Source organism: Macaca mulatta, chromosome 10 (genome assembly GCF_049350105.2).
Source record: "Macaca mulatta isolate MMU2019108-1 chromosome 10, T2T-MMU8v2.0, whole genome shotgun sequence".
Taxonomy (NCBI): Eukaryota; Metazoa; Chordata; class Mammalia; order Primates; family Cercopithecidae; genus Macaca; species Macaca mulatta.
This window is the reverse complement of record NC_133415.1, coordinates 31,115,263-31,352,740: the sequence shown is the minus strand read 5'-3', so window position 1 is coordinate 31,352,740 and position 237,478 is coordinate 31,115,263. Positions and strand designations below refer to the sequence as shown.

Below are 237,478 nucleotides of genomic sequence, written 5' to 3'. Positions count from 1 at the left end.
CTTGCTGTAAACTTAAACTCCTGGGCTCAAGTGATCTTTCCACTTCAGCCTCCTGAGTAGCTGGGACTACAGGCACACACCACCATGCCCAGCTAATTATTATTTCTGATGAGACAGAGTCTTGCTCTGTCATCCAGGCTGGAGTACAGTGGCAGTGATCATAGCTCACTGCATCCTGGGCTCAAGTGATTTTCCTACCTCAGCCTCCCAAGTAGCTGGGACTACAGGCATGTGCCACCATGCCTGGCTAATTTTTTTATTTCATTTTTTTGAGACAACGTCTTGCTCTGTCGCCAGGCTGGAATGCAGTGGCAGATCTCTGCTACTGCAAACTCTGCCTCCCAGGTTCAAGTGATTCTCCTGCCTTAGCCTCCTGAGTAGCTGGGATTACAGGCATGCGCCACGACGCCCAGCTAACGTTTGCATTTTTAGTAGAGACGGGGTTTCACCGTGTTGGCCAGGCTGGTCTTGAACTCCCAACCTCAAGTGATCCGCCCACCTTGGCCTCCCAAAGTGCTGGGATTATAGGCCTGAACCACTGTGTCCACTCCCCCTGGCTAATTTTTAAAATTGTTTTAGTAGAGACAAGGTCTCATTGTATTGCTCTGGCTGGTCTCAAATTCCTGAGCTCAAATGATCCTTCCACCTTTGCTCCCATAAAGTGCTGGGATTACAGTTGTATTACTTTTATTTTGAGACAGGGTCTTACTATTTTGCCCTGGCCAGACTCGAACTGCATAGTTCAAGCCTCCTCCTGACTCAGTCTCTCAAGTGGCTGGGATTACAGGCGAGTGTCACTGTGCAATCTAAACCTTTTCAGTGGTCTTCCATGTACTCCAGTGCTGCCCTGGGCATCCCCCTGTCCACCCTCAGGCGATCTGATGGCAAGTGACCCCAGTTCCCTGTTCCCCAGCCCCTTAGCTTTATGAACCTTCCTGTTAAGGGCCAAGGCCAGACCTCAGAGCAGGATGGATGGCAGCCCCACTCCCTGTCAGCTGGGATGAGGCACAAGCTCTCCAGCTCCCTCATCCCTAGATGTGAAGAGCTCACTCTCCTGTCAGTTGTGGCAGTCTTGACACCTGTATTTGACCAAGAGACAGATGAGGATTCTGCCCATCCACTGGAAAGTAGCATCACAGTTTCCCTCACTCGGTGCAAATGGCACCTCACCCACCCTAGCCTGCCTAGGCACATGGCATCTCAGGCCCCCACCATGACCTTTGAAAGTATCAGTGAGATAACAGAACTACAGAAGATACTGCAAGGGAAGGCAGCCGCGTACAACTGCTACCTGCAGAGATCTGAGAAGACTTCCTGGAAGAGTAAGCACAATTTGGGCAGGCCAGAGTATGGTACCTTTAAGGCAGGAACAGATTAAATAGGAGAGCCCTAATAAAGGAAGATCACTGTTAGCTTTGCTGGTGTGTGGGTGGCCTCTAGCGGTTACGGCAGAGATTACAGGCTTCCTGGACTTGGTAACTCAGCTGGGCAGCTGTGGGTTGGCTTAGGACACAGGAGCTACCGAGTATAATGGTTGGCTTCCCTGAAGCAGAACAAAAGAGCCCAAGGAGAGAGGCCAGGGGTGGCAACTGACTGGAAGAGGCTCGGAGTAGTGTGGACAGAGCACCCTGCATTGGATAAATCAATTGACCTTTCATGGTTTTTTTTGGTTTGTTTTTGTTTTTGAGGCAATGTCTCTGTTGCCCAGGCTAGAGTGAAGTGGTGCGATCTCGGTTCACTGCAACCTCCACCTCGCAGGTTTAAATGATCTTCCCACCTCAGCCTCCGGAGTAGCTGGGACTATAGGCATGCACCACCACGCCCAGCTAATTGTAGTATTTTTTTCTAGAGACAGGGTTTTGCCATGTTGCCCACGCTGGTCTCGAACTCCTGGACTCAAGTGATCTGCTCACCTCAGCCTGCCAAAGTGCTGGGATTACAGGTGTGCACCACCACGCCTGGCCTCAGTTGACCTTATTAAAGGATGGAGCAGCTGGACATGGTGGCACACTCCTGTAATCTCAGCGCTTTGGGAAGCTGAAGTGGAAGGATTGCTTGAGCCCAAGAGTTGGAGACCAAGAGTTGGTGAGCTATGATGGTGCTACTGCATTCCAGCTGGGCAATAGAGAGACTCTGTCTCTTTAAAAAAAAAGGCCGGGCGCAGTGGCTTACGCCTGTAATCTCAGCACTTTGGGAGGCCGAGGCAGGCGGATCACAAGGTCAGGAGATCAAGACCATCCTGGCTAACATGGTGAAACCCTGTCTCTACTAAAAATACAAAAAAAATTAGCTGGGCATGGTGGTGAGCACCTGTAGTCCCAGCTACTGGGGAGGCTGAGGCAGGAGAATGGAGTGAACCTGGGAGGCGGAGCTTGCAGTAAGCCAAGATCCTGCCACTACACTCCAGTCTGGGCAACAGAGCGAGATTCCATCTCAAAAAAAAAAAAAAAAAAAATGCCGGGCGTGGTGGCTCAAGCCTGTAATCTCAGTACTTTGGGAGGCCGAGATGGGCGGATCACGAGGTCAGGAGATCAAGACCATCGTGGCTAACACAGTGAAACCCCGTCTCTACTAAAAGAATACAAAAAAAGTAGCGGGGTGAGGTGGCGGGTGCCTGTAGTCCCAGCTACTCTGGAGGCTGAGGCAGGAGAATGGCGTGAACCCGGGAGGCGGAGCTTGCAGTGAGCTGAGATCTGGCCACTGCACTCCAGCCTGGGCGACAGAGCGAGACTCCGTCTCAAAAAAAAAAAATGGCTTGGGGTCGGGTGAGGGGGCGGGAGAAAAGCTCTAGCCAGTTATGAATTTGAACTCCTGGGCTTAAGCAATTCTCTCATCTCAGCCTACCAAAGTGTTGGAATTGTAGGCGTAAGCCACAGCACCTGGCTTTTTCTTTTTTATTTTTTTGGGGAGATAGGATCTTGGTCTGTCACCCAGGCTGGAGTATAGTGGCTCAATCACAGCTCACTGCAACCTCTACCTCCTGGGCTTAAGGGGTCGTCCCACCTCAGCCTCGAGTAGCTGGGACCACAGGCATACCATACCACACCTGGCTAATAGTTGAATTTTATGTCGAGATAGTGTTTTGCTATGTTGCCCAGGCTGGTCTCAAACTCCTGGGCTCAAGTGATCCTCCCACCTTGGTTTCCTTTTTTTTTCTTTTTTTTTGAGATGGAGTCTCACTCTGTCACCCAGGCAGTGCAGTGACTTAATGCAACCTCTGCCTCCCGGATTCCAGTAATTCTCCTGCCTAGCCTCCCGAATAGCTGGAATTACAGGCATGTGCCACTACACCTGGCTGATTTTTATATTTTTAGTAGAGACGGGCTTTCGCCATATTGACCAGGCTGGTCTCGAACTCCTGACCTCAGGTGATGTGCCTGCCTCAGCCTCCCAAAGTGCTGGGATTGCAGGCATGAGCCACTGCGCCTGGCCCCCGCCTTGGCTTCTGAAAGTGCTGGAATTATGACCGTGAGCCACTGCACCCGTCTTCATCGTTAAACTTCTTGAGGATCATCTACAAGTCTATCCACCTCTCCCATCACTCATCTGACCTGAGAGGATTTGAATGGAAGTATTGCTGGCATAGAGGAATGGGGCTGTGAGAGGGGACGGGAAAGAAGCCAGTGAAAGGTACATTATTGAGCAAATTACCCCCGTGGGCAACTGGAGCTCAATCCCATTGGGGATCTCTGGGACCCAATGCAGAATGTGCATCAAAGTTATCCTACCCAGCCGGGTGCAGTGGCTCTCACGTGTAATCCCAGCACATTGGGAGACCAAGGTGGGTGGATCACTTGAAGCTAGGAGTTCGAGATCAGTCTGGTCAACAAGGCGAAACCCCAGCTCTACTGAAAAAAAAAAAAAAATATATATATATAAATTAATTGGGCATGGTGGTGCATGCCTGTAATCCCAGCTACTTGGGTGGCTGAGGCACTCCAGCCTGGGTGACAGAGTGAGAGTCTATCTCAATAAATAAATAAATAAATAAATAAAAGCTATTCCACCCAAGGGGCAAGGAAGTGAGGTACTCACCTCCCAAAGTAGTTTCCCTCACAGGCTGGGTCTGCTGAGTGCATGGCGGGAGCCACTGTAGCACTTTGCACTGGCCTTGTACATTGGCTAAGGGACTCCTGAAGCCAGAATACGGCCCCCAGGGTGAGCCTCAGGTAGTGGCCATGAGGATCCTTTCTGTAGAGGTGAGTGCCAAGGGGATGTGGGTGGGGCACCAACAGGATGGACTACATCCTATGTATTCATCCGTTCTCACACTGTTATAAAGATACTACCTGAGGCCGGGCACAGTGGCTCATGCCTTTGGGAGGCTGAGGCAGGCGGATAACCTGAGGGTAGGAGTTCGAGACCAGCCTGGCCAACATGGTGAAACCTTGTCTACTAAAAATACAAAAATTCGCTGGGAGTGGCCGGGTACGGTGGCTCACACCTGTAATCCCACCACTTTGGGAGGCCGAGGCGGGTGGATCATCTGAGGTCAGGCATTTGAGACCAGCCTGCCTAACATGGTGAAACCCCGTCTCTACTAAAAATACAAAAAGTTAGCTGGGCGTGGTGGCGAGCACCTGTAATCCCAGCTGCCCTGGAGGCTGAGGCAGGAGAATCACTTGAACCTGGGAGGCGGAAGTCGCAGTGAGCCAAGATCACACCATTGCATTCCAGCCTGGGTGACAGGAGCAAAGCTCTGTCTCAAAAGAAAAACAAAAATTAGCTGGGAGTAGTGGTGGGCACCTGTAATCCCAGCTGCTTAGGAGGCTGAGGCAGGAGAATTGCTTGAACCTGGGAGGCAGAGGTTGCAGTGAGCCAAGGTTGTGCCATTGCACTCCAGCCTCAGTGACGAGAGCAAAACTGTCTCAGTTTAAAAAAAAAAAAAAAAAAAAAAAGATACTACTTGAGACTGGGTAACTTATAAATAAGAGATTTAATTGACTTACAGTTCTGCATGGCTGGAGAGGCCTCAGGAAACTTACAGTCATGGCGGAAGGCAAAGGGCAAGCAAGTCATGTCTTACACAGTGACAGGAGAGAGAGAGAGTGCTCAGGGGAAACTGCCACTTTTCTTTATTTTTGAGATGGAGTCTTGTTTTGTCGCCCAGGCTGGAGTGCAGTGGTGTGATATCAGCTCACTGCAACCTCTGCCTCCCAGGTTCAAGCGATTCTCCTGCCTCAGTCTCCTGAGTAGCTGGGACTACAGGCGTACACCACCACACCTGGCTAATTTTTGTATTTCTAGTAGAGACAGGGTTTCACCATGTTGGCCAGGCTGGGAAACTGCCACTTTTAAAACCATCAGATCTTGTGAGAACTCCTTCACTATCAGCATGAGAACAGCATGGGGGAAAGTGCCCCCATGATACAATCACCTCCCATCAGCTCCCTCTCTTGACACTTGGGGATTACAATTCTAGATGAGATTAGGCTGGGGACACAGAGCCAAAACATATCACCCTGCAAATTCAAGGGGGCACTCCTGTGGTCCAGCCCCAGCTCCTGTGGGCTGTCAAAGCCCACTCCTCCCTCTCTGTCTATTCCCCCACCCCCACCACCACACATGGGTAAGCAGTGAGGTGAGGAGCATTGACTAAGACGAACCCAACAGTGCACAAGTGGGAATCCCTGGGCAACCAAAGCCCAAGCTGTGGGAGCAGATAAGATTGTTCCAGGCAGAATGCAGGACGAGACCAAAAATAAAAACTGCAGTGGCAGCAGAACTCACTTTTAGTGAAAACTTACTAAATGCCAGGTGCTGGGCCAACAATTTACACAGCATCTCATTTGCTTCTGGCAACAGCCAGCCCTATGGAGCAGGTTTGATTGCCATCTGGGTTTTGCAAGAAGGCAACAGGGGTTCATAAAGATTCAAAACCACCTCTGCCTGCCTCAAAAACATTTGCTCTCAGCCATTGGACTGATAATAAAGCAGGAGGGGTTACAGGGGCACAGTTGTCTAAGCACAGTTTCCCCCTTCCCCCTAGGAGCCGTTCAAGAGCCCGGTGACCAATATACTTCCTAGTCATCAGCGGAGGGTAGGCGCTTAATGAATGCTTATCCGCAAAGTGGATCACAATCACGAAGAAAGCAAAGCTTACACTCCGTTCCCCGTATTTCCCACAGATCCAAAAGACCACGGGCCCAGGACCGGGTCTCCATAGCCCAGTCATACCCGGGGGTTTTCAGGAAAGCCCCACTCGCGTCCTGCCGGGCGATCCCGGGTGGCTGAGTTGGGAGGGGGGCTACCCCAGTTCGGAAGCCCACCACGTCCGAATATCCCAGAGAGCAACCTCAGCACGCACAACAAAGCCCGCGGCCGCGTTCACGGCAGGCTTGGCTGGGGGTTCGGGAATTTCCAGAGGGTCTCGGCCTCCCCCACGGCGGGCTCGCGCCTGGCGTCCCTCACCGGGCTTCCAAGCGCTCTTGTCGGTGTCGCTAGAAAACTTGCAGGGATTGGAGCTGAGAAAAGGCGGGCAAAGTTCCTTTTGATAAGTTATGAATGGGGAAAAAGTGTTTGTAAAACTCATTGTTAAAACCACGGAGCCCGAGACTCGGCCGGCGCCGGGCCAATGGGAGCCCGGAGGGTATTTTGAAATCGCTCCCGTCTCAGCCAATAGGCGTGCAGGAGGCGAATCCCCGCGCCAGCGCCGGCCAATGAACGCGGCGCTATGCTAAGGAGTCGGGGGCCCGGCCCCTCCGACTGTCAGCGGGTTAAAGATGGAGCCGGCAGGCGAGGGGCCGCCACGAGGTACAGGGTCGTCTGGTTGGGGACCCGGGGGCAGACGATGGCCGGGATCCTCCTCCATCTAACCCTCCGCATCCTGACCCGGCCCTGGGCGGAAGGGATGTCTGCGTGAGTAGCTGGGTCTGAGGAGGGGATACTGGGTTGGGCTGGGCGGCCCTACCCGGCGGGTCAGGCGGAGGGGCGCGGCCAGGATCCCGGGCGCCCTCTTTGGAACAGGGAACTCTAGAAGGGTGGGGACGCCCATCCTCTGCTCCGCTCTGGGCCTCCAGGCAGAAGAATATGTTAGAACAGAACCCGGAGCCTATGTAGTGCAGGGTAAGGGGCCAGGGAAGGGATGGGGTCGTCAGCTAGAAAGGGCGCGTCGTCCCGGGGTGGGGCCGCCCTTCTTCTGCTGGAGCCGCGGGCTGAGTCAGGGCGCAGGGTCGTCGGGCTGTACCCACCCCGCTCCAGGCGCTAGCTGGCTTTGGACTGCGGCTGAACGCGGGTCCGTCTTTGTGTGTGCGCCCCCTCCCCTGCGTGGCCCATCAGCTCCTGCTCCGGGACTGGAACTACCCCCTAGTCTGGGGTTTCTTCTCCACCTGAATCCGGAGCGTTCTGGGAAAGGCCTGGGTGTCCTGGGTTCTGAAGACCCCAAGGATGCACCGCGCTGCGGCCTCCTTCCCTGCCCAGATGGACTGGACAGGGGCTCTGGCCCCACCCACCTATCCATGGTTGAGCTTCCCGCCCTGCATGTACTGGGGGTGGTGGGGTCCCCCCTGCTGACCGCAGGTGCTCTGACGAGGTTGCACTACTGTGCTCTGAGAAGCAGTGCAATGATATTGTCAAAGCATCTGGGACCAGCCTTGGGGATCTCCCTCCCTACAACCCTCACCTCCCACTCCCCAGGCAGGGCCTCTTGGGCTTGCAGGCCCTCCCCTCCCCCCTGCCCAGTTCGCTCCCTTCTCCATGGAAACTTGAGATTCTAGCCAGGCCTGGGCCTCTGGGGTCAGAGGGCACCCTTCCCCCAGGCAGAGGCCCCGTCCCAGCCAGCCTGCATTCCAGGTCTCAGATCCCTACAGACCACCCTGTGGGAGGCACTGGCAGGCCTGCCCGACACTCTTTCCCTGTTGCACTACTGTGGGCCACTGGGAAGCAGTGCAATGATGAAAGGGCATCGGTCAGGTCCGGCCTGCTACCCTGGGAAGGGGAAAGGGAGCTTGCTGCCTCACTCCACTTTTCAGTTGAGAAAGTTGAGGTGCCCAGAGGGTAAGTGTTTCCACTGGTTAGGCACAGATATGAAGCTGGACTGGACCCTCCATCAGAGGATCAGGTGGGTGCAGAGCTGGAGGATCATCCCTAAACTCTCCATCCTGGTCATGGCTGGACAGGTGCAGGAGAAGACCCCCCCAGCTTCTGAAAAGCTCTTGTTTGAAGGTCTTTCCACATTGGGTCCCTGGGGTAAGACTGGGACTCCAGGCCTGATCAGGGTCTTAGGGGAAATACAGGCCCACTCCTTTGCATGGAAGATCATTCTGGGCCTGGCTTGGACCCAGTCTCTGGAGAGAATGTTCTTCTGGGTAGCAGTTGGGGAGGTGGGGGTAAGGCAGGCCTTCCAGGAGGCAGCCTTTACCCCAGGGCATCAGTCATATCTGGACTCAGCTGGAGTGGTATTATGTGAGATGGATGGGTGGACTTGGGATACAAAGCCTGCAAATGATGCCTACCAACCATACCAGTTTGTTCTCTTACAGAGAGGTGTGCCCTGAACCTGCAGGAGGGACTGAGAAGTGTCTAGTATGCCAACCATCCCGGCTGGAATGAGGGGTTGGAGCTGAACTTCCAAGGAGCCTGACCCCAGGCATGCTTGGATGACCACCTCTACCATCAGACCTGACACACTGCAAAAGGTTTTTTTTTTTTTTTTTTTTTTTGAGACGGAGTCTCGCTCTGTCGCCCAGGCTGGAGTGCAGTGGCCGGATCTCAGCTCACTGCAAGCTCCGCCTCCCGGGTTCACGCCATTCTCCTGCCTCAGCCTCCCGAGTAGCTGGGACTACAGGCGCCCACCACCTCGCCCGGCTATTTTTTTGTATTTTTTTAGTAGAGACGGGGTTTCACCGTGTTAGCCAGGATGGTCTCGATCTCCTGACCTCGTGATCCACCCGTCTCGGCCTCCCAAAGTGCTGGGATTACAGGCTTGAGCCACCGCGCCCGCCTTTTTTTTTTTTTTTTGAGATGGAGTCTCACTCTGTCACCCAGGCTAGAGTGCAGCGGCACAATCTTGGCTCACTACAACCCCCACCTCCTGAGTTCAAGTGATTCTCCTGCCTCAGCCTCCCAAGTATCTGGGATTACAGGCATGTGCCACCATGCCTGGCTACTTTTTTGTATTTTTAGTAGAGATGGGGTTTCACTGTGTTGACCATGATGGTCTCAATCTCCTGACCTTGTGGTCCTCCCTCCTCTGCCTCCCAAAGTGTTGGGATTACAGGCGTGAGCCACCATGCCTGGCCTCAAATCTTTAGAGGACTAGGTTTCCAGATGGGCCTTTGGGAGTTCTGCTCACCCCTAGCTGGGCACATTGGGAAACTGCTTTACCCCTATCCTGGGGAGAGAAGCCCTGGCACCCGTGGGCGGAACAGGGGCAATGACACATGTTCCTTGCCTTCCTAGTCCTGATCCCTTGGGGTTCCTTGATCCCAGGGTCATTTGACCTAGATCCATCCTCCCTTCCTCTAGGCACCAGGGGACATGGCTGGTGGCCACCCCTCAGTCCTGTACAGATTCTGTACCCACTGGCTGGAGACCCCGATGCAACTGTCTCCTGCTCTTGCTGGCGGGGACTGAACTCAGGGCTCTGCTCATGGGCTCCTTCCCTGTGGAAGCCTTCCCTGGGCTCCACAGCATTGAATGTTCCTGCAGCACAGCCTGTTAAATCCATTTTTTTTTTTTTTTAGATGGAGTCTTGCTCTGTCACCCAGGCTGGAGTGCAGTGGCACAATCTCGGCTCACTGCAACCTCTGCCTCCCAGGTTCAAGCGATTCTTCTGCCTCAGCTTCCCAAGTAGCTGGGACTACAGGTGCCCGCCGCCACGCCCAGCTAATTTTTGTATTTTTAGTAGAAACAGGGTTTCACCATGTTGGCCAGGCTGGTCTTGAATTCCTGACCTCCTGATCTGCCCTTCTGAGCCTCCCAAAGTGCTGGGATTACAGGTGTGAGCCATCGCACCCGGCCTAAATCAAAATTTTCTCCCTGTGGCAGAAGTGTCCATTAGACTGGGAGCCCCTGAGGACAGAGACAACTGTCATTTAAAAAATCTCTGGCCAGGTGCAGTGGCTCATGCCTGTAATCCCAGCACTTTGGGAGGCCAAGGTGGGTGGATCACCTAAGGTCAGGAATTCGAGACCAGCCTGGCAAACATGGCCAAACCCCGTCTCTACTAAAAATACAAAAAATTAGCCAGGCGTGGTGGCGCATGCCTGTAATCCCAGCTACCTGGGAGGCTGAGGCAAGAGAATCACTTGAATCCAGGAGGCAGAGGTTGCGGGGAGCTGAGATTGCACCATTGCACTCCAGCCTGGACAACAAGAGGGAAACTCTGTCTGAAAAAAAAAAAGAAAAAAAATCTCTTGGCAGTGCCTGAACAAAGAGGAGGGGCCCAATACCTTTTTTTTTTTTTTTTTTTTTTTTTTTGAGACGGAGTTTTGCTCCTGTTGTCCAGGCTGGAGTGCAATGGCACGATCTCGGCTCACCACAACCTCCGCCTCCTGGGTTCAAGCAATTCTCCTGCCTCAGCCTCCCGAGTAGCTGGGATTACAGGAATGTGCCACCACACCAGGCTAATTTTTTGTATTTTTAGTAGAGACAGGGTTTGGCCATGTTTGCCAGGCTGGTCTCGAATTCCTGACCTCAGGTGATCCACCTGCCTCAGCCTCTCAAAGTGCTGGGAGCCGTGAGCCACTGTGCTGGCCTACAGTTTTTAAAAATACAAATAAAGGTATAAAGTGTGAAGCATGTTATTAGAATGACATGATGGGAGGGTGATTAGGGATCTGCTCGACCCTCAAGGGGGTGCTTGTCCTGTATGAAAAAAGGCATGGGCCGGGCGCCGTGGCTCATGCCTGTAATCCCAGCACTTTGGGAGGCCAAGGCGGGTGGATCACGAGGTCAGGAGATCGAGACCATCCTGGCTAACACAGTGAAACCCCTGTCTCTACTGAAAATACAAAAAATTAGCCAGGCGTGGTGGCAGGCGCCTGTAGTCCCAGCTACTTGGGAGGCTGAGGCAAGAGAATGGTGTGAACCCAGGAGGCGGAGCTTGTAGTTAGCGGAGATCGTGCCACTGCACTCCAGCCTGGGCGAGAGAGCAAGACTCTGTCTTAAAAAAAAAAAAAAAGAAAGAAAAAAAAGAAAAAAGGCACATACTGGCCAGGCATGGTGGCTCACGCCTGTAATCCCAGCTCTTTGGGAGGCCAAGGCGGGTGGATCACCTGAGGTCTGGAGTTCAAGACCAGCCTGGCCAATATGGAGAAACCTCGCCTCTACTAAAAATACAAAAATTAGCTGGGTGTGGTGGTGCACGCCTGTAGTCCCAGCTACTCTGGAGGCTCACCCAAGAGAATCTCTTTAACCCCGGAGGCAGAGGTTACAGTAAGCCGAGATCGTGCCATTGCACTCCAGCCTGGCGACAGAGTGGGACTCCGACAAGAAAGAAAGAGAGAGAGAAAGAAAGAAAAGAAAAGAAAGGCACATACTATAGATTTTAAAGTTTCATTTTGTTGGCCGGGCGCGGCGGCTCACGCCTGTAATTCCAGTACTTTGGGAGGCTAAGGCAGGCAGATCACGAGGTCAGGAGATCAAAACCATCCTGGCTAACACGGTGAAACCCCTTCTCTACTAAAAATACAAAAATAAATTAGTGGGGTGTGTTGGTGAGCGCCTGTAGTCCCAGCTACTTGGGAGGCTGAGGCAGGAGAATGGCTTGAACCTGGGAGGCAGAGCTTGCAGTGATCCGAGATAGCGCCACTGCACTCCAGCCTGGGTGACAGAGCAAGACTCCATCTCAAAAAAAAAAAAAAAAAAAAAAAATCATTTTTTAAGTCACACTGGGCAGGAAGCAGAATAGAGATTTTTTTTTTTTTTTTGAGACAGAGTCTTGCTCTGTCGCCCAGGCTGGAGCGCAGTGGCCGGATCTCGGCTCACTGCAAGCTCCGCCTCCTGGGTTTACGCCATTCTCCTGCCTCAGCCTCCCGAGTAGCTGGGACTACAGGCGCCCGCCACCTCGCCCGGCTAGTTTTTTGTATTTTTTAGTAGAGACGGGGTTTCACTGTGTTAGCCAGGATGGTCTCGATCTCCTGACCTCGTGATCCGCCCGTCTCGGCTTCCCAAAGTGCTGGGATTACAGGCTTGAGCCACCGCGCCCGGCCCAGAATAGAGATTTGAGTCCAGGTGTACCTGACCGAGTCTCTGCCTGCACTCCTAGACAAGATGCTCAGGACAGACCTCATTCTTTGGTTGTCCCCAAGTAAGAGGAAACAAATGCCACTTCCTATATTGGGAGAGCTGAGGGCTGGTGGTTTAGCAGCAGGAGAAGAAAAATCTGATTAGACGTCTCAGGCACACTCCATGGATCTCAGGGCTGATGGAGGACAAGGGAGGATGCAGTCCAGGGTGCACCTCCTTGTTAGTGGCTGGGGTCAGTGGCTGACCAAGTAGGAGTGGGGAGGGGTAAGAAAAGTAGCTTTCAGGGGGAAGAACCTGTGTGTGAATGTGGATATGTTCAGCATGAGACGTCCAAGAATCGTCCCCAGTGGTCATTTGGATGTGGGTCTGGAGCTAAAGGGTGAGACACAGTAGGTGGGTTTTTCAGTCAGTTATGGGTTCTAATCAGGACCAAGAAGTGTGTAAGATCATCCCAGATGAGACGGTGAAGCCAGGACCTTCAGAAACGCATTCGAGGGGCAAGAGGAAAAGGACAGTGAGGTGGAACAGGAGGAATAGGACACTGAGGAGGGGCCGGAGATGCTGGTAAAGAAGTGACAGCAAGTACTGAGCAAACGAGTGGCTGTAAAGGGGAGGAGAGGACAGAAGCTGGGGAGGCCGCTGGAGAGTGAGGGGGTGAGAGGAGGGTGAGAGAGGAGGGTGAGAAGTCGGAACTAGAGGGGTTGGGGCGGAGCGAAGTTCTCGAGGCGTTTCCTGCATGAGGGGGAAGCGCTGCTTGAGGCCCGGGAGGGTACAGACAGCGAGGAGGGGCCCCCGTCGGAGGGGACTGGAGGCCTGCCGAGAGGTGGGGGCCTTAAAGAAGTTGCTGGCCAACCACGCCCTCGGCGCTGCCAAGAGCCGGACCCAGGTTAAAGGCCCGATGGCCCCTGCAGAACTGGGCCAGGACCCGCCCAGCCGCGTTCGCCCCCTCGAGGTCGTGAGCGCGCGTGCCCAGAGCAACTGGCATTGTCACGTACGGCCGGCGCCCAGGGTTTGGCTCCGCCCCCGGCTTCCGCGGGGATTGGCTGGGGCGGGGCGGGGCGGGGCAGCTGCAGTAGGGTAGAGAGTCCGCCCTTGCGCTGCGGCCGAAGTTAGAGAGGATTAGTCCCAGCGGTCCCACAAGACTGGCCCCGCTGCCCTTGGTGACCCTGCGCTCCGGCCTCGGGGCAGGTGGCGGTCGGCGCGCGGAGACTCTCGGGACCCCCGCCCAGACGCCTGCTCCGCTCCCAGGCCGCCTGGGCTCACCAGCAGCGCTCGCCATGGAGATCCTAGACGAGTTCGACAGCGAGGTCCCGCAGAGCGAAACCTTCTGCCAGCAAATCTCCGAGGAAGACTTGGAGAGGCAGGTGGACACTACACTGAGCGCGCGCTGCGCCGCCTCTTCCACCGCCTCGACCGCAACCCGTCGCTGGCGGAGAGGGTGGTGCAATTGGAACAGCGTGGGCTCCTCTCTTTTCTCCGGGTGCGGCCGCGGGGCCTGGGACCGACTGGGTGGGAACTGTCACTACCCGGGTCCGCCGTCCCCTAGGGCAGAGCTGTGACAATTGGAGCTTTGGAGGTGGGGTGGAGAAGTAGCAGTCGGCGTAGCTGGGGCCGCAGGGTAGGATCTATCAGAAAACCGAGGCTGCGTGGAGCGGGCAGGCATCTCACTCCCCGGACCTCCCCCTGCCCTGCCTCTCCCACTCTTGTTGCAGGCGAAGTGTTGTGCAGGGGGAGCTGAACCATTGCAACAGCACGGGCGCCCTGGAGATGCACGAGAGGGTGAAGCAGCTGAAGCAGAGCATACACCGCATGCACCCCTACTCCCGGGGTGAGGATCAACCTCTGCCAGTGCTGGGCCCTGCGGGGGGTCTGAGCCCAATGCAGCCAGGCCGAGGGCTAGATGACCACCTCCACTCTTTCGGTTGGATTTGCCCTGCTTGGACCAAGTTTTATCCAGAGCAGGAAGGGGCCTGGGCAATCCCGACCTGGGAGGAGAGGCGCTGCCCCTAGCTAGATTCTTTTTTTTTTTTTTTTTTTTTTTTTTTGAGACGGAGTCTTGCCCTGTGACCCAGGCTGGAGTGCAGTGGCACTGATCTCGGCTCACTGCAACCTCCGCCTCCTGGATTCAGTCGATTCTCCTGCCTCAGCCTCCTGTGTAGCCGGGATTACAGGCGCCCGCCACCACGCCCAGCTAATTTTTGTATTTTTAGTAGAGACGGGGTTTCACCATGTTGGCCAGGATGGTCTCGATATCCTGAACTTGTGATCCGCCCGCCTTGGCCTCCCAAAGTGCTGGGTTTATAGACATGAGCCACTGCGCCCGGCCCCTAGCTAGATTATTTAGTTAGGAGACTGACTTCTGCTTTGCTACTTCCTGGCTGTGTGATCCTGAGCAGGCTGGGCTGCCCGAGAGAGAGAGAGAGAGAGAGAGAGAGAGAGAGAGAGAGAGAGAGAGAGAGGCGGGCAGATCACAAGGTTAGGAGTTCGAGACCAGCCTGACCAACATGGTGAAACCGCCATCTCTACTAAAAATTCAAAAATTAGCGGGGCGTGGTGGCCGGCACCTGTAAGCCCAGCTATTCAGGAGGCTGAGGCAGGAGAATTGCTTGAACCCGGGAGGCGGAGGTTGCAGTGAGCTGAGATAGTGCCACTGCACTCCAGCCTGGACAACAGAGTGAGACTCCGTCTCAAAAAAGAAAAAAAAAGAAAGTTGAGAGAGTCCTGGCACTGACCAACCATGTCCTTCTTGTGGCCCTGTGGCTTGTCTCTGGCCCTGTGTTTGGCACTTTAAAAAAGCACTTTTTATTATTAAAGTAAACATATACAAAACTGGAGATGACAGGGAACACCCCCAAGAACCTGTCATCAGCCTCAGCAACTGTCCCCATCTTGCCAAATGTGTTTCACTCTCCATAACCCTAGGCCTTTTTCTGAAGTATTTGAAGGGAGATCTCAGACATCATTGTACCTCTGACTACTTTAGAATGCATCTTAATTAAAAAAAAAAAAAAAAAAGACCGGGCATTGTGGTTCACACCTGTAATCCCAGCACTTTGGGAGGCCGAGGCGGGTGGATCACCTGAGGTCAGGAGTTTAAGACCAGCCTGGCCAAATTGGTGAAACCCCGTCTCAACTAAAAATACAGAAAAATTAGCTGGGCATGCCTGTAATCCCAGCTACTTCGGGAGGCTGAGGCAGAAGAATCGCTTGAACCCAGGAGGCAGAGGTTGCAGTGAGCCGAGATCGCACTACTGCACTCCAGCCTGGGCAACAAGAGAGAAACTCCATCTCAAAAAAAAAAAAAAAAAAAAGGCATCTGGCTGGACACAGTAGCTCATGCCTGTAATCCCAGCACTTTGGGAAGCTGAGGTAAGAGAATCTCTTGAGCCTAGGAGTTGGAGACCAGCTGGGGCAACATAGCAAGACCCCATCTCTCCCAAAACTTTTTAAAAATAGCCAGGTGTGGTGGCACATGTCTGTAGTCGTGGCTACTTGGGAGGCTGAGGCAGGAGGATAGCTGGAGCCCAGGAGTTTGAGGTTATGGTGAGCTATGATCACACCAGTGTGCTCCAGCCTGGGCAATACAGAGTGAGACCCTGTCTCTATAAAGTGACAACTACAAAAACAAACATTTGCTGACATAATCACAATGTCATTGTTACACTTTACATAATTGACAACAGTTCTCTGACATAAGCTGGTCATAGTCACCTCTCCTAGATGGGCCACAAAAGTCTTTCTAGAAAGACCCAGTGAGACTCACACATTCATTATGTTTGGCTGTTAGGCCTCTTAGGTTCCTTTTAACTAGGGTGATTGTATAATTAGTGTCTAAATTGGGACCCTTGTGAGAATGAAATGAAAGGGGGCCACATATGTGGCCACATGGGCAGCAAATGTACATTGGGATGGCCCTGGGTCCTTGGCCACTTCTGTTGAAGTCCCCTTTGAGGAGGGATAGCCCGTCTGGTGTCGTCCTCTGGCAAGTCCCACTTCCCGGGTTTGCGTCTGTTACGGTCTGCTGCTGGCTTGCTTCCTCCTCTGCCTGCATTTCTTGGACAGTTGCTCTAAAGCTCGATTGGATTCAGGCTCAGTTCCTTCGGTATATTTGTGTTCGTGGGTGCCTACACTAGTGTGGGGCTACTCACTTCTGTGTCACATGGGGAGGCCCAGTTTGCCTGGGGGTTCCACTTTCTGAGGGGCTGAGAGTGAGCCCTCCACTGATTGTTCGCTGTCAGCAGTGGCTCTGGGCATTGTTCATGGTGCTCTTTGGGGCCTCCCTCCCTTTCTTGTTGGAGGGGCTGCATGAAGACCCCACACCACTGTGTTTGGCTCCCACTCTACTCTGTCTGCAAGGCAGGCACTCACTGGCACCTTTTGTTGCAGACACCAAGAAGAGGAGAAGGAAGCCAAGACAGAAGAAACCAGAACCCATCATCTTACGGGACCAGTCGACCTCCCCATGCCTGCCACCGACCCCACTGCCACCTCTGCCACTGCCACCACCATGGTCTCCGTGGTGACCCCGTCACCCCCCGTCTACACTATGCCTAGGGTCCTTGGTCCCTTCCCTCCACTGCCCTGCAAGTCAGTCAGTGGGAGCCTCCCCCACTCCAGGCAGTCCTGGGTGCCCCCTGCTCAGAACAATCCCAGGGGCTCTCCTGGGCCTGTAGCTGTGGCTCTCAGCCCTCTGGTTTAAGCAGCAGCAGACCCGTCTTTGCAGACAGGGTCTTGATGGATAAAGCAGATAAACGGGGTTTGCCCTGGTTAAGGCGTTGGGTGAGGTTGAAGGCACCAAGGGGCTCCACCTTCTTGACTTTAGGCAAGCAAGGCAGCCCCAGGCGCACCAGACAGGATCCTGGGGCTCCCAAAGGACAGGTGGAAAACCAGAGGGCCCCTCCCACATTTCCAACACCAGTCCTGCCTCTCCCTGTGGGCATGGCTCCCCACGCTATCCTCTGCCTGCAGTGTACTGGGTTAGAGCCAGGATGGTGTCTGGCCCCAGGGAGGTGCAGAGGCATGCTTACCAGGGGAAGCCAGGGCAATGGAGCTTGGGCATGCTGTTTCCAGCCACATAGGAGAAATGGAAGCCTCCAGGGTTGAGAACCAAGGAAGTCAGATCAACCATGTGGCTGCAAGACAGGGCAGAGAGGGGACGTCAGCCCCAGGCCCCTCCACACCTCATGTGCAGTTCTACAGCATGGGCACAGGTACCGCCCACAAAGTCGACCTCTGAGCCCAGACCCCTCCCCTGTAAAATGAGAATAAGCACTCAGGATGATTGTGAGGATTAACTAACAGATTGAGAAGAAATGGTGACTGAGCCTGGCACATGGGACACTCCCCAAAATGCTCCTTTTTCATTTCCCTCAAGCCCAGAGTAAACCCCTTCGACCTCCTTGCATTTCATGACAGGCCATTCCAGTTTAATTTCACTTCAGATCTTGAAATGTTCAAATTCTTCGCTTGGAGGATAGAAAGGAAATCTCAGGACGAGTTTGTTGGCCTCAGTTAAAGAAAAGTACCTTATAGAAGAGTCATAAGAATGACGTGGCTTTCATTCACTCGGCAGATACATTGGGACCATCTCTTGTGCCTACCTTGAGCTTGGTTAGGGGTACAGGAGATGGGATCGGGGGCGCTGGGAACTAAGGAGGTCTTAACCCAGCCTGGGGGATGGAGGACTGCCTGGAGGTGGAGGCCAGCCCTGAATGAGTCACACAGGCTAAGTGGGGAATCAAGAGGTGCAGGCAGTTAGGCCACCACACCTGGCCGTTCATCTTTTTTAGCATTGAATAATATTCCATTGCCTGGATATGCCACATTTTATCATTCACCCAGTGAAGGATATCCTGGTTGCTTCCAAGTTTTGGCAGTTATGAATACAGCAGCTATAAACATCTGTGTGGAGGTTTTAGACTGGACATAACTGTTCAGCTCATTTGGGTAAATACCAAGGAGCATGCTTGCTGAATCATAGGGTACGATAACCAAACTATCTTCCAAAATGACTGTACCATTTTGCATTCAGCAATGAATAAGAATTCAGAGGACTTGGCTGGGCACAGTGGCTGATGCCTGTAATCCCAGCACTTTGGGAGGCTGAGGCGGGTGGATCACGAGGTCAAGAGATGGAGACCATCCTGGCTAACATGGTGAAACCCCGTCTCTACTAAAAATACAAAAAGATTAGCCGGGTGTCGTGGCAGGCACCTGTAGTCTCAGCTACTCTGAGGCAGGAGAATGGCGTGAACCCGGGAGGCAGAGCTCGCAGTGAGCCGAGATTGCACCACTGCACTCCAGCCTGGGCGACAGAGCGAGACTCCATCTCAATAAAAAAAAGACAATTCAGATTTCTGGCCAGGCATGGTGGCGCACTACTGTAATCCCATAATCCCAGCAATTTGGGAGGAGTGAGATGGGGGATCACTTGAGCTCAGGTGTTCAAATTAACCAGGCATGGTGGTGCATACCTTGTAGTCCCAGCTACTTGGAAGGCGTGAGTGGGAGAATCGCTTGAGCCCAGGGGGTGGAGGCTGCAGTGACCTGTGATCACCCCCCTGCACTCCAGCTTGGAGGACAGAGTGAGACCCTGTCTCAAAAACTTTTAATTAAAAAAAAAAAAATCTAGGGGCCAGGTGCAGTGGCCCATGCCTGTAATCCCAGCACTTTCGCAGGCCGTGGTGGTGGATCACGAGATCAAGAGGCCGAGACCATCCTGGCCAACATAGTGAAACCCTGTCTCTACTAAAAATACAAAAATTAGCTTGGTGTGGTGGTGCACACCTGTAATCCCAGCTACTTGGGAGGCTGAAGTAGGAGAATTGCTTGAACCCAGGTGGCAGAGGTTGCAATGAGCTGAGATCACGCCATTGCACTCCAGCCTGGTAACAGAGTGAGACTCCGTCTCAAAAAAAAAAAAAAATTCTAGGTGAGAGAAAGTTTACCCAAGAGGACATCCAAGGAGTAAGCAAAGCATTAAAAAGTGTTTTTGACTCTCTTAGTAATGAAAGATGTACATGTTAAGATTGCTAGGATGAGTGTTATATACCTATCAAAAAGCCCAAAGTTGGCCAGATGTGGTGGCATATGCCTGTAGTCACAGTTTACGTGGGAGGCTGAGGCAGAAGGATCGCTTGAGCCCCGGGGTTCGAGACCAGCCTGGGAAACTTAGTGAGACCTTATCTCTACAAAAAATTTTCAAAAATTAGCCGGGCATGGTGGCATGTACCTATAGTTCCAACTACTTGGGAGGCTGAGGTTGGGGGATTGTTTGAGCCCAGGAGGTTGAGGCTGCAGTGATCTATGATCACGCCACTGCACTCCAGCCTGGGCAACAGAATGAGACCCTGTCTCAAAAAAAACAAAAAACAAAAAAACCTCAAATTAATGAAAATCCTGTATTTTCTTTTTTTTTTTTGAGAGGGAGTCTTGCTCTGTCGCCCAGGCTGGAGTGCAGTGGCGTGATCTCAGCTCACTACAAGCTCCACCTCCCGGTTCACACCATTCCACTGCCTCAGCCTCCCCAGTAGCTGGGACTGCAGGTGTCTGCCGCCACACCCGGCTAATTTTTGTATTTTTAGTAGAGATGGGGTTTCACCGTGTTAGCCAGGATAGTCTCCATCTCCTGACATCATGATCCACCCGCCTCGGCCTCCCAAAGTGGTGGGATTACAGGCGTGACCCACCGTGCCCAGCAGAAAATCCTGTACTTTCAAGGCTATAGGAAGATACTCATTTTAGCTATGGAAATCTTACCAGATTGGCTTTTTTGGTTGTTTTTGAGACAGTTTCACTCCTGTTGCCCAGGCTAGAGTGCAATGGCGCCATCTTGGCTCACTGCAACCTCCCCCTCCCAAGTTCAAGTGATTCTCTTGCCTCAGCCTCTCGAGTATCTGGGATTACAGGCACCCGCCACCACGCCTGGCTAATTTTTTTTTTCTTAGATGGGGTTTCATCATGTTGGCCAGGATGGTCCTGATCTCCGTCTCAAAAAATAATAATAAATCTTCAATTTCACCAATAACAACAGATGCAAAATACTCCATCAAATGGGTGGAACATCATTTACTCAACTGTTTTTTCTTTTTTTTTTTTCTGAGATGGAGTCTCACTCTGTCGCCCAGGCTGGAGTGTACTGACGCATCTCCGTTCACTGCAAGCTCCGCTTCTCAGGTTCATGCCTTTCTCCTGCCTCAGCCTCCTGAGTAGTTGGAACTACAGGCGCCCGCCACCACGCCCGGATAATTTTTTGTATTTCTAGTAGAGAGAGGGTTTCACCCTGTTAGCCAGGATGGTCTCCATCTCCTGACCTCGTGATCCACCCGCCTCGGCCTCCCAAAACTCTGGGATTACAGGCGTGAGCGACCGTGCCCGGCCTCAACTGTTCTTGCTTGTTGAAATATTTCTCCAATGGGGTCAATTTTTAGGTTATTGGTGCATTGTATTTTCTGACTGAGTCATCATGGTGCATCACCACAAATGGGTTATTTTTAATTGGTTTGTATTTATTTGTTTGCTCACTTATTTAGAGACAGAGTTTTGCTCTGTTGCCAAGGCTGGAGTGCAGTGGCACGATCTCGGTTCACTGCAACCTCCGCCTCCCGGGTTCAAGCGATTACCATGCCTCAGCCTCCTAAGGAGCTGGGATCACAGGCACATGCCACCATGCCCAGCTAATTTTTGTATTTTTAGTAGAGATGGGGTTTCACCATGTTGGCCAGACTGGTCTTGAACTTCTGTCCTCAGGTGATCCACCTGCCTCAGCCTCCCAAAGTGCTGGAATTACAGGCATGAGCCACTGCATCCGGCCTTAATTGGTTTTTAAACTTCTACAAATGCAGACCATGTTCCATGGAAAAAAGTTCACAATACAGAAGTGAATACAGAAAATACGAGTCCACTGCTGCTATGAGTTTCATGTGTACCCTTCCAAATGTTTTGTCTCTGCACACAAACACACACACATACATTAAAATTTTAACCCAAGTACGAGTCACATTGCACGTTCTTCTCAGCAACTTGCTTTTTTCCATAAATAAAACACTGAGATGTCTTTACTTCTTGGGATATCTACTTCATTCCTTTAAGCAGTTCCAAAATAGTCCACTGCATGGCTGTACCAGGGGTCGTTTAGCTGTGTTCTCATAGACATTTGTTTCCAGTTTTTTTTTTTTCTTTGAGACAGAGTCTTGTTCTGTCACCCCAGGCTGGAGTACAATGGCACAATCTTGGCTCACTGCAACCTCTGCCTCCTGGGTTCAAGTGATTCTCACTGCCTCAACCTCCTGAGTAGCTGGAACTACAGGCACCCGCCACCACACCCGGCTAATTTTTGTATTTTTAGTAGAGACAGGGTTTTGCAATGTTGGCCAGGCTAGTCTTGAACTCCTGACCTCAAGTGATCCGCTTGCCTCAGCCTCTCCAAGTGCCGGGATTACAGGTGTGAGCCACCACGTCCGTCCAGACATGTTAAATTTGAGATCAGCGGCTACCCAAGTGGAGATCAGGAACCTGGAGTACTGGTGACTTAGTATTGGGAGTCATGGGATATAAATGGCGTTTAAAATTAGGAGCCTAGGCAAGATTACCCCGGGCCTGAGTGTAGTTGGGGGCCCAAGGTACTGTTCTGACCCAAGGCAAGAGTCTGGCAGAAGAGAAGGAAGGGATCAGGCAGGGTTTTGGACCTCTAGGCTTGATGGCCACCTGCTGCTGGGCCTCCAAGGGGCCTGGAGGCGGTGCGGACGGAATATGCAGAGAGAATGAGAAGTGAGCGAGTAGAACGAGGGTGGTACATGGCTTTGAAGGAGTCGGCCACGGAGGCGGGAAAGGATGGGGTGGAGGCTCATGAGACTTGAAGCTCTAGGAGGACATTGAAAAAGACCTGAGCGCTGGCCGGGCGCGGAGGCTCAGGCCTGTAATCCCAGCACTTTGGGAGGCCAAGGCGGGAGGACTGCTTGAGCTCAAGAGCTCCAGACCAGCCTGGGCAAAATAGTAAGAGCTTGTCTCTACAAAAAATTAACATATTAGCCGGGTGTGGTGGCGCGTGCCCGTAGCTACTCGGGAGGCTGAGGTGGGAGAATCGCTTGAGCCTGGGAGGTCGAGGCTGTAGTGAGCTGTGATTGCGCCACTGCACTCCAACCTGGGCGACAGAGCGAGATCCTGTCTCGAAAATAAAATAAGACCTGAGAACCCAGTATGGGAATGGCCCTGAGCCGTGGCTGAGGGGGGCAGGCGAGGCGGTCGGGAGAGACCCTTCGAGAAGATGGGGCTTCGAGGCTGAGGGAGCTCTGCCCCGAGAAGGCGCCAGCGAGACACAACACACCTAGCTAGGACCCCATACTGGGCAGGCGATCCTTCCGAGCATGCGCACCTGGCGCTAGCGAACCACAATTCCCAGCACGCCAAGCGCCTGTTTCCGGGGCGAGCCGCGGAACCCGGAAGTGGTCACGAAACTCGGCCGTGGCTCCATGGTCTGAGTGGTCAGCGGTTGCTTTTTCGTGCTAGGTAGTTGCCGCCGCCGCCGCGCCGCCATGGGGAAGCGACAGCACCAGAAGGACAAGATGTAAGTTGAGTCGCAGTCGGGAGTGGCGCTCCGCTCTGCCTCAGTAAACCGCCTGTCCCGCCCTGCTCGCCGCTCGCCTTCCCTCTCAGCTGGTCCCCAGAGCCCAGCCCAAAAGTCACTTCCTCCCGGAAGCTGCCACCGTCTCTCCAGTCAGGGTAATGACCCTCGGGCCGCCGCGCTCTCCCAGGGGGCCGCGGCTCCGAAGACGTCAGCTGCGGGCTCGAGCGCAGCCCGGTCTTTCTTTACTCTAGTTCTGCCCGGACCGTGCCCCGTCTGCTCGCGAGCTTTGCCCCTGTAGTCTCTCCCTCTTCCGTACTTCGCGTCTGGCTGTGTTCTGGTTCATGCCTATCAGCCTGCACACGTGCTGCAGAGCCTTCCTATTTAAAGCAAACCAGGCCGGGCGCGGTGGCTCACCTGTAATCCCAGCACTTTGGGAGGCTGAGGCGGGCGGATCACCTGAGGTCAGGAGTTCAAGACCAGCCTGGCCACCATGATGAAACCCCGTCTCTACCCAAAACACAAAAATTAGCGGGGCGTGGTGGCGGGCGCCTGTAATCCTAGCTACTCGGGAGGCTGAGGCAGGAGAATCGCTTGAACCCGGGAGGCGGAGATTGCCGTGAGCCGAGATCGTGTCACTGCACTCCAGCCTGGGCGACAGAGCCAGACTCTGTCTCAAAAATAATAAATAAAATAAAACAAAAAAATCCGCCTATGCCCCGTGCCCCGCGTTCCCCTCCTGCTGCCGCCGTGATTTCAGAACAAGTTAGAGACCCGTGGCTTCATGCTGTTTTCTGAGTCTCTTGAAACCACTCAAGTCAGAATTTCGATCCCAGAACTGCCCCTTGTCAGGTTGCCAGCGACTTCTTGTTGCTAACTCTAGTATTCAATCCTCAGTCCTCGTGTTTTTTTTGAGACGGAGTTTCGCTCTTGTTGCCCATGCTGGGGAGTGCAGTGGTGCGATCTCGGCTTTCCGCAACCCCCGCTTCCCAGGTTCAAGCGATTCTCCTGCTTCAGCCTCCCGAATAGCTGGGATTACAGGCATGTGCCCCCAGGCCCGGCTAATTTTGTATTTTTAGTAGAGAAGGGGGTTTCTCCATGTTGGTCAGGCTGGTCTCGAACTCCGATCTCAGGTGATCCGCCCGCCTTGGCCTCCCAAAGTACTGGGATTATAGGCGAGCCACCGCGCCAGGCAGCCTCAGTCCTCATTTTGTTGGGGTTCTCAACAGTATGTCACACTGTTAACCACTCCCTCCTTCTGAAGCCCTCCTTTGGTATCTGAGATTTCCTGTGCTCTTTGTTTTCCATCGACTTCAGCGGCCTCTCTTTTCCCAGCCTCCTTTCTGGACCCTCCTCCCTTTTCTCAGATCTCATAGGTTTCTTTTCCATAAACATTCTCTGTGAGTGATATAATTTCCCAGTCATCTATAAGCTGCTTTCCCCAGTCTTGTGTAGTTAGTGGCTTACTTGATATCTCCACTGGAGGACTGATAAACATCTCAATTTTTTTTTTTTTTTTTTTTTTTTTTTTTTTTTTGAGACGGGAGTCTCAGGCTGTTGCCCAGGCTGGAGTGCAGTGGCGCGATCTCGGCTCACTGCAAGCTCCGCCTCCTGGGTTCACGCCATTCTCCTGCCTCAGCCTCCTGAGTAGCTGGGACTACAGGCGCCCGCCACCGCGCCCGGCTAATTTTTTGTATTTTTAGTAGAGACGGGGTTTCACTGTGGTCTCGATCTCCTGACCTCGTGATCCGCCCGTCTCGGCCTCCCAAAGTGCTGGGATTACAGGCTTGAGCCACCGCGCCCGGCCTCAATTTTTTTTTTTTTTGAGATGGAGTCTTGCTGTGTTGCCCAGGCTGGAGTGCAATGGTGCGATCTTGGCTCACTGCAACCTCTACTTCCCAGATTCAAGCGATTCTCCCACCTCCGCCTCCCCAGTAGCTGAGATTACAGGCGCCTGCCACCATGCCCGGCTAATTTTTGTATTTTTAGTAGAGACAGGTTTCACCATGTTGGCCAGGCTGGTATCAAACTCCTGACCTCGGGTGATCCACACGCCTCTGCCTCCCAAAGTGCTGGGATTACAGGCATGAGCCACCGTGCCCTCAAATTTAATATGCCTTAAACAGAACTCTTGATTTTCAGCTCCTGAGCCTGCTCCTCCCTGTAAGCTAAAAATAAAATCCTAAATCCCCTTACTGGCTGAGCAGACACCCTTGTGCCTAAGAGAACTCCAGGAAAACCTTAAAACTGAGTTCCTGGCCATGATGCGATGGAGGTCAGCTGTACCTTGTTATATCTTCCTCCCTTTTGTGGCCCAGACACAACAACTGACTGGCATTAACGTTGAAATAGAGATCATAAAGGGGCCCGGCGCGGTGGCTCGCACCTGTAATCCCAGCACTTTGGGAGGCTGAGGTGGTGGATCATGAGGTCAGGAGATCGAGACCATCCTGGTTAACATGGTGAAACCCCGTCTCTACTAAAAATACAAAAAAAAAAAAAATTAGCCGAGCGTGGTGGCTAATTTTTAATAAAAATAAAGAAATAGAAATAAGATTGATGAAACAGACTCTTTGTGGCAATAAGATACCAAATTATAAATAGAACCTATAGTCATGCCAGACAACTTCCCTGGTTAAGTTACCCACCCCTACGCCTAAAGAATAAACTATATCCTTTTTTTTTTTTTTTTTTTTTTTTTTTTTTTTTTTTTTTTGAGACAAGTCTTACTCTGTCGCCCAGGCTGGAGTATAGTGGTGCGATCTCGGTTCACTGCAACGTCTGCCTCCCAGGTTCAAGCAATTCTCTGCCTCAGCCTCCTGAGTAGCTGGGATTACAAGCACCCACCATCACGCCCAGCGAATTTTTTTTTTTTTTTTTTTTTTTTTTTTTTTGAGACGGAGTCTCACTCTGCTGCCCAGGCTAGAGTGCAGTGCAGTGGCCGGATCTCAGCTCACTGCAAGCTCCGCCTCCCGGGTTTACGCCATTCTCCTGCCTCAGCCTCCCGAGTAGCTGGGACTACAGGCGCCCGCCATGTCGCCCGGCTAGTTTTTCGTATTTTTTTAGTAGAAACGGGGTTTCACCGTGTTAGCCAGGATGGTCTCGATCTCCCGACCTCGTGATCTGCCCGTCTTGGCCTCCCAAAGTGCTAGGATTACAGGCTTGAGCCACCGCGCCCGGCCGCCCAGCGAATTTTTGTAATTTTAGTAGAGACGCGGTTTCACCTTGTTGGCCAGGCTTGTCCCAAACTCCTGACCTCTAGTGATTCACCCACCTCGGGCTCCCAAAGTGTTGGGATTACAGGCATTAACCACCATGCCCGTCCCATGCTTATAGGTGTTTAATAAGCATATGCGGAATAAGCAAAGATTACTCACTTCCAAAGACTTTGTTCTCTGTATAAAGGTGGTGGTCATAGCATTATCTTCCTCTCTTCTTCAGGTACATTACTTGTGCTGAATATACTCACTTTTATGGTGGCAAGAAGCCAGGTAAGGCTTGCGGTCTTTCTGTTCCCCGTTGGGGGAGTGGTATTAAGGAACAGTGTCTTCAGGATACAGTGAGCTGTAAAAATAGACAACAAGAACACGGAAACTGTGGTAGACAAATGGGCCGAGGACAGTTCACGAAAGAGAAATATATTCAAGAAAGAAGAACATGCTTCTTCTTAGTGGTGGTTTTTGTAAAATGTAGATTAAAATATTCCCCAATGCTGGGAGCTAAGTAAAAAATAAGTAAATAAAATACAAAATTACATCTACATTTAAATGTTTTTTCTCTATTAAGTTTATAAGGAGTCCGGGCGCGGTGGCTTAAGCCTGTAATCCCAGCACTTTGGGAGGCCGAGATGGGCGGATCACAAGGTCACGAGATCGAGACCATCCTGGCTAACACGGTGAAACCCCGTCTCTACTAAAAAATACAAAAAAACTAGCCGGGCGAGGTGGCGGACACCTGTAGTCCCAGCTACTCGGGAGGCTGAGGCAGGAGAATGGCGTAAACCCGGGAGGCGGAGCTTGCAGTGAGCGGAGGAGACCCGGCCACTGCACTCCAGCCTGGGCGACAGAGCGAGACTCCGTCTCAAAAAAAAAAAAAAAAAAAAAAAGTTTATAAGGAATAAAAAGAATGATAATATTTTCAGCTGTCAAAACTATCAAGACTACAATAACAAGAGCACTGTCATAATTTTAATGGGACTAAAAAAGTACGCACTTTTCCCTGTAAGTTCTTTTTCGATGTACCCCGAGTGTTTTGGTTTATATCTATTAAAAGGTTTTTAAGGCCGGGCGCGGTGGCTCACGCCTGTAATCCCAGCACTTTGGGAGGCCGAGGCGGGCGGATCACAAGGTCAGGAGATCGAGACCATGGTGAAACCCTGTCTCTACTAAAAATACAAAAAATTAGCCGGGCGCGGTGGCGGGCGCCTGTAGTCCCAGCTACTCAGGAGGCTGAGGCAGGAGAATGGCGTAAACCCAGGAGGCGGAGCTTGCAGTGAGCCGAGATCGCGCCACTGCACTCCAGCCTGGGCGACAGAGCGAGACTCCGTCTCAAAAAAAAAAAAAAAAGGTTTTTAATCCACAGCAATTGCTGTACTTAAAAATTTGCACAAACTTTTTCTTTTTTTTTCTTTTCTTTTTTTTTTTTTTTGAGACAAAGTATCGCTGTGTCACCCAGGCTGGAGTACAGTGGCGCAATCTCGGCTCACTGCAAGCTCTGCCTCCCTGGTTCATGCCATTCTCCTGCCTCAGCCTCCCGAGTAGCTGGGACTACAGATGCCTGCCACCATGCCCGGCTATTTTTTTGTATTTTTAGTAGAGACGGGGTTTCACCGTGTTAGCCAGGATGGTCTCGATCTCCTGACCTCGTGATCCGCCCATCTTGGCCTCCCAAAGTGCTGGGATTACAGGCATGAGTCACCGCGCCCAGCCATGAACTTTTTCATATGCTGTAACTGAAACACATAGATGAAATACTGCAGAGTAAGATTTCTGTTTTTTGTTTCATTTTAAACAGATCTCCCACAAACAAATTTTCGTCGTTTACCTTTTGACCACTGCAGGTAAGAGTTTTGTGAGTTTACCTTTCCCTTGGAATTGTTCTCTGATGCTCTGATAGTGAATCTGCCCCTTGTGGATGTGGGGTTATGCGTAAAAGTGTGCTTTGAAGATGTGGCTCCTCAGTTCACGTTGGGAGAAGATGCGAAGTCCTCGCCATGATGGTAGGAGCTTACCTTGGTGTTGGATCCTGCTCTGGTCCTTCACCAGGGGTGGCACAACCACTACTGTAGTTGGAGGAGAAGGTTGGTGAGAGAGGGAAGTGGCCAGGCTGCCCGGAGAGGGCTCCCTGGGACAGCATCTCAGGAGGTCACCATGCCAGGCTCAGCCAGCCCACATCCTGACCAGGGTACCTGGCAACTCACCAGTAATGACTCCGTCCTTTTTCAGTCTCTCTCTGCAGCCCTTCGTCTACCCAGTCTGTACTCCAGATGGCGTCGTCTTTGATTTGCTGTGAGTTTTTCCTTGAATTTCGATCTAACAAATGTGAGATTCTCAACACCCATTAAGGAAGGGGACCCTTGGGTAGGGCTCTTGGGGACACAGAAGTAACAGCTAGGGCCTTGGGAACATGGCAGCAGTGCTGCTGTGACCCCTAGGCAGGCAGCTCTAGTTGTCAGGTGCTGCTGTCACTGCCTGGAATGGGGTAGACCACCCCACACCCCTCCATGTGGGGGTCCTAGTGTTCTAATTGGACACAGTGATCTGTTTTAGAATGGTAATGAACTGCATATTTTTTACTTTATGAAAGCAGAGCCATAATTATGGCATGTACCTTTTGTGTGCAGTATTTGGAAGCATTATGCCCAGTTTTGCGTTCCAGCATATGCTTCTGTAATTTTTTTCATGTTTCAGTCCCTTTTTTTTTTTTTTTTTTTTTTTTTGAGACGGAGTCTCGCTCTGTCACCCAGGCTGGAGTGCAGTGGCCGGACCTCAGCTCACTGCAAGCTCCGCCTCCCGGGTTTACGCCATTCTCCTGCCTCAGCCTCCCGAGTAGCTGGGACTACAAGCGCCCGCCACCTCGCCCGGCTAGTTTTTTGTATTTTTTAGTAGAGACGGGGTTTCACCGTGTTAGCCAGGATGGTCTCGATCTCCTGACCTCGTGATCCGCCCGTCTCGGCCTCCCAAAGTGCTGGGATTACAGGCTTGAGCCACCGCGCCCGGCTTTTTTTTTTTTTTTTTTAAGACGGAGTCTCACTGTGTCACCCAGGCCAGGCTGGAGTGCGATGGCACGGTCTTGGCTCATTGCAACCTCTGCCTCCCGGGTTCAAGCGATTCTCCTGCCTCAGCCTCCTGAGTAGCTGAGACTACAGGTGTGTGCCACCACGCCTGGATAATTTTTGTATTTTTAGTAGAGACAGGATTTCACCATGTTGGCCAGGATGGTCTCGATTTCTTGACCTTGTTATCCGCCCACGTTGGCCTCCCAGAGTGCTGGGATTACAGGTGTGAGCCACCACTCCTGGCCTAATTTTTAAAATTTTTAGTAGAGGCGGTGGCTGATGCCTGTAATCCCAACACTCTTGAATTCCTGTGCTGAAGCAACCCTTCCACCTCAGCCTCCTGAGTAGCTGAGATTTCAGGCACACGCCACTGTGCCTGGCTTGAAAGTATAGTTTTTGATGCTAGCTTAGTATTTAATTGTACAGATGTATCAACATTTATGACAGGGAGTGGTGGCTTATGTCTGTAGTCCCAGCACTTTGGGAGGCTGAGGCAGGAGGATCTCTTGAACCCAGGAGTTTGAGACCAGCCTGGGCAACATGGTGAGTACCTGTGTCTACAAAAAAGTACAAGAATTAGCCAGCCGTGGTGGTGTGCACCTGTAGTCCCAGCTACTTGGAAGGCTGAGGTGGGAGACTTGCTTGAGGCCCAGGGGTTAGAGGCTGCAGTGAGCCATGATTGAAACACTGTGCTCCAGCCTGAGTGATGAGGCGAAACCTTGTCTCAAAGAAAAAAACCCCAAACCATTTACTTACTCATTTTCACCTGTAGTTTTTGTTGTTCATATATAACTGCAATAATAACTCTGAACATATTTTGAAACCTGTGTATCCACAAATACCCCCAACTTCCTGAGACAAGGTGAGGAGCTCTTCCTGTCCTAAAGTGAAGCAAGACTCCTTCGCAGGCATCTAACCTGGAAGCAGCCCTGCAAGACCACCGTGTTGTTAACAGGTGGCGCCTAAGCACCCCAGTGATGTTTTCTGTTCTCTCTTCCCTTCAGGAACATTGTTCCGTGGCTTAAGAGGTACGGGACCAACCCCAGCAATGGAGAGGTAGGTGGCTGTGCAGGAGTTTCAGTGATGCTGGTGAGCGCTGTCCTCTCACCTCTGCTTTTGTTCTGGTGGTTTTCATGAACACGGGAACATGGGAGAGAACCGTTCATGGGACCCAGTGAGGAGGGACAGTCTTCCCCTCCTCTGCCCACACCCATTCCTTTCTGGAAACGCTTCCTGCCTGTGCATGTCTTTTCTCGGGCCATATCTGTGATCCAGTATGACCTCATCTGAACTTGATTCTATCTGCAAAGACCTTATATAAACCCTTGATTATATCCAAGGCAGGCCACATTCACAGGTTCCCAGTGAGCATCAGTTTCGGGGGGACATCATGCAGCCTAGTTCTGAGGGAGATCTAGTGTGTTTTACCAGTGACCGTTCCCTTCCTGTTGGACACTTGCATGTATTCCTCCACTTCTTTCCTGTGGCCTGGGGCAAGAGCTCAAACTGCAAGCGAGAAGGAGGGTCAGGACTCAAGGGGGCTCCCTGGACAATATGACCCTTCCTACCAGGCCAGCAGGAGAAGCTGGCAGCCCATCTGTGTTGTGTCAGCTCTTCCGGCCCTTGTGATGTTCTGCGGGCTGCAGGGTTCTGGGGACTCTTTCTAGATGGAGTTGGTGCTCCTCCAAGGCTTCCCTGCTCTCGAATACAAGGGGAACTTGGCCAGGGGACTGGTTTTGAGTGTTCTTGGACCAGCCGCTAAAGCCTGTGGCTTTTCTGTTTCAGATGCTTGGGTAGGGGGCTTGTGGCCTTGCCTCCTTAGGGAGGGCACTCTTCTTCCTTGGTCTGTGTCACTTAAAGACTGTGTTTCTGTGATGTCTGCTGCTGGGAGCCACGTTGGATCCCAGGGTCTTCCCCCAAGGTCTGTGCCCCAGCCTGGGAAGTCATCTTCTGTTGCTCTTCTCAGCAGGAGTCCCTGCTGCCTGCCTGTGCCCTGTGTGGCTGGGTGTCTGCCTCGGGGAGCAGCCTGGTGGCGAGGTGGGGGTAGGTGGGGTTTTCCTGTCCGTGGCTGCCCTCGTGGCCTCTGCTGTCCCAGTGGATGCTGTCATTTGGTTGCAGCTGGGGTGCATTTTGCTACTTCGGGTGTTTTGCTTCATAGGTACTCTTTGGGGTTCCCAAACTTGTCGATTGTGCTGGCCCCTGCACCCACAAAGTCTGATCTGGCAGTTAGCCACACTGTTAGGGCTTACATCAGGGAGGTGCCGCCATTTCTTTGTTGCAAGCTGTTCTTTGTTCTTTGTTGGGGTGAGTCTGCAGGAGCACCACACACATCTTTATCCTGTACCTGCACCTCTCCCTTGGCCTGTTCTGGAAGGGACCTTGCTGTGGGCTTGCTTGGCCAGACCTATGGGTGTCAGCAGAGCCTTGCTAGCCAAACCTCCGAAGAGAGTTCCTGGGCCAAGGGCTGGCTGGCCCATGTGACTTTTGGAGCCTCAGGAGGAGCCTGTTGTGTCAGAGAATCTCTCTGCTCAGGTCTTGTGTCTGAATAGGGACCCTGCTGGCCCACCGGTGGTCTCCTCCACACCTGTAGTGATGTGGGGAGGTGGGGGTAGTTGAATGACAAAGGAAGGAACAGAGGTGGTTGGAGGAGCAGATGTGGTCAGTTGGGCTGGCCAGCAGCAGACAGGGCCCACGGAGGGCGGGGAGGGCAGCACAAGGACCTGCTGCTAGCTTACAGCCCAGCCCCAGGAGCCTCCCCCTACATCTCCCCTGCGCCTGGGTGGGCATAGCTGGTCCCAGCCCACACCAGGTGGCATCAGCTGCTAGATTGTGACCCTGAGTGAGGTGCTCCCCAGCGGCACATAGCTCTGCCTCCCTTCCAGGGTCTCCCCACAGCCCCGCCCCCAGCAGTTCCTGCCTCTGGTTGTCCAGACTTTGTTTTATGGGAGAGTTTCCTGTGGAAGAGCTGCACTGCAGACACACCACGGAAACCGAGAACATTACCTGCCACCTGGGATGGGGGAAATAAGAAAAAAGAAAAAACATCCAGAAACAGAAAAATAGAGAGTCCCACCTTCCCAGCACAACCATTCTTAGCATTAGGGTGTATTTCTTTTTTTTTTTTTTTTTTGAGATGGAGTCTCGCTCTGCCGCCCAGGCTGGGGTGCAGTGGCCGGATCTCAGCTCACTGCAAGCTCCGCCTCGCGGGTTCACGCCATTCTCCTGCCTCAGCCTCCCGAGTAGTTGGGACTACAGGCGCCCGCCACCGCGCCCGGCTAGTTTTTTGTATTTTTTAGTAGAGACGGGGTTTCACCGTGTTAGCCAGGATGGTCTCGATCTCCTGACCTCGTGATCCGCCCGTCTCGGCCTCCCAAAGTGCTGGGATTACAGGCTTGAGCCACCGCGCCCGGCCAGGGTGTATTTCTTACTTTCTCCCCACTTTCAGTGTTTTGTTTTTCTTTTTTTTTTTTTTTTTTTTGAGACAGAGTCTCGCTCTGTCGCCCAGGCTGGAGTGCAGTGGCGCGATCTCGGCTCACTGCAAGCTCCGCCTCCCGGGTTCACGCCATTCTCCTGCCTCAGCCTCCCGAGTAGCTGGGACTACAGGCGCCCACAACCGCGCCCGGCTAATTTTTTGTATTTTTAGTAGAGACGGGGTTTCACCGTGGTCTCGATCTCCTGACCTTGTGATCCGCCCACCTCGGCCTCCCAAAGTGCTGGGATTACAGGCGTGAGCCACCGCGCCCGGCTGTTTTTCTTATTCATATGACAGAGCACTTTGGGAGGCCAAGGCAGGCAGATCATGAGGCCTGGTGTGGTGGCGTGTGCCTGTAGTCCTAGCTACTCGGGAGGCTGAGACAGGAGAATCACTTGAACCAGGGAGTTGGAGGTTGCAGTGAGCTGAGATTGTGCTCCAGCTTGGTGACAGAGACTCCGTCTCAAAAAAAAAAAAAAAATTCATATAACAGAATAATAAGGTGGAACCGTGTGTCCCCCCCACTCTAGCTGAAGAAATATGTTCACTTTTTTTTTTTTTTTTTTTTTGAGACAGAGTCTCACTCTGTCGCCCAGGCTGGAGTGCAGTGGCTGGATCTCAGCTCACTGCAAGCTCCGCCTCCCGGGTTTACGCCATTCTCCTGCCTCAGCCTCCCGAGTAGCTGGGACTACAGACGCCCGCCACTGCGCCCGGCTAGTTTTTTGTATTTTTAGTAGAGATGGGGTTTCACCTTGTTAGCCAGGATGATCTCAATCTCCTGACCTCGTGATCCACCCGTCTTGGCCTCCCAAAGTGCTGGGATTACAGGCTTGAGCCACCGCGCCCGGCCATATGTTCACTTTTTAATTTTAGAAGTAATCGGTGCTCACCGTAAAGCTGTCCAAACCCTGCAGAAGTATAATACACACCACCCTGTGGCCTGGTCCTCTGCTCGGGGTCACCTGTGACGGCTCTTCTCAGAGCATGGTGGGGATGCCACATAAACACAACTGCCCGACAGCATCCTGCAGCCCCTGTGAGGTCCTTGCAGGGTCTTGCAGTGCTGCGATCTCAGCTCACTGTGAGCTCCGCCTCCTGGGTTTACGCCATTCTCCTGCCTCAGCCTCCCGAGTAGCTGGGACTACAGGCGCCCGTCACCACAACTGGCTAATTTTTTTTTTTTTTTTGTATTTTAGTAGAGATAGGGTTTCACTGTGTTAGCCAGGATGGTCTCGATCTCCTGACCTTGTGATCCACCCGCCTCTGCCTCCCAAAGTGCTGGAATTACAGGCGTGAGCCACCGCGCCCGGCCGAGGCCTTCCCTTTTGTCCAGAGCTGCACAGGATTGGCTAGTCAGAGACTTTTCCAGCCCATCTTTGTCTGACCCCAGGATCTCTGTGCATCAGTTACTTATTCATTATCATTAATTGTTAACTGTGCTTCTTCCAGAAGCTGGATGGGAGGTCCCTGATCAAGCTGAACTTTGCCAAGAACAGTGAGGGTGAGTGAAACTATCACAGCCACCTCTGGGCTTGGCCTCCTGACCCAAGGTCCCAGCTCTCACCAGGTTTCATACAGAATCAGTCATTGCTTTCTGACCAAGCTGGACACCTGCTTTTATTTATTTATTTATCTTTTATTTATTTATTTATTTAGAGACGGAGTCTCGCTCTGTCGCCCAGGCTGGAGTGCAGTGGCGCCATCTCAGCTCACTGCAAGCTCCACCTCCCAGTTCACGCCATTCTCCTGCCTCAGCCTCCCAAGTAGCTGGGATTATAGGCACCCGCCACCACACCCAGCTAATTTTTTGTATTTTTAGTAGAGATGGGGTTTCACTGTGTTAGCTAGGATGGTCTTGATTGCCTGACCTCATGATCTACCCGCCTTGGCCTCCCAAAGTGCTGGGATTACAGGCGTGAGCCACCGCACCGGTCCTGGACACCTGCTTTTAATTCTGCCAAAAGTGTCATAGGGCCAGGCACGGTGGCTCACGCCTGTAATCCCAGCGGTTTGGGAGGCCGAAGTGGGTGGATCACGAGGTCAAGAGATCAAGACCATCCTGGCCAGCCTGGGCAACATAAGGAAACCTTGTCTCTACAAAATGAAACCTAAAAATTAGCCAGTGTGGTTGAGCGCACCTGCAGTCCCCACTACTTGGGAGGCTGAGGTGGGAGGATTATTGGAGCTTGGGAGGTTGAGACTGTAGTGAGCTGTGATTGTGCCACTGCACTCCAGCCTGGGTGATGGAGCTAGATGCTGTCTCAAAAAAAGAAAAAAAAAAAGACAGGGTCTCGGCCTGTCGCCCAGGCTGGTCTCAAACTCCTGACCTCAAGCAGTTCTCCCACCTCGGCCTCCCAAAGCACTGGGACTAGAGGTGTGAGCCACCTCTAACTTGAGACTCTAACTAATTTGAGTCCCTAACTTGGCCTCAAATCAGGATTTCGTTTAAGAAAAAGTCCCCACAAATACATGTGGTTGATGTCTCTGAGCCCCCCACCACACTTTTTTTCCCCAGAAGTGGGCACTTCTTTGACAGGGCCCCTGGCCACTGGGTGGGGACTCACAGGCAGAGAGACAGTAACCAAGGCCAGGTACAGTGGCTCATGCCTGTAATGCCAGCACTTTTTGAGAGGTTGAGGTCAGGAGTTCGAGACCAGTCTGGCCAACATGGTGAAACCCTGTCTCTACTAAAAATAAAAAAATTAGCTGTACATGGTGACGCATGTGCGCCTGTAGTCCCAGCTACTCGGGAGGCTGAGGCAAGAGAATCGCTTGAACCCAGGAGGCAGAGGTTGCAGTGAGCCACGATCGAGCCACTGCATTCCAGCCTGGGTGACAGAGCAAGACTCCATCTCAAAACAGAGCAAAACAAGGCTGGGCACAGTGGCTCACGCCTGTAATCCCAGCACTTTGGGAGACTGAGGCGGGTGGATCATGAGGTCAGGAGATCGAGACCATCCTGGCTAACACGGTGAAACCCCATCTCTACTAAAAATACAGAAAAATTAGCTGGGTGTGGTGGCTAATCACACCACTCCGTCTCAAAAAAAAAAAAAAAAAGAAACAGAGCAAAACAAAAAAAAGACAGTAAGCGGGCAAGGGGATGGTCGGTTGTGAAGGAAGAGCTGACCGGGGGCCGGCGGGGGACGTCGGTGAGAGGTAGAGCTGTCAGGGCTGGAGCATGGGTTGTTTCCTGCTGAGGGCCAACTTCAGTAGGAGGAGGAGGCTAGCATGGTGCTCACCCAGGGGTGGGCTGGAGGATCTGAGGAAGATGCAGGGGTTGGGTCTTGCAGGATGAATAGGAGTTTCCTAATGGTATGGAGGGGTTTGAGGGGGTGAGCAGCTGTCCCCATGATTCCCTGCTCTGGCCGCTGACATGGGGTTCCACCGCCTCCCATTGCTGACTTTGGCTGAGTTCTGCCCTGCCCTGGCCCCCCGCGGTCCTCATTGGGATGTTCACAGCCTGCAGAGGTGACTGACCTTCCTGTGTGTGCCTTCTTTCTAGGGAAGTACCACTGCCCGGTGCTGTTTACCGTGTTCACCAACAACACCCACATCGTGGCTGTGAGGACGACCGGCAACGTCTACGCCTATGAGGTGTGTCCTCGCTCCGGGGCCTGGAGACAGCGGTGGGGAGATCTCTGCTGTGTGTTGCCAGGATACACTGGCTGGGCTGTGTGCTATGGGCACGGCCTGTCCTTGTGGGGTTTAGTCACAGCCACAGGCATGGTCATCTGCCAAAGCTCTGGCAGTGCAGCCTCCCCATTTTCAGGCAGGTCAAAAAAAGGGTTGGGGGAGGTGCATCCTTCGGAATCCAGGCAGTCCTGGCTGCCCAGCAGGGACCCTTAAACCCCAGGGGGTCCTCCTGCGTCTTCAGCAAAGCTCACGTGCTGGGAAGGCACCCGTGTTCTGAGGACAGGCCTTTAGGGTTGAGAGGGGAGTGCTGGCCCCGGCTCTGCATGGAGCCACTTGTCCCCGGGAGGGAGCTGTCTCCTGGAGGAGTTCTGGCTGGGAGTGGGTGTAGGGAGAGAGGAGGCAGCCATGTTCACACATGGGTCCTCCTCTCAGGGGTGAGGTGGGGCAGGCCCCACATGGCAGGAAAGCCGACCTTTGTGCCGTTTTCAATCCTGCACCTGGACGTTTGTGGGGTATAGGTGGCCAGCGCTGCTCCAGGGGCCTTGGGGGCCACTTCTGGCCAGAAGCCTGCACAAACTGGCATGGTCAGTCCTCGTCAGTGGAGCGAGGACTCTGCTAGAACGTACCCCAGGAGTGCAGGCATCTCATGTGCACAGCCCCTGCCCACGGGGGCCTGGCGCTGCGCCTGTGCACAGGAGGAGCTCGGTGAAGGCTGTGGTGAGTGGGTGGGTGGCTCGCTGAGCCTTTTTGCTGATCAGTGTGCAGGCAGGAGCTTCCTGCAGGAAGGTTGCTGCGAGGCTGAACTGGCTCATCGTCTGAGGCCCAGCCAGCTCTGCCTTTGTGGGAGCCTCTGCTTTCAGCCAGTGGGGTGTACACTGCTGTCTCTCTCATTCCTCATGCCTCTCAAATCATGCCACGGTCGGGGCCAGCTCCAGGCCTCCCTGCTTGCAGTCCCCTGTGCCAAGGCTTGGGGCAGGCATTGTAAAACCACTTCCTCCTGGCTATAGGCAGTGGAACAGCTAAATATCAAAGCCAAGAACTTCCGGGACCTGCTGACTGATGAGCCCTTCTCCCGGCAGGACATTATCACCCTCCAGGTGAGTGTCGCCTGCCCCAGCTGCCTTCAGCTCCTGCAGCCAGCCCAGGCCTCTACGGGGCCGCCGCCTCAGTCTAGCTCTTACATCTACTCCCCGATCCCCCACCCCCATGTCAGGGTCCCTCATATCTGTCCTCAGAGCCTCCTAAGGCATCTGAATGGCCACTCTGCAGGCCTGGCTCTGCTTCAGCGCCTCGACGGCAGGAGCTGGTGTGAGCTCTGGGCCTCAGGGTCTGGCACAGGGCTCCCTGCAGGTGTCAGAGAACTCCAAGTGAATTAACGAAAAACACTGACTTAGAAAAGCAGGTGCTGGCTGGAGCGTGGCCTGCTGAGTCAGTCACCTCTGTGGCTTGTCCCATTCTAACCAGAGGTTGGCCCGTGGCTGCCCACGTTCCTGTCCGAGAGCTCCCTAACAGCGATGAATGCTCGTTAACCATGTGCCTGGAGGAAGGTCGCAGCTCGGCCAGCAGCTAGCGAGGCCGTGTCCCCGTCCCTGCCCCTGCTTGCTGCCCTGCCTGGGGCAGACCACCTCCTCTGCCATGCCCTGCTTGACTCCCCCCACCTCAGTGTAGGCCTGGCCTCTTTCCCACCTCTGACAGCTGGCCGACCTTTGCTGCATGTGGCTGCCATTTGGCCGCAGGCTGGGTTCACTCTGCTGGGCATTCTCTTTTTGCCACAGGACCCCACCAATTTGGACAAGTTCAATGTTTCTAACTTCTATCATGTGAAGAATAACGTGAAAATAATAGACCCAGGTATGTACAACTAGGGGCTGGGCTAGGCGAGGGGGCATTTGGGTGAAATTGGGACAGTGCTCCCTGGGTAAAATCCTCCCTTTCCTGGAGGTCAGAGGGTCCCAGCCTAGACAGGCCCTGCGTTTTCTGAACCAGTGTTCAGAGAATCCGAGCCAGCTGCAGCCTCAGAAACAACGGGCGGGATGGACTTGCTGCCCTGCCAGGACACCTGCTCAGGTTCCCCTGCTCCCTGCAGACCGGCCGGTGCTGTCAGTGGGCAGGTGGTGGGGTGACGGGGTCCTCCTGTTTTCCTGGCCGCTGGTGGCTGTCCTGCAGCCTTGGAGGAGCCAGCAGGACTCATGCTCAGAGGCCACTCAGCCTTGTGCTGCAGAGCAGTGGCCTGGGCGCTTCGTGAGCGTTGTATAAACTGGGTTTTAGGGAGGCTGAGCACATGACTAGGGGAGATTTGAGTCAGGAGAGCCTGAGGCCAGGGTTGGAGCTGGGCCGTGTCTGTGCTCTCTGCACGGGGATGCCCGTCCCTCTCCACAGAGTGGACTGCTGTCCAAGGACCAGTAGGCAGCAGGCGCCCTCCTGAGTTGGCAAGAATGGGGGATTTCACATCCGAAAAGACTCCCACACACTTCTATCAAGTAAAAACCTTTAAAATTACGGAAGCAAAGGGGCTGGGCGCAGTGGCTTACACCTGTAATCCCAGCACTTTGGGAGGCTAAGGCAGGTGGATTGCTTGAGCTGAAGAGTTCAAGACCAGCCTGGGCAACATGGGGACACCCTGTCTCCACAAAAAATAGAAAAATTAGCTGGGTGTGATTGGCGCGCGCCTGTAGCCCCAGCTACTCGGGGGGTTTAGGCAGGAGAATCGATTGAGCCCAGGAGGTGGAGGCTACAGTGAGCTGAGATCTTGCACTGCTTTCCAGCTGGGGTGACAGAGCTAGACCCTGTCTCAAAAAAAAAAAAAAAAAAAAAAAAAAAGTGTATACAGTAAAAAGATTAGAATATGCAGGAAACTACAACATGAAGTCCATCCTGAGACCCTTGTGAACTGCCTGGGGAGACCTTCAGGCCTGTAGCTGGGCACTGTGGCATTCTGTGGCTGGCAGTGGCACGGGGCCCATGCCATGGCTGGACAGCCCTGGCCTATTCTAGATCTGTTTCCCCAGCACGTGTATGTCGGGAGGATACTGGGGGCTCGGCTGCTCAGGGCCATGCTAATGTTTTGTAGATGAAGAGAAGGCCAAACAGGACCCGTCTTACTATCTGAAAAATACAAATGCCGAGACCCGAGAGACCCTGCAGGAGCTCTACAAGGAGTTCAAAGGGGATGAGGTTCTGGCAGCCACCATGAAGGCCCCAGAGAAGAAGAAAGTGGACAAGCTGAACGCTGTGAGTGGTGGAGGGCACTCGGCCGAGCCCTGTCTCCCTGCCTATCTCATGGCCTCTTGGAGTGGTCCTGGGAAAGGGGTTCATGGGGGTCTGGGGTTACACGGCAGGGAGGCAGCCAGGATCCTCCAGAGCTGTGGTGCCCCTGATTGCTCTGAGCACACAGCCCTGGGGCTGCCCTGAGGTAGACAGAATCTGAGAAGGCGGAAGGGGAGGGGCTGATGTCCACACTGGTCGTTGAAGAACCAAGGGGTGTGTGGGGGCACGCAGGGGAGGAGACCCCTCTGCAGAAGGTCTGCCTTGTGCTGTGGTCCCAGCCTGAGCTCAGTGGCCAGGGCAGGCACGTGGAGTGGGCACGTGTGGTTCTGTGGTGGCTGGGAGGGCAGGGCCCGATGTGCACTGGGGCCCAAAGCCATGCCAGGGAGAGTTGGGGCGTTTCAGAGTCTGCTGCGGTGCTGAGGTGGATGGCGTGCCTGGGACCGCACAGAGCTGCCTGTCTGGTGCTGCTGTGTTTGCTTCTTCCTCCTGTTCAGGCAGAGTGTGGGGATCTGGAGCTAGGGGGAATGCAGAGACATGGGCAGGTATCGCTGAAGTTCTCCTTAAAGAATTATTCAAATTCTGGAAAAATTTAAAAAGCAAGTTTGTTGTCCATGGTCACCCCTCTGACACGCTGCCCTTAGCACTTTGGTATATATATATATTTTTTTGAGACAGGATCTTGCTGTGTTGTCTAAGCTGGTCTTGAATTCCTGGCTTCAAGTGAGATCCTCCTGCCGTGGCCTCCGAAAGTGCTGGATTAACAGGTGTGAGCCACTGTGCCTGGCTTGTATTTTCTTCTGATGGGAGAAACCCCTTTTCTTCCTCTATGATAAAAAATAACATTTATTGGGGCTTTTCCCCGACCCCTGATTAAATATGTAATGTGTTTAGTGTAGAAAATTTGAAACTTTAAAAAAAAGAAATGAGGCCAGGCGTGGTGGCTCACACCTGTAATCCCAGCATTTTGGGAGGCTGAGGCAGGAGGATTGCTTGAGGCCAGGAGTTCAAGACTAGGTTGGACAACATAGTGAGACCTTATCTCTACAAAATATCAGCCAGGTGTGGTGGCAGGCGCCTGTTGTCCCAGCTGCTCAGGAGGCTGAGGTCGGGGGGTCACTTGAGCCCAGGAGTTGGAGGCTACAGTGCACCAGGATTGCACCACTGCGCTCCAGCCTGGGTATAGATCAAGACCTTGTCTGATAAAAGAAATTAAAATAAAAATAAATGGGAAGTCAGCCATATACTCCTAACCCTGAGGTGGCCAGTCCTGTGTGGTATTTTATCTCCAGGGTTTCAGCTGATATTGTAAGAGTCGAGACCCAGTTGAGGCCAGGGGCCCCTGGCTCGGCCTGGCCTTGGCTTCTTCCTCCTGCTGGTTGGGAGGCCCTCCTGGAAGAGAGGCACCAAGCAGGGCCTGGGGGGCAGGGGTGGTATGTGGTTGGTTTCTAGGCAAGTGACACGTCCCTGCCCACCTGCCTCCCATGGCACTGCTGAGGTGCCATCCTGGTTTCCTTGGCAGGCCCACTATTCCACAGGGAAGGTCAGCGCTTCCTTCACCTCCACTGCGATGGTCCCGGAGACGACACATGAAGCAGGTAGCCACCTTTGCCTCTGTAGCCACCTGCCATGTGACCTGAAAGTGGCCGGGGGGCCGGGGGTGGGTGTGCTCCCCAACTCCCACTTTCTTGGCCTGTCAGGGGCTCCCACTGTCACCTGAGCCCCTAGTCCTCCCCCTCTTAGCTGCTGAACCCCTGCCAGCCCCATGAGGCTGGTGCATGGCCTGAGCAGACCCTCAGCCTCCGGCTCCCCTGCTCTCCCCAGAGCTGGAGCCTAGTCCCTGCCTGTGTGTCTGAGGCCGGTGCTGCCTGGCACAGTGGGGCTGCCCCAGGGTAAGGGCAGGGGCCGAGCTGGGACCTCTGGTTGTAGCTGCCATTGACGAGGATGTGCTCCGCTACCAGTTTGTGAAGAAGAAGGGCTACGTGCGACTGCACACCAACAAGGGCGACCTCAACCTGGAGCTGCACTGCGACCTGGTGGGTGTGAAGGCCGGCCCCTCCCCATGTCCCAAGGTCATTTCTGGGGTCATTTGACAGCCATGTCTTAACTATAGGGCTGTCACTGGTATGTGCTTGTTGTAGGAAATTCAGCCTGTCACTAGGCGGGACCCGCAGCAGTGCCCTGTGTCCTTCCTAGGGGGCCATGTTGGCGGCATGGCCTGCGCACAGGTGCCAGTGTTTCAGAGAAGGGGCCAGGCTGCACCTGCTGCTCTGCCCACACTTCTCCCATGCGCTCTGCTCTGGGCCATGCGGCTGCACGGGGCCTGTTGGTTGCTGTTGTGGGTCTATCCTTGCCCAGTGTGGACGGGCAGCTGACTCGGCTACATATTAAAGACCAGCCTGGCCAACATGGGGAAACCCCGTCTCTACTAAAACTACAAAAATTAGCCAGGTGTGGTGGTGCACGCCTGTAGTCCTGGCTACTTGGGAGGCTGAGGCAGGAGAATGTCTTGAACCTAGGAGGTGGAGGTTGCAGTGAGCCGAGATCGTGCCACGGCACTCCAGCCTGGGCGACAGCAAGACTGCATCTCAAAAAAAATAAAAAAAGGCCTCCTGTGGCTGTGGTGAGCTGCCTTTGGCAACTCTCTGCCTGATACAAGTATCGGGGCTATGTTGCAGACACCAAAAACCTGCGAAAACTTCATCAGGCTTTGCAAGAAGCATTATTACGACGGCACCATCTTCCACAGATCCATCCGGAACTTTGTGGTGAGTGATGCGAGTCACTGGCTACACAGATGAGCTTGGTGGGACATCAGGGGCTGGGTGGGCTTGTCCCTGCCCCGTTCCAGGGCCCTGGCCCATGCCATGGTGGCCAGGATGAGTCCAGTCGGTGATCTTCTGTTGGGGAACCCATAGGCTGACCCTTGAGGCCCCAGCCCATCCAGCACTGGGTTCACACAGGGAGGTGGCTGGGAGGGCCCCTCATCATCACCAAGAGCCCAGCCCCCGTATGGAGCCATCTAGCAGGAGGGGTCTCCTTCAGTCAGGCAGGCAGTGGGCCTCGGCTCTCAGAGTGTGACTTGCTCACTGGCTTTTGTTTTCACAGATCCAAGGGGGTGACCCCACAGGCACAGGCATGGGTAGGTACTGGTACTGGGCCCCTCTCTGGGCACCTTGGCTGCTCCTTGGGGCATGAGGGAGTAGCTGGGCAGGGGCTGTGCAGAGCTCAGATGTGGAATCTGTTAGACCAGGGTGGAACGACTGGCAGCCATCAGTGCTGTGCCCGCTCAGGCCTGGCCCTCAGTTTTCTCATTTCCAGGTGGCTGTGAGGCCTGCATGGTAGAGGAGGCAGGAGTGTGTGGTCTCTTCCCTGGGCCCCTGGGGTCCGCCTCAGACCACGGCCAGCCCTCCCTCCTGCAGCCTCTCCAAGCCCGTCAGCCTGACAGTTGCTTGGGTCCAGGCCCTGCCACTCCGTATTCCCATAGCTTGAGTGATAATGATGGCGGTCTTGACTCTTTAATCCCTGTCCTGGGGCAGGCCCCAGGCAGGGCTGGGGTGAGTGGGCAGTAGCCTGCCTGTGTGGAGGCATGGGGGCTCCAAAGGACCCAGGAGTTGGTGACATGGGGCCGGGGGCCACCCTATCAAGTGCCCCTTCCCCAGGCTGGGCTCAGCAAGGCCCTGATGCCCCTCGGGACTCTGAGGTTTCTGGTTCTGCCTCCGCTGGGGCCCAAGCTTTCCTGCTTCTGTGGGCCTTTCTCTTCCAGGTGGGGAGTCGTACTGGGGGAAGCCCTTCAAAGATGAGTTCCGGCCCAACCTCTCTCACACGGGCCGCGGCATCCTCAGCATGGCCAACTCAGGGCCCAACAGCAACAAATCTCAATTGTGAGTCAGCCGGGCTGGCTGGGGTGGCCTGGGAGGTGAGCCAGCACTCCCTGCAGGTTCTCCCTCTTGGCCCTCCCTGAAGGGCGTGCTGGTTCTGAATCAAACCCAGACAGTGTACGGCACACCTAGGCCAAGCATGTGCACCTGTGTTCAAAAGGGGGCCCCCCAGAGTGAGTCAGCAGGGAGAGCTGCCCGCGCCCGGTTTGTCCTCGAGAGACCAGAAGTCATGAATTACTGGAGGTCCAGAAGGGCCTCTTGATAGGGACCAGGCGTTCGTGTGGGTGCCTGTGGCCAGGCAGTGCTGGGGGAGGTCAGCGTGCTGGAGTAGCGTGTGGGAGGGATTGTGCAGGGCATGGGCTGGACAGGGAGAGGCGCCTGGAGAGACACAGGAGGTCTGGGGAATGCGTGGCCCTGGTGCATGTGGGGAGCAGTGTGCAGGCTGGTGGCAGGCGGCAGGGGATGGGGGGCCAGCAGGGCTGTGGGGGCCAGATGCCTGTATTGTGGAAGAACAGAGGTGCCCTTTCCATCCACCTGCCACCCCAGACAGTGGCCTGACTTTATGTTTTAGTCTTTCAATCATTTTCTTCACGTGGGTCCGGTGACTTTCTGGATAAAGCAACTTCTTTTTTTTTTTTTTTTTTTTTTTTTTGAGACGGAGTCTCGCTCTGTCACCCAGGCTGGAGTGCAGTGGCAGGATCTCGGCTCACTGCAAGCTCCGCCTCCCGGGTTTACGCCATTCTCCTGCCTCAGCCTCCCGAGTAGCTGGGACTACAGGCGCCCGCCATCTCGCCCGGCTAGTTTTTTGTATTTTTTAGTAGAGACGGGGTTTCACCGGGTTAGCCAGGATGGTCTCGATCTCCTGACCTCGTGATCCGCCGGTCTCGGCCTCCCAAAGTGCTGGGATTACAGGCTTGAGCCACCGCGCCCGGCCAGCAACTTCTTAAGGACTTTTTATAATTTGTGATACTTTTGTAAATGGACTTTTTTTCCAACTTTTGGGGATCATTGCTCATGGAGAGAAAAACTCCTGTTCATTTTATATCTAGCCACTTTATCACGTTCTCTTATAATTAAAAAAGGGTTTAAGAGTCTTTTGGGGCCGGGCGCGGTGGCTCAAGCCTGTAATCCCAGCACTTTGGGAGGCCGAGACGGGCGGATCACGAGGTCAGGAGATCGAGACCATCCTGGCTAATATGGTGAAACCCCGTCTCTACTAAAAATACAAAAAACTAGCCGGGCGAGGTGGTGGGCGCCTGTAGTCCCAGCTACTCGGGAGGCTGAGGCAGGAGAATGGCGTAAACCTGGGAGGCGGAGCTTGCAGTGAGCTGAGATCCGGCCACTGCACTCCAGCCTGGGCGACAAAGCGAGATTCCGTCTCAAAAAAAAAAAAAAAAAAAAAAAAAAAGAGTCTTTTGGGTTTTCTAGATAGTCACGCTTATCATCAAAAGCTGGCCGCCTCTCTGCCACCCTGGTGTGCTCATCAGTCCTGTCACCGTCATGTCACCGTGGGCCTGATGGGGAGGAGGAAGTGGGCGTCTTGCTTTGCTCCACAGGAATCGCTGTTTTGCCTTCTCAGAACATTTGTTGTTGGGCTGTTTTTTAGGAGGGTGGCTGAGTTTCTAGAGGTTTCTTTCTTAGCATCTGTTACGATGATTCTGTGCTTTTCTGGTCCTCCTGGGATTTGTGGATGTGGCCACTACAAGGCTAGAGTGCATGGGTGTCTGCGTGGCATTCTGGGGTGAACCCTGGCCTCTCGTGGCTTTGCTGTGGCCTTCCACCGGCTCACTGTCTTGTCACACGTGGTCTCAGTTGTGTGGACTGGCTCCAGCAGGTTTTGCTGTGACAAGTGTGGCCCCTGCATGTTGTGAGCAGAGCTGGCTGTGGCTTTGTAGCCTGGAATGGTTAAAATCACAGGGGTGGCTGGGCGTGGTGGCTCACACCTGTAATCCCAGCACTTGGCGAGGCTGAGGTAGGTGGATTGCCTGAGCCCAGGAATTTGAGATGAGCCTGGGCAACATGGCAAAACCCCATCTCTACAAAAAATTTAAAAAATTAGTGGGGCATGGTGGTGTGTGCCTGTAGTCCCAGCTACTTGGGAGGGTGAGGTGGGGGATCCTCTGAGCCTGGGAAGTCAAAGCTGCAGTGAGCTGGGATCGCACCACTGCACTCTATTCTGGGCAGCAGTGAAACCCTGTCTGGAAAAAAAAAATCACACTGGCATCAGCTGTGGTGAACAGCCGGCCAAAGGCAGCTGGCAGCCGTTCGTGCCACTTTCTTGGGGCTTTCATTTCAGGGTTAATGGGTACTTGTTCCCATGAAGCTGATGTTCTCTTGGCCTCTCTGTGCTCACCTCTTTTTTTTTTCTCCTTCCTAATCACACTTTCTGTTCCTCGATCCCTTAATGGTCTTTGAAGGGTTTGTCTGTTTTCACTTCCTGTGGAATTGTTTTCACTCTCTGTCTTTGCTTCTTCATGGTGCTTTTCCTCCTTCTTCACTTTAATCCATGTCTGCTTCTGGAGCCGCGTCTGTCATTTTGAGGGTGCACGTTCCCTCTTCACTGCTTGCTGGCGGTTGGTAGCTTCCCTTTCAGTTTCCTCTTAGCCAAGGATTGCCTAGGACTGTTGGTTATTTTCAAGTAGGTTGGGTGCATGGTTGGTTCTTGTTTGGCAGGGGCCAGGATGGGGAATCATTTTATTATTTTTTATTTCTCTTTGGCTTAACCAGCCTGTGAAACGGCTGACAGATCAGTTGCCACCTTCTCTTCCTTTTTTTTTTTTTGAGATGGAGTTTCACTCTTGTCGCCCAGGCTGGAGTGCAATGGTGGGATCTTGGCTCGCTGCAACCTCCGCCTCCCGGTTCAAGCAGTTCTCCTGGGATTACAGACGCCCACCACAATGCCCAGCTAATTTTTTGTATTTTTAGTAGAGACAGGGTTTCACCATGTTGGCCAGGCTGGTCTCCAACTCCTGACCTCAGGTGATCCACCCATCTCAGCCTCCCAAAGTGCTGAGATTACAGGCTTGAGCCACCATGCTCAGCCTTCTCTTCTTTTTTTTTTTTTTTTTTTTGAGACGGGGTCTCGCTCTGTCGCCCAGGCTGGAGTGCAGTGGCCGGATCTCAGCTCACTGCAAGCTCCGCCTCCTGGGTTTATGCCATTCTCCTGCCTCAGCCTCCCGAGTAGCTGGGACTACAGGCGCCCGCCACCTCGCCCGGCTAGTTTTTTGTATTTTTAGTAGAGACGGGGTTTCACCATGTTAGCCAGGATGGTCTCGATCTCCTGACCTCGTGATCCGCCCGTCTCGGCTTCCCAAAGTGCTGGGATTACAAGCTTGAGCCACCGCATCTGGCCAGCCTTCTCTTATTTCTTTTTTTTTTTGAGGTGGAGTCTCACTCTGGTCCCCCAGGCTGGAGTGCAGCGGCACAATCTTGGCTCACTGCAACCTCCACCTCCTGGGTTCAAGCGATTCTCCTGCCTCAGCCTCCTGAGCAGCTAGGATTACAGGCGCCCGCCACCACGCCCAGCTAATTTTTGTATTTTTAGTAGAGACGGGGTTTCACCATGTTGGCCAGGCTGGTCTCGAACTCCTGACCCCAGGTAATCCTCCTGCCTCAGCCTCCCAGTAAGTGCTGGGATTACAGGCTTGAGCCACCGCGCCTGGCCTCTTCTTATTTCTAGTAGTATTTTGTGCTTTCTTGGACAACTATTGCCAAAGGTTTGCCTGTTTTACTGTATTCAAAGATAATTAGACTTTAATTTGTTACAGCTTTGTTTTTCCTTTCATGATTCTTGTAATTAAAGATTTTCCAGGAGGAGGCTGGGCGCGGTGGATCGCGCCTGTAATCCCAGCACTTTTGGAGGCTGAGGCAGGTGGATCACGAGGTCAGGAGATCAAGGCCATCCTAGCTAACATGGTGAAACCCCGTCTCTACTAAAAATACAAAAAATTAGCCGGACGTGGTGGGCACCTGTAGTCCCAGCTACTTGGGAGGCTGAGGCAGGAGAATGGTGCGAACCCAGGAGGCAGAGCTTGCAGTGAGCCGAGATTGTGGCACTGCCCTCCGGCCTGGGCGACAGAGCGAGACTCCGTCTCAAAAAAAGAAAAAACTGTCAGGATCCATCCCAGCACTTTGGGAGGCCGAGGCGGGCGGATCACCTGAGGCCAGTAGTTTAAGACCAGCCTGGCCAACATGGTGAAACCATGTCTCTACTAAAAATATAAAAATTAGCCAGGCATGGTGGTGGGCACCTGTAATTCCAGCTACTTGGGTGGCTGAGGCACGAGAATCGCTTGAACCCGGGAGGCAGACGTTGCAGTGAGCCAAGATCGCGCCACTGCACTGCAACCTGGGTGACAGCGAGACTCCGTCTCAAAGGGAAAAAAAAAAAAAGACTTTTGGGATGAATGAGAACGCGACAGACCCCAGCTGTGAGCCTTCAAAAAGCCCTCAGAGGGCAGAGCCAGAGAGGCTGAAAGGAAAACAGTGGAAGATACTGGGTGGGTCCCAGCACTGGTGGCACGGAGCACCCCAGGGTGGTGCAGGCAGGCACAGCCCACACACCCTGCTGGTGAGAGACAGGACCTAACCCCCGCTGCATCGAACATGCACCCCCCCAGCCACGCAGGGACATGATCCTGAGCCCACCGAGTCTGACCACCCCCAAGGCCACCAGACAAGTGTCTGCAGATGTCACGTCTACAATGGGGCAGACCTGAGCTCTGACCTGCAAGTGGTTCTCTCTGGCTGATTTCTAACACAGTGAAGGAAACTAGAAGCAGAATTAAACTCAGATACGAGGAAAGTAAAAGAACCATCCTGAGGCAAGCTCCTCCTGGAAATTTTTTTTTTTTTTTTTTTTGAGGCGGAGTCTCGCTCTGTCGCCCAGGCTGGAGTGCAGTGGCGCAATCTCGGCTCACTGCAAGCTCCGCCTCCCGGGTTCCCGCCATTCTCCTGCCTCAGCCTCCCGAGTAGCTGGGACTACAGGCGCCGCCACCACGCCCGGCTAATTTTTTTTGTATTTTTAGTGGAGACGGGGTTTCATTGTGTTAGCCAGGATGGTCTCGATCTCCTGACCTCGTGATCCGCCCGTCTCGGCCTCCCAAAGTGCTGGGATTACAGGCTTGAGCCACCGCGCCCGGCCGGAAATTTTTTTTTTTAAGACGGCGACTCGCTCTGTCACCCAGGCTGGAGTGCAGTGGTGCCATCTCAGCTCACTGCAAGCTCTGCCTCCAGGGTTCACGCTATTGCCCCAGCTGTTCTTCAACTCCTGGACTCAAGCGGTCTTCCTGCCTCGGCCTGCCAAAGTGCTGGGATTACAGGCGTGAGCCACTGTGCCTGGATGACCTGAGCATTTTCTTTGTCCATGTTTATGTTACCCACGTTTCTTAATCCCTTGATTTCTGCTCTGGCTTTGTTGCCTCCTTTCTCCTCAGTCCTTCGACAGGTCCCTTGATGGCACGGGGCTGGCTCTGGTTTTCCAGGTGTCACCTTGTCCCAGCCACCTCCCACAGACCTGCATGGCCAGGCTGGCTCTGGGCACAGGGACTCCCTGACAGGCACTGGGCAGCAGCCAGGGCAGCAGGAGGACCTGGGGACAGCTGGAGGTCCGGGGTTCCCTGGGCAGCCTTGGGGGGCTGATGACCTGCCCTGGTGGGCAGCAGCAGGGAGCCCCATGCACCCACGTGTCCACGGAAGCCGCAGGTTCCCAGAGCCGACTGTAGAGGGTGGGCAGCTCCTGGTGTGCTCTCAGGCAGGCCAGATGCAGAAGGTGCCATGCTCTCCCTAACCATCCAACCCTCCTCCCCAGCTTCATCACGTTTCGCTCCTGTGCCTACCTGGACAAGAAGCACACCATCTTTGGACGGTAAGGGAAGCGGCTGTGTGAAGCCTGGGGGTCAGTGGGCTAGGTGGGGTCCTTCCCCACCTGAGGCCTCCTCGCTGCCTTCTCTGTGGACCTGAGCCATGTGCCGTGCTGGCTGTCACTGCTGGGGGTTGAGGCTATGCAGAGCTGGGACGGAGGGTGCTCCCTGTGCCAGGGAAGTCTGGCTCTCCAGACCCACCGGGCTCAGGAGAGGAGGAAACACCCCTGCGTGGCCTGGCCGCTGCCCTGTCTCAGACCTGATGGCGCGCCACTCACAAGCCTGGCCACGCCCAGCTCCCTTCACCCTCTAGTCCAGGGGTCTTTCCAGCATTGTGGGCCGCGTGGTCTCTTGACGCCCACCCAACTGTGGAAGCAGCACAAAACAAGGTGGATGCAGGTGATGTGGTTCTGGCCAAGTGGAACTCTGTTACCAAACCAGTGGGGACAGCACAAGCCACATTTGTGACTCCTATTTTTCCTGTGGGTGGGGAACCAAAAGAGAACCAGAAAAAAAACCCAGCTGGATATGCCCAGGGCCATGGTCTGCTGACCCCGCCCTTGCCACGCCCTCTCATCGCCTTCCTGGCTGCTGCCCGAGGACCACCAGGCCAGCCTCGGGGCTCTCAACCCCTCTTCCCACATGCCTTGGGGCCCGGCCCTGAGGGTGCCCTCCTTGAGCACATGCAGACCCGCCTCTGTCTCCCTGCTGCAGTGTTGTTGGGGGCTTTGACGTACTGACAGCCATGGAGAATGTGGAGAGTGACCCCAAAACTGACCGCCCTAAGGTCTGTGCCCAGGGAGGTGGGGCGTGGCGACTGGGGGCCAGGCAGGCGGGGGGAGGACCTGCCGTGCACTGAGCCCCCTCTGCTGCTAGGAGGAGATCCGCATCGATGCCACTACAGTGTTCGTGGACCCCTATGAGGAGGCTGATGCCCAGGTGAGGGGGCACGATGCCACCACCAGGAGGGTCTGGGCCAGCGTACCTTCCCACCCCAAGCCTAGCATCTGTCCTGCCCGAGGTGCTGCTGGTCAGCCTCCACCCTCTTGTGCCACAGATCGCCCAGGAGCGGAAGACACAGCTCGAGGCAGCCCCGGAGACCAAAGTGAAGAGCAGCCAGCCCGAGGCAGGGAGCCAGGGCCCCCAGACCTTCCGCCAGGGCGTGGGCAAGTACATCAACCCAGCAGCCACGTGAGTGCCACGCGGTTGGCCTCTCTGTTTCCCATGGTGTTTCCTAGGGCTGACTGAGGTCTGAGGGTCAGATCCAGAGGGGCAAGAAAGCCACGGGCACTGGACCTGGGCATGGGCTTGTGCTGTGTGGCCTCTGCAGCCGAGGGACTACCTCTGAAGGCCTGGCCGGGGCCTCTGTGGGTGGAAGCCATCGAATTCAGGGGGACGTGGGAGCAGCAGGTGGGAGGGGTTGGTCCTATACCGGGAGGGCTGTATGGAGATACAGACAAGTCAGGAGGGGCCGAGGGAGGGCGTGGACTCCCAGCGTCTTCTTCTCTTCCCAGGAAGCGAGCGGCAGAGGAAGAGCCCTCAACCAGCGCCACTGTCCCCATGTCCAAGAAGAAGCCCAGTCGGGGTTTTGGGGACTTCAGCTCCTGGTAGCAGCAGGTTGGCCACTGTGGACCTTGGTGGGGTTGCAGGGCTGGGGGCCTGTGTCCACATCTCCATTTCCAGTCTTCCTAGCCTGCCCTCTGCTGCCATCCAATAAATGGCTTACCTGCTGCCTGCATCCCTTTTCCTGGCCCCTGGGAGCCCACAGCCTCCCCATCCCTTAACCTGTTGCCAAGGGCCTTGGCCCTGTTTCTAGGACCTGGCCCAGCCAGAGCCCACTGCTGGGACCTCAGAGCATAAGGTCTGCCTTACCCAGGCTGGCACCCCAGGCCTCCAGTAGGCCAGGTTAGTGAGGAAGGACTGTGTCTCCACATTCTGGTTTCCTTTTTAAGACAGGGTCTTGCTCTGTTGCCCAGGCTCCAGTGCAGTGGTGTGATCATGGCTTACTGCAGCCTCAGCCTCCTGGGCTCAAGCAATCCTCCTGCCTTAGCCTCCCAAGTAGCTGGGACTACAGGCGTGCACCACCACACCCAGCTGTATAAGTCTGATTTTCTTACGCCTTCTTCTGTTACCTTCTCAGGGACAGCCTATTTATACAACCAGTGTGGTCCCCTGACCAACGCCATCACCTGGGACAAGTTTTCAGACCCCAGACCTACTGAGCCTGAGCCTCTGCAGGTGGGCTTCAGGGGCTTCTGATGGCCGGTGCTGGACTGCAGCATTGACTTTCCTGCCGTATCCTGCCTGGGCTCTCGGGGCCCCACTTGCCTGCTCTGGCCACGGGCTTCATCTCAAGCCTGTGTGGCTTCTCTCTGCCCCTATCAGAATCTTGAGGGGACCCACACCTGGTTGAGGCCAGTGTCTCTGGCTGTGAGAACAAGCAGTCCCTCTCCCCACCCTTCTGCTGAGAAAGTGGCCTTGCTGCTTTCAGGCCCGGCCATTGGGCTCCGACTCTGCTCCTCCTGTCACTGACTGATGGCCTTTGGCCGGCTCCATCAGCATCTCCTAACGTCAAGACCCTCCCTCAACCCCATTTTTCTGTTAAATGTGCCCCTGGCTCGCTTTTTCTTCTGTTTTCAGCCCAGGCCAGTGGTCAGTGTTCTCATGTCATGGACCCTCCTTCGCGTCTCGGGCTCCCTGTTGCCCTCAGGCCCCCCATTTCTAGTTCACACTAAGCCCTAACTTCTTAGGCCTTATTCTTGGTTGTCTCATTTTTGTTGCCCCAAATCTTGAACCTGTCAGTACGTTCCAGGCTGTACCTCTGCCCTTCCTTTTCTCATCACTGATGCTGAAGCCGCAGGCCTGAGCCCTTTGTCTCCCTGGATGCTGGGTGGCGCCTCATCTGCATCCCTGCCTCACCCTGTCCACTGCCACAGGCTGCCTGATGACCGCTAGAGACACGTCTGTCCCTTATCACCCTGCTGCACACCAGCCTCTGGCCCTTCATCATGCTAAGAACAAGAACTGCACCACGGCTGGCTCCGCCTCTTCTCCAGCCCATCCCTCTGCAGCCTGTCACCCGTCTGTGACTGTTGACCAGGCCCTTGGAGTGACTTTTGACGCCCTCAATGCCTCCCGCCAGGCACTGTCCTCAGCGAGGTCTGGTCTAGCCCTGGCAGTAACTCACTTGTAAGAGGCTCAGACACCAAGCTGGGCCTGCACAGTAGGACGCAGTGACTGCACAGGTGTCTACACACCCGTAGGTCTCTGAGGCAGCATCCAGGGTACAGGTGTGGGTGGTGGGGGGTGGAGGCCTGACCAGGGAGGGAGAAGCAGGTTTGGAGAGGACCCTGTGGCCACCCTGGCTGGCCCTGACTGTATTCTCTGGCTACATTCAAATCCCCCCAATGGTGGGGGCAGAGAAGTGGGACCAGGCCGCCCTTGGCTCCAGAGCTGGAAGAACCTAAGACTGCCCTCTGCTCTCAGGGATGCCACAGAGAGCCTGGGCTCAGCCTTCTGCATCAGGACATGGCCTCGTCCACTGAGCACACAACTTAAACATCTGACATCAGAAGCTTTATTTGTAAACCTCACACAGATAAGGACCAAGGGCTGGCAGCGTGGCCAGAGGACAGGGGAAGTTGAAGGCCCCGTGCTTGAGCTTGGCAGTCCTGCTCCTTGCAGTGAAGCCGCCGTGGGTGACCGTCCAGCCTCACCCAATGGCCTGCACAGTGAGGGAAGGGCTTCAGGGCCATCTGCCCCTGGGGCAGGGGACAGGCCACCAAGGACCTTTGGCAAGTGAAGGTTTACATTTCTGTAGTTTGTTTTAGAGCTTAATTTGCAGGTTTTTTAGCTATTAAAACCACTTGAATTTTTAATAACCTGATGAGGGCATCAGGTAAATAAAAGGATTTTGGGAAGATTCTTATTTCTGATTCTAATATCTGACAGATGCCATCAAGAATAAGCGTTAAGGTATAAAAATACTGTGTATAAAACAATGCCAAACCACATTTCCTACAGCAAATGCACTGTGCCATTTATAACCCTGACATCACCTCCCAAGGCTCTCAAGGAAGATTTGTTTTAAATAAATAGAAGTCCCAGATGATATTGTTCAGGAATTTTAGAGGGTGGTGGACATGGTCTTGTGAATAGCACTTCCCCTGTCGCCAGCTCATGGTCTATTCATTTGGTTTAAAAATGAGCTTGCATTTTGCAGAAGCCCAACAACAACAACAAAAAAGTGATAAAAGTTTTGTTGGTATAAGTTACAAAAAAAAAAAATACAAAATAAGTCATAAGAAAATTCATAAGACTACTAGTAAAAAATGTTCAATCGATGCCGTCAGTAAAGACAAAAACCAAAGTGCCCAAAACGAGGGAGCAGCGAACTCGCCCAACACGCAGAACAGCTCTAAATAGAACTTGAGTGTGTACAAAAACCACTCGGAAGAGTTTTAGAAGATTCTTCAGTGTAAGTGAAGCATCTTGAGTCACTCAGGACCTGGCTGTCCTCACACCCATAGCAGGCTGGGGATGGCACAAACCCCCAACTGTTTCCCCTAGTCCCCAGGGCATCCAAGGCTGGGTTCCCACATGGGAGAGGAATGAAGACTCGAAGGGAAGGGTCAGTTTAAGTTTTCAGTGAACAACTTCTTCCAGTCGGGAAGGTGTCTCAGCCTCTTCAGAGTCTCAGACAATTGACTGAAGCCATAGGTGTTGCTAACTTCATGTGCCAGCTCGTGGGCGGAGCCTCTCCAGGCTTGAGACAGGGCAGCAAGAGCCCTGCAGCGTGCAGTGACCCCTGCGCTCTAGATGGCCGCACGCGAGCTCAGGAGGTCGGGATGTGCTGGGCCAGCCTGAACCCATGAGGGAGACTAGCGCAGGCATAAGGCAGCTTGCAGGGCCATAGCTGGATGTGGAGGCTTACAAGACGGTACAAAAATTTCCTTCCTTTCCTAAGTGGAAGATGTGCTTTTAAGGAACTTCTGCCTCTGTCACTCCTGCTGAGTTGATGCATCTCAGTGCCATGCCCACCAGGGCAGCGGCATGTCCCACATACTGAGGCTTGGGCCAAGAGATGGCACCCAAAGGCATGCTCTACATGGGCAGTGAGCTTGAGTGGGCACAGCCCAGTGCCTGCATGGACCATAGGTCTGGGTTTAGGAAGGGCTTAAGTCAGGGGAGGTGTGAAGCTGGACAGGTGGCCATGTTCTTACTGCCAGCTCGCACTCTTGCCCCTAGACTAGCCTTGTCTGAAGGCAGCTTCAGAGTCACTCGCCAGGCAGAGAACTATCCAGGCTCAGTGCTCTCCTATCTGCTGCCCCTTGGCCTCCCCCAGTCTCCTGCCTGCCCTCTGTGCCCTGAGACAGGTTACTAAATGTTGAAAACCAAACTTATCTGGGAATGGTTTTTGACCTCCATCCTCTGCAAAGTGGCCTAAACCCTTACGGGGTGCCCACTCCTGGTGGAGGGCAGGTGGATGGGTGGATTGTAATTTATAATAAAATATGTGGCAGAAACACAGGCCTTAGGAGATTGCACAGGCCCCTCTATCAGTTCAAGTGACATGGGACAGCACCACGCAGGGACGGGCGATGCGGCTAGCAGGCCAGGCGCCTTCATTCACAAAGGCTAAACCTGTCTTGTTGCTTTAACCTTTTCTGAACAAATTTTCAACATTCTGGCAAACGTCAAGTTTTGAAGTTTTTCCTGTGGGTTCTGGCCTCTTTCATATGCAAAAATAATTCTTTTTCTTCAAGTACATCCAGGGTAGAAAATGAAATCCGACTTTTACTCGGTCCAGTGTGTTACTCTATAACGACATGGACCAGCCCCTCAGCAACTGCCTGACACCTAAGCTGCTGTCACCGCTGAGGGCACAACCCCTGCTACCAGACCCCGTGAGGCTGTCGCCTCAGTAACGGCACCTCTGCAGGCCCCTGGGACAGCCTTCTCTAAGGGCCAGCTCACCTGCTTTCTAGATAAGGAATCTACTGGCTTAAATAAACAACCTGTTCCACTAGACACATTTCTCAATTCAGAGTGTATCTAAAATGTCATCAGTGCTGGCCTCTGTTTCTGAACAGGCTAAAAACCAAAAATACCCTTAGTGTATAAGTCTGTTGACTGCCTCTGTAAGATTCTTAAATGAACGCTGTACTTCAGTGGTTCATTTGAAAGAGGAATAGCCAATTTGAAGTTTTGCGAATTTTAAGAAAAAGAGTGGGGTGGAGGATGGGCTACAATACCTTTTCTCTAAGAAGGGGAATGGCGAGACTTGCTATCTAAAGATACCCTGTCCCTATGGTCTTCAGAGACTTAGTTTGGTTCTTTTTTTTGAGACGGAGTCCTGCTCTGTCACCAGGCTGGAGTGCGGTGGCACGATCTCGGCTCACTGCAACCTCCGCCTCCTGGGTTCAAGTGATTCTCCTGCATCAGCCTCCCGAGTAGCTGGGACTACAGGCATGCGCCACCATACCCAGCTAATTTTTTTTTTTTTTTTTTTTGAGACGAAGTCTCGCTCTTGTGCCCCAGGCTGGAGTGCGATGGTACCATCTTAGCTCACTGCAACCTCCGCCTCCCAGGTTCAAGTGATTCTCCTGCCTCAGCCTCCTGAGTAGCTAAGATTACAGGCAGCCACCACCACGCCCAGCTAATTTTTGTATTTTTAGTAGAGACGGGGTTTCACCATGTTGGCCAGGCTGGTCTAGAACCCCTGACCTCAGGTGATCCACCCGCCTCGGCCTCCCAAAGTGCTGGGATTACAGGCGTGAGCCACCGCGCCCGGCCTCAGTTTGGTTTTCAACTGAACCTTAAAAAAGCAGAGCCCAACTGTATTGAAGACAAAGGTGAAAGGAAGGTATTAACTAGGCGGGTAAGTCATCAGTTGGTTAATTCTCTAGAACTTGAGAAGTTAGAAAAAGCTCACTGAAGATTTTCAGAAACAACCGTGTACATGAAGAAGACAGATCGGAGGGGACACCTTACCCACAGAGATGGCCGAGAGTGTCAAGAGCTATGCGCAGCTAGCCTTTGAGGTCAGAGGGCAAGAAAGGCTGCCACCGGCTGCTCCTACGTTTCCATTACATTCAGTTTCTTTCACAAAACAGCATTCGAAGGAGAAGGGAAAGTTCGCACTTTACTCCCAGCCATTGTCTTTGATCATGTGAGCAAGCTCAATGATGAATTTTCCTTCCTTATATTTCTGACTGCTCTCAAACGCATGCTCCTTGAAAAAGAAAAGGGAGATGAAGGTTTCAGGACAGAAGGTTTCACTTTTAAATTTCATCACTCTTTTGGCAAAAAAACCCCCCCAAGTCTATACTATTAACTATACCCAGATGTTCCCTGAGCTGTGCACTCACCCAGCGCTGAGGGGTCTGTTCCAGGTGAGTCCACTGAGGCAGTGCAGGTTTACTTTACATTTGTTGTTGAAAGTTTTTCATGTGCTTGCTTCGGCAGCACATACACTAAAAGGTTTTTCATTTGCTTGTTTTGAGATAGGGTCTCACTCTGTCGCCCAGGCTGGAATGCAGTGGTGTGGTCATAGCTCCCTGCAGCCTTGGCCTCCAGGGCTCAAGTGATCCTTCCACCTCAGGCTCCCAAAGTGCTGGGATTACTTGTAGGACAGTGTGAATGCAGATCTGTTTACTGAAAATTTACTACGTGTGGGGCGATTTAAGAGGCTTGAAGAGATGCAAAAGACTACACTCCAGGAATTCTGTGCATAACTAGAGTGAAGGCAAATACAGGGAGAGTGACGGAGGCTGGCACAGTGGTGCACATCTGTAATCCCAGCACTTTGGGAGGCCAAGGCAGGAGGATGACTTGAGTCTAGGAGTTCGAGACAAGCCTACGCAACAAAAACTTAGCTGGGTGTGGTGTGCCTGTAGTCCCAGCTACTTGGGAGGGTGAGGTGGAGGACCGCTTCAACCCAGAAGGTCGAAGCTGCAATGAGCTGAGATCGACCAAGACCCTGTCTCAAAACAAAACAACAACAACAAAAGAACAGGATATCTGGAGAAGGCCCTGCATGGGGAGGAGTTAACATCTCTCCCACAGACACGTCCTCATCCTTTTGTTTTGCTGAGTGTGTGGCCTGGTGCTAGGGACACAGAAGACCAAGATGGGTCCTGCCTATCCAAGCGGCAGCCGCAGGTGTGGCAGACACAGGAAGGACTGTGCCAGCAGGAAGCAGCGGGTGCAGCCGTAGAGGGGAATGCAGTGTGGTGGCCATGCAGGGAAGGCAGGGGTTTCTGGAAGTGGGGCCCACAGATGGGTGAGGGGCTGACTGACCAGGGGGAAGGGCTGGGGATGCCTGCCAGTCTTGTGCAGCCCGTTTCCACCGTGTGAACTGTGGCCTTCCAAAGCTCACGAGGAATCTGGGAGACCAGAGATGAACAGGAATTCAGGAAAGAGGGAGAGCAGGTGGCCTGGACCCGGCGAACACCAGAGCCTGAATGGGAAAGCCGCCTTCAAAAAAGGCAGGCAGGCCGGGGGCGGTGGCTCACGCCTGTAATCCCAGCACTCTGGGAGGCTGAGGTGGGTGGATCACTTGAGGTCAGGAGTTTGAGACCATCTCAAAAACAAACAAAAACAAGCCAGGGAAGGCATGGGAGCACCCAACAGATGGCAGATGGCCAGGGGGTCAAAACCATGGAATCTGAGGTGGCCTGGGGGAGGGGAGGACTCGGCCACAAAGGTCGGCCAGAGAGAGTGGAGCCTGGAAGAGAGACCTCAGGGCAGTGTGGAGGAGGGAAGCGGGGCAAGAGGGTGCAGGGCCTGAGGGGGCCAGGTTTGTTGGCTTTGGAGGCCAGATCAGCCATGTGGTAGAGAGGGAAGGGAACTAGAGGTGAAGGCTGGAGAGGAGGTGGGGACTGCGACTTTCAAATCAAGGTCTCCGGGGAAGAGGGATCTGGGCAGCTGCTCATGGGCAGCTCTCTGACTCTCACTCCAGCAGGTCTCGCGCTGAGGGGTCTTCCAGGCTTGTCCCTGACGGTGGGCACAGCCTCCTGCAGTCCCCCGCAGCCCTCTCAGCCTCCTCCCACACCCAGGCTCTGCTCAGGGGCAGAGGGCAGGCTGGGTGCAGACAGCCTGGCTTAGGAAGAAATGGGCCTGAACATGTGTTTTGTTTTTTGTTTTGGGTTGGGGCCTGTCACCCAGGCTGGAGGGCAGCGGTGTGGTCATGCCTCACTGGAGCCTGGACTGCCCGCCTCGGCTGAGGAGCTGGGGTTTCTGAAAGCACTGTGACCGGTACCAGGGGCCACACTGCAGGGGGAGGTGTGGGTCAGTGGCAACTTAGTGGCACATCCCCTTGTGGCACGAGCGTCCCTTAGAAACCGGCGGCACTCACGTATTTCCACCCGAGTGTGGTCTTGCAGTTCTCGCAGTAGATGTCGGCGACCGCATGCAGCCCGGTGAGAAGGACCCTCTCCTCTGCGGGGCCGCAGCCCACGTTCACCCTGAGGGGAAAGAGGGGCCACCGTGCTGCAGGCCCGGCCCCTCAGCGGGCCCCGCCCCATTCCCCTAAGAGTTCCCCCAAAACAGGGAACCTCCCAAAGAGCAGCGCCCTGCCTCTCCCCGGCCCTGCCCGCCCCCACCATCAATGGGGAAGATCAGTGATGGGACAGGCTAGGGGCAAGATCCTTAGTGCATTTCAGAAACTCCCAGGCGGGGGATGGTGGGTTCTTTCAGGACCCCTAACCAGGTGATTCTACACAGGGCGCTGGGTAGGTGCCATCCAGGCCATCCCGGGGCCCACGCCGCCCCCCAGGCTGAACCAGGGTACTCACACGGAATTGAAGAGGTAGGCGCGTCCCTGGCTCCCCTGAAAGGACTGAAAGAAGAAGGTCCCGTGAGATTGGCTGCGAGTACTTTCTGGAACAAAGGGGTGCTGCTCAGAGCCAGGGGAGCCCAGCCCCACGGCCCAAGTTCTGTTAGCTGCACCCGGACGGGTCACCGGGAGCAGACACCGGTGTCCCCCCTCCAGAACTCCACTTCTACTAACAACAGCCACTTAACGGGGCTGCAAGCTGTTTTTCAGTGTAGACGGTCAGGAAGTGGCTGATTCTGCTGCATCAACATTCTGCAAGTGACTATTATTGGAAATCATGGCAAAATCAGTTTTTAAATGGTGAGCTTCGTATGTCTGGACAACTCTACCTGATTAGAAGAGTTCTGAGAGGGGATCACGAATGATTTTCTCTACCCGAAAACCCACAGATCCTCAAAATGCTCTCCTCGCCGCCTCTTCTGCAGCAGTTCAGATGCGCTCACTGTCAGATACTAGGCGCAGGGGGAAGTGTCCATACTTTCCCACTGAAATGTTTTAAAAGTCACAGCATGACTGAGCATGGTGGCTCACGCCTGTAACCCCAGCATTTTGGAAGGCTGAGGTGGGCGGATCACCTGAGGTCAGGAGTTTGAGACCAGCCTGGCCAACATGGTGAAACCCCACCTCTACTAAAAATACAAAAGTTAGCTGAGCGTGGTGGCGGGCACCAGTAACCCCAGCTACTTGGGTGGCTAAGACAGGAGAATCACTTGAACCTGGGAGGTGTAGGCTGCAGTGAGCCAAGATTGTGCCACTGCACTCCAGCCCGGGCAACAAGAGTGAAACTCTGTCTGGAAAAAAAAAAAAAAAAAAAAGGTCACAGCACAAGATAGCCTCTCACTTGGAGAAAGGCTCTTCCAGTGACATCTATCCCACCAGGAAAATACCATGCGCTGAGAAACCGCGCATGGTACATTCACGTATTCTAAGATGGCCAAGCGTGAAAGAGTCAGAATAGGGCATCTGCACCCCCGATGCACTCGGTCACTCTCCACGACCTTTGACCTCACGGGAAAAGTGGGAACACCTGCTCCAGTGCCAGCTTCAAGTCTCGATCGATCTCAAACATAATCAAAGAAATGCAAACCAAATCAAAAACTTTGGGGGGAGTTGGGGTTTTTTTGAGATGGAGTCTCACTTTGTCACTCAGGCTGGAGTGCAGTGACACCACCTGGACTCACTGTAGCCTCTGCCTCCAGGGTTCAAGCAATTCTCCTGCCTGAGCCTCTCCAGTAGCTAGGACTACAGGCACACACCACTAGGCCCAGCTAATTTTTATATTTTTAGAGATAGGATTTTTAGAGATAGGGTTTCGCCATGTTGGCCAGGCTGGTCTTGAACTCCTGGCCTGAAGTGATCCGCCCACTTTGGCCTCCCAAAGTGTTGAGATTGCATGTGGGAGCCAACGTGCCTGGCTTATATTACAGTTTATAATGGAGGCTGTCATTTAAAAATGTCTTGGGTCAGCTGATAAGAGATGCTCACTCAATACCACTCCCACAAAGGAAACTGCATATGTCATACATGATGTACACTGTCAGATTTTCATATCTAAATTTCACTGGAAAGAAAACAAGAAAGCAACATTTCTGTATAAAACAAAGAGGTTTTGGCTGGGCGTGGTGGCTCACGCCTGTAATCCCAGCACTTTGGGAGGCCGAGACGGGCGGATCACGAGGTCAGGAGATCGAGACCATCCTGGCTAGCACAGTGAAACCCCGTCTCTACTAAAAAATACAAAAAAACTAGCCGGGCGAGGTGGCGGGCGCCTGTAGTCCCAGCTACTCGGGAGGCTGAGGCAGGAGAATGGCGTGAACCTGGGAGGCGGAGCTTGCAGTGAGCTGAGATCCGGCCACTGTACTCCAGCCTGGGCGACAGAGCGAGACTCCGTCTCAAAAACAAAAACAAAAACAAAAAAAACAAAAAAAAAACAAAGAGGTTTTGTATTGGCAGGTGTGAACCACCATGCCCGCCCTTTTTGGGGGTTTTTGGTCTAACAAAGGCAAAAGGCTATGAAGAATGTGACTGAAACACAATTTGACAATATTGAACTGGAAAAGGCACATAATATAGGACCCAGCAGTCCCACTTCTAAGAATTTACAGTAAACAACAAACTAGCTTGAGTATATAAGGAAATGCAACAAGAATGGTCACAGGTTATAGTGTTCATAATTAGGAAAACAAACAACAACAACAAAAATGGGCTGAGGCAGGAGGACTGCTTGAGCTCAGGAGTTCGAAGAGCCATGATTACACCACTGCACTCCAGCCTGGGGGACAGAGCAAGAAACTGCCTCTAAAAATATAAAAGAGGCCGGGAGCAGTGGCTCACGCCTGTAATCCCAGCACTTTGGGAGGCCGAGGTGGGTGGATCACCTGAGGTCAGGATTTCAAGACCAGCCTGGCCAACATGGAGAAACCCTGTCTCTAATAAAAATACAAAAATTAGCTGGGCATGGTGGAGGGTGCCTGTATTCCCAGCTACTCAGGAGGCTGAGGCAGGAGAATCACTTGAACCCAGGAGGTGGAGGTTGCAGTGAGCCGAGATCGCACCATTGCACTCCAGCCTGGGTGACAAGAGTGAAACTCTGCCTCAAAAATTTTTTTTAAAAAGGCTGGGCACGGTGGTTCACGCCTGTAATCCCAGCACTTTGCAAGGCTGAGGCAGGCAAATCACAAGTTCAGGAGTTCAAGACCAGCCTGGCCAGCACGGTGAAACCCCATCTCTACTAAAAATACAAAAATTAGCTGGGCATGGTGGTGCATGCCTGTAATCCCAGCTACTCGGGAGGCTGAGGCAGGAGAATTGCTTGAACCAGGACCCGGGAGGTGGATGTTGCAGTGAGCTGAGATCGCACCACTATACTCCAGACTGGGCTACACAGCGAGGCTCCATCTCACAAAAACAAAACAAAAAAAGCCCTAACCAGGAAGTCAGGTACTCATCCATAAGTGAGTAAGCAACTGCATCCACATATGGGCCTCATGCAGGGGATGGGAAGGTAGGAGCAGATATGGAAAAACAGTCATAGGCTAGGCACTATGGCTGTAATTCCAGCACTTTGAGAGGCCAGGGCAGGTAGATCACCTGAGGTCAGGAGTTCAAGACCAGCCCAGGCAACATGGCAAAACCCTGTCCCTACAAAAAGTACAAAAATTAGCAGGGCATGGTGTCTGTGAGCCTGAAGTCCCAGCTATTTGGGAGGCTGAGGCAGGAAAATCACTTGAGCACGGGATGTGGAGGTTGCAGTGAACTGAGATTTTGCCACTGCACTCCAGCTTGGGTGACAGGAGAAGCCCTGTCTAAAAAAAAAGAAAGAAAAAAATAGTCATAAAAGTCATAAAATATTAAGTGAGGAAAAGTTTAGCTGTAAAGTGAGTGTCACTTGAGCCCTTTATTTAAAGTGAAACTGGATCACGAGGTCAGGAGATTGAGACCATCCTGGCTAACACGGTGAAACCTCATCTCTACTAAAAATACAAAAAATTAGCTGGGCGAGGTGGCGGGCGCCTGTAGTCCCAGCTACTCGGGAGGCTGAGTCAGGAGAATGGCGTGAACCCGGGAGGCAGAGCTTGCAGTGATCCAAGATTGTGCCACCATTCCAGCCTGGGCGACAGAGCAAAACTCCATCTCAAAATAATAATAATAATAATAATAATAAAGTGAAACATATGTTTCCATTAAAACAAAATAACGACAACAGATGCCAAACTACTAACAGTGACATCTCCAAGGAATGGAGCAGGACAAGGCAGGAGGACGAAGCAAGTCTCCTTGTTTACACATATACATTATTTTAATGTGATTATGAGCAATATTATATAATTTTTAAAAAATGAAAAGGGTCCAGCACGATGCCTCATGCCTATAATCCCAACACTTTGGGAGGCCGAGGTGGGAGGATCACTTGAGGCCAGGAGCTCGAGACCAGCCTGGACAACATGGTGAAACCCCATCTCTACTAAAAATACAAAAAATTAGCTGGGTGTGGTGGCGGACACCTGTAATCTGAGCTACTTGGGAGGCTGAGGCAGGAGACTCGCTTGAACCTGGGAGACAGAGGTTGCAGTGAGTGAGATGGCGCCACTGCACTCCAGCCTGGGCGACAAAGCAAGGCTCCGTCTCAAACAACAACAACAACAACAAAGCAGAGCCCCCAGCTGTCCCTGGTAGACATCCCACCTGAGCATGAAATAAACCTGTGTTTTAAGCTGCTGAGATCTGGGGAGGCTCTTTTTCCTCAGCATTCAGGCTTAAAAATGAGTATTCCCTTAAGTGGCGTTCTAGGATTAGGAACATTGTTCTATGTTCAGTTTCTTTTTTTTTTTTTTTTTGAGACGGAGTCTCGCTCTGCCACCCAGGCTGGAGTGCAGTGGCCGGATCTCAGCTCACTGCAAGCTCCGCCTCCCGGGTTCACGCCATTCTCCTGCCTCAGCCTCCCCAGTAGCTGGGACTACAGGCGCCCGCCACCTCGCCCGGCTAGTTTTTTGTATTTCTTAGTAGAGACGGGGTTTCACCGTGTCAGCCAGGATGGTCTCGATCTCCTGACCTCGTGATCCGCCCGCCTCGGCCTCCCAAAGTGCTGGGATTACAGGCTTGAGCCACCGCGCCCGGCCCAGTTTCTTTTTTTTTTTTGAGACGGAGTCTTGCTCTGTCGCCCAGGCTGGAGTGCAGTGGTGCAATCTCAGCTCACTGCAAGCTCCGCCTCCCTGGTTTACACCATTCTCCTGCCTCAGCCTCCCGAGTAGCTGGGACTACAGGCGCCCAACACCACGCCTGGCTAATTTTTTGTATTTTTAGTAGAGACGGGGTTTCACTTTGTTAGCCAGGATGGTCTCGATCTCCTGACCTCGCGATCCGCCCACCTCGGCCTCCCAAAGTGCTGGGATTACAGGCGTAAGCCACCGCGCCTGGCCTATGTTCAGTTTAATAATCATCTTATAGACTCTTCCCACATCCTCATCAGTCTTCAATTTTCTGGACTGAATTTCCTAATTCTCACCTACTCTGAAAGTCCTTACTTTTTTTTTTTTTGAGACGGAGTCTCGCTCTGCAGCCCAGGCTGGAGTGCAGTGGCCGTATCTCAGCTCACTGCAAGCTCCGCCTCCTGGGTTCCCGCCATTCTCCTGCCTCAGCCTCCCGAGTAGCTGGGACTACAGGCACCCGCCACCTCGCCCGGCTAGTTTTTTGTATTTTTTAGTAGAGACGGGGTTTCACCGTGTCAGCCAGGATGGTCTCGATCTCCTGACCTCGTGATCCGCCCGTCTCGGCCTCCCAAAGTGCTGGGATTACAGGCTTGAGCCACCGCGCCCGGCCAAGTCCTTACTTTTAAATAGGGTTTGGCTCAGAGACAAGAGCAGCTCTGTGATTCAGACTCAGAGCTGTCTTATCAGAGTTGGGGCCAGCAAACTCCTTCTGTAAATTAGAGCCAGGAGAGAAGTAGTTTAGGCTTTGGGGGACATATGGTCCTTGTTCTAATTACTCTGTAAACAGATGAGCACAGCTGTGATCTATGAAAACCTTGCATAAACAGGTGGTGTGGCAGATTTGGACCACAGATCAGAGTTTGCTAACTAGATGGAGCTTTCGAGTAACCAGAGCTGCCTACAGCAGCAACAGGCTCCCTGGAGCCAGGGGATCCCTTGTTATGACAAATACTAACTTAGAGGCTGTGGAGACAGTGCCTCTCGCCTCGCAGGTGCTGGAGCCTGTTCTGTGGGGCAGGTGTTCTCTGTGGTCTCAGTGAATCCTCATCAGAATCACCACGGAAGGGAGAAGAACTCACTCTCATCGTCATCCTGCCACCTCGCCTGGCCCATCTGCCACCTCGCCCGGCCCATCACCCACGGAGGCACGAGGTCCAATCCTTTCTGGTGGTTTGTGTGCTCAGAGAGCTTAGTTCTTGGCACTTTTTTCGTCCTGAAATGCTCATTTGGCACCGAATGACTTCTGACAGGCTTCTGCTTTTCTTTTCTTTTTTTTTTTTTTGAGACAGAGTCTCACTCTCAGTCACCCAGGCTGGAGTGTACTGGTGTGATCTCAGCTCACTGCAACCTCTGCCTCCTGCGTTCAAGCAATTCTCATGTCTCAGTCTCCTGTATAGCTGGGATTACAGGTGTGTGCCACCATGCCCAGCTAATTTTTTTGTATTTTTTTTTTTTTTTGAGACGGAGTCTCAGTCTGTCACCAAGGCTGGAGCGTAGTGGCCGGATCTCAGCTCACTGCAAGCTCCGCCTCCCGGGTTCACGCCATTCTCCTGCCTCAGCCTCCCGAGTAGCTGGGACTACAGGCGCCCGCCATCTCGCCCAGCTAGTTTTTTTGTATTTTTTAGTAGAGACGGGGTTTCACCGTGTTAGCCAGGATGGTCTTGATCTCCTGACCTCGTGATCCGCCTGTCTTGGCCTCCCAAAGTGCTGGGATTACAGGCTTGAGCCACTGCGCCCGGCCATTTTTTTTTTTTTTTTTTTTTTGAGACGGAGTCTCGCTCTGTCGCCCGGGCTGGAGTGCAGTGGCCGGACCTCAGCTCACTGCAAGCTCCGCCTCCCGGGTTCCCGCCATTCTCCTGCCTCAGCCTCCCGAGTAGCTGGGACCACAGGCGCCCACCACCTCGCCCGGCTAGTTTTTTTCTATTTTTAGTAGAGACGGGGTTTCACCGTGTTAGCCAGGATGGTCTCGATCTCCTGACCTCGTGATCCGCCCGTCTCGGCCTCCCAAAGTGCTGGGATTACAGGCTTGAGCCACCGCGCCCGGCCTATTTTTTTGTATTTTTAATAGAGACTCTGTTTCACCATGTTAGCCATGCTGGTCTTAAACTCCTGACCTCAAGTGATCCACCCACCTTGGCCTTCCAGAGTGCTGGGATTACAGATGTAAGCCACCGTGCCCAGACAGGCTTCTGCTCTTGATACAATTTTTTTTTTTCTTTTTTAGACAGAGTTTCACTCTTGTTGCCCAGGCTGGAGTGCAGTGGTGCAATCTTGGCTCACCGCAAAGGCCGCCTCCCGGGTTCAAATGATTCTCCTGCCTCAGCCTCCCAAGTAGCTGGGATTACAGGTATGTGCCACTACACCCAGCTAATTTTGTATTTTTTTTTATTTTTGAGACGGAGTATCACTTTGTCACCCAGGCTGGAGTGCAGTGGCACTATCTCGGCTCGCTGCAACCTCTGCCTCCCGGGTTCACGCCATTCTCCTGCCTCAGCCTCCCAAGTAGCTGGGACTACAGGCACCCGCCACCAAGCCCAGCTAATTTTTTGTATTTTTAGTGGAGATGGGGTTTCACTGTGTTAGCCAGGATGGTCTCGATCTCCTGACCTCGTGATCTGCCTGCCTTGGCCTCCAAAAGTGCTGGGATTACAGGCGTGAGCCACTGTGCCTGGCCGTATTTTTTTTTTTTTCCAGTAGAGGCGGGGTTTCTTTTTTTTCTTTTTTTTTTTTTTTTTTGGAGACGGAGTCTCGCCCTGTTGCCCAGGCTGGAATGAATGCAGTGGTGCCATATTGGCTCACTGCAACCTCCGCCTCCCAGGTTCAAGCGATTCTCCTGCCCCAGCCTCCCAAGTAGCTAGGATTACAGGAGCACGCCACTACGCCCAGCTAACTTTTGTATTTTCAGTAGAGACGGGGTTTCACTATGTTGGTCAGGCTGGTCTCGAACTCTTGACCTCGTGATCCGCCAGTCTCGGCCTCCCAAAGTGCTGGGATTACAGGCGTGAGCCACCGCGCCCAACCGAGACGGGGTTTCTTCATGTTGGTCAGGCTGGTCTGGTCTCCAACTCCTGACCTCAGGTGATCCCCCCACCTAGATCTCCCAAAGTGCTGGGATTACAGGCGTGAGCCACCTTACCCAGCTGATACAATTTTTTTTTTTTTTTTTTTTTTTGAGACGGAGTCTCGCTCTGTCGCTGGGCTGGAGTGCAGTGGCCGGACCTCAGCTCACTGCAAGCTCCGCCTCCCGGGTTCCCGCCATTCTCCTGCCTCAGCCTCCCGAGTAGCTGGGACTACAGGCGCCCGCCACCTCACCCGGCTAGTTTTTTGTATTTTTTAGTAGAGACGGGGTTTCACCGTGTTAGCCAGGATGGTCTCGATCTCCCGACCTCGTGATCCGCCCGTCTCGGCCTCCCAAAGTGCTGGGATTACAGGCTTGAGCCACCGCGCCCGGCCTTAAAATTTCTTAATACCGGCCGGGTGCGGTGGCTCAAGCCTGTAATCCCAGCACTTTGGGAGGCCGAGACGGGCGGATCACGAGGTCGGGAGATCGAGACCATCCTGGCTAACACGGTGAAACCCCGTCTCTACTAAGAAATACAAAAAACTAGCCGGGCGAGGTGGCGGGCACCTGTAGTCCCAGCTACTCGGGAGGCTGAGGCAGGAGAATGGCGGGAACCCGGGAGGCGGAGCTTGCAGTGAGCTGAGATCCGGCCACTGCACTCCAGCCTGGGCGACAGAGCAAGACTCCATTTCAAAAAAAAAAAAAAAAAAATTTTTTTCTTAATACCCTTATTATGAAACTATTTCCACAGATTTTTCTAGACTTCTTTTGCTCATTCAGTCCTCTCTGGTTTTCTGCTCTGAGAAACAAGTGATTCACCTTGCCGCTCGTGATCCTGGCAGTCCCAGCTGCCTGGCCCTGGAAACCCACCCACCGTGCCAGGATCACATCTGAGATCGTGGCATAGCCACAGTTAACCATGCACAAAATGCTCACCAACACTGCCTAGAAGGCTCTAGACGTTCAGGACACAGCACACTCAGGAAGTCATGTGATACTTAAATATTCTTCCACTAAGTAGGTACTACAACAACAAATAATCATTGTGCTATCAGTTTTTTGGCATAAGCCACTTGCCTTGGAGATGAGCTCATCATGATTGGCCAGGTGTGCTCTGCAGTGGATGCAGCTGTACGTTCGGTGACAATTCGGCAGATACGCTTGGAAAGTTTTGGACTTTGTCATTTTCACCATCTCTCCTGGGCACTCCTCACTTAGCTCAGGGCTGGTTCTAGAAGAACCGCGGCTCTGCTGGCCTCTCTGACAAAAGAAACACTGGAAAATGCACGCAAGAGCCGTCGTTGTCCAGGAGGGCGTGTGGCCCTGTCCACACAGCTGGGACGAGAGAAAAACGTAACCTGTCAACCAATCAGACAAAGTGGTGGGTTACAGAGAGAACATGCGTGTGAAGGAGGCACGTATGGGATTCATGTATTGCGAAGTAAACACGCGGGGGGTGGGGGCGGCAGGACTGGAAGTTAAAGATCTTTTTTTTGTTGAGATGAAGGCTCACTCCACTGCGCAGGCTGGAATGCAGTGGCGCAATCTCAGGTCACTGCAACCTCCTCCTCCTGGGTTCAGGCGATTCTCCTGCCTCAGCCTCCGAGTAGCTGGGACTACAGGAACACGCCACCACACCCGGCCTCCCAAAGTGCTGGGATTACAAGCGCCACTGCGTCTATCAAGATCCAACTCTTTAGTATCAATTGTAGACAAAATGAACACTGAGCCCATGCCACTGCTTAACCAGTTTACATTAAGTTGGAAGTGAAAAAGTGAACTCCTTTTACATGCAAATAATTTGAGAAAAACATTGATTCAAGTTCTTCTTATACCAGGTTTGCCTTTGGGAAACATGAAAGAAGAGGCGGAACCAAGACTTCTAGTGAGCGGGCCCAGTGGCAGGGCCAGATGCACCCCACCCCGAATCTGGGAACTCACCATGCAGGCCACTAGGACACTGAGGAATGTGAGGGATGGGTCCAGTATTATTTAATCTTTAAGAAATTCCAGTCCTGAAATAAACCCTCATGTATGGTCAAATGATCTTCAACAAGGGTGTCAAGACCATTCGATGGGGAAAGGACAGTCTTTCAACAAATGGTGTCACAACAACTGGATGTCCGCCTGCAAAAATATAAAGCTGGACTCCTACCTAACACCGTATACAAATTAACTCAAAATAAAAGACCTAACTGTGAGAGCCAAGACTATAAAACTCTTAGAAGGAAACACAGGGGAAAAGCTTCATGACACTGGATTTGGCAATGATCTCTTGGATGCGATACCAAAAGCAGGGGCAGCAAAAGAAAAATAGACACATTAGACTTCGTGAAAATGTACAACTTTTGACTCGATGCAGCGCTCACACCTGTGGTCCCAGCACTTTGGGAGGCTGAGGTGGGTGGACCACTGGAGCCCAGGAGCTCAAAACCAGCCTGGGTAACAAAGAAATACCTAATCTCAACTAAAAATACACAAAATTAGCAGGGTGTGGTCCCTGTGCCTGTGGTCCCAGCTACTTGGGACAGCTGAGTGGGGAGGATGGCTCGAGCCTGGGAAATTGAGGCTGAAATGGGTTGAGATCGTCCAACTGCACTCCAGCCTAAGCAACAGAGCGAAACCCTGTCTCTAAACAAATAAATAAAAACTTTTGTGCTTCAAAGGATACTATCAACAGAGGCAACCCAGAGAATGAGGGAAAGTATTTTAAAATCATATACCTGATAAGGTATTAATATCTAGAACACATATATTCTATTTAATTCTCTCTATACATATTCTCTATATATCTATATTCTCTATCCTAGTTATTGGAATATGTCAAAAAACAAAAAACAAAAACTCCTACAACTCAGCAAAACAAACAAACTGGTTAAAAAAATGGATAAAGGGCCAGGCGTGGGCCGGGCACAGTGGCTCATGCCTGTAATCGCAGCACTTTGGGAGGCCAAGGTGGGTGGATCACAAGGTCAGGAGATCGAGACCATCCTGGCTAACACGGTGAAACCCTGTCTCTACTAAAAATACAAAAAATTAGCCAGGCGTGGTGGCGGGCGCCTGTAGTCCCAGCTACTCGGGAGGCTGAGGCAGGAGAATGGCGTGAACCTGAGGGAGGTGGAGCTTGCAGTGAGCCAAGATCGCACTATTGCACTCCAGCCTGGGCGACAGAGCGAGACTCTGTCTCAAAAAAAAAAAAAAGAAAGAAAGAAAGAAACAGGGCCAGGCGTGGTGGCTCATACCTGTAATCCCAGCACTTTGGGAGGCTGAGGCAGGTGGATCACCTGAAGTCAGGAGTTGGAGACCACCCTGGTCAACATGGCAAAACCCCATCTCTACTAAAAATACAAAAGTTAACTAGGAGTGGTGGCAGGAGCCTGTAATCCCAGCTACTTGGGAGGCTGAGGCAGGAGAATCGCTGGAACCCAGGAGGCCGAGGTTGCAGTGAGCCGAGATCACATCACTGCACTCCACCCTGGGTGACAGAGTGAGACTCCGTCTCAAAAAAAAAAAAAAAAAAGGAAATGGATAAAGGATGTATATATCTATATTCTCTATATACTCTAGTTATTAGAATATATTAAAAAAAACTCAGCAAAAAGAAACATAATCTGAGTGAAAAATGGACAAAGGACCTATTATCTATATTCTATACAGTTATTAGAATGTATTTAAGAAACTCCTGGCCGGGCGCGGTGGCTCAAGCCTGTAATTCCAGCACTTTGGGAGGCCGAGACAGGTGGATCATGAGGTCAGATCGAGACCATCCTGGCTAAAACAGTGAAACCCCATCTCTACTAAAAAATACAAAAAACTAGCCGGGCGCGGTGGCGGGCGCCTGTAGTCCCAGCTACTCGGGAGGCTGAGGCAGGAGAATGGCGGGAACCCGGGAGGCGGAGCTTGCAGTGAGCTGAGATCCGGCCACTGCACTCCAGCCTGGGCGACAGAGCAAGACTCCGTCTCAAAAAAAAAAAAAAAAAAAAAAAAAAAACTCCTACAACTCAGCAAAACAACCCCAATCTGATTAAAAACGGACAAAGGACTTATGTAAATATTTCTCCGAAGAAGATACACAAATGCCCTACAAGCATATGAAAAGATGCTCCATGTCACTGATCCTGAGGGAGGCAGATGAGGACACGCTGAGACACCACCGCACACCCTCTAGGACAGCTACTATCAACACACACATGGAAGATAAGCGTTGGTGAGGATGTGGAGGAATCGGAATCTCCTGCATTGCGGGTAAAAACGTAAAATGCTGGAGGCACTATGGGAAACAGTATGGTAATTCCTCAAAAAATGAAACAGAATTACCATGGGCTCCAGCAATTCCACTGCTGGGTATAAATCCACAACAACGGAAAACAGGGTCTCAAAGCCACGTCTGCACACCCACGCTCACAGCAGCATTATCCACAACCGCCACGGGGGGGAAGCAGCAGAGTGTCCCTCCACAAACGGGCAGCCTCAAAATCAAAATGCGGCATCTGCATACAATGGAATTGTTATCCAGCCTTTAAAAGGAAGGGACTCCTGTCACAGCTACAACATGGAGGAACCCTGAGGACACTATGCTCAGTGAAGTAAGCCAGTCACAAAGGACAAATATTGTATGAGGTCCCTAGAGTAGTGGGACTCAGAGACAGAAAGAGCTGCCCGGGGCAGGGGAGTCCCCGCTTCATGGGTGCCGTGGTTCAGTTCTGCAACATGAAGAGTTCTGGAGGTTGGAGGGTGGTGATGGCTGTACAAAAATGTGAATATATTTAATGTCACTGAACTGTATAATTAGAAATGGTTAAGACGGTAAGAGTTATGGGTACTGACCACAATTATTTTAAAGAAGAGTGTATCGTTTTTACATTTCTAAGGTCTCATTAACAAAAGAAGATAAGTCCATGACTGATGCTGTCATCATTGGCACCAGGGATGTGAGTTTTCCCGGTGGCACCACCCCAGCTCAGCCCGTGACGGGGGCCTGCAGAGCGTCAGGCACACCGGATTTTCTTTCAGGCCCAACAGAAGAGCAAGGGTTTCCCCAAATTCAAGAGCACAGGTCTGGGAAGAAGAGTCAAGCGCTAGCAGCGTCCTCGCACCTGCTCTTCCTGAAACGCACCCCTCACACCCCCACCCCATGTGACCTCTGCTCTGGTGGCAACCTGTCCTGTGCCCCTCCGTGGGACGACAACCAGGACGGCGTCCACCCCCCAACCTGCACAGGCACGCCTGCATTAGAAGGTTTGAAGATGTGCATGGGCACAACGCAGTGTGTGTAATTGTGTGAACGGAAGACACAAATGGCCTGTGGCTGCCACCCAGGATGGAACTGGGACCCGGTCACCACGGTGCTGCTGTGCCCTTCCTCGGTGCCCCGGCCTGAGACGCTGCCTAACTTGGACTTGGTGCTTCTTGGTCTTTGCTTGTCCTGATGGCTGTGCCCCGTGTGTGGCCCTGAGCCACACTGCTGCCTGTTCCGTGTTTTGAACTTGACACCGACAATTCTGAGACTTCTCTGCTGGTGTGCAGCAAAGTCTGCCTCTGTCCCCTTGTGCAGCTGGGCCCCCTTTACCTGGTGTCCCGCCAGATACACCGCATGCAGCTACTGATGGGGTGTGGATGTGTATCGGCTCGCAGGCTGGCTACTAAATGGTGCTGCTGTCGCTGTCACCTCTCCTGAGCCGCTCAGGCAGGTGTTTCATTGGAACAATCCCAGGAGCAGATGCCCGTGCACCTAGCGGCGACCTCCCAAGTGCTGGTGACAAGGTCATCCTGCCAGCAACGAACAAGAGTCCCTGCTGATCTTTATCCTGCCAACTCGACATGGTCAAATGCTAACATTTCTGCTGCCTGGCAGGTATAAGGCGGCAGCATCTCACTGTGTGGCTTTAATCTGCTTCAACCTGACCGTACAGGTGGGCACCTTTTCTGGTTCCTCCTTTTCAAATCTTGGTCACATTTTCTATTAGCTGCTGGTCCTTTCCTTATTGATTTGTAGAAGTAAGTGATAGATTCTGAAAACCAAAGTATGCATTAAGCCATATGGGTCGTGGAATTATAAGCATTACTGGAATGTGGCCATGACTGTGCCTGTGATGGAAACTTCAGGAAACTATAGTATAATGGATATACATATAGTATACGGATAAAATGGATATGCCATATACACACACACACATACACACACACATACATATATGTGTGGATTATGTATGTACATGTGCATTAACGGGTTTCAAGTTCTCTAAAATAAAAAGTGTAAATAGACAAAAATACTATTAAGGTTGGGCGCGGCAGCTCATGCCTGTAATCCCAGCACTTTGGGAGGCCTAGGCAGGCGGATCACGAGGTCAGGGGTTCGAGACCATCCTGGCCAATATGGTAAAAACCCTGTCTCTATTAAAAATACAAAAATGAGCTGGGCGTGGTGCCGTGTGCCTGTAGTCCCAGCTACTCGGGAGGCTGAGGCAGGAGAATTACTTGAACCTGGGAGGCAGAGGCTGCAGTGAGCCGAGATTGCACCACTGCACTCCAGCCTGGTCACAGAGCAAGACTCCATCTCAAGAAAACAAACAAATATAAACAAACAAACATGCTGCTTACTATGTATAGTTCAAATAAAAAACATCAAAGGTACATTTTTAATTAAAAATTTTTTTTAAAAATTTATTTTATTTTACTTTTTTTGAGATGGAGTCTCTGTTGCCCAGGCTGGAGTGCAGAGGTGCTACCTCTGCTCACCGCAACCTCTGCCTCCCGGGTTCAAGTGATTCTCCTGCCTCAGCCCCAGCCTCCCAAGCAGCTGGGATTACAGGCATGCACCACCACGCCCAGCTAATTTTGTATTTTTAGTAGCGACGGGGTTTCTCCATGTTGGTCAGGCTGATCTTGAACTCCCAACCTGAGGTGATCCACCTACCTTGGGCCCCCAAAATGCTGGGATTACAGGCGTGAGCCACTGCGTCCAGCCCTACGCCCGACTAATTTTTGTATTTTTAGTAGAGACGGGGTTTCACCATGTTGGCCAGGCTGGTCTCAAACTCCTGGCCTCAAGTGATCTGCCTGACTCGGCCCCCCAGAGTGCTGGGATTACAAGCGTGAGCCCCCGCACCCGGCCTAAAAGGTACATTTTTAAAAAAGAGGTGACTTAAGATTTCATAGACACGAACGTTTTGTAAAACTATGATAACCCAAATACTTGGACCAGGCCTCTCCTGAGAAGAACCAACAATGCTGACAAAATAAAAGGAGGTTTTCTTAAAGGCATCCAGGGGCTGACGACAGTGAGGAATCGCCAGGCACCATCTGGGGATAGCAGAAACCAGAGGGTCGAGCCAAGCCGCTCTTGCCCTGAAAACATCTGCCCCCATCCAGCCACCCCCGGCCTCTGATAAGAAGTCCAAGGCTGGTCCCCTCTACAGAGCAGTGATCACAGGACAGCCCTCACAGGACGTATGGCCCAAATTCACACCGGTGAGAAGATTCCCAAAGCTCACAGTTGATGGATTTAGTTTAACATGGCGTTAGGCCGACAGCACCCCGAGGTACCTGGCAGAAGGAAGCGTAAACCTAGTTTGGAGGAAGTATCTTATCCTAGATCTGAAAAATCCCCACAAGTCATTTCTCCAGGACAATGAGTAATGCAGTCAACAGTAACCACACATTCATGGAAACAATGCCCCAGGAGCAAAGACAGAAAAGGCCAGCACCAGGACCAGATCCAGAGACTCAACATCTCAACGACCTGAGGCAGACCATGAGGCTCCTCTACTTACTATATTCACTGAGGAAACCGGTAAGCTTGAAACTATATGTAAGGAATAGCAAATGAGAAAAAAAAATGACCTTGCAGAAAAACAGGAGTAGAAATTCTAGAAATAAACAGCATTAAGGCCAATGGGTTTAACAGGAATAAAAGAATAAAAAGAGAATACATACACTGAAGATACGTCAGAATAAATTATGCTTAAGAAAGAAAAGTGAGAGGCCAGGCACGGTGGCTCATGCCCTGGTAATCCCAGCACTTTGGGAGGCCAAGGTGGGGAGGTGGGTCACGAGGTCAGGAGTTCAAGACCAGCCTGGCCAACATGGTGAAACCCCATCTCTACTAAAAATATAAAACATTAGCTGGGCATGGTGGCGGGTGCCTGTAGTCCCAGCTACTAGGGAGGCTGAGGCAGGAGAGCTGCTTGAACCCGGGAGGCAGAGGTTGCATTGAGCTGAGATTGTGCCACTGCACTCGAGCCTGGGTGACAGAGTGAGACTCTGTCTCAAAAAAAAAAAAAAAAAAAAAAAAAAAAGGCCGGGCGCGGTGGCTCAAGCCTGTAATCTCAGCACTTTGGGAGGCCGAGACGGGTGGATCACGAGGTCAGGAGATCGAGACCATCCTGGTTAACACGGTGAAACCCCGTCTCTACTAAAAAATACAAAAAACTAGCCGGGTGAGGTGGCGGGCGTCTGTAGTCCCAGCTACTCGGGAGGCTGAGGCAGGAGAATGGCGTGAACCCGGGAGGCGGAGCTTGCAGTGAGCTGAGATCCGGCCACTGCACTCCAGCCTGGGTGACAGAGCGAGACTCCGTCTCAAAAAAAAAAAAAAAAAAAAAAAAAAAAAGTGAGAAAGGTGGGAAATATGAGTTTTAAACTAAGAGACTTGAAGCAGGGAGAGATGACATTTATTTGGATTTCAGAAGGTTGAGGCAAGAGGAAAATGGGGTAGAGGCACTTTGTGAATAATTGATGATTGCGGATTCTCCAGAATTAAGGAAAGCTACAAATCCACAGACTTAAAAAGCCCAACAGTCCTAAAGCAGGATAAATAAAAATAAAGCCACAGCTAGAGAAATAATGAAACTGCAGAACACCAAAGATAAAGGGGAAAAAAGTCTTAAAAATGTCCAGAGGAAGGAAAAATGACCTGTTCAACAGAACAAGCTCCCAGGTAAAACAACAGAACCCAAAAGGCAGCAGAGAAAGGAACTAGTATGATTCTGAAAGATAATAACTGATATCTCCGATTTTACATTCAGTGAAAATATCTTTCAAGAAGTGGGGCAAAGGCGGGACATAGTGGCTCACACCTGTCATCCCAGCACTTTGGGAGGCCAAGGCAGAAGGATTGCTTGAGCCCAGGAGTTTGAGACCAGCCTGGGGAACAGTGAGACCCTGTCTCTATTAAAAAAAAAAAAGTTTTTTTCAATTAGCCAAGTGTGGTGTCGCATGTCTGTGGTCCCAGCTACTAGGGAGGTGAGAGGATTGCTTGAGTCCAGGGGGTCGAGGCTGCAATGAGCAGAGATTGTGCCACCGCACTTAGCCTGGGTAATGAGTGAGACCCTGTCTCAAAGAAGAAAATAAAAGAAAAGAGAAAAGAAAAGAAGAGGCCAGGCACGGTAGCTCATGCCTGTAATCCCAGCACTTTGGGAGGCTGGGGCGGGCGGATCACGAGGTCAGGAGATGGAGACCATCCTAACACGATTAAACCCTGTCTCTACTAAAAATACAAACAATTAGCTGGGCATGTCAATGGGCGCCTGTGGTCCCAGCTACTCGGGAGGCTGAGGCAGGAGAATGGTGTGAACCCGGGAGGTGGAGCTTACAGTAAGCTGAGATTGTGCCACTGCACTCCAGCCTGGGCGACAGAGCGAGACTCGGTCAATCAATCAATCAATCAAAGAAAGAAGAGGGTTGGACTGGCACAAGATACAAAAACAGGCCAATGCGATGTGAAAGTGAGCCCGGAAACAGACCACAGGTGGCCACAGACAGCACAGAGGGGCACTGCAGCGTCCGGAGAACAGTTTTCCAGGGGAATACTGCTGGGCCACTGTGCATCTGCAGGATAAGAGAAACCAAGCTGGGGGCCGGGCGCGGTGGCTCAAGCCTGTAATCCCAGCACTTTGGGAGGCCGAGACGGGCGGATCACGAGGTCAGGAGATCGAGACCATCCTGGCTAACACGGTGAAACCCCGTCTCTACTAAAAAATACAAAAAAAAAAGTAGCCGGGTGAGGTGGCGGGCGCCTGTAGTCCCAGCTACTCGGGAGGCTGAGGCAGGAGAATGGCGTAAACCTGGGAGGCGGAGCTTACAGTGAGCTGAAATCCGGCCACTGCACCCCAGCCTGGGCGGCAGAGCAAGACTCCGTCTCAAAAAAAAAAAAAAAGAGAAACCAAGCTGGATCCCATTCCATAAACAAAATCACCAGTTCATCACATTTCTCAACAGAGATGACCATCGAGCAGGAATTCTGTGGAATAAATGTCTGTACAAAGGTATACACATGTAAACACATACACACAATCTTTTTTTTTTTTTTTTTTTTTGAGATGGAGTCTCGCTCTGTTGCCCAGACTGGAGTGCAGTGACCGGATCTCAGCTCACTGCAAGCTCCGCCTCCCGGGTTTACGCCATTCTCCTGCCTCAGCCTCCCGAGTAGCTGGGACTACAGGCGCCCGCCACCTCGCCCGGCTAGTTTTTTGTATTTTTTACTAGAGACAGGGTTTCACCGTGTTAACCAGGATGGTCTCTATCTCCTGACCTTGTGATCCGCCCGTCTCGGCCTCCCAAAGTGCTGGGATTACAGGCTTGAGCCACCGCGCCCGGCCACACACGCCATCTTCTAAATGAATTCCATTTCTTTCTCCAATATTATGTTAAAGAACTTCTGAAAAAGTCTGCCTACATTGGACATTCCTGATGGGTGATTCCCCAAACCTTAAACTCTTTTTCTTACTAGCTGTTATTAAGTCATCTTGTGCTAATCCTGAAATTTTCCCTTGGGTTTCTTAGAATCAAGAAGACCTCACATTTAGCGTTAACACAGTACATTTTATTAGATCTTATCTGTTGCCCTGAACTACTGGGCCCTTCATGAATCTGAACCCTGCCATCTCTTCCATCTGGCATCTCTTCGATGAAACTTGCTGACATGCCCTGGGGAGGTCACGGGGACAGGTATCAGTTCGGTCACCACCCTCCAGGAGCCCAGCACCATCTCCACCTCTGCTTTCCTGTCCACATGTCTCACATGGTGCATGAGGACATCATGTGACAACTTGTCAGTACCTTATTCATATCCACGCATGTTCCACCAATTAATGGAAGAAGTGTTCTGACTTCACTTCTTACTGAACTCATGTTGAATCTTTGTGACATTTTCACCTAAGTTTCTCTTTTTACTAAAATGAGACTTAAATTAATAAACTTTTGTTTGTCTCTTCTCCTTTCCCTGGACTTCCCTTTAACAAAGATACTAAGAATATGAAGTGAAGCAGCTGAGAGAGACAGGAAACTTATTCCCAAACTGCGTATTCAGGTCTCTAGCGTTCAGAATCCCTGCTCCAAGTGACTTGAGTAGAGAGCTACAGAAACCGCCCTTCATTTTGTTCATCATTTAAAAATAAGTAATATCGGCCGGGTGTGGTGATTCACGCCTGTAATCCCAACAATTTGGGAGGCTGAGGTGGGAGGATCACTTGAGGTCAGGAGCTTGAGACCAGCCTGGACAACATGGCGAAACCCCGTCTCTATTGCAAATACAAGAATCAGCCAGACCTGGTGGTGGGTGCCTGTAATCCCAGCTACTTGAGGGGGCAGAGCCAGGAGAATCGCTCGAACCTGGGAGACGGAGGTTGCAGTGAACCAACATCATGCCACTGCACTCCAGCCTGGGCAACAGAGTGAGACTCCGTCCCAAAAAAAGGGGGGTGGGGGTCATTTGCCAAGGGTTTTGTTTTGAATTTCTAAATGCCATGAATGCCTAACTGCAGATCATCTTTTGAAAAGCCACAGCCCTCACCCCACAGTCAGTAACCCCGGGGGCCAGCACTGGTGCACATCGCTTGTCCTTCCACAAGGGACACCTGTGTTGGGAGTAACAGGGCAGAGGAAGTGAGGACCCTGGGCAGGAGGGGGTGCCAACGACTTCTAGGGGGGTTAAAATTAATTTTGTTTTAGATATGCTGCCCAGGCTGGAGTGCAGTGGCTATTTACAGGCATTTTCAGCCTAGGCCTGTTCACCTCTCTTTAGGCAACCTGGTGGTCCCCTGCTCCTGGGAGGTCACCATATTGATGCCTAACTTAGTGTGGACAACAGATTGGCATAGTGCACTACAACCCAGAACTCCTGGGTTCAAGTGATCCCCCCACCTCAGCCTCCCGAGTTGCTGGGACTACAGCATTGCGTGCTGTGCTTGGCAGGGGATTTAATTTAATTTTTTTTTTTTTTTTGAGACAGAGTCTCACTCTGTCGTCCAGGCTGGAGCAGCCGCACGATCTCGGTTCACTGCAGCCTCAGCCTCTGCCTCCTGGGTTCAAGCCATTCTTCCACCTCAGCTTCCTGAATAGCTGGGATTACAGGTGCAGGCCACCACACTCAGCTAATTTTTGCATTTTTAGGAGAGACAGGGTTTTGCCATGTTAGCCAGGCTGGTCTCAAACTCCTGACCTCAGGTGATCTGCCCGCCTCAACCTCCCAAAGTGCTAGGATTACAGGTGTGAGCCACTGTGCCTGGCTGGAATTTAACTTAATTAATTTTAATTTTTTTTGAGGCAGAGTCTCATTCTGTCCCCCCAAGACTGGAGTGCAGTGGCAGGATCTCGGCTCACTGCAATCTCCGCCTCCCGGGTTCAAGTGATTCTCCTGCCTAAGCTCCTGAGTAGCTGGGTCTACAGGCGCCCGGCACCACATCCAGCTAATTTTTTGTATTTTTAGTAGAGACGGGGTTTCACCACGTTAGCCAGGCTGGTCTCGAACTCCTGACCTCAGGTGATCCACCCGCCTTGGCCTCCCAAAGTGCTGGGATCACAGGTGTGAGCCACCGTGCCTGGTCTGGGATTTTAATTTTTAAGCTGGTGATGGGTATATACATGTCCATTTTATTAATCTTCATTTCTTATCTGTAAGTACCATGTATGTCCTGAGATGGCAAAAGGATCTTCCATTGAGTGAAAAGTGAGTCTCCCACCCCAGAACCCCAGTCCTGCTCCAGAGACAGCACAGCGGCAGTTCCTCTTGACCTCAGGAACATTCCAAAGGCACATACTCCATGTACCTTCTTCAAACTTCATCACACTCTGCTTAAGTAATCTAGTATTTTGTAATTATGAAATAAGTCATTAAGGCTGGGCACGGTGGCTCACACCTATAATCCCAGCACTTTGGGAGGCCAAGACAGGCAGATCATGAGGTCAGAAGTTTGAGACCAGCCTGGCCAACATGGTAAAACCCCATCTCTACTAAAAATACTAAAATTAGCCGGGCATGGTGGCGGGTACCTGTTACTCAGTAGGCTGAGGCAGGAGAATTGCTTGAACTCAGGAGACGGAGGTTGCAGTGAGCCACGATCGCACCACTGCACTCCAGCGTGGGTGACAAAGCAAGACTTTGTCCCAGGAAAAAAAAAAAAAGAAGAAACAGTTCATTTAAAAAACATTCTTTTTTTCATTTTGTTTTGAGACAGTGTCTCACTCTGTTGCTCAGGCTGGAGTGCAGTGGCGCGATAGCTCACTGCAACCTCCACCTTCTGGGTTCAAGTGATTCTTGTGCCTCAGCCTTCCAAGTAGCTGGGATGACAGGTGTGTGCCACCACACTTAGTTAATTTCTGTATTTTTTGTAGGGACAAGGTTTCTCTATGTTGCCCAGACTGGTCTCAAACTCCTGGCTCGAATGATCCACCCACCTTGGCCTCCCAAGGTGCTGGGATTAGAGGTGTGAACCACTGCACCGGCCTAAAAAAAAATAAAATTTTCTTTTTTCTTTTTTTTTTTGAAACGGAGTTTCGCTCGTTGCCCAGGCTCCAGTGCAATGGCGCAATCTCAGCTCACTACAACCTCTGCCTCCCGGGTTCAAGTGATTCTCCTGCCTCAGCCTCCCAAGTAGCTGGGATTACAGGCATGTACCATCACGCCTGGCTAATTTTGTAGTTTTTTAGTAGAGATGGGGTTTCACCACGTTGTCCAGGCTGGTCTCGAACTCCTGACCTCAAGTGATCCACCCACCTTGGCCTCCCAAAGTGTTGGGATTACAGATGTGAGCCACCGTGCCTGGCCCTAAAATGATAATTTTTTTTTTTTTTTTTTTTGAGATGGAGTCTTGCTCTGTTGCCCAGGCTGGAGTGCAGTGGCGCGATCTCGGCTCACCGTAAGCTCCACCTCCCAGGTTCACGCCATTCTCCTGCCTCAGCCTCCCAAGTAGCTGGGACTACAAGCGCCTGCCACTACGCCCGGCTAATTTTTTTGTATTTTTAGTAGAGACAGGGTTTCACCATGGGTTAGCCAGGATGGTCTCGATCTCCTGACCTCATGATCTGCCCGCCTCGGCCTCCCAAAGTGCTGGGATTACAGGCGTGAGCCACCTCGCCCAGCCGAAAATGATAAAATTTTAAAGTCACTTGGGTGGTTTTATTAAACCTACATAGTAGAAAAAAAATCACTGACTAGTGTCCTGGCCCACGAAAGGCACTTAAATATCTGGGGAATGAATACTTATCAGGTGTATCCTCACATGGAGACAGCAGAAGTAAATGGGGGTTGAAACATCACTACTGCGGCTGGGGGCAGCAGCTCACGCCTGTCATCCTAGCACTTTTGGAGGCCAGGGCAGGAGGATCACTTGAGCCCAGGAGTTCGAGACCAGCCCAGGCAAGATAGCGAGACCCTGTTTCTACCAAAAAAACTTTAAAAAAAAAAAAAAAAAAAAAAAAGCCAGGCATAGTGGCACATGCCTGTGGTCCCAGCTACTCCAGAGGCTGAAACCAGAGGATTGCTTAAGCTGGGGAGGTCAAGGCTTCAGTGAGTTGTGATGGTGCCCCTGCACTCCAGCCTGGGCAACAGAGTGAGACCGTATCCAAAAAATAAACATCAGTACTTTATATGAGAAGTGGCCACTAAACATTGGTAAGCTTGTTAAAAACTTACCAATGGACCCGGCCGGGTGCGGTGGCTCATGCCTGTAATCCCAACACTTTGGGAGGCCGAGGGGGGCGGATCACGAGGTCAGGAGATCGAGACTATCCTAGCTAACACAGTGAAACCCCGTCTCTACTAAAAACACAAAAAAGTTGCCCGGCGTGGTGGCGGGCGCCTGTAGTCCCAGCTACTCGGGAGGCTGAGGCAGGAGAATGGCGTGAACCCGGGAGGCAGAGCTTGCAGTGAGCCCAGATCGCGTCACTGCACTCCAGCCTGGGCGACAGAGTGAGACTTTGTCTCAAAAAAACCAAAGCAAAACAAAACAAAAAACATGGACCCATGGGCACCAAGGAGCCTCTGCGGGCAGGGGCCATGTGGGGGGTCAGCTGCAGATTCACCCCACCCAGGCCCACATGTCCCCACATGTTCTAGGACCAGGGTCCCCAAAGAGCAGTGCACAAGCCAGGGCCCTACCGGTGCTGTCCAGGAAGGACGAGCCACAGCCTGCTGTGGCCCCAAGCTGGTCCCAGAAGGTTCCAAGAAGGAGTCTCATCTATTCAGGCACAAGGTCCTTGAGTCTGAGGCCCCCAGAGTAACAAGAATCTTGCCAAAGATAGGCGCTTGCCCTTTACATCATGCACTTGCACCTTAGGGTCTACAAATTCTCAGGCCATTGAATTCTCACAACATCCTGAGAAACAGGCATCCCTGCCCACTAGTGGCCACCATGGTCCCACAGGTGGGTGCTCACTCCAGAGCACAGGTGCTCTCCGCTACTTGGTCCCGCCTGGCTTGAGAGGGAGGAGCATCAGGGGAGGACAGGCCAGTCCTCAGGAGGGAGGGGACCCTCTGACCACCAGTGTTCCAGGCAGGAGGAAGCGGTGTGTCCCCATCAGGGTCCTGTGTTGCCCCAGGGTCCTCCATGCTGTCAGTGTTCTCTATTTGCTCAAAGCCTGTAGCTCTCAGCGGAGACACCAGCCCTGGTGGCCGTAGCCCAGCCTGCTACCCTCCCTTGCTAGCCTCTTCCTGCACCTGAGCTGTCCCCACAGCAAGTGCCACTGGCTCAGCCTCTCAGCTATGAGGCAGATAGATGTAGTGACAAGCTCAGATCTCAGCTCTCGCCTCTGCCTGGTGGTTTCTCCGAGTGTCACACATCCCCAGTAGGATGCAGAGAACACTACTAACTCTTCCTGGACCAGACTGCCTAGGGCTCTGCAGAGTAAACACTGAGGCCCCCACTAATTACAAAAAGCCTTGTTTCCAACCAAAACAGGCTTGCTGTTTCCCAAGCACACTTCGCATGGGCCTTATTTGGAGACCTTCATTATACAGCCCCGCCCCCAAGGCATTCTCACCTGAAGAGCCTACTGCCCTGGGCCCCCGCCCTCTCCCAGGTCCCGTCCTGTCTCCTGCCTTGAGTCTGGTCACTGCACAGATGCCTCCCATGCGCTTCATGTGGTCTCAGTCCTGATGGCGACCCTTGTCACTAGCCCTCAAAGGGGTCCTGGCAGTAGTGGCCAGGGCTGGATTTGTGGTCACTGAGAGGCATGTCATGTTAAGTTTTAACTTGGCTTTAAATGACAGATCCACTGTTGCACTGGGGAAACCACGGCCAAGTTTGGAAACAACCAACGTAAATGGGCTTTTACAAGATCTATCGGCAAATTAGGAACTGCCCTGAAGTAAGTAACTGAAAGGAAAATGCTGGGCAATTCACCAGGCAAATCATCTCCACTCTCGGACACTGTGTGTTCCCAAGTTTGGAGGGCAGCTGCCCTCCATCCCCCCAAATAGACATTAATGTGGGGTATGCGTTTAGAGCAAAAACAATTTTCTGGAATCCAGAAATTTCTCTCCTAAAATAAGCCTGTAAAGTTATTTTAAGAGAACGTGAATCAGGCCCATGTCCATATGGTGCCGACAGCACACTTCTCAAGACAAACACAATGAGGAAGCAAACAAAACCAAGCAGCTTCTGACACTCAATGGGATGGAGTGCGGACTGGGGTGCCCCTTTCTCTTTTCCAACCACCCCACCAGGTCCTCGCCCCACCTCCGGGGCACCTGTGCAGAGGACAGCCTGTTCCCCTCAATCCCCAGGCTGATCCACCTACCCCCTGGCACTGCCACCACCTGGCAGGTGAGCGCGGGTCCCATCCCCACTACCTCCCCGTGGAGATCTCCAAGGTGTTATGAGATGGAAAGGGGGCCCCAGGGAGATACGGAAGCCAGTGCGTCCGGGTCAGAGGCTGCAAAGCTGGAGAAGACCTGGGGTGTCTGCTGGGCATAGCGATGAAGGGGTTGGCGTGCCAGGTGGACAGAGTGCCAGGGAGAGTGGGGAAGGAACAGTGCTCAGCTCATGTGGCCCTGCCGTGTTCAGCCATGGTCCACCTCCCTAGGGAGGAGAGGGATGAGGGGTGACAGGCAGTGGTGTCACCTACCTGGGCAGCCGTCCCCACAGCTTCTCCACCTCCGTTCCCACTCGGCCGCCCCTTCCTTCCCCTCCTCTTCACGGAGGAGGCCTCCCTGCTTTTGGCTGTGCCTCTCCCACCCATCACTGGCAAGACACTATCCTTGGGATAAGAAAGATGAAAAGGCCACCGCCATCACAGAGGGAATGGACGACGGATAAAACCACCAGCTCCCAGAAAAGGACATGCAGCGGCTCCCAGAGGCTGGCAAGCCAACACCAGCCCTGTCCTAAGCTGCTCACTGTATAAGAATCGTGCAATCAACAGCAGTCCTAAGAGATGCATGTCCTTATGAGCCCCACCATGCACATGGAGAAACCGAAGCCCAAAAAGGTTACCCGAGTGGCCCAACGTTGCCCAGCCAATGACCTGTGAAGCTCAATTCAAAGCCAGAGTCTCCCCACCGTGGACCACGGTGTCCAAGGTGGAACATGCAAGTAGATGTTCAACTCTGAAGGCACACTCACACTGTCTAACACTTAGCAGGTTGGCAATGATTTTTTTTTAAAGTTAGGCCAGGCGTGGTGGCTCATGCCTGCAATCCCAGCACTTTGGGAACCCGAGGTGGGTGCATCGCTTGAGTCCAGGAGTTTGAGACCAGCTTGGGCAACATGGTGAAACCCCATCTCTACAAAAAATACAAAAGCCCAAGCACAGTGGCTCACACCTGTAATCCCAGCACTTTGGGAGGGCGAGGTGGGTGGATCACCTGAGGTCAGGAGTTCTAGACCAGCCTGGCCAGCACGGTGAAACCCCATCTCTACTAAAAATACAAAAATTAGCCGGGCATGGTGGTGCGTGCCTATAATCCCACCTACTTGGGAGGCTGAGGCAGGAGAATCACTTGAACCTGGGAGGCAGAGATTGCAGTAAGCTGAGATTGCATCATTGCACTCCAGCCTGGGCAACAAGAGCAAAACTCTGTCCTGAAGAAAAAAAAAAAAAATTAGCCAGGCACGGTCGTGCATGACTGTGGTGCCAGCTACTTGGAAGGCTAAGGCAGGAGAATCACTTAGGCCCAGGAGGCAGAGGTTGCAGTGAGCCGAGATCACACCACCACACTCCAGCACTGGTGATAGAGTACGACCTTATCTCAAAAAAAAAAAGTTGATAAGGTCAGGGGTGGCCCATGCCTGTAATCCCAGTGTTTTGGGAGGCCAAGATGGGAAGATTATTTGAGGCCAGGAGTTCAAGATCAGCCTGGCCAACACAGCAAGATCCCCATCTCTTAAAAAAAAAAATGAGCTAGGTGTGCACCTGTAGTCCCAGCTACTTGGGAGGCTGAGATGGGAGGATCACTTGAGGCCAGGAGGTCAAGGTTGTTGTGAGCCATGATCACGCCACTGCACTCTAGGGTGGGCGACAGAGCGAGACAGTCTCTACAAATAATAAATTAAATCTAAAAATTTTATAAGTTGATAACACCACTGGTGAAGGTGCTCTGTGATCCAGCCATTTGGCAACACCCACAACATTCCTAGGAGCACAGCCCTGGACTGGGGGTTCATCTGGGGAAGCTCACCTTTGACTGGTGCACATGTGCAAAATAACTGGATAAAAGCAGCTATTACCTGAAATAGCAAAATGTCATCCTATAATAATACTGCCTGTAATAACAAAAGCTTACAAGCCACCTCAAGTTTAACCAGTAGGGGCCAGGCACGGTGGCTCACACCTGTAATCCCAGCACTTTGGGAGGCTGAGATGGGCAGATCACCTGAGATCTGGAGTTTGACACCAGTCTGGCCAACCAACATGGTGAAACCTTGTCTCTACTAAAAATACAAAAATTAGCTGGGTGTGGTGGTGGGCGCCGGTAATCCCAGCTACTAGGGAGGCTGAGGCGGGAGAATTGCTTGAACCCGGGAGGCAGAGGTTGCAGTGAGCCGAGATTGCTGCCACTGAACTCCAGCCTGGGCAACACAGCGAGACTCCTTCTCAACAAAAACAACAACAAAGTTTAACCAAAAGAGACTGGCCAAATGCACTGATAAACATGCATCAGAGACATTTCCATCATGGGGCTTCTGGAGTCTCGCTCTGTCTCCCAGGCTGGAATGCAGTTGCACAATCTTGGCTCACTGCAGCCTCTGCCTCCTGGATTCAAGCAATTCTTGTGCCTTAGCCTCCCAAATAGCTGGGACTACAGGCACCTGCCACCATGCCTGGCTAAGTTTGTATTTTTAGTAGAGATGGGGTTTCACCATGTTGGCCAGGCTGGCCTTGAACTCCTGACTGCAAGTGATCCACCCTCCTTGGCCTCCCAAAGTGTTGGGATTACAGGCCTGAGCCACAGAGTCCGGCCCACTCTGACTATTCAAACTCACACATAGTACATGAAGTCACAGGTGTGGAAGGGTCTGGAAAAATTTACAACAAAGGGCAACAGTGTGGGTACAATTTGCCTGTGGCAATTCTAGCTTCCCTCTACACACGTCCACTTCCTCCCTACTTGAATTACAGGAGGAAAAGCTCCCCTCCACATTTCAGGAACTGCAGCCTAGGTGCACAATGGGGCCCACCGACAGCATCAAACCACCTGTATGGCTGCCCTGAGACAAAGCTCCACAGCCCTCTAGACTCACCACCAGTCCCTGCTCTCTGGGAACTCAAGGGGCCTAGCTCCTCCATTGCCCAGTGGCCCCGGGTGCCTCAGCTCTCCAGGCTCTCTCCTCCATCTCTCCTCCCACCTGTGCTCAAGCACTACCTCTACCACCTCTCCTGAGACTACTGATAATGTGCTTGTACTGAGCACTTCTTTTCAAAGAACCTGTACTTTTTTTTTTTTTTTTCCTACCATTAGTAACAAAGTTTCCCATAACCAAGGTCCTCGGACACATCCTAGTAGAGGTGCTTTCTTGCTAACGACAAGAAGACCGGGCTGTGAGTGGCGACTCACGCCTGTAATCCCAGCACTTTAAGAGGCCAAGGTGGGAGGATCACCTGAGGTCAGGAGTTCGAGACCAGCCTGGGCAACATGGCGAAAACCCGTCTCTACTAAAAAATACAAAAAACTAGCTGGGCGCGGTGCGCGGTGGCTCAAGCCTGTAATCCCAGCACTTTGGGAGGCCGAGACGGGCGGATCACGAGGTCAGGAGATCGAGACCATCCTGGCTAACACGATGAAACCCCGTCTCTACTAAAAAATACAAAAAACTAGCCGGGCGCAGTGGCGGACGCCTGTAGTCCCAGCTACTCGGGAGGCTGAGGCAGGAGAATGGCGTAAACCCGGGAGGCGGAGCTTGCAGTGAGCTGAGATCCGGCCACTGCACTCCAGCCTGGGCGACAGAGCGAGACTCCGTCTCAAAAAAAAAAAAAAAAAAAAAAAAAAATTTAAAAATTAACCAGGTGTGGTGGCACATGTCTGTAGTCCCAGCAACTTGGGAGGCTGAGGTGATCGCCACTGCACTCCAGCCTGGATGACAGAGACAGACCCTGTGTCAAAAGAAAGAGAGAGAGAGAGAGAGAAAGGGAAAGAAAGAAAAAGAAAAGATAAGAAAAGGGGGCCGGGCGCGGTAGCTCACGCCTGTAATCCCAGCACTTTGGGAGGCCAAGATTGCGCCACTGCACTCCAGCCTGGGCGACAGAGTGAGACTCCGTCTCAGAAAAAAAAAAAAAAAAAAAGAAGAGGAAGAAGAAAAGGGAGGTGTAGGAACTATGTGCAACACTAGCGTTGTTAGCTTGAAAGAGTGGACACCAGACCCAGAAGACTGGATTGAGACAGACGAAAAGAGGTTGAGAATCTTAAAAACTATTTTCTTTACCCTCATGCTATATAAAGTCTCATCAAACATTCAAGCCTCCCGTCTTCGGGCAAGAGAAGAAAACAAAAACAAAAACAGATGCACAAAGAGGAGCCAGGTGAGGGGGAAGCGTTTGGGTGGCGGGGGTGTATGCCAATGCTGCTGAGAAGGCAGGTGGCACCAGGAGGGAGGGAGTAGGTGAGGTTTGGCAACAGGGATGTCATCACCCCCAGGACAAAGATGAAAGAGGGTTTGACTTGCTTTGAGAGGCTTCCCAGGGTTTGATGCAAAATGTGCCACGTGTTTGTTGGCTCTGGGACCTGAAGCCAAGTTCTGCTATCTTCTTTGTAAAGTGAGGTCACATGCAATTTACAAGGCAGTCAGAGTACATGAGGTGTTAAGGGGGATGATCCTTGGGCACAGTTTAGGTGTCTGACCAGGGTCTCAGGGCAGGAGCATGTGTCACTGTTACAGTATGGCAGGGGCTCAGCAAGCCCCTCACAATCCCCACCAGGAATCCTGGCCCTGGCCCAAGACCCTGCAGGTGCCAGAGGGCCTGCTGAGCAATGGGGTGAATAACGGTTCCTAACCCCTTCCTGGGGTGTGGGCAACAGTGGCTGGCTCCAGGATTTCCATTTTACTCTCACCGCCAACAGGTTTTTAGTACTCAGCATCTGTGTAACAGGTGTAATGTCCTGGCATTTGCTGGCGGAATCAATTTCATCCTCTTGACTTCTTTCCTGAATCTATCTCGCACTACTTGCTCCAAAAACCCTTAACCCTCCATGTCTTGGCTATTGAGAACTTTCTTCAACCTCCGCTCAAATCCCTTGTCAAAATTCCCACTCCCTAGAGGTTTCACTGATTATTAGATCTAACTACTTAAAACCTTTTACGCAACTTCATTTAACTCTAATGAAGAGCATCAGAGAACAGTTTGAAAGCAGGGGGGCTTCTATTGCTTCTTCATATTCAAAACAATTTTGTTTATTAGTCTTCCATGGAGACAAATACATTAAAACTACAGGGTTGGTCAGGCGCAGTGGCTCACACCTGTAATCCCAGCACTCTGGGAGGCCGAGGCGGGCCAATCACTTGAGGTTGAGAGATTGAGATCATCTGGCCAACCCGGTGAAACCCTGTCTCTTTTAAAAATACAAAGATTAGCTGGGCGTGGTGGCTCGTGCCTGTAGTACCATCTACTCAGGAGGCTGAGACAGGAGAATCGCTTGAACCCGGGACACAGAGGCTGCATTGAGCCAAGATCACGCCACTGCACTCTAGCCTGGCGACAGAGTAAGACTCTGTCTGAAAAACAAAACAAAACAAAAACAAACAACCACATGAACAACAACAACAAAACTACAGGGTAGGCTGGGCTCACACCTATAAATCCCAGCACATTGGGAGGCTGAGACGGGAGGATCACTTGAGGCCAGGAGTTTGAGACCAGCCTGGGCAACAGAGTGAGATCTTGTCCCTACAAAAAAATTAAAAAATTAGCTGGGTATGGTGGTGTATGCCTGTGGTTACAGCTACTCAGAAGGCAGGTGGATGGCTTGAACCTAGGAGGTTGAGGCTGCAGTGAGTGGAGACTGTGCCATTATACTCCAGCCTGGGGGACAGAATGAGACCTTGTCTCAAAAAAACCCAATTTGTTTGTTGAAATAAACCAAAACAAACCAACAAAAAAGAAAAGAAAAAAGAAAAAACCTATAGGGTAGCCTCTTTCCGTTTTCCTGTATCCCTGCCCCTTGACACAGGTGCTGGTAGTACTTAGTGAAGACAGGCAAGAATCAATAACAGATGTTAGAGGAATACTACGCTCAATCTAAAGAAAATAGCTTTATGGTGAGGTATAGCAGCTCAAGCCTGTAATCCCAACACTTTAGGAGGCTGAGGCAGGTGGATCACTTGAGCCCAGGAGCTCAAGACCAGCCTGGGAAACATTAAGTGAGATCCCGGTCTCTACAAAAAATTTTAAAGTTAACTAGTCATGATGGTGTGCACCTGTAGTCCTAGCTACATGGGAGGCTGAGGCAAGAGGATCACTTGGGCTCAGGATGTGGAGGTTGCAGTGAGCCGTGTCTGTGCCACTGTACTCCATCCTGAGCAAGAGTGAGACCCTGTCTTAAACAAACACACACAAAGAGAAATGGCTTTATAAATTAGTGATTCAAATGTGAAAAGGCTTAATACCCAGAGTTTAGTGAGAAGAATACACCCAGGTCAGTTTTTCACCACAGCAGTGCAGGATGGTAATGATGGGGAGCACTAGGTGTAGGATATATTGGGATTGTCTGTAGTAGCTCTGCAACCTTTATGTAAATTTACAATTTTTCCAAAATAAGTTATTTTGAAAGAAGACTATTGCTCGGATTGGTAATTAAGAGGGCTCAGTTATTATATAAGTGTTCAATACAGGCCCAGCCCTTAGGGGTTCCCACAAGTAGATGACATTCTACCCTGTAGGGCCCAAGAGGAGGGACCATGAAGGTCCTGGAGATCCTTATTCCTCAAACATGCCACTACCACTGCCTCCCAAGAGCCCACAACTGAGGGGGATCAGTGCATGATTATAAGACTCAATGACACCAGGATGAAGCACAGCTCCTGGCACCTGGGAGATGCTCAGCAAACATTTGTCACATCTATACCTTGCTCAGGTGAGGTGCCTGGAAAGGCTCCCCAGGGGTGGCAAACCTAGCCTTGGGAGTTGGGTAAGGATTCAGGAGTGTCAGGGGCTGGTGGGTGGGAAGAATAACGTTCTTAGCAAAGGAAACATCAGGTTAAGGTGGGTATGTTTTAGAGGAAGAAATGCAACGGAACAAAAAAAGCGTGGGGCGGGGAAATTGATGTCTTCCATGTTCATCATCTGCCAAAAATAGAATCTCAGTCTTTTTCCCATCCTTATAACTCAGTACATAATTTGGACATCAAAGATGTCAATCAGAGGCAAGCATGGGGGAGGCAGACCCTGTTTAGCTCTCTGAAGCTCAGGCTTTTGCAATCTCTGTTAATGAAACCTATGCCACAAGTGGTAAACACCGAGGACGCTCCATTTTAGTCATGATCTTTATGTGGCAACTTGAAAACCTTTTTCCGCCTTTCTGATAAACATTCCTAGGAGACCTCTTTTGCCCTCATTTCCTTGCCCAGTTGAGGCTGTATTTTTTAAGGAAGGAAAAACCAATAATCTGGGATCTTGTCCATTTTCCCTATATCTTTTCACGGTGGGGCGGGAGAAGAGGGGCAGCGGGGAAGGTGGAGAAAAGAAACGGCGGGGGAATCAAAGATTAGGCGTTGTTGTCTGTGCCAAAACGGAGTGAGCCCAATATCAACAAATCAAAATCCAAAACGGAACAAAAAAGTCACAGGCCCGCCCTGCTCGCACCCCCGCCCGCCCGGACGCCCAACAGGTGCTTCCCGGGCCCGCCCGCAGCCACAGTATCCTTGGGTGGCCACAAAGTAACCGCCCGCGCAGCTGCAGCCAGGCCCGCCCGTACTCACGGCCGCTCCGCGGTCCGCGCCCCGGCCCGCAGCGCCCATCCGGCCCGGGCCCCGGTCAGCGCGGGCTCGGCTCTCAGGCGTTCCCGGCGCGGCCCGGGACGCGCTGAGGCCGTTAGCGCCTAGGCAGGGCGCGAGGCATCCTCCCGCCACCGCCCCGCGGGCCGCCTGCCCTTTGTTTTGGAGCCGTGGCCCGGCCCAGACGCCGTTAACGGCCTCGGAGCGCAGTACCGGCCAATCAGCGCGCCTTGTCGCCAGCGCCCCGCCCCCATCCTGCCTCCGTTCCGCCCCGCGTCCCGCCTGCCCCGCGCGCCCCCGCCCCGCGCGCTCCAGGCCAAGGAGCTCCGCCAGCTCGCACCCGGCCGGGAGCGGCTGGAGCGCACGTGCCGCGGGGCGCGCCGCACTCCCATTGGCTGGCCCGCCGGGCGCGGCCTCGGAGCCACCCTGTAAGGGCCGAGGGCCGCGGGGGCGGGGCCGCGGGGGGCGGGGCGAAAGCGGGGGCGGATTCCGCGAGGAGCGCCGCGCGCGGGCGCAGGTTGGCCGGGCAGGGAGATTCGGCCTGCGGGGCCGGCGGTGGTGCACGCGCGCACTGGGAAGAACACCGGTCACCCGCTCCTCCGGCTCGCAGGGATGGGCCAAGGGCGTGCGGGGCCCGCAGCTCCGGGAGCTGAGGCGAGCTTGCGCACAGCTTCCTCGGCCAGCGCCGTGCACGTCCCGCCCGTCCGCGCGGTCGGCCGCGTTCGGGGGTCGGTGGCGGAAGGCGGCGAGCGGGGCGGACGTGGAGGCCGAGGCGAGCTCGTGTGCGCCGGTCCAGGATCCGCCTTGGCCGTACCCCTCCGCGGCCGGGTCCCCAGAGTGCAGTCGTCCGTGCTGTCCCGTCCCCACCACCCTCTCTGAACCCAAGGACCGAACCCCCCAGAACCCCCACGCCACGGAGGACGCCACGGGTCTGCGTCCGGCCCCTCGCTCTGTTCTGGGAGTGCCGCGTCAGATCCGACAGAAAGCCCCTTCCTCTGGGTAGTGCTCTCGTCGCCCCGGCAGCCCGCGCCACCCCTATGCCTCTAATGTGACTGTTTTCTTGGTTCCATATCCCCTCTTTAAAAACAAACTATATATATATATATATCTCTGTATATTATTTGAAAAAAATATATCTATATATATACTTGAAGGCTGGATGCAGTGGCTCACGCCTGTAATCCCAGCACTTTGGGAGGCCGAGGCAGGAGGATCATTTGAGCCCAGGAGTTCAAGACCAGCCTGGGCAAAATAGTGAGACCCTGTCTGTACAAAAAAAAAAAAATCAAGAAATTAGGCATGGTGGCGCATGCCTGTAGTCCCAGCTACCTGGGAGGCTGAGGCGGGAGGATCACTTGAGCCCAGGAGGTCGAGGCTTCAGTGAGCCGTGATCGCGCTGCTGCACTCCAGACTGGGCGACAGAGCGAGACTCTTCCTCTTAAACAACAACAACAAAACAAAACAAACAAAACGAACAACAAAAAAGCAAACAAAACCACTATTGAGGTCACAATGTATATAACATTGTTATCAGTGTCCTCTGGACGTGTTCTCTTGTTTTCTGCAACCCACTGTGTTTATAAAGATCTCTTCAAGCCGCTAAATGTGCAACTGACTCATAACTTAGATTGTGGCCAGATGTTGCTTTTTTTTTTTTTTTTTTTTGAGACGGGAGTCTTTCTCAGTCGCCTAGGTTGGAGTGCAGTGGTGCGATCTCGACTCCCGCAACCTCCTCCTCCTCGGTTCAAGCGATTCTCCTGCCTCAGCCTCCCGAGTAGCTGAGACTACAGGCGCCCGCCACCACTCCCAGCTAACTTTTGTATTTTTAGTAGAGACGGGGTTTCACCATATTGGCCAGGCTGGTCTCGAATTCCTGACCTCAAGTGATCCGCCCGCCTGGGCCTCCCAAAGTGCTGGGATTACAGGCGTGAGCCACCGCGCCCGGCCCCATTTAACTATTTTAAAGTGTACAGTTCAGCGGTATTAAATACATTCATAATGTTGTGCAACCATCATCATCATCCGTCTCCAGAACTCATTTTCTTTTTTTTTTTTTTTTTTTTTTTGAGACGGAGTCTCGCTTTGTCGCCCAGGCTGGAGTGCAGTGGCCGGATCTCAGCTCACTGCAAGCTCCGCCTCCCGGGTTTACGCCATTCTCCTGCCTCAGCCTCCCGAGTAGCTGGGACTACAGGCGCCCACCACCTCGCCTGGCTAGTTTTTTGTATTTTTAGTAGAGACGGGGTTTCACCATGTTAGCCAGGATGGTCTCGATCTCCTGACCTCGTGATCCGCCCGTCTCGGCCTCCCAAAGTGCTGGGATTACAGGCTTGAGCCACCGCGCCCGGCCAGAACTCATTTTCATCTTGCCTAAGTAAAGCCCTGGACTCATTAAACAATGACTCCCCATTTCCCTCTACCCCATGCCCCTCACCACCCCCAATCTATTTTCTGTCCCTATGAGCTTGACTACTCTAGGTACCTCATATAGATACCTAGTATTTGTCTTTTTGGGTCTTATTGTGAGTTTTGTGGCGCATTTCACTTAGCATAATGTCCTCAGGGTTCATCTATGGTGTAGCACGTGTCACAGTTTCCTTCCTTTTTTAGGCTAATATTCCATTGTATGTAGATAACATATTTTGTTTCTCTGTTCATCTGTCAGTGGACACCTGGGGTGCTGCTTCCATACTTTAGCTATTGTAAATAATGCCACTATGAACTTGATGGTACAAACATCTATTGGAACCCCTAGTTTCAGTTATTTGGGGTATATACCCAGAAGTGAAATTGCTGGATCATATGGTAGTTCTATGTTGAATGTTTTAAGGCAATTACATACTGTTTCCCAATGCGGCTGCACCATTTCACATTCTCTCCAACAGTGTACGAGGCTTCCAGTTTCACCACATCTTCACCAACTGTTATTTTCTGCTTTTTGACAGTGGCCAGCCTGGTGCGTGTGAGACTGGGATTCATGATGGGTTTGGTTTCCCCTTCCCTCGTGATTAGGGGTGTTGAGCATCTTTCTGCAGACTATGACCACGTGACCACATGACCCATTTCATCTGTACAAGGTTTCTGTTTGCGGTGACAAAAAAATTTGGAATTGGTGCAGTGGGAATGACTGTACAACAATGTGAATGCCACTGAATTGCCCCCTTAAAATTGTTAAAATGGGCCAGGTGTGGGGCTCACGCCTGTCATCCCAGCACTTTGAGAGGCCGAAGTGGGCAGATCACCTGAGGTCAGGAGTTCAAGACAAGCCTGGCCAACATGGTGAAACCCCCGTCTCTACTAAAAAAAAGTACAAAAATATTAGCCGGCCGTGGTGGCGGGCACCTGTAGTCCCAGCTACTTCGGAGGCTGAGGCAAGAAAATCGCTTGAACCAGAGAGGTGGAGGTTGCAGTGAGCCGAGATGGAGCCACTGCACTCCAGCCTGGGCAATACAGTGAGACTCCGTCTCAAAAAAAAAAGTTAAAATGGTGAATTTTATGTTATGTACATTTCACCACAATAAAAGTAGTAAAAGAAAGTCTACATTGTGATCTAGTACACATATTTGTATGAACAAGAAGTTTCATGATTTAATACATACTTTTATTTTGGGCAATGCCCCAACATTTCTATCCTCCTCTGTTTTTATTTACAAAATCCCAGGCATGACCTTCTGGGTGGCCTCCACAGCACCATCAGCCAGGCCTGCACCTGCCACCCCCCCTGCCTGCACCGTGGTCGCGCCATTTATAATCCACTTTCCCGCAGCCCACTCGCGAACACCGCCTTCAAGCTCCAGGGCTCCCTGCCTTTAGCGTCCCAGCTCCACGTCTCAGCATGCCCGCCACCTGGGGGCTGCCCTCCCCCATGCCCATTTCCTCTCTGACCCCTTTCCCACACCCCACCCTTGCCTGTCCTGGAGAAATTAACCGACCCGTCACCCCGCTACTGGGAAGCTCACCACTGCAGCTGGCTGCTTACTTCGGGGACACCAGTTTCTAGGGAAGCCTAGTCCTCCTGAAAATCCTCCGCCTGCTCCACCTCCAGGTCCGTGCAGGTTCCACCATCCTGGAAGATGATCTCATGCCTCCTCCCCTCTGCTAACTCTGTGTCCAACTTTACAGAGAACTTAGAGATGGGAGAGGACTCCTCCCCGCCCCCACCGCTAAACGTCCCATCCTAAACATCTGCCCTGCCTGCTGCCACGAACACATGGTTCGCCCTTTGTCCTGCGCCCCACGGCTTACTCGGCTGCCCCATCAGGGTAGGAGCTGTGTTCTTTCTCAGCTCCACGTGCCCTCTTTGGTTATGCCCACCTGTTCTGCAACTTTCAGGGCAAGTGACGCAGAAGGGCCTGGCCTGGGCTCCTCCCATGTCCACCTCCTATTCTTAGGGTTCCATCCCAACTGCTCCAACATTATGTCGCCAAACGTCATGTCGTCACATCTGGGCTCAGCCCATACCTTACTGGATGGTCCTACTAGCATTTCCTACAGTGGGGCGCTTTTTAAAAACACTTTCTTCACTTAGATTCTGGAGCCTTACTTTCTTCCTCACTGGCCTCCGTTTCCCCACCTGTCCTTACCCTCCTGATGTTGGAGGAGCCCTTAGGTCTCCTCCTTTCCCTCCACTGGCCTGACAGGTGATCTCCACCAAGCTCATTGGCAGTGGAAGACCACGGTGGAGCCTGCTACTGATCAAGTGTGTTCCTTGCCGACCACAGTGGCTCATCCCTATAATCCCAGTACTTTGGGAGGCCGAGGCAGGTGGATTGCTTGAGCCCAGGAGCTCAAGACCAGACTGGGCAACTTGGTGAAACCTCCTCTGTCTCTCTCCCTATATGTGTATATCTATGTAGCTATATATTTATATATCTGTATCTCTATGTTTCTCTATATATCTATATAGATATGTTATGTATATATTATATAATATATACATATATAATATATACATAACATATATATTATATATCTATATATAACCAAGCCTCTGTCTCTGCCAGCTCATATATATCAATCATATATATGTATTATATAATATATATATGCATTATATATTATGCATATATATCTATATATATCTATATAGAGAGATATATATATTTTTCAGAGAGAGAGAGAGATATGTGTATATATGTGAGCCACCACACCCAGCCCATTTTAACAATTTTAAGGGGGCAATTCAGTGGCATTCACATTGTTCTACAGCCATTCCCACTACCAATTCCAAATATATATATATATAGGTATATATACACACACACACACACACACACACATATATGCAAAATTAGCCAGGTGTAGTGGCCACACGCCTGCAGTCCCAGGTACTTCGGAGGCTCAGGAGAGAGGATCACTCAAACCTGGGAAGCTGAGGCTGCAGGGAACACTCCAGCCTGGGCAACAGAACAAGGCCCTGTCTAAAAAAAAAAAAAGTGTGATCCAGGCTCGGTGGCTCACACCTGTAATCCCAGCACTTTGGGAGGCCGAGGCGGGCAGATCATGAGGTCAGGAGATCGAGATCATCCTGGCAAACACGGTGAAACCCCGTCTCTACTAAAAAATACAAAAAATTAGCTGGGCGTGGTGGCGGGCGCCTGTAGTCCCAGCTTCTTGGGAGGCTGAGGCAGGAGAATGGTGTGAACCCGGGAGGCAGCGGAGCTTGCAGTGAGCGGAGATCGCACCTCTGCACTCCAGCCTGGGTGACAGAGGAAGACTCTGTCTCAAAAAAAAAAAAAAAAAAAAAAGTGTGTTCCTCAGCACAAACCCTCCCCTGACCCCCAAGCTCTCACCTGCTGCAGCTGCCCACTCCCAGTCTCACTTGGAGGTCTACACTTTAAACTCGACACAAACCAAACCAAGCCTGTGTCTTCACCAGCTCAGTTAAGGGCATGGCCATTTCTCAAGGCACAGGCCAAATCCTCAGAGTCCTCCTTGACTCCTCTCTTTCCCTCACACCACAGGTCCAACTCCTCAGCAAGTCCCCGGGCTCCCACTCCTGTCACCAGCACCCAGGGCCTGAGCCACTCTCCTCTCTTGTCTAGATTATTGTCATTGCTCAAGTGGCCTCTAAATTTCAAACTTTGCCTCCTTAACTCTATTCTTTACTGATCGATTCTTTTAGAACAAAAGCCAGATGTATACCTCCTCAAAAACCCCAGGTAAAAGCTAGAGTTCATTAATGGGCTGAAGTGATTTGGCTCCTTCCTCTCTTACCTCCTGAGTTTCCTATTACTGTCCCAGCAAGAGTTTAGCCAACTACAAAGTATAAAGTTTTTTGTTTTGTTTATTTTGAGACAGAGTTGCTCTATTGCCCAGGCTAGAATGCAATGGTGTGTTCTGGGCTCACTGCAACCTCCACCTCCTGGGTTCAAATAATTCTCCTGCCTTAGCCTCCCAAGTAGCTGGGGTTACAGGTGCCCACCACCACACCCCCTTAATTTTGTGTGTGTGTGTGTGTGTGTGTGTATATATATATATATTTTTTTTTCTTTTTTTTAGTAGAGACGAGGGGTTTCACCATGTTGCCAAGGTTGGTCTCAAACTCCTGACCTCAAGTGATCCTCCCACCTCGACCTCCCAAAGTGCTGGGATTACAGTTGTTAGCCACCACACTGGGCCCAGAGTTTGTACTGGGGCTCCATCACATAGGCGTGGGTGATGGCCCAGAAGGAGGAGCTTAGACCCCAGCCTCTGGGTGTGACCTGCAGCGCCACTTCCCTCTGGCAAGACACCTCCAGGGCTTGGTGATCAGCTCCCAGAAGCAGGTGCGCAGGTTAGCCCTCTCCCTGGGCAAGGTGAAACCCTCTGCTCTGCCGTCCCCCTGCGGACTGCTCTCTGGATGTTCCCACATCCTTGCTGTTCCCTTCCCTGCAAGGCTTCTCTCCCGTCAGCATCCTGGTCCCAGGGGCCCTCTCTCTGCACACTCAGGACCGCCCCCTCCGTGCTCTCTTTCCCTTGCACTGGTCTGTGTATTTCCCCTTCGCTTGGTTATTGTGGTCTCTCCTCCCCTCCCCAGGATGCGAGCAGGGGTTGGGAGGAGGCCTCGGTGTGTTCTCGGCTGGTCGCTGGTGCTGAGAGCGTCACTCGGCAGGACGGCTGAGGATTAGCTAAGACCCAAGACGCCAGGCACGGTCCACGCTTAGGAAACGCGAGCCTTCCTCCAGGTGCCCAGCTGCTTCCAGGGCAGGATTTCTTGGGAAGAGGCAGGACTGAGGGATAGGAGTAGCGGCTCAGTGAGAGTCCAGAGCTGAGAAAACAGATTTGTACCAGGGAGTTGCCCCACAGTGTTCCCAGGTATTGAAAAACAGCTGTCAGTCAGCTGGCCGTGTAGTTATCCACTCGAAGCCCAACATGGGTGAACAGACCCGGCTGCCTATTCCAGGCATGGGTAGGAGTATGGAGCCTATGAAATTGCTGCAGGGTTGGTGCCCATCACAGGCTCTCCAGCCCTGCACAGAATGACAGCATGTGTTGACTGATGAGATGGAGCCAGACCGCCAGAGGGCTGAGACACAGCAGAGGCTGAGGCCTCCCCAGGGGATCCCATCTGACTGGGTGGTACAGGCTGACTAAGTCCTTCACATGTGACTGCATTTGGAGAGAGAGTATTTAAAGAAAACATTGAGGTCATGAGGGTGGGCCTTAATCAATATGACTAGTGTCCTTATAAAAAGAGATTAGGCGACCAGGTGCGGTGGCTCACACCTGTAATCCCAGCACTTTGGGAGGCCGAGGCGGGCGGATCATCTGAGGTCAGGAGTTCGAGACCATCCTAACATGGTGAAACCCCATCTCTACTAAAAATACAAAAATTAGCCAGGTGTAGTGTTGGGCGCCTATAATCCCAGCTACTTGGGAGGCTGAGGCAGGAGAATCGCTTGAACCTGGGAGGCGGAGATTGCAGTGAGCTGAGATTGTGCCACTGCACTCCAGCCTGGGCAACAGAGCGAGACTTCAGATCAAAAACAAACAAACAAACAAACAAACAAAAAAAACAAAAAACAGATTAGGCAAGACACAGTGGCTTATACCTATAATTCCGGCTCTTTGAGAGGCCCAGTCGGGAGACCCCCATCTCTAAAACAAATTATTATTTTTGGACACAGGGTCTTGCTCTGTTGCTCAGGCTGGAGTGCAGTGGCACGATCACGGCTCATTGCAGCTTCAGCCTCCTAGGCTCAAGCGATCCTCCCACCTCACCCTACCAAGTAGCTGGGACTACAGGCAGGCACCACCACGCCCAGCTAATTTTTAAATGTTTCTGTAGGCTGGGTGCCATGGCTCACGCCTGTAATCCCAGCACTTTGGGAGGCCAGTGTGGGCGGATCACCTGAGGTCAGGAGTTTGAGACCAACCTGGCCAACATGGTGAAACCCTGTCTCTATTAAAAGTACAAAATTAGCCAGGTGTGGTGGTGCACATCTGTAATCTCAGCTACCTAGGAGGCTGAGGCAGGAGAATTGCTTGAACCTGGGAGGGAGAGGTTGCAGTGAGCCGAGATAGTGCCACTGCATTCTGGCCTGGGCGACAGAGGGAGATTCCGTCTCAAAAACAAAAAAAAACTTTCTATGTTGCCCAAGCTGGTCTTGAACCCCTGGGCTCAAGTGATCCCCCGACCTCAGCCTCCCAAAGTACTAAGATTACAGGTGTGAGCCACTGTGCCTGGCTTTTTTTTTTTTTTTTTTTTTTTTTTTTTTTAAATTAGCTGGGTGTGGTAGCACATGCCTGTAGTCCCAGCTACTCGGGATGCTAAGGTGGAAAGATGGCTTCAGCCCGGGAGTCCGAGGCTGTAGTGAGCTATGACTGTGCCGCTGCACTCCAGCCTAGGCAACAGAGCAAGACCTGTCTCTTTAAAAAAAAGAGCAATTGGCCAGGTGTGGTGGCTCATGCCTGTAATCCCAACACTTTGGGAGGCCAAGGTGGGTGGATCACAAGGTCAGGAGATGGAGACCATTCTGGCCAACATGGTGAAACCCTGTTTCAACTAAAAATACAAAAATTAGCTGGGCATGATGGCTCACATCTGTAGTCCCAGCTACTCAGGAGGCTGAGGCAGGAGAATCTCTTGAACCTAGGAGGCGGAGGCTGCAGTGAGCCTGGAGCACACCACTGCACTCCAGCCTGGGCGACAGAGCAAGACTCCATCTTAAAAAAAAAAGAGAGAGAGAGAGATTAGAACACAGACACACACAGAGGGATGACCATGTGAGCCCACAGGGAGAAGATGCCATCAACAAGCCAGGGAGAGAAGCCACAGAAGAAATCCATCCTGCGGATGCCTTGACATTGGACTTCCAGCCTCCAGGACTATGAGAAAATAAATCCCTGCTGTTCAAGCTGCCCAGTCTGTGGTACTTTGTTACAGCAGCCCAAGCTGACTAATATACTGGATTTTGGGGGTAGAAGGATACTTACAGCAACTCTCCTCAAGGGTCGCCCAGCCTGCCTTCCACCCAAATCCTGCCTAAATCCTTCGGGTTGGCCAAAACTAAGCTGCCTGCTTTGGTGTAACTTCAGTGCAGGCTGGTAGAATTGCTGTGGATAAACAGGGAACTTAACCTCCAGGGTGCCAGTGGTCTCCTCGGCCAAGTGAGAGGCCGTGCTGTGTGGAGTGCCCTCCAGAGCCTCTGGAGTCTAAAGTTCTGTGACTTGCTAAGACTTTCCTTTATGATCAGAAAGCCCATTAGGAAGCAGGCAGGTGCTGTTGGCATAGCAACCACAAGTCATCTTATGTTCTTTCCAAATTAAAAATTTTCCAGCTTTAGAACTGAGGAGAGAAAGATGTAAGAGCAGAGATGAAATTAAGTTATTGATGGAAGCAGTTGCCATGGCATCATGCTGTCCTTGGAGTCTGCCAGCTGCCACTTGATTTCTCCATTTTTCGTGTAAATGAAGGAGTCCAAGAGAAGATAAGGACCAGCCTCCCACAGTGAGGGAGAAAAACAAAACGTATGTGTTCATTAGAAAGAGTTAAGTAATGATGGGAACCTAAAAAACATTTTAAGAGTAGTGGCCGGGCGCGGTGGCTCACACCTCTAATCCCAGCACTTTGGGAGGCTGAGGTGAACGGATCACGAGGTCAGGAGTTCAAGATCAGCCTGGCCAACATGGTGAAACCCTATCTCTACTAAAAATACAAAAATTAGCCGGCCTTGGTGGTGCTCACCTGTAATCCCAGCTACTCAGGAGGTTTAAACCCAGGAGGCAGAGGTTGTAGTGAGCTGAGATCGCGCTGTTGCACTCCAGCCTGGGCAACAAAGCCAGACTCCATTTCAAAAAATAAACAAACAAAACAGAGTAGCTATACACCCAATGTACAGGCCTTCTCAAAACTTACATGAATCACCCGGGGATTTTGTTAAAATGTGGTTGCTAAAATGGTAAGTCTGGGGTGTGGCCTAAGATTCTGCATTTTAGGCCGGGCACAGTGGCTCCCACCTGTAATCCCAGCACTTTGGGAGGCCAAGGCGGGCAGATCACTTGAGGTCAGGAGTTCGAGACCAGCCTTGCCAACATGGTGAAGCCCCGTCTCTACTAAAATACAAAAAAAAATAGCCAGGCATGGTGGCACATACCTGTGGTCTCAGCTGCTCTGGAGGCTGAGGCATGAGGATTGCTTGAACCTGGGAGGCAAAGGTTGCAGTGAGCAGAGATTGTGCCACTGCTTGCCAGGCTGGGTGGTGCAATCTTGGCTCTGTCTCAAAAAAAGATTCTGCGTTTTATTTTATTTTATTTTCATTGTTTTATTTATTTATTTATTTATTTATTTTGAGACAGAGTCTTGCTCTGTTGCCCAGGCTGGAGTGCAGTGGCGTGATCTCGGCTCACTGCAAGCTCTGCCTCCTGGGTTCACGTCATTCTCCTGCCTCAGCCTCCCGAGTAGCTTGGCTGGGATTACAGGCATGAGTCACCGCGCCGGCCTATTTATTTATTTTTGACACAGGATTTCACTCTGTTGCCCAGGCTGGAGTGCAGTGGCACAATCACGGCTCACTGCAACCTTCGCTTCCCAGGCTCAAGTGATTCTCCTGCCTCAGCCTCCCGAGTAGCTGGGACCACAGGCGTGCGCCACCACACCTGGCTAATTTTTTGCAGTTTTTGTAGAGATGGGGTTTTGCCACGTTGGCCAGGCTGGTCTCAAACTCCTGGATTCAAGTGATCCACCCGCGTTGGCCTCCCAAAGTGCTGGGATTACAGGTGTGAGCCACTGTACCCAGCCCATTATTTTAAATTGTGGTAAAATACACATAGCATAAAATTTACCATGTTAAACTGTTTTTTGTTTTTTTGTTTTTTTTTTTTGAGACGGAGTCTCGCTCTGTCGCCCCCCTCCAAGTGGTGCGGTCTTGGCTCACTGCAAGCTCCGCTTCCCAGGTTCACGCCATTCTCCCGCCTCAGCCTCCGGAGTAGCTGGGACTACAGGCGCCCACCACCATGCCCGGCTAATTTCTTTTTTTTGTATTTTTAGTAGAGACGGGGTTTCACCGTGTTAGCCAGGATGGTCTCGATCTCCTGACTTCATGATCCGCCCGCCTCGGCCTCCCAAAGTGCTGGGATTACAGGCTTGAGCCACTGTACCCAGCTTTTTTTTTTTTGAGGGATGAAGTTTCATTCCGCCACCCAGGCCAGAGTGCAGAGGTGCAATCACTGCTCACTGCAGCCTCCTGGACTCAAGTAATCCTCCCATCTTAGTCGCCTGCGTAGCTGGGACTACAGGTCTGCGCCACTATGCCAAGCTAATTTTTTATTTTTATTTTTGTAGAAATGAGGTCTTCCTATGTTGCCCAGGCTGGTCTCAAACTCCTGGGCTCAAGCAATCGTCCTGCCTTGGCCTCCCAAAATGTTGGGATTACAGGCGTGAGCCACTGCACCCAGCCCATGTTAAGCCTTTTTTAAGTGTACAGTTCAGCAGCGTTCAATGTGTTCACACTGTTGTGCAATCTCCAAAACACTTTCCATATGGCAAAATGGAAACTGCACCTATTAAATAACAAGTCCTCGCGTCCCCCTCCCCACAGAGAGTCTGCATTTATGACCAGGTGATGACAGTGGTGCTGGTCTGTGGCCCACATTTTAAGCGTCAGCTGTCCTTTGGAGTCTTTCTTGATACCAGGGGCTGAGGTCAGAGTGAGCAGGCCACACACTGTGCTTCCCAGGAACTTCCTGGCAGGTGGGGCAAGACACGGGGGTGATGAAACTTCAGAGGAGTGGACAGGCTACCTCATTCACCAGTGTGACTAGCATTTGCTTGGTGCAGGGAGGATGCAAACATGGGCGGTAATGTGGAGACACTCGGTGACTGGCGCGTTTACTTGCTAAGTTTGCTAGACCAATTCCCTCATGCTGGCATGTTGGGCATTGGAGGCTACTCACCTTAGTTTTGCTATTATAAATAAGGCCGGTATAAACATCTTTGTATATGGGCTGTTTCCTCTTGAATTTTTGTCAAGAGAAGAAAATCTCAGGAATGGAATGACGGAGCCAAACTCATCTTCTTGTTGGCTCCAGTTGCATCTTCCAGATCCCACTGTATTCCTCTACGGTGCTGTTAACAATGCTAAAGGGGATGGATTTCTTTATACCTTTATGGCATTCGGCAGTTCTTTTTATTTTATTATTATTTTTTATTTTTAGAGATGGGGTTTCACTGTGTCACCCAGCCTGAAGTGCAGTGGCTCAATCACGGGTCAAGCGATCCTCCCACCCCAGCTTCCCAAGTAGCTAGGACTATAGGTGTGTGCCACCATGCCGGGCTAATTTAAAACAATTTTTTTTTTCTTTTTTTTGGAGAAACGGGGCTTGCCATGTTGCCCAGGCTGGTCTCGAACTCCAGGTCTTAAACGATCTTCCTGCCTTGGCCTCCCAAAGTGCTGGACATTTGGCTTTCATAAGTTCTCTTTTGCGAAAAACCAAAGTCAGGTATACACAAAATGGCACTTCATCTTTAATTTGTGTTACCCTGTTTACTAATAGTGGATGCTTTCCTCATGTAAGCAGGCAGTTTTCCCTCACTGACCATCAGCTGGGGAGGAGGCAAGGTGTCTGTAGCTTCGTGATTCGTTACCTGTTTTGGAATGGACTTTTGTTATTGGCCACCCACGACAGATATGTCCCCAGCCCCCCCGCCCTCTGCACTGTGGTCATTGTTGGCATATGTGAAATCAGATACAAAGTACTCCTCTAGTCCTCTGGTTTGTCCAAGACACTGGATTCATGGTTTCTCCAACCACACCTGGTGAGCAAATACCCTGACCTTCTGGATTCATCTGTTAGGAAACGCACTGGGTAACAGGTATGAGAATGGGGGTGACTTCCAGTTTCAGTTCCAACACGTCAAGTCATCGCTCCTGCCCTTACAACAAAAACATAACTGAATAAAGTGAAACTCAATTATTTTCTTAGATCCATCAGGGAACTGAGGCCATAGGACAAGCCACCACCCCAAAAGCCAGAGAGGCAGGCAAAGGCCCGAGATCACAGTTTGCTGGGAGCAGAAGCCACCAGGGCCAGGAGCTGGCAGGAAGACTTAAAGGACCCCTTAAATGGCGACTTAGATGAATGGCCGGATTTTGTATGAGTTTCAAGAGTCAAAAACTCATTGCAAGGGCCAGGCGCGGTGGCTCACGCCTGTAATCCCAGCACTTTGGGAGGCTGAGGTGGGCAGATCACTTGAGGTCAGGAGTTCGAGACCAGCCAGGCCAACATGGCGAAACCCTGTTTCTACTGAAAATACAAAAATTAGCCGGGTGTGGTGGTGGGCGCCTGTAATCCCAGCTACTTGGGAGGCTGAGGCAGGAGAATCGCTTGAACCTGGGAGGCGGAGGTTGCGGTGAGCTGAGATTGTGCCGCTGCACTCCAGCCTGGGCGATGGAGAGAGACTCCATCTCAAAAAAACAAAACAAAACAAAACCACAACCTCATGGGGATCCAGTCTAAGCGGGACTCCCACACTTTTGTTGGTTTTACCTCCAAAGGGCCCCGTCAGGTTCTCATAGTGAAGAATGGAGGGAAGTCCCTTGTGTTTGACCAGGGAGAAGGGAAAAGCAACCATTCGGAATTGTTCCTAGAGTGTCCTCAACAACAAAGACCAGCCAGCAGGAGAGAAGACCTCCCAGAGCCTTACCCAACACGGGGGAAGGGACACACTAACCCTTCTGACTTACCCAAGAGGGCAAGGAAAGCTAAGATGCACCTGTGAAGGTCACAGCCCAGGGACACAGGCTCACTACAAGACTGAGAGCTAATCGTGGGATCCCAGAGCGCTTCCCCTCCGTCCACACCTTGCCGCCCATCTGCAAGGCTCCCACACAATACAGAGGGTCACTGCTGAAAGAAGGAAGACTCAGGCTCCACTTAAGAAGAAGTCTCCAGGGAAAAAACAAAGACGAGAGGGGAAACAGAAACAAAGACACTGAAGACCATTTTAGCCTCTGACACGTACAGCAAAACACAGCCTCACTCTTAGCCAGAAAAACAGAAAAACTTCACACTAAAGGCTTATCCACCGCAGTGTTATTACCCAAAAGATCGCATCTTTCAACAAAAAATTGTGAGGCATGCTAAAAGATCAGAAAAAACACAGTTTGAAGAGACAAAGCAAGTGACAGACCCAGACTCAGATGGCAGAGACTTTGGAATGATCAGACTGAGAATTTAAAATACCTAGGATGAGTATGCTAAGGGCTCTAATGGAAAAAGTGGGACAAGCAAGAACAGATGGGTGATGTACACAGAGAAATGGAAGCTTTAAGAGAGGAGCAGGGATTTAAAATGTTTATGTAGATCTGAGCTTCCAACTTATATCATTCTCCTTCCCTCTCAATAACTTTTTTTTGAAACAGGGCCTCACTCTGTTACCTAGGCTGGAGTGCAGTGGTACGATAATGGCTCACTACAACCTCCACCTCCAGGGTTCAAGTGATCCTCCCACCTCAGCCCCCAAAGTAGCTACAGGTGTGAGCGACTGTGCCCAGCCAATTTTTGTATTTTTTGTAGAGATGGGGTTTCCCAGTGTTGCCCAGGCTGATGAAGAACTTATTTTGGCCGGGCGCGGTGGCTCAAGCCTGTAATCCTAGCACTTTGGGAGGCCGAGACGGGTGGATCATGAGGTCAGCAGATCGAGACCATCCTGGCTAACACGGTGAAACCCCCTCTCTACTAAAATATACAAAAAAAACTAGTGGGACGAGGTGGTGGGCGCCTGTAATCCCAGCTACTCGGGAGGCTGAGGCAGGAGAATGGCGTGAACCTGGGAGGCGGAGCTTGCAGTGAGCTGAGATCCGGCCACTGCACTCCAGCCTGGACGGCAGAGCGAGACTCCGTCTCAAAAAAAAAAAAAAAAAAAAAAAAAAAAGAACTTGTTTTAACATTTCTTATAAAGCAGTGCTACTGGCAAAATTCCCTCTGTTTTTGCTTGTCTAATAAAGTATTTATACTTTAGAGGCAGGGGCTTGCTCTGTGGCTTAGGATGGAGAGCAGTGGCACGATCCAAGCTCACTGCGACTTTGAACTTCTAGACTCAAGCAATCCTCCTGCCTTGGCTTCCCAAAGTACTGGGATTATAGGAGTGAGCCACTGTGCCTGGCAGTTTGTTTTGTTTTGTTTTTGAGACAGTCTCGCTTTGTCTTCCAGGCTAGAGTGCAATGGCATGATCTTGGCTCACTGCAACCGACGTCTCTGGGTTCTAGCGATTCTGCTGCCTCAGCCTCTCAAGAAGCTGGGATTACAGGTGCCCACCACCACACCCAGATAATTTTTGTATTTTTAGTAGAGAGGGGGTCTCACCATGTTGGCCAGGATGGTCTTGAACTCCTGACCTCAGGTGATCCACCTGCCTCGGCCTCCCAAAGTGCTGGGATTACAAGTGTGAGCCACCGCAACCGGCCTTGTTTTGTTTTTGAGACAGGCTCTTCTTCTGTCACTCAAGCTGGAGTACAGTGGTGCCATCATAGCTCACTGCAATCTTGAACTCCTAGACTCAAGTGATCCCCCTGCCTCAGCCTCCTGAGTAGCTGCGACTACAGGCTTGCGGAAACAAGCTGATTTTTTATTTTTTCCTTTTTCTTTCTTTTTTTTTTTTTTCTGGTAGAAGCAGTCTCACTTTGTTGCCCAGGCTGGTCTCAACCTGCTGGCCCCAAGAAATCCTCCTGCCTTGGCCTCCCAAAGTGCTGGGATTACAGGCATGAACCACTATGCCCAGCTATATTTTATCTCCATTATGAAAAAGTTTCATTGGACACAATATACTAGGATGGTGGTTTTTCTCTTTCAATACTATGTATAATCGGAGTGGTGGGAGGGGACACCCAATTATAGAGGGTGAACTTCTTGTTTCTCACCATTAAGCATGTTAGCTGTGGGTGTTTTGAAGATGTTCTTTATCAAGTTAAAAAAGTTCCTCTCTATTCTAATTTGCTGGGAGTTTTTACCATGAATGGGTGTCAGATTTTGTTGCTGAAGCTGGTCTCAAGTTCCTGGGCTTAGGTGATCCTCCTGCCTCAGCCTTCTGAGTAGCAGGGAGTATAGTTGCAAGCCACCATACCTGGCTTCTTTTTGAATCTGTCTATCTGATCATGTATGATTTTTCTTTTTTAGCCTGTTGATGTGATGACCACAGTTGATTTTTTTTTTTTTTTTTTTTTCCGAGACAGTCTCGCTCTGTTGCCCAGAGTGCAATGGCACCATCTCGGCTCACTGCAACCTCCACCTCCTGGGTTCAAGTGATTCTCTTGCCTCAGCCTCCCACGTAGCTGGGATTACAGGCGCATGCCACCACGCCCAGCTAATTTTTGTATTTTTAGTAGAGACAGGGTTTTGCCATGTTGGCCCAGCTGGTCTCGAACTCCTGACCTCAGGTGATCCACCTGCCTCGGCTTCCCAAAGTGCTGGGATTACAGGCAGGAGCCACTGTGCCTGGCCCTGATTTATTTATTTTCTTTTTTTTTAGGCAGGATTTCACTCTGTCTCCCAGACAGAAGTGACGTTTTGCCATCACTGCTCACTGCAGCTTTGAATTCCTGGTCCTAGGTGTTGCTCCCACCTCAGCCTCCTGAGTAGCTGGGACCACAGGCACTCGCCACCATGCCCGGCTGTCTGTATATTTTTTGTAGAGATGGGGTTTTGCCACATTGACCAGGCTAGTCTTAAACTCCTGGGCTCGAGTGATCTGCCTACCTCGACCCTAACGTGCTGGGATTACAGGTGTGAACGTGTAAAATTGGCCCGATTTTTGAATGTTGAGCCAGATTTCCATGCCAGGAATCAATCCCACCTGGTCAAGACGTATACTTCTTTGTATACATTGTTGGGTTCTATTTGCTCATATTTTACTGAGCAATTTTGCATCTATGATCATGAAAAGATATTGCTCCATAGTTTTCCTTTATTTTTTATTTATTTATTTTTTGAGACGGAGTCTCCCTCTGTCAGCCAGGCTGGAGTGCAATGGCGTGATCTCGGCTCACTGCAACCTCCACCTCCTGGGTCCAAACGATTCTCCTGCCTCAGCCTCCTGAGTAGCTGGGATTACAGGCACGTGCCATCATGCCCAGCTAATTTTTTTGTACTTTTTAGTAGTTTCACCATGTTGGCCAGGCTGATCTTGAACTCCTGACCTCAAGTGATCCACCTGCCCCGGCCTCCTAAAGTGCTGGGATTACAGGCTTGAGTCATGGGGCCCGGCCTATATAACATCTTTATCTGGTTTTGGGATTAGGGTAATGCTGACATTATAGAATGAGTTATGAGTGATTCCTCTGCTTCTATTTTCTGGAAGAGATTGTAGAGAATTGATATTTCTGCTTCTATTTTCTGGAAGAGATTGTAGAGAATTGATATTTCATTTTTTTTTGAGATGGAGTCTCACTCTGTCACCCAGGCTTGAGTGCAATGGTGCCATCTCAGCTCACTGCAACCTCTGCCTCCTGGGTTCAAGCGATTCTCCTGCCTCAGCCTCCCAAGTAGCTGGGATGACAGGCGCCCACCACCACGCCTGGCTAATTTTTGTATTTTTAGTAGAGATGGGGTTTCACCATCTTGGCCAGGCTGGTGTTGAACTCCTGACCTTGTGATCTGCCCACCTGGGCCTCCCAAAGTGCTGGGATTACAGGCGTGAGCTACCGCACCCAGCTAATATTTCTTCTTTAAAACATCTGGCCCTGGTAGAGTCATGCCGAATGAGCTGAAAACTTAAGTTCACACAAAAACCTGCACTTGGATATGTTTACAGCAGCTTTATTTATAATTGCCAAAAATTGGACGCAAGTGAGATATTCTTTGATAGCCGAATGGAGGAATGGAGACACAATCAGTAGTATATCCAGACAATGGAATATTATTCAGTGACAAGAAGAAATGAGCTATGCAGCCACAAACAAACATGGAGGAATATTGACTGCGTACAGCTGAAAGAAGCCAGTCGGAAAATGACACATTCTGTTCTAACTACATGACAGTTTGGAAAGGCAAAACCACAGCAACAGTAAAAAGCCCCATGGTTGTCAAGGGTTGGCGGGGGATAGGTGTGCTGACGGTGCAGGGGTGGGTGTATGGGACTCCATGTACTATCTGCTTAATTACTCTGTAAAAAGCGGTACTAAAAGAGTAAAATCTACTTCAAAAATAGAGAGATGAGCAAGAGGGGAGGAATGACCAGGTTTGCTGAAGAGAAGAGGCTTCGGGGCTTCACAGGGGTCAGGACTCGTCTAAGGGAAGTTCCATAACCATGGCCAAGGAGAGACATGGGCTCCCAGTGATCTGAGAGGATCTTGACAATGGAATGTTAACTACAACCTTCAAGATTTAACATTAGAGTCCTGGAGAGCCAAACATTTGTAAATGCAGTGCAAGGTCTACTTTTCGTGCAGAGTGAACAGATGAAAGCATCAATGGCAGGAGGTAAAATGAAAGATTTCTGTGAACAGAAATGTCCTGGAGTTCTTGGCACCTGCATGTAGCCTCCTCACCGCTAGCTGACACGGCATTTTTTTCTTTTAAAGAGACAGGGTTTTGCCGTGTTGGCCCAGCTGGTCTCGAACTCCTGACCTCAGGTGATCCACCTGCCTCGGCTTCCTAAAGTGCTGGGATTACAGGGATGAGCCACTGTGCCTGGCCCTGGGTCTTGCTCTGTTGCCTAGGAGGAGTGCAGTGGTGCGATCATAGCTCACTGCAGCCTTGAACTACCGGGTTCATGTGATCCTCCTGCCTCAGCCTCCCCCGTAGCTGGGACCACAGGTGTGTGCCACTATGCCTGGCCAATTTTTTAAAAAATTATTTTTTGTAGAGGTAAATACAATCTGTGTTGTCCAGGCTGGCTTTGAACACCCAGTCTCAAACGATCCTCTTACCTTGGCCTGTCAAAGCGCAGGGATTACAGGTGTGAGCCACTACACACAGCACTGTTTTTGAGTTTTAATGATTCCTCTTCTCTGGTTACCAAGGTAATACAAAGTATTAAACCTCCTGGTGTACCTGTCAAGAGGGTGCTGCACCTTAGAAATTCTCCAGCACACCAGGAGTGTGCTGCTCTCTGCTGTGGCCGGGGTGTGTGTGGTATCGGGCCTTTCCTCCATCCTCTGGAGTCAGATCTGGCAGGCACATGCTGTGCTTTAAGCCTTGGGGCTGGCAGTGGAGGCCTGGCCAGGGCCCTAGGCTGGGGTCGAAGGGCTGATCCTGAAAGGGCACAGGGCCAGCGGGCTGCAGCAGCAGCAGAGAGTGGCCTTCCATGGAAGGGGCTTCCCGGAGAAACTGCGTTACCTGATTCCCACCGCGTGTGCCTGCTGCTTGTGGTGGGCTGCCGTGCAGGGGATCAGGACAGTGGGGGCTCCTTCGGGGGTCTGACATGGGCTCAGAGCCAGAAATGTACACCTGCCACTTCCAAGGAAAAGAAAGCACAAAGCAAAGACAAAGAGGGGAGGGGAGGGGCGTGCAGCAGATCACACTGTCACCCAGGTGGCCTTACTATCTCTGACCGCAACCTTGGGCTGCGCAGCTCATGGGAGCATCTAGTGGAGTCTTTGCCAATTGTGCCAAGGTGGGGCTGGGCCAATGTCTCAGCCACAAGGAGTCCTCACTGCCGGGACACTTCCTCCAGTGCCCAGATGTGGCCACCCTCGGTGGCTGGGGGTGTCTGTCTTGCCTCTGGCGCTCCTTTTGCCAGGGGGAGACTCTGTGTTCTCTGATCTCAGGTGGGGCCTCCTATTTTGATGACGTTCTTTTTGTTTTTTTTTTGAGACGGAGTCTTGCTCTGTTGTCCAGGCTGGAGTGCAGTGGTGCGATCTCGGCTCACTGCAAGCTCCGCCTCCTGGGTTCATGCCATTCTCCTGCCTCAGCCTCCCAAGTAGCTGGGACTACAGGCGCCCACCACCACGCCTGGCTAATTTTTTGTATTTTTAGTAGAGACGGGGTTTCACTGTGTTAGCCAGGATGGTCTGGATCTCCTGACCTCGTGATCCACCAGTCTCGGCCTCCCGAACTGCTGGGATTACAGGCGTGAGCCACCTCGACCGGCCAACAGCACGTTCTTAAAACAGGGGAGCTTGTGTATACACATAGCTGAGTTGGTTTCGCGTTAATGTCGGATATGTGAGTGTGTTAGGCTGTTCTTGTGTTGGTATAAAAGAATACCTGAGACTGGGTAATTTATAGAGAAAAGAGGTTGAATTGGCTCACAGTTCTGCAGACCGCACAGGAAGCATGGCACTAGCATCTGCTTGGCTTCTGGGAGACCTCAGGGAGCTTTTACTCCTGGCAGAAAGGGAAGTGGGAGCAGGTGCGGCACAAGGCCCGAGCAGGGGTGAGAGCGTGAGTGTGGGGAGGTGCCACAGGCTTTTACACAACCACATCTCACAAGGGTAGCACCTCCCACCAGGCCCCACCTCCAACACTGGAGACTACATCTCAGTATGCTTTTTGGCGGGATCATCCAAACTCGTCATCAGCGAGCAACAAAGGGCTGCCAGGGGGGTGTGCATGCTACCCCACCCAGGTCAGCACAGTCACGCTCGCCCTGGGGGAGGACATGCAGCCACTGTGACCCCACTGTCACTCACCAACCAGTGACTCTGGTGTCTGCTTGGTGGGAGTCTAATTCTCCCTCTCTGAAAAAACGCAATGCCTTGGGTCGGCCTTGTCCTTGCAGAACCGTCTTCGCTTCAGTCTATCCAAGGCTCTCTTCCCATCAGAGAAGAGCCGGTCACACTGTGGCTGGCTCCCTCCCCAGGGCCTGGCTGATGGTCCTGGGAGGGGCCGCAGCACAGGAGGCACATGTGCAGGCCACCTGCTCACCCTCTTTTCCACTTTCATCGCTTGTGAGAAAACAGAAACAAGAAAGAGGCTGCGTCCTTATCTGCCTCTCCTGCCTGCTGATTCCATTCGTATTCTGTGTTGCCTGCACATCGCAGGCAGCAATAGCTTTCTCCTCAGAATTCACTTTGGCAGCCAAGCCCCCTTGCAGCTCCTCCTTGCCCTGTGCTCCCCTCTTTGGTAGGCGCCCTTTGAACACTGTGCCCCCAGCCTTGGGGCCCCGTTTCCCAGCAACGCTGAGTCCAGGGTGCTAATCCCCTGGTGCCTTCTGGCCACGGGCAGCCTTCACTGACAGTATGACTTTCTCCCATTTGAAATCTGCATTGGCCCAGCCTTTCTTTCTTAACTGAGACGTTGCAGATTTATGGAATTTTTTTTTTTCAAGTCAAAATTCTTTTATGACAATAAAACAATCACATATTTAATATAAAAAGAAATGCAGAAAATGGCTCAGGGTTGTATTAAAAAAAAAATCCAGGTTGTGCAGGTTGCTGTATTTACATCTGGGAGCAGAGCTGTCCCCACATCAGGCACAGCAGCTGCACTTCTCCGACGCCCCTTTGCAGACACGGCCCTGGGCACACTTGGCACAGCCCACGGGGCAGCAGGAGCAGCAGCTCTTCTTGCAGGAGGTGCATTTGCACTCTTTGCACTTGCAGGAGCCGGCGCACGTGCAGGAACCACCAGTGGCGCAGGAGCAGTTGGGGTCCATTTCGAGCCAAGGAGATGCTGGAGCTCCCACCGGTAAGGCAAAAACGCAGTCAGGCAGTTGGAAAGTGCACTCTTTTTTTTTTTTTTTTTGAGACAGAGTTCTCACTCTGACGCCCAGGCTGGAGTGCAGTGGCGCCATCTCGGCTCACCGCAACCTCCGCCTCCTGGGTTCAAGCGATTCTCACGCCTCAGCCTCCAAGTAACTGGGACTACAGGCATCCGCCACCACGCCCGGCCAGATTTATGGATTTTTGTTTCCAATCTAGCAGTGACAGAGCTTTTTCTAAAACTGTGGGAGTCTGTGCTGCTCTCATTCCTGCACTTATTCTCCTTTAAGCACTTACTGCATTTGTAATTTTAACTTTTTTTTTTTTTTTGAGATGGGGTCTTGCTCTGTCGCCCAGGCTGGAGTGCAGTGGCACAATCTCGGCTCATTGCAAGCTCCCCGCCTCCTGGGTTCATGCCATTCTCCTGCCTCAGCCTCCCGAGTAGCTGGGACTACAGGCACCCACCACCATGCCCGGCTTTTTTTTTTTTTTTTTGTATTTTTAGAAGAGGTGGGGTTTCACTGTGTTAGCCAGGATGGTCTCGATCTCTTGACCTCGTGATCCGCCCACCTTGGCCTCCCAAAGTGCTGGGATTACAGGTGTGAGCCACCGTGCCTGGCCAATTTTAACTTCTTTATATTAAATGGTTAAACTAACTAATGCCTGGCCTCTGGGAGGGCAGTCCCGTTTGTTTTGTTGACTGCAATACTCATCGCCTTACAAATGCATGTACTATCAGCCATTGCCTGCCCCTCCCCCATTTCTATGACTTCTCCAGTAGCCTTAGTCATCCTTTCTATACTTTTAAACTAGTTAGATGACTGTACTCAATTCCCTAGCGAGGCCTTCCTGCTGCCAACCTGACGGTGATGCCCGTGCTGCCAGCTCTCTGTCCTACCTTGGTCCACTGTGGAGGCGTTAACAGTCACCTGTGGTCTTGTTCTGTTTTCTCAATTGCTTAGTCTTTTGTAACATTTGCTGTCCTCTCTCAGTTCCCATCACCTTTTTTTGGCTCCTCTGTGCCAGGCACATTATGCTATCTGTGGGAGGTAGACAGGTTCCCACCCTTGCTTATTCGGAGCAGGGAAAGTTCTACTGATTTCATTTCATAAAAGAATACCAGTGATAAAAGTACTTGAAAACCACTGCTTTGTGGAATGGGTAATGCAGCAGACTTTCAAAAGCAATTTAGAAAACAAATTGTCGTCCAGGCTGGAGTGCAGTGGCACAATCATGGTTCACTGGAGCCTTGACCTCCCAGGTTCAAGCGATCCTCCAGCCTCAGTCTCCTTAGTAGTAGGCTCATGACACCACGCCTGGCTAATTTTTAATTTTTTTGCAGAGCTGGCGGGGTGAGGGGGGGGGTCCCATATGTTGCCCAGGCTGGTCTCGACCACCTGGGTTCAAGCAACCCACCTGCCTCAGCCTCCCAAAGTTCTGCAATTACAGGTGTGAACCACTGCACCCAGCCACAAAGCAATTCTTGAAAAGCAACCAGGGTTGGCTTCCAAATGCTCAGCCCTATCATGGGTCTCATCCTATGGCCTTAGTGCCTTCCTCCTCCTTGTGTAGTTGGTTCCATCTCAGAAAACCTACATTTCCTAGCCTGTAAAGCTTAGCCCACTCCCCATGGAATGGGAACAATTTAGTAGTTTAAAGGAAGTATTAAGAAAGAGCACTCTCTGGGATTAAAGAGGGGGCAGGCTGAAGGAATGATGGCACGGCCACTGGGTCACTGCCTGACTCTCCAAACTGGTCTCAGAACTGGCCCCTCTGCACATGGACTGCTAGCTCGAGGGCCCGCACTGCTGAATGGCAGCACATCTTCCTACAGTGCCCTGTTTCAGGCTTGAAAACTTTGCCCTCGTGTCCCAGGGCACCGCACACCTCCACACCCCTTCTTCACACATTCGGCTTCCCTTGTCCAGGGTCCCACCATAGAGGAGCCTCCCCTGCTTCACCCACCACTTTCACAGCTCACAACTGGCTTCTGTTACTGTCTGGTCTTACTAAACAAAAGGGGCAGTGGCTCCTTCTGGCCATGAAATTCAAGGATTCCTCCCCAACTTCTACCAAATCAGGTACTTCTCTTACCTAGTATTTAAATTTTGACATGTCTTACCCAAGCCTGTGTCCGGAGCATGGTGGTTCTGTACTGAGCTGATACTGCTGGGATTCCTGTGCTTGGGACACATCCCAGTCAACTCAAGGGAGAGCATCTGTAGGCCCGATGTGTGCATGTGGGACATTAAACTCCCTTAGACTCCAAATTTGGGTAAGAAATTAGGAAACAAGATGGAAGGAAGAAGGAAACAAAATAATTTCTCCAGGCATTGGTGATTAAAGATGCCTTTCCTTTCAAAGCAAGCAGGCTGCTGTTTTCTGTGTGTGCCCCGTAGTACTAGGGTGACTCTCAGAGTACAGGGAGTGACAGTGGCCCAGAGGGTCCTTCTGATACCCAGATAAAGACAAAACTTTGCTTTAAATGGAGAACTGTTACTGTTCACATTCTTGCTGTAATCATCAGCTTTTACACACAATTTGTGGATCCCCACAGAAATACCACAGGCCTTGTGCGGTGGCTCACACCTGTAATCCCAGCACTGTGGGAGGCTGAATCATCTGAGGTCAGGAGTTTGAGACCAGCCTGGCCAACATGGTGAAACCCTGTCTCTACTAAAAATACAAAAATTTGCCAGGTGTGGTGGCACGTGCCTGTAATCCCAGCTAGTTGGGAGGCTGAGGCAGGACAATTGCTTGACCCCAGGAGGCGGAGGTTGCAGTGAGCAGAGATCACGCCACTGCACTCCAGCCTGAGTGACAGAGCAAGACTGTCTCAAAAAAAATATTAAAAAAATAAATATCACAAAGCTACTGACATCGGTCTTCTTGGCCTGCATATGGCTGAAAGGTGTTTTCCCTTCCCCCAGGGACTGGCAGCTCCAGGCATTTCCTGAAAATGGGAATTGTCCTGCTGCAGACCCTGCTCCTGGCCTCTGGTGCTATGACATATTTGGCAGGAACTCAGTGACTGCTGAATGGATCTGGAGCAGATAAGAAAGCCAGTGTGAAGTCCCAAGGAAACCCACAGGATTGGCACTGGTGTCTTCCACTGGGTATTTTGTGACTAAAGCTGGACAAGGTCTTTCTTCCCTCCCTCCTTGCTCCTGCCACCACTGTACATAATGTCACCATCTGCGGTGAGGGTGATATAGCTGGCCTCACAGTTCCCCAGGCAGCCCTAGACAACTTTCTGCTCTCCATAGACACAGTCTAGACTGGCGATGCTGAGGCGCTCTACATCATTGTCCGGACATGGTGGGGTCTAGGACCACTGCCCACACATGCTCAGACACAGCAGATGCCCAGTCATGCAGTCTCCGCCCACATGCCACAGCCCCTCCACCAGCCCTGTGGTTGCATCCCACATGGTCTCCCCACTGCACCTCTTCCCCTTGGTCTTCTATTTAGCCCAGCCCAGCTAACATGACATGCAGGCAGGGGGTGTCCTAGCGTCATTGCAGGCCCTTCTGGTGGTGGGCAGTCCTCCTATTACAATTTTCACGGTGGCTCTGCCTCATCGTCAGCAGAGACCTTGTCTCCCACCTTCACCTGCAAAAGACAACGTCATAGGGCACGAGCTCCCTCCATTCTCTCCTCTCCACCTGAAAATGATACTGTCTTCAGCTGTCCTTGGCGCCAGACTCAAGAGAACGAGCCCTGTGTCCATCCTGGCCCCATGGGGCCCAGTGCCAGCATCCCCTCCACTGTTTCTCCGCCTCTCTCTCCTTCTTCCTAGAGTCAGGGATGCTAAGCCTGTCCCTAGGAAAACCCATCCCTGTGCTGCTCCTCTTTGGCCACTCCCAAACTATGTCCCCCTTGGCTTCGGGGCCGGGGCTGGGGGTCTACACTTGCCTCCACAGCCTAGGGGTGTTTCCTGTTCCCCTCAGATGGTCCAGGCGAGCTCTGAACGTGTTGGTTCTGAGTAAATACAGTGAACCAGCCAGCCTAGATACCGGCCCGAACTGCCATCTGGAACTGCTGAGCTACTGCTGAGAGGAGGAGCCCATCACAAAGCGGGGAAAATGGGACCAGGTTTCTCTGCTGAACAAGGAAGATGATTATTCTGATCGCTTTCTACAGAATCTGGACAACAGGGAAGAGTGTTAAGTCTCTCAGGGAAAGGGCCAGTGGAATACTCCCACAGTGCTTCAAATACCCCATTGCAAACTCCCAGTTTACGTGCGATCAGCTCACTTCCCTGAAGGTTTCTGACAGGAGGGTTTCCTCTCAGATTAGCAGATACGTCTGTTTGCAGGCATTTTGGTGAGACCTTACAACAAAATTTAATGAAATACAGCAGCATTTAAAAAGACTTGCTATTTACCGAGTACTTGCTTTGAAGTACTATGCTCAACAGTTGAAATGTATTTTTATAATCTTTACCATATACAAGGCAAGTAATACTGCTTCCACTTTACAGCTGACAGTTTGAAGCAGAGAAAGCAAGCAGAGACGCAGAATGACTGGCCCACAGCCAGCTGCAGTTCTAAGCAGGGGATAGTTCTGAACCCAGCTGGATGAGTCCCAGGCCTGTGCTCTTTCCACAACACCACATCCAAAACATTTTCCAGTATCTTTGTTTTGTAAATAAGTCATTGCATAATGCCCAATATTGGTAAGAACCAAATGTCCAAGAACCCCTATCTTTATGACTTCTTGCTCTGAAATAAGGGGTTGCCCAGGACATCTGCCCAGCAGTGGGGCTGCTGAAGTTCAGGAGAATGAGGAGATGGGTGTAGGCTCCGCCTACCTCCCCCCATAGGCAAAGGTCTGCAGAACCACCTGGAGAACCCTAGGGAGCACTGACATCCCCATTCAACTCAAGGAGCAGCTCACAGCCCTAACACAAGTTACCACACGCAGAGCAAATCTGGAAGACATCTGGGGAACGTAATGAAGGACTAGACAATTTCACGCTTTCACGAATGAAACTGCAATTAAACTATACATGCACGGTGCTGTGTTATTTTGGTAATACAGGGACACAATTTAATGATTCTAAGGATTTTTTTGTAGTTTTTTTTTTTACAAGTCAGGTGCCATAAACATTCAAATAATCCATCTTTTAAAAAGTACGTTTACAACATCAAAAGAATTAAGATGAAATATAAACCTTTCTACTTACAATTTTTATACAGATTAACCAAATCACAAATACCACAAATAAATGTTAATGTTAAATTGTAACAATATAATGAATAAACATTCAGATTCTTAATAAAATCTTCCTTTAACATTTTTTAACTTACCATTATGCTAAATAGTCTATGCAGAATTTTGGGGTGCAATACCAAGAAGGCACCAACAGTACAAAGCAGATACAAAGCAGTTTCAGAACTTTCTTGAGTGCTCTACACGGATAAACAGCACAAAAAAAGGCAACAAGCTTTAGGTAAACCTGGTGCAACCCTGGAGGACTTGCTCTGGATTTCCATTTGTTTCTGACCCATCGTGTCAAGGTGGATGACGTAAGAGAAACCGCATATTCACTGTGATAGCTTCTCATCTGCACTACAGGAGTATCATGTTTCAAACACCAGCATAACAATTTTAAAGCACAAATGCTTTAAAAATGTATAAGCGAAAGGATTGCTCAGATTTTCAAAACCATTACATTTACAAAAATATTTCCCTTAAACTTGGGATTGCTCCAAAACATTGATTTACAAATATAAAAGTATTATGGAAGGACTCAAAGCATGTGTGCATATGTATGTGTGTATTAACATACTGTTACCATACTATATAAAAGTTACCAATTTAAAAACCATATTAACATATAAGCAAATAAAGAGAAAACAGTCTCCTCTGAATGGTTGAAATATTATGTGGCATGCGGTGTGGGTAGTTTACCTTTGCGATTCCTTAGAGACAACCACTGGTGAGCCACATGTAGCTTGTCAAAGCTACCGGTTACATCTACACCCACTGCCTGCGCCCAAGAGCATAAGGAATGAGTGTGCACAGACCACACACTGTGCATGGCACACCGAATACACTATTCTTCTACCCAGATGCCACAATGTCTGCATATCTCTGCTAGCTTTGAGAACCTGTGTCAGGACAGAGTCCTCACGATGAGTTCTTTCAAATCCATCCCACTGGCTTGTTCGGTATTTCTTTTATACTAAATGAAAGGACTGGAATGTTTCAACAGGAATTTTTTGCTTACATTTTAGACACCAAAAAAGCTATTAGTCTGAAAGCTTATTTGAACATACTAATAGTGGAGGTGCTGTTCAGTGTCACTAATATGAACTAAGATGACCTAATCTGTACATTTTTACAAATGTAAGAAGAGCCAAAATGATGCATCTACTACACATGATAGTTAGCGCTTTTCATAGGTACCTTGGTTAGGACCATTCTCTGCCCTGTTACATTATGTTTGGCATGATTAATAAAAAGCACACAACTTATGGCTACAATGATTCTAGAATGAAGTTAGTGGTTTCATGCCAATCTGACTCCACAGTACCAGGAAGGGGAATGGGAAGGAGCTCATAGTCTCCAGATGTTAGTAGCCAAGGCTGTGGTTTTCTAATTAGAAGAGGATTGGAAATTAACCTCATAATACTAACTTTCCATTTAAAAAGTATAAAGAAACAAGAGTAATAAAACTGTCAATGTTTTAAAAATGAAAACTGACTTATCAGTGTTATCAGGTAACAGTCAAATTTCTGTGTCTTGTCAATGCTGTGTGGACCTTCAGATGGCAGCTCTGAGCACGCAAGTGAAAAGGGCGTATTTCAGGGCAAGAATAGAGATGTGGGTCTGTTTTCTGGGGATGAGCCGGCTATCCTTCCTCGGCCACAGGAGTGGTGAGCGTGAGCACCCTGGGCTGGGTGGTGAGGACTGCACGCTGCGGGGTGGCCCTTCCCAACACTCGGCTGTGCCCAGCAGCAGCTCTGGGGCACGCGGGCAGGCCCTCTTTAGAGAGAACCAGGGAATCCAACCTGAGATGGGGCTTCTTCGTTAGGGTTTGACAGAATATTTGAGACCTAAGATTGTGAATAAAGGAACATGACAGAATCGATTCTCTGCTGAGCAGAGGTAAAAAGGACCCTACAGAAACACCTTTCTAACTCATCTTATGTAAACCCAAGTGCTGGGCCAGTGCCTGGGTGGCAAAGTGAGGCCTGTGAGCATTTCTGTGTTCAGCACAACCTGAACCTGACTGTCCATTCAGACACGCTGATCCAGAGGAAAGCAACACTGAATCTTAACATGAATGTGAAGATAGAAGATGTACATTTATTTTCATGAATTACAAATGCGTTTCTGTTCGTATTAGCAGGCAGTCTTTATATAACCCATTCTCCATTGCTGTCAAAAATCAAACAAGAAAAAAGGACAGCTGAGAAATGAAAAGCTAAAAATAGAATTATTTTTCCTAAATGATCTGCTGGATAGCATTTTCTGTGGAACACAACTCAATCGAGGTAACAATAGAGTTTTCATTTCAATTGTAGGCATGTGGCACTTGGACAGTCATCTCTGCACAGAAAGCTGTAACAGTCATGCGAGGGTACAGTAATTATTGAACAAGGCAAATTTCTCACCACAGAGAGCAGTGGGGAAGTCAAGAGGAGGCACCGCACTGGGACAGAACACCGAGTCAACTCCACAGTACACAGTGGCAGGAACAAATACTTAAAGAGATCAGTAAAATATGGATAGAGCTCCAAACACGAGTTAGTGCTAGCTTTTTCTGACGGTCTGACTCAGCAGTATCAGAAATATTTGAGTACTTGACGACAAACAGTGCTTCATGTCATGAGCTCGTGGAGGGTTTATTACAAATTGTTATATTGTAGGTTGAAAAATGAACTTGAGATGCTGACATGCTGTAGAAGGAAAAAGAATTGTATACTTTCTTATTTAAAGACGCAGTGTTCCTCTCTGCTAAATCCTCAGGCATGGAACATGGTTACTGAAACACGCACATTTGAAGTAGCTCAAAGGCGTATGTGCACCAGCATGTGGAGTTCCACCCTGGGACATCCCCAGAAACCATCCACAGCTCAGCACTGCAACCTTTGTACTTCTCTCACCAAATGCCGAGTGAAGCTGCCACTTTAAATGTTTTTTTTGTAAGTCTTACAAACATTAAGTACTGCACATAATGCTTCTTGGCAAGTGTTACACCTCTATATGGTACAAGTGACCACAGTAAGTCTACAGAGTGACATTGCTGGGTGCAGTACTTCCTTTTTATTTAGAAAAATGACTGCATTTCTAAAAGCTGGGTCAATAGCACATACCTTATAGATGTTAGTGACTACCATGATATGAGAAAAGACGTGGACAAGTGCTCCCCAAGGATTCCCGAGACGGAAGCACTTGCTGCAGGCTGCAACATCAGCCAAGGTATTTCCACAAGCTCCTGCTCTGGGGCAACAGTTATGGTCAAAGGGTGAAGTGCAAATAAGGGGCTGTCACTGACTTAAAGTGCCCTAGGCAGTAGCCTTCCCTATCATAAAGTGAGATGCCAGTGACTCGAGACAACTGGGGAAGAATCTCTCTCTGGTGCGGCTGCATGGTCAGCAGGGCATCATGTAGAAAAGGATTCAGGAGAGGGAGGAACCACTGCATCTTTCAAACCAGAAAGCGGTTAGTGACTAAAGCAACAGTAAGCAGTAGGTGCACTGAAGTACATACTGCCGCAGGTCACCAATAGGTGACACACACAGGGCTGCCAGGAGGAATTCTCTGGACTGAAGAAATTCTTTGAAAGCATAAAAGCCACAACTACCAGAAACCGCCCCTCCAAACGGCTCAAAGGAGTCAAAGTGGATAAGCCAAGACGGGCTGGAGACAGGACCAGGGGTCAAGAACTGGGAAGAAGAATACCGATGTCTGAGCACGTCCAGTCCTCTGAGCCCTTGTCCTACAGAAACACAAACAGACCACTGAGTTAAGAGTGAGTCATGTGAAAACAACATTGTCATCAGCATCACAAAACACAAAAGTGACAAGAGTGAACCACATTAAAACAGCAGCAGCAGCAATAGCATCATGAAAATAGAAAAGGGAAAAAAAACTCCTGCAAAATGGCCATCTCATTGGACACACTTGGGCAAGAGTAACACACGGCAGTTCTGAAGGGGCCAGGGTCAGCCCTCACTCCACAGGCACCTTCTCTCAGACAGTTCTGAGGTGGTTTCCACAACACTCATAGATGAGAGACACCACTCCCCCAGCCTACACTGACTGCAGTGTTCCCAAGATGCCCTTTATTTATCATAAGATATCCAACACTAGTGCTCCCTTTGGCAGCACATATACTAAGATATCCAACACTACTCCATGGTCAAAATTAGAGTTTAAGGGCCTTTGTAAAATAATACATCTTTACGCAAAAGGGTCTTCTGCCGCCTCCTATTCTTAGCAAGTCTCTCTCTAAATGACCAGCTAGGACAGAGTTAACTGCACAGTCAGGGGACAGTGCCCTGTTAATAATGCTCACATTTTCTCTGACTGAGGGCGAAACAGTCCTGGTGGGAAGTGTGAGTGGGGGTAATGGGCTGGGGTTTTAGCAAGGAGCTGTGACTGGTTCCCACCGGCAGGAGAGGTGCTGATCACGCAGGTCAGAGGTGACCTGACAGCTATGTTCCCATGAGGCCTCTGAACCAGTGCCCTGAAAGGAAGCATTTCCCTCACTCTCTATGCCCGGCCAGGGCCCACCTGGAGTATCACACCAGGCAAGCACAAGCAGCACGCTTTCCCTGTTTTTCCAATGTCTCTACTTTTACTTGGAGAAATTCTATTCCAAACCAAATCTACTCCAACTGTTTACAGGCCAGTGGTTCTCAGATGCTAGCCTGGAAAGCACCTGGAGGGCTTGCTAGAACAGATTGCTAGGGGTGGGCACAGAGCAGCCACACCTGCAGAGCCACTGCCTCATGGCTTCCACTGTACATAATGAGTGAACTTCACTCCCAGCTATCGATCACTCTGTCCCATCCGGTTTTTTTTTTTGAGACAGTTTCACTCTGTTGCCCAGGCTAGAGTGCAGTAGTGCACTCTCGGCTCCCTGTAACCTCTGCCTCCCAGGTTCAAGTAATTCTCCTGCTGTAGCCTCCCAAATAGCTTGGACTACAGGCACCTCCTACTACACCCAGCTCATTTTTATATTTTTAGTAGAGGCAGGGTTTCATCATGTTGGCCAGACTGGTTTCCCTGACCTCAAATGATCCACTTACCTAGGCCTCCCAAAGTGCTGGGATTACAGGCATGAGCCACTGCACCCAGCCTGTCCCATCCTTAAAAATGTGAAAACAGCCACTCAAATAATGTTTTGCATTCTGTGGTTCGGATGAAGAAGGTGGAGAAGGCCACTGGGGCAACCAAGTGTCTCAAAATGCAAACAAAACAGACTCTTCCCTTTGGAGATTCTCATTGGTGTGAAATGTTTTCCAGCATGAAAATCTAGCAGAGTATCACTTATTATTTCACAGAGCACTTTCAGAGCTATGGTTTTCATCTGCCACTCAAGAGTTGGGGCAAGAAGAACGGGTGTTACAGCCAAACTGTGGACTTGGAGATGGGCTGAGAGGGAGAAGTAGTCTCTTTTATGTAGAGGTGAAATGCAGCCAAACCTATGGGTTGGCAGGATGTTAAGCTGCCCTAAAATGCTTTCATCTTCAATAAACCAAAGGAAAATGCGGTTCATGCCCCTACTGATCAATCCACCTGAGAAAACTCACAATCAGGCAGACGAAGAAGAAAGTTGAGCACTGACCTCTACCTTCACCCGCCTCACAGGGTAGGAGACTGAGGATATGGGCTGGGTAGGAATGAGGCTTGTCACAGGTAGTAGGCATGTTCAGTTTTTTTTTTTTTTTTGAGACGGAGTCTCGCTGTGTCTCCCGGGCTGGAGTGCAGTGGCGCTATCTCGGTTCACTGCAAGCTCCGCCTCCCAGGTTCACGCCGTTCTCCTGCCTCAGCCTCCCGAATAGTTGGACTACAGGCGCCTGCCACCACGCCCGGCTAACTTTTTGTATTTTTAGTAGAGACAGGGTTTCACCGTATTAGCCAGGATGGTCTTGATCTCCTGACCTCGTGATCCGCCTGCCTTGGCCTCCCAAACTGCTGGGATTACAGGCGTGAGCCACCGCGCCTGGCCGGCATGTTTAGTTTTTAAACTTGCCCATGGAAATTGACTCCCTTAAGCAAAACACAATGAATATACTTTGACCCTTTAAGATCTTTCGGCCAACACTACAAGTATCACTTGATTGCTTCCTCTACCAAAGGGGCCCCACAGCTGTGCTCTGTGGTCCTGGGGTGTTATGTTTCTAGGCCCTTCCTGCTGCAGCCAAATGGTCAACAGTGCCCTCCCAGTGTTCCCTTGTTTTATTACACGTTTACCTCCTGAGTTCTCCAATTTAGAGCTCCTGATCTCCGGTGTGTGGGCTGAAAACTCAGAGACAATGCTCCTTAGTATTGTGAATGAGTCCCGAGACCTTTCCCAGGGAGCAAGGCTAGTCACAGGCAGTGTGCAGCCTGCCACTGTTTCATGCTGGCAAACATTTCAAGAAAATGGTATTCTGGGTCCAAAATACCTGGATTCTCTGCTTAGTTTTGCTACTTGATGTACAATCTTGAGCAAAGTGCTCAAAGGCTCATGTCTTCAGTTTCCTCAATCATAAACATGGGATGCATGCTGACTTCCCAACATTCTGTTGTGATCACCAAAATGAAATGTTTATGAAAGAACCTATCCCATAGTTTAATCAGCCAACCCAGCCCCAGCTTCCCCTGGATTCATGTGATATTCTAGATGATTAAATTATAAGTCAGTCTAGATGTTGGCAACTTCCTTTGCAATGAATGGATAAAATGAGATGGGTTGATGGGTAGATAGAGGAACAGATGGACAGATCTATGAGAAAACTAGTAAGATATTAATGTTAACTGTATAATCTAGGTGGTGGGAATACGGCTGTCTACTGTAAATTCCTTCAACTTTTCAGAATAGTTGAAAACTGTCATTAAAAGAATGTTGGGGGAAAAATCATGCTATAAGCACACAGGGAGCATCTGTGTGTCTTTTGTGTCTGGAGCAAATGAACAACACACAGAGGTGACTGTCCTTGCCACGCTGGGACTCTCAGAGTGGTGGTGGACCCGACAGGGATACTGGTCCCCCGCCTTGCAAGGCTGGCTTCAGGAGGCTGTCAGCAACTGTGTCCTGTGGCCCCAGGAACAACCCTGCCGCTGTCTTGTCATCCTTGTGCCTGCGGTGCTGCCTGTCTCCAGTGGCCTGGCCAGCTGTCCCCCAAGTCCTTGCTCTCCGAGGTCCTCCTGCATCTTTACTGCCGCCAGAGTCACCTGAGCCATTGCTTCAGGTCAGGTAGCTACCTGTGAGGGAGAGCTGGGCTCCTGGGGAGGCAAAGGCCACAGCCTGGGCTGGCCTCTTTCTCTGCAGCCCCCTCTTGCTCTGCTGTCTGGCATGACCACCTTCCAGGTTCCACACAGCCGTGCCCCTCCCCAACCAGCAAAGAACCCAACTGTCAGGTTTCAGCTGCAGCCCAACTGCAAGTCGGCCACACTCTGCGAGGCTTTAATGTCTGCCTTACCCTCTGGGGCCCACCATGCCCGTGCCCACCACTGGGACTCTGTATACTCCTTGTTGTTTACATTTCCTGCTATGAGGCTGCTGGAAAGCAAAGCCTGTGTCTTATTCATCTTTGTTACCTTCCTAACTGGCAAAAGGAAGTGCTCAATGCTGATTAAGTGATGAAAAATGAATTATCACGTCAACCCCAGAAGCTCTTTTATACTAAAAATGTGCATAGTTGTGTCTGTGTGCCTTTCTCCCCTACTATGGGCCCCTTTGAGGCCGCATTTAGATCCTGCTTGCTCCGCTTGCTCTTGGTGTCTAAGGTAGACTAAGCAGGCAGCACGCCTGACCTCAAGCGACAGAGAAGATGAGATGATCACAGACCACCACCTGGCTGAGGGAAAATGACTGTGAAAGGAATTGTGAAGGAAGAAAAGCAACAGAGGTTGCTCAGTTCCATCTTCTAGGTTCTGTAAAGGGCAAAAGAGTAAACCTCTCAGGCCTCATAGGCCATCCAGGTCTGTTGTGACTACCCCACTCCACCGCTGTAGAGGAAAGGCAGCAAAGGTAACCTGTGAGCAAATCCAAGGCCCTGTGCGGCTCCATTTACAAAAACAGGCAGCGGCTGACCAGGGTCTAGTTAACCTGACCTTGTACTGGGAGTGTGTCCTGGAGCCTCACGGTGGGGCAGGGACTCTTGAGAAACAGAGACAACTGCTCCACTGTGAGCGCCTCATGGAGGAGCCAGGAAGGAAGCTCTGTGGGGACTGCAGGTGTGAAAATGGTTGGATCCTGGGGCCCAGCTTTCTGTCAGTGAGTGAGTGTGCAAATCACTGTGGCTAACACCTCCTCCACTAGACAGCCACATGAGTATGGGGCAACAGAAGACAGGAACCAGCTCAGTCCCCTGCTGATAACAGGCTTCTTTCTCCGTCACTACGCAGGGCTTATGGCTAGCAGTCCATTGCACATCCTGTTTGCCTGACTCCACAACACTTCCCTTGGGTTTGAGAGATCGTCTTTTGGGGTGTGTCTGGTGTCAACAGCAAGCTAAGCGAGGGCTTAACAGTGCCAGCAGCCCTGCCTCCCCTAAGTTGGTAGGTTTAGAAAATTCGCAGTCTTTCAGACTTTGCCTTTCCTCCTTCTCTTGAATTTGCCGCTTCTCACCACTTCATTTCTAGTCCAACACTACAGCCCCTTTGGTATGGAAGACCAGGCATTTGTTCTTAGCTGATGTCCTACCCAGTCTTCCCTCATTTCAACCCCTCCTGCTTTGATGTCAGACTTTTGAAAACACCATTTTCCATCCCCCAAACTACCAATTCCCCACTCTGTTGCCCTGCCTGGCTTTCAGCGCTATCTGCTTGGAGGCTGTGTGGGTCATGTCAGGCCTCAGCTCATGTCTGCTTGGTTCTTTGTCCTCAGTGACAGGGAATGGACACCTGTAACTGCAACACAGTTCTGTCCAAAGCATCTCCCCAGCAACTGCTTCTACCTTGGCTCACAATTCTTTATTCACTGCTCTTTTCTACAGAGTTCTAAACACAAGTCCAGTTCTCTCCCCTCTTGTCATATACTCTCTAAAATCAAGATTTGCCTTCTTTTCCTGTATACTATTTTTTTTTTTTTTGAGAGAGGGTTCACCCAGGATGGAGTGCAGTGATACAGTCATAGCTCACTGCAGCCTTGGACTCTGAGATTCAAGAGATCCTCTCCCCTCAGCCTCTCAAAGTGCTGGAATTATAGGCATGAGCCATTGTGTTGGGTCTACTCAATTATTAAATTCTACCAATATTGTCACGTTGTTCACCTCCCCTTATGACCTAAGCACATGCAGCTTCTGTGCAGGCCCATGTAAATCCCCGACTGGCCAGCCCAGCCTCCATCTCTTGGATGAAGTTTCCCCAGCTCTCCAGCCTACACTGCTAGTCTGAACTGGTAACACGGTCTGGGCCCCTTGCATGTGACATCAACTGTAGAACCAGGTCCCAGCTAGGAGTTTCTGAAGGGGCAGGCACAGAGGACCCTAACACTAGATTTATTTAACTGGTGGCTCTGCATTCCCTGGGAGGAAGGGAGTCCTGAGGCGAACCCTTTCCAGAGAGATGCTCATGTAACTGTGAAACTGCTCTGGACAGGCAGCAAGGAACAGATGAGAACCCAAACATGAACAATCTAGAATATGAAAAAGTTGTTTCCAAATAATCACATTCACTACCCTTGAGAGTAAAGGAGGTACCTGGAGTTTCTAATAAACAAGAAAGAGATTCCTAAAAGAATATATGTAACTTTCTAAATAATTTTTAATTCTAAATTAAAAAAAAAAAAAACCTTTCAATAAGGAGCTTGGAAAAGAATACAAAATAACGGACCTCGAGGAACACAACATTCTAGAAACAAAAGGCAGTGCCTCCCTTGCTGGAGTTCACTGTATTAAAGCTCCAGGTACCTGACAAATTTAAGATCTGTATCCCGGCTGGAATCTAGCAGTCTCTTCAAAAATTAGTTCTTTGAGCTTTTCCTTAGGCAAGTCATCCAATTCCATGTCGAATTTGAATGGTGCTTCGGCAATGGGCTTTAAGAGAAAACAAAACATTTAACAGTCAAAGTTGTTATGGGTAAGGCAGTAATTTACTGATTCATAAAATGACCACTGCTCAGATTCTGAATTTATACAACAGGACTGATGTCTCATAAAAACTTAAGAGTTGCTGGCCGGGCGTGGCGGCTCACACCTGTAATTCCAGCACTTTGGGAGGCCAAGGTGGGCGGATCACTTGAGGTCAGAAGCTCGAGACCAGCCTGGTCCAACATGGTGAAAACCTGTCTCTACCAAAAATATAAAAAATTAGCCGAGTGTGGTGGTGCACGCCTGTAATCTCAGCTACTCAGAAGGCTGAGGCAGGAGAACTGCTTGAACCCAGGAGGCAGAGGTTGCAGTGAGCTGAGATCGTGCCGTGGCACTCCAGTCTGGGGGACAGAGCGAAAGACTAAGAGTTGTGCCCACACTCCGGAAGGTCTCATAAGCACTTAGACCGGGAGCAACTGAATCCGTTTATAAAGTGTTCTTCTGAACTTATCACAAATCCCAGAAGAATTTTAAAATGTTTTAAGGCAGTGAATGCTGAAATAAGAGAAATGTGCTGCTGTGGAGGTGGTGGGTGTTTATCCAATCAACACCCATAATACTAAAATACATGCATTTCGTTAAATAAATCATGGTATCTTTTTATGAAAAAACATCTTAGAGCTGTTAAAAATTAAGCTGTAAGGCCAGGCGCAGTGGCTCACACCTGTAACCCCAGCACTTTGGGAGGCCAAGGTGGGAGAATCATTTGAGACCAGCCTGACCAACATAGCAAAACCCCATCTCTACTAAAAATACACAAAAATTAGCTAGGCATGGTGGCAGATCCCTGTCATCCCAGCTACTTGGGAGGCTGAGGAAGGAGAATTGCTTGAACCCAGGAGGTGGAGGTTGCAGTGAGCTGAGATTGCGCCACTGCACTCTGGCCTGGGCGACAGAGCAAGATTCCATCTCAAAAAAACAAAACAAAACAAAACAAAAAAACTGGCCAGGCATGGTGGCTCACGCCTGTAATCCCAGCACTTTTGGGAGGCCGAGGCAGGTGGATCCTGAGGTCAAGAGATTGAGGACATCCTGGCCAACATAGTGAAACTCCGTCTCTAGTAAAACTACAAAAATTAGCTGGGTGTGGTGGTGCATGCCTGTAGTTCAAGCCACTCGGGAGGCTGAGGCAGGAGAATCGCCTGAACCCGGGAGGTGGAGGTTACAGTGAGCCGAGATTACACCATTGTACTCCAGCCTGGCCTGGTGACAGAGCAAGACTCCATCTCAAAAAAGAAAAAAAACAAAAAAAAGGAAAGAAAAAAGAGAAAAAAAAATAAACTGCAAGGAAGATTAATAGGAAAATGCCTATATTGTGTCAAGAAAATGAAAACTATTTTATTTTAAAAATTTAGATACAGAAATATAAGACTGAGAAGGAAATACTCCAAAATGTTAATAACTGTAACAAGATTATAGAGCTACGTCTTTGTAGTATGAAAAAAAAAACACTCTTATATTTTCTCACAAGTTTTCTTCTTTTTTTTTTTTTTTTTGACACAAAACCTTGCTCTGTTGCCCAGGCTGGAGTGCAGTGGTGCAATCCTGGCTTATTGCAACCTCCTCCTCCTGGGTTCAAGTGATTCTCCTGCCTCAGCCTCCAGAGTAGCTGGGATTATATGTGCCTGCCTGCCACAACACCCGCCTAATTTTTGTATTTTTAGTAGAGACAGGGTTTTCACCATGTTGGCCAGACTGGTCTACCTCTGACCTCAGGTGATCCACCCACTTTGACATCCCAAAGTGCTGGAATTACAAGTGTGAGCCACCACACCTGGCCCCATTTTTTTTTTTTGAGACTGTCTCATTCTATTGCCGAGGCTGGTGTGCAGTGGCATGGTCTTGACTCGCTGCAACCTCCACCTCCTGGGTTCAAGTGATTCTTATACCTCAGCCTCCAGAGTGGCTGGGATTACAAACACGCACTATCATGCCCAGTTATTTTTGTATTTTTAGTAGAGAAGGGGTTTCCCCATGTTGGCCAGGCTGGTCTCCAACTCCTGACCTCAAGTCATCCGCCTGCCTCGACCTCCCAAAGTGTTGGGATTACAGGCGTGAGCCATCGTGTCCAGCTCCCATTTTAATTTTTAACCATACTCCAGAAAGCTATTTAAGTAAAATATGCGCTTAAATAGCTTAGTCTAGATCAAAGAACCCCATACACACTCAGTGACAAACAATGATATTATTTTTTAGAGAAAGAGTTTTGCCTGTCACCCAAGCTGGAGTGCAGTGGTGTGATCACAGCTCAATGAAACCTTCATCTCCTGGGCTGAAGCAATCTTCCCACCTCAGCCTTCTGAACAGCTGGGACTACAGGTGTGAGCCACTGTGCCTGGCCACATTTTGATTTTTACTGCCCGTGAACTAATGCAATGTTACAGAACTAAGCTGATGATGATACCAGTTGTCAGTCAGTGAATGCCTAGATTCTCACGTCTCACCCATGTAATCCTCACACGAGGCCTTTAGGAGGAGGAAGCACAGACCCCAAACTCCGCACTAAGCTTTGGCCATCCGAAAGCGGACAAGGACTCATGTCCAGAAGAATAAATAGCTCAACCCGAAGGAGGGCTATGCATCTGGGATCACAGCAGGTGTCCTACACGCATCATCCACTATCCCAGCCAGCTGATTTGGACTCAGAAGCTTGGGAAATCTCCAGCCCACTAAGCTTAGAAGAACCCCAAACCTGTATTCCCACCTATTCTGTGTTACTGGCTACGTTGTAGGTATTTCTTTTTTTTTTTTTTTTTTTTTTTTGAGACGGAGTCTCGCTGTCACCCAGGCTGGAGTGCAGTGGCCGGATCTCGGCTCACTGCAAGCTCCGCCTCCCGGGTTCACGCCATTCTCCGGCCTCAGCCTCCCGAGTAGCTGGGACTACAGGCGCCCGCCACCTCGCCCGGCTACTTTTTTGTATTTCTTAATAGAGACGGGGTTTCACTGTGTTAGCCAGGATGGTCTCGATCTCCTGACCTCGTGATCCGCCCGTCTCGGCCTCCCAAAGTGCTGGGATTACAGGCTTGAGCCACCGCGCCCGGCCCGTTGTAGGTATTTCACAAGCTGCCTCATTTGTTGCTGGAGGTAGGGAGACGGATGTGGAAGGGAAAGCTGATTCTTTCAAAAACAGGAGGGTAAAGACTATTCTCTGTGCATGTGAGCCTCAACTAGAACAATCCAAACTTTTGGTTCATACTGCATTTTTCTTTGTTATCCTCCAGAGATTAAAGTTAAAACTGAACCCCAGAGGAACCAGAGAGCCAAGGCACTAGGACTGTCTTGGAGAGAACATGACATGCAGCTTCTTCTACTCGAATGCCCCGCCTGCTCTGAAGAGCTGCCACATCCACTCTGGCCTCATCACTTCTTACAACAGACTCTCATGTCCTTGTCTCTAGGGAATAGCACACCTGACATGGAGTCGCCAAGCCACAGTGGAAACTGTCCAGGTTGACTTCCCTCCCTATTCTGTGTGCTGTCCCTGTCAGCAGGCTGACCACCTCCTCTCCACTCTGGCCATCCTCAGGGCCAGCACATCACTTCAGGTGTCTCTTCCTATCAAACCATGACAATGGCCTCCAGTCTCAGACCCCTGTCCTCTCTGTGCTCCACACTGGTGCAGCTGTCCCCTTTACACATGCATTTTCCCCACCCCTACCTGTTGCAGGTAGCCTGGAGGAAGTCTGCTGAGATAGAGAGTTATGCGGGGAGAAGGTTTCAAGCTGTGCCCCACAGCACTCATCCTCAAGGCAAAGGTGGGCTTGTTGGAAGAACGAGGTATGGCACCAGGTACATCTCAGGAAAATCTAAGCAAGATATGGTTGGTCCACTGCTGGCTGATCTATGTCCCTGAAGCAGCAGCCAGGAACATGAGCTCTTACCTCGTCACTCGGGTCGTAATACTGCTCCAGATATGGGTGGGCCAGAGCCTGTTCTACTTCAATCCTCTTGTGAGGGTTGAATGTCAACATTTTGTCCAGTAAGTCCAGAGCTATAAAGAGAAAGGTTTTGCAGTAGTGAGAGCAGGAGTAGTAGTCACGGAAATACTTCAATTTCCTGTTTAAGTAAACTCACCCACAAAACAACTAACCTAAGCATGACTACGGAGACAGCAGCCAGCACAAAAGATTCTGACTGTATCTCCAAGTCTCCTGAGACTGTGAACGTAGGGGCTGACCACCTGACAATCGCAGACCCCATCACTCGGGAAGGAGCGGGGATCATGATTCGAACCCAGGTCTGCCTACAAAACCTGGACTTTTCCTAAGATAGGACTCTGCGCTGCAGGTATCAAAGGCAAAGGTTTTATGTATGTACTTTTCTCAGATCAACTTGGAAGTCATTTTTGTCCTGGTCTATTTGTCTCCTGACACACAGAACAGGTCTCCAAGGTCACAGAAGAAAACACTCTTCTTCCAGGATCTGGTTGAGAGACATGTGTGGCCAAAGGCCTCCCAGCCAACTCTGCAGCTGAGTCTTTCTGCAAGGCCCAACGCCTTAAGTCCTCTCTTGCCCTGGCCAATAGTCAATAGCTGAGCAGTTCTTTTACCGCTAGGGTGCAGCAGCAGGAACAAACGTGGATCAACTGCACTGTGATGGAGGGGGCGCTGACAAGCAGCTCACCCTGATGGCCCCCATGGCTGGCCCCCAGTCACCACCTCAGCCAAAAGACGGCTGGAGGGTCTGGCTAACAGTGGCTGGGACAAGGGTTAAGAGAAATGTGAGGAAATACTGTGTTTAGTAGCAGGAGTAGGTGTATTGAGAAACAATACATGCTAAAGAACATTATTGTTCTGGTAAAAAGGTAGCAAAGGGGCTCCTTTTAAAAATATTTCATGTATCCTTTTATTTAGTGATGCTCAGACTACTGGTTTCAATTTAAGTAGCAGGTCTTTTCTTCAAATTAAACCCTAAGAGGAGCCTCAAGATATGGCAGAGGTAAAAAAGAAGATACTCTGTCTTCCCTTAGGTCCTAGTTCACAGCCTGAGGCACCCCAAAAAATCCAAGCCTCCAAGGAACAAGTCTGAAAAACTAGCCAATCAATAAAAACCACAAATTTTTAGACAATGTAGTGACACTAAAACAAGACAAAAACAGGCTAGGTGTGGTGGCTCACGCCTGTAATCCCAGCACTTTGGGAGGCTGAGGTGGGCGAGGTCAGGAGTTGAAGACCAGCCTGGTCAATACAGTGAAACTTGTCTCTACTTAAAAAAAAGAAAAAATACAAAAATTAGCTGGGCGTGGCAGCACATGCCTGTAGTCCCAGCTACTCAAGAGGCTGAGGCAGAAGAATTGCTTAAACCTGGGAGGCAGAGGTTGCAGTGAGCTGAGACCGTGCCACTGCACTCCAGCCTGGGTGACAGACCGAGACTCCGTCTCAAAAACCAAACCAAACCAAACCAAACCAAACCAAACCAAAAACACTGGCACTACTTAATGAAGTCTCTTTTCTGACAATGATCATTTCTTTTTTTTTTTTTTTTTTTTTTTTGAGACGGAGTCTCCCTCTGTCGCCCAGACTGGAGTGCAGCAGTGCGATCTTGGCTTACTGCAAGCTCTGCCTCCCGGGTTCACACCATTCTGCTGCCTCAGCCTCCTGAGTGGCTGGGACTACAGGCGCCCGCCACCACGCCTGGCTAATTTTTTGTATTTTTAGTAAAGACGGGGTTTCACCGTGTTAGCCAGGATGGTCTCGATCTCCTGACCTCGTGATCTGCCCGCCTTGGCCTCCCGAAGTGCTGGGATTACAGGCGTGAGCCACCGCGCCCAGCTGGCAATGATCATTTCTTATTAGGTTATTTGTAGGCGGCAAGGTCAACTTCATCCATCTGCAAATTAGCACATACTATTAAGCCCTCAGAGTAGAATGATAAAATATCATTTATTTCTTCTTAAAACATTTTAAAATTTAATTGTATGTCCCTTCTCACCATTCCTAGAATGATGAACAATCACATAAAATTTGGTACAATACTCATGATCAGTTTAAGGAAATCACTTCTAGCTCACTATTTTGAAGTAAGTTAGTTTCCACTGTTTACTCACTAAGAAAATGTTGCCTAACCCTTAAGAACAGTCAGTAGACCTTCCGAAGGGATTGCTTGGGTGCTGGGTGGAGGTGGGAGACATCTAGCCACCTGAGGTCATTGAAGAGCTGTGGGTGTGTATCTGTGCTCAGCACCAGCCCCCAATTTTGACTTCCCTTGTTGCAACCCCTGACCTTAAGACAACAGGAGATGATAAACATGGCAAACCACATGCTGGACATAATGAGAAATTCTGCATAGAATACATTTACAAGTTATGTATGTTTCTATCTATAATCTTTTCAATACATACAAGTGCACTTTAGGAAATTATGGAATAATGATATTTTGTTTTATAGCCTAGAGAACTTTTCAGAGTAGAGAATCCAGACAGGTTTTGCCGTGACTGAAGCAGCATCTGCGCAGTAGAAGAGGTGGTTATGCCTGCAGCTGGGACCCTGGGTCTGTGGGCACACAAACTGGCTAGGTTTAGCAAGTGGCCCTCTCAAGGGTCAGAATAAAGAAGCATGATGATCAAGAACCCAGGCATCTCTGGCTCAAATCCTACTTCCAACGAACACTTGTAGATATGTGTACAAGACACACAACCCTTGCCGAATCTTAAGATTCCTGTGGTCTATGATATAGGTAATAACTCCCACTTTGCTTCCTGCTCCCAACCAGCCCTCCCCACATAGAACTCACAGACATTTTCTCAAGGACTTTCTTGAAACTAGATTAAGTCATTTGGCTTTTCACTCAGTTAGACACTGTCTGTGCTAGCAAAAGTCCAGGAGGCCTGGACCACAATGAGATTCTAATAGCACTACTTCTAAATCACTGGGGGCAGGAGGGTCCTACCCAAACTTGTTAGTGTTAAGCAGAGAGGCACTCCAAGCCAACTGGATGTTTTGCAGCTTAAGCATTTCTGAAACAGATCCGTTAGTTCCTTCAAGTTAAATAAATTCTAGGCCCTTAAACCTCCAGGCATAAATTTCGAAAGAAGACAGCTTTATTAAAAAAGATTTGCTACTTGAAAAATAGCTAGAGCTCTAGCCTTCTTTTACTGCAAGTGTTATTTCTACATTATTCATAGCTACAGAAGGAGAAAAGGAGAGAAATGGGAAGCAGCTGGCAGGTGCGGATCCCACAGTCAAGAGTGTCCGGACTCCCTCCTCCCACGCCACATGGGCATCCACTGGTAACACTCAGAGGGTGTGAATCATGGTTGCCCGTGTAGATGCTTACTTGGATACAGGTTTTATTTCTCCTAAGAGACTGGAAGTCCCTTTGAGGCTAGTATTACATCTGACCACAATTCCTGACTTTCCCAGTGCCTTCCAGAATGCCACATCTTCTCTTTCTGTGTTTTTTTTTTTTTTTTTTTTTGAGACGGAGTCTCGCTCTGTCGCCCAGGCTGGAGTGCAGTGGCCAGATCTCAGCTCACTGCAAGCTCCGCCTCCCGGGTTTACGCCATTCTCCTGCCTCAGCCTCCCGAGTAGCTGGGACTACAGGCGCCCGCCACCTCGCCCGGCTAGTTTTTTTGTATTTTTAGTAGAGACGGGGTTTCACCATGTTAGCCAGGATGGTCTCGATCTCCTGACCTCGTGATCCACCCATCTCGGCCTCCCAAAGTGCTGGGATTACAGGCTTGAGCCACCGCGCCCGGCCTTCTTTCTGTGTTTTTTGAAACAGAGTTTGGATTTTGTTCTATGGCCCAGGCTGGAGTGCAGTGGCATGATCATAGCTTACTGCAGCCTTGAACTCCTGGGCTCAAGCAATCCTCCTGCCTCAGCCTCTCGAGTAGCTGGTAATACAGGCACATGTTACCACACCCAGCTAATTTTTTTAAATTAATTTTTTTTGTAGAGATGGGGTGTCACTATGTTGCCCAGGCTGGTCCTGAACTCCTGGGCTCAAGCGATCCTCCTGCCTCAGCCTCCCAAAGTGCTGAGATTACAGGCATGAGCCACTGTGCCTGGCCCTTCCCTCTTTTTTTTTTTTCTTTTTTGAAACGGAGTCTCGCTCTGTTCCCCAACCTCCACCTTCTGGGTTCAAGCGATTCTCCTGCCTCAGCCTCCTGAGTAGCTGGGATTACAGGCGCCTGCCACCACGCCAGGCTAATTTTTTGTATTTTTAAGTAGAGACGGGGTTTCACCATGTTGGCCAGGGTGGTCTCGAACTCCTGACCTTGTGATCCACCCACCTCGGCCTCCCAAAGTGCTGGGATTACAAGTGTGAGCCACCACGCCTGGCCAGCCTGGCCCTTCTCGTTAACTTCAACTAGTATATAACAACCTGACCCCAACTCTTTCTTCTAATCCATCATCCTTTTTTTCCTTCTTGCCCTGTCCTGGACCTGGGGAAAGCCAGTCGACTGGCTCTCCACAGTGCCTCTTCGTGTCCATCTTGACTGCCTCGTGAAACTCTGACCCTGAATCAGTGCTGCAATCTGTCACTTCCATCCTCAACTCATGTTTCTGTGCAGGGCCAGAGAAAAGACTGAACTGTGGAAAGTGTGCCAGTGCGACAGTGCTTCTCAAACTTTCTGATCTCACAAACTCTTTATACTCATAAAAACTACTGAGGGTTGATTTAAAAAGCAGTTAATTCCGCTCATAGCTCAAATAGTTACATAAGTGCTTCTCCCTGAGAAAACCACCACATTCAGTATGCAGCAAAAATGCTGTATATGTGTCACACAGACATTGTGAAGACATGTATTAAGGATGGATTTAATATGGTGAGTACTTTTCACTGGCACTGGTTTGAGCTGGTTTGAGCTGTGGCAGTGCAGAGCTCAGTAACCTCTCTAGTTCCACCGCCTTGACCTGGCTGTGGTGCTGCGGGCTCTGCTCACCATTGCTCCTGTGCCACAAGTGCTGATGGCAACATAGAGAGCAGTGTGAGTAACTCCTTAAGAGGATTATTAAAACAGCTTTAACCTCATGGATATCCTGAAAGGATCCCGGGGATCTCAACACTATCAGTAACTACTGTGCTACAAAAAATCAAGATTTTCAGTCTCGTCAAGGCCCTCAACAGCTTCTGGAAAGCCTTGGTCAGCCCCCTCCTCTACTCTCAGATTTCACCCAACTTGCATGGCTTGAATCATGACCTTCTTGCTAGCTGACCCTCATTACTCTCAGCACATTTTCTTGAGGATGCTACAGAGAAAACTGAGGTGCCCAAGAGTGATCTTCCTGGAATTCCCTCCTAGCCAGATCCACACATATCCTTACTGACACTGCCAAGAAAGATATCCTCTCTCTACTCAAAGTCAATTCTCCCTAACTTGTGGCCTGGTCCACAACCCCTTCCCCTCATGTGGACCAGTCATTTCTGTCTCCACTTTCCATTTCAAACTCCCCACTTCCACTCACTGTTTCAACTCCTCTTGCGTGGTCACCAACAAGCCCCTCACTGGAAAATCAACCCACATTTTCCAATCTGTATCTTGCTAGACCTCTCTGCCGCACGGACACTGCTGTGCATGCCTACTTTCTCAAAATGCCATCTTCTGCTTCTGTGGTATCACATGGCACTAGTTTCTTTTCTTTGTCCCTATTCCATCACTGGCTGAAGGTTTGTGTTCTTCAACTTCTCACAATCTCACTCTTTTTTTTTTTTTTGAGACAGGGTCTCGCTTTGTTGCACAGGATGGAATCCAGTGGTGCGATCTCGGATCACTGCAACTTCTGCCTCCTGGGTTCAAGCGATCCTCCTACTTCAGCCTCCTGAGTAGCTGGGATTACAGGTGTGTGTCACCACATCAGGCTTATTTTTGTATTTTTGGCAGAGACGGGGTTTCGCCATGATGCTCAGGCTGGTGTTGAACTCCTGGGCTCAAGTGATCCACCCACTTTGGCCTCCCATAGTGCTGGGATTAGAGGCATGAGCCACCGCACTTGACCACAATCGCATTCTTCTATCTTTTCAATCCCTTGCATGATTTGAAAGACCACAGGTTAAATACCTCCCAAAGCTATCTTGAGTTGAGGGTGACCAAGCTGTAGATTAATAAATCCAACTCTGTGTAGGTAATAAAATAATATATAGCCTATGATTCAATTTATAATCAATGTATGCATCTACATGGGTAATAACAAAGTCTGCAAGCTTTCCAAACATTAGGTTATCTGAGAAATGGAGACAGACTTCTTACAGAAATTGCATTTTTTAATTTAAAAAAAAAGCGGGGGCCAGAAGCGGTGGCTCACGCATGTAATCCTAGCAGTTTGGGAGGCTGAGGCGGGCAGATCACCAGGTCAGGAGATCGAGACCATTCTGGCTAACACAGTGAAACCCCATCTCTACTAAAAAATACAAGAAATTAGCCGGGCATAGTGGTGGGCGCCTGTAGTCCCAGCTACTCCAGAGGCTGAGGCAGGAGAATGGCATGAACCTGGGAGGCGGGGCTTGCAGTGAGCCAAGATCTTGCCACTGCACTCCAGCCTGGGCAACAGAGCGAGACTCCGTCTCAAAAAAAAAAAAAAAAAAAAAAAAGTAGGTCTGGGTGTGGTAGTGGTGGGAGGATCCCATGAACCCAGGAGTTCAAGACAGGACTGGGAAACACAGTGAGATCCCATCTCTACAAAATTTCTTTAAATTAGCCAGGCATGGTGCTTGCCCGAGCCCAGGAGTTCAAGGCTGCAGTGAGCTGTGATTGTGCCACTGCACTCCAGCCTTCTAGCCTGGGCAACAGATGGAGATCCTGTCTCTTCAGGAAAAAAAAAAGAGGATGAGGGCAGAAAATAGAATTCCTTATCTTCCTTCACTCTTGGGGTCACCTGCTGGTTGTGCCCACCAGCATCCATCCACTGGCTCTCTATAATCCATCCAACTGTGTTTGCCATAGGGGAGCGCTCAGGCTTGCCCACGCTCCCGGGCTGTGCTGTGGGAATGGTGACACTGACTAGGCCACATTCACCTGAGTCCCCTTGGCCACAGTGACAGATCAGGGATAGGCATGGCATCCAAGCTGAGCACAAAGAGATGATGAGAGTCAGCCCAAGTCCTGGCTGCAACGATCAGGTCAAGTCTCTTATTGCCACCATAAGAAGAGAGGCTGACCTAAAGACAGTCCAGAGCAAGGCAAAGCTGGATGATAAAGAAGTCCAGATTCTAGACACAGTGTCTGTGCCCATCAATCCACATGCAACTGAACTTTTCAGTTATCAGAGCCAATAAAACCCTTTCTCAGGCCAGTAAGTTCTTGTTATGTGGAACTGTGGAACTGAAAAGACCTCAGACAGCTGACACACCAAACCTGGTCTTCTGGTCTGTGTGAATGACTCACCCACATTCCCTTGCTCCCCAAGCACCATCATTCAGTGGTAACCACTGCTTATCTTTTCACATATGTTGTTGAATTCTTTTCTGTGCATTTTCTTTTAGCAGGTTGAAATCACAATATGTATGACAAATGCTGTTTTATTTTCCCTTAGTAAATACTGCTCATTAGTATTTTCTCCCACTATGAAAACTCTGTAAAAAAAAATCACTTTTAGCAGCAGTAAAAATATTCCTTTAAGTAGATGTCTCATAATTTACTCAGCCATTTGATTAACATTTGGCACTTAGGTTGTTTCTAATGCTTTACAGGTGCCTTAAATTAAACATAGACTAAACCAAATTCTCAACTGCTGTCACCCAAACTGCTCCTCCTATAGTTATCCTCAGATCTGTATTTCCTTGTAGACTGTGTGTTCTTGTCCTTTGCTTATTTATTTATACACTGTGGTCTTAGATTTGTCTCTGCTCTTTAGATACTAATAATATTAATCATGAATCTAAAGTTAATAATAATTCCTTAACTCTTTTAATTATCCTATGAGGTGGGAACTACAAATTGTCTCAATTTTGGGTTGAGGAAATCATGAAACAGAGCTTAAATAACTTGTCCAAAGTCAAAAATCCAAGTAGCAGAACCCTAGTGTGAACTCAGGAGGCTGATTCCAGAGCACTGGGTATCACCACTGCATTTTGCTGCCTTCTACAGAAGAGTTAGGAGAAGATCAAGTGTTACTCAATTTAGAACATTTTAGACCTACTGTCCATACCTAATCTAATTTTATTTAGCTTTTAAACTTTTATATGTCTCTCTTTCCTTGATGTTTGTTTTAAAACATAGGAAGTCGGCCAGGCACGGCGGGTTACGCCTGTAATCCCAGCACTTTGGGAGGCCGAGGCGGATGGGTCACGAGGTCAGGAGATCGAGACCATCCTGGCTAACACGGTGAAACCCCGTCTCTACTAAAAATACAAGAAATTAGCCGGGTGTGGTGGCGGGCGCCTGTAGTCCCAGCTACTCGGGAGGTTGAGGCAGGAGAATGGCATGAACCCGGGAGGCAGAGCTTGCAGTGAGCAAAGATGACGCCACTGCACTCCAGCCTGGGCGACAGCAAGACTCCGTCTCAAAAAAAAAAAAAAAAACAAAAAAAACCCCACAAAAACATAGGAAGTCTTTCTCCATGCAGAGATCAGAAAAATACTGTATACTCTAAATATTGTTAGTTTTTCATGATACAATTTTTAAGTATCAATTATTTTAGAATTCATTTTGATGTATAAAGATTTAAATTGATTTTCCTCCAAATAGCTATTCAACTAGCCCAGTACCATCTGCTGAATAATAATTTCTTCCCCCTCACTGAAGTCATTTGAGAGAATCGTAAGCTAAGACTCCTTTACAGAAAAATCTACAATACTGCTGGTTTAAGGGATACAGCAATCAAAAATTTCCAACAAACATGAAAAAATTTCAATCTCACTCTTAATTACAGAAAAACAAATTAAATGCCACTCCCCCATTTAGTTGGTAGACCTAAAAGTTCAATACCCAGAATTGCTGGAACAAAAGACATGTGACAGAATCGCTAGACTGTCCTCTACAGAGACTCGACCAATTTACACTCCACCAGCTCTCTCTGAAAACGCCCTTTCCCCACAGCCTTGACCACACAGTAGGGTATCAAACTTTGATGTTCGCTTCTGTGATGAGGAGGGCGTTAAAAAAAAAAAAAAAAAAGCAATTCCTAACTTTTTGACTTTTCAATGTTTGTATCTTGCATAATGAGTAAAAATGAGTACCTTTTATACATTTAAGAGCTGTTTCAACTTCCTTTTCGGTAAACTCTCACTACCTGAACTTAAAAATTCTAGCTTGTAAGTTTTTTAATCTCTTGAGTTCCCTGAGGTCTTCCATTATTTCTTGACAAACTTAGACTATCAGTTCTGTAAGAACGCGCTCTCTCTCTCTCTCTTTTTTTAATGAGTCCTCAGACCTCCTATCTCCAAACACGTTCTTAATCCCACTTATTGCTGGTACTATGTATGTCCAGGGCCTTAGAAGCCTTGATGGCACAGAACAGATACTCAAATCTATTCACTGAATGAATGAATTTATGTATGTTTTCTTAAAAATATAAAAACAACTGGCCGGGTGTGGTGGCTCACCCCTGTAATCCCAGCACTTTGGGAGGCCAAGGCGGGTGGATCACGAGGTCAGGGGATCAAGACCATCCTGGCCAACATGGCCAACATCCTGGCTAAAAATACAAAAAATTAGCCAGGTGTGGCAGTGTGTGCCTGTAGTCCCAGCTACTAGGGAGGCTGAGGCAGGAGAACTGCTTGAACCTGGGAAGCGGAGGTTGCAGTGAGCCGAGATCGCACCACTGCACACCAGCCTGTGTGACAGAGTAAGACTCCGTCTCGAAATTAAATAAACACATACATACATACATAAAAAGCAAAAATTAGCCAGGTGTGGTGGTATGTGCCTATAATCCCAGCTATTCAGGAGGCTGGGGTGGGAGAATCGCTTGAACCTGGGAGGCAGAGGTTGCAGTGAGCTGAGACTGTGCCACTGCACTCCAGCCTGGGAGACAGAGTAAGACTCTGTCTCAAAAAAAAAAAAAAAAAAAAAAAATTAAGCCAGGCACGCCACGTACTTGTGATCCCAGCTACTCAAGAGGCTGAGACACAGGACTGCTTGAGCCCAGGAGGTGGAGGTTGCAGTGAGTTGAGACTGTGCAACTGCACTCCAGTTTGAGTGGCAGAGTGAGATCTTGTCTCAAAACAACAACAACAAAAAAGCATGGTAGAACTGTTGAAGTGTTGTTCTGAGATTTGGTCCCAAGAGACCTTGCAGCATAGGCTCTTGCTCTTTTGGAATATTTATGCCATCATGAGAAGCCACTGAGTCTAGTCTACTTTAGGATAAAGAGGCAACTGCAGGAAGGACCAACTGTAAGATATTAAACCACTACAACTGAGGGATGGTGGAGGGAGCCAGCAGATGATAGTAGTGCATGGCTGAACCCAGGCGGGCTCAGCAGAACTACTCAGCTGCACCAGCCCAATGGACTCAAGAACAAATGCATGGCTCTTGTTTCAAGCCTGAGTTTTGGAGTGTTTTTTTAATGCAGCAATAGGTAACTGATGTAAACTTTAATGTCCAATGTGAGTATGGCTGAAGGACACTTACGGGTCATCCCTACAAGGGAACATTAGGTAGTCACTATTTAACAACTAGAGGCCGGGCACGGTGGCTCACACCTGTAATTCCAGCATTTTGGGAGGCCAAAGCAGGTGGATCAACTGAGGTCAGGAGTTCGTGACCAGCCTGACCAACATGATGAAACCAGTCTCTACTAAAAATAAAAAAAAAATTAGGCCAGGTACAGTGGCTCACACCTGTAATCCCAGCACTCTGAGAGGCCGAGGCGGATGGATCACGAGGTCAGGAGATCCAGACCATCCTGGCTAACAAGGTGAAACCCCACCTCTACTAAAAATACAAAAAATTAGCCGGGCATAGTGGCGGGTGCCTGTAGTCCCAGCTATTCGGGAGGCTGAGACAGGAGAATGGCGTCAACCCAGGAGGTGGAGCTTGCAGTGAGCCAAGATCTCGCCACTGCACTCCAGCCTGGGCAACAGAGCGAGACTCCATCTCAAAATAAAAATAAAAATTAAATAAATAAATAAATAAATAAAAATTAGCTGGGCCTGGTGGCAAGTGCCTGTAATTCCAGCTACGCAGGAGGCTGAGGCAGGAGAATAGCTTGAACCTGGGAGGTGGACGTTGCAGTGAGGCAAGATCGCACCTCTTGCACTCCACCCTGGGCAACAGAGCGAGGTATGGAAAGATGTTAGACCTACAAATGCCAGTGGTATGAACATTCACACAATCCTGTGATGCAGGTACTATCAATAATCATATAAAAAAGAAAACCGGCTGGGTGCGACGGCGCATGTCTGTAATATCAGCACTTTGGGAGGCCGAGGCAGGAGGACTGCTTGTACCTAGTAGTTCAAGACCAGCCTGGGCACCATAGTGAGAACCCATCTCTACAAAAAATACAAAAATTAGCCAGATGTGGTGGTGCATGCCTATAGTCTCAGATACTTAGGAGGCTGAAGTGGGAGGACTGCTTGAGCCCGGGAGTTTGAGGTTGCAGTGAGCTATGATCATGCCTCTGCACTCCAGCCTGGGTGACAGAGCAGGACTCCATCTCAAAACCAAACCAAACAAAAACACAATCCACCACTCCCCCTAAAAAAGAAACAAAAGAAAACTGAGGCTCGGAAAGGTTAAGGAGTTTGTCTAATAGTCACACAGCTAGTAAGAGGCTGGGTTGTGGACTGTACCCAGGAGGTCAGGCTACAAAACCTGTACTCCTAACACCTGATGCTATACTGCTCCCTGTAGCACCACCAATTCCCATTTCTCCACTTTCTTTATTTTATTTAGAGCTTTGCACTACTTCTTCATTATATTCACCCAATACCAGCATTGCAAATTTAATTTCCTGGATTTTAGTGGTGTCAATTATCTGCATGAATGAATCTCAAACTTCATAATCTTAACCTAAAAAAAATGGCCAGCAGTGGTGGCTCACGCCTGTAATCCCAACACTTTTTTGTTTTTTTTTTGAGACAGAGTCTTGCTCTGTTGCCCAGGCTGGAGTGCAGTGGCACGATCTTGGCTCACTGCAAGCTCCGCCTCCTGGGTTCATGCCATTCTCCTGCCTCAGCCTCCCGAGTACCTGGGACTACAGGTGCCCGCCAGCTAACTTTTTTGTATTTTAGTAGAGATGGGGCTTCAGCGTGGTCTCGATCTCCTGACCTTATGATCTGCCCACTGTGGCCTCCCAAAGTGCTGGGATGACAGGCGTAATCCACCGTGCCCAGGCTGTAATCCCAACACTCTGGGAGGCCAAGGAGGGTAGATTGCTTGAGCCCAGGAATTCAAGACCAGTCTGGCAACGTGGGGCAATGCTGTCTCTATGAAAAATACAAAAAATTAGCTGGGCGTGGTGACATGCGCTTGTGGTCCCAGCTACTCAGGAGGCTGAGGTGGGCAGATCACGCGAGCCCAGGGAGGTCGAGGCTGAAGTGAGCTGTGATCATGCCATTGTACTCCAGCCTGGGCAACACAGTAAGACCCCTCTCAAAAGAAAAAAAGTGAGGCCAGGTGAGGTGGCTCACGCCTGTTAACCCCAGCACTTTGGAAGGCCGAGGCAGCGGATCACCTGAGGTCAGGAGATTGAGACCAGCCTGGCCAATGTGACGAAACCCCGTATCTACTAAAAATACAAAAAAATTAGCCGGGCATGGTGGCGTGCGCCCATAATCCCAGCTACTCAGGAGGTTGAGGCAGGAGAATTGCTTGAACCTGGGAGGTGGAGGTTGCAGTGAGACAAGATCACACCATTGCACTCCAGCCTGGGCAACAAGAGTGAAATTCTGTCTCAAAAAAAATTAAAAAAAATAATAATAAAATGAAATAAAAAACAAAATGCAGGCTGGGTGGGAGCTGTGGCTCACGCCTGTAATCCCAGCACTTTGAGCGGCTAAGGCAGGTGGATCACCTGAGATCAGGAGTTTGAGACCAGCCTGACCAACATGCTAAAACCCCATCTCTATTAAAAATACAAAATTAGCTGGTCCATGCCTGTAATCCCAGCTACTTGGGAGGCTGAGGCAGGAGAATCACTTGAACTCGGGAGGCAGACGTTGCAGTGAGCAAAGATCACGCCATTGCACTCCAGCCCACTGGGCAACAGGAGCAAAACTTGAAAGAAAGAAAGGAAGAAAGAAAGGAGGGGAGGGGAGGGGAGAAAAAAGAAAATGAAAATAAGCGGCCGGGCACGGTGGCTCAGGCTGAGGCAGGTGGATCATGAGGTCAGGAGTTCAAGACCAGCCTGGCCAAGATGGTGACACCCCATCTCTACTAAAAATACAAAAATTAGCCAGGCACGGTGGCAGGCATCTGTAATCCCAGCTACTTGGGAGGCTGAGGCAAAGAACTGCTTGAACCCGGGAGGCAGAGGTTGCAATGAGCCGAGATCACGCCACTGAACTCTAGCCTGGGCGACAGAGTGAGACTGTCTCAGAAAAAAAAAGGAAAAAAGAAAATGAAAACAAGCATAAAAAAAGAATCAGAAATAGTTTGATGCAAATCATGATTAACTACAGACAAGAGTAAGGAAACAAATAGGAGAGGAACATCTGGGAGTAGGCCTTTTTTTTTGTTTTTTAAGAGAGAGAAGAGTCTCTCCATCAGCATGGAGTGCAATGATGCAATCACAGCTAACAGCAGCTTTGACCTCCTTGGGCTTATGCAATCCTCCCTCCTCAGTTCCCCAGGTAGTTCAGACTACAGGTAGGTACTACTACACTTGGCTGAATTTTGAGTTTTTAATTTTGTAGAGATGGGGTCTTACTGTTGTCCAAGCAGGTCTCAAATTCCTGGCCTCAAGCGATCCTCCTGTGTTGACCTCCCAATGGGCTAGGATCACAGGCATAAGCCACCATACCAGGCCTAATGATGCATCTCTGTTGCTTATGCACCTCTTTAAAAAAGCGACTCAGGAAATAACATTTAATAACATTTAGGTAACATGCTTAGGAGGTATAATATACAAGCCAATCTAATCAGTAACATGTATTATGCATGTGACATTCTAGCTAAAAATATCCTACCATCAAAATACATTACAGGCCGGGTGTGGCTGCTCACGTCTGTAATCCTAACATTTTAGAAGCCCAGGGTGAGCAGATAGCTTGAGCTCAAGACTTCGGGACCAGACTGGGCAACACGGTGAAACCCTGTCTCTATAAAGAATACAAAAATTAGATAGGCATGGTGGCGGAGGTAGTTCCAGCTACTCAGTTGTAGTCCCAGCTACGCAGGTGGCTGAGGTGGGAGGATGGCTTGAGCCTGGGAGGTGGAGGTTGCAGTGAGCCGAGATTGTGCCACTGCGCTCCAGCCTGGGTGATATAGCCAGATCTGTCTCAAAAAAAAAAAAAAAAAAAAAAAAAAAAACCCCAAAACCAAAATACATTATGTAATTACAACCACACAGATAGAAGCTTGCACACATTAGTGCAAAAAAAAAACGAAAGGTTACTGTGGGATCCTGGTGATCAGGATCATACTCCCTTACCATTCCTCCTATACTTCTTAACTGTCTACAATGATGAAATTCTTCTACCTTTATATGAAAGATTAAAAGAAAGTTTCTCCCATTTTCAAAAGAAATTCAGTTCTAAACAACCAAGTATTTCTCAACCTTCACTCAGGTCAATACATAAAACCAATTCAACATTTAAGTAGACAGTTGTTAAATCTACATATACACATATATTCATATGCATGTACAGATAAACACATATAGATAAAACAGGAAGTTAGAAATAGCTAAATTTCTAACAGAAGACTGGATAAAAATGCTATAAAATCATTAACGATAAGCTAGATCTATGCACTGATGTGAAAAGATGTTCAAGACACAATTCTATTAACAATGACATTTAGGGAATAATTATAAAAGAATTTTACCTTCTTAAATATTTCTATAATTTCTGAATTTTTAAAAAAGTTAACCCTTATAATAATTATTTTTAAAAAATTAATTATAGAGAAAATACGTACACGTATGCAGATAAAGATATGGAAGGACAAGCACCCTATTCAGATTCCCCCCTCCACTTTTAAGGAATCCTGTTTTTATAAATGGGCCCACCTAGATAATCCACCTACCTAGAGAGACAATCCAGGAAAATCTTCCTATCTTTTTTTTTTTTGAGACAGAGTCTGGCTCTGTAGCCCAGGCTGGAGTGCAGTGGTGAGATCTCGGCCCACTGCAAGCTCCCCCTCCTGGATTCAAGCCATTTTCCTGCCTCAGCCTCCCAGGTAGCTGGGATTACAGGTGCCTGCCACCACGCCCAGCTAATTTTTTTTATTTTTTATTTTTTTTTTTAGTAGAGATGGGGTTTCACCATATAAGCCAGGATGGTCTCCATCTCCTGACCTTGTGATCCACCCACCTCAGCCTCCCCAAAGTGCTGGGATTACAGGTGTGAGCCACCGTGCCTGGCAACCTTCCTATCTTAAAAGTCAGCTGATGGGCCTACTCTGGGCATACCACACTGCTCATGGATTAGCCCTGCTCTGTAAGGAGCAGTTGGAAAAAAAAAAAAAGGTCAGCTGATAAACAATCTTGATTGCATCTGCAACCATAACTCCTGTTTGCCAGGGAACCTAACACAGTTAATAGGCTCCAGAAATTAGAATATAGCCATGGGGGTGGATGGGGGGGTCATTATTCCGCCTATCATGGTTTTATAATAGTATGATGTTTTAAAAACTAGCTGCCTAATATATTTAACAGGTACATGTTAAATGGGAATAAAGGATAATACAATTATTAAACGAAGATGACCTAAAAAAAAAAAAAAGGGTAAAAATCAAATGTATCACTTTTTTCTTTTATGGGTACTCTAAAAAAATCTTTGCCGGCCGGGCGCGGGGCTCAAGCCTGTAATCCCAGCACTTTGGGAGGCCGAGACGGGCGGATCACGAGGTCAGGAGTTCGAGACCATCCTGGCTAACACGGTGAAACCCCGTCTCTACTAAAAAATACAAAAAACTAGCCGGGCGAGGTGGTGGGCGCCTGTAGTCCCGGCTACTCGGGAGGCTGAGGCAGGAGAATGGCGTAAAAACCCGGGAGGCAGAGCTTGCAGTGAGCTGAGATCCGGCCACTGCACTCCAGCCTGGGCGACACAGCAAGACTCCATCTCAAAAAAAAAAAAAAAAAAAAATCTTTGCCTAACATAAGGTCATGAAGATTCTCTCCTGTTTTCTTCTTGAAGGTTAATAACTTTAGGCCTTATATTTAGGTTTATGTTCCATTTTGAGTTTTGTAAATTTTGCATATGGGTGTCTAATTGTTCCAGCACCATTTGTTGAAGAGACTGACACAAGCAATGACGTGGATTTTTATAAATCTCAAATGCATTATGCTGAATGTGAGAATCTAGACATAAAAAGGCTACATACTCCATGATTCCATTAACATGACATGCCAGAAAAGGCACAACTATAGGGATAGAAATCAGATCAATGATTGCCAGAGACTGGGTTTGGAGAGGGGTGACCCACTACAAACGGCACAAGGCAACTTTTGGGGATGATGGGAGTATTATTCCACATCTCAATTGCAGCGGTTGTTATACGACAGTTCATGTTTGTTAAAATTCAGAGGCCCGCACAACTAAAAAGTGTGAATTTTATTCTGTGTAAATTATTATTCAATAAACCTGATTTTAAAAATTATCAAGTGACAAGATGAAAAGGTGTGATTTGTTTGCAGGGTTCAGCGCTGTGGCTCACGCCTGTAATCCCAGTACTTTGAGAGGCCGAGGCAGGCAGATCAAAAGGCCAGGAGTTCGATACCAGCCTGGCCAGCAGAGTGAAACCCTATCTCTACTAAAAATACAAAAATGAGCCGGCATGGTGGTGCGTGTCTGTAGTCCCAGTTACTCAGAAGACTGAGGCAGGAGACTCGCTTGAACCCAGGAGGAGGAGGCTGCAATGAGCTGAGATTGGGGCACTACATTCCAGCCTGGGCGACAGAGTGAGACTCTGTCCCAAACAAAAACAAAACAAAAGAAAGTGACCTTAATGCAAGTTAAAATTAGCAAAGAAACCAAAAGGGGGAGAACTAGACAGTCATTACCAGGCTCCCTTACTGCACTGCCACTGTTTCCCAAAAAAAGGGAAGACAGCAATTCAGAGTGAGCACTAAAGAAAGCATTATCCAATAGCCATAGGCTCACTTTTCAGGCTAGTGACCTAACAATTTAACAAACATGAAGCTAAGTCTAGAAAAAACTAATCAACGAAATAACATTTACCTTTGGAGTCAGCATTTGGGAACAGCCTGTTCCATGGCACCTTATTTTTGTGTGGAAGAGAAAGCAAATAGTTCCTAGCTTTTAAATTTATTATACAATTCAGGTCTTCTTGTGATGGGGATCCAAGAATACCTATCAGATAAAAAAATTAGCTGTTAGTTATCAAGACCAAGGCAAATGACTACACACCATCAACTGTGAGTCAGAATGAACCCTGATAATTAACGGTTTATCACCACCCCTAATGCTTACCTTTCTTAAGTTTTTACACAAAAGTCCTTAACATTTTAAATCAGGGAAGGTTAAAAATTCACACCTACCACAGGTTAAAGAGTGTATTAGAATTCTTCTTAATTTAATGAAGTGACTTTGATATAAGCTGTAGGCAGGCAAACTTGAGTAAATTTAGCTCCTGAAGGGCTCGGGAACCTTACCCAGAATGTGGTTCAGCTGGTCAAGATAATGCTTCCCTGGAAAGATGGGCCTGTTAGAAAGCATTTCTGCCAGAATGCAGCCTACAGACCAAATATCAATGGACTTGGTGTAGCCCTGCAGGAGAAAGAGAGACAAGACTGAAAATGGCATCTGGTGTTATAGGACATGAAGAGATCTTCCTGTATGACAGGTACATTGCTGATGGGACTCTGAACTTCTCCTTTGACTCCACAATTCGGAAAGATGAGTAAACAGCATGGAAAAACAAAAAACAATTTGGCTTTCTTTGAGAAGCTGAACAACCAAGATTATGTGATTTTATTTTTCTCTTCATAGTTGATTAACTTGGGCTGGGCACAGTGGCTCATTCCTGTAATCCCAGCACTTTGGGAGGCAGAGGTGGGCAGATCACTTGAGGCCAGGAGTTTGAGCTTAGCCTGGCCAACATGGTGAAACCCCATCTCTACTAAAAATAAAAAAAAATTAGCCGGCCATGGTGGTGGGTGCCTGTAATTCCAGCTATGTGGGAGGCTGAGGCAGGAGAATTGCTTGAACCCAGGAGGCAGAGGTTGCAGTGAGCCAAGATCGTGCCACTGCACTCCAGCCTGGGTGACAGAGTGAGACTCCGTCTCAAAACAACAACAAACCCACAAAGTTGATTAATTTATTAAATTAGAATTTCCAAAGTATACATCAGTCCTTTTTTGAAACAATTTGAGAGACAGATTTAGAATTGTCATAAATTGGAGCTGGAAAAAGAAAAAAGGTCTAAAAATCTTTTCTGGGCTGGGGGGAGAGTGTGCTAACTCCAACATATTTTACCAAGCTCTTCTAAAATATTCTCGGCTGGGCATGGTGGCTCATGTCTGCAATCCCAACACTTTGGGAGGCTGAGATGGGCGAATCACCTGACGTCAGGAGTTGGAGACCAGCCTAGCCAACATGGTAAAACCCCGTCTCTACTAAAACTACAAAAATTAGCCGGGTGTGCTGGTGGGCACCCATAGTTCCAGCTACTTGGGAGCCTTAGGCAGGAGAATCACTTGAACCTGGGAGGCAGAGGTTGCAGTGAGTCAAGACTGTACCACTGCACTCCAGCCTGGGCAACAGAGGGAGACTCCATCTCCAAAAAATAATAATAAATAAATAAATAAATAAATAAATAAATAAAAGAATTCTCATCTTCTTTTCCTATTCATTTTTCAGGAATATATTTTCTTTTAAAGGAATCCTGTTAGAAGTCATGGGAGGATACTTTGGGAAGCTGAGGTGGGAGCACTGCTTGAGGCCAGGAGTTTGAGGCTGCAGTGAGCACTGTTAGACTCCTAATGGCAGCATGTGAAAGAAAATGCATTTCCTCATGTCCTCAACAACACCGGGTATTATCTAATTATTTTATTATTATTATTTTTGCCACACACAGTGGCTCACACCTGCAGTTCCAGTTACTCGGGAGGCTGAGGTGGGAGGATCACTTGAGCTCAGGGATTGGAGGCTGCAGTGACCTATGACTGAGCCAATGCATTCCAGCCTGAGTGACACAGTGAGACCCTGTCTCTAAAAATAAAAATAAAAAAAAAATCATGTAAGGATTCTGTCTGAATTATAACAATGGTGCAAAAAAGATGTTTCTCCAAGGAATATAAGGTGACTCTTCTAAAATTAAGAGATGGTATCATCACTCTGTCACTCAGGCTGAAGTGCAATGGTGTAATCATGCCTCACTGCAAAATCAACTTCCTTGTCTCAGGTGATCCTCTCACCTCAGCCTCCTGAGTAGCTGGGGCTACAAGCATACACCACCGCACCTGGTGAATTTTTAAATTTTTTGTAGAGAAGGACCCCCATTATTTGCCCAGGCTGGTTTCAAACTCCTGGGCTCAAACAATCCTCCTGCCTCAGCCAAAGTACTGGGATTATGGCATGAGGCACCATGCCTGGCTCCAGATGAGCCTTCTAATACAATGAAACGAGAAGTAAAACACTGCTTTTCTGATATTCATGTAAAAAATGCATGACACAAAACTGAGGGGCCTTCTACAAAATAGCTCATCGGCACTCTTAAAGGAGACTAAAGAAACACAACAACCTGTCGCTATGAAAAGTACAAATATAAATAAGTAAATTAGCCAGGAGCGGTAGCACGTGCCTGTAGTCTCAGATACTTGGGAGGCTGAGTTGAGAGTATGGCCTTGAGCCCAGGAGGCGGAGTTGCAGTGAGCTGAGACGGTGCCACGGTACCCCATCCTGGGTGACAGAATGAGAACCTGTTCTTTTTGTTTTTTTGGAGACGGAGTCTGGCTTTGTCACCCAGGCTGGAGTGCAATGGCGCGATCTCAGCTCATGCAACCTCCACCTCATGGGTTCAAGCGATTCTCCTGCCTCAGCCTCCTGAGTAGCTGGGATCACAGGCGACTGCCACTATGCCCAGCGAAATTTTTTGCATTTTTAGTAGAGACAGGGTTTCGCCATGTTGGCCAGGCTGATCTCGAACTCCTGACCTCATGTGATTTACCTGCCTCAGCCTCCCAAAGTGCCGGGATTACATGTGTGAGCCACTATGCCTGGCCTGAGAACCTGGTCTTAAATAAGCAAGCAAACAAACAAAACCCATGACAGTGTAACATGTGAGCCTGTGCCCAGGTGGTGGGGTGGTTTGGGTGGGGTATAGTTCAAAGGTTATTGGGATAATATCCAAAATGTGAATATAAACTGTGCGTTAGATATTGAATCAGTATTAAGTTTCCTGATTTTGAAAACTGTACTGTGGTCATGTTAGAGAATACTCTTAAGGCAGGGTTTTTCAACCTCGGTATGACTAACATTTTGGGCTGAGGAAGTTTCTATTGGGAGGGCGGTTCTGTACATTGTAGGATTTTTAGCAGCATCTCTGGCCTCTTGATGCAAGGAGCACCCCCTACCCCTCATTGTGACAACCAAAAATGTCTCTAAACATTGTCACATGTCCCCAGGGAACAACAGAACCATGGTTTGAATACATACTGAAACAAGGTAAAGGGGCATAACTACAATTTACTCTCAAATGACTCAGAGTGCGTGGGAGTGCCCACACACATGCACACAAAGAATGATAAAGCAAATGAGGCAAAAGCTAAAAAATCGGTGAGCCTGAATCTGGGGTAAAGGGTATTTAGGAGTTCTAACTGGCGGTTTTACAAGAGTGTTCCAGAGACGCCTATGGGTTCCCTCTAGAGGATTTGAGAGGTCACAGTACATTTATTATACTACTATGACATTTTCATCCTTTTCAGTCACGAGTGGAAAGGAGATTTTTCCAGATGCAATATGAAGAGTGATGATTTGTACATGAGATGTGACATTTGGAATACCTGTGTAACTCAGTGAACCAGTATTTTCCAAATACGTAACAAAATCATGCATGAGTATGAGTGCAAGGTAGACTAAAGAATTTTAACAAAATAGTATCAAGAGTTCACTGATATGATTTCAGATTCCACACTGCAATTAACCTTTAAGAAACCACCACTTGTTCAAATTGGAGGTAGTATCAAAGAATAGCCACAAGTAGCTGAAAAGACTACTAAAATTTCCCTCCTTCTTCCAGCTACATACCTGTGTGCAGAGTTTTCCTCATGAACTTAAACCAAAACAACATATTTGACAGACTGAATACAGAACCAGATGAGAATCCAACTGTCTTCTATTAAGCCAGACATTAAAGAGACTTGCAAAAATGAAAATAATGCCACTCTTTTGTAAGGTTGTTTTTTGTTTTGTTTTTTTTAAAAGACAGGATCTCACCCTGTTGCCCAGGCTGGAGTGCAGTAGTGTGATCATGGTACACTGCAGCCTCAATCTCCTGGGCTCAAGAAATCCTCTCATCTCAGCCTCTTGAGTGGCTGGGACTATAGGTGCACGCCACCACGCCCAGCTGATTTTAAAATTTTTTGTACAGACCGCAGGGTGCGGTGGCTCACGCCTGTAATCCCAGCACTTTGGGAGGCCGAGGCGGGCGGATCACAAGGTCAGGAGATTGAGCCCATCCTGACTAACACGGTGAAACCTCGTCTCTACTAAAAATACAAAAAAAATTAGCCAGGTGTGGTGGCGGGCGCCTGTCCCAGCTACTCGGGAGGCTGAGGCAAGAGAATGGCATGAACCCAGGAGGCGGAGATTGCAGTGAGCTGAGATCGCACCACTATACTCCAGCCTGGGCGACAGAGCGAGATTCCATCTCAAAAAAAAAAAAAAAAAAAAAAAAAAATTTTTTTTTTTTGGACAGACAGTTTCACTATGTTGCCAGGGCTGGTTTCAAACTCCTGGTGATCCTCCTGCATTGGCCTCCCAAAGCGTTGGGATTATAGGGAAAAGCCATCATGTCTGGCCTCACTAAAATGTTTTTATTGTGGAAAATAAACTTATTCTTATGAAAAACGTATAACTTAACATGTAGTGGGTTTACTATTTAAAAATTAATGAATACATTTTCAAGTTTCATATTATAGGCCGGGCGTGGTGGCTCACGCCTGTAATCCCAGGACTTTGGGAAGCTGAGGCGGTTAGATCACCTGAGGTCAGGAGTTTGAGACCAGCCTGGCCAACATGGTGAAACCCCGTCTTCACTAAAAAATACAAAAATTAGCCAGGCATGGTGGCAGGTGCCTTAATCCCAGCTACGCAGAAGGCAGGAGAATCGTTTGAACCCAGGAGGCGGAGGTTGTAGTGAGCCAAGATTGAGCCATTGCACTTAAGCCTGGGGGACGAGAACAAGACTTCTCTCAAAAAAAAAAAAAAAAAAAGTTTCATATTTAAAATAACAATAGATATAACCTATATACATAAAAAAATGTGTGTAGGTCCTTGTTTTTTTTTTTTTTTTTAAGACAGAGTCTCACTGTGCAGTGCTGGAGTACTGTGGCACGATCTTGGCTCATTGCAACCTCCACCTCCCGGGTTCAAGCAATTCTCCTGCCTCAGCCTCCAAGTAGCTGGGATTACAGGCATGTGCCACCATGCCCAGTGCATTTTTTGTATTTTTAGTAGAGACAGGGCTTCTCCATGTTGGCCAGGCTGGTCTCAAACTCCTGGGCTCAACTGATCCATCTGCCTCAGCCTCCCAAAGTGCTGGGATTACAGGTGTGAGCCACCACACCCAGCTGATTCTTGATAATTTTTAACATATGTAAAGGGATCTTGGCCGGGGGCAGTGGCTCATGCCCGTAATCCCAGCAATATGGGAGGCTGAGGTGGGTGGATCAGTTGAGCCCAGGAGTTTGAGACCAGTCTGGCCAACTTGGCAAAACCCTGTCCCTACAAAAACATACAAAAATTAGCCGGGCATGGCGGTACACGCTTGTAGTCCCAGCAAAACGGGAGGCGGGGCCAGAGGAACGCTTGGGCCCAGGACGGGGAGGCTGCCATCCTGGGTGACAGAGAGAAACACTGTCTCAAAAAACCAAACCAAAACAAACAAAAAACAAAAGCCAGGCACGGTGGCTCACGCCTGTAATCCCAGCACTTTAGGCTGAAGTGGGTGGATCATCTGAGGTCAGGAGTTCAAGGCCAGCCTGGCCAATGTGGTGAAACCCAGTCTCTATTAAAAATACAAAAATCAGGCAGGCATGGTGGTGGGCACCTGTAATCCCAGCTACTTGGGAGGCTGAGGCATGAGAATCACTTGAACCTGGGAGGCGGCAGTTGCAGTGAGCCGAGCACTCCAGCCTGGGTGACAGAGTGAGACCCATTCTCAAAAAAACAGAAAGAACGAACGAAAGAAAGAATGAACGAACGAACGAACGAACGAAAGAAAGAAATGTAAAGGGATCCTGAGACCAGAAGGTTTGAGAATGGCTACCTTATACTTTTCTTACAACTTTTATTTTTTTAGACAGTCTCACTCTGTTGCCCAGGCTGGAGTATAGAGGCATGACCTTGCCTCACTGCAACCTCTGCCTCCTGGGTTCAAACAATTCTCATGCCTCAGCCTCCTGAGTAGCTGGGATTACAGGTGTCCGCCATCATGCCTAGCTAATTTTTTGTGTTTTTAGCAGAGATGGAGTTTCACCAAGTTGGCCAGGCTGGTATCGAACTCCTGGCGAGTAATCCACCCATCTCGGCCTCCCGAAGTGCTGGGATTACAAGTGTGAGCCACCGTGCTTGGCAACTTTTCTTTTTAAAAATTTTTTTATTTCCTAAACAAGCTAAAACAGAGCAAGTTTTCTGAAAGCTGAAATTCTACAAAACGTTACAAATATGTACACAGAATGCTCTAGCTTCTCAAAAGTGGGACAATATGAGTTAAAAAAAAAAAGAAAATTAAAATGGACAACACATAAAAAAAAATTCTAGGCCAGGTGTGGTGGCTCACGCCTGTAATCCCAGCACTTTGGGAGAGGCCAAGGTGGGTGGATCATGAGGTCAGGAGATGGAGACCATCTTGGCTAACACGGTGAAACCCCACCTCTACTAAAAACACAAAAAATTAGCCGGGCGTGGTGGCAGGCGCCTGTAGTCCCAGCTACTCAGGAGGCTGAGGCAGGAAAATGGCGTGAACCCAGGAGGCGGAGCTTGCAGTGAGCCGAGATCGAGCCACTGCACTCCAGCCTGGGCGCAGAGCGAGACTCCATCTCAAAAAAAAAAAAAAAAAAAAAAAAAAAAAAAAAAATCCTGGGTCTGTAATAGTGTTTTAAAAACAAAGATAGGATACACAGGAAGAGAAAGGTAAATGGGAAAAATCTTCATAGAAGAATGCTAGCTAATACAAGTAAAAGGAAGAATAAATTTAGAAAATTACCATTTTATAACCCCCAATATGATAACTGACAGAAGTAAGTGCTGAATCACTGGGGGAAGCCTGCTGGGAAACAGATTCACATACACCATTCTCCAGGAATCTGTAGTGGTCATGTCAGAAACGTGCAAGCTACATCTCATCAGGAAGAACTCATCGGAAGAATCCACAATGTGAACCACTTTGTGAAACAACTGATCTGTACATTGCAAAGTACTGAATATCTTGAAGAAGAGAGGAAGGGCAAGACTGTTCTAGACTAAGAATAATGCATGAAACAATTAAATCATGTGTTGAAAACAGAGTTACTTAGACTTTTTTAGGGGGATGGGATGTCATGGAATTAATGCTGATCATTTTATGAAAGGCTAAGGGTACTCTAGCTGTGGGAAGAACACTTTCTTTGTAAGAAGCATTAGTATGCCCCAAAGGGTCTAGGAGTGAAGTGGTATATGTTGCTGAAGTGTCACATGGTCTGACAAAAGAGAAGAGACAGAAAAAGAGAGAGGGAGAGAAAGGAAAGAGTAAGAGAGGGAAGGAGGGATAAGAAATATGACAAGATGTTAACAGCTGGAGAATCAAGGACAGGGGCATATGGGTGTTCACTCTACTCTCAATTTTTCTATGGGTTTGATAATTCTCTACATTAATAAAAATGAACAAAATGAAGACAACTGTTAGAAGTAACATTCTCAGGCTACAGGTATTGCAAATAAGAAAAAAATGAACACTCAATTTTCACTTTGGTGACCCTGCAAGTAGAAGGAAAAGCTGGTCATCTTGAAGAACACCCTCTCTGGCTACTTCTGCCTGGAGGGTAATCAAGAAGTGAAGACAGTGGGGGCATCTAAGTCAGAACGGAGACTGCAAGACCAAGAAGCCACACCAGGACAAACGCACACCAACAGCTCCCTTTACAACTGGCACTGAACACTGGCATGCCAATGCTCCTTGTTTAGAATGGCTGTCACGTGGCCAGTCAGAGAAAGAACCTGTTATGTGGGATTATTTGTGATACAGAATTAGAGAGTCAACATGGCATTTTCTCCTCTGAAACATCTGTTACACCAAATCCTTCTTTATAATGGAATTTATGTTAATGAGATTTTACTTTTATAACTAAACTGAACAAATGTAGGACATCAAGAAAAACTAAATGCTTTAAACAAATTCCATTTCCTTATGAAAAAAATCTAATAGCTTATCTGTACTCACAAAGGATGGAGGAAGAGAAAGAAGCCTATGAGCTAATTAGACCTGTTGTTTCATTTCCACTAAGCCTCTCAGGACTATTTCTGGTTCCTGGGCCCTAGATACAAGATCCAATGTCTATTTTTGTTGCTTTTCTTCAAGTATCTTTACATGATAGCAGATGGAACTGTGTTTAAGAATCTTATAAACCTGAGACACTAGTTATAGGTAGTATGTCAGGCCTACTTAACTACTCAATTTTCACACCTTATTCATATATTATTTGCAAATGACAGTAAAAATACTGAATCTCAATCTCCATAGCAGCCCTCAATTTTTGCCTCCTGGCTCATAAACCCAACAAAAAATGTCACACTTCACTTTTTTGGGCTTTTGTAAACTTATTTATGACCAAGACACAGACCTTGCCAGTACAGTGTGGATGAGACCTGGTGCACTCTCTATAGCCACTCACAGATGCAGAGGAAAGCACTTCATTTGGAAGCAGGAAATCATGGAAATCATATAATTTCAAAAGAATCTACAGCAGTTCCTACTATGTCCACATTTATGTTTTCTTCAAGTACAACAAATTACAATATAATTCTGCCAAAGAGACATTCTTCATTATCAGAAAAATTTGACCTTTATAGAACAGCCCTGGCCCATGTTTACAGAAATACACATTACTGAATAACCTCTACAACAAACCCAGCGCACACCTAACAGTGACAGCGATAAGCAGGACTTCAGGACAGCTGTCCAAGGAGTGAAACACAGACCACTTATGGTAATAGTGACTGGAGAGGCACACCCTCTCCTACTCTACAACCGTCAGCACTATACCAGCTGAGGTAGAGGCTGAGCCCTAGGGCCCAGAAGTTCAACGCCAAACAAAATTTAGACAGCACCTTGGGGCCAGGTGTGGTGGCTCATCCCTGTAACCCCAGCACTTTGGTGCGGGGGCTGAGGTGGGCAGAGCCCTTGAGCTCAGGAATTCAAGACCAGCCTGGGCAACATAGGAAGACCCCCTACTTTTACAAAAAAAATTAAAAAATCAGCCAGGTGTGGCCAGGTGCAGTGGCTCACGCCTGTAATCCCAGCACTTTGGGAGGCTGAGGCAGGCGGATCATGAGGTCAGGAGATAGAGACCATCCTGGCTAACACGGTGAAACCCTATCTCTACTAAAAATACAAAAAATTAGCCGGGCGTGGTGGCGGGCGCCTGTAGTCCCAGCTACTAGGGAGGCTGAGGCAGGAGAATGGCATGAACCCAGGAGGCGGAGCTTGCAGTGAGCCGAGATTGCACTATTGCACTCCAGCCTGGGCAACAGAGGGAGACTCCATCTCAAAAAAAAAAAAAAAAAAAAAAAAAAAAAAAAAAAATCAGCCAGGCGTAGTGGTGCACTCTGTAGTTCCAGCTACTCTGGAGATTGAGGTGAGGAGGGTCACTTGAGCCTGGGAGGTTGAGACTGAGCCGTGATGGTCCCACTGCACTCCAGCCTGGGTGACAGAGTAAGACCCTGTCTCAAAAAATAAATAAATAAATTAATTAAATTAAATTTAAAAAAAAGACAGCACCTTGGCTCTGACCAGGTAGGCCAACTCTCAACAAGTAGAAACAGAGAGAGAGGGAGACTTATGGCTTACTGCAATGCATTCAGAAAGTTCTCCTATTTACTGGATTTCTTTTTATGCAAACTTAGTCCTTACCTTGGAATTCAACATAATTTCTGGAGCCCTGTACCAACGTGTAGCCACATATTCTGTCAGGAACCCTGTGTGATCATGGTCTGGATCTGCAACACGGGCCAGGCCAAAGTCACAGATCTAAGAGAGAAAAAAACAGGATAACTTCTTAGAAATTCTAACCTTTCACATCAAAACATCACAAAAATAAAAAAGGCAATAGCAATCATAATGATACTAACTAGTTGTTCCCATTACTATGTTGCAGATACTTTCTGGGCATTCTAGAAATTCATTAATTAATTTTCCCAACAACCTGAAAAGCAATCAACATGTTAGAGACCAGGACGCAGGCTGAAGAAGTCTTTATAGGACACACTTTGAGAAGCATCCCTACCTTTCATTATCTGCTTAGCACAAAGCAATATCAATTAGGTGAATTGACAAAAACTGTTCTGGGTAAAGTCACCAAAAACAGCCAGTACCCTTTTCTCAGCCTGTCCTGCTGGAGCTCTGACGACTGCTGTGAAGATCTGCACTGACCTTCTATTTCTCAGACTCTACTTTCTGTGAGTCTTCTACTTAGTCTATAAATATAAGTATTTCCATCTTCCCACTTCCTTCTCCTTCCAGGTAGTCAAACCTACTCCCAAAGTTTTTTTTTTTTTAAAGTTTCATATACTGAAGAATATTTTATTTTTAAAAAATTCATAGTTTCTCATTTTCTCCGGTCTCAACCATCTACTGGCCTTTCATCATCTGGTCCTCCAATACCATGGTGTGGCTTATTTTCTATTTTTGGTAGAGATGGTGTTTCACCATGTTGGCCAGGCTGGTCTCGAACTCCTCCTCTCAGGTGCTTCAACCACCTCAGCCTCCCAAAGTGTTGGGATTACAGGTGTGAGCCACCAGGCCTGGCCATGATTTTTTTTTAAGGTCTGTCAACACTATAATATCAAAGACTAACCAAATTTACATGACACTAACCAATACAATGCCAACGCTACAAAATAAAAAAAGGAGTAGTACTCAGTATAATTCCATACAAAGGAAAATAAAGATATGGTTCAAGAAAACATATCTTTTGGGCTGTGTAAATTCAGATTTTCAAAAACAAAGGGAGCTCAAAAGACGTGTTTCATTTGTATCTATCAGAGTCTTCCACAGGCACAGCCAGAATTTTCACGTGTTGTGATCCCAGCATCTTGTGACTCCTACTGGGATTTCTGTGGGATCAGTCTAGTAAACAAGGGTACAGACTACTATAGGTCACATTCCCTGGTAGTTACACTAGAAATGTGCTAGCAGAGCCTCCAAATAGGGTCTGTAACCCTGGTGAGTTCCCGTGGTCCTGAAAAATAAAGTCTACAAGAGAGGATCCTGGAAGGGTCCTGAGATGTCAATGTCTGCTGGGTCTTAAGCTTCAGATAATAAGTGCAAAGCATGTTTACAGAAACCAAAAAGCAAGCTTATTTCTGTCGGCCTTGACTGATACCAGAGCCAAAAGTTAAAGGTCTAAGACACTGAAAATAGCTGGTATCAGTAAGGGTTCAAGAGTAAAAAACACTTTGTAACACAGAAGCCATTGGATAAAGGGACGAAATCCTCTTGAAAATTCAAAAGGACCTAAATAACAAGAGGTCAGTGAGGCTGCAAGTTACAAACTTACTAGGCCAAGGGTCCTGTGGGAATGGGCATCACGGTCACAAGGCACTGAGGATGTGATAAATGTGTAGTGATCCCAGAGCTCCAGGAAACACAAGTCCTCTTCTCATGTGGTGTTCTATGTACATTGTCGTATGTACATATCATGTAGTATGACAGGTAGTTCATGTCATATGTACACTGAACTACCACTGCCTCTTGCTCTGCTTGGACATGCTCACTGTACCAAATCAGTGACATACCATATCCATCTTTGAATGAGATTCTCTCTTCTTGAATTTATATCCATGAGAATGATGTACACACAGTGCTGCATACTTTTTTTTTTTTCTGAGACGGAGTCTCACCCTGTCGTCCAGGCTGGAGTGCAGTGGTGCCATCTCAGCTCACTCCAACCTCTGCCTCCCAGCGATTCTCGTGCCTCAGTCTCCCAAGTAGCTGGGATTACAGGCGTGTGCCACCACACCCAGCTAATTTGTTTGTATTTTCAGTAGAGACAGGGTTTCACCAAGTTGGCCAGATTGGACTTGAACTGCTGACCTCAGGCCATTCGCCTGCCTCAGCCACCCAAAGTGCTGGGATTACAGGCATGAGCCACGGCACCTGACCACTGTACACTTTTAAAATATTAGTGAAGGTTGGGTTGGGCGTGGTGGCAAACGCCCATACAATCCCAGCACTTTGGGAGGTCAAAGCAGGCGGATCACGAGATCAGAAGTTCGAGACCAGCCTGGCCAATATGGTGAAACCCCGTCTCTACCGAAAATATAAAAATTAGCCAGGCATGGTGGCGGGCACCTGTAATCCCAGCTACTTAGGAGGCTTCGGCAGAATTGCTTGAACCCAGGAGGTGAAGGTTGCAGTGAGCTGAGATCATGCCACCGCACTCCAGCCTGGGCAACAGAGCAAGACTCTGTCTCGAAAAAGTATATAAAATTCAAATTAAAATAAATAAAATAAAATAGTTAGTGAATTGTACCACTTTAAATATTCAAAATATAATGTTATGCTTCTGATTCCTTGTGTTAACTTGGGTATTCAAGACGATGCCTGAATTATGCCATGGCCAACAACTCATGCGTGTGTGAGTGTGAGTAGGTGAACAGAATGGCCTTAAAGACAAGTCCATAAACTGGGAAGAGACAACAGAGAAAGTAGTCTGGTTCTGTTTGTTTTATTCTTAAGGATGAACACTTTCAAGCAAAAATAAGAGCCAATTCTTCCCAGAAATGTTATATGCTTAAAATATTGATTGAGAATGTCTCTCCAAAAACAAAAGCAATCTGCCATAACAGGGCTATGATGATAACCAAAAGAAAAAAAAAACACGAGGAGACATAAAAATATTCACTGCAAATTTTCAAGAAAATCATTAAGTGTCAAAGAAGCAGTACAGCCATCCTAAACATAGCTTTATTTGTTTTGTGCCCACCTGACTCTTAGTTGCACTGATCCAGGGAAAGAAGCTGGTTTCATCCCATGTGGAAAGGACATAAACCTGTATCAGAAGGATCCCAAGGGGTGACAGAGTCCAATCCACACAATATCAGATGAAGGAAGCCGTCCTCTACAACACCTTACTGGACATTGGCCACCGTGACAAAACCCACTGCTTTTTACACACAGTTCTAGACGGTTCCCCATGATCTACTTGCAACCAACCTTTCCAGCTTAGTGTCAATGACTCCCTATTACTCATCCAATGCTGCAGCCACAGGGAGGAAGACTCAGTGTTTTCGGTAGTAGTCCCTCCCTTATTTTATTTCTGTACCCTCTGCCTACAATACCCTATGTCCAATACAGCCGCTGGCCTCCCACAGGAAAAGCTACCCATCCTCGAGGGCCAGCACAGACACCACCTTCTTCCTGCTGCCTCCTAGCCCCAGCCAGAGCTAAACCACTTCTCTCCTTTGCATCTGTACACCATTTTTTTTTTCCAATCTCAGTTACAGAACATCTCATTATAATCACCTACTGTCTACCAGATTTCTGATCTATCAGTTTTCAGATTTCAAGGGCAGACCCTCATCTCTCTTGTCTGGCATATCTCACAGGGTTTCTCATAGGAGCGTCTGTCAAACTGAAATCCAACAAATGATTATTGCTAGACATCTATACATACTTAAGTAGCTTTATTAAGCTATAATTCACACATCATAGAATTTGCTCATTTAAAGTGTATAACTCAATGGTTTTAGTATAATGGTGGACTTACACAACCATTACCACCATCCAATTTGAAAATATTTTTATAACCTCAAAAAGAGATTCCAGTGAGTTAGTATTCCTTCCTTCATTATTCTCCCAACTCCTCCAGCCCTAGGCAATCAGTAATCCACGAATCTAATTTCTGTCTCTATGGATTTGCCTATTCTAGACATTTCATGTAAACAGAATCATACAATATGTGTCTTTTGCGACTGCCTTCCTTCACAGACATAACGTTTGCAAGATTCATCTATGTTGTAGTGCTATGTTATCAGTGCTTCACTCCTTTCTCTTCTACTGTGTGGATCTACCACATTTTATTTATTCATCAAAAGTTCAACATTTAGATTGTTTCTACTTATTGGCTATAGTGAACAATACCGCTATGAAAATTCGTGTTCAAGTTTTTGTGTAGATGCATGTTTTCATTTTCACTAAGGAGTGGAATCCTCACCAACACTTATTATCTGACTTTTTAAATTACAGCCATCCTAGTTAGGATAAAGTTATTTCAATGTAATTTTGATTTGCATTTTTCTATTGACTAATGATGTCAAGCGTCTACCATTCCATGTGCTTATTGGCCATTTGTATATCTTCTTTAGAGAAATGTCTATTCAGATCCTTTGTCCATTTTTTAAACTAGGCTATTTACCTTTTCATTTACTGAGTTATATTATGAGTTCTTCATATATTCTAGTTGTAAGTCTCTTACCAGATGTATGATTTGCAAATACCTTCCCTCATTCTGTGGCTTGCCTTTTCACTTTTTTGATGGTTTGCTTTGTAGCACAAGTTTCTAATCTTGATGGAATTCACTTTTTTTCTTTTGTTGCCTGTGCTTTTGGTGTCATGTCTAAGAGGCTTTGCCTAACATAAGATTGCAAAGATTTACTTCCATGTTTTCTAAGAGTATTAAAGTTTTAGCTTTTAAATTGAGTTCTTCAATCCATTTTGAATTTTTTTTCCCTTTTGAGACAGGGTCTCACCCTGTCACCCCAGATGGAGTGCAGTGGCACAATCTCTGCTCACTGCAACTTCCACCTCCCAGGCTCAAGCAGTCCTCCCACTCAGCCTCCTGAGTAGCTGGGACCACAGGCACATGCCCCATGCCGATTAATTTTTTTGTATTTTTGGTATAGATGGGGTTTTGCCATGTTGTCCAGGCTGGACTTGCTCCGGAGCTCAGGCAATCCACCTGCCTTGGCCTCCCAAAGTGCTGGGATTACAGGCGCAAACCACTGCACCCAGCCATTTTGAATTAATTTTTTCATCTTTTTGTATGTGGCTATTCAGTTGTCCCAGACTCATTTGCTGAAAAGACTACTGTCTCCCCAATGAAGGGTCCTGGCATCCTTGTCAAAATTCAGTTGACCAGAGATATACGGGCTTATTTACTGACTCTCGCTTCTATTCCACTGACCTATATGTCTATTCTCATGCCAGTAGCACACTGTCTTGATTACTGTGTTTTGCAGCAAGTTTTGAAATCAGGAAGTGTATCAGTCCTCCATATGAATTTCCATATGAAGTTTAGGATCAGCCTGTCAATTTCTATAGAAAAAAAACAGCTGGGGCTTTGATAGGGATTGCACTAAATCTGCAGATCAATTTGGAGAATACTGCCATCTTAACAGTATTAAGTCTTATGATCCACGGACATGGGATATCTTCCCATTTATTTAGGTCTTCTTGAATTCCTGTGCATTTTTTTAGACTGAATCGACATCGCTCTATCACATCTAAGATATCCATAAATTTCCCTCCTTGTTTACCTGCGACTCCCATTAAAATAGAAATACGTAAATGCTGCACATTTTCAGGAGAACTCTGAGGACTGTAAAGAATTTGAGGTTTTCTTATTTAGTTGGAATGCCATATTAGGTATTAAAGTCAGTGAGGTTAAGTTTCACGCTGCTATCTTTTGAATAAAATGTATTGAAGAAAAATGTTACCAACGAAACAGATGATTTTAAAACTAATACATAATGTACATGATCCTGTTTACCTACATAAAGTATAAAAGTACACATGTATGTAAGAGCATAGAAAATACTTTGGGAGAAAATACACCAATTTGTTTTTTGTTTGTTTTTTGAGGACGGAGTTTTGCTCTGTCACTCAGGCTGGTGTGCAGTGGTGTGATCTCGGCTCCCTGCAACCTCCGCCTCCCAGGTTCAAGCGGTTCTCCTGCCTCAGTTCCCATGTAGCTGGGATTACAGGCGCGTGCCACCATGCCCAGCTGATTTTTGTATTTTTAGTAGAAATGGGGTTTCGCTATGTTGGCCAGGCTGGTCTCGAACTCCTGACCTCAGGTGCTCCACCCACCTCGGCCTCCCAAGGTGCTAGGATTACAGGCGTGAGCCACTGCAAACGGCCACCAATTTGTTACAGTAGTTAGTTATCTTGGCCTGGTGCTGTGGCCCATGTATGTAATCCCAGCACTTTGGGAGGCCGAGAAAGGAGGACTGCTTGAGCCCAGGAGTTCAGACCAGGCTGGGCAACATACTAAGACTCTATCTTAAAAAAAAAAAAGAAAAAAAAAAGTATCTCTGGGGAAAAAGGAGCAATGGGATAAGGAAGAAGAGGACTATCACTCTACTAGCATTTTTGCCATAAAAATGTTTTTGGGCATTTCTAGTGTCATTTAAAATACGATAATGACAAATATAACTACGCTTCAGTGAAAGAGTTTTTCAATATATATCAGCTTAATAGTTAATAACCTGGCTGACCTTGAGATCACAGGTGGTGTTGAGCAGCAGGTTGGAAGGCTTGAGGTCACGGTGCAGAACGTTAGCTGAATGGATATATTTTAACCCTCTGAGGATCTGGTAAAGAAAATAGCAGATATGGTCGTTGCTGAGGTGTTGTGTCTTCAAGAGCTTGTAAAGATCTGTTTCCATGAGGTCTTGTACTATATATCTGTTTGCAATGGTTAAGTAAAACACCAATTAGCTGGTCATATTTAGCAAAGCGTTGAAAACAAAAATGCGTCCTCTCTTGACTCTCTTCCCAAACAGTCCATTATTACACTATGAGGCCCTTAAAGGAAAGAAAAACCTGAGGAAAACTTGGTTTCTTTCATGGAAGGAACCTGAAGTCGTTAACTTCTTTTCGGTCCTGTGAGATGGCAAGAATTACGGCATTACATCTGACTGATGCAGCTATGGGCCTAGACTGAGATCTGAAACAGGCTGTTACAGAAATTCTGGTCAATCTTCAAGTCTCAACCTCTTTGTTCTCTAAATTGTCCACCATCAACGAACCCCCTCCAAGGTTTGTTGGAAATACTGGTGGCCTGTAAGTAGCACATATTCCCTCCTCTGTTTGGTCCAGTAACCTGTAATGTCACTATTCTTTTTCCTTCTTGTTGCCGCTCCCCTCCTTTCCCAAGTTCCTCAAAAGCCAAACATAAAACTTCCAGAAATACAGGTCTAGAAACATACCCTTACTAGTAAATCCAACCCTAAGTCTATCTATTTTCTTACTCTCCCATAACTGTTAAGATCCTAAATAAGACTATGGGCAAGTCGTGCTAAGAAGGGGTTTGTGCGTGTTTTGCTCCTCTTGCTTTCTTGCCTGGTCACTTATTTAACTACCTAAAACTTCAGCTATGGCTACTTTCTTTCTTTCTTTTTTTTTTTTTTTTTTTTTTTTTTGAGACGGAGTCTCACGCTGTTGCCCAGGCTGGAGTGCAGTGGCGCGATCTCGGCTCACTGTAAGCTCCGCCTCCTGGGTTCACGCCATTCTCCTGCCTCAGCCTCCTGAGTAGCTGGGACTACAGGCGCCCGCCACCGCGCCCGGCTAATTTTTTGTATTTTTAGTAGAGACGGGGTTTCACCGTGGTCTCGATCTCCTGACCTTGTGATCCGCCCGCCTCGGCCTCCCAAAGTGCTGGGATTACAGGCTTGAGCCACCGCGCCCGGCTGGCTACTTTCTTTCTAACAGAAATTAAATTATTAAAGCATTTAGCCTTTAACTTCATCATAGTATTATTTCATTAGCAGTATTTCTGCATTTTTTTTACTCTCTCTGTGTAAATAATATTCTCTGTTTCTTACAGATTTATGCTAGAGGCGGCGCAGCATGGGATTCAAAGGAAACATGATTTTAAAATCTGTCATTTGAGAGAGGCTTATTTTCATGGCAAAAGTAAAGTAGGACCAACAGGTGGTAGTGGCAGGAGGCATTTCACTTCAAATATCACTACAACTTATTAACAGAGCTGTTTAAAAATGGAAAGGGCTGCCTAGAGACAGCGAGCTCCCGCACCCTGGAGGGTGGAATACAAATTGGGTAAACTGGTAGGAGTGCTGTATAACCCTCTCCCTTCTGGCAGATCCTCTTCAGTATACTTAACCTCTCTATCTTTCAAATGGAGTCTTTGCCCAGGCAGCATCCTCTAGACCTATTCAGTCCAGATATCTAAATGTTGGTCATAGTTAATCACATAATTTCAGAGCCCAGTTGACCTTAAAGATCATGACAACTAGTTCCTTCATTTTAAAGGAGGGGAAACTGAGACCTAAAGTGGTGACCTGATTCTAAGATCAGGACAGTCCTAATTTCACCCAGTAGATAGCCAGGGCACCCTCTTTCTTAGTCTACTACTGATCTTCCCTTTACCTTTTCATCATCACAACAAACCATCTCTTAGACAGAAAAAAACATGACTGCAAATGGAGTTAACCAAGATTTTCCATGACTAGACTTAGGGAGTAAATGGCAAACAGATGACGATTTTCCCTTTAGCATGTTTAAAGCACTTTTCCTTTAAGTTTAGGAAATTTCAAGTTCTATTTACTCAACAAAGTTACCAAGCAGTGGAATTGGCTAGTTGCCTAAAAAGGATACACATCTTTCATTTGCTCGATGGTTGGTGCTCGAATAATGTCATTGATTCCAATGATGTTCTCATGTCTGAAGCGCAGTAAGATTTTTATCTCCCGCAGGGTTCTCTGGCAGTAGGTCTGGTGCTCAAAGGGGCTGATTTTCTTGATAGCTACTCGAACTTTGTTGACATTATCATAAGCAGAGCTTAAAAGAGAGAGAAAGACAGATGGCATTAAAAACAGCCCTCAGAATAGTTGAAGAATGCAAACTGGCAAAGTATTATATTTTTAACACTCTGTGTAAACACCTGTTTCATACCTGTGAAGGTAGCATGTATATTATCCACAAAAAGGCCTCAAGCTAGGGAGGATGGATGCAACTGACATGAGATAGCATACAGCGACTCTCAAAACTAAGACAGAACCTAGACCTGTTAACTGGGTGAATGTGTATTTTCATAAACCCAGAAATACACAAACAAGCATTTTCCCATTGTCTTAAACGGCAACTGCATTCTGGTGAGAATAATCACTTCTGCCTCCAAAACACCTTCCTACTGTTGTATCAAATTCCTCTGACACAGAAGAGACATTCAAATAACCGACAACAGTACATCTTTATCCCTAACAAAAATGGACCCAAGAGAACACCTTGATGATTTGTATCAACTTTGTTTCTCTCACTTGCAAAATGACATGACCATTTCTTCCAAGAAACTGAATCAAGATGTTTGGGTAGTTTTATAAGAAAACCTAGAAAGTATTATTCGAAAAACACATCTGCGGCAGCAACATGGGGCCCAGTTCTTTCCAAGTTGTCCTTAATGTCTAATATACCAGAATTCTAAGTAAAAGCAATAATAAAAATTATACCTTCAATTTTATGAATTTGAATCTTGAGAATTACTACTATCTTTATGATAAACATTCTATTAAAATCTTGTGTATAAGAAATTTTCATACTAATAAATGTCAACATCTGGCCCACTGACCAAAGCAATAAAATAACACTGACAGGCAATAAGACAACATTTCTTGTTTCCTTGGGATAAGTGCTAGAACAGAAAACAGTAAAATAACTTTATTCTAAAGTTTACGCTTCTAAGGCCGGGTGCAGTGGCTCACGCCTGCAATCCCAGCACTTTGGGAAGCTGAGGCGGGCGGATCACTAGAGGACAGGAGTTTTGAGACCAGCCTGGATGACATGGTGAAACTCTGCCTCTACTAAAAATACAAAAAAATTAGCCAGGCATGGTGGCACACACCTGTAATCCCAGCTACCTGGGAGACTGAGGCACAAGAATCACTTGAACCTGGGAGATGGAGGTGGCAGTAAGCCAAGATTGTACCACTGCACTCCAGCCTGGGCAACAGAGTGAGACTCTGTCTCTAAATAAAGTTTATGCTTCTATAATAATATTTATCAGTCTACTAATCCAAAGAATTATTGATATATTTATCTGATTCTATGACAAGATAATGCTCTAGAGGGGAACTTTGTCTTACTAGGATCCAATTATCCTACAACACCATTAACACACAGTACACAGGTGGCCCCAAATGCTCTGAAATATAATATATTTTCTTAAGTAAAAGAACCACTACTCAAATCTTATTTTGCTTTGGTTTGGTGCATGAGGCCCTAAGCCAGTAATTTTCAACTAGACAGGCAACAGCATACATAATAATAATAATTTAACATAGCATTAAAAAGCATATATAATAAGCAAGCTTATTCAATATTGGGAATATTTTTAGAAATAAAAATTCTATTTTGGTAATTCAACCCATAGAACAAGAGTTCAACGACAGGACAGATTAGTTACAAAATACTGGTTTAAACTCAACATTACAACTTTCTAGTGTTAATATTATAAAGTTCTAGTGTTAACAGTCAAATGTGGCCATAATTTGCTCTGCAAAATTATAATCCAACAAAATTTTTGGAGAGAGGAGCTTATGGTCTGTGTGTCCCTCTACTGTATCAACACTCAGTGACGAAATAACTGCCCCCCGCTTTTTAAAAACTTTTTTGGGAAGGAGCCTCGCTCTGTCGCCCAGGCTGGAGTGCAGTGGTGCGATCTCGGCTCACTGCAAGCTCCGCCTCCTGGGTTCATGCCATTCTCCTGCCTCAGCCTCCAGGAGCCTGCCACCACGCCCGGCTAATTTTTTGTATTTTTAGTAGAGACGGAGTTTCACCATGTTAGCCAGGATGGTCTTGATCTCCTGACCTCGTGATCGGCCCACCTCGGCCTCCCAAAGTGCTGGGATTATAGGCGTGAGCCAGCACACCCGGTCAACTGCCTCCTTTTAATTGAGAAAACATGAGATCATCCTCATCTGGTACCACTTGAAAAAAAGGAGTTTGGTCCATGGAGTTTGGTCTGTTCCTGTCTGCTCCACTTAACCATTCTGCTGCCTTTTTGGTTTACGCAATCTACCTTTCAGAGAACTGATGACAAAGAGGGATGCACTCTTCCATAACAACTCCATACTTGCTAGCTTCTCCTTGGATTTATAGGTTTTGTTTTATATATTTTATTGTTGATACTTGGGAAATAAGGCATACCATGAACTTTCAGGTGTCTATGAATAGTTTATGCTTTAAAATCACTTTGACATTACCAACTGTATCTTGTTTTGCTCAACCCCTTTTGTCCCTAACTACCACCACACTACAGGTTTTTGCTATGTGTCTCTTATCACAGGAATCTAAAGATGGTTCATTAAAAAGGAACATTAACAAAGAAGGCTGGGCGCGGTGGCTCACGTCTGTAATCCCAGCACTTTGGGAGGCCAAGGCAGGTGGATCATGAGGTCAAGAGATCGAGCCATCCTGGCCAAAAATGTGAAATCCCGTCTCTACTAAAAATACAAAAATTAGCTGGGTGGAGTGGTGGACACCCATAGTCCCAGCTACTCGGGAGGCTGAGGCAGGAGAATTGCTTGAACCCAGGAGGCGGAGGCTGCAGTGAGCCGAAATCATGCCACTTCACTCCAGCCTGGCAACAGAGCGAGACTCGGTCTCAAAAAAAAAGGGGGGGGGGGCAGTCCTAATGGGTATGTGGTGATAGCTCATTGTGGTTTTGATTTGCATTTCTCTAATGATTCGTGATGATGACCATCTTTTCTTATGTCTTCTTTTGAAACGTGTATTCAATGTTACGCCTTTTCTATTTTATTTTATTTTATTTTATTTATTTATTTTTTTTTTGAGACGGAGTCTCGCTCTGTCGCCCAGGCTGGAGTGCAGTGGCCGGATCTCAGCTCACTGCAAGCTCCGCCTCCCGGGTTTACGCCATTCTCCTGCCTCAGCCTCCTCAGTAGCTGGGACTACAGGCGCCCGCCACCTCGCCCGGCTAGTTTTTTTGTATTTTTTTAGTAGAGAAGGGGTTTCACCGTGTTAGCCAGGATGGTCTCGATCTCCTGACCTCGTGATCCGCCCGTCTCGGCCTCCCAAAGTGCTGGGATTACAGGCTTGAGCCACCGCGCCCGGCCACGCCTTTTTTATTTTGAGACAGAGTCTTGCTCTTTCGCCAGGCTGGGGTGCAGTGGCATAATCTCCTGACCTCGTGACTCGCCTGCCTCGGCCTCCCAAAGTGCTGGGATTACAGGCGTGAGCTACCCACCACGACCAGCCAGGATTGCCACTATTAAAAACAAACAAACAAACAAACAAACAAACAGAAAAGAGTAAGTGTGAGGATGTGGATAAATTCGAACCTTGTACTCTATTGTTGAGTGTGTAAAATGGTGTAACCACTTGGAAATTCCTCAAAAAATTAAAAATAGAAATCCCATATGGTCCAGCAATCCCACTTCTGAGCATATATCCAAAACAATTCAAAGTAGAATCTTTAAGAGTTATTGGCAGGTTCATGTTCACTGCAGCATTATGCACAATACACAAGATGTGGAAGCAACCGAAATGTCCACTATGGATGAATGGATAAAGAAAATGTAGCATATACATAGACTGGAATATTATTCAGCTTTAAAAAAAAAAAAAAACAATGAAATTCAATTCAACATCCAAAAACCATGGCTGGCTAATATTTTTTTATTTTTTATTTGTTTATTTATTTTGAGACACAGTCTCGCTCTGTCACCCAGGCTGGAGTGCAGTAGCGCATCTCGGCTCACTGCAAGCTCTGCCTCCCGGGTTCTCGCCATTCTCCCGCCTCAGCCTCCTGGGTAGCTGGGACTACAGGCACCCGCCACCACGTCTGGTTAATTTCTTTTTTTTTTGTATTTTTGGTAGAGACACAGTTTCACCGTGTTAGCCAGTATGGTCTCGATCTCCTGACCTCGTGATCTGCCCGCCTTGGCCTCCCAAAGTGCTGGGATTACAGGTGTGAGCCACTGCGCCCGGCCAATTGTTTTTAATTTAAAAACTTTTTGGTACAGATGGGGTCTCGCTATGTTATCCAGGCTGGTCTTGAACTCCTGGTCTTAAGTGATCCTCCCACCTCAGCCTCCCAAAGTGCTAGGATTACAGGCATGAACCACTGTGCCTGGCCTGAATTAATATTCTTAATTGTCTACACTACTCAGTGTGGTCTGCAGAGTCAATGTAATCCCTATCAAAGTTCCAATGCCATTTTTCACAGAAACAGAAAATGCAAGCTTTAAATTAATATATGGAACCACAAAAGACCCCATATAGCCAAAGCAATCTTGAGCAAGAACAAAGTTGGAGGCTTCATATCACCTGATTTCAAAATACACTACAAAGCTATAGTAACCAAAACAGCATAACACTGCAGGGATAGGGTGAAATGTGCAGATAATTTGTTAGAGTATAAAGTTTCAGTTAACCAGGATGAGTAAGTTCTACAGCTCTATCCTACAGCAAAATATAGAAGGAGTTCCGAGTGGTCCCAGCTACACTGAAGGCTGAGGTGGGTGAAGGCCACCCGCGTGACCGCGGATAGCTGCCCTCGCATCGGTGTGCTGCAGCGTCGAGTATACCGGACGGCCACCGGTATTATATACTTGCAAACTGCTAAAAGATTAGATCATAAACATTCTCACCACAAAAGGTATGTGAGATAACAGATACGTTAATTAGCTTGATTTAATCATTTCACAATATACACATATATCAAAACATCATGTTGTACACCATGAATATATACTATTTTTTTTTCCAGCACTTCCACTTCAGCTTCATATACTAATTTGTATTTGTCAATTATACCTTAATAAAGCTGGGTGGGGGGCAGGGAATCAGCATGGTACTGGCATGAAAACAGACAAATAGACAAATAGAACAGAATAAAGAGCCCAAACATAAAGGATAGTCTCTTCAATAAATGGTGCTGGGAAAATTGGATATCCACTTGCAAAAGAAGAAAATGGATACTTATTTCACACCCTATACAAAAATCAAATCGAGACAGATTAAAGACAAAAACTGTAAAACCTGAAATCATAAAACTACTACAAGAGGCCGGGCGTGGTAGCTCATGCCTGTAATCCCAGCACTTTGGGAGGCCAATGCGTGTGGATCACAAGGTCAGGAGATCAAGACCATCCTCGCTAACATGGTGAAACCCTGTCTCTACTAAAAATACAAACAAAGAAAAAAAAAATTAGCTGGGCATGGTGGCAGGGCGCCTGTAGTACTAGCTACTCAGGAAGCTGAGGCAGGAGAATGGTGTGAACCTGGGAGGCAGAGCTTGCAGTGAGCTGAGATCGCACCACTGCACTCCAGCTTGGGCAACACAGCGAGACTCCATTTCAAACAAACAAACAAACAAACGAACAAACAAAACTACTAGAAATATAGGGGGAAAGCTTCTTGACACTGGTCTGGGCAATTATTTTTTGGTTATGACCCCCAAAGCACAGGCAACAAAAGCAAAAATAGACAAACGGAATTGCATCAAACTAAAAAGCTTCTGCACAGCACAAGCAGCAATCAACAGAGTGAAGAGACAACGCACAGAATGGGAGAAAATATTTACAAACCACATATCTGATAAAGGGCTAATATTTAAAATATATAAGAAATTCAAACAATTCAACAGCAGGAAACAAACAAAATATTTTAAAATGGGCAAAGGCCAGGAGCAGTGGCACTTGCTTGTAGTCCTAGCAATTCAGGAGGCTGAGGTAGGAAGACTGCTTGAGACCAAGAGTTCAAGACCAGCCTGGGCAACATAGAGAGACCCTGTCTCAAAAATGGAAAAAAAAGCAGGTGGGTGTGGTAGAGAGTGGGGGCAAAGAACCCAAACAGACATTTCTCAAAATAAGACATACAAATGGCCAACAGGTATATGAAAAAAGGCTCAACATCACTAATCAGAAAAATGCCAATCAAAACCACAATGAGATATCACCTCACAGCTATCAGAATGGCTACTATCAGCTGCGTGCCCTGGCTCACACCTGTAATCCCAGCACTTTGGGAGGCCATGGCAGGCGGAAAACCTGAGGTCAGAAGTTTGAGACCAGCCTGGCCAACATGGTGAAACCCTGTCTCTACTAAAAATACCAAAGTTAGCCAGGCGTGATGGCAGGTGCCTGTAATCCTGGCTACTTGGGAGGCTGAGTCAGGAGAATCACTTGAACCCAAGAGGCGGAGGTTGCAGTGAGCTGAGATGGCACCACTGCACTCTAGCCCAGGCAACAAGAGTGAAACTCCGTCTCTGAAGGAAAAAAAACAAAAACAAAAACACGTAAATGTTCTTGCCCCCACCACACACAAACGTAACTATGTGAGGTGATGGGTATCTTAATTAGCTTTACTGTGGGGATCATTTCGCATGGTATACATATATCAAAACATCACATTGAACATAGTAAATACATTCAACTTTTATTTGATAATTATGCCCCAATAAAGGTGGGGGGAAAAACCAAAAAGGTCATTCTATCACATGCTATAACATGGATGAAGCTTGAGGACATTATATCAACAGAAATAAACAAGTCACAAAAAGACAAATACTGCATAATTTCACTTATATGAGGTATTGAATATTAATAAACTCATAGAATCAGAAAGGAGAAAGGTGGTTACAAATGGCTGAGGAGAGGGAGAAATGGGGAGATGTGTTCAAGAGTACAGGTTTTCAATTTATTTTCCAAGATGAAAAAGTTCCACATCTGGTGTGCAACAATGTGAATATACTTAACACTACTGAACTGTGTACTTAAAAATGGTTAAGACAGTTAATTTTGTTTTTTGCCAAAACATATAATTAACCAAAACAATTTTTCTTTGTAAAGAGATGAAGTCTCGGATGGGCAAAGTGGTTCATGCCTGTAATACCAGGACTTTGGGAGGCCGAGGCAGGCGGAGCACGAGGTCAGGAGATCGAGACCAGCCTGGCTAACATGGTGAAACCCCGTCTCCACTAAAAATACAAAAATTAGCAGGGCGTGGAGGCACGAACCTGTAATTCCAGCTGCTCAGGAGGCTGAGGCAAGATAATTGCTTGAACCCAGAAGGCAAAGGTTGAGTGAGCCAAGATCGCGCCACTGCACTCCAGCTCTAGGCGACAGAGCAAGACTCCGTCTCAGGGGGGAAAAAGAGAGAGAGAGAGAGAGAGAGAGAAAGATGAAGTCTCACTATGCTACCTAGGCCGGTCCTGAACTCCGGAAGTCACTTCCTCAGCCTTCCAAGTAGTTGGGACTACGTGCATATGCCATGTAAAAAAAAATTTTTTTAAGGGGGAATGAGACATGTTAAAGAGGGAAAAATATTAAATTTTAATTTTTTTTTTTGAGATGGAGTCTCGCTCTGTTGCCCAGGCTGGATGGAGTGCAGTGGTGCATCTTGGCTCACTGCAACCTCTGCCTCCTGGGTTCAAGCGATTTTCCTGCCTCAGCCTCCTGAGTAGCCGGGACTACCGGCGCTCGTCACCATGCCCAGCTAATTTTTTGTATTTCAGTAGAGACAGGGTTTCACCATTTTGGCCAGGATGGTCTCGATCTCCTGACCTCACAATCCACCCACCTCGGCCTCCCAAAGTTCTGGGATTACAGGCGTGAGCCACTGCGCCTGGCCCTTTTATTTCTTTCTTTTGAGATGGGCTACTCTGTCACTGATGCTAGAGTGTACTGGCGCAATCATGGCTGACTGCAGCCCCAACCTCCCACGTAGCCAGTAGTGTAGCAGTGTAGCGGGGACCACAGGCGAGCGCCACCACGCTTGGCTAATTTAAAAAAGTTTTTTTGGAGACGCAGGGTTCTACAATGTTGCCCAGGCTGGTCCCGAACTCCTGAACTCAAGTGATCCTCTTGCCTTGGCCTCCCAAAGTGCTAGGATTACAGGCGTGAACCACCACACCTGGCCAATAATGGGGGAAACTTTTATCCAGCATTGGGTTAGTACCTTCTATATATCAAGAACTATTCTAACATTAGGATGCAAAGATTATGATTAATACTCTGGGCCGGGGATGGCTGCTCACACCTGTACTCCCAGCACTTTAGAAGGCCAAGGTAGGCGTATCATGAGATCAAGAGTCTGATACCAGCCTGGCCAACATGGTGAAACCCCATCTCTACTAAAGATAAAAAAAAAATTAGCCGGGCATGGTGGCACATGCCTGTAATCCCACCTACTTGCAAGGCTGAGGCAGGAGAATCGCATGAACCCAGAAGGCAGGGGCTGCAGTGAGCCGAGACTGTGCCACTGCTCTTTAGCCTGGGCGACAGATCTAGACTCCATCTCAAAAAAATAAAAAAATAATAATACTCTTCCCTTGAGGATTCCAAGATATTGAGACTGTCCAGTTATCTTAAATGAACACAACCTCAAGTCCCAGATGAATTCTATCCTAAGACCCATAAATCATGGAAAATGGGAGGATATTAAGGTCCGAAGTGAGCACACCCATCTCAAGTCTCAAAATGGATATATTCCTGCTACTTGATAAGAAAAGGAAATGAGATTCCTGCTATTTGATAAGAAAAGGAAATTAGATTCCTGCTATTTAATAATAGGAAATGAACTATTGATATATGCAACACAGATGCATCTCAAATAATTATGGTGAGTGAAGCCAGACCAAAAGAAACGTATTTCCATTTATAGAAAATACAAAGTAATCCTGGGTTTACTTTGGATTTACCCCCAGGGTTGCCTGGGAATGAGAGGAAGAGGATTACAATTGGAAAGGAGGTAACTTTTGGAGGCAATGAGTATGTTCTTTATCCTGACTGTGTTGATGGTTTCGTAGGTGTATAATGTATAAAAACTTATCCAACTTTATACTTTAAATGTGTGCAATATTTTGTGTATCAATTATTTCTTAGTAAAGCAATTAAAAAAAAAAAAAAAGGAACCAGGGCTCTTTGGCCACATGATCCATTTCAGTGCTGCGGCGAGTGGGAAACAGATTCCAGAAGCGTACTGATCAATAAACGCAGAAGTCCATGAAATTCTGGAGTAGATTATTTAACAGACATTTTTGTGATCGCTTAGGGAAGAAAAGGGAACCAGCATGAGTCAATTATGAACAAGTCATGCTAAACTAGCTTTATTTCCTGTTTTGATAGGGTTACCACAACAACACGAAATGAAGACAGAGTTTCGGTGAATTCAAGCCACGCTTGTCAAGAACTTCCCATTTGTGAGGCTTCATATTAGGACTGGTGGCAAAAACAAACAATGATCCTGCTCTTAAGAAACTTGCAACTTTGTGAGGGAAGGAGACAGGAACACAGAACATACTTTGCCTTTTATCATAGTGAAGCACTTCTGAAACACGAGGAGGAGCTGGGTTAATTTCAAATACCAAGGGAAGGATTAAAAGAAGATGAAGCCCACAAAAGCCATATCCTGAAGGATGAGTAGGCTTCTGACAGAAAAGCAAGACCGCAAAGAAAAGAAAGAGGAAACATGAGGCGAGGTAAGCGACTGAGACATCTGTGGTCACTGGCCACTAACCCTCACCCAGCCATGCCCATGCCCATGAGAGAAGGTTTCTGGGGTCAGGGGACCATGCTCCTCAGGTGCCCCAGAATCCCCTGCATCTGGGGTCAGGTGCCCCAGAATCCCCTGCATCTGGAAAAGTGTAGGTCCACACCCAGCAGGTGCACTTGAGGTGGTGGTCAAAGGGGCAGCTGCTCGCTGGCATGTACTGAGCCTAGACTGTGCAGGCAGGAGGGCACACACATGTGCTCAAGCTCACAACACATGGACAGTGCTGTGGCTGGGGAGGGAAGAGGACTATGCTGAAGGCCTGCTCTGCTGGAACTACTGACACAGAACTCTACGGAGCCTGAGTATTTTCTATTTGAACCCAACCTTTCAGGTCATTAAGAAGGTATACTAGGCCTGGTGCGGGCATGGTGGTGCACGCTTGTAATCCCAGTACTTTGGGAGGGTGAGGAGGGCAGATCACTTGAATCCAGGTGTTCGAGATCAGTGTGGACAACATCATGAAACCCTGTCTCTACAAAAAATACAAAAATTAGCTGGGCATGGTGGCACTTGCCTGTAGTCCCAGCCATTTAGGGGACTAGGCAGGAGGATCACTTGAGCCAGGGAGGTTGAAGCTGCAGTGAGCCATGATTGTGCCACTGCACTCCAGCCTGGGTGACAAAGTGAGACCCTATCTCAAAAAAAAAAAAAAAAGGAAAAGAAGGCATATCTGTCATGGCAGGAGGAGACAGCAAAGTCTGCTTAATGTTTCTTAGGTCGATCTTTTTTTTTTTTTTTACGGTATGTAAGGCTCCATTTGTATTCTTAACCTAGGCGAGGTAGGCCTGGGTCTGGGAGGTACATAAAGTGGAGGTGAGGGACAAAGATAGTTTTGAGCATCCTGATTTAAAAATCTAAGGATGCCTGTGGGCGATTCAGATAGAGGAGACGACGGTTCCATCCTTCCAGCAGCATCAGGAGAGATCAAGCTGGAAATCCTTAACAGAAGCCACAGTGGTTAGCATTCCTGCAGAGAGAGAATTTCAAGAAAAGAGGTTGGAGGACAAAACTCAGGAGCAGCATGAGGATGAAGAATCAGTTCAAGAAAATGGAAAGAAATGATAATGGAGTAAGAACCTTTAGGCCAGGTGCAGTGGCTCACGCCTGTAATCCCAACACTTTGGGAGGCTGAGGTGGGAGGATCACGAGGTCAGGAGATCAAGACCATCCTGGCAAACCTGGTGAAACCCCCGTCTCTACTAAAAATACAAAAAATTAGCTGGGCGTGGTGGCGGGCACCTGTAGTCCCAGCTACTTGGGAGGCTGAGGCAGGAGAATGGTGTGAACCCGGGAGGTGGAGCTTACAGTGAGCCTAGGTCGTGCCACTGCACTCCAGCCTGGGCGACAGAGCGAGACGCTGTCTCAAAAAAAAAAAAAAAAAAGGACCTTTGTTGTCCAACTCCAAAGGCCATGTCCATGTACTTCTGCTTAACCATGTAGCAGAACCAGAAAAGGGTGGTGCTTCCCAAGACAAAGAAGGAAGGCGTTTCAAACAGGAGAGAATGAGAAAGGTAAGAACTGGAAAGCATTCACTGAATCTGCATGCAACCAGACGATGTGTGGTAACTTTGGTTCAAGTAAGGAAATGGAGAGGATGGGGAGAACAGCAGGAGTGCGGACGACTACTTTTTAAAGACTGATAAGGCAAGGATAAGGAAAAAAACTTAAATCCAGGTGAAAAACTGAGAGGCATAGGGTGTTATGAAAGCCACGGTCGGGGATGGGGGGAGGGGAGGCTGAAGGCTGCAGGACCAGGTAGGGTAAAAGAGAAGGCTCCAATCGCTAACTAGGGGGGGAAGAGAAGTGAGAGTAAATTCCAGGCAGAGATGTGGGGCAGTGGTGTAGAGGCCTGTGGGAACCTGGGGTGACAGAGTGTCTGCAGAGAGGGGGACACACAGGAACATGACAGGGGAAGCTGGAGGGTGGGCAAGAGCCAGGCCATATTTATATTTTCATAATTGTATCCTGGGAAGCCACCAAAGGATGCTAAGCAGACTTTAAGCATGCCAACATTTATATTTTTACAACATTTCCTCAGGTAGCAGCTTGTTGAAAGAATGGGGAGGATGGTGCACTGGGTCACCTGCAGGCAAGGAGCCCTTTCTGCCAACTCAGAATGAGGGGAGCCACAGCTCTGGATAAATGGGCAAATAGTAGGCTCACAAGAAATGGGTGCTTATTTCACAAACCTCCCACGTCCCAGCAGGGTCCTGTTCAAGCAGTCTCCATCCAATTAGATGAAATTCCTCAAGGGCACAACTATATGTTCTAAATAGCTCATGTGTTCTTTACTGCAGCTGCAACCAGCTCATGTGTTCTTTACTGCAGGGCAGGAAAAAAACAGTATCCTTATCTAACGCCTGTCAACGAAGATATGCTAACAAAAATCCTACAGGTGGCCACAAATGCCATAAAGAACAAGCTGTTAGCCAGAAGTACTTTGGTCCTGACAACTCAGCTTCCACCTGTCCTAGCCCCAAAATACATGAAATACTAATGGGCCCCAGGCTCAAGTGACCCAAGATATTTCAAATGTCTTTTTCTTTTCTTTCCTTTTTTTTTTTTTTTTTTTTTTTTTTTTTAAGACAGAATCTTGCTGCCACCCAGGCTGGAGTGCAGTTGTGCAATCTCGGCTCACTGTCATCTCACCCACCCAGGTTCAAGTGATTCTCCTGCTTCAGCCTCCCAAGTAGCTGGGACTACCTACAGGCACAGGCCACCAAGCCCAGCTAATTTTTTTTTTAAGTAGAGACAGAGTTTCACTATGTTGGCCAGGCTGGTCTCAAACTCCAGACCTCAAGTGATCCACCCACCTCAGCCTCCCAAAGTGCTGAGATTATAGGCATGAGCCACTGCGCCTGGCCTATTCTTTATTCTTAAGACTTTATTCATTTGAAAGTTTTGCTTTTGTGGTAAGGTACAGTTCCTTTCACTGATGTTTATTTGTTCTATCATTTCTCCTAACACCCTACATCCTGGAGGTACTTGTGTTTTTGTAGAAATATTTAGGTCTGTCCATGGCCCTGACCCTGTCAATAGGGCACTTGACATTACCATTGTTCTCCAATGCCCACAGAAGCTCAAAAAGCAATGAACCAACCTGATCCCCACAGCTATACCACTTCCAATACAGCTACCGCATTCTTTTTTTTTTTTTTTTTTTTTTTGAGAGAGTCTCGCTCTGTTGCCCAGGCTGGAGTACAGTGGTGCGATCTTGGCACACTGCAAGCTCCGCCTCCCAGGTTCAAGTGATTCTCCTGCCTCGGCCTCCTGAGTAGCAGGTGCGTGCCACCACGCCTGACTAATTTTTGTATTTTTAGTAGAGCGGGGTTTCACTATGTTAGTCAGGATGGTCTCAAACTCCTGACCTCGTGATCCACCCGCCTCAGCCTCCCAAAGTGCTGGGATTACAGGTATGAGCCACTGTGCCTGCTCATCTCCTCCTTTCAACACCATATTTACTACTGTGTGAAAAGCAACAAATGTTAATATAGTTAATGCAATACATAGTACTTTCAAGTCTTGCATCTTCCTATGTGAAGACTTCGGTTTTTGGTGTATTTTATATGAGGCAGACATATATACTCAGTAGCAATTTAAGTATATTAAAGGTATTAAAAAACAGAGTTCTTAGGAGCTTGAGGATTCTGTTTTACAAAAAAAGACTGATAGTACTTGAAATCAATCTTATAGACTGGTGGGGTTTGTGATTAAGTATGAAGAATAAGAAATGTCCATATCTGCCCATGAAATCATTTTCTCCCTGTGCTCTGATTACAATTGATAAACATTCAAACTGAGATTAAAACAAAATTCTACACATTAATCATTTATGCATTCACTTTACATTAAACTTGCTTATACGTACTGAAAATACTGCTTTGTCTTAGTTTATAGATGTATATTACTCAAAATATTTATAGTTTATTTACTGGCCAGGTAATGATGGTACTGAAAAGAAGTTATCAACAATTCTTATTTAATAGTATCTAATTTATTGAGTGTTTATTATCTGTCAGGCTCTGCTCTATGTTAGTATCTGTGGACCTCTCTAAGAAGGTGGTAATTAATGGTGCCTTGAAAAGCAGGCAGGATTTTAATAGGCAGCACATGAAAAAGCACTTAAGGAAGAAGCAGCTACAGGAGCTGAAGCATGGAAGGCTGAGTACCAGTGCTGGATAGTTCAATATGGCTGGAGTTTACACCTGTCCAGGGAAAAACAAAAGGTGATGTTACTGGAAAGCTGAGAAATCTGTACTTTACTTCGATAACAGAAAATGAAGAGTCCAGATGTGGTGGCTTATGCCCGTAATCCCCGCACTTTGGGAGGCTGAGGCGGGTGGACCACCAGAGGTCAGGAGTTCGAGACCAGCCTGGCCAACATGGTGAAACCCCATATCTACTAAAAACACAAAAATTAGGCTTGGTGGTGCGTGCCTGTAATCCCAGCTACTTGGGAGGCTGAGGCAGGAGAATCACTTGAATCCAGGAGGCGGTGGTTGTAGTGAGCCAAGATCATGCCATTGCACTCTAGCCTGGGTGACACAGTGAGACTCTGTCTCGGGGAAAGCAGGACAGGGGAAGGCAGAAGAAGGGAGGGGAGAGGGAGGGAGGGGAGAGGAGGGGAATCAGAAACACGGGTATAGAACTGACTGAGGCTGGGTGTGGTGGCTCATGCCTGTAATCCCAGCACTTTGGGAGGCCGAGGAGGGTGGATCACCTGGGGTCAGGAGTTTGAGACCAGCCTGACCAACATGGTAAAACCCTGTCTCTACTAAAAATACAAAAATTAGCAGGTTCCTGTAATTCCAGCTACCTGGGAGGCTGAGGCAGGAGAATTGCTTGAACCCAGGAGGTGGAGGGTGCAGTGAGCCAAGATCATGCCACTGCACTCCAGCCTGGGCGACAGAGCAAAACTCCATTTCAAAAAGAAAGAGAGAGAGAGAAAAAAAACTTGACTAAAGAGGCTAAAACTAGACATAGGGAGACTAGTTATAATTCTTGAAATATCTACACCCATCAACACTTTGAAATTACAGCGCTTGTTAGACTTGCTGCCTGATCTTGCTATTTACGGCATCAGTAAAGAAGGACATATAAAGGCTTCTTAATTTTTCAAAAGTGGTATTTCAGTATAACTGACTCCCTTTGTAATCTCACATTTTATTCATTTAAAACATTAATCTGAAAAGGAGCCACAAGTCTCACTAACTGCCTAAAGGATTCACGGCATTAAAAAAAAAAAAAAAAAAAAAAAAAAAAAAAAAAAAAGGCCGGGCGCAGTGGCTCACGCCTGTAATCCCAGCACTTTGAGAGGCCTAGGAGGGCGGATCACGAGGTCAGGAGATCGAGACCATCCTGGCTAACATGGTGAAACCCCGTCTCTACTAAAAATACAAAAAATTACCCGGGCGTGGAGGTGTGCGCCTGTAGTCCCAGCTACTTGGAGGCTGAGGCAGGAGAATGGCGTGAACCCAGGAGGCGGAGCTTGCGTGAGCCGAGATCGCGCCACTACACTCCAGCCTGGGCGACAAAGCAAGACTCCGTCTCAAAAAAAAAAAAAAAAAAAAAAAAAAAAGATGAGAACTCTTGTTTTAAGGGCAATTTATAGATGCAGTGGAAATGGCAGGGACAGGAAACTAGTACAGAAGTTTGTATTCAAGAGAAAAAAACGTCAGTTTGGGATCTAAAAGGATGTGCATCAAATAACTTTAAAAACATTCAAATGTTAAAGTCAATTTTATTTATTAAATAATCACCTACATTACGTTAAGCACTGTGGATAAAGCAGTAAAAATAGAATGCTCTCTGCCCTCACTAAACTATATGAGAGGAGATAAAGAGACACAGAGGCCGGGCGCGGTGGCTCACACCTGTAATCCCAGCACTTTGGGAGGCTGCGGCGGGTGGATCACCTGAGGTCAGGAGTTCGAGACCTGCCTGATCAACATGGTGAAACTCCATCTCTACTGAAAATACAAAAATTAGCTGTGCGTGGTGCCGTGCATTTGTAGTCCCAGCTACTTGGGAGGCTGAGACAGGATAATCGCTTGAACCAGGGAAGCAGAGGTTGCAGTGAGCTGAGATCGTGCCACTGCACTCCAGCCTGGGTGACAGAGGGAGATTCCGTCACAAAAAAAAAAAAAAAAAGAGAGAGAGACATAGATATTAATAAACATATTTGTCATAAATATATGACTATATTATACATTATGATAACTGCTAAGGAAAATGCAAGTTATATAATTAATGTTATTAAGGATAACTAGAAAACTTAGTTTAAAATAGAAGCTTATGGAAGGCTCTTCTTCTCTTAAGGAAATTAGGAAGGCATTTAAACAGAGAACTGAAGGATGAGCCAGAATTAACCAGGTTGCCAGTAGCACTCTCAAGTCAGTAAAACAATTAAAAAAAAAAAAGAAAAAAAAAACCACCCACCACATCTCTGAAGGGAGTGGTAAAGTCCTTGGAATGTGTAAGAGTAGTGACGGTGGAAACGGAAAGAGACAGCCAAGACTGAAAGGGAAAGGCTACTGAATGGGATCCATGAATGAGACGGTGAGCAGAGCAGGCCAGATAAGATCATCAGGGTCAAAAATGAATTGTGCAGATAGGAGAAAAAAATTGCAATATGTAGGACTTGTATTTAGAATACATAAAAAACTCTTAAAACTTCAAAACAAGACTACAAACAATGCAATATTACAAATAGGCAAAAGAATAAACACTTCCTTTGTGACAACAAATATGAAAATATGACGAATGAGTCATAAAGGAAATGTAAATTAAAACCAAATATCCATTAGAATGGCTAAAATAACTGACCAATACCAAGTGTTGGGGAGGATGCAGCAAAGCTGAAACTCTCATATACAGATGTCTGTAGGAGCTTTATTCCTAACAACCCCAAACTGGGTACAACCCAAATGTTAATTAACAAGGAAAGGGTAAACAAACTGTGGTACATGCATGCAACAGGACAGTACTCAGCAATAAAAGGAAGTACTACTAATCCATGAAACAAGGACAAATCTGAAAAACACTATGCTAAATGAAAGAAGCCAAACACAAAGAGAACAAACTTTTAAATCCCATTTATATGAGATTCTAGAAAAGCTGAAGCTAACCTATAGTGATAGAAAGCCGTGGCCAGGTGCAGTGGCTCACACCTGTAATCCTATGACTTTGGGAGGCTGAGGTGGGCGGATGATGGTTAGGAGTTTGAGACCAGCTTGGCCAACATGGTGAAACCCCATCTCTACTAAAAATACAAAAATTGGCCGGGCGCGGTGGCTCAAGCTTGTAATCCCAGCACTTTGGGAGGCCGAGACGGGCGGATCACAAGGTCAGGAGATCGAGACCATCCTGGCTAACATGGTGAAACCCCGTCTCTACTAAAAAATACAAAAAAACTAGCTGGGCGAGGTGGCGGGCGCCTGTAGTCCCAGCTACTCTGGAGGCTGAGGCAGGAGAATGGCATAAACCCGGGAGGCGGAGCTTGCAGTGAGCTGAGATCCGGCCACTGCAGTCCAGCCAGGGTGACAGAGCGAGACTCCGTCTCAAAAACAAACAAACAAACAAACAAACAAAAAAAAACAAAAATACAAAAATTAGCTGTGTGTGGTGGTGCAGGTCTGTAATCTCAGCTAGTCAGGAGGCCAAGGCAAGAGAATCGGTTGAACTTGAAAGGCGGGAGGTTGCAATGAGTGGAGATCGCGCCACTGCACTCCGGCCTGGGTGACAGAGCTGGACTCCGTCTTAAAAAAACAAAAAAAAGGCCGGGCGCGGTGGCTCAAGCCTGTAATCCCAGCACTTCGGGAGGCCGAGACGGGTGGATCACGAGGTCAGGAAATCGAGACCATCCTGGCTAACACGGTGAAACCCCGTCTCTACTAAAAAATACAAAAAAACTAGCCGGGCGTGGTGGCGGGCGCCTGTAGTCCCAGCTACTCGGGAGGCTGAGGCAGGAGAATGGCGGGAACCCGGAAGGCGGAGCTTGCAGTGAGCCGAGATCCGGCCACTGCGCTCCAGCCTGGGCGACAGAGCGAGACTCCGTCTCAAAAAAAAAAAAAAAAGGAAAGAAAAGAAAACCGTGCTTGCCTGAGGCACAAACTGACTGCAAAGGTGCCCAAAAAAGCTTTCTGAAGTGATGTAAATATTCTGTATCTTTATTGTGGTGGCAGTTACACAACTACATACATGTGTCAAGATTTCACTGAACAGTACACATAAAAAGATACATTTTATTGCATATAAATTATATCTCAAAAGGTGATTTTTTAAAAAATTTAGCTGTGCTACAAAATTAACGGGTTGATTCTTTCATGGTTCATAAGCTTGTATTCAAGGAAATTCCAAGATAAATGCTCTCCAAACAAGTTTTGAGTAATGACAGTATCATTAGAATAAATGCCCAGCCTTCCACAATCATTTCAAAGGCTTTGACATAAAATTTCTAATATTTTTAGGTTTTCTTCCCATCCTCTCCATCCCATCATTATAGTCATGTCTCATAGTAGAGCCTCAATATTTGTGGATAATAGATCCACCTTATTTAGACAAACGTTATCATCATGCACAAGCACCATATACTGTAGCAACTAAAATGCTACCTATCAACTGTTTAATGGGTTATTTTTAGGGAAAGCTATTAAGCTGTTCTCTAAGCCACCCATTTTGGTGAACTTTAATTATCTGAACACGAAACTACAGTACTTTGTTTCACAGATAAAAATTAACTTGTCTTCAGATGCTAAGTTAGACTGAGCCAAACTAATGTTCCAAAAATAAATAGGTAGATAATACTAATGATTGCTTTAAAAGAAAATGTATTCCAAAAAAAAAAAGAAAATGTATTCCTTACTTTAGGTTGGTTCTCTGACAATTCACTAACCAAGAAAAACAGTGCAGAGGTTTTTTTTTTTCAGATGCTGCAAACCATTACGTGAACAATTAAAAGCTAGCCTAAGGTTATTTTAGCAATAAAACCAGTAACAGTAAATGCTTTGCATTTATAATTATTTTAAGAGCTAATGTTCCAACGTACTATAGGTACCATGGCTTAAAATCTGGTCATTAACAAGTGTGCAACTTCTCTAGAAAAGGTGCTCTGGAGAGCCCAGAGCTTGAACAAGTTTTGTTGGTTACATATGCATTTGTCAATTTCTTCAGTAATAAAATAGGCTAAAAGACCCAGAAAAGGTTTCAATTCTGGTCCTATCCCTCACTAGCTGAGAGACACTAGTTGAGTTACCTAGTATCTCTGAGCAACCATTTGCTTGGCTAGAAGATGAGGAAAGTCTGGGGGTTGTGAAGATTATAGAAAAAGCAGATGCAGCCTAAAAGATAGTAAGTCTTCAAAAAAAAGTTGTAAGGTCTTTTAAAAATTTTTTTTACAGCCGGGCGCGGTGGCTCAAGCCTGTAATCCCAGCACTTTGGGAGGCCGAGACGGGCGGATCACGAAGTCAGGAGATTGAGACCATCCTGGCTAACATGGTGAAACCCCGTCTCTACTAAAAAATACAAAAAAAACTAGCCGGGCGAGGTGGCGGGCGCCTGTAGTCCCAGCTACTCGGGAGGCTGAGGCAGGAGAATGGCGTAAACCCGGGAGGCGGAGCTTGCAGTGAGCTGAGATCCGGCCACTGCACTCCAGCCTGGGAGACAGAGCGAAACTCTGCCTCAAAAAAAAAAAAAAAAAAAAAAAATTTTTTTTACTTGGCCGGGTGTGGTGACTCACGCCTGTAATCCCAGCACTTTGGGAGGCTCAGGCGGGCGGTCACAAGGTCAGGAGATCAAGACCATCCTGGCTGACATGGTGAAACCCCATCTCTACTAAAAGTACAAAAAAATAGCCGGGCATGGTGCCGGGCACCTGTGGTCCCTGCTACTCGGGAGGCTGAGGCAGGAGAATGGCGTGAACCCAAGAGGTGGAGGTTGCAGTGAGCTGAGATCATGTCACTGCACTCCAGCCTGGGCGACAGAGCAAGACTCCATCTCAAGAAAAAAAAAAAATTATTTTACTTATTATTATTAATCACATTTATCATGTGATACCCTAAAAAGGAAGTAACATCAGAAAAGAACACTGAGCTTCAAATCAGGAGGTCTGAGTTTTAGTCCTATTTCCTACATATATGCTTTGATAATGTTGGCCAAGTTACAAAAAGAAGATTCCATTATTTCATGTTCAGGCTACATCCAAACATAAGCAGCACAAAACAAAAAATATGGATAAAGAGAATGAAAAAAAACCCCCACACTCAGTTATACATGTGTATGCATAGACACTGACATAGAGGAAGACTTGTACTGACATATTCAGAAAAGGTTCCACAAATTTTTGGTGAACTGTAGTACCCAAATTATTAAAGAAGTATGAAAAACATTTCTCTCTTCATGAATAGGAAAAATAAGTCTATTTTACTTGATCTAAGATACACTATCAGGATTTAGTATTGTGACTATCCATCATCTTAAAAATCCATAACCAAGCAGCTTTGTTTTACTTAAAGCATGCTAGGGTAGCCCAAAGTGAGACTTGGTAACAGATACTCTCTAACGCAAAGCAGTTACTACTTAGAAGTGTTTTGAACTCGCCATGAGAAAGAAAAGGAGACCCTGATGAAATAGATGGGATACCCACTTCTTGATCACTTCCCTACATTTCCTTTCTCCTCAATTATTTCCTCCCACTTTCAGTGGAAAAGAACTTTACAATGGTCTGGGTGAGACCAGCTGGCAGTGAGTTATGACAACAACTAGAAGTAATATCAACACACACCAAGAGCATTAAGTGACCTGAGGTAGAGTGAGAAAATGAGGAAGGACCACATTTAATCATAATGATCATAGTCATTAGCACAGTGCTAAGAACTTAAGAAAAATTCTTGTATTATCTTCACCACAACCCTATGAAGCATAACCCCTACTTTATAGATGAAGAAACTGAGGCAGAATGGAGGGTCAATTAACTTGTTCATGATTACATACCTAGTAGTTAACAGAACTGAGATTCAAATTCAGGTGTGCTGCCCCCAAAACCCATGTTCTGAACCATGACACCTTATATAGGCCAATAGTCCTTGGCCACAGCCTCTTGTGGTGATCAACCAAGTTCAGGTTCATGATTGAGCCAGATTCGAACAGGTCAATTGAAAAGAAGCTGAAGAAGGCAGGCAGTAAGGACAAGAAAAATAATAATAATGATCATGATATAGAAAATGTACTGCCTCCCAAAGTAGCCTATAGTTCTGGCTACTTAGATCTATTTCCTCAGGATAAGTCAAAACCTGTCTCTCCTGAAATAAGGCAAGTATGTGTTGTAAATGAGGTGTGGGAGTATGGGAGAGCAGGCTGGAAGGCAAAAGATGTGAAAGCAAACCAGGCACAGGGAAGGTGAGAAAGGGACCCGAATGGGGACAAGTTAAAAGAACACATTGAAGACTCAGCAGAAAGAATCCAGAGATGTTTAGTGCTGCCAATCATGACAATTAAAGTGATTTTCTCCAGCATGTATCAGCAGTCTGAGCAAGATCAGACAAAATAAACAGTAGGGTTCCTGTACAGCGGGAGTTGAGGGATCAGGAGAACTGAGACAATCTGGTCAGAGTGGGGAGGTTAGCAGACAGAATCCAGAGCAAGGCCACAGAGGACCAGCACACCGGGAAAACATAAAGGTGAGGGTCTCAAGCCTGGGGACCTCAGGGAGAGAGGGCAGGATAGGGAGCCATAGTCATAAAAGAGGATGATCTACTTTGTCATGGTGACCCTGGCATGCTTTTGTAAGCTGCACCCAACGAGTCAAGTCAAAGGAAGAGATGCTCAGACGACCACCTCTGTCACCGAAACAATAGAGTGAAGAAATGCAAATATTTTCTGAACTGCTTTACTTTCAGAAATATTAAACACCTGTCTCAGAAATGAGGAAAATGACTCTCTAAGAGGGGGAAAATGTTTAAACTTGCAGTATTCAGTATTACTATCTAAACTGAAAAGAACTGCCTGCACAACTAAGCAGGTGGTGAGATGTTATATAACAGATGCTAAACTAGGTAAAGTGGAAAAATGTAATACATAATTATAACTTTTAAATGCCAGTAAGAAAATCTTCAGTCAGCTCTGGAAAACTAATTTTACTTCTTTTCATGAAAAAGTTGCAGTTGGTTTCTTTTGTAACCTGTCATGATAGAAGAGGAATTGCAGAAGGAAAGGAAGATCCTAAACAAAACTGATAATCATTCATCTGTATGTGTTTTAAAATATATGCAAGGAAGTTTTCATATATGGCTGGTGGGAATGCAAACTGTACAACTCTTCTGGAGGGGAATTGGGCAATACCTAACAAAATTATATATGTGTACATCTTTTAACCCAGCAAACCTACTTCTAAGAATCTACTCTGGCCAGGCGCAGTGGCTCACGCCTGTAATCCCAGCACTTTGGGAGGCCGAGACAGGCGGATCACGAGGTCAGGAGATCGAGACCATCCTGGCCAACATGGTGAAACCCCGTCTCTACTAAAAAATAGAAAAAATTAGCTGGGCATGGTGGCGGGAGCCTGCAGTCCCAGCTACTCGGGAGGCTGAGGCAGGAGAATGACATGAACCCGGGAGGTGGAGTTTGCAGTGAGCCGAGATCGCGCCACTGCACTCCAGCCTGGGTGACAGAGCGAGACTCCGTCTCAAAAAAACAAAACAACTGTAATCCCAGCACTTTAGGAGGCTGAGACGGGCGAATCACGAAGTCAGGAGATCGAGACCATCCTGGTTAACACGTTGAAACCTCGTCTCCACTAAAAAAAAAAAAAATACAAAAAACAGCCAGGCGAGGTGGTGGGCGCCTGTAGTCCCAGTTACTCCGGAGGCTGAGGCAGGAGAATGGTGTAAACCCGGGAGGCGGAGCTTGCAGTGAGCTGAGATCCCGCCACTGCACTCCAGCCTGGGCGACGGAGCGAGACTCCCTCTCAAAAAAAACCAAAAAAACAAAAAACAAACAACAAAAAACAAACAAAAAAACAAAAAAAAAAATCTACTCTGAAGGTACACCTCCAATTATATGGGAGAAAAAAAAAACACATATGCACAAGGTTATCCACTGTAGCACTATTTGTAATTGCAAAATACTGGAAACAATCTAAATGCCCACACATTGGAGGAGACTGAAGACACTATGGTATATCCACATGGAGTATTATGCAGCAGTAAAAATAAATGAAAATCATTCTAAGATGTCTAAGAACTGACACAGAATGAATTCCAAGATACATTGTTAAGTGAAAAAAGCAAAGTAAAAAAAGATTTAGACTATGCTATCCTTCATATAAGAAATGGGAATAAGAACACATACAGATATCTGCTTATTTGTACAAAAGAAATACAGGAAGGATAAACCAGAAACTAAAGAGATCAGCTACCCACAAGGGATAGGTGGGAAAGGGATAAAAGGAAATGGGAATGGATGGTAGGGATAAGGAAGGGGTGATTACTTCTCTGAGTATATCTTTTGTATAGATGACTCCAAACCAGAGTAATGTAGCACATACTAAAAAAATTTAAAAACTCAGAATACAAACAATAACAAGCGAATCTAACTGCATTACAAACGAATAACATAAATACACTGAAGAGCATGAGGAAGAAACTTTGAAAACCTATTTTGACTGAATATCGTAAAGCTAAACAAAGCCATAAAAACTGTAACACAAATCCTGTTACCTAGTTAGTAAATTTGTGTTTCTCACAAAGATATGGGTTAGCAATTCTGACACTAATTCATATTGACAGTGGTACTGAAAAAGTAAGTTTTAAAAAATGAAGGATAATGACAGCCTAATAATTGGCAAAATAATTACAAATATGGGGGAAGGCTAAAATAAACCATACAGTGTTGGATTAGAATGAGATATCAGTATGAACTCATTTGTAACATATACACAGACATACACAGAAATAAACATAGATACATGTGTAATATGTAGCTGAGTATACATAAGCCTATTTCCTAGTTCTGTTTGCTGAGAAGACTTAGAAGCAGTGACACCCGGTAGCAATGAGCACACTTAAAAGCATACTGACAGCCAGGCTGTAATCCCATTTTGGGAGGCCGAGGTGGGTGGATCATTTGAGGTCAGGAGTTTGAGACCAGCCTGGTCAACATGGTGCAACTCCTCCTTTACTAAATAAATACATTCCTTTACTAAATAAATAAAAAAATTAGCCCGGCGTGGTGGCGGGCACCTGTAATCGTAGCTACTCAGGAGGCTGAGGTAGAAGAATTGCTTGAACCCAGGAGGCGGAGGTTGCAGTGAGCCGAGATCATGCCATTGCACTCCAGCCTAGGGGACAGAGCTATTGAAAGGGCCTAGATTGGGCCGGGCGCGGTGGCTCAAGCCTGTAATCCCAGCACTTTGGGAGGCCGAGACGGGCGGATCACAAGGTCAGGAGATCGAGACCATCCTGGCTAACACGGTGAAACCCCGTCTCTACTAAAAAATACAAAAACCTAGCTGGGCGAGGTGGCGGGCGTCTGTAGTCCCAGCTACTCGGGAGGCTGAGGCAGGAGAATGGCGTGAACCCGGGAGGCGGAGCTTGCAGTGAGCTGAGATCCGGCCACTGCACTCCAGTCTGGGTGACAAAGCGAGACTCTGTCTCAACAACAACAACAACAACAACAACAACAAAAAAGAAAGGGCCTAGATGCCAATCTGAAAGAGCAAACAAAAGCTGAAATTTCTAACAATCTGAGCAACAAAATAAATCACAGTATTAGACTAAGTCCATAGAAAAAAACATGCATCCATGAATCCACACCTACATAAACAAGTGAATACATGAGAGGGAGGATAGCTCTTCCTTACAGATGCACTCCAATTAATACAGAAGGAATGAAGGAAATTGGGGGGAAAAATCAGACTTAGGCAAAAACCACACTAATAGTTGCAGATAAGACCCATGGATGGATGCTAAAATTAGTGAGTAAAACTGATCACAGTCTCAGAGTACATCCCCTAAGATATCTACGACAATAGTTGTAAAAGGATAAACAGGCAGATACCACCTTAACCAAATGATTAACATCTAAGACACGGCAACATCATGAATTCTCAGATACGGTGTGCTGAGAAGGGCACAGCACTTAAAAATGCATAACCTCATTCTAATCATGAAAAAAATCAGACAAGGCCAGGTGCGGTGGCTCACGCCTGTAATCCCAGCGCTTTGGGAGGCCAAGGCGGTTGGATCATCTGAGGTCAGGAGTTCGAGACCAGCCTGGCCAACGTGATGAAACCTCGTCTCTATTAAAAACACAAAAAACTAGCCAGGCACAGTGGTGAGCGCCTGTAATCCCAGCTATTTGGGAGGCTGAGGCAGGAGAATCGATTGAACCTGGGAGACGGAGGTTGCAGTGAGCCAAGATCGCGCCACTGCACTCCAGCCTGGGCAACAAGAGCAAAACACTGTCTCAAACAAACAAAAAATCAGACGAGCCAAATGCAGTGGCTCACACCTGTAATCCCAGCTATTTGGGAGGCTAAGGCAGCAGGACTGTTTTAGCCCAGGAGTTTGAGGAAGACCCTGTCTCAAAACAACAAAAAAATCCCTAAGAAGAACTGTCCCGGACTGTGCGTATGTGCATATATGAATTGGGATTTTATCTTTTAAAGGACCCCAAGTGATTCCAAAGCTCAACTAAAATGGAGAGTTACTGCACCAACCCTTTTCTTCTCAGCTCACTTTGTCCTGGGCCCATATCTCATGGTTTTAGGTCTACCGTGCAAGTACCTTCTCTACAGAACAAAGACAAAACAATAGAACCCAAATTCTTCCAATTCCCTTTGGGATCTATTCCCTTCTCCTGCCTACCAGTATGAACTTCTATGGGATTATGCTGATGAGGAAAAACAAATTACATTTAAGTGACTGATACCAAAAACTGGAATTACTTCACAGATGAGAAACCTGGTCCCAGATACAATGCACCTTCTGGTCCTCAGTATATTCAATTTTAAAATCATTGTTTTGATTTTGATTTCTAATTGTTAAGTTGAAGTGTTTCTTTAAATTTTTAAGTTGTTTAAAATGTGTGTGTGTGTGTGTGTGTGTGTAAGAAAGAGAGATCTTGCTCCCCCATCCTCGCCAGCCTCATCAATCTCCACCCATTACCATTTTTATTAGTTGCTTATCTTTCCATTATTTCCTCATGCAAACACAAATACACATTAATTTACTTACACATATTAAAGTGATTTCTAAATATGAGGAGGCATCAGACTCATCCAGGGAGCTTTTTAAACATGTAGACACTTAGTTTCTATTCTGTACCTATTGACTGAACAAAACCCCTGGACAGTGGAGCCTGGAACTTGACAGAGTTCTCCCAGGCAGTTTTCTGTGACAGACACACCTTTCAGGGTATTTACCCCAGCCCATATCACCTTTACCCAATAGGGATCTGTCCCATTTTGTCTGTGCTGATGAGAGTACTGCTCCTGGCCACAGCTGATGAGGTACTACCCAGCCCAGACAAGAGTCCATTCTAAGGCAGAGCTGGGCCAACTAGCTCTTCTCAGAGAGCCTGGAACTGGAGCATAGAGACTCCAAGGGGCCAGGCTGGCTGGCAGAAGACTATCTGGTTGCATAACTGGGAATGCTGGGATGGACCACATGCACCCAGACTTCATTCTGCAGAGAGAGAAGAGCCAAGCAGTAGACAGATCTGGACTGCAGAAACAAGGCCTGCTGCTCCACAGAGAATGTCAGAAGTACTGCCTTGGTTCCCAGTGACTTCCCAATTCGTCAATCTAGTCCTCCATTCCTCGGGTCTTCAGTAGGTTTTCTGGAGTGAGTGAAGGCAGCAGGAGTTTCAGCAGTCGTCCTGCAGATCATCTGTTACTCTGAATATGCAGTGGGTTAGTGCTGTGGGCGTGGCTGTTATCTGGGGGCAGGCTGAAAAGCTGCAACATTGCCACTGACTCTGGCAGTTATTTCTCTGTCTAGGTCTTTGCTTGTGTTTGGAACAGATGTATTTACTGCTCAAGAGTGCAAGTGAGGAGACAATATGGGAAGAAAAGAAACTTATTTCAGAAATAAGATTTCCACTGTAACTTGAGAAATAAAAAAATTTGAGTAATTTCACAAGAACTCATAATTCTGTTTGACTAGTATTCCGTAGGATGACAGTGGCAATGTGGCAGCTTTTCAACCTGCCCCCAGATAGCAGCTATGCCCACAACACTAACCCACGATACATTCAGAGTAACAGATGATCTCCAGGACGAATGTTCAAACTTGTGCCGTCTTCACTCACTCCCGAAAACCTACTTATGTGATAGAGTATATTTGAAGAAATCACCTTAAAACTATTCAACTTTTATTTTGGGTCAAGATACAAAGCCTTAGTCTTGGAAGTCCTGAAACCTGAATTCAAGTTCTTGCACAGTCACAGCTCTGTGCTTGTAACCTCGGGCAATTATCTTAACCTCACTGAACCTCAGTATCTTCCTCTGTAAAATGTAAAGAATACTTATCTCACATATAAGGTTACTTGGATGAATAGGTATATGAACTTGTTTCATAAATTCAATACAAATACAAACAGTGTCACTACCATCTAGATTTTTATCACTTTCATCTCCAATCTCATTTTTTCGTTATTTTAATATAATTTTAAATAATTACTTTTTCTTTTTTTTTGAGATGGAGTCTCGCTCTGTCACCCAGGCTGGAATGTAGTGGCGCGACCTCTGGTCACTGCAACCTCCACCTCCCAGGTTCAAGCGATTCTCCTGTTTCAGCCTCCCAAGTAGCTGGGATTACAGGCACCCTGTAATTTTTTCATATTTTTAGTAGAGATGGGGTTTCACCATGTTGGGCAGGCTGGTCTCAAACTCCTCGTCTCAAGTGATCTGCCTGCCTTGGCCACCCAAAGTGCTAGGATTATAGGGGTGAGTCACCACACCTGGCCCTTAAATAATTAAATTTAATAATCATCATTCTTATGCTTTTTGTTGATAATTGTAAACTCTGCACTAGTTTTCCTTATATTTCTTTTCCTTTTTTTTTTTTTGATACAGAATCTCGCCTTGACTGGAATGCAGTAGTGCAATCTTGGCTCACTGCAACCTCTGCCTCCCGGGTTCAAGAGATTTTCCCATCTCAGCCTCCCGAGTAGCTGGGATTACAGGTGCCCGCCACCTCAGCAGAGAGAGAGTTTCGCCATGTTGGCCAGGCTGGTCTCGAATCCCTGCCCTCAAGTGATCCACCTGCTTTGGCCTCCCAAAGTGCTGGGGTTACAGGCATGAGTCACCAGGCCTGGCCAGTTTTCCTTATATTTCGTTAGATACAAAAATTATGAGGCTGGGAGCGGTGGCTCATGGTGTAATCCTAGCACTCTGGGAGACCGAGGCGGATGGATCACTTGAGGTCAGGAGTTCGAGACCAGCCTGACCAACATGGTGAAACCCTGCCTCTACTAAAAATATAAAATTAGCCAGGCATGGTGCTGCATGCCTGTAATCCTAGTTACTTGGGAGGCTGAGGCAGGAGAATCACTTGAACCAGGGAGGCAGAGCTGCAGTGAGCCAAGATCGAGCAAAACTCCATCACAAAAAAAATATATATATGTGTGTGTGTGTATATATATATATACACACACACATATATATGCTAATTTCTAGAACATGATAACTACATAGGACTTTAAAATAGTTAAAAGTACTACCATAGAGTCTAAGTGACTTAGCCAGTCACCCAAAAACAGAGCTAGGATTAACCCTTATTCATTCTTCTAAATTCTATGTTCTTTCCATTATACAAGAATGTGCCCAGAAAGTCCTACACAACAGAACTCTGGGAAGAGCTAAGCTGAGAAATGGTACAGAATGCCGCCTTCAAAACCCAAGAAAATAAACACATTATAAACAAAGAACAAAGATAAGACTCAACTGCAAGGAACACAGCAAGCAAATTTTAAAGGGCAGCCCAGGAAGGAGCTGGGAGTGTTAAGTACAAACCATCCAGGCTCAAGAGAAAAGGAGACGGCTTTACAGAATCAGAAGTCCACAAAAAGTCAGGCATGATGGCTCACACCTGTAATTCCAGCATTTGGGGAAGCTGAAGCAGGTGGATGGCTTGCCCCTATGAGTTTCAGACCAGCCTGGGCAACACAGAAAGTAGTCTCCATTAACACAAAACATTTTAAAAATTAGCTGGGCATGATGGCTCCTGTCTGTAGTCCCAGTTACTCGGGAGGCTGAACTGAGGGAGGAAGGGGCCCAGGAGTTGGAGGCTGCAGTGAGCTATGATCACTGCAGTCTAGCCTGGGCAACAGAGACCCAGTCTCTAAAACTAACTAAAGAAATAAATAGCAGGAAGAAGAAAAAAGAAAGATCTAGAATGTAGGAAGAGAATGAGAAGACACATACCCGGACCCAGCCAAAAAAATTAAAAATTGACAATGATTACTCTCGAAATTGATGTTATGAAATCAATGCCAAACACATAAATAAATAAATCCTGATACAAAATAGTAAAATGCATGCAGAAATGTAAGCAAACAAGAGTGCAAAAGAACACTTGCACACTCAGAGTCAAGTAGGGCTGGTTCTACATTGTTAAAGGAGATAGAGGCTGGTTGCTACATTCTGGGGGAGGGAAGAAATGGAGAGTGACTGCTAACGGGAGTGGGGTTGCTTTTTGAGGTAATAAAATGTTCTGGGATTAGAGGATTAGACAGTGGTGGTGGTTCCAAAACTTTGTTAATGTATACTGAAAACAACTAAATTATATACTTTTTAAAGGTGGGGTTTTTCTTTTCTCTGGTAGGTAAATTATGTCAAAAAAGAAAAAAAAAATGGTCCCTTAAAATAAAAATCCCTATTCTCAGATCATTATTTCAGGAGCTAACATTTAAAAGAGAGATCCTTTCACTCTGGAAAGCTGACAGTAATCAAAACAGGGCATGAAAGCCTGGAGTAGGGAGACAGATCAGCTCTGGGAGTTGGGGTGGGGAAGAGGAGAGAAAAGGCATCTTGATGATACTTTTTATCCTGGCCAACCCACTTCACCAGAGAAGAAAAGCTGATAAGCACTCAAGACAGAGGCCCTACAGTAAAAAATTTAGAAGTATATAGGCCGGGTGTGGCAATTTGCACCTGTAATCCCAGCACTTTGGGAGGCTGAGGCGGGCAGATCACTTGAGGTCAGGAGTTCAAGACCAGCCTGGTCAACACAGAAAAACCCAGTCTCTACTAAAAATACAAAAATTAGCCAGATGTGGTAGTGGTGCAAGCTTGTAGTCCCAGCTGCTTGGGAGGCTGAGGCAGGATAATCACTTGAACCCAGGAGGCAGAGGTTGCAGTGAGCCAAGATCATGCCACTGTACTCCAGCCTGGGCGACACAGTGAGACTCTAAAAAACAAACAGACCAGTGAGACTCTAAAAAACAAAAACACACACACAGAATTTAAAAGTATACATCTAGGGGGAGAAAAAAACTGTAGGGCTCATGCCTGTAATCCCAGCACTCTGGGAAGCTGCGGCTGTGGACTCCTTGAGCCTAGAAGTTCGAGATCAGCCCTGGGCAATATGCAGAAACCCAGCCTCTACAAAAAAATACAAAAAAATTATCTGTAGCTGGGTGTGGTGGCGTGTGCCTGTAATCCCAGCTACTCAGGAGGCTGAGGTAGGAGAATCGCTTGAACTCAAAAGGCAGAGGTTGCAGTGAGCCAAGACTGCGCCACTGCACTCCTGCCTGGAAGACAGAGCGAGACTCGGTCTCAAAATTTAAAAAAAAAAAAAAAAAAAAAAATCTGGGGTGATGGTGTGCGCCTGTGGTCCCAACTACTTGGGAGGCTGAGGTGGTAGAAACACCTGAGCCCAGGAGGTTCTGCAGTGAGCCATGATCATGCCATTGCACTCTAGCCTGGGCAACAAAGTGAGGTTGTCTCTAAAAAGTTAAAAGTACATTAAAACTAAAATGAGGGCCGGGTGTGGTAGCTCACGCCTGTAATCCCAGCACTTTGGAAGGCCAAGGTGGGAGGATCGCTTGAGTCCAGGAGTTCGAGACCAGCCTGGGCAACATAGTGAGCTCCTGTCTCTTGAAAATAAAAAATTTAAAAATTTTTAAAAAATGAAAAAATGAAACAATACAAATGCCCAACAAATGAGGAGCAGTTATATAAACAAACTTGTTTTTAATACAATTTAACGTTATGTTGATGTTACATGTTGGAGTCAGATACATAGAAAGAGGAAAAAACAGGACACACAGTATGGGATAAACATTAAGTAGGCTTAAAAAACAAAACAATCCTTGCTGAGAACTGGTTCAGCAGAGCAAAGAGAGCTTTTAGCCTGAAGTGGGAGGGAGAAAGTGAAACAGTGGGCAGGGCCCTGAAAGAAACAAGGATAGTAGTGCTTCAAAGGGAAGTAGAGGTTTTGGCTTTGTTTTATTTTTAGGACAGGAGAGTAATCAGCCTATAGGAATTTGGATGAGATCATCCAGAGAGAGCGTATGGAACACAGAGGGCCCAAGAACTAAGAACAAAGAGTCAAAGACTTGGGAAAACCAGAGGTATCTCAGCAAAGTAGTAGATGTAACTTTTTAAAAAGGAAATGGCTTATAACATCAAGTGCTCCAGAAAAAAATTAAAATATTTTGATTTTCCAGGGAGAATGGCAAAAAAAGGGGAAAAAGAATCTGGTGAGGAAGGCCTTCAGGAAAAAGCAACCAGTCCAGAAAGATCAAAATCAAAACAGACTGTACATACAGTGTGCACACCATCAGTTCAGAGTGCAAGAGTGGGGGTAGGCAGTAAAGTCTGGCTGTCATAGGCAGAAGAGGTGGGCAAAGAAAGCAGAGCGAGCAGGACGAACCATTCCCGAGAGAGCCTGGCTATGAAGGGGAGAGAACAAATGGCACTTGTCTTGCAGACTCTGAGGCAGGGCCTAGGAAGTTAAATTTAGGACTACGTATCAATTTAAAAGTACTGGATAGAGTAACAAAGAGTGATTTTTCAGTAAATCACTGTACAGCAGAAGGCTTGTTTTTGTTGATTTTAAAAATCTTTCATGGGAGACTGGAGAGATGCTGGCCAAAAAATACAACATTAAAATAAAATCTTTCACTATAAAACTAGCTAATACGGCCAGGCGTGGTGGCTCACACCTGTAATTCCAGCACTTTGGGAGGCTGAGGCGGGTGGATCACCTGAGGTCAGGAGTTTGAGACCAATCTGGCCAACATCATGAAACCCTGTCTCTACTAAAAATACAAAAATTAGCCGAGCCGTGGTGGTGTGCGCCTGTAATTCCAGCTACTTGGGAGGCGGAGACAGGAGAATTGCTTGAACCCGGAGGCGGAGGTTGCAGTGAGCTGAGATGGTACCACTGCACTCCGGCCTGGGCGACACAGCAAGACTCGGTCTCAAAAAAATAAATTAAGTAATTAGTTTTTAAAAAATGCTAGTACAACTTCAGAAAACTAAGAATATGATTTTAAATAAAAATAGTAGTTGGCCGGGCGCGGTGGCTCAAGCCTGTAATCCCAGCACTTTGGGAGGCCGAGACGGGCGGATCACGAGGTCAGGAGATCGAGACCATCCTGGCTAACACAATGAAACCCCGTCTCTACTAAAAATACAAAAAAATTAGCCGGGCGAGGTGGCGGGCGCCTGTAGTCCCAGCTACTCGGGAGGCTGAGGCAGGAGAATGGCGTAAACCCGGGAGGCGGAGCTTGCAGTGAGCCGAGATAGCGCCACTGCACTCCAGCCTGGGCAACAGAGCGAGACTCCGTCTCAAAAAAAAAAAAAAAAAAAAAAAAAGTAACTAAACTAAAAAAGCAAATCCTGTATAAGCCCTTAGTTACTTGGGAAGTCATTTAAAAGTTAAGCCCAGCCGGGCACGGTGGCTCAAGCCTGTAATCCCAGCACTTTGGGAGGCCGAGACGGGCGGATCACGAGGTCAGGAGATCGAGACCATCCTGGCGAACACGGTGAAACCCTGTCTCTACTAAAAAATACAAAAAACTAGCCGGGCGAGGTGGCGGGCGCCTGTAGTCCCAGCTACTCGGGAGGCTGAGGCAGGAGAATGGCGTAAACCCGGGAGGCGGAGCTTGCAGTGAGCTGAGATCCGGCCACTGCACTCCAGCCTGGGCGACAGAGCGAGACTCCGTCTCAAAAAAAAAAAAAAAAAGTTAAGCCCATTATCATCTCAAGTTCCAAAACTTATTGGAAGGTAAATATCAAAAGTGTGGTGCTGGCACAAAGAAAAAGGATATAGATTGATGGGACAGAAATGAAAATCTAGAAATAAACCCATCTATGGTCAACTGATTTTTGACAAGGCTGCCAATACCACTCAGTGGGGAAAGGATAGTCTTTTCAACAAATGATGCTGGTACCACTAGACAGCCATGTGTAAATGAATAAAGCTGGATCCTTACACTTCACAATATACAATGGTTCAAACACTTAAATGTTAGAGCTAGAACAATAAAACTCTACGAAGAAACATACGGATAAATCTTCAGGGTAAACCCTGAAAATCTGGCAATGGATTCTTACATATATATGACATGAAAAGCATAAGCAATGAAAGAAAAAATAGATAAATTGGACTTGACCAAAATTTAAGAAGTTTGTGCTTCAAAGGACACTAGAAAGAAAATGAAGACAACTCAGAGAATGGGAGAAAAATATTTGCATATCATGTATTTGATAAGGAATTTGTATCTAGAATGTATAAAGAATTTTAAAAACTCAATCATAGGAACCGGGCATGGTGGCTCACACCTGTAATCTCAGCACTTTGTGAGGCCGAGGTTGGTGGATTACCTGAAGTCAGAGGTTTGAGATCAGCCTGCCCAACATGGTGAAACCCCATCTCTACTAAAAATACAAAAATTAGCCGGGCATGGTGGCGGGTGCCTGTAATCACGGCTACTCGCGAGGCTGAGGCAGGATAATCGCTTGAACTGAGGCAGAGGTTGCGGTGAGCTGAGATCGCATCACTGCACTCCAGCCTGGGCAACAGAGTGAGACTCTGTCTCAAAAACAAAAACAAAACAAACAAAAAAACTCAGTAATAGGCCAGGCATGGTGACTCATGCCTGTAATCCTAGCACATTGAGAGGCCGAGGTGGGAGGACTGCTTGAGCCCAGGAGTTTAAGACCAGTCTGGGCAACATGGCAAGTCCCTGTCTCTACAAAAAATTAAAAATTAGCCAGATATGGTGGTGCATGCCTGTGATCCCAGTTACTTGGGAGGTTAAGGCAGGAGGACTGCTTGAGCCCAGGAGTTCAAGGCTGCAACGAGCCGTGATCACATCACTGAACTGCAGCCTGGATGACAGAGTGAGACCCTGTCTCTAATAAAAAATAAAAAGATCAATACTTCAATGTATGTTTAAATGGTTAAGCACAGAATTACCATAGGACCCGGTAAATGAAAACCATGACCACAGAGAAACCTGAACACAAATGTTCGTAGCAGCATTATTCATAATAATAAAAAGATGGAAACAAACCAAGCTCCATCAACTGATAGACAAGCAAAAGGTGGTGTAGCCACACAATGGACTATTATTCAGCCATAAAAATGGAATGAAGTACTGATAAATGCTACAACACGGATGAACCTTGAAACATTACACTAAGTGAAAGAAGCCACATGTGATGCCATTTATACAAAATGTCCAGATAGGCAAATCTATACAGATAGAAATTAGATTGGTAGTTGCTTTACATTGAAAAAGAAGGGGAGAGAGAGAGAGTAAACAGCTAAAGGGTACAGGATTGGTTTCTTTCTTTCTTTCTTTTTTTGACACAGGGTCTTGCTTTGTTGCCCAGGATAGAGTGCAGTCGCATGGTCACAGCTTACTATAGCCTTGACCTAGGCTCAAGCAATTCTCCTGCCTCAGCCTCCCGAGTAGCTGGGACCTCAGGGCCATGCTACAATTCCTGGCTAACTTTTTTTTTTTTTTTTTTTTTTTGGTACAAACTGGGTTTCACTATTTTACCCAGGCTGGTCTCAAACTCCTAGGCTCAAGCGATACTCCTGCCTATGCCTACCAAAGTGCTGAAATTATAGGTGTGAGCCACTGTATCCAGTCAAGGGTTTCTTGTTGAGGTGATTATTCTAAAAATTGACTTTGATGGTTATTAAACATATCTGTGTATCTATTTTAAAAAGCTACTTTGGGAGGCCGAGGTGGGCAGATCATGAGGTCAAGAGATGGAGACCATCCTGGCCAACATGGTGAAACCCCGTCTCTACTAAAAATACAAAAATCAGCCGGGTGTGGTGGTGCACACCTGTAATCCCAGCTACTCGGGAGGCCGAGGTGGGAGAATCGCTTGAACCCAGGAGGCTGAGGTTGCAGTGAGCCAAGATTACACCACTGCACTCCAGCCTGGCGACACAGACTCCATATCAAGAAAAAAACAAAACAAAACAAACAAAAAACAACATGCTGAATTGTACACTTTAAATGGGTGAAATGTTAGCAAAATATATCTCAATAAAGCCTTGGTTCTTTTGAAGTTAAGTCCCTGGGGCAAGAAATACACTAGATGAACTTGGAACATATTGTAGTGCCAGGAAGGTGCCAAAAAATTTTTTTACATGTAAATAATTAAGGTATGTCAAAGAGACACAGAAGCCAACTGAAAGAGCTCCCAATGCCCAAAGCTGGAAAAATATAAGCACCAAAATTGAAGTGCCACTGGGATTGTAATCCAAAATATAAAATTAATATTCACAAGTCCATAGTGATACACACAAATGGGGAGAAGAGACAATCTCCCAAATAGAAGAATACCAAATAATTTATGTTGCTACTCCACCATCAAGGAGGTGGAAGGTAACTCCCTACTCCTTCAGTGTGGGGTACACTTAATGACTTGCTTCCAGTGAGTACATTATGCAAAGAGGAGAAAACAGTAAGACGCCTGGCAAACACCACTTTAGCCAGGTGATCAAGGTCAACAACAAGAGTGTTCTGTTGACAGTATATGCCCTTGGTGTGACGTGATGAGAATGGCACTATCTTTGTGGTCTTCCTGCCCCCCAAACCCATAACCCCACTTTAATCATGAGAAGAACATTAAACAAAGCCGGGCATGGTGGACTGTGCCTGTAATCCCTGCTACTTTGGAGACTGAGGCAAGAGATCACTTGAGCATAGGAGCTTGAGGCTGCAGTGAGCTAAGATTATGCCACTATGCTCCAGCCTGGGTGATAGAGTAAGACCCTGTCTCTAAGATAAAATTTTTAAATAAAATAAAAAATTTATTTAAAAAAAGTTAAGCCCTTTTAGTTTTAGTATTTAAAAATATTGCTAACAAGTAAAAGAATGTATGAATAATGATACGGTTTTAAGTTGTTGTTTTTTTTTTGAGACGGAGTCTCTGTCACCAGGCTGGAGTGCAGTGGTGCAATCTTGGTTCACTGCAACCTCCGCCTTCCGGGTTCAAGCAATTCTCCTCCCTCAACCTCCCAAGTAGCTGGGACTACAGGCATGCGCCACCATGCCCAACTAATTTTTGTATTTTTAGTAGAGATGGGGCTTCACCATGTTGGCCAGGATGGTCTCAATCTCTTGACCTCGTGATCCACCCGCCTCAGCCTCCCAAAGTGCTGGGATTACAGGCGTGAGCCCACCATGCCCAGACAGTTTTAAAATTTTGACTGTTGGCCAGTTGTGGCGGCTCATGCCTATAATCCCAGCACTTTGGGAAACTGACGTGGGTGGATCGCTTGAGTCCAGGAGTATGAGAGCAGCCTGGGCAACATGGTGAAACCTCGTCTACAAAAATTACAAAAATTAGCGGGCTGTGGGGTGCGCCTGTAGTCCCAGATACTAAGGGAGGCTGAGGTGGGAGAATCGCTTGAACCTGTGAGGCAGAGGTTGCAGTGAGCCAAGATCACGCCACTATACTCCAGCCTGGGTGACAGAGTAAGACCCTGTCTAAAAAAAAAATAAAATAAAATCTTGACTGTTTTCAAAGACTGTTTAGTGGTCTGGAAAATGCTTATACTACTGTGTTGGGTCAAAGATTCAGAATACCAAATGATATGAGGTGTATAAAATGTAATCCAAATTTTAATAGGAAAAAATGTGCCAGGATGTTGACAGCAGATACCCCTGGGTAGCAGCATTATAGGTGAATGCTTTTTGTATATAGGTGCCTTCCTGTATTTTCCAAATTTTCTCTAATTAAAGAAAAAAAACTGAGATGATCATCAAACTATATTATTTAGGCATTACAAATTGTAGCAAGTTCAGGAGAAGCACAGATTCATTAGCCCTTAGAACAAAGCTGTTTAAGAATTCAGTATTTTTCAGATTTTAGAAAGGTAATACAGTGCATACATATGTGCATACATCCCTGGTGAGGTCTGGTGTGTATCCAGCAATCCAGCACTGATATTTCTGCAGCCAACATACAAATAATCACACTAGATGGGAAAAATAAAGACTATGAACAGCCTCATGGCAGTCTAGGTCAGGTTTTGCCCCAAATGAGCTTACAAAAGATACCCAGAAAGGTCTGAAACTCTGAGCTGCAAATAAAGCACTGTGGATCTGTGGACGGATCCTGAATGAGGAATGAGTTTCAACCATCAGAACCAATTCCAGTGGTGACGGGCCCCTCCCTACGGTTTTGCTGAAGTAAGAACACTTTATTTGTGGTGTGAGGGGTACAGACCATATTTGGAGATGAGAAGACATCAGAGGCAGAAAAGAGGCAAAGAGAACTCACTTCTTCAGCGAAGGGTAAGGCTGAGCTCTCCTGTCAGAGGGGAGAGTGCAGGGGTCACCAGGCAGCACTCTGAGGATTACTATATCTCAACCAAGCCCATCAAGTTTGTACTTTTGATATGTCTGATAATTTACTCGAGTTATGTCATTTAACAGGTCAGCCAAGCCTTGGAGATCTAGTCAGAATGCCCGCATGCATATTTTTAAAATTTAGATGTATACATACTTATATTGGAGAGTAAAGATTCAAAACCCAAAGAATTACTAGGATATTTTTAAAGAACACGTGAGATTTATTAGGAGTAGATATAGTGATCAAATGGTTATAAAAGACAGGAACACTTAACATTAAGCTCCAGTGTACTTATCCCCTTTATAATGTTGATACTTACGATACAGTATGTAAATAAAATATTACCTACCTTTACATTGTAGCAATAGGCTTACCTTTTAACATGGCTTTGCTACAACCAACAAGGTGGCATCCACTCTAGGTAGTCCACATTCAGCTTCCAACCATCCCATTAAAATCCCTTCTGTCTTAGTCTGTTTTGTGCTGCTATAACAGAATACCACAGACTGGGTAATTTATAAGAAAAGAAAAGTATTTCTTATAGTTCCAGAGGCTGGGAAGTCCAAGGTCAAGGGGGCCTGCATCTGGCAGAGGCCTTCTTGCTGCATCATCCCATGGCAGAAGGACAAGCAAAGGCAGGAGCATAAGAGACAGAGAGGGCCCAACTCGCTTTTAGAACGACCCACTCTGTGATAATAAGCTAAGTACATTCATGAGGGCAGAACTCCCATGGCCAAATCAGGTCTTTTTTTTCTGAGATGGAGTCTCACTCTGTCACCCAGGCTGGAGTGCAGTGGCGTGGTCTTGGCTCACTGCAACCTCTGCCTCCTGGGCACTGTGTTGCCAAGGTTGTGGAGAAACTGGAACCCTTTTGCCCTGTTGGTGGGAATGTGAAAAGGTGCAGCCGCTTTGGAAACAGTATGGGAGGCTGAGGTGTGAGGATCACTTGAGCTCAGGAGTTTGTGATTCCTCAAAATTAAACACAGAATTACTATATGATCCAGTAGTGCCCTTCTGGGTTCCTACCCAAAATAATCGAAAGCAGGGTCCCAAAGAGATAGTTGTACACTTATATTCATAGCAGCCTTATTCACAAGAGGCAAAAGCAACCCAAGTGTTCACCAACAGATGAGTGGTGTGTATATTTACAATGGAGTATTGTTCCACCTTAAAAAGGAAATTGTGACACATGCTACAACATGGATGAGCCTTAAGGCCATTACAGTAAGTGAAACAAGCCAATCATAAAATCGACAAATATTGTATGATTTCACTTATATGAGATAATGAGAGTAGTCAGATTTCAGAGACAGAAAGTAGAATGGTGGCTGCCAGGGGCTTGGAAGAAGGGAAAATGGAGAGTTGTTATTTAATGGGTATAGAGTTTCAGCTTTGCATGATGTAAAGAGCTCTGGAAATTGGTTGCACAATGTGAATCTACTTAACACTACTGAACAGTACACCTAAAAATAGTTAAGATGGTAAATTTTTTTTTTTTCTTTTGAGACGAAGTTTCGCTCCTGCTGCCCAGTCTGGAGTGCAATGATGCAATCTCAGCTCACCGCAACCTCTGCCCCCCAGGTTCAAGCGATTCTCCTGGCTCAGCCTCCTGAGTAACTGGGATTAGGCATGCACCACCATGCCCGGCTAATTTTTTATTTTCAGTAGAGACAGGGTTTCTCCATGTTGTCAGGCTGGTCTCAAACTGCCGACCTCAGGTGACCCGCCTACCTCGGCCTCCCAAAGTGCTGGGATCACTGGTGTGAGCACCCGGCCAAGATGGTAAATTTTGTTATGTGTATCTTACCATAACTTTTAAAAAAGCTCCATGAAATTATCTATGTACATAGGTGTCTAGCCTATATCCCACAGTCATTCACTCCAATACTTTATTCTCTACCCCATCCTGGGATGCATAAAGATTGCTCTTAGGATTACATAGTGATTTAGTTAATATAGTCATTTCAACACTCAAAAGACATGATCATGATCCTTGTTTCACCAGAGTAAAATGAGATTCTGAGAAGTTACAGGACATGCTCTAAGTCACCCAGGCATTAGTGCCAGAACTTAATTTTCAAATGCAGTTACTAATTTGATAAATGAGATATGCTACCTGCTGTTCTTAAAAAGGCTTATAACTTCAGTGAGGCTATTCCTTTCTTCATTCATGTATTCAACTAATGCAGAGAAATGAATGGAAAAGTGAAGAGAAGAGAAGATGAAGACTATTACGGGGATGGCACAGGGTTAGCCAGCCTTATTTCTCTGTTATGCAGATGGGGAAACAGACCTAGGCATGAATCTGCCTGATTCAACAAATATTTCCTGAGTACCTACTATGTGCGATGTGTATACTAGGTGCTGGGGATACAGCAGAGAACAAAGTCCCTACTCTCAATGAAAGGGGCCAATCTTTTTATTCATCTTTAGTTAATTTTAAGCATACAACAGCTGTCTCAAACTTTCTTCACACTTTCCAAGCCCCTGATCCCTCATGCACTCTTCGCAGATGCCCCACCTTACCTCTTACCAGAACCTAAAGCCACCTGGCATAAAATCCCTTGACCACACTCAGATTGGCATGCTTTTGCTGTGACATCTGTTTCTACAGCATCCTTACCTTCTTCTCTTGAGCTGAGGGTAAAGATCTCTTTCTTTCCCATCTGTAATCTCACAATATCTACAACTACACTAGAGACAATGGAGGTACAATACAGGCAGGAGATCTGTTCCTCACTCCTCCGAGGCCTTCCTCCAGTGAATATCTCTTCTAACATTGTCAATCATATCCAACAGAAAAAGAGATCTCTCTATTGGTACAAAAACCTACAGCTCCTAAGATGATTTTGACTCTCACTGCTAAACTTCTCAAATAAAAATTCTTCCATTTTAGGTCTAATTATCACTCAAATGCTGTTAGACCTGTGGGCGGGTCACTACCCCTGCCTAGGTCTGTTTCCCCATCTGCATAAGAGAAATAATTATGCTTTATCTATCCTACAGAAGTGTGAAGAGGTTTGATGTGACAGCAGAGAAAGCAATTTAAAAAGTACAAAGTGCTGTATAAAAGACATTTTTATAATTATTCTGTTTTCACATGCTATCTTTATTCCATTGATCTGCAAGTACTTCCCCACAGTTCTAACTCTTGTATATGTAAGCAAAGTGCAAGTCTGTCACCTTCCACACAAATAGAGTGCCCCCACCTCCACCAAACACACCTCCATTTTCTTTTTCCTTATTTCATGTTCATCTGGAACTGGTAGACTTTAGGGCTATTGTGGCATCTGGGGCCCTTCTGAAACTAATCAAAGAAGCCACAGCAATGACGGGGGGCCTGAAAGAGAAACCCAGGCTTTCAAGAAGCCTACCAGAGAAGAAGAGCGTCCAACTAGAGCTCCAAATATACGACGAACACAGAATTTATCTGCAGAGATCACTGCTGATCAGATGCAGGGCAGCTGATATAAGAACTCTACAGACCAGGACCACATCTTACTAATCTTGTATTCCCCCACCCCATTAATATAGTATCTGTTCTTCATGTTGTGATGGCCATTAAGCATTCAGTGAATTAATCCCCATAAACGATTTTCTAGGCATCTACTCATGCCTGGAAATCTGATTTTCTCTCACCTTTGGAAATTCCAAATCTAAAAGGAATAATAGCACTAGAGAAAATTCACAATCACCTGAAATGGGCAATTTGTGGACACAAATGACTCTGAGGGCATACAGGAAAAACAGAAGTTATCTGTCCAACTTCCCTTCCTATGTTCTAGTTTCTATAGTATCTCCATGTTTGAGAACCACTGGACTACATGAAGAAAGTTTGTTAAGTCAGTTGCCAAACTCTAGGTTCCAGAGAATACAATCAGTAAAAGAATGTAAGTCTGGCCAGGAAGATAAGTGTAAGAAGAATATAAAGAAAATGCTCTTGACTTGTTTCCAGTAATTTAGAAACCTAGAAGTTCAGACAGACCCTGCCAGATTCAGCACACCTGAAAACCATAGGCAAGGCTTTAAGCAAAAAGCTACTAATTTCTTGCAGTCTCACGGTGCTAAGGTGACAAAAATAGTAACTTAAGATCAATCAGGAGTTTAAGAACCTTAGTAAACATAAACACCTCAGGTTCTCAGAATCCATGGACGGCTACACTTCTAGGAGTAAAGGGGAGCAAAAATCAGAGGTAGACAAAGCCACATAAAAACTGCAACCAATACTCAAATCAGCTCATTCTCTGACTAAATTATGGTTATCTGTTACCACTGTATCTGCCTATCAGTGAGTAGGGCGAGCTCTCTCTGGAGAAAAATGTCACCTACAGCATCTACGATTTTCATACACAGTATCCAGGATTCGCTTGAACGTTACCAAGCATACAAGGAAACAGAAACGAGAAAAAAGGGACAACAAAAACATATCCACAGTGACCCAGTTACTACTTACTGAAGATGGTCTTTAAAATAGCTGTAAGCCGGGCGCGGTGGCTCAAGCCTGTAATCCCAGCACTTTGGGAGGCCGAGACGGGCGGATCACAAGGTCAGGAGATCGAGACCATCCTGGCTAATACGGTGAAACCCCGTCTCTACTAAAAATACAAAAAACTAGCCGGGCGAGGTGGCGGGCGCCTGTGGTCCCAGCTACTCGGGAGGCTGAGGCAGGAGAATGGCGGGAACCCGGGAGGCGGAGCTTGCAGTGAGCTGAGGTCCGGCCACTGCACTCCAGCCCGGCGACAGAGCGAGACTCCGTCTCAAAAAAAAAAAAAAAAAAAAAAAAAAAAAAAAATAAAATAAAATAAAATAGCTGTAATTCGGCCAGGCGCGGTGGCTCAAGCCTGTAATCCCAGCACTTTGGGAGGCCGAGACGGGTGGATCACGACGTCAGGAGATCGAGACCATCCTGGCTAACACGGTGAAACCCCGTCTCTACTAAAAAATACAAAAAACTAGCCGGGCGAGGTGGCGGGCGCCTGTAGTCCCAGCTACTCGGGAGGCTGAGGCAGGAGAATGGTGTGAACCCGGGAGGCGGAGCTTGCAGTGAGCTGAGATCCGGCCACTGCACTGCAGCCTGGGTGACAGAGCGAGACTCCGCCTCAAAAAAAATAAAAATAAAAATAAAAATAAAATAAAATAGCTGTAATTCAGCCGGGCGCAGTGGCTTACATCTGTAATCCCAGCACTTTGGGAGGCCAAGGCGGGTGGATCACCTGAGGTAAGGAGTTCCAGACCAGCCTGGCCAACATGGTGAAACCTCCTCTCTATTAAAAATACAAAAATTAGCTGGGCATAGTGGCACTTGCCTGTAATCCCAGCTACTCAGGTGGCTGAGGCATGACAATCGCTTGAACCTGCGAGGCAGAGGCTGCAGAGAGCGAGACTGTCTCAAAAATAAAAAATAAAATAACAGCTGTAATTAATACGCTCAAATCAGATGACAAAATGATGAATTCCACCAAAGAACTGACATTTATAAAACAGAATCAAAGATTCCATTAAGATTATGAAAAGGTGCCAGGCACAGTGGTTCATGCCTATAATCCCACTACTTTGGGAGGCCGGGGTGGGGGTGGATCGCCTGAGGTCAGGAGTTTGAGACCAGCCTAGCCAACATGGTGAAATCCCATCTCTAAAAATACAAAAATTAGCTGGGCATGGTGGCGCGTGCCTGTAATCCCAGCTACTTGGGAGGCTGAGGCAGGAGAATTGCTTGAACCCAGGAAGCAGAGGTTACAGTGAGCCAAGATCCTGCCACCGCACTCCAGCCTGGGCGACAAATTGAGATTGTCTCCAAAAAAAAAAAAAAGAAAAGAAAAGGTAACACTCGAATGGAGAGAAAATACTTGCAGCACATGAATCTTAAAAAAGACTCGTCAGAATCTACAAAGAACTCCTATAATTTAATGAAACAAAAATCTCCACAGAAAAATTTGCAAAATAACCCCTAAATACTTCACGAGATAGCCAAATGCCTCATAAACATACAAAAAAGAGTTAAAACACCAAAAAAGAGCTAAAATATCAGAGAAATGCAAACAAAATCCACAATGCATACCACTTCATACCTACTAGAGAGGCTAAAAATGATACCAAGTGTTTTTGAGAATATACACTGGTTTGAACTCTAATACACTGCTAATGGAAATATCTTACCACTTCAGAAAACTGGCACATCCACTAAAGTGGAATCTATGCACAGACTGACACAGTCATTCTGCTACTAAGTATATACCTAGCAGGTCAAGGTTGCTCACGTCTATAATCAGCCCAGGCTGGTCTTGAACTCCTGGGCTCAAGTGATCCTCTCACCTTGGCCCCCTGAAGTGTTGGAATTACAGGCATGAATCACCACAACTGGCCACTTTTCTTTATGTATATTTTACTTCAATAAAAGTAAAGAATAAAAAGGGAGAAGAGTCTGAAAAGAACAATTATCACAAAACTAAGGAATGTACTCAACTCTTTTTTTTTTTTTTGAGACGGAGTCTCGCTCTGTCGCCCAGGCTGGAGTGCAGTGGCGCGATCTCCGCTCACTGCAAGCTCCACTGCCAGTTCACGCCATTCTCCTGCCTCAGCCTCCCGAGAAGCTGGGACTACAGGTGCCCGCCACCACGCCCGGCTAATTTTTTTGTATTTTTAGTAGAGACGGGGTTTCACTGTGTTCACCAGGATGGTCTCAATCTCCTGACCTCATGATCCGCCCGCCTCAGCATCCCAAACTGCTGGGATTGCGGGTGTGAGCCACTGTGCCCGGCCGGAATGTACTCAACTCTTAAGAAGATATGAGAAGGCGTTTCTAAGGTACTAGCAACATTCCCTTTTGCAATTCGAACAGTGATTACACATATTTAACTTATTCTGTAAACAGTACTTTTTTCTTTTTTTTTTCTGAGACAGAGTCTTGCTCTGTCGCCCAGGCTGGAGCGCAGTGGCACGATCTCAGCTCACTGCAGCCTCTGCCTCCTGGGTTGAGGTGATTCTCATGCCCCAGCCTCTGGAGTAGCTAGGATTACAGGCAGGCGCCACCATGCCCAGCTAATTTCTGTATTTTTAGTAGAGACAGGATTTTGCCATGTTGGCCAGGCTGGTCTTGAACTCCTGACCTCAAGTATCTGTCCGCCTTGGCCTTCCAAAGTGCTGGGATTACAGGCATGAGCCACCATGCCCAGTCACAAACAGTACTTATATCTTACATATGTTTAAATGGATATTTCAAAATAAGATTGAAAGAGGTAAGAAAATACAATAGTAAATGTAGAAATAAGTGAGATAAGGCCGGGCGCGGTGGCTCAAGCCTGTAATCCCAGCACTTTGGGAGGCCGAGACGGGCGGATCACGAGGTCAGGAGATCGAGACCATCCTGGCTAACACGGTGAAACTCCGTCTCTACTAAAAAATACAAAAAACTAGCCGGGCAAAGTGGCGGGTGCCTGTAGTCCCAGCTACTCGGGAGGCTGAGGCAGGAGAATGGCGTGAACCCGAGAGGAGGAGCTTGCAGTGAGCTGTGATCCGGCCAATGCACTCCAGCCTGGGTGACAGAGCAAGACTCCATCTCAAAAAAAAAAAAAAAAAAAGAATAGGCCAGGCGCGGTGGCGGGCGGATCACCTGAGGTCAGGAGCTCGAGACCAGCCTAGTAGAGATGGGGTTTCTCCATGTTGGTCAGGCTGGTCTCAAACTCCTGACCTCAGGTGATCCGCCTGCCTCAGCCTCCCAAAGTGCTGGGATTACAGGCATGAGCCACCGCGTGCGGCCAAAATTTACTAGTTCTTGAATGCTGAATCTTGCCCCGCTTGGGTAACTGGAAACACTCTTAATGTTACTATAAACTCTTACACTGCCTTGGTGGCATTAATTAAATAGCTCTTTCTAGCAGTTGTGTTCAAGTGCACAGAGAATCACAAATGTCTTTCCTTTCTAGCTCCCTTTGGACAAAAGAGAGAAAGAATTTACAACACGTCTAAAGATTGTCACTTTTATCATCCCTTTGAATGATAAGTGATCAGGGCTGTCCCAAAAGAACGCCTGAAAACATTACAAAATGTTATCATAGGTAGAATGGCTCACTAAGGGGATGAACATTCTGGCAAGTCTTTTTTTTTTTTTTTTTTTTTTTGAGACGGAGTCTCACGCTGTTGCCCAGGCTGGAGTGCAGTGGCGCCATCTCGGCTCACTGCAAGCTCCGCCTCCCGGGTTCGGCCATTCTCCTGCCTCAGCCTCCTGAGTAGCTGGGACTACAGGCGCCCGCCACCGCGCCCGGCTAATTTTTTGTATTTTTAGTAGAGACGGGGTTTCACTGTGGTCTCGATCTCCTGACCTTGTGATCCGCCCACCTCGGCCTCCCAAAGTGCTGGGATTACAGGCTTGAGCCACCGCGCCGGGCCACAATTCTGGCAAGTCTTAATCTAGCATTACTACCAACTGTTTTTTCACTAGTCCAAAACATAACATCTAATATTTTTATATGCCTATATAGCCCTGCAGTAATAATTAACGTGTGAAAGGTCTACACTGATTTTTTTTTCTTTATAAAGTATTCGCCTCAACCATGGAACAGAAACAAAGTTGATTTAACGGGAAAAATGTACATTTATTTGAGGATACGTTCGGCATGGCTAAATTGAAAAGGGAAAAAAAAATTTCAACAAACCCCAAAAAGAAACATTTTAACATCTGTAGTGAAAAAGCTAAATAGCAGTACACTGAACTTGGTTACTAACAAAACAAATTCTTGTGGCCAAGGTGAGGCAAAGATACTACTCTACTTTGCTAGCTTGCCTTGTGTTCAGAGAATCCAAATATTAATGGGGCAACGTATTGTTTTTGCTTTATTTTCTTTAGCTGTGCAGTAAAGTCTTTTCTTTCATAGAAAGACTGTACCAAGTTCTTTCTTTTTCAGAACTGCTTTTAAATCAGTTCCATTTAAGTATTTCTCCATCTCTCAAATTTGACATTTTTCATTACACCTTTTTTTCCCAATGCCAAAATAGCAGCATTAACCTTCATTCCAGCCACTAGGTAAAAACTCTCTTCAGTCAAATACATGAATAATCTAATTTGTGAGGTAAACGACTACTGGCATACAGTATTACAAAGTTCCAACCTTACTTGCAGACCAAAAAAAAAAAAAAAGTCATTTTCCTCAAGGGTTTAATTGTGGGCTTTTAATGTTGAAGTAAATCAATTTACTAGTTTTTAACCTATTTCAAGTTTTTTCCTATTTCATTATATCTCAATAATGATTATCCAGAGATTTCTGAGGTAAATTACACTAAAGACAGCTCAGTAACTGGGAAACAATCTACACACAAATCTTCTTAATATACAGCATACACACTAATTTCATGTAATGTTCCTGAGGGCGGCGACAATATTAGAGCTATAAGAGACCCTAGAAACCATCCCAATCCCTTAACTCCACAGATGAGAAAAACAAAAATCTGCAGAAGCAGAGTGACCAGCACATGCCCATGTGACATGCCATTGGAAGCAGGGACTAAGACTCAGGTCTCTTGCCTTCCAGGCCAGTCCTCTTTCGGTAGGCTAAAAGCTGCCTTTCACAGCTTCCCACAAATTTCAACACATCCTCACTCAAGTACCTTTTTGAAAGGGACTCACCAACAACTCTTTAGAGAAAAGGAACTATATCTCAAACCATAGAAAAGTTCTACATCTAGCTTATCAAACTTTTAGTCTCCGAAGCATGTGAGAGTAAGTTTGTCAATATTTCTTTCTCATTATTCCCCAATACTTTAGTGACTATTTGCTACAAACAAAACAAGACTATTCTCCCACAAAATCAAAATGCAACCGTCGAAATCATCAACACTCATCTGTAAGATTATGACCAAAGGCCTCTAAGTCAGAATCCTGCCCCGGCGAAATGATAGGGCAGCCACATGTGGAGCCTCGGTTAGCCTCAGATAGCTGGTCCCCCACCACATCATAGCTGAGGACCAGATATGGAAAGTCCCTCATGCTGGAAAACTTGGCGCAGTAGAAAGGCGACCACCCTTTCGCCCGTAACACAATGCACATTCACAGGGGACCCAGTGCTAAACCATTCATAGACAACCTGTTCCTGGGTTGGGGTTTTGTACCCAGCAGAGCAGTCAGCCATTGACACAAGGGTTTGTAACAAAAAACAAACAAAAAAACAAACAAAAATGAAGGAAAAAAATAAAAAAGAAAATACCAAAAAAAAAAAGAGTTAAAAAAAAGAAGATAAAAATAAAATCATTAACACAGATATACGACGACAATCTAATCTTCAGACCTCATTCTAGTTTTGCCAATCATGCCGACTCAGAATTATGAACCACATGGAGTTGCCATGTTTTTGTACACTACTTTAATGTGGAACAATTCCTCAGTGTTTTCTTGGTTCCATGATCTTGACTTAATTTTGAGGTTTACAGGCTAGTTATTTTGTAGAATATCCCTAAACTCAGGTTTCCCTGATGTTGTCTCCTGAAGATCTGGATTATGCATGAAACACTTGACAGTCCCTATTCTAACTATATAAAGATGTTCCTTGACTTACTATGGGCTTACATCCCAATAAACCCATCATAAATGGAAAACCTCGTAAGGTGAAATGCTTCTTTTTTGGAAAACTTCTTGCTGTGGCCAGGCAGGAATGTGGTGGCACAAGGACGGCTCACTGTAGCCTTGACCACCCAGGTTCAAGTGATCCTCAGCCTCAGGCTCCCAAGTAGCTGGGACTATAGGCATGTACCACCACACCTGGCTTTTTTTATTTTTAATTTTTAGCACCTTTAGTACAGATGAGGCCTCACTGGGTTGCCTGGATTGGTCTCAAACTCCTAAGCTCAAGGAATCCTCACGCCTCGGCCTCCCAAAGTCCTGGGCATGAGTCCTGCGCCCAGCTTAGCTGAAAATGCATTTAATACACCTAACCTACCAAATATCACAGCTTAGCTTAGCCTACCTTAAACATGTTCAGAACACTTACACTAGCCTACAGGTGGGCAAAATCATCTAACACAAAGTCCATTTTATAATAAAAGTGTAGAATAACTCATATGATGTATAAAATACTACACTGAAAATGAAAAACAGAACAGTTGCATGGGTACTCGGAAGTAAGGTGTCTACTGAATGTGTATCAATTCCATACCATTGTAAAGTCATCTGACCACCAAGCCAAATATCTGTACTTCTGCACATTCTGCTTTACATAGAGACTGAGGCAAAAGGGGATTCACATCTTGCCAACCCTGTTTACTTCAAAGTAGTAACAGAGAATTAACTAGGTACCAAGTGCTCAGCACTTCAACTATACTGTTTTATTTAATCCTCGTGACAATCCTTTGACCCCTTACTTGTGACTGGCAAGTTACCCAACTTTTGTTTCATTTTCCTCATCTGTAAAAACTGGAGAGTGATACACACTCCCTGGAGAATGGCAGGGAAAACAGCACCAAGAACTTTAACCTAACAAGTCAGAAATCAATGAGAGACCCCTTTTGACAACTCCCACCTTGCCCTTCAGACCTTCCGAGATATGCAGCTTTATTTAATAAATGACCGCACCTTGGGCCTCAGCTGACTAGACCAGAGGCAGACACTCTCCCAGGCTGGAAAGGCCAGGTGGAGTTAACTCTTCTGTGCAGAATGATCTCCCTAACAGTGTTTTTACAGATTTTGTTCCACTTGGAATTGGATTCAGAGTGTTCTCAGCCTCTGGTCATTAAAAAACCTGAAGACACACACCTTCAGGGAGCTAGGGTCAGCTCTCCTCTGCTTAGTGCATGGGGAAGTGACAAAAGAGAAAAGAGGGGGAAAAAACCCAGCTGTTCAGAGACGTAGGGTGCAAGATTTTGTAACAGTAAAGAGGGAGGGAGGTAGCTCCGTTGGTCTATTTTCCAGTTCCTCGTTCCAACTATACCTGAAGCTTTAACTGCACTTTCTATCCTTGCAGTAACATGACAAAGGCCCCCAGATCTTAATCATAAACTTTTCATTTTTTATAATGCAGTCCCTACAAGGTAGTGTCTAAAGCACTCCAGCACTCTACCCTACCTTTTACCTAGCTAGCTCTAAGTCTTCCTTCAGGTCCCAGCTTAAACACCACTTCCTCCAGGAAACCCTTCCTGACTACTCACCATATCTTAGCTTCACCTTTTATATTATCCAGTGGCACTCCACACCTCATCACACTCAGTAAATGTTATTACTGCCCTGGTGGACTGTAAACACCAAAGTGTAAGAACAACTTTTGTTCACTACTTTGTTTCTACTGCCTAGCACATAATCAGGTACATGTTTAATAATATTAAATGAATGAAAATCAAGAAACTGGTAGAGGTAACTAGAAGGAATGGGAAGAAATCAACACTACTTCCTGATAAAAACTAAGTTGCTAGATGACAGAGCCTTTGGAGATAAAGAAAAAACAAAAACAAAAAACAAAGTTACTTTAACTCTAATCCTTTCTAGCCTCTTCTTCAGGTCTGTCTGCAATGACATAATCATTTTATACTTTAGGGCTAATCCATTCAGAAACCCAGGCTGTAGGAAGTATGTTTCTAGGTAACTCGGTATAACAGAGAAAACCTATAGTAGTTAAAAGGAAAAAAGGTTACAGTATTTGGGGTCTACATAATTCTCAATTTAGATCTCAGTTCTGCAATATACCTACTGGCTGTGAACCTGGAACAAGTTACCTGAGACCTAGTTTCCTTATGTGTAAAGTGAAAAATATAATACCTCAAAGACAAGGATGATGGTCAGGTGCCCTTTGGGAGGCCGAGGCGAGTGGATCACGAGGTCAGAAGTTCAAGACCAGCCTGGGCAACATGGTGAAAGCCCATCTCTACTAAAAACTACAAAAAAAAAAAAAAAAAAAAAAAAAATTAGCTGGGCACAGTGGCAGGTGCCTGTAATCCCAGCTACTCAAGAGGCTGAGGCAGGAGAACTGCTTCAACCTGGGGGCAGAGGTTTCAGTGAGCCAAGATTGCACCACTGCACTCCAGCCTGGGCAACAGAGTGAGACTGTCTCAAAAAAAGAAGAAAAGAAAAAAGACAAGAATGAGAATGAAGCTGAAACCAGCAAGGCAGGCTTGCAACTAACATTAGTCAGTTGGTCATGGCATATACCATGCAGACACCTGCTATCCAGCTCCTACTGGCCATAGGTTCAAACCCCAGGGCCTGCCTTGAGTCTGAGAATCTGGGAGGGACCTTGGAGAGCATCTATCCTGTGGGTTGCCCAACATCATTTTTAAAGCAATCAAATCCGTTTTCCAAATGGAATCTTACCCTGCTAACCCTAATAGTTACTACCTATGTGAATTGAAAATGATAATGACTGCCAGGCACAGTGGCTCATGCCTGTAATCCCAGCACTCTGGGAGGCCAAGGCGGGCAGATCACGAGGTCAAGAGATTGAGACCATCCTGGCTAACATTGTGAAACCCCTTCTCTACTAAAAATACAAAAAATTAGCCCAACGTGGTGGCACGTGCCTGTTGTCTCAGCTACTCAGGAGGCTGAGGCAGGAGAAATCACTTGAACCCGGGAGGCAGAGGTTGCAGTGAGCTGAGATCGCGCCACTGCACCCCAGCCTGGATGACAGAGCGAGTCTATGTCTCAAAAAAAAAAAAAAAGGAAAATGATAATGACTAAAAGGAAATTAAGAAAAAGAAAAAAGACTAAGGACAGAGGAAGAAAGAAGGGAAAGGGGAGGGGAAGGAGGTAGATAAAAGAAGAGCAAAGAATGGAAAAAACAGGGATTAGGGGAGAGGATGCTGTATGTGAAGTTTCCCTACTTGGGGTGAGGCCTGAAGCCCCTAAAAGAGGAGAATGTTTGAAAACCACAGACAGAGCCCAATCCTTTCATTTTATAGCTGGGGAAATAGAAACACATAAATTTTGTTCAGCTGCCTATAGCTTTCTCCGCCTGTGGTTCTGCTCAGTTTCCAGAAAGCCTGGGTAGGGTCTGAATCCTCCTGGAATCTCCCTTCCTCCTTCTGGTATGGTGTGGGCCATTTCAAAGCTCAGGTGGGTGGCCTTTCCTAGAGGGAGCAGAGGCAGTGCAGCTACTGGATGAGCTCAGTGTGGGAGCCTCAAGAAGTGAAAGAAAAAAAGCAAAGTTAAAGGGGAGCAAAAAGCATCTCAGGATTAGGCAAGAGGGTGGGTGGAGTAGGCTGGAGGCAAGGAGCTCTGGATGTTTGTTGGGGAATCAGGTGTTTTTCAATCAATAGGTATTTAAATTGTGAGCAAGGTGAGGAATAAATTACATATAGCTTTTGGGAAAAGTCAACTTGAATTTATACACATCAGATTATGGGAATGGTGTAATGGTTATAGCTAACTACCAGGAATACATCATTAAGGATACTATTAATATAAAAATCAATTTTGTTTTGAGTTATCCTTTTACTCTAAACTCTGCTCAGAAACACTAGATTCTTCTGTTACTTACGTAAGCTGCTCTCTTTGCATCTTTGAGCTCCAAAAGTGTACAAGAGACTTCTTGATTAAATGGCAAGTAAACAATGAGCAAGCAAAACTAAGAATCTCAATCAAGATCTCTGTCTCCAGGTCTAGAGCTTTTATAGGCATGTTATTGCTGTTCCTGCCTTTCAAACAGCTGGTACAAACACCCAGCAGAGATCCATGAAGAGAGTGCATTAACAAGAAGCAACAAGGCAAAGTTCACAGAGACGAGCTTTAGAGAAAAGGAGGACTTAAATAGGGCCTGATGTTTCTTGGGGCGGGCCGGGGTGATGTAGTATGGGCATCTTGGCAGGATGATTCTCCAGTGGAGGGAGTGTACCATGCAATCCAGATCATTTAGCATGTCTGCCCCTGACATGCCTACTGAAGGCCAATAACACCCCCTAATCAATGTGACAACACAACAAAAAGCCCCCCCACCAATACATTTCCAAATGCCTCTGTAGCAGGGAGGTAAAATCACCCCCACTGAATACCACAAGATAAAGTAGGCACAATGCAGCCAGGTGCGATGGCTCACGCCTGTAATCCCAGTACTTTGGGAGGCTGAGGCGGGTGGATCACCTGAGGTCAGAAGTTTGAGACCAGCCTGGCTGACATGGGGAAATCCTCTCTCTACTAAAAATACAAAAATTAGTCAGGCGTGGTAGCACACGCCTGTAATCCCAGCTACTCAGGAGGCTGAGAGGCTGAATTGCTTGAACCCAGGAGGCGAGGATGCAGTGAGCCTCCAAGCAAAACTCCATCTCAAAAAAAAAAAAAGTAGGAACAATGGGCAGAAAGCATAAGAGACAAAGTGGGGGTGGAGCCGGGCGCGGTGGCTCAAGCCTGTAATCCCAGCACTTTGGGAGGCCGAGACGGGCGGATCACGAGGTCAGGAGATCGAGACCATCCTGGCTAACACCGTGAAACCCCGTCTCTACTAAAAAAATACAAAAAACTAGCCGGGCGAGGTGGCGGGCGCCTGTAGTCCCAGCTACTCGGGAGGCTGAGGCAGGAGAATGGCGTGAACCCGGGAGGCGGAGCTTGCAGTGAGCTGAGATCCGGCCACTGTACTCCAGCCTGGGCGGCAGAGCGAGACTCCGTCTCAAAAAACAAAACAAAACAAAAAAAAAACAGTGGGGGTGGAACTGGCAGAAAGAGGGACATCCTTTAATGACTCTGTCACCTACAAGATCAAGTCCAAAGTCCTTAGCAAATAATGCCCTTCAGGATTTGGCCTTGCCTACCCTCAGCTGTGTTAACTCTCACCTTCTTACTAAGGCACCCTAGACTCCAGCCATCCCAAGAAATTTGTGGCTTTCCTGACCTGATGCACTGTGTTCATGCTCTTTACATGCACACTTCGCTTTGCCTAGAATGCACTTCTCAAGGCAAACTCCTACTCACACATCAACACTTAGGTCAGAAGTCTGGGAAGCCATAGAAAGACAGCCCCAAGTCACTCTGCTCTTCTTTTTCTCTCAGCACTTCACAAACTCCTGGACAGCACTGGTATCTTTTCTGTATTATTCCCTAATTCCATCCCATTATTTGGATGAAGAGTTCAATAAACATTTTCTGAGTAAATAACTCTGCATGAAAGGTTTTATTTATTTTTTATTTATTTTTTTTTTTTTTTGAGACAGAGTCTCGCTCTGTGGCCCCGGCTGGAGTGCAGTGGCCAGATCTCAGCTCACTGCAAGCTCCGCCTCCCGGGTTTACGCCATTCTCCTGCCTCAGCCTCCCGAGTAGCTGGGACTACAGGCGCCCGCCACCTCACCCGGCTAGTTTTTTGTACTTTTTAGTAGAGACGGGGTTTCACCATGTTAGCCAGGATGGTCTCGGCCTCCCAAAGTGCTGGGATTACAGGCTTGAGCCACCGCGCCCGGCCTGAAAGGTTTTAAACGCTAAAAAGTGATACAAGCAAAAGTAGACAACAGATACTTCTTGTTACTGAAATAATCTATTTTCTCAACTCTCATCTTTGGTGGAGCATAACTTAGGAACCAGACAAACTGGGGTTGCTCTATCACTTCCTAGCTGTGTGTCACTGGGCAAGTTAACTAACCTCTGTGTGCCTCAAGTTTCTTCACTTGTGGGGTAAAAAACAAACATAAGTTACCACTTTTGCTGCATGGTTATATGACTTAGCATTAATGTATGTAAAATACAAAACAGAGTGCTGAATAAGTGGTAGTTCTACTAGTCTGCTATAATCACAATAACCTTAACAAGACAAGAAATTCTGCCATCAGGAATGTGATCACAGCGAAATTTTAGTTGAAACGATCCCCTCTTTTTTTCTTTTATTCATTCAGCTTTCCCAAGTTGAACATCATCGCTTTAAAAAAAAGAAAAAGAGGCCAGGCACAGTGGCTCACACTGTAATCCCAGCACTTTGGGAGGCTGAGGCAGGGTGATCACCTGAGGTCAGGAGTTTGAGACCAGCCTGGCCAACATGGCGATACCCCGTCTCTACTAAAAACACATAAATTAGCCGGGTGTGGTGGCACACAACTGTAATCCCAGCTACTTGGGAGGCTGAGGCAAGAGAATCACTTGAATCCAGGACGCAGAGGTTGCAGTGAGCCAAGATTATGCCACTGCATTCCAGTCTGGGAGACTCTGAACAAGAACAAGACTCAGAACAAGACTCTGTCTCAAAAAAAAAAAAAAAAAAAGGGCTGAAAGTCAACAAATATGACTTGTCAGCTGCATTGTTTCCCTTCTATAGTATTCAATACCAATCCCTTAATGAGTACCATCTCCCTTGGCTACTTTCATAATGTGCACTCCCAGTTCTTTGGTCTCTCTGGCCACATTTCCTCTGTCCTCTTCCATAACTTGCCCTTTATTGACACAGTAAAGGCAGGCACTCCTTTGGCTTAGTTCTCAGATGTTTTATCTACTCTCAAGGCTTCAATTAACATCTCTATGGAGATGACCCCATGAGCTCTCTTGTCGCATTCAGAAACAGTATTTCAAACTCAATTTATCCAAAATAGACACTTGCTATATTAGCCTAAGATGACCAAGCATACTAAGAGTGTTTCAATCTCTCCTCTCCTTCCTCCCTGTCTACACTGTTCTCTTATACATCTGACCAGTCATCAGCTTCCTCTTCCCTTGCCAGAGTTACCTGGTTGGTCCTTCTGTTCTACTTCAGTGGTTCGTAATGTTTCTGGGATAATGGACTCTTTTGAAAAAATCTATCAAATGCTATGTATTTTTTACCAAAAAGATAAATATAGAAAACATCATTGCAATCTCACCTAACCAATGACCCAAATAAGAATCTGTGCTTGCCGGGCGCGGTGGCTCACGCCTGTAATCCCAGCACTTTGGGAGGCCGAGACGGGCGGATCAGGAGGTCAGGAGATCGAGACCATCCTGGCTAACACGGTCAAACCCCGTCTCTACTAAAAATGCAAAAAATTAGCTGGGCGTGGTGGCAGGCGCCTGTAGTCCCAGCTACTTGGGAGGCTGAGGCAGGAGAATGGCGTGAACCCGGGAGGCGGAGCCTGCAGTGAGCCGAGATCGCGCCACTGCACTCCAGCCTGGGAGACAGAGCGAGACTCCGTCTCAACAACAACAACAACAACAACAACAACAAAAATCTGTGCTCATCTACTTAAGATTTTAACTACTATTTACACAAATTTTCATCTTCAGTTCCTGCTCCCCTCTTACAAATTTTAAGATGGCTTCTGGATATAGCCTGAATGGCCTACAGGCATTACAAACTTAACACGTTCAAACCAGAACTATATCTCCCTGACAAATCTACTCCGCCTAACAGTATTCCTTTACTTGGATAATGGCACCACCATCTCCCAGGCTCCCAACCCAGAAGCCTCAGAATGAACAACCGCCCAAAGCCAATCAACCCGCAAGCCTTGCTCTATCTCAGAAATTCCTCCAATCCAAATCCCACCTCTCTTGGTCTCTTACCCTTTAAGGTCTCATCATCGTTTGATTCCACCCATACTTGCCATGATTAAAAACTCTTTCTACCACTCTTCCCACAAGGGTCCCTGTTACTATTTCTGTCAATACAAAGCTCTTCACCTCCACCTGCCACCTTTCGCTGCCACTTTATTACTGCACCTCTAGGTGGTTACGCTTTCCTAATTTATTTCCCCACTCCAGTTCTTCTTCCTTCATTCCCACTAGTGTTGATTCGTCTTCCCAAAAAATTTCAAAATTGACCATGTATGACTGCCTCTTTCAAAACAAGGCCGGGCGCGGTGGCTCACGCCTATAATCACAGCACTCTGGGAGGCTGAGGTCAGGGGGAATCACTTGAGGTCAGGAGTTCAAGACCATCTTGGCCAACATGGCAAAACCCCGTATCTACAAAAATACAAAAAAATTAGCTGAGCGTGGTGGCACGCGCCTGTAGTTCCAGCTACTCAGGAGACTGAAGCAGGAGAATCGCTTGAACCTAGGAGGCAGACGTTACAGAGAGCCGAGATCATGCCACTGCACCCCAGCCTGGGCGACAGGGCAAGGCTCCATCTCAAAAAAAAAAAAAAAAAAAAATTAAATAAATAAAAAGATGCTTCCTCCACTGAACAAATATACAGTAAAACTTACTTTTGCCTTTGGAGTCCTCTACAGTTTGCCACCTAAGTACATTTCCAGGATTAGATTCCACAGCTCAAGCTGTCACTTGCTCCTATTATCTGCACATCAAAATCACACCCACTCTTAAAGGCCCAACTCAAACCCCACTCTTCATCTTTACATCCTCTACATAATGATTAGGAAAGGGCTCTAAACAAAATAGTCACAATTCCTAATGAATTGATAAGGAAATGGAGGGGGATAAACCTAAAAAATGGCTAAAAATCCATAAACCCTTCTGGAAACATTTTTTAAAAGATCACTATTCAAATATTAGTGAATATTTCAACAAGCCCTCCATAAACCCAGCACTGCTAGCCAACATTTATTAAATGCTAATAACGTGCAATGGAGAAGGTTAACAGCAGGGTATGTCATCAACCTGATAAAAGGCTATAATCTGGATCTAGGATTCAAATTCCAATTATATTTGTATTTCACTTAGGAAAAGAAAATCACAAAAAGAGGACTTAGCATTTCAAATGGAGAGTCAGATGGTCAAATAAGCCTACAGCAGTGACAGAAGTGGTTCCCACATCTAAACAACTTCAGACTAGTAAAAATCTTATCAGACAGGAGAAATCTTATCAGATGGGGGTATCTTTTCAATTGACATGTCCTAAACGTAAAAGACTTTTTTCAGTCCACATTTTAGATAAGCTAATCTTGTTAAAAGGGCCAAAGGATGTGATGGGAAATTCTGAGCCTCTCATAATGAGACATGTTCACTGGCACGCTTCCCAGTGAGTGCAACAGCAATGAGATGTATGGTGGAGAAATAATGCTACTGGCAATACTTTCTCTTCATTACTTTTCAGGGCCTTATTTCTTTTAGGCTCGACCTAATTTAAATTCTCTCTTGGCTCCTAAGCCTGTGAGTTCATATTAATTTTCACAGTTGTATTCAGCATTTTGCTCCTAAAGAAAGTGAAAACATTAAAGATTCAATTAAAGTCTCTTTTAAAAGAATTTTAACTAATCTTTCTATCTAGCTACCATACTTGGTAAAACATGCCTTCTATGGCATTTCTAAAATTATGATGATTGAAATTTGAATACATTTCTGAAACAGACTTGTATTTACTTTGTAACAGTAAGATACAGAAAATTCTGCAAGTATTAATTACACTAAGGAACGCAGAGTGTTTTCCTAAAGACAGCTGAAAAGAGCTGCAGTGTGTCTAGTAGAATCTCAGTCTACAATCTTAATAACTCTAGTTCTATGACCTCAGGAATTGGCTTCACCTCGAAACACTTTCTCACCTGAAAAAAGGAATAACACCATCTTTTCCTCCCTCAATGTGGCTGTTCAAATAAAATGAAATAATATATGTAGCACAGTACCTGCCACGAAGTGCTCAATAAATTATTAGTTTACTTCCTTCAGTCAACACAAAAGACACATTCACAAGATTCAGATTTAAGGAAATCTATTTCCACAAGTCCTCACCAGCACAAAATGCTACCGCTAGTTTGCTTTAATAAAAACAATACCGTCAGCGGCGCGCGGTGGCTCACGCCTGTAATCCCAGCACTTTGGGAGGCCGAGACGGGCGGATCACTAGATCAATAGATCGAGACCATCCGGGTCAACATGGTGACACCCTGTCTCTACTAAAAAATACAAAAATTAGCCGGGCGTGGTGGCGCGCGCCTGCAGTCTCAGCTACTAGGGAGGCTGAGGCAAGAGAATCGCTTGAACCTAGGAGGCGGAGGTTGAAGTGAACAGAGATCGCGCCACTGCACTTCAGCCTGGGCAACAGAGCGAGACCCCGTCTCAAAAAAAAGAGAGAAAGAAAAACCGTCACTATCATTTCACTTTTCTAAGGGACCTGAATCAAGATGAGGGAGTCTACACGTGATTCTGCAATAACTCCATTAAGGCTGCATACATAATGACCACTAAATCATTAACAGGAGTCCATAGCAATTGGGCTAAAACATCTGGGAGCATTTATGCTGGTAAAAGAGCTCACTTGGGGGCTAAAAAAAAAGTCAAATTAGGCCCAACTCTAAATGGATCTTTAATAAATGAAGAGAGTAATGTTGGTTTATCCTTCCTGAAACGCTAGCAGTACGATATTAAAATCCACTTGAAAGTACAAACTTCAAGACGGAAATACTCCACCAACACTGGTGTCAGTAATCCATTTTAGAAAGCCTGCGCGGAGACCACCATTAGCACCGCTGAGGACAGTTAATGAAAGCCGTTGGCTGCAAACAGAGGCGAGGAGAGAAAAATTATTTCGGTGTTCTGCACACACACGGAGGCGAACCGCTTTCAGGACCTCAGCAGCCACCGCCGCCAACACCGACAAGCATCTGATGGAATTCCCGGTTTTACAATCGAAAGTCCAAAAGAAGGCCATGATACTAGCAAATTGGGGGGTGGAGGCGCTTCCGTTGCCTTCCCGAGGGTCCAGACTTTAAAGGCGGCGCTGCGCCCGGGGCCGAGGGTCCACTAGTCCCGGCCTCCGCCCCCCGCCCCCCACGCTGCGCCCCTTCCCGAGCGACCGCCGGCCCGGGAAGCGCGAGAGCAACACCACCTAAACCTCAACCGGCCCAGGGCCCCGCCCGAGCCCTGGCGCGCGGACCGCAGTGAAGTCCGGGTTCGAGGTCGCCGCGGCGCCCGAGGCCGAGGCGCCGGCGAGGCCGAGGCTGCGTCCGCTGCGGCCCCGGGCGGCGGGGGGGCCGGGCGTGGCCGGGCGCGGACACTCACCACACCATGCCGTAGGCACCCTCGCCGATGTACGAGAGGTTGGTGTAGCGCGGTCCCACGTCGAACACCTGCCCGCGGACCATCTCCGGGCCCGCGCCCGCCGCCGCCGCCGCCGCCATGTTGGCTGCCGGGCCGCCGCCGCCTCCGCCGCGCTGAGCTCGACGCTCGGCGGCCGCCGCTCAGCTTCTATCGCCCCTCCTGAAGGGACTGTGCCGCCGCCGGTGCAGCCGCCGCCGCTGACCGGGAGGAGGAAAGAAGACGCCGTGTGGCAGACCTGAAGAGCCCACGACAACTCGTACCGACTGCCTGCCTGCCTGCCAGACTGACGGGCGGGCCGGCGGGCGGGCGGAGGGAGGGGCGCGCGCCGAGAAGGGTGCCCGGGCGGGGCCAAGCAGCGTGCATGCGGATTGGTTCCTAGCGGCTGGGGGCGGGGCCGCGCGGCCCAGCGGAAGCGGCGGGCTCCGGGAGGGGTACTGCGCGGCGTTGACTAAGGGGGCACCAGCGGGCGCGGTCACGTGCGTTCGCGGGGGCGTCGGCGCGGGACTTGTCTCTTCAGACACCCAGGGAGACAGACGTGGGGCAGAACCCACGGGGCTGAAGTGAGAGATGGCAGGGGCCCGGGCGAGCACCCGAGGAAGTACCGAACAGAGCCAGCGAGGGACAAGGGGCTGTGCTTGAGGCCCGACGACGCGCCATAGCCCGGCCGCGCCACAGCTCAGGCCTCTGCGAATCCGTGGTCCACACGCTGATGAACTTAAGAGGCCTTGGCACTGGGGCAGAAACCGAAAGGCATGACCCCAGACCGAGAAAGATATTTGCATACTGAGAAAGTGTGAAACACAATTGTTGAGATTAAAAGGAGACAGAGAGGATACGCGAATCAGGTTGGTTCAGATGTTTGTTGAGCACACTCCATGTTCCTGGGAGTTACTTTTTAGAGAGAGACAGACAGACAAATACGTGTAATACTCAAGTTGTGATAAGTAGGATGAAGAAGTACAGAGCAGAAGGGAGGGTGCGGTGTCTCACGCCTGTCACTTTGGGAGGCCAAGGCGGGCGGATCACTTGAGATCAGGAGTTTGAGACCAGGTCTCTACTGAAAATACAAAAATTAAGTCCGGGCGAGGTGGCTCATGCCTGTAATCCCAGCACTTTGGGAAACTGAGGCGGGCGGATCACGAGATCAGGAGTTCAAAACCAGCCTGGCCAACATGGTAAAACCCCGTCTCTACTAAAAATATAAAATTTAACTGGGCGCGGTGGCGGGCGCCTGTTATCCCAGTTACTTGGGAGGCTGAGGCAGGAGGATGGCTTGAACACGGGAGGCGGAGGTTGCAGTGAGCTGAGATCGCCTCACTGCACTTCAGCCTGGGCGACAGAACAAGACTCCGTCTCGAAAACAAAATAATAATAATACAAAAATTAGCTTGGCGTGGTGGTGGGTGCCTGTAATCCCAGCTACACGGGAGGCTGAGGCAGGAGAATCGCTTGAACCCGGGAGGAGGAGGTTACGGTGAGCCACGCCACTGCACTCCAGGCTGGGCAACAGAGCAAGACTCCGTCTCCAAAAAAAAAAAAAAAGGAAAGAAAAGAAAAAAGAAATACAAAGCAGAGAGTAAGGGATTAGGGGTCAGTGGGTCGAAACACATGAGAGATACATTTGCGTTCGGAAACAGACCCAGATTGGTACAGATGGGCAGAAATATTGACAGCAGGTACTGAAATAGAAATGCAAAGATGAAGTCACTAAAACCAAAACATCGAGATTTAGAGATAAAGAGACAGACACACCAGACCCAGAAACAGTCACAAACAACAGAGGTTGAAAAAATAAAAATTAGAGTCCTGAAGCAGGCGGATACCAAGGAAAGCTAAGACAACGAGACAATGACCCAGCCACTGCTTCTGAACCATTTCCCCTGCCATCTTTGGAGGGAGAAGGAAGAGCGGCTGACCCTATATCCTCACTTCCAAGTTTAAAACCATCAACTCTTGACTTCTAGACATCAACAAAGATCAATTAGTCAATCTCAAAGGAGAATAGACAAAGTTTTTTGTTTGTTTGTTTAACTCTCTGATGGAAGCTGGTGTGGTGGCTCACACCTGTAATCCCAACTTGGACCCAAGAATTCAAGGCTAGCCTGGACAACAGAGCAATACCCTGTCTCTAAAACAGAGAAACAAACAAACAAAAAATCCTGTGGGGGAAAAAGGATGTGACACATGAGAAAAGGAATAAACTGCTGCAGCCAAAATTTACTCCTTCACAATATATTTAGCCCATGAAGCAGGACCCAATTTTAGAAAATACCTAATTCTTATTCTCAGAAGAGGACATTGCATATTTTTTTTAAAAACAGGCCAAGATAAATGGAGTACCATGAAATTAAAACCACAATAACCGGCCGGGCACGGTGGTTCACGCCTGTAATCCCAACATTTTGGGAGGCCGAGGAGGGCAGATTGCCTGAGCTCAGGAGTTGGGGACCAACGTAGGCAACACGGTGTAAACCTATCTCTACTGAAATACAAAAAATTAGCTAGGCATGCCAGTGCGCCTGTAGTCCCAGCTACTCGGGAAGCTGAGGCAGTAGAATTGCTTGAACCCGGGAGGCAGAGGTTGCAGTGAGCCGAGATTGCGCCACTGAACTCTAGCCTGGGCCACAGAGTAAGACTCCATCTCAAAAAAAAAAAAAGTAGACTCGATGTGGAAGAGTACATCAGCAATATAGAAGATAAACATGAGAAAAATTTCAAGAATATGGAACAAAGTGATGCAATTCTGTAAGAGAAGATAATGGGGATGGACAGCATCTAGGGATTCTAACTCTAGGCATCCCCACGGGAAGACAGAGCAAATCGGTTAGAGTGAATAATCAAAATTACAATTGGAGAAAAGTTTCCTTAGGTTGCAAAAAGATCTGAGGTGGAGGTGGAAATAGAGTGGGTTCGCTGAGATTGAGAAAAATTAATAAGAAACCAACAACAACACATAATCTGGGAAAACTGTTAAGTTTCAAGGACAAAGAACAAACACTAATAGACCCAATTAAGGAAAAAATGTTATTTATCAAAGAGCTGGCCAGCAGGCGTGGCTCGCGCTTGTAATCCCAGCACTTTGGGAGGCCAGGGTGGGCGGATCATGAGGTCAGGAGTTCTAGACCAGCCTGACCAACATGACGAAACCCCGTCTCTTCTAAAAATACAAAAAGTAGCTGGGTGTGGTGGTGTGCACCTGTAATCCCAGCTACTTGGGAGGCTGAGGCAGGAGAATTGCTTGAATCTAGGAGGTGGAGGTTGTAGTGAGCTGAGATCATGCCACCGCACTCCAACCTGGACAATGGAGTGAGACTCCGTCTCCGGGTGGGGGAGAAAAAAAAAAGATGGCTGGGTGAGGTGGCTCACGCCTGTAATCCCAGCACTTTGGGAGGCTGAGGCGGGTGGATCACCTGAGGTCAGGAGTTTGAGACCAGCCTGGCCAACGTGGTAAAACCCTGTGTCTACTAAAAATACAAAAATTAGCCAGGCATGGTGGCTGGCACCTGTAATCCTAGCTACTTGGGAGGCTGAGGCAGGAGAATCACTTGAACCCGGGAGGCACAGGTTGCAGTGAGCTGAGATTGCGCCATTGCACTCCAGCCTGGGTAACAAGAACGAGACTCCATTTCAAAAAAAAAAGCTAAAAACTGGCTTTATTCAGATTTCCCCTCTGCAACACTTAAAAGCCAAAGGAAAATGGAACAAGATTGATAACACTTTGAAAGGGTAGGTTTTGACCCTTCATAGATTCATAGATTGTGATAAGAACGAGACTCCATCTCAGGGGAAAAAAAAAAAATGCTAAAAACTGTCTTTCTTCAGATTTCTCCTCTGCAACACTTAAAAGACAAAGGAATAGAACAAGATTGACACCACTTGGAAGGGGTAGATTTTGATCCTTCTTAGATGATTTCATTCACTCCAGTGCCTTAATTCCTCCTAGATCTTTTTTTTTTTTTTTTTGAAAAATTATATATAAAAGCAGACGGGGGCTGGGCGCAGTGGCCCACGCCTGTGATTCAGTACTTTGGGAGGCCAAGGTATGCGGATCACCTGAGGTCAGGAGTTTGAGACCAGCCTGGCCAACATGACGAAACCCTGTTTCTACTAAAAATACAGAAAAATTAGTTGGGCGTGGTGGCTCATACCTGTAATCCCAGCTACTCAGGAGGCTGAGGCAGGAGAATCTCTTGAACCCAGGAGGTGGTGGTTGCAGTGAGCCGAGATTGCATCACTGCACTCCAGCCTGAGTAACAGAGTGAGACTCCATCTCAAAAAAAATAATAATAATAAATAAAATAAAAAAAGAGAGAGAGAGACGGGGTCTCACTTGTTGCCCAGGCTGGTTTTGAACTCCTGGCCTCAAACAATTCTCCTACTTCAGCCTCCCAAGTAACTGGGACTATTGGTATGCACCTCCTTCCTCCCAGATCCTTTTTTTTTTTTCTTCTCTTTTTGAGACAGAATCTCACTCTGTTTTTCAGGCTGGAGTGCCGTGGCACAATCTCGGCTCATTGCAACCTCCACCTCCCAGGTTCAAGCAATTTTTGTGCCTCAGCCTCCCGAGTAACTGGGATTACAGGCATGCGCCACCATGCCTGGCTAATTTTTTTTTTTGTAGTTTTAGTAGAGGCAGGGTTTCACCATATTGGCCAGGCTGGTCTCAAACTCCTCACCTCGTGATCTGCCCGCCTCGGCCTCCCAAAGTGCTAAGAATACAGGTATGAGCCACCGTGTCCCGCACCTCTCAGATCTTTATTGCTCAGAAGATCTCTCCTGAATTCCAGGTCAGCATGTCCACCTGCACACAGGACGGCTCCATATGACATCCTACAGGTGTTTCAGCACCACAAATTTAAACTGCCATTGGTTAACTGCATGAGTTCTGTGCTGAGACTGAATCTTGGCTGCTCTACTTACTAGCTGTGTGACCTTGTCCTCATTTTCCTCAGACTTAAAATGGGATCACAGTAGTGCCTACCTCACATAAGTCTGTTGGACAGAGTACATAAAACAACATATGTGAAGAGCCTGACACATATTATGTTATGTACCCACTAAATGTTATCTGTTATCTACCTCACCTAAACCTGTTATTTATCTTGTATCTGTGGATAGCATCACCTTCACCCAGACACTTAAGCTGGAGATTTCACTATAATCTTTAACAACACATTTTACCTCAAGCCTTACCCCATACCCCATCCAATCAATTATGAACTATAAATTCTGTTTCTTTAATAGTTAAGAAATTTTTGCTACCTAAAGTGTGGTCTCCAGGCCAGGTGTGGTAGCTCATGTGTGTAATCCCAGCACTTTGGGAGGCTGAGGCAGAAGGATTGTTTAAGCTCAGGTGTTTGAGACTGGGCAACATAGGGAGACCTCATCTCTACATAAAATTTTACAACTAGCCAGGTGTGGCCGGGCATGGTGGCTCACATCTATAATTCCGGCACTTTGGGAGGCTGAGGTGAGGTGGCTCGCTTGAGGTCAGGAGTTTGAGACCAGCCTGACCAACATGGTGAAACCCTGCCTGTACTAAAAATACAAAAATTAGCTGAGTGTGGTGGTGGGCACCTGTAATTCCAGCTACTCAGGAGGCTGAGGCAGGTAAATCGCTTGAACCCGAGAGGCGGAGTTTGCAGTGAGCCAAGATCATGCCATTGCACTCCAGGCTGGGTGACAAGGACGAAACTCTGTCTCAAAAAAAAAAAAAAAAAAAAAATACAAATACACCTGTAATCCCAACACTCCGGGAGGCCGAGACAGGCGGATCACAAGGTCAGGAGATCGAGACTATCCTGGCTAACAAGATGAAACACCATCTCTACTAAAAATACAAAAAATTAGCCAGGCGTGGTGGTGGGCACATGTAGTCCCAGCTACTGGGGAGGCTGAGGCAGGAGAATGGCGTGAACCAGGGAGGCGGAGCTTGCAGTGAGCCGAGATAGTGCCACTGCACTCCAGCCTAGGCGACAGAGCGAGACTCCTTCTCAAAAAAAAAAACACAAAAAACAAATACAAAAATTTGCCAGGCATGGTGGCAGACCCCTGTAATCCCAGCTACTTAGGAGGCTGAGGCACAAGAATAGATTGAACCCAGGAGAGGCGGAGGTTGCAATGAGCCAACATTGTGCCACTGCACTCCAGCTTAGGCGACAGAACAAAACTCCATCTCAAAAAACAAACAAAAAACTAGCCAGGTGTAGTGGCACTCACCCATGGTCCCAGCTACTCAGGAGGCCGAGATGGGAGGATCAACTTAGCTGGGAGGTCGAGTCTGCAATGAACTATGATTGCACCACTGCATTCCAGCCTTGTCGAAAGAGTAAGACATCGACAGACATCAAAAAAAGTATGTCTCGGCCGGGCGCAGTGGCTCACGCCTGTAATCCCAGCACTTTGGGAGGCTGAGGAGGGCGGATCACAAGGTCAGGAGATCGAGACCATCCTGGCTAACATGGTGAAACCTCGTCTCCACTAAAAATACAAAAAAAAATTAGCTGGGCGTGGTGGCGGGCACCTGTAGTCCCTGCTACTTGGGAGGCTGAGGCAGGAGAATGGCATGAACCCGGGAGGCGGAGCTTGCAGTGAGCCGAGATTGCACCACTGCACTCCAGCCTGGGCGACAGAGTGAGACTCCGCCTCAAAATAAAAATAAAAATTTAAAAAGTATGTCTCAAAAAACAATAAAAGTGGTCTTCAGACCAGCAGCATCAGCATTATTCACAAGTTTGTTAGAAATGCAGCATCTCAGACCCAACCTGAATAAAATCAGGATTTTAATAAGATACCCAGGTGATTGATACGCACTTTAAACTTTGAGAAGCACTGTTTTTATTTATTTTACTTTTTTTTTTTGAGATGAAGTTCCGCTGTGTCACCCAAGCTGGAGTGCAGTGGCACAATCTCAACTCACTACAACCTTTGCCTCCCCGGTTCAAGCAATCCTCCTGCCTCAGCCTCCTGAGTAGTTGGGATTACAGGTGCTCGCCACCACACCCAGCTAATTTTTGTATTTTTGGTAGAGACAGCGTTTTGCCATGTTGGCCAGGCTGATCTTGTACTCCTGACCTGAGGTGATCTGCCCACCTCGGCCTTCCAAAGTGCTGGGATTACCGGCATGAGCCACCATGCTGGGCTGAGAATCACTTTTAAATGTCACCACTTCATCCCCAGTGCCACTCTGCTAGTTCATGTGTTGTGTCAACTCTCTAACCAAGACTACCACAACATCCTTAATTAAGTTTTTTGCTTTCAGTGTGCCCCGGTCCAATTGTTTCTTTCTCTTAAACCCAGATAAATCTTTCCACAACAAATCTGACTGTCTCTCCTCCTCCTCTTCTTCTTCTTCTTTTTTTTTTTTTTTTAATTTTTTAGGAGATAGGGTTTTGCTCTGTTGTCCAGGCTGTAGTGCAGTGGTGTAATCATAGCTCACTGCAGCCTTGAACTCCTGGGCTCAAGCCATCCTGCTACCATAGCCTCCCAAGTAGCCAGGACTACAGGCACGTGCCACCATGCCTGGCTAATTTTTAAATTTTTTTGTAGAGACAAGGTCTCACTGTGTTACCCAGGCTGGCTTCAAACTCCTAGCCACAAATGATCCTCCCATTTTGGCCTCCCAAAGTTCTAGGATTACAGGCATAAGCCACCATGCCTGGCTGTCCCTCCCCTTATTTTTTTATTTTTTATTTTTCGAGATGGAGCCTTGCTCTGTTGCCCAGGCTGGAGTGCAGTGGCACAATCTTGTCCCACTGCAACCTCTGCCTCCCAGGTTCAAGCAATTCTCCTGCCTCAACCTCCCAAGTAGCTGGGACTTCAGGCGCACGCCGACACGCTTAGCTAATTTTTGTATTTTAGTAGAGACAGGGTTTCACCGTGTTGTCCAGGCTGGTCTCACACTCCTGAGCTCAGGCAATCCACCCGCCTCGGCCTCCGAAAGTACTGGGATTACAGGCGTGAGCCACTGCACTCAGTCTGTCCCTCTCCTTCTTAAGTGGCTCCCCATCACACTCAGAGTGAGAGCTTTGCTGGCCACCTCTCCACCCTAATCTCCTCTTCCCTCCCTGACCCTTGCTTTCCACGCACCAGCCATGCTAATCTACCCTCAGTTCTCTGGTGTCTTTCGGTTTTAGCATGTATCCATCTCTCTCCCTCTAACATGTTGTCTCTCCACTATTCCAGCATTGGTGGACATTTAAAACCACCACGCTATCATGGGATGATGCATCTGACTGCTAATTTTCTCCAGAGAGCACCTCTTGCCTAGTTCCATGGGCACTAAGCAACCTTATGATTAGAGTTTGGGTTCACTTGTGGTTTTCTGATAGGGAAGGTTCCCTGACCAGAGGACAGCCCCATTTGGGTCCTATGGCAATGACTGTTCATTCTAAGATGGGGTTTAGTCTCATCGGTCTCTGCTGAGTCAGGTTAGCATGAGCCAGGCCCAGAGGGAACAGTCATCTAGCCCCACTGACAACAAGTTTCTGGAAACATGGTGGAGAAACAGCCTCTGGAACATGGTAAGACGATAACTAAGCTACCATCTAAACAAGGCCGACTACCTGAGTGTCTTTCTTACTGACTCAATACGGTGGCAATAACTCACAGAGCTGCAGAATCTCAGAAAATAATGGACATCTACCCAGCATTGACTCCTCCTTCTGGTAGCATCAACCTAGTTTTTTTTTTTTTTTTTCCGGAAACTGAGTCTTGCTGTTGTCATCCAGGCTGGAATGCAATGGCGCGATCTTGGCTCACTGCAACCTCTGCCTCCCAGGTTCAAGTGATTCTCCAGCCTCAGCCTCCAGAGTAGATGGAATTACAGGTACTCGCCACCATGCCCAGCTAATTTTTGTATTTTTTTTGTAGAGATGGGATTTCGCCACATTGGCCAGGCTGGTCTCGAACTTCTGACCTCAGTTGATCCGCCCACCTCGGCCTCCCAAAATGCTGGGATTACAGGCATGAGCCACCATGCCCAGCCAACCCAGTTTTTATTTGGTGACCTGTCCCTTCTGCACTCAATGTGGTTTGAAGGGCTGGCCTCATCCCCAAGTTCAAGAGAACCATATGACCCAGGGCTCCGTAATCAGAATTATAGACATTGTTTCAAAGGATGGAC

The 237,478-nt window shown here is 48.0% G+C and overlaps 4 protein-coding genes, 10 long non-coding RNA genes, 2 other non-coding genes and 1 pseudogene across 35 annotated transcripts; 13 read left to right on the top strand and 4 right to left on the bottom strand.

Annotated features, from left to right (window-relative positions):
* The first annotated feature begins 7,512 nt into the window (after positions 1-7,512).
* On the top strand, positions 7,513-7,589 carry MIR301B (microRNA mir-301b). Its single transcript, NR_032465.1, has one exon. It is a non-coding gene; the product is annotated as a microRNA mir-301b (primary transcript).
* Positions 7,590-7,832: 243 nt separating this feature from the next.
* MIR130B (microRNA mir-130b) lies at positions 7,833-7,914 on the top strand. The gene has a single exon (NR_032401.1). It is a non-coding gene; the product is annotated as a microRNA mir-130b (primary transcript).
* A 5,011-nt stretch (positions 7,915-12,925) lies between these two features.
* On the top strand, positions 12,926-17,732 carry LOC107000562 (uncharacterized). The gene is made up of 4 exons (XM_077949049.1): positions 12,926-13,180; positions 13,299-13,669; positions 13,902-14,017; positions 16,576-17,732. The coding sequence occupies exons 1-4, from the start codon at positions 12,926-12,928 to the stop codon at positions 16,710-16,712; spliced, it is 879 nt and encodes a 292-aa protein (XP_077805175.1). The 3' UTR covers positions 16,713-17,732.
* Positions 17,733-22,630: 4,898 nt separating this feature from the next.
* PPIL2 (peptidylprolyl isomerase like 2) lies at positions 22,631-53,063 on the top strand. 10 transcript variants are annotated; one of them, XR_013399534.1, is made up of 22 exons: positions 22,631-22,753; positions 26,192-26,241; positions 27,764-27,809; positions 28,195-28,257; positions 30,032-30,083; positions 33,949-34,000; positions 36,005-36,096; positions 37,143-37,232; positions 37,911-37,986; positions 39,206-39,366; positions 40,922-40,997; positions 41,329-41,435; positions 42,078-42,167; positions 42,508-42,541; positions 43,166-43,283; positions 49,090-49,146; positions 49,856-49,928; positions 50,018-50,080; positions 50,199-50,332; positions 50,656-50,758; positions 51,282-51,379; positions 52,078-53,063. XR_013399534.1 is itself a non-coding variant. In XM_077950719.1 (22 exons), the coding sequence occupies exons 1-21, from the start codon at positions 22,722-22,724 to the stop codon at positions 51,361-51,363; spliced, it is 1,647 nt and encodes a 548-aa protein (XP_077806845.1). In that variant the 5' UTR covers positions 22,631-22,721; the 3' UTR covers positions 51,364-51,379; positions 52,078-53,063. The 10 variants fall into 10 exon arrangements, 9 of the variants coding, with proteins under 9 accessions (XP_077806845.1, XP_077806846.1, XP_077806844.1 ...); XM_077950719.1 differs by having other exon boundaries at positions 50,660-50,758; XM_077950720.1 differs by lacking the exon at positions 51,282-51,379 and having other exon boundaries at positions 50,660-50,758.
* On the bottom strand, positions 27,385-32,087 carry LOC144331939 (uncharacterized). Its single transcript, XR_013399559.1, has 3 exons — positions 29,644-32,087; positions 28,970-29,097; positions 27,385-28,662 (listed from the first exon to the last, which is right to left on the bottom strand). It is a non-coding gene; the product is annotated as an uncharacterized LOC144331939 (long non-coding RNA).
* Positions 52,705-91,551, bottom strand: YPEL1 (yippee like 1). Of its 4 annotated transcripts, none has more exons than XM_077950750.1 (5): positions 89,156-91,551; positions 67,827-68,295; positions 58,939-58,982; positions 58,500-58,608; positions 52,705-56,375 (listed from the first exon to the last, which is right to left on the bottom strand). In XM_077950750.1, the coding sequence occupies exons 2-5, from the start codon at positions 67,941-67,943 to the stop codon at positions 56,286-56,288; spliced, it is 360 nt and encodes a 119-aa protein (XP_077806876.1). In that variant the 5' UTR covers positions 67,944-68,295; positions 89,156-91,551; the 3' UTR covers positions 52,705-56,285. The 4 variants fall into 4 exon arrangements, 3 of the variants coding, with proteins under 3 accessions (XP_077806876.1, XP_028683773.1, XP_077806877.1); XM_028827940.2 differs by having other exon boundaries at positions 67,827-68,107; positions 91,373-91,551; XR_013399543.1 differs by having other exon boundaries at positions 56,023-56,375; positions 56,512-58,608; positions 67,827-68,107; positions 91,373-91,551.
* LOC144331936 (uncharacterized) lies at positions 80,485-84,211 on the top strand. Its single transcript, XR_013399555.1, has 2 exons — positions 80,485-80,855; positions 81,933-84,211. It is a non-coding gene; the product is annotated as an uncharacterized LOC144331936 (long non-coding RNA).
* On the top strand, positions 86,769-89,553 carry LOC144331948 (uncharacterized). Its single transcript, XR_013399568.1, has 2 exons — positions 86,769-87,049; positions 87,754-89,553. It is a non-coding gene; the product is annotated as an uncharacterized LOC144331948 (long non-coding RNA).
* A 1,481-nt stretch (positions 91,552-93,032) lies between the features above and the next one.
* MAPK1 (mitogen-activated protein kinase 1) lies at positions 93,033-228,654 on the bottom strand. 7 transcript variants are annotated; one of them, XM_015149801.3, is made up of 9 exons: positions 228,316-228,654; positions 168,754-168,936; positions 166,632-166,821; positions 160,048-160,164; positions 150,371-150,485; positions 149,937-150,068; positions 132,587-132,696; positions 128,526-128,651; positions 118,475-122,398 (listed from the first exon to the last, which is right to left on the bottom strand). In XM_015149801.3, exons 1-8 carry the CDS (start codon positions 228,432-228,434, stop codon positions 128,535-128,537), a joined length of 1,083 nt encoding a protein of 360 aa, XP_015005287.1. In that variant the 5' UTR covers positions 228,435-228,654; the 3' UTR covers positions 118,475-122,398; positions 128,526-128,534. The 7 variants fall into 7 exon arrangements, 3 of the variants coding, with proteins under 3 accessions (XP_015005287.1, XP_077806870.1, XP_077806871.1); XM_077950744.1 differs by lacking the exon at positions 128,526-128,651; XM_077950745.1 differs by lacking the exon at positions 160,048-160,164.
* LOC144331953 (uncharacterized) lies at positions 97,866-111,665 on the top strand. Its single transcript, XR_013399573.1, has 2 exons — positions 97,866-97,968; positions 109,033-111,665. It is a non-coding gene; the product is annotated as an uncharacterized LOC144331953 (long non-coding RNA).
* Positions 113,180-113,470, bottom strand: LOC114669724 (metallothionein-1E pseudogene; annotated as a pseudogene). The gene has a single exon (XR_003719941.2). The product of XR_003719941.2 is annotated as a metallothionein-1E pseudogene (transcript).
* LOC144331949 (uncharacterized) lies at positions 128,847-130,921 on the top strand. Its single transcript, XR_013399569.1, has 3 exons — positions 128,847-129,434; positions 129,751-130,463; positions 130,758-130,921. It is a non-coding gene; the product is annotated as an uncharacterized LOC144331949 (long non-coding RNA).
* On the top strand, positions 136,725-154,239 carry LOC144331946 (uncharacterized). The gene is made up of 2 exons (XR_013399566.1): positions 136,725-136,903; positions 152,231-154,239. It is a non-coding gene; the product is annotated as an uncharacterized LOC144331946 (long non-coding RNA).
* Positions 140,595-142,635, top strand: LOC144331952 (uncharacterized). The gene is made up of 2 exons (XR_013399572.1): positions 140,595-142,389; positions 142,582-142,635. It is a non-coding gene; the product is annotated as an uncharacterized LOC144331952 (long non-coding RNA).
* On the top strand, positions 160,679-165,786 carry LOC144331947 (uncharacterized). Its single transcript, XR_013399567.1, has 2 exons — positions 160,679-162,122; positions 164,980-165,786. It is a non-coding gene; the product is annotated as an uncharacterized LOC144331947 (long non-coding RNA).
* On the top strand, positions 181,812-198,493 carry LOC144331941 (uncharacterized). Its single transcript, XR_013399561.1, has 3 exons — positions 181,812-181,869; positions 194,535-195,509; positions 198,320-198,493. It is a non-coding gene; the product is annotated as an uncharacterized LOC144331941 (long non-coding RNA).
* LOC144331938 (uncharacterized) lies at positions 196,707-197,709 on the top strand. Its single transcript, XR_013399558.1, has 2 exons — positions 196,707-196,900; positions 197,237-197,709. It is a non-coding gene; the product is annotated as an uncharacterized LOC144331938 (long non-coding RNA).
* Positions 228,655-237,478: the final 8,824 nt, after the last annotated feature.

What these genes read in the sequence shown, in the direction of transcription:
- LOC107000562 (XM_077949049.1), top strand. Translation starts at nt 12,926, where the DNA reads ATGAGGGGGAAGCGCTGCTTGAGGCCCGGGAGGGTACAGACAGCGAGG. An exon ending in GGCTCCTCTCTTTTCTCCGG is followed by an intron (nt 13,670 to 13,901) that starts GTGCGGCCGCGG and finishes CTCTTGTTGCAG; the next exon opens with GCGAAGTGTTGTGCAGGGGG. An exon ending in CATGCACCCCTACTCCCGGG is followed by an intron (nt 14,018 to 16,575) that starts GTGAGGATCAAC and finishes CTTTTGTTGCAG; the next exon opens with ACACCAAGAAGAGGAGAAGG.
- PPIL2 (XM_077950719.1), top strand. Translation starts at nt 22,722, where the DNA reads ATGGGGAAGCGACAGCACCAGAAGGACAAGAT. An exon ending in CGTGAAAATAATAGACCCAG is followed by an intron (nt 37,987 to 39,205) that starts GTATGTACAACT and finishes AATGTTTTGTAG; the next exon opens with ATGAAGAGAAGGCCAAACAG. An exon ending in GATCCATCCGGAACTTTGTG is followed by an intron (nt 42,168 to 42,507) that starts GTGAGTGATGCG and finishes TTGTTTTCACAG; the next exon opens with ATCCAAGGGGGTGACCCCAC.
- YPEL1 (XM_077950750.1), bottom strand. Translation starts at nt 67,943, where the DNA reads ATGGTGAAAATGACAAAGTCCAAAACTTTCCAAGCGTATCTGCCGAAT. An exon ending in GCCTACCTCTTCAATTCCGT is followed by an intron (nt 58,609 to 58,938) that starts GTGAGTACCCTG and finishes CTTTCCCCTCAG; the next exon opens with GGTGAACGTGGGCTGCGGCC. An exon ending in CCACACTCGGGTGGAAATAC is followed by an intron (nt 56,376 to 58,499) that starts GTGAGTGCCGCC and finishes TTCTTTTTCAAG; the next exon opens with GAGCATGCGTTTGAGAGCAG.
- MAPK1 (XM_015149801.3), bottom strand. Translation starts at nt 228,434, where the DNA reads ATGGCGGCGGCGGCGGCGGCGGGCGCGGGCCCGGAGATGGTCCGCGGG. An exon ending in CCAGCTGAACCACATTCTGG is followed by an intron (nt 150,069 to 150,370) that starts GTAAGGTTCCCG and finishes TTTATCTGATAG; the next exon opens with GTATTCTTGGATCCCCATCA. An exon ending in ATTACGACCCGAGTGACGAG is followed by an intron (nt 128,652 to 132,586) that starts GTAAGAGCTCAT and finishes TTTCTCTTAAAG; the next exon opens with CCCATTGCCGAAGCACCATT.